Genomic DNA, 288358 nt, shown 5'->3' on the forward strand with positions numbered 1-288358 from the left:
ATCTGCGAGTCTGTTTCTGTTTTGTAAATAAGTTCATTTGTATATTTTTAAAAAATTAGATTCCATATATGAGTGATAGCATATGATATTTGTTTTTGTCTGACTTCACTTAGTATGATAATCTCTAGGTCCATCCATGTTGCTGCAAATTGCATTATTTCATTTATTTTAATGTCTGAGTAACATTCCATTGTATATATGTACCACATCTTCTTTATCCATTCATCTGTCGATGGACATTTAGGTTGCTTCCATGTCTTGGCTGTTGTAAATGGTGCTGCAATGAACATTGGGGTGTGTGTATCTTTTTGAAGTATGGTTTTCTCCAGATATATGCCTAGGAGTGGGATCGCTGGATCATATGGTGGCTCTATTTTTGTTTTTTAAGGAACCTCCATACTGTTCTCCGTAGTGGTTGTACCAATTTACTTCCCACCAACAGTGTAGGAGGGTTCCCTCTTCTCCACACCCTCTCCAGCATTTATTGTTTGTAGATTTTTTTGATGATGGCCATTCTAACTGGTGTGAGGTGATACCTCATTGTAGTTTTGATTTGCATTTCTCTAATGATTAGTGATGTTGAGCATTCTTTCATGTGTTTGTTGGCAATCTGTATATCTTCTTTGGAGAAATGTCTGTTTAGGTTGTCTGCCCATTTTTGGACTGGGTTGTTTGTTTTTTTGATATTCAGCTGCATGACCTACTTGTAAACTTTGGAGATTAATCCTTTGTCAGTTGCTTCATTTGCAAATATTTTCTCCCATTCTGAGGGTGGTCTTTTTGTCTTGCGTATGGTTTCCTTTGCTGTGCAAAAGTAAGTTTAAGTAAGTTCCATTTATTTGTTTATATTTTTATTTCTGTTACTCTAGGTGGTGGGTCAAAAAAGATCTTGCTGTGGTTTATGTCAAAGAGTGTTTTTCCTGTGTTTTCTTCTAAGAGTTTGATAGTTTCTGGCCTTACATTTAGGTCTTTAATCCATTTTGAGTTTATTTTTGTGTCTGGTGTTAGGGAGTGTTCTAATTTCATTCTGTTACATGTAGCTGTTCAATTTTCCCAGCACCACTTGCTGAAGAGGCTGTCTTTTCTCCATTGTATCCTACTTTGTCATAGAAACTATCCTCATTTTTAAAATTTCTTTCTTTTTTCTGTTCAGCTTGGGTGATTTCCACTACTATCTTCCAGATCACTGGTTCATTCCCCTGTGTCATCTAATCTACTGTTGATTCCTTCTATTGTACTTTTTTATTTCAATTATTGTGTTCTTTAGCTCTGTTTGGTTCTTCTTTATACTTTCTAACTTTTTTAAACTTCTCACTGTGTTCATCCATTCTTCTCCTGAGTTCATTGAGCATCTTTATGATCGTTACCTTGAACTCTTTGTCAGGTAGATTGCTTCTCTCCACTTCACTTAGTTCTTTTTCTCATTTTTGTCTTGTTCCTTCATTTGGAACATACTCCTCTGTCTCCTCATTTTGCCTAATTCTGTGTTTATTTCTGTGTATCTGTAATCCAGTTACGTTTCCTAATCTAGAAGAAATTGCCTTACATAGAAGACGTTCTGTGGGGCCCACCAGCACACTCCCCTCTGGTCACCTCACGTAGGCTGTGTAGACTGTTATGTTGTGGTTGGTTTGACTACTGAGGGCACACTGGTCAGTGGGCCTGATCCCTGGCGCAGTTGGCTGCATGGCCCTAGCTTATATGGAGGCTCTTGGCCTGCTGTTAGGTGGCATGGGGTCCTGGCACAGCTGGTTGCATGGCATGGTGGGGGCAGAGCTGGTGCTGGCCTGCTGCTTGGTGGAGCCTAATCCCTGGGTGGCTGGCTGCCAGTCCTGAGGGGTCCTGGGACTGATGCCAGCCCACGGGTGGGTGTCCTGGGGCTGATGTCAGTCTGCTGGTGGGTGGGTAAGCCCCTGCTGCTAATAGGCTAGAGGGAGGATTCCAAAATGGTGCTTGTTAGCACCAGTGTCCTGGTGGTAGAACGAGCCCCCCAAAATGGCTGCTGCCAGTGTCTGTGTCCCCAAGGGGCATCATTTGCCTCCTGCCTCTCCATGATCAACAAGTGGGTTTGACCCAGACTCCCTTCAGATTACTGCCTCTGCGCTGGGACTTGCATTGTGTGAGATTTACTGTGTGCCCTTTAAGAGTCTCTGTTTCCTAGATTCCTCTGGCTCTCCCATGCACAAGACCTGTTGTCTTTCAAAGCCACACATTCTGGAATCTTGTTTTCCTGGTGCAGGACCTCCAGGCTGGGAAGCCTGATGTGGGGCTCAGACCCCTCACTCTTTGGGAAGAACCTCTGCAGTTGTGATTATCCTCCCATTTGTGGGTTGCCTACCTGGGGGGTGTGGGTCAGATCATTGTGTATCTCTACCATCCCTAACCATCTCATTGTGGTTCCTTCTTTGTATCTTTAGTTGTGGAAAATCTTTTCTGTTGGTCTTCAGGTTGTTCTCATCGATAGTTGCTCTGTAAATAGTTGTAATTTTCACATGCTCATGGGAGGAGGTGAGCTCAGGGTCTTCCTACTCCACCATCTTGGCCACACCTCCATTGTGTTCTCATTTTTACTCATCTCTGAGTATTTTCTAATTTCCTTTGTGATTTCATTTTTAAAGATCCATTAATTGTTTAAGAGTATATTGCTTAATTTCTAAAATTTTGTGAGTTTTCCAATTTTTTTGTTACTGATTTCTAACTTTCATCCTGTTGTGGTTAGAGAAGATCCTTTGTGTAATATCTATATTTTAAAATGTATTGAGACTTAACTTGTGGCCTAACATATGGTATATCCTGGAGAATGTCCTATGTGCACCTGAGAAAAATATGTAATCTGTTGTTTTTGGGTAGATTGTTCTGTATATGTCTGTTAGACTAGTTGGTTTATTGTGTTGTCTTCTATTTCCTTACTTATCTTCTGTCTGGTTATTTTATCCACTATTGAGAGTAGAGTATTGAAGTCGCCAACTATTATTATGGAGCTCCCTATTTCTTCCTTCAGTTCTGTCAGTTTTTGCTTCATTTATTTTGATGGGCTATCATTTGGTATATAAATGTTGATAATTGCTATACCTTCTTGCTGTATTAAATGTTTTATAATATGTAATGTTCTTTGTCTCTTATAAGCTTTTATGATTTAAAGTCTATTTTGTCTGCTATTACTATAGCCCTATCCCCTGCTCCCTTTGGGTTACTGTTTGCACATAATATCCTTTTCCATCTTTTCACTTTCAACCTGTTTGTGTCTTTGGATCTCAAATGATTATCTTGTAGACAGCATATAGTTGGAGCATGTGTTTTTATACACATGCCAATAACTGTTTCTTGATTTTTGAATTTAATCCATTTACATTAAAAATAATTACTTATGAGGAGGGGCTTTACTTCTGTCATTGTTTTCTATACGCTTTATAGCTTCCCCCCAATTTGCTACATTCTTGTCATCTTCCGTGTTTAGTTGATTTTTTGTTTAAATTCCTTTCTCATTTCCTTTTATGTATATTCTATAGCTATTTTCTTTGTGATTACCATGGGGATTACATTTAACATTCTAAAGTTATACCAACTTAACTTTATTAACATACAAACACTGCTCCTTTACAGCTCTGTCCCCCTTTTTTGGTTGTTAATGTCACAGAATTACATCTTTATACATTGTATGCCCCCAAACATAAACTGATAATTATTTTAAATGCATTAGTCCTTTATATTATGTAGAAAACAAGATTTGGTGTTACAAACCAAAGTTACAGTAATATTAGCTTTTACACTAATAATTTTTTCTTTAAATGTGTTAATTTCTTAAACCGTGTAGAAAATGGAAAGTGCAGTAACAAATCATTGTTACCTTAATACTAGCTTTTATAATTTCCCATCTGTTACTTTTATTGAGATATTCATTTCTCCATGCAGCTTCAAGTTACCATGTAGTGTCCTTTCATTTCACCTTGCAGGACTCCCTTGAGCATTTATTGCAGGGCAGGTCTAATGGTGAAGAACTCCCTCAGCTTTTGTTTATCTGGGAATGTCCTAATGTCTTCTTCATTTTTAAAGACAGTTTTTCAGGGGATAGGATTCTTGGTTGATGGTTTTTTCTTTTAGCACTTTGAATATATCAGCCTACTGTCTTCTGTCCTGTAAAGCTTCTGATGAGAAATCTCCTGATAATCTTATTGAGGGTCCCTTGTATGTGATGATTTGCTTCTTTCTACATGCTTTCAAGATTCTTTTTTTGTCTTTGTTTTTTGATAGATTGATTATAATGTGTCTTGGTGTAGGTCTCTTTGAGTTCATCTTACTTGGAGATTACTGACCATCTTGGATGTTTATACTCATGTCTTTCATCAAGTTTGGGAAGTTTTCAGCCATTATTTCTTCAACTATTCTCTCTGCCCCTTCCCTCTCTTCTCTTTCTGGGATTCCCATGATGCATATTATGTTGGTCCACTTGGTGGTGTCTCATAGGTCCCGTAGGCTCTGTTCACCTTTCCTCAATCTTGTTTCTTTCTGTTCTACAGACTTGAAAATTTCTGTTGCCCTATCTTCAAGTTTGCTAATTCTTTCTTTTGCCTGCTCAAATCTGTTTTTGAGTGCCCCTAGTGAATTTTTAAATGTTATTGTTCTTTTCAGCTCCAGAATTTCTTTTTGGTTTCTTTTTACGTTTTCTGTATCTTTATTAGTATTTCCATTTTGTTCACAGTTTATTTTCTTGGCTTTCTCCACATCATCCTTTAATTCTTTGAGCATCTTTAAGACAGTTGTTTTAACATCTCTGTCTAGTAGATTTTGCCGTCAGGTCTTTTTCAGGGACAGTTATGTTGATTTATTTTTTCTTTTGAATGAGCCACACTTTCCTGTTTCTATGCCTTATGATTTTTGCTCTTGTCATTGTTGTTGAATATTAGAGATTTGAAACTAATGCTGTAGTAACTCTGGAAATCAGATTCTCCCCTTTCCCCAGGGTTTGCTCTTTGTTATTGTTTTATTTTTATAATCTGTCTCTGAGCCAGGGATTGGTCTGAGGTGTAAACGTAAGGTTTTTCTCAAGTCTTTTCTGAACCTTGTCCTGGGCATGTGCAGTCACTTTCTAATTTTCCCCATATATTAGTTGTTTTTGAATGTTCTAATGTCTGGCTCCTAAAGTGAAAAATGAATGGGGGATGGAAGTCACTTCATCCGGAAGGAGAGGGGCTTGTGACAATTGGGGGAGCAGTAACAACAATGGCTGCCGCCTCTGTGGTCAGAAGCAGGAATCCGCGAACAGAGCACAGGTGTCTGCTATTTGGAGCACAGGGTCCTCTTCGCCCACCCTGGATCCTGCACACTGTGTGCAAGATACTCCAGTGACGTGTGTGCAGATGCCTTTTTCACCGGCTGGCGTTGGGGGATAGGTAGCTGCTCCTGCTGACCAAAAATTAACTTTGGAAATTGACCAAAATTAGCTTCAATTTACTCTCCAAGATTTCCCTTGGACACTAGTGTCCAGGGTACCAAAATAGTTACATCAGACATATTCTGCCTAGGTAATTGTCATCTAGGTGGGGAGACAGAGCCTGGTGCTGCCTACTCGACCATCTTCCCACAATCCTTCCCCAATATGTACATTTTTATTATACCACAGGGCCTATCTCATAGTGTCATTATGAGGATTAAACAGTTTATAAGTATAATGCAAGTATCCCAGTATCTGACATAAAGTAAGTGCTCAGTAAATATGAGTTACTAATTATATTAGGGGAAATTAAGGTGTAACTGCTAAGGAATTTGGCTTTTACTCCATAGGCAGTGGTCACACATGAACAGGGAGCTATAATCAGAGCTGTACTTAAGGAAAATTAATGGGCAGTACATGAAGATGAATAGTTAGGAGAGAAGCTCTTCTATTAGCACCTACTATGTGTGCATATGCTTGAAACATTTGTACACATTTTCTCATTTAATCCTCATGAGGGAGCATATTAAATACATTTTATAAATGAAGAATCTGAGAAGTGATTCCTAACATTCTGAGATTTAAACCTAGGTCTATCTGACTGGAAGAAGTAAGTATTATTTATTGGAATAAGTATTATCAAACACAAAACAAAATAACAAGTGTTGGCAAGGACATGGAGAAATTGAAATGCTTGTGCTTTGCTGGTGGAATATAAAATGGCGTACCACTGTGGAAGACAGTTTGGTAGCTACTCAAAAAGTTTAGCTTACAATTGACATTTGATCCAGCAATTCCACGTCTAGGTATACACCCCAAAGAATTGAAAGCAGGAGCTCAAAGAGATACTTGCAAGTCAGTGTTCACAGGGGCCTTATTCACAATAGCCAGAAGGCGGAAACAACTAGATGTCTATCAATAGATGAGTGGATAAACCAGATGTAACATATACATACAGTGGACTGTTCTTTAGCCTTGAAAAGGATTGCGGTTCTGATACATACTACAGCGTGGATGAACCTTGAGGGCTTTATGCTAAGTGGAACAAGCCAGACGCAAAAGGACAAACACTGTGTGATTTCACTCATATGAAGTATGTAGACCAATTTATAGAGATGGAAAATATGACAAAGTATAATAGAGATTAAAGAGGCTGGGAACAGGGAGGGATGAGGATTTTTGGGTACAGGGTTTCTGTTTGTGATGATGAAAAATGGATAGTGGTGATGGTTGTACAACATTGTGAAGGTACTTAATGCCAGTGAATTGTACACTTCAGTCTGGTTAAAATGGTAAATTTTATATTGCATGTATTTTACCACAATACAAAAGAATATAAAGCCCCAAAGTAATAATAATAGACTATAGCGTTTTCTGAAGCTCCAGACGAGTTTTTAAAAATTCTAACTTGCAATTTGCCTTGAATATGTCTGCATTTAAGAGATAGTCCCCTTCCCACCTCCTGGTACTCGAAGACTGAAAGAAGAAACCTAATCCAATAATAGAAATACTGAGTTACTGCAACACAACTCAAGTATATACTTAGAACAGAAGGACAGCGCTTACTACCTGTTGTTTTGATCTTTTAATTAATAGAGGAAATGGAGGTTGTGTGAGATTGGCATCAAAAAGGATAATTTTCACAGTTTTTACAAAGGTGTATATACCTGTGTGGCCACCGCACTTCATGTTATACTTTGCACATTAGCTGCTTTTCAGATTCATCCATGTTGTTATGTGTTACTTATTGCTTATGTGTTACTTATTCCTGTGTATGGAAATTCTGCAGTTTGTTTATTGGTTCCCTGGTTGCTAGATATTTGGGTTATCTCCAGTTTGGCTATTATGACTAAAACTGCTATGAACATTTTCATACAGTTTTTGAGTGGACATACATTTTCATTTATCTTGGGTAAATACCAAGGAGTGGGCTTTCAAGGTTGTATATTAAGTATGTGTTTAACTTTATAAGACACCGACAAACTATTTTCTAAAGTGGTTGTACTGTTTTAAATTCCCACCAGCAATGTATGAGAGTTCCAGTTGCTCTATAGCCTGTGCTGTATTTGGTATTTTACTGATAGTCTTAAATTTTGGCCCTTCTCTTGGGTGAGTAGCGGTAGCGCATGTTGTGGCTTTACTTTGCCTCCCCTAATGCCTGATGATGTTGATCGTCTCTCCACGTGCTTCCATACGTCCCGTTCATATGTCTTCCTTGGTAAAGTATCTGTTCAAATCTTTTGTCCAGTAAAAAAAAATTGGGCTGTCTTATTAATATATATACATATATTTGAACAGTTTTGTTGAGATATAATTCACATACCATAAAGCAACCCATTTAAAATGTACAATTTTATTGGGCTTCCCTGGTGGCGCAGTGGTTGAGAGTCCGCCTGCCGATGCAGGAGACACGGGTTCGTGCCCTGGTCCGGGAAGATCCCACATGCCGCGGAGCGACTGAGCCCGTGAGCCATGGCCGCTGGGCCTGTGCGTCCGGAGCCTTGCTCCGCAACGGGAGAGGCCGCAGCAGTGAGAGGCCCGCGTACCGCAAAAAAAAAAAAAAAAAAAAAAAAAAAAAAAAAAATGTACAATTTTATGGTTTTTGTATATTCACAGAGTTATGCAAATATCACCACAATCTGATTTGGAACTTCAACTGTCCCCCAAAGAAACCCATACCTGTCAGCAGTCAGTATACATTCTCTCCCCACCCCCAGCCCTAATCTACTTCCTGTCTCTTTAGATTTGCCTATTTTGGATATTTCATATGATGGAATAACAGAATATTGTATCTTCTGTGACTAGCTTCTTTCACTTAGTGTACGGTCTTCAGAGTCCATCCATGTTGTAGCATGCATCAATACTTCATTCCTTTTTACTATGAAATAATATTCCACTGTATGGATGTACCACATTTATCTGTTCATTAGTTGATTGACATTAGGACTGTTTCCACTTTCTAGCTATTATAAGTAATGCTTCTGTGAACATTGTGTACAGGTTTTTGTGTAGACACGTTTTCATTTCTCGAGTATGCAGATATATGTGTGCAAATATTTTCTCCCTCTTGAAGAAGTCTGTGTCTTCCCTCTTGATTTTCATGACAGTATCTTTTGGAGATCAAAATTTTAAAGTTTTCATAAATTTCAATTCATCAATTCTTTTTCTCTATGACTCATTATTCATCCTTTAGGTGTCTTACCTAGGAAATCTTTGCCTAATTGAAGGTCATAAAGAATTTGTTTTCTTCCAAAAGATTTATAATTTTAGCTCTTATATTTAAGTATGCAATCCATTTTGAAACAATTTCTATGTATGGTGTGACGTAAGGATCGAGTTCATTTTCCTGCATATGGACATCTATCAGCAGTACATTTTAAAAGATGATCATTTAACCATTGGATTATCTTGGCATCTTTGGCAAAAATCAATTGACTATGAATATGTGGATCTCCTCCTAACTCTTAATTCTGTATTCTTGATCTGTATGTCCATTCTTATACAACCCTGTATTGTCCATTCAATACAACCCTGTATTGACTACTGTAGCATTATAGTAACACTAGAAATCAGGTAGTCTAAGTCCTCCAACTTTATTCTTCTTTTCCAAAATTCTTTTGCTTACTTGAAGTCTTTTGCATTTCCATATAAATGTTGAATAAGCCTGTCAGTTTCTACAAGTATGTGGCTGCAGTTTTCACTGGAATTGTGTTGAATCAATAGATAAATTTGGGGAGGATAGGGACTTCCCTGGTGGCGCAGTGGTTAAGGATCTGCCTGCCAATGCAGGGGACATGGGTTTGATCCCTGCTCCGGGAAGATCCCACATGCTGTGGAGCATCTAAGCCCATGAGCCACAACTACTGAGCCCGTGTGCCACAACTACTGAAACGCACGTGCCTAGAGCCTGTGCTCCGCAACAAGAGAAGCCACAACAATGAGAAGCCCATGCACTGCAATGAAGAGTAGCCCCCACTCGTCACAACTAGAGAAAGCCCACACACAGCAACAAAGACCCAACAGGCAAAAATAAATAAATTAAAAAAATTTTTTTTAAATAGATAAATTTGGGGAGGATTGACACAGCAATGACACTGAATCTTCTGATCAATAAACATGGAATATCTTTTCATTTTCATTGCACCTTTCATTTCTTTCAGCTGTGTTTTGTATTTTTCAGTGCCTAGGTTTTGCCTGTAGTTTGCTAAATTATCCCTAAATATTTCATACATTAAAAAATTAAATTTCCATTTTACCCCTACTATAAGAATATGATAGATTTGTGCATAATGACCTTATATCCTGTAACCTTACTCTCACCTTTTCTAGTTGCTTTTTTGTAAATTCCTTTTTTTCAACATAGACAACCAAGCTGTCTGCAAATAAAAAGTTTTACTTCTTTTTTTCCCCCAATCTGTATGCCTTTCATTTTTCTTGTCATGTTGCACCTGGTGGGACCTCCAGTACAATGCTTAATAAAAGGGTGAGAGCAGACATTATTGTCTTGTTCATAATTTTAGGAGGAAAGCATCTAATTTTTCAAAATTATTAACTATGGGGTTTTTTTGCAGGTGCCCTCTATCAGGTTGAGGAAACCCCCTTCTATTCCTAGGTTGCCAGGAACTTGTATGACTTGGTGTAGAATTTAGTCAGATGCTTCTTGTACACCTATTAAGATGATATATAGTTTTTCTTTTTGCTCTGTAAATATAATGTAAATATGTAAATTTTTGGTTTACAAGGTGGTTTTTGAATGCAAAAACAACCTTGCAGTCCTGGGATAAATTCCACTTGGTTGTAATGTACTTTCCTTTTGATAAACTGTTCAAAATGATTTCCTAATATCTTGTCAAGGATTTTTGCATCTACATCCAGGGAGCTATTAGTGTGTAGTTTTTGTTTCTTGTAATATCATTGTCTGGTTTTCCTATCAGGTTAATGCTGCTTCACAGACTAAGGCGGGAAGTGTTTTCCTCTTTTATTTTCTGGATGAGTTTGTGTAGAATTGGTACAATAACTTCTGTAAATTTTTCATAGAATTCACCAGTGAAGCCATCTGGGCTTGGAGTCTTCTTTATGGGAAGATTTTTAACTAGAAGTTTCTTTGTGATTGGACTAATCAGGTTATCTATTTCTCCTTTAGTGAGTTTTGGTATTTTGGATGTGACATTGTCATCAGAGTTGTCAAATTCATTGGCATAAAGTTCATAATACTTTCTTTTCATCCTTTTACCCTGTAGGATCTGCAGGAAGATCCTCTCTCTCGTTCTTGGGATTTGTCTCCCTTCTTTTATTCTTTAATCTATCTGGCTATCAATTGTATTAATTTTTCAAAGAATCAGATTCTGATTTCATTGATTTACTCAGTTGTTTTTGTTTTCTATGCCATCGACGTCTTTTTTTATTGCCCCCTTTCTGCTTGGTTTGGGTTTAATTGTATTCCTAATTTCTTAAGGTGGAAGCTTAGATGACTGTACCTTCTATTCTTTTCTAATAAAAGTGTTTAATGTTATAAATTTTCTTACATGCACTGCTTTTACTGCACACTGCAACTTCTGATGTTGCATTTTCATTTTTACTTCTTCGTAATTTATAACGCTCATATTTTACTTAGAAATGTGTTGTCTAATTTCCAGTAGTTTTGCGGAGAGGGGCGGATTTTCCAGATGTATCTGTTACTGATTTCTAGTTTAATTATTTTGTAGTCAGAGAAAAACCACTTTGTTTGCAATTCTTTTGAATTTGAGGTTTGTTTTATGGCCCGTAAGATGGTTTCTCTTCATGAATGTCCCATGTGTTGTTGGGAAAAAATGTGTATTGTTGAGTGGAATGTATTTGTTCACTAGAACAGAGGAATTTATGCTTTTTTTTAGGTTCAGAAGACAAAGACCATATTGTGGTTGTTCTAATTGATCTTAAGAGATCTGTTCTGAGTTTGCATTTTCACGTTTTCAAGGCTAATTTTAAGTTTGCACACAGATTTGAAAAACCCTTGCTCTTGCTTTCCTGTTTCACCACGTTATAAAACGTATATTGGTCTTGCTGACATTTCCTACTCATGTCACTTAAGGCCAGGATTGAGTTTAAATGTAGATGGTGTAAGCTACTCTTAAGTGAGATGTGAGGCAGGCTAGTTAAGGGCATGGCTCTTAGAGTTGGGTGGACCCGTGTTCCAATCTTTATTCTGCTACTTAATATGTCTGTGTTCATGGGCACACGGTCTTTCAATCTTGCAAGGCTTTTGTGAAATCAGCTTTGACGACAGCAGTGAAGCCCCCTGTGCATGGTACAGGTCGGGCACAAATGACACTCCTGCTGCTCTGGGACTTGGGGGCGTACCGGGAAGCACTCACACGGTTTCATTTTCAGAACTTGTCTGATGAACCTAGACTCCTTGACCAGCCACTCACCCGTCTGTGTCAAGCACTGCCTTCTTTGAGCTGCTCGTCAGAGTGATTGTGGGATGCATGTCTCCTAAGAAGGGTTGTTTATTCTTATTTTCTGACCCTGTGCAATGGATTTGTTTATTGGGTAGCTCTTCTCAGTGACAGAAGAAATGAGGCACCGTGCTGATAACGATCGCCTAGGAACGTGGGGCCGTAAGAAGGGGAGGGGGTCCCATCAGTTCCTACCCGAGGCCTTGAATGCCTGTGTCATGTACCGTTAGGTTAAGCACCGGAAAGATGACACCTAGAAACAAGCTCGCAAATCGGAGTGGAAAGGCAATAGGAAAGGAATAGTTTACTATTTGTCTGTTATGTCTGGTGTTTACTAGGGCCGGAAGAAAAAAATTATGACATCGCTGGAATCACTGAACATACATAGAAGCGAAAGGGCGGTAAAGACAGACACAGCCGAGCCCTGTTACCGTGCACATCCTCTTCTCGTTCCCCAGCGTGGCCACGTGCGCTGGGGCCGGGCGCTCTGCCGGGCGGGCGACCCCGCGCCGACGCGGCCCGGCCTGGTGGGCGGGGCGCGAGGGCTGGGACGAGGCGGGTAGGGCTGTGGGAGCCCAGGGGAAAGGCCCGTCGTTCGGGCTCCCCGCAGGGCGAGAGGCCACGGGATCGCGAGGGGCGAAGGGCTTCGGGAGGAGGAAGCGAGCTCTCGGGAGGCCGGTAGTCGTCAGCCCCGAGCTTCCCGGCGACGCCCGGCCGCGGGGAGCTGCACGGTTCAGCGGGGAGTGTCTGCGCCTTCAGTCTCCCCAGGCCCAGCCCGAGGTGAAGCGGGCGCAGGGCGACCGCGTAACCCCCCACGTAGGTGGCGGAGTTTCCCCGAGAAAATCCCGACGATGGTTCAAAGAGTGACAGCAAGTCAGTCAGGCTTGTCGATGCACTTTATTGTGGGATGGAGGAGTCTGGTAAAAAACTAGAAAATGACCATATGGCGTAACAGGGACTTGAAATGAAGAGTCGGCTTTGTAACTGACATACATGGGTACAGGAACGAATTGGCACAAACTGTTAAACGCCGCCCCCAGCACTGTCTCTAGGAGGCTCTGCCCCGGCCCGGCTCACACGGAGATGAGGCTCTTCGTGGTCAGACGCGCCTCGAAACCACGCCGCGGGGCACCGCGCTGTTAGTCACACAGTGAATTTCAGAATTCAAGAGTTTTATATTAAAAACTGGGTAAAGGTAAAATGACTTGATTGTAGTTGTAAAACGAATACATTCCCATTAAATTCTGTTCTACAGCCCAAGGCAAGTATAAATGTTAACATAACACTGTTAACTCAAATCTCAATGCAAGAGAACCAATTGCGTCTCTACTTTAAATCTTAGCAACTTTCCAAATTTTCATACTAAAATATATTATTGTATTAATACAAACTACAGTATTATACACTACACTGTGTAATAAATAAAGAAATATAAAAATAAGACACATAAATATAAAAGTTTTCTAAAACTAAAAGTACATATGTCAGTTAAGAAGGGTATTAATACTGCCAGGTTTGAAGACATACAGTACAAAAATGTTGCACAGATCTATAAACTAAAAGAAACAAAATAATACTGATAGGTAAGAATCAGCTAATGTTGTTAATAAACTGGGTCCATAATAACTAACATTTGGAAACAATTATGAGCCAAATAACAATGGCAGGTCCATGTTTGAAATGCAAGTACATGGATAAAGCAGATTAGAAAATTTCCCTTTCATTTCTGTAGAGAAATTCTGAAAGTCAATTAACGCAGAATGAGTACTGAGGAATTATTAAAGGGTGAAACGTCCCAGAGTTTGGCTTCTCTGACAGAGTCAGTGGTTTTAAGTTTTATTTTCGAATTTCGATACAAGAAACAAATCAACAAATGCTAGTTATCGTAGGCCACGCATGAACGGAGGCTGGTCAAAGCCTTGAAAATACTGATAAGTGGCCCTTACAGCACACAGGTCTTGCTTAAGGCCGAAGGAGATACAAAGCTTCATATCGCATCCTTCGCATTTTCTTTCCCACGTACTCAAACACAATAACGACCACTGGTCCGACGACTGCTGTCCTCGCCAGAGTTGGGCACTGTTAGTCCCTGCAATCAGAGCTCAACAGCAATCTTCTCAACTCCACTTAAACCACATGAGTAAGAAACTTCAGCTCTTCTATCAGCTGCTTCCTTAAGGCTAACGATACACTTTCAATGAGAATACGCTCTACTACGACATCTACATGTTAGAAGTTACTACCTTCTAGATTGAATTTAGAAATGGTAGTTAGCACGGTTTGGAACTGCATTATACTTCTCCGTGAAGGGAATTTTGTAGTGCAGAAGTTCTCACATTTTAAAAAACATAATAAAATACTGAAGTGGATTTAGCATATGTTTACCAATAAAAAATTATAAAATTTCTCCCAATTGTACAGCTTAAGAATAAACCAACATAAGAATGATAATTAATACTGATAAAATGAAACAATGCCAGATGCTTATCTAAGTAATCAGTTTCCTTTAACCTGTTGCATCTTTGCTTTCTGAGTCATTAAGTTTTCTAATCTGCTTCATGTTACAAACTTGTTCCTAACTTTGAAAAATGCATGAAAAATTACTAGGTCTGAGGTTCAGGCACACCCGGATTTTTTTTTTGTGTGTGGTTTTTTTTTTTTTTTTTTTGGTATTTTGTATTTTTTTAATTTTTTACTTTACACAGTAGTGAACAGAAATCACAGTATACAGGTTACCGTGTTTCTGTGAAAAGCATGTATAATATAGAACAAACTTCATTACCAATTAGAATTTTCTTTCTTTCTAGAAAAAACGATCAGGCTTCGTTTGTTTTCTCTTCAGACACCTGCTCACCGCCCTGGCTGACTTTGTGTTCTAAGCTGCGGGCCGGGCTTCCAGCTCCTGCGCCCTCCCTCGCACCGTCGGAGTTCGCTCCCTCCCCCTCGTGCCCCTCCCCCTCCTCCCCCATCTCCTCCTCCCCCATCTCCTCCCCCTCCTCCTCCCCCCCGTGCGGTTCTCCACTTTCCTTTTCCTCCTGCAGGTCCTCCGTCTCCCTCTCCTCCTCCTCCTCCTCCTCCTCCTTGTCACTGTCCTCGTCCTCCTCCCGCGTGGAGCTCTCCCTCTCGTCCGAGTCGCCCTGCGAGGGGGAGGCGCGGGCCCCCGCGTGGTGCGCGGGCGGGCCCCCCGGGCCCGCGGCCCCCGGCTCGGGCCCCTCGGCCTCCCTCTTGCAGTAGGAGTAGCGGTGGTTCATGTGCTGGGAATAGGAGCCCGAGTGGGAGAAGCGCTTCCCGCACTTGTCGCACTGGTAGGGCTTCTCCCCGGAATGCAAGCGCGTGTGCTCGATCAGGTGATGCTTGTGTTTAAATGCCTTTTTGCAGATGCCGCACTCGTGAGGTCTTTTACCTGAAAGTAAGGGCACAGCTGTGAAATAAGATGGCATTAAGCCAACAGGCTTCGGGGCACTTCAGGTTATGGAAATGGTTATAGATTTGATTTTCCCAAACTGCCAGGTTCATGAGCATACCTACCTGTGTGTTCGTATTTGTGTCTCAACAACGAGCTACTCTTCTGGAATATCTTATCACACAAATCACAAGCATACATTCCGTTTTCTGTCTTTCGCATTTTCTTTTTGGGTGGCGTGGAATCAGAGTCATTCTGATCTTCTACATTTGATACTCCTTCTGAGCTAGTGTCTTGCCTTTCATCCTAAAGGAGAAAAAGAAGTAGGAAAATATCATTTAAAATTACAAGATAAACAAGAGACATAAACAAAAGCACAGATTAAAGACCTGCTGAGATTTACACTTTCAACAACTTGACCAGAGCAGGCTCCAAGGGGAGGGCCAGGTGACAGGTGGGGCTGACACAGACAAAAGGGAGGGGCGCTGCGGCCCCAACCGCAGCACACCGAGGGCCGGCTGGCACCGAGAAGAAAGGACACCGAAAAGAAATAATACAAAACGCAGTACTAACACAGTCCGCCTAGTTCCATGTGAATCGTTAATTTATGAGAAACTGGCAGAAAGTTTTAACTTACAAGTTTGCCGAACAGTCACAGGTTATTGACTGCGTCACTTACCTTCACTTTTTCACTCTGGGTTTCACTAAGCAAAAATTAAGATTCTGTTTTTTAAAAGTGGTCTTTAAATTCTACCTTCCAGAGCCTTAAAACAAGAACACTTGCTAGACAATGAATCTTCCGAGTTTCGGGTTAGGGATAGGGTTGGGGAGGAAACTTGGGCCTCCTGTCGGTAGAATAATTCTTTGGGGAACCTGTAGTGGGATTGGGCCTCTAAGATCCTGTGTCTTTTCTGAAGTCTTCCATTCTAAACTCACAAATTTTCTACAAGTTCAAAGGTTTTCCACATTTCTCACGGCTTTGTAAGGCGGGAGAAGTGCTGACATTTTTCTGGCATTTGCGAGCTGCTAATGGTGCTAAAGGGACTCTATTTTCAACGTTATTTGATCTAGTTGGATGATTAACTGAAATGTTTGTGGTTCTCTGTTTATTATTCAAAGGCGTGAAGAGTGTTTTATACACCCAAAATTTAGACTTAGTGAGAAATTTAGCCATGTGAAAACTTTTTCAAGAGTTACCACAATTACGGGCAGCCCACTGGTAGCAATAGTTAAGGAGAAAAAAGCAGCAAAACACACTTGAACAGGATACTGTAATTATTTTAGCTGCACCTACTTATAGCAAATATTTGGAAAAAAGATTGAATCAAATGAATACTAGAGATAAATTTAATCAGAAATTGATGGAACAAAATGGAGAGACATCAAGGTCAGTGACAAAGAAAAAGCCCAGACAGTGAGACACAACAGTCACACAAAATGGTTCTATCAAAACTGTCACGGAGTTGGGGGGAGTTAAAGAGGAAAATGCAAACACAGATTCACACGTATATTTCCTCGTATATCATTATGATTGAACACTGTTTAGTTTACAGCTTATAAAATCATTAGTAAATTCACTAGATGAATGCTTTATATACTTAATTAAAGTCTTTTTATAAACAGAGGTGTTCACACATAAAAAGTGATAGCTAAGTTTGCCTGGTGTGCAATGTCTGTGAACGGATTCTCATTTACTAATGATCATGATCAACACAGAAAGTTAACGAATTTGGGGAATCTAACTGTGAAAACGGAAGCCTGACTCGTGAGCGTTCCAGTTTTACGTGCCTCTTCTGTCTCTAGTTTCAAACAGTCGATATTCAGCTGAGACCCATCGGCCCTTTTCTCAGCAGAGTAACAAAACTGCCGTTGAAAAGTACTAAGGCACACATTCATTTATTTCCTTTCAAAAACGACAGCTTAACAAGCCGCCTGGCTCTCTCGTGACCGATTTTTCTTAGAAAACGTCACCGACACAAGCCGTAGGAGCACTTGACCAATAGGTCGAGGGCGCGAGCATTCTTTACCTGATTTCCGCTGGGCGGCGTCACCTTCAGGGCTGCTTCCTGGACCGCGGGGCTGACCGCAGCCGAGTACGTGTACGCGACCTGGGGAATCAGGATGGTCTGCTTGTTGGCCGCCAGCGCTCGCAGGCACGGAACGCTGCTCTGGTCAGCGATGGCCACGATCGTGGGTAACTGGGCAGTGACTGTGGGTATAGCAATGTTGATGGGGTTGGCACTTGGTGGGATTACATTTACAACTGGTTCTGAGTCTGCGACACAGCTGTCCTTTTGTGGCTCCTTTTTTGCACAAGACAAGTTCAAGGGTTCTTCCTGGACAGAATAAACACTGTTCTGGTAAACACTAGTGATAGTTGACCTTTCCAATAACTCTCCCTGTTGCTTTGGTAGCGAAAGATCAAGAGGTTCGACTTGGGGCTCTTCCTGTGCGCCCTCTGCCGGGTACGCGTAACCCTGTGCGCTTCCGGAGGAGGAGAGGTTGAGGGGGGATGGGGATGATGTGCCGCTTCTGGGACCACTGACCGCTGAGCCCGCTGGTAAGACGGGGGAGCCAGTTATCTTCGGAGGGCTCTGGAGATCCCCTGTGCCGTCCTGGGGTTCATCTGTGTTTGTGGGTTGGGGCTGATCGTCGTTCTTGGCAGGGATGTGGGCTTCGCCTGGCTCGGGAGAAGACGCTTCAGAAGATTGCACTGAAGTCTGTCCCGTCTGCATCTTTTCAAACCACTTTTTCACTACATCCGGTGGTAGGTTCACCGAGTCAGCAATTTTTGAGAGCTCTTCTGCACTTGGCTGTGCGTTCAAAGCATAATATGCTTTCAGAAGAGACAGGAGGTTCTTTAACGGTGGCTGGCTGGGAGACAGACTGCCATCTCCGGAGCCCGAGGGAGCAGAGGCCTCGGGCTTGGCACCTTCTGGTGTGGGGGGCAGATGGGGCTGGGCGGGCTGCTTCAGGTCACAGCGCTTTAGCTCCGAAAGGGCGCTGATGTCCCCTGGACGGTCGTCACACAGGAGGCAGGTGCTGTCATTCCCTCCTCCTTCAAAGCTTTTGTCCTTCTCAGATTTAACAGTGAGATCTTCTGGTAACTTTTCACTTTTGCAGCTGTTGGTGGGGACTGGATTTTCCTTTTTTAAATTCTGAGGAACAACTTGCAGTTGGCTAGGTTGTTCAAGACTGTAGTTAATGATGATTTTGGTTGTTCCATCTTGATCAACCAGAGGAAGACTGATGGCTGAAATAACAGAATGGCCACCTTGCTGGATGGATGAAGCGTTGATTGTTTCTTGTTCTTTGGAGGCAAGATTGGCTTGATTATTCTCCAAAACTTGCCTGATTACATTACCATCTACTGCCACTTTCAGTACATTCTGAATATCACTTAAATTGATACTGATGGGGGACACCAAGCCCACCGTTGGCAGAACAACGGCCTGCACCACACCCTGAGAAGCGCCGGCCGCCTGTAGGGGGCCAGCGCCGCTGAAAACCCCATTCTGTAAAGGGGTTGCACAGTTGATTCCTGAAGCGACCACTATGGGCTTGAACTCATAATCCACAGGCTCAGTTTTGATTTGGTTTACAGAAAGTTGTTCTTGGAAGGGCTTATTCTCTATCTTCTGCCGTATCTGTGGCCGCGTGGGGCTGCCTGGCGATGCCGAGAGAGATGGTGAGGGACACTGCGGGGTCTTGAGCCCTGTTCGTGGCCGCCCGTTCACAGGCATCAGGCTGATACATTTCTTGCTGCTTATGTGTGAGCTATAGGAACCGGAATGGGAAAAACGTTTCTTGCAGTTTGGGCATTCGTATGGCTTCTCTCCTAAACAACAACAAAAAGTTACATTCATCAATTTTTACGTATCCACCTTTTCCCTAAAACGAGCAGTATCAGTTTAAAAAGGGGTTACCATGTATGTCTGTAATATAATTTTATTGAGAATCATCACTTTACGTTCAAAACCTACGTAACTGTCATAAACACCAGTAAGATGTTAGTCTGAACTATGTGCTAACCAATAAAAGAATCTTCTCAGCATATGTGTACAATATTTCTGCACCTTTAAAAGTTCAAGTCATTCTCAAATACCAAAAAATAGCGCTTCCCCGGTGGCGCAGTGGTTGAGAGTCCGCCTGCCGACGCAGGGGACGCGGGTTCGTGCCCCGGTCCGGGAGGATCCCACGTGCCGCGGAGCGGCTGGGCCCGTGAGCCGTGGCCGCTGCGCCTGCGCGTCCGGAGCCTGTGCTCCGCAACGGGAGGGGCCACAACAGTGAGAGGCCCGCGTACCGCAAAAAAAAAAAAATTTATATGCTACTCTATCAAGTAATTTCTTATCCTGTTTCACCAATTTATGTAATTTTCTATATTTTATTCTACTTAACCATCTGTAGGAGAAATTAATATTAGAGGAAAGAAAAGTAAATCTCCCATAAGGCTTAACATGTATGAACATCTCGCCTTAACTGTATGCGTCATGAATAATCTATCCTTCCCATGTCCACAGGTTTCCTTGAAAAGATCTTTTTCAATGGGAAGAAAACTTTAAATACAAGGTATTGTTATAAGCCGTGGCTTATTAAACTGGGATGTATGTACTTCTGGATATATCAGGCAATGTTTTACTGGGTATGAAAAGCATCTTAGAGTTTCAATTTTAGCGATAGTGGTTATGGTAATTTAAAACATTTAAATATTAAGACACAGATTAAACTATGTTGCACAAATGCAACGTTTCTGTGAAATGTTAGGGAAAAAACCAAGAAGCTTCCCGCTTGCAGAGGCCTCCCTTAAGGTGCTTCCCTAGACCTTCCAGGGTACATGGCATTTATTCTTCTTGGCCACTAGGGATACTTTGACAGAAAATTTTGAGAAGCCCTGAGCTACATGAAATATTTACATAAAACCTATTTCTTTTTTACTTTTGCTTTAACTTATAGTTCATCATTTATAATTTAAAGGTTACTGATGCCCATTTTCAGGGAGGTAGCAAACTCCAGGTGTTGTGGGCCATTTTACCTGCACCTGTTACAGTGCAGCTCAGCAGCTCAGAGATGCTCTTTAAACCTTCTTTAGATGAATGAATGGCTAATTATGAAAATTATGAAATGTGACGATGCTGATTATCTACTCAGTAGCAAAATTTAAGCTCTTTATCTCCACCCCCCTTTTTTTTGATGTCTGTAGCCACTATATTTTTTTAATTGATGCATAGTTGATTTGCAATGTCGTGTTAGTTTCTGGTATATTCAGCTTTACTCTTTTTGTGTGTGTGTGTTTTTGAATTTTATTTATTTTTTATACAGCAGGTTCTTATTAGGTATCTATTTTATACATAGTAGTGTCTACATGTCAATCCCAATCTCCCAGTTTATCCCACCCCCCCAACACATCCCCCTTTTCTTTTTAGTAATTAAAAGGAAAGCAGCTAGAAAGTCAATGTAAGCTCTGCTAGTAATGTAACTTCAATGTTGTAAACTTTAAAACAAGTGCATTATATTTTCACACTAATTTATTTCTAAGAAATCAGCACTGGAGGGAATCTAATAAGCCTCTATACAGCCTCCTTCTCAATGAAGACTTCATTTTATATCATCCTTGACACTGGCTCATCTCTGATTAACCTCCTTTATTGAAAGGAGTCTACTGCTGCCGGACAGCTCTGTGGAGGACAGTCTAGTCTGGCTCTGCTGAGGGCCACGGATCCGGGTTCAGATTCTGGCTCTGTCGCAGGCTATTTTCTCAACCTTTCTAAGCCTCAGTGTTTTGGTGCATAAATAGGTATAGATACACCCTCACTGGACTGCTGTAGGAGCTAATATCTGGGATTATAGAGCAAAGCTTGGTGTGCCCTCAAGAAAGGTTAGTGATTCCTTGCCAGGGCAATGAGGCAGCGGCTCAGTACTAAGCCAAAGTCAGCTTGTTAGAACGCCTACTTCCCTGTACTGGTTTGCTTCTGATGCCACACAGAATTGGTTTAACTCTTCTTGCACGAGCCAGACTTCCAAGCTGAAGAGCTGTCACGCTTATTCTTCAGTTGCCTTTGTGTAGCTTGGACATACCCAGGTCTTCCACGCATTCCTAATGGGACATGGTTTTTAGAACCCTTACTCGCTTGTTAACTCACCGCTGGAAATTCTCCAGTTTAATCAGTATCTTTCCGAGGGGATGGCTGAAATATGGTTCATTACTCGAAATGCATCAGACAGAAATCTCCGATGCGGTAGAACAGGGATGTGCCCTAGTGTCTCTTGTATTTCACGTTTCTTAACTACTCGATGGCGTTTTTAGGTGAGCTGCGCTGGCCCCCTCCTGCTCACTAGGCAAGTAAGCGAATGCGATACCGATTATCTGCCTCTACAAACGGGGAGGGAGAAGAGCACAGTGGGTACGGCATTGGAGACAAGATGCCTGTATCAGAGCCCCAGCTCCGCCGTGTCCCAGCTGAGTGACTGCAGGCAAGCTAAGCTTGCTGAGCCTCCATTTCCTCATCAGTAAAAAAAAAAAAAAAAAGGCAATAGTAGCATCTCCCTCACAGGGTCACTGTGAGAACTATTTGACTTAATGCACACAGGTAAGTAGAATGTGGCTGTACAGAGTTAAGTGTCCAGCAAGCGCTAGTTACCATTACGCTGACTGGGAGTCAGTCACCCTGGTATTTTACCACTCCTGCAAAGACAGTCTGCAGAACAATTATTCTAGAGCCAAAGTCACTATGTTTGTTGGAGAAACGATTGTTTCTAACTCTAACTTCATAGCTTCATGGATGATAGCTAAAGCACATCACCTCATTTATCAGTCAGTCTAGGTCAGTGTTTGTAACTACTAAACCCTGGAGGTTATATCAGGAAGGTGTGCTGCTCAAAGTTAGATGTACTATGAACACTGCTGTTTTTTTAAATGGCTGGGTGAGTGTTTGGTTGCACCTGATGTAAACGTTTTCCAGGCTAAAATGGAACAAACCCAGGTTACTTGCTGGGGAGGATCCCAGCCCAGGTGCGGGGGCTCTTTTGCACCCCCTGTGTGTGCAGGTGTGGTGGCCTTCTCACAGCTCCGTTCCCACCCACGTGCGAAGTTCACATGACGGGTGACACACGTCTCTGCATAGGGTTCATTTCATGGGTATCAGAAGAGACCAACTATCCGGGCAATTTTAGGGCACATAATTGAGGACCCTGACCCTCAATGCCTTTTAAAAACTCAGCTGAGAAAAAAAATTACAGAGGTTTCCTGAAGGATATGCAGTTCATTCATTACTAGATACTCCAAACAGTGCTTTCAAAACTATCTGTGGTGAAGGGTCATTTGTTTTTTCATTAAAAAATTTTTCCAATCTCCTATGGACCAATATTGTATAAAATACAATGAAATTCTCACAGCACTGTCTTGGTATACTAGTTTCTCAATGTATCTGAGATGACACTGTACCCCTGCTTGAACTCTCCCCTTGGAATAAACCATCAGGGAGCCGTAGACTGGGACGGCATCCATCGGCCACCCTGGGACAATGCTTTTTCTGAATTGCACTTTGGTGAAGTATCGCTGGCCTCTATTGAAGAATCTTATTTTAGAGAGAAAACACTATCAAATTCTCTGCTGTATTATTTTAAGGATATTTCTCAGGATGATATAAATATTTTGTTCTTTATTCTTTTTTAACTTAATTTTTTAACATCTTTATTGGAGTATAATTGCTTTGCAATGGTGTGTCAGTTTCTGCTGTATAACAAAGTGAATCAGCTATACGTATACATCTATCCCCATATCCCCTCCCTCTTGCGTCTCCCTCCCACCCTCCCTATCCCACCCCTCTAGGTGGTCACAAAGCACTGAGCTGATCTCCCTGTGCTATGCGGCTGCTTCCCACTGCTATTTTACATTTGGTAGTGTAGATATATCCATGCCACTCTCTCACTTCGTCCCAGCTTACCCTTCCCTCTCCCCGTGTCCTCAAGTCCATTCTCTACGTTTGCGACTTTATTCCTGTCCTGCCCCTAGGTTCTTCAGAACCTTTTTTATTTTTTTTAAGATTCCATATATATGTGTTAGCATACGGTATTTTTCTCTTTCTGACTTACTTCACTCTGTATGACAGACTCTAAGTCCATCCACTTCACTACAAATAACTCAATTTTGTTTCTTTTTATGGCTGAGTAATATTCCATTGTATATATGTGCCACATCTTCTTTATCCATTCATCTGTTGATGGACACTTAGGTTGCTTCCTATAGTCCTGGCTATCGTAAATAGAGCTGCAATGAACATTGTGGTACATGACTCTTTTTGAATTATGGTTTTCTCAGGGTATATGCCCAGTAGTGGGATTGCTGGGTCGTATGGTAGTTCTATTTTTAGTTTTTTAAGGAACCTCCATAATGTTCTCCATAGTGGCTTTTATCAATTCACATTCCCACCAACAGTGCAGGAGGATTCCTTTTCTCCACACCCTCTCCAGCATTTCTTGTTTGTAGACTTTTTGATGATGGCCATTCTGACTGGTGTGAGGTGATACCTCATTGTAGTTTTGATTTACATTTCTCTAATGATTACTGATGTTGAGCATCCTTCCATGTGTTTGTTGGCAATCTGTGTATCTTCTTTGGAGAAATGTCTATTTAGGTCTTCTACCCATTTTTGGATTGGGTTGGTTTTTTTTTTTTTTTTTTTGATATTGAGCTGCATGAGCTGCTGGTGTATTTTGGAGATTACTCCTTTGTCAGTTGCTTCATTTGCAAATATTTTCTCCTACTCTGAGGGTTGTCTTTTCATCTTGTTTATAGTTTCCTTTGCTGTGCAAAAGCTTTTAAGTTTCATTAGATCCCACTTGTTTATTTTTGTTTTTATTTCCATTTCTCTAGGAGGTGGGTTAAAAAGATTTTGGTTAAAAAGGATTTTGCTGTGATTTATGTCATAGAGTGTTCTGTGTATGTTTTCCTCTAAGAGTTTTATGTGTCTGGCCTTACATTTAGGTCTTTAATCCACTTTGAGTTTATTTTTGTGTATGGTGTTAGGAAGTTTTCTAATTTCATTCTTTTACATGTAGCTGTCCAGTTTTCCCAGCACCACTTATTGAACAAGAGGCTCAATTCTCCATTGTGTATTCTTATCTCCTTTATCAAAGATAAGGTGACCATATGTGTGTGGGTTTTTTGCTGGGCTTTCTATCCTGTTCCATTGATGTATATTTCTGTTTTTGTGCCAGTATCATACTGTCTTCATTACTATAGCTTTGTAGTATAGTTTGAAGTCCGGGAGCCTGATTCCTCCAGCTCTGTTTTTCTTTCTCAAGATTGCTTTGGCTATTTGGGGTCTTTTGTGTTTCCATACAAATGGTGCAATTTTTTTGTTCTAGTTCTGTGCAAAATGCCATTGGTAGTTTGACAGGGATTGCATCGAACCTGTAAATTGCTTTGGGTAGTACAGTCATTTTCACTATGTTGATTCTTCCAATCAAAGGACATAGTATATCTCTCCATCTGTTTGTATCATCTTTAATGTCTTTCATCAGTGTTAATTTCTTTCATCAGTGTCTTATAGTTTTCTGCATACAGGTCTTTTTGTCTCCTTAGGTAGGTTTATTCCTAGGTATTTTATTCTTTTTGTTGCAATGGTAAATGGCAGTGTTTCCTTAATTTCTCTTTCAGATTTTTCATCATTAGTGTATATATAGGAATGCAAGAGATTTCTGTGCATTAATTTTGTATCCTGCCACTCTACCAAATTCATTGATTAGCTCTAGTAGTCTTCTGGTAGCATCTTTAGAATTCTCTAGTACAGTATCATGTCATCTGCAAACAGTGACAGTTTTACTTCTTTTCTGATTTGGATTCCTTTTTCTTCTCTGACTGCTGTGGCTAAAACTTCCAAAACTATGTTGAATAATAGTGGTGAGAGTGGGCAACCTTGGCTTGTTCCTGATCTTAGTGGAAATGGTTTCAGTTTTTCACCATTGAGAACGATGTTGGCTGTGGGTTTGTCATATATGGCCTTTACTATGCTGAGGTAAGTTCCCTCTATGCCTACTTTCTGGAGAGTTTTTATCAGAAATGGGTGTTGAATTTTGTCGAAAGCTTTTTCTGCATCTGTTTAGATGATCATATGGCTTTTATCCTTCAGTTTGTTAACATGGTGTATCACATTGATTGATTTGCATATATTGAAGAATCCTTGCATTCATGGGATAAATCCCACTTGATCATGGTGTATGATCCTTTTAATGTGCTGTTGGATTCTGTTTGCTAGCATATTGTTGAGGATTTTTGCATCTATGTTCATCAGTGATATTGGCCTGTAGTTTTCTTTCTTTGTCTGGTTTTGGTATCAGGGTGATGGTGGCCTCATAGAATGAGTTTGGGAGTGTTTCTCCCTCTGCTATATTTTGGAAGAGTTGAAGAAGATAGGTATTAGTTCTTCTCTAAATGTTTGATAGAATTCGCCTGTGAAGCCATCTGGTCCGGGGCTTTTGTTTGCTGGAAGATTTTTAATCACAGTCTCAATTTCAGTGCTTGTGATTAGCCTGTTTATGTTTTCTGTTTCTTCCTGGTTCAGTCCCAGAAGGTTGTACTTTTCTAAGAATTTGTCCATTTCTCCAAGTTGTCCATTTTATTGGCATAGAGTTGCTTGTAGTAATCTCTCATGATCCTTTGTATTTCAGCAGTGTCAGTTGTTACTTCTCCTTTTTCTTTCCTAATGCTATTGATTTGAGTTTTCTCCCTTTTTTTTCTTGATGAGGCTAGCTAATGGTGTATCAATTTTGTGTATCTTCTCAAAGAACCAGCTTTTAGTTTTACTGATCTTTGCTACTGTTTCCTTCATCTCTTTTTCATTTATTTCTGATCTTTATGATTTCTTTCCTTCTGCTAACTTGGGGCTATTTTTGTTCTTCTTTCTCTAATTGCTTTAAGTGTAAGGTTAGGTTGTTTATTTGGGATGTTTCTTGTTTCTTGAGGTAGGATTGTATTGCTCTAAATATCCCTCTTAGAACTGCTTTTGCTGCATTCCACAGGTTTTAGGTCGTTATGTTTTCACTGTCATTTGTTTCTAGGTATTTTTTGATTTCCTTTTTGATTTCTTCAGTGATCTCTTGGTTATTTAGTAGCATATTGTTTAGCTTCCATGTGTTTGTATTTTTTTTTTTTTTTTTTAGTTTTTTTTCCTGTAATTGATATCTAGTCTCATAGTGTTGTGGTCAGAAAAGATACTTTTTCTTAAATTTATCAAGGCTTGATTTGTGACCCAAGATATGATCTATCCTGGAGAATGTTCCATGAGCACTTGAGAAGAAAGTGTATTCTGTTGTTTTTGGATGGAATGTCGTATAAATATCAATTAAGTCCATCTTGTTTAATGTATCATTTAAAGCTTGTGTTTCCTTATTTATTTTCATTTTGGTTGATCTGTCCATTGTTGAAAGTGGGGTGTTAAAGTCCCCTACTATTATTGTGTTACTGTCAGTTTCCCCTTTTATGGCTGTTAGCATGAGGTACTCCTAAGTTGGGTTCATAAATATTTACAATTGTTGTATCTTCTTCTTGGATTGATCCCTTGATCATTATGTAGTGTCCTTCTTTGTCTCTGGGAGTAGTCTTTATTTTAAAGTCTGTTTTGTCTGACAGGAGAATTGCTACTCCAGTTTTCTTTTATTTCCATTTGCATGGAATAACTTTTTCCATCCCCTCACTTTCAGTCTGTATGTGTCCCTAGGTCAGAAGTACATCTCTTGTAGACAGCATATGTTTCTGTTTCCATTCAGCCAGTCTGTTTTTTGGTTGGAGCATTTAATACATTTACATTTAAGGTAATTATGGATATGTTATGTTCCAATTACCATTTTCCTAACTGTTTTGGTTTTGTTATCGTAGGTCTTTTCTTTCTCTTGTGTTTCCTGCCTAGAGAAGTTCCTTCAGCATTTGTTGTCAAGCTGGTTTGGTGGTGCTGAATCCTGTTAGCTTTTGCTTGTCTGTAAAGGTTTTAATTTCTCCGTCAAATCTGAATGAGATCCTTGCTGGGTAGAGTAATCTTGGTTGTAGATTTTTCCCTTTCATCACTTTAAATATGTCCTGCCACTCCCTTCTGGGCTGCAGAGTTTCTGCTGAAAGAACAGCTGTTAACGTTATGGGGATTCCCTTGTATGTTATTTGTTGCTTTTCCCTTGCTGCTTTTAATTCTTTGTATTTAATTTTTGATAGTTTGATTAATATGTGTCTTGGTGTGTTTCTCCTTGGATTTATCCTGTATGGGACTCTCTGTGTTTCCTGGAGTTGATTATTTCCTTTCCCATATTAGGGAAGTTTTCAACTATAATCTCTTCAAATATTTTCTCAGTCCCTTTCTTTCTCTCTTCTTCTGGGGCACATATAATTTAAATGTTGGTGTGTTTAATGTTGTCCCAGAGGTCTCTGAGAGTGTCCTCAATTCATTTCATTCTTTTTTCTTTATTCTGCTCTGTGGTAGTTATTTCCACTGTTGTATCTTCCAGGTCACTTATCCGTTCTTCTGCCTCGGTTATTCTGCTATTGATTCCTTCTAGAGAATTTTTAATTTCATCTATTGTGGTGTTCATCATTGTCTGTTTGCTCTTTAGTTCTTCTAGGTCCTTGTTAAATGTTTCTTATATTTCCTCCATTCTATTTCCAAGATTTTGGATCATCTTTACTATCATCACTCTGAATTCTTTTTCAGACTGCCTATTTCCTCTTCATTTGTTCGGTCTGGTGGGTTTTTACCTTGCTTCTTCATCTGCTGCGTATTTCTCTGTCTTCTCATTGCCTACATTATTGCATTTGGGGTCTCCTTTTCACAGCCTGCAGGTTCTGTTTTTGGCTTCTGCTCTCAGTGGGTAAGGCTGGTTCAGTTGGTTGTGTAGGCTTCCTGGTAGAGGAGACTGGTGCCTGTGTTCTGGTGGATGAGGCTGGATCTTGTATTTCTGGTCGACAGGACTGTGTCCAGTGGTGTGTTTTGGGGTGTCTGTGACCTTATGATTGTAGGCAGCCTCTTTGCTAATGAGTGTCTTGCTAGTTGTTTGGAATAGGGTGTCCAGCACTGGAGCTTGCTGGTCGTTGAGTTTAGCTGGGTCTTAGCATTGAGACGGAGATCTCTGGGAGAGCTCTCGCTGATTGATATTATGTGGGGCTGGGATGTGTCCGGTGGTCCAATGTCCTGAGCTTGGCTCTCCCACCTCAGAGGCTCAGGCCTGACACCCGGCTGGAGCACCAAGACCCTGTCTGCCAAACGGCCAGGTACGTGGGGGGGAGTCTTGCCTATTGGGAAGTCTGTGATCTTCTACCAGTGTTCAGTAGGTGTTCTGTAGGAGTTGTTCCACATGTAGATGTATTTGTGGGGAGGAAGGTGAGCTCCACGTCTTACTCCTCCACCATCTTGAAGGTCCTCCCTGTTCTTTATTCTTAATGATGCTTCAAGGGACAAATTTCTCTATGGACTTAGTATCAGGAAGGGTTGTGCTTTTTCCAGCAACTGATTCTTCTTACTTACAGTTACTCTGGGTCTTGGTTACTAATTGCAGTTTTCTTACTTCCTAAACCTTAGGGTCTAATTTGTGGTTACTTCTAGCATGTGCAAAGGTTTTTATATATTCCTTTTTTTCTCATGTTTACTTCATGCCTGTCTTACTTTCTTAACTTTATTTTTCTTAAATGTTTTTAAAATTTTTGCTGTATTAAAGGTGTACAAGCCTCATAGTAAATAATTTTAAGAATAAGAGACATAAATACATAATGAATGGAGAGCAGAGCACAGTGGGAGTTTTGTGTTCTATGATGTGGCCTAAATTTGCCTTATCTTTTAAAGCAGCAGCATACTGTTAGCTTATACAAAGCTCTTCCCCATCGAAACTCCTAAAGTTTTTCTGTAGGTACTACAGATACTAGCTCCCGACTTGACTGAGGTTGATTTTTGAATATCAATGTAGGATTCTGTGATTATTAATTTCTTGTTTCTAGACTTAATTTTAATGTTTGGTGTGATCTGTGCATCCCAGCTGCATATCATCTATAGAGCTGATAAGTCCTCTTATATGACTGCAATAGGACCATATGACATTCATTTTGTATGTGAATCTTACTTTAAGCTGTATTACCCCAATTTTAATATTTAAAAAACTCCCTTGAATTAGCTATATCTCTATCAACAACCTCAAATCATTTGAGGTTATTGAAAATATATTATTGATGTAACACCTATTTTTCTTAAACTGTTTCAAAAATAAGTTTGAAGAGGAAGGGACGCTTCTGAACTCAGTCTACAAGGCCAGCATCTGCCTGATACCAAAAGCAGACAAAGATATAAAAATTTACAAACAAACTCATAGAAAAAGAGGTCAGATCTGTGATTACCAGAGGCGGGAGGGGTAATTGGATGAAGGTGGTCAAAAGGTACAAACTTCCAGTTATAAAATAAATAAGTACTAGGAATGCAATGTTGCAATGTATAACATGATAAGTATAATTAACACTGCTAATTAACACTGCTGCATGTTATATTTGAAATTTGAGAGTAAATCCTAAGAGATCTCATCACAAGGAAAATATTTTTTTCTATAATTTTGCATCTGTATGAGATGGATGTTCACTAAACTTATTGTGATAATCATTTCATGATGTATGTAAGTCAGATCACGCTGTACACCTTAAACTTATACATGCTATATGTCAATTATATCTCAATAAGGACAGTGGTATAAGAGGAAAAAAGATCCATCTAATATATTATGTTAATTAATATTAATATATATGTATAAAATTGATGAAAACTGTTCAGTGGCACAGGAGCTGAGAAACAGGATCCTGTTTTAGGCTCTAAAAGACAATCTTCACTTTTCAGACACATGATAATGTGTAAAAATTGAAAAATGTATTTGTATGAATCTTGGCTTGGGCATTGTTAAGTGGTAACTAACGTTAACATTATTTAGTCCTCAACAACCAATTCACAACTTCTAGAAATGCAGTTCCAAAATAAAATACAGATATCACCAACCAGCCCTCACAAAGCCACCCAACTGTACTCTTTTTGTAGGATATTTGTAAAATCTTCACAAAATAAGCATGTGCAGACACACAGTTTCTGCACTCGTTAGCTAACAGCTGTTTCTCATTAAAATTATTTAAGTCTTAAGTAACATATCAGAATTAATCAGGAGGTGAACAGAGTTCATAATGCAAATGTGGGATACTTTCTAGGTTTTGATAGCTTTTGTGGAAACAAGTTTCTAAAACAGACATAACATTTTTACCATAATGTTCATTTTGTACGTAAAGCTGCAGACAATGAACAGCGTAGAAGATTTTCCTCTAAGTCCCCCTTCACGCCTCAGTCCGTGCCCCGCTGTGCTGCCCTCTCCTGCTGACTCCACAGCACCCATGCCACTTCCTGCCTCAAGTTCCACTTCTACTTCTCTCATGTAGAGCGTCCTCATCTCCTCCTTTCCTTGTGCACACGGTACCCCTATACGCTATATCATTCCCTTGTTAACTGTGCAGAGGAGGCAATGAAATTAACATTCACCAGAAAGCCGAAGTGTTTTCAGGTTGTATGTCTGGTTAATGCATGCTATATTCTGTGAGGAAATTTGGAGTATGTCCTTTGACTTGCTATACTGTCGTCAAAGATTAAGATTCCAGTAAAATACCATTTACAAGCAGAAGATTTCTCCAGATTAGTCTTTATCCTAAAAGAAAAGCAGCGTTTCTAATCATGTGTGTAGATCGCATGTGATATTAATTTATTACCATAATTGCTATGATATTCACCATAGACAAAGAAAACAAATATTTACCACTGTGGATTCTTAAGTGCTCTTTTAGATGGTGTTTGTATTTGAAAGCTTTTCCACATTCAGTGCACTTGAATTTACGATTACCCCCAGACTGCGTCACATGTCTCTGTAAGAAAGAATTGGTGTTTTATTTATAAAGCAAAAAGGCTTTAGACATAAAGAACATCCAATCTACTAAAAGTAATGTTTTGGTGATTCTTTTGTTTCTTAAAGGCCTCAAATTTTAACAGTCACAAAATCTAACACTTGGAATATTACCAAAAAGGAGGTTGATAGGAACGAGAGACCATCTTGCCCGCAGTCCGATTCACAGATAAAGGCACTGCAGTCGAGGACATCCAGTTATCTGTCTCTAGCACAATTACTACGCAGAAGACCAAGGTCTCCTGAACAGAAGAAGAGGCTGGGCTTTTTCAGCACTGTAGCCTGTCTCTAGTAAGTTTGATATTTCCAAAATGTACCTTAATCTGATGATTTAAAAAGTACTTCCATTTTTTTCAGGCAAATATGGATTGTTATAGCTTTCTGCCTGGCTTATCAAATCCCCACTTTTATATACTTTGAATATATTCTGTACCCTTTATTAATCTTACAGAAGCACTGCTGGAATCGAATTATTCAACCAATTCTGCTCCTGAACCCAGATTCTAATACTACACATGCCACGTTCATAGCCCCTGAGTTTCCAGGCTGCTTCTTCACCAAAATCCCCTCTAAGAAGCCTATGCCCCAGTCGTCCAGTGAGTCCCAATCTTCTGCACATGTACTGCTCTGCACCTCCTTGCTCTGATTTATACTACCCCTTACTGCTTGGCCGTTTCCCTTGAATTATGACAGTTAAGATTCCACCCATCTGTCAAAGGCTCAAGTTCTGCTTGCTACGTGCTCTCCCCACTGGAATCTCCCTTCCTCTGTCCTGCGTGCAGGAAGGACAGAGAAGAGCACGTACCACGTGTCAGGCTCTACTTCACCCAAACCCCTGGCTTTGAAACCGAACATACGGTGACAACTCCCAAATTTCCCTCGCCCGACGTCTCCCCTCCCCTCAATGCCAGACCCTCACAGCCAGCTGCTCCCTCGATGGTCCCCGCTGGGAAGCAACAGGCAGCTGTCAACAGGCCTGTGATGACCGCTTCATTTCTCTCCTGGAAGTCAGCTCCTCCTCTCGTGTCTCTTACCTTTGTGAATAATGCCCCCTTCATTGATTTGATCATCGCTTAAGCCCTGAACTTTGGAGGAATCCCTGATCCCTTCTTTCCCTTAGATCCTTGTTCAATCACTCCGCAAGCCATCCTGCACCCACGGTCCCTAATGCATGTCTGCCACACCGACCACCTCTGGCCTAGATCACAGCCACAGCCTCTGAGTGGCCTCCCTGCTTCTTTCTTGTCTCTCAGTCTACTTTCCGCCCAAGAGCCCGTGCCACCTTACAATTATAAAGACAAAACGCAGTATCTCTCGGTGGCTTCCCTATCGCACTTACTCTCAGAAAGGTCTCCCTACCCTGTTAAAAAAAAAAAAAAAAAAGCAGCAGCTTCCACCACTTTCTGTCCTCTTACTCTTGCCTTTTTTCTTCATTCTACCTGCTTTTATATCTTACATTTCTATCACCTACTAATACACGCCTTCTACTGTCAGGGACTTTGCTCATCTTTTTCACTATTGTGCCTTTAACACCTACAACAGGCCTGATACAGAATCGAAACTCAGACACTTGTTGGAAATGCATATCTTTAGGTCACGGCATGATTTTCAAAGGCCAGCAAGGCAGATGGTCTGCCCTTTGGTTTCCTGCCTCCTAACCTAAATTGTTCCCAGTTCCGTTTCCCGCACGTTATTACATTCACCGCAGCTCCTTTCTGACGTTGGTCTGACGACATACTTCACATATAAACCGACTACCTTTGCACCCATCAGACAGATGGGCACAGAAAATGGTGGCCTTCACGCTCATCAGAGATCTTACAATTTTATGGCAGCATCTCCTGCTTCCCCCAGCAGTTCCATCTGTCCTCTGAAGGTCCCCTCCTTTGACAAGGGCCCTCAGGGTAGAGGACGGGGCCGCTCCCCAAACGTCACCTGGCAGGCCCCTTCCCCAGGGCTTGTCTCTCGCACGGTCATGTCGGGACACCGGGGTGGCAAGAGCACGCGTCTGTATCGCCCCTGACGAGACTCGTGCGGGGCACATGCGAACGGCGGGGCCTTGTCTTCCGTGTGTCAGTTTTCTCCCCTCCTGGCACTTGCTCCACCCCAAGTGCCCTGCATGGACCGAACCATAGGCCACCTAAGGAGAAGCTTGCTTCTTGCCCCCTGCCTGCCACCCTCCCACACCCCTTATCTTAGTTCGTGAGTGCTGTGCCCAGAGCCCTGAGAAGATAGGCTGACCCTTCTCATCATTGTGTTGCAGTTTTCTGGTGTGGGGTAACTTGTCCTCTAGGGGATCTGTGACTTAGGCGCACACAGAGCAGACTCTCATGCACTCAGGTAGACAGAATTCACATCCTTGGATATAAGAAACTGGACATAGCCTCAACATACCCTGTGCAGCATATTTACTTGATTTTTAAATCTAGAATTAAGTAGCTTAAATTTCATTACTTGTAGTTCATAGTTATCAGGATCTTATAAAAGGACAACTGGCAAAAGCTTCTTTAACTTTAATCTGTACTTAAATTCAGAGCCAACAATTTAAAGGTAACTTACACTTATAGGATAGTCTTGGTTTATGCTTCTATGGTTTATGCTTCTAGAAATTGAGGCAGAGTGAAACAGAAGTAGAATAAACCATATGAAAATTGAATCTTCAGCTTAAAAATGGTTTAGAGTCTAAACTTTAGATTTTTAGAGGCATGCAGTTTACGTAATCAGTTATTTTCCCTACACTGAACATTCCAGTAGTGTGTATTTTGAAATCTTAAACGTAAGAGAAATATTTGTTATGGTATAAGCAAAACAATTAAAATTGAGATGAAAGGGACCTACCTGAAAAAGAAAACTTAGTTACCTCTAAAATAGTGTTCATATGTGCTTTTAAAATCAGAAATGACCAGATAATCCAAATGAATAATCACTTTCCTTTTCATAAGGCTGTAGACCAGACACTGTCCAGTACATCCCCTAAATTTTTCAGTATATTAAAACCCTCGCCTTCTGTGGAGGGGTGAGTTCTCAGTGTGGAAAGTTCATGAATGCAGTCATTCCACTTACTTGATCTCGTCCTGATTTATGGGAGGTCATGTGACGTTCGAGCTGGGTTCTGTATGCAAAGGTGTAACTGCACAGGGAGCAACTGAAGTTATCTTCATTCTTTTCATGGCGATATTTAATGTGTTCTTTCAGAGAGGTAAAGCGTTTATATCCTCTGTCACAATACGGGCAGGTGAGTAACTGGGAAAATGCATCTGGTGTTCCTGTAAAAGAAGGATCATATATTTTAAATTTAAAACGTTAAAAAAAATATTGCCAGGACAGACCTTCAAGATGGCGGAGGAGTGAGACGCGGAGATCACCTTCCTGCCCACAGATACGTCAGAAATACATCTACATGTGGAACAACCCCTACAGAACACCTACTGAACGCTGCCAAAAGACCCCAGACCTCCCAAAAGGCAAGACACTCCCCACGTACCCGGGTAGGGCAAACGGAAAAAGAATAAACAGAGACAAAAGAATAGGAACGGGACCTGCACCTCTGGGAGGGAGCCATGAAGGAGGAAAGGTTCCCACACACTAGGAGCCCCTTTGCGGGTGGAGGCTGCGGGTGGCTTCCCAGGGGAAGCTTCTGAGCCGCGGAGGAGAGCGCAGCAACAGGGTGAGGAGGGCAGAGCGGAGAGATTCCCGCAGCGGATCGGTGCCGACCGGCACTCACCAGCCCGAGAGGCTCGTCTGCTCAGCCGCCGGGGCGGGCGGGGGCTGGGGGCTGAGGCTCGGGCTTCGGACGGAAGCCGGGAGAGGACTAGGGTTGGCTGGCGGCGTGAACACAGCCTGAAGGGGCTAGTGCGCCACCGCTAGCTGGGAAGGGGTCCGGGAAAAGGTCTGGAGCTGCCAAAGAAGCAAGAGATCAGTGTTTCCTGGTGTGCGAGGAGAGGGAATTAAGAGCGCCGCTTAAAGGAGCTCCAGAGACGGGCGTGAGCCGCGGCTATCAGCGCGGACCCCAGAGACAGGTATGAGATGCTGAGGCCGCTGCTGCCGCCACCAAGAAGCCTGTGTGTGAGCACAGGTCACTGTCCACACCGCCCCTCCCGGGAGCCTGTGCAGCCCGCCACTGCCGGGGTCCTGGGATCCAGGGACAACTTTCCCGGGAAAATGCGCGGCGCGCCTCGGGCCGGTGCAGCGTTACGCCGGCCTCTGCTGCCGCGGACTTGCCCCGCATCCGTGCCCCTCCCTCCCCCTGGCCTGTGCCAGAGCCCCCGAATCAGCTGCTCCTTTAACCCCGTCCTGTCTGAGCGAAGAACAGATGCCCTCAGGCGGCCTACACGCAGAGGCAGGTCCAAATCCAAAGCTGAACCCCGGGAGCTGTGTCAACGAAAAAGAGAAAGGGAAATCTCTCCCAGCAGCCTCAGCAGCAGCGGATTAAATCTCCACAATCAGCTTGATGTACCTGCATCTGTGGAAAACCTGAATAGACAATGAATCATCCCAAAACTGAGGCAGTGGACTTTGGGAGCAACTGTAGACTTGGGTCTGGTTTTATGTTTATATTAGTTTAGTATTTAGAGCTTATTATCACTGGTAGATTTTTTTTATTGATTTGGTTGCTTTTTTTAAAAAGATATATATTTTTTTCCTTTTTCTCTTTTTGTGAGTGTGTATGTGTATGCTTCTTTGTGTGATTTTGTCTGTATAGCTTTGCTTTTACCATTTGTCCTATGGTTCTGTCTGTCTAGTATAGTTTTGGGCACTTGTTATAATTGGGGGATTTGTTTTTTGGTTTGGTTGCTCTCTTCTTTCTTTCCCCTTTTAAAAAATTACTTATTTTAATAACTTTCTTTCCTTTTCTTTCTTTTTTTTTCTCCCTTTTCTTCTGAGCCGTGTGGCTGACAGGGTCTTGGTGCTCCAGCCTGGTGTCAGGCCTGTGCCTCTGAGGTGGGAGAGCCGAGTTCAGGACACTGGTCCACCAGAGACCTCCCAGCTCCACATAATATCAAACAGCGAAAGCTCTCCCAGAGATCTCTGTCTCAGTGCTAAGGACCCAGCTCCACTCAGTGACCAGCAATCTCTAGTGCTGGACAGGCCATGCCAAGCAACTAACAAGACAGGTATACAACCCCACCCATTAGCAAAGAGGCTGCTTAAAATCATAATAAGGTGACAGACACCCAGAAACACACCACTGGACGCGGTCTTGCCCACCAGAAAGACAAGATCCATCCTCATCCACCAGAACACAGGCACCAGTCCCCTCCACCAGGAAGCCTACACAACCCCACTGAATCAACCTTACCCACTGGAGGCAGACCGGGAAGTATGAACCAGCAGCCTGCGAAAAGGAGACCCCCCAAACAGCAAGTTAAGCAAAATGAGAAGACAGAGAAACACAGCAGCAGATGAAGGAGTAAGGTAAAAACCCACCAGACCAAACAAGTGAAGAGGAAATAGGCAGTCTACCTGAAAAAGAATTCAGAGTAATGATAGTAAAGATGATCCAAAATCTTGGAAATAAAATGGAGGAAATACAAGAAACATTTAATAGGCACCTAGAAGAAACTCTAAAAGTAATCAATAGCAGAATAACTGAGGCAGAAGAACAGATAAGTGACCTGGAAGATAAAATAGTGGAAATAACTACCACAGAGCAGAATAAGGAAAAAAGAATGAAAAGAAAAGAATTGACGACAGTCTCAGAGACCTCTGGGACAACATTAAACATACCAACATTCGAATTAGAAGAGGAAAAGAAAGGGATGTTCAAGAAAATACTTGATTATACTTGAAAACTTCCCTCAAGTCCAGGAAGCGCAGAGTCCCATACAGGATAAATCCAAGGAGAAACACGCCAAGACACACATTAATTAAAGGAGCAAAAATTAAATACAAAGAAAATATATTAAAAGCAGCAAGGGAAGAACAACATACCAGGGAATCCCCATAAGGTTAACAACCGATCTTTCAGCAGAAACTCTGCAAGCCAGAAGGGAGTGTGGCAGGACATATTTAAAGTGATGAAAGGGAAAAACCTACAACCAAGAATACTCTACACAGCAAGGATCTCATTCAGATTCAATGGAGAAATGAAAACCTCTACAGACAAGCCAAAGCTAAGAGAATTCACCACCAAACTAGCTTTACAACAAATGCTACAGGAACTTCTCTAGGCAGGAAACACAAGAGAAGGAAAAGACCTACAATAACAAACCCAAAACAATTACAAAAATGGTAATAGGAACATACATATCTATAACCAGCTTAAATGTAAATGGATTAAATGCTCCAACCAAAAGACATAGACTGGCTGAATGGATACAAAAACAAGACCCGTATATATGCTGTCTACAAGAGACCCACTTCAGACCCAGGGACACATACGAAAGTGAGGGGATGGAAAAAGATATTCCATGCAAATGGAAATCAAAAGAAAGCTGGAGTAGCTGGAGTAGCAATTCTCCTATCAAATAGACATAAGAGACAAAGAAGTACATAATGATCAAGGGATCAATCCAAGAAGAAGATATAGCAATTGTAAATATTTATGCACCCAACATAGGAGCACCTCAGTACATAAGGCAAATGCTAATACACAAGGCAAATGCTAACAACCATAACGGGGAACTTGACAGTAACAGAATTGTATAGGGGACTTTAACACTCCACTTTCACCAATGGACAGATCAACCAAAATGAAAATAAGTAAGGAAACAAAAGCTTTAAATGATACATTAAACAAGGTGGACTTAATTGATATTTACAGGACATTCCATCCAAAAACAACAGAATACATATTTTTCTCAAGTGCTCATGGAACATTCTCCAGGATAGATCATATCTTGGGTCACAAATCAAGCCTTGGTAAGTTTAAGAAAACTGAAATGATATCAAGTCTCTTTTCCGTCCACAACGCTATGAGACTAGATATCAATTACAGGAAAAAAAAACATGGAGGCTAAACAATATACTACTAACTAACCAAGAGATCACTGAAGAAATCAAAGAGGAAATCAAAAAACAGTGGAAACACAATGACCCAAAACCTATGGGATGCAGCAAAAGCAGTTCTAAGAGGGAAGTTTATAGCAATACAGTCCTACATCAAGAAACAAGAAACATCTCAAATAAACCTAACCTTACACCTAAAGCAATTAGAGAAAGAAGAACAAAGGAAAGAACTCATAAACATCAGATCAGATATAAATAAAAAAGAGATGAAGGAAACAGTAGCAAAGATCAGTAAAACTAAAAGCTGGTTCTTTGAGAAGATACACAAAATTGATATACCATTAGCCAGACTCATCAAGAAAAAATAGGGATAAGACTCAAATCAATAGAATTAGAAATGAAAAAGGAGACAAGTGACACTGCTGAAATACAAAGGATCATAAGAGATTACTACAAGCAACTATAAAATGGACAACCTGGAAGAAATGGACAAATTCTTAGAAAAGCACAACCTTCCTAGACTGAGCCAGGAAGAAATAGAAAATATAAACAGACCAATCACAAGCACTGAAATTGAGACTGTGATTAAAAATCTTCCAACAAACAAAAGCCCAGGACCAGATGGCTTCACAGGTGAATTCTATCAAACATTTAGAGAAGAGCTAACACCTATCCTTGTTAAACTCTTCTGAGGGAGGAACATTCCCAAAACTCATTCTAGGAGGCCACCCACACCCTGACACCAAAACCAGACAAAGATGTCACAAACAAAGAAACTACAGGCCAACACCACTGATGAACATAGGTGCAAAAATCCTCAACAAAATACTAGCAAACAGAATCCAATAGCACTTTAAAAGGATCATACACCATGATCAGTTGGTGTTTTTCCCAGGAATGCAAGGATTCTACAATATATGCAAATCAGTCAATGTGATACATCCTATTAACAAACTGAAGGAGAAAAACCATATGATCATCTCAATAGATGCAGAAAAAGCTTTCGACAAAATTCAACACCCATTTATGATAAAAACCCTCCAGAAAGTAGACATAGAGGGAACTTACCTCAACAGAATGAAGGCCATATATGACAAAGCCAAAGCCAGCATCGTTCTCAATGGTGAAAAACTGAAACCATTTCCTCTAAGACCAGGAACAAGACAAGGTTGTCCACTCTCACCACTGTTGTTCAGTATAGTTTTGGAAGTTTTAGCCACAGCAATCAGAGAAGAAAAAGAAATAAAAGGACTCCAGATAGGAAAAGAAGAAGTAAAACTGTCACTGTTTGCAGATGACATAATACTATACATAGAGAATCCTAAAGATGCTCCCAGAAAACTACTAGATCTAATCAATGAATTTGGTAAAGTAGCAGGATACAAAATTAATGCACAGAAGCCTCTTGCATTCCTTAACACACTAATGATGAAAAATCTGAAAGAGAAATTAAGGAAACACTGCCATTTACCATTGCAACAAAAAGAATAAAATACCTAGGAATAAACTTACTTAAGGAGACAAAAAACCTGTATGCAGAAAACTAGAAGACACTGATGAAAGAAATTAAAGATGATACAAACAGATGGAGAGATAATACCATGTTCTTGGATTGGAAGCATCAACACAGTGAAAATGACTATACTACCCAAAGCAATCTACAGATTCAATGCAATCCCTATCAAAATACCAGTGGCATTTTTCACAGAACTTGTATGGAAACACAAAACACCCCGAATATCCAAAGCAATCTTGAGAAAGAAAATGGAGCTGGAGGAATCAGGCTCCTGGACTTCAGACTTATACTACAAAGCTACAGTAATCAATCAAGACAGTATGGTACTGGCACAAAAGCAGAAATATACATCAATGGAAAGAAAGAGCAGAGATAAACCCATGCACATATGGTCCCCTTATTTTTCATAAAAGGAGGCAAGAATGGAGAAAAGACAGCCTCTTCAATAAGTGGTGCTGGGGAAACTGGACAGCTACATGTGAAAGAAAGAAATTAGAACACTTCCTAACACCATACACAAAAATAAACTCAAAATGGATTAAAGAATGTAAGGCCAGACACTATCAAACTCTTAGAGGAAAACAGGCAGAACACCATATGACATAAATCACAGCAAGATCCTTTTTGACACACCTCCTGGAGAAGTGGAAATTAAAACAAAAATTAACAAATGGGACCCAGTCAAACTTAAAACTTGCACAGCAAAGGAAAACATAAGACGAAAAGACAACCCTCAGAATGGGAGAAAATATTTGTAAGTGAAGCAACTGACAAAGGATTAATCTCCAAAATTTACAAGCAGCTCATGCAGCCTAATTTCAAAAAAAAAACCCACAAACAACCCAATCCAAAAATGGGCAGAAGACCTAAATAGACATTTCTCCAAAGAAGATATACAGATTGCCAACAAACACATGAAAGGATGCTCAACATCATTAATTATTAGAGAAATGCAAATGAAAACTACAATGAGGTATCACCTCACACTAGTCAGAATGGCCATCATCAAAAAATCTACCAATAATAAATGCTGGAGAGGGTGTGGAGAAAAGGGAACCCTCTTGTACTGTTGGTGGGAATGTGAATTGATACAGCCACTATGGAGAACATTATGGAGCTTCCTTAAAAAACTAAAAATAGAATTACCATACAACCCAGCAATCCCATTACTGGGCATATACCCTGAGAAAACCATAATTCAAAAAGAGTCGCGTACTACCTACAATGTTCATTGCAGCACTATGTACAATAACCAGGACACAGAAGCAACCTAAGTGTCCATCAACAGATGAATGGATAAAGAAGATGTGGCACATGTATACAATGGAATATTATTACTCAGCCACAAAAAGAAATGAAATTATTTGTAGTGAGATGGATGGACCTAGAGTCTGTCAAACAGAGTGAAGTAAGTTAGAAAGAGAAAAACAAATACAGTATGCTAACACATATAAAGTTCTGAAGATCCTAGGGGCAGGACAGGAATAAAGACTCAGACATAGAGAAGGGACTTGAGGACACACGGAGGGGGAAGGGTAAGCTGAGATGAAGTGAGAGTGGCATGGACATATATACACTACCAAATGTAAAATAGATAGCTAGTGGGAAGCAGCCGCATAGCACAGGGAGATCAGCTTGGTGCTCTGTGACCACCTAGAGGGGTGGGATAGGGAGGGTGGGAGGGAGACGCAAGAGGGAGGAGATATGGGGACATATGTATATGTATAGCTGATTCACTTTGTTATACAGGAGAAACTAACACACCATTGTAAAGCAATTATACTCCAATAAAGATGTTATTAAAAAAAATTACCAAAGCTTCCACCAAGACCCTCTGCTATGTACCAGACATTATGCCTCAAAACAACACACTGATCTCCCCCTCTATTTTATAAAGAGAGAACGTGAGGCCCAGAAAAGGCTAATAAATAACTTCCAGATCACACAGCCAGTAAATGATGAAGTCAAAAGTCAAGTCAAACGCGTGCTGTGTGACTTTTTCACTAAAACATATTGCTTCTCTTCTTTTGCACGGTTAATTAGAGAAAAATGACACTCTGGTTATAGTCCTCGGAGAGTACGCAGCACACGGACTATGTTTCTAAGAGTCCCTTGCAGGTAGGTGTGGCCCTGTGCCCGAGTTCAGACCAAAAGAGTGCGTACTGTGAGGAGCAGTGGGGGCCAGAGCAGGCCGGGCCCACTGAGACACCCCCTGCACGGCTCGTCACGTTCTTTTTCCTCCTGAAACACGCCGACACATTTTCTGTATATATAGTTTTATCTGGATGACTATTATGATAGCTTTCAGAAAATAAGGGCATTATGGATACATTGTAGTTTGCGGAGTGAACTAGATATTTTTAATATATGGAACCATCTAAGCCTGCCAATCCTAAAAATGTAATACTACTTTGGCCAATTAATATTTAACTAAGAGTAGATTTCCATACTTGATGTATTTCTTTAAAGAAATAAGTTCCTAAGTGACATCTTACTGTATCATCTTACCTTCATTTTGAATTTCTTACAGAAAAAGACCACCAAAGAAAATTTCATAACAGTCTTCAAATGCTTCATAAACATGTGTCCCCATTATTGAAATTCAAGTCTATGTAAATTAACTGTCTTGCTTAAGGGCAGGCCTTCAAATATAATAAGCTCAGCACCTGACACTGTACAGCTAAATACACCGAAATATGTATCAAATATACAAATAAAATCAAACAACCAAGACCCCCATGGTTTATGTTTTTTTGTTGTTGTTGTTGTTATCAGCTCACAAGGCACCTGGAACCAGAGTTTTTTTCTCTTAGTGATGACTCTGGCATGACCCCCTTCTTTGGGGACTAGAGTAGACACGAGGACATTTTGGGGGGGAAATCAAGTTATATTTTGTCTAGTATCAATTTTCTATTTGTACAGACAAGTGGGAAATCAACATTTGGGACACTCTCCTTGCCAGACTGTCTGTCTATCCTACTGGTCTCAGCAGCTAATGTCAGAGAGCCCACCGTTACAGGTGTTCGGTCATCAGTACGACAGTCACAGTGTGATTCCATGATTCAAGCTCCTTGTACTCCTGGGTCATAAGTGGTCTGGCTTGCATTACATTCTATTTTCTTCTTTACCTTCATGATTAATCCTTCCAATCAGTAAACAAAATACTAATAATTCCATAAAATGACAAGTTTCTCATATTCAAATAGCAAGTTCTTTTCATAAATCAGTATCTAGTGAATGTTCTCACACGTATGAGATACGAATTTATTCTTTTAGGCCAATTGCATAAAACAATGAAAAAAATCTAATATTTGACATCATAAGTTATAGAATGAACAGGTTTAAAAGTTAGAACTTTCTGTTTTAAAAAATACTGGACTATTATTTTTTAAAAACTCACTTTTTAGCAATGAAGACTTGTCATGTAAGGAAAAAAATGTTTCTTTTTAGAATTCCTATAATAAACTTATGGTAGCAATTCAATACTACTAAAAAATCCAACCTATATCTGACCATTTTTTGAACCATAATTTATTTATGTATCTGTGACCATGAATATACTTATTTAAAAAACATTTTAAATTTCTGTATCTTAAACTTCCTTTAGTTGTCAGACTGATATAAAACCTGTGAAAAATTTCCTTCATTTGTTCCCCACTGAACCAGAATTTGTGATAAATCCATCTGTTGGAGTAAAGTTTCCCTGTTTACAACTTATGACCTGCAGGATGGTATGTTTAATCTATTAAAACACTAAAAACCTAAGTGCTTCTGAAGATAATCACTTTTTCTATGTAAAGAGATGTTGCTGATGTGACAGAAAATCTGTGAAATACTGTATTAGCAGTTAAATTACATTATATACCTAAAAGTAATGAATTCCTGAATTAAAAACATATTGAATAATAATTAGACAAAGAAAACAAAAAATGTTTTACTAATTCAGAACAGTTAAGGCCTCAATATTTATGGGATTTTACTGCATTGATTTGTAACAATGGACTTTACAAAGTTTAACCTTATGTGATCTATGCAATGGAACATTTCTTTAGTTTTCATTATTTTCTTTCACTGATACTTTCTGAATCCTCTTTGTTACATAAGAATTTTACATAGTTATACACATCTGCATTTAAAATGTTTTATTTCCCTTTCATATTTATTGTAAGCTACTGCTTCTTCAGGTGAAATGTTAACACATTTTCTTTATGAGGAAAAAAGCAACCAAGAAACAAAAGTAGAAAACTAAGGCCCTACAGGATTATAATGTCAATAACTACGGACTCCGCAAATATGCAAACAGATCAACGGAATGCATATCATTAAGCTGAAATGCAGTGTCCTCAGGGGTAATTACTTATAGTTTTCAGAAACATGTCCTTTTGCCACACTGCAGGAAACAATTCCTAGAGTATCCTACTCCTTTTTCCTTTGTCACCAAATTAGTTATAGAAATCCTATCTATTCTGGAGTGAAACTTCTATTTCTGCTCTTTTGCATAGCTGATTCCTGATTTAAGGAAGGTACAGTTGACTCTTCACAGTAGAATCTGTTTTGTTTTCTGTACCATCCTTCTCGATTTCCTTCAAAAATTTAAAAGTTGATTGATACAACACCATTTACACTGGCACCAGAAATACTTAGGCATAAATCTAACAACTTATGTATAAGATTTATTTGAGGAAAACTACAAAAGTCTGATGAACAAAATCAAAGAACTAAATAGAGAGAGATTCCATGTTCATGGATACTCAATATTGACTCAATATTGTCAAGATGTCTGTTCTCCCCAGCTAGATCTACAAAGTCAGTGTAATCCCAATCAAGTTATTTTATGGATAATGACAGATATTCTAAATTTATACGGAGAGGCAAGAGACCCGGAAGAGGCACCATAACATTGAAGGTGAAGAATAACGTTGGGAGACCAACACTATCTGACTTCAAGGCTTACTATATAGGTATAATAATCAAGAAAGTGTGGTGTTGGGGAGAGAACAGACAAATGGATCAGTGGAACAGAATAGACAGCCCAAAGAGCAAAGGCAACTGGACATCCACATACAAAAAAACCACCAAACTGTAAACACAGACCTTACACCCTTTACAAAACTCAAAATGGATCACAGATGACAACAGAAGAAAACCTATGTGACCTTGGGTATGGTAATGCCAGTTTAGATACCAAAGGCATGAGCCATGAAAGAGATACTTGATAAGCTGGATTTCATTAAATAAAAAAGTTCTTTTCCATGGTAGACAGTAACGAGAACTAGAAGATAAGCCATGGACTGGGAAAATTATTTGCAAATGACACATCTGAAAAAGGACTAGTATCCAAAATATACAAAGAATTCTTAAAACTCAACGCTAAGAAATCAATTTAATTTAAAAAATGGGCCAAATCATAGCCTCCTTCCTCCTCCAACTTCATGACGGAGAATCAGGAAATCACCACTGGAACTACTGAGTTCAAAAATACATACCTGAGATTAAAGTAAACCTGGAGGACAAGATGGTGGAGTAGAAGGACCTGAGCTCACCTCCTCTCATGAAGACAGCAAAATCACAACTAACTGCTGAACCACCATCAATAAAAAAGGGCTGGAACCTACCAAAAAAAGGTAATTCTACTTCCAAAGACAAAGCCACAATGAGATGGTAGAAGGGGGCACATTCGCAATACAATCAAATCCCATACTAATTATTTTCTAGTTTGACCCACAAACTAGAAAATAATTATATCACAGAGGTTCTCTCACAGGAGTGAGAGTTTTGAGCCCCACGTCAGGCTCCCCAGTCTGGAGGTCTTGCATTGGTAGGAGAAGCCCCCAGAGCATTTGGTTTTTAAGGCCAGTGGGGCTTGACTGCAGGAACTTCACAGGACTGGGGGAAACAGAAGCACCACTCTTGGAGGGCACAAATAAGGTCTTGTGTGAGCTGGGACATGGGAAAGAGCAGTGACTTCATAGGACCCTGGGTGAGACCTACCTGCTGGTCTTGGAGGGGTCTGCTGGGGAGGTGAGGGGTGGCTGTGGCTCACTGTGGGTAAAAGGACACTGGTGGCAGAGGTACTGGTGGGTACTCATTGGCATGAGCTGTCCTGGGGGCCACCATTTTGACACCAAGACCTGGGCGCACCCAACAGCCCTTAGGTTCCAGTGCTGGCATGCCTCAGGCCAAACAACCTGCAGGGTGGGAACACAGCCCCACCCATCAGCAGACAGGCTGCCTAAAGTCATCCTGAGCCACAGCCACCTCTAAACACACTCCTTGACACGGCCCTGCCCACCAGAGGGACAAGACCCAGCTCCACGCACTGGTGGGCAGGCACCAGTCCCTCCCACCAGGAAGCCTGCACAAGCCCCATGACCAGCCTCACTCACCTGGGGGCAGACACCAGAACCAAGAGGAACTACAATCCTGCAGTCTGTGGGACCTCAAACGAAGAAAGTGAGACAAAATGAGATGGCAGAGGAATATGTTCCAGGTGAAGGAACAGTATAAAACCCCCAAAGAATTACATGAAGTGATAATGTACCTGAAAACGAATTCACAGTAATGATAGTAAAGATGATCCAAGATTTTGGAAAAAGAATGGAGGCACAGACCAAGAAAATACAAGAAATGTTTAACAAAGAGGTAGAAGATTTAAAAAACAGAGTTGAACAATACAATAACTGAAATGACAAATGCACCAGAAAGAATCAATAGCAGAATAAATGATGCAGAAGGATGGATAAGTGAGCTGAGGACAGAATGGTGGAAATCACTGCTGCAGAACAGAATAAAGAAAAATGAATGAAAAGAAATGAAGACAGCCTAAGAGAACTCTGGGACAACATTAATCGCACCAACATTTGGATTATAGAGAGACAAAGGGCCTGAGAAAGTATTTGAAGAGGTAATAGCTGAAAACTTCCTTAACATGGGAAAGGAAACAGTCACCTAAGTCCAGGAAGTGCAGAGAGTGCCATAAAGGATAAAGCCAAGGAAGAATATGCAGAGACATATTAATCAACTTGACAAAAAGATAAAGAGAAAATATCAAAAGCAACAAGGGAAAAGCAACAAATAACATACAAGGGAATCCCCATAAGGTTATAAGCTGGTATTTCAGCAGAAACTCTGCAGGCCAGAATGGAGTGGCAAGATATATTTAAGTGGTGGAAGATTTAAAACTACAACCAAGAATACTCAGCAAGGCTCTTGTTCAGATTCGATGGAGCAATCAAAAGCTATACAGACAAGCAAAAGCTAACAGAATATGGCACCACCAAACCAGCTTTACAACAAATGCTAAAGAAACTACTCTAGAACAAGAAAATTATGAATGTGAAAGCTGACTGGTCAAGGCAAATATACAGTAAAGGTAGGAAATCATCCACTCACAAACATGCTATCAAAACGAGCAATCATGAGGAGGGTACAATGCAGGATATTGGAAATGCATGTGAAATTAAGAGACCAGCAACTTAAAACAACCTTGTATATACATATATAGACTGCTGTATCAAAACCTCATGGTACTGCAAACCAAGAATCTACTTATAGATACACAGAAAAGAAAAAGGAATCCAAACGCAACACTAAACATAGTCATCAAATCACAAGAGGACAAAAGAGGGAGGGAAGAAAAAAGACCTACAAAAATAACCCGCCCAACAAACAGCTCATGCAGCTCAATATCAAAAAAAATAAACAAATCAAAAAATGGGTGGAAAATCTAAATAGACATTTCTCCAAAGAAGGCATAAAGATGGCTAAAAAGCACATATTATTAGAGAAATGCAAATCAAAACTACAATGAGGTATCACCTCACACCAGTCAGAATGGCTGTCATCAAAAAATCTGCAAACAATAAATGCCCAAATCTACAAAAACAACCGCCCACCCCCCCCAAATTAACAAAACAGGGTTAAGAACATACATATCAGTAACTACCTTAAATGTAAATGGATTAAAATGCTCCAACCAAAAGACTGGCTGAACGGATACAAAGACAAGACCCATATATATGCTGTCTACAAAAGACCCACTTCAGACCTAGGGACACATACAGACTGAAAGTGAGGGGATGGAAAAAGGTATTCTATGCAAATGTAAATCAAAAGAAAGCTGGAGTAGCAGTACTCATGTCAGATCAAATAGAGTTTAAAATGACGACTGTTACAAGAGACAAAAAAGGACACTACATAATGATCAAGGGATCAATCCAAGAAGAAGATATAACAATTGTAAATATTTATGCACCCAGCATAGGAGCACCTCAATATACAAGGCAAATGCTAACAGCCATAAAAGGAGAAATCAACAGTAACACAGTAATAATGGGGGATTTTAACATCCCACTTACATCAATGGACAGATCATCAAGACAGAAAATCTATAAAGGAAACACAGGCCTTAAATGACACATTAGATCAGATGGTCTTGATTGATATTCATATAGCATTCTGTCCAAAAACGGCAGAATACACATTCTTTTCAAGTGCACATGGGACATTCTCCAGGATAGATCACATTCTGGGCCATAAAGCAACCCTTGATAAATTTAAGAAAACTGAAATCTTATCAAGCATATTTTCTGAACACAACACTAGGAGGTTAGAAATCAACTACAAAAAAAAAAAAAAAAAAAAAACCTAAAAAAATAACAAACCTGTGGAGGCTGTACACTACTAAACAACCAATGAGTCACTAAAGAAAGCAAAGAGGAAACTAAAAAATACTTAGAGACAAATGACAGTCAAAACATGATGATCCAAAACCTATGGGGTGCAGCAAAAGCAGTTCTAAAGAGGGAAGTTTATAGCAATACAGTCTCATCTCAGGAAACAAGAAACATCCCAAATAAACAACCTAAGAACAAACAAAACCCAAAGTTAGGAGGAAAGAAATCATAAAGATCAGAGCAGAAATAAATGAAATAGAGACGAAGAAAAGATCAATGAAACTAAAAGCTGGCTCTTTGAAAAGATAAACCTTTAGACAGACTCATCAAGAAAAAAAAGGGAGAGGGCTCAAATCAATAAAATTAGAAAAGTTACAATGGACACCACAGAAATACAGAGGATCTTAAGAGACTACTACAAGCAACTATATGCCAATATAATGGACAACCTAGAAGAAATAGACAGATTCTTAGAAAGGTACAATCTCCCAAAAATGAACAAGGAAGAAATTGAAAATATGAACAATAATCATAAGCACTGAAACTGAAACTGTGATTTAAACATTCCCAATAAACAAAAGTCCAGGACCAGACAGCTTCACAGGGGAATTCTATCAAACATTTAGAGAAGAGTAACACCTGTCCTTCTGAAACTATTTCAAAAAACTGCAGATGAAGGAACACTCCAAAATTCATTCTATGAGGTCAACATCACCGTGATACCAAAACCAGACAAAGATACCACAAGAAAAGAAAATCATAGGCCAAACTCATGAACATAGATGCAAAAGTCCTCAACAAAATACTGGCAAACAGAATCCAACAATACATTAAAAGGATCATGCACCATGATCAAGTGGGATTTATCCCAGGGATGCAAGGAGTTTTCAGTACCCACAATCATTCAGTGTGATACACCACATTAACAAATTGAAGGAAAAAACCCATATGATCATCTCAATAGAAAAATCTTTTGACAAAATTTCAACACCCATTTAAGATAAAAACTCTCCAGAAAGTGGGCATAGAGGGAACCTACCTCAACATAATAAAGGCCATATATGACAAACCAACAGCTAACATTATACTCAGTGGTGAAAAGCGGAAAGCATTTCTTCTAAGATCAGGAACAAGACAAGGATGTCCACTCTCGCCACTTCTATTCAACATAGTTTTGGAAGTCTTAGCCATAGCAGTCAGAGAAGGAAAAAAATAGCAGGAATCCAAGTTAAAAGGAATAAGTAAAACTGTCACTGTTTGCAGATGACATGATACTACACATAAAAAATCCTAAAGATGCTACCAGAAAACTACTGGAGGTCGTCAATGGATTCAGTAAAGTTGCAGGACACAAAATTAATACAGAGAAATCTGTTGCATTCCTATACACTAACAATGAAAGATCAGAAAGGGAAAATAAGGAAACAATACCATTTATCAGTGCATGAAAAAAGAATAAAATACCTAGGAATAAACCTACCCAAGGAGGCAAAAGACCTGTATGCAGAAAACTATAAGATGCTGATGAAAGAAATTGAAGATGACACAGATGGAAAGAGATACCATATTCTTGGGTTGGAAGAATCAATATTGTCAAAATGACTATCCTATACCCAAGGCAATCTACAGATTCAATGCAATCCTGATCAAATAACTAATGGCATTTTCTGCAGATCTAGAACAAAAACCTTAAAATCTGTGTGGAAACACAGAAGACCCTGAATAGCCAAAGCAATCTTGGGAAAGAAAAACAGAACTGCTGGAGGAATCGGGCTGACTAACTTCAGACTATACTATAAAGCTACAGTCATCAAAACAGTATGGTGCTGGCACAAGGACAGAAATACAGATCAGTGGAACAGGATAGAAAGCCCAGAAATAAACCCACACACCTATGGTCAATTAATCTGTGACAAAGGAGGCAAGAATATACAATGGAGAAAAGACAGTCTCTTTAATAAATGGTGCTGGGAAAAGTGGAGAGCTACATGTAAAAGCATGAAATTAGAACATTCTCTAACACAAAAATAAACTCCAAATTGATTAAAGACCTAAATGTAAGGCTGGATACTACAAATCTCTTAGAGGAAAACATAGGTAGAACATTGTTTGACATAAATTGCAGTAATACCTTTTTGGATCCACCTCCTAGAGTAACGAAAATAAAAACAAAAATAAATGGGACCTAATTAAACTTAAAAGCTTTTGTACAGCAAAGGAAACCATAAACAAAATGAAGACAACCACAGAATGGGAGAAAATATTTGCAAATGAAGCTAACGACAAGGGTTTAATCTCCAAAACATACAAACAGCTCATGCGGCTCAATATCAAAAAAACAAACAACCCAATCAAAAAAAATGGGCAGTAGGTCTAAATATACATTTCTCCAAAGACGACATACAGATGGCCAAAAGCACATGAAAAGATGCTCCACATCAATAATTATTAGAGAAATGACAATCAAACCTACAGTGAGGTATCACCAGTCAGAATGGCCATCATCAAAAAATCTACAAACAATAAATGCTGGAGAGGATGTGGAGAAAAGGGAACCCTCCTGCACTGTTGGTGGGAATGTAAACTGATACAGCCACTATGGAGAACAGTACGGAGGTTCCATAAAAAACTAAAAATAGAGCTATCATATGATTCAGCGATCCATCTCCTGGGCATATATCCAGAGAAAATCATACTTCAAAAAGGTACATGCACCCCAACGTTCACTGCAGCACTATTTACAAGAGCCAGGACATGGAAGCAACCTAAGTGTCCATCGACAGGAGAATGGATAAAGATGATGTCGTGTATATATATATATAGGTATATATATACAATGGAATATTACTCAGCCATAAAAAAGAATGCAGTAATGCCATTTGTGGCAACATGGATGGATCTAGAGATTATCATACTAAATAAGTTAGACAGAGAAAGATAAATATCAAAGGATACCATTTATATGTGGAATCTAAAAAATAGTACAAATGAACTTATTTACAAAACAGAAACAGACTCCCAGACTTTGAAAACAAACTTACGGTTACCAAAGGGGAAAGGCAGGGGTGGGATAAATGAGAAGACTGGGATTCACATGTGCACACTACTATATATAAAATAGACAACCAACAAGGATCTACTGCATAGCACAGCGGACTCTACTCAATACTCTGCAAGGACCTATATGGGAAAAGAATCTGAAAAAGAATAGATATGTATATGTATAACTAAATAACTCTGCTGTACACCTCAAGCTAACACAACATTGTAAATCAACTAACCCCAATATAAAATTTAAAAATTTAAAAAAATGGGCCAAGGACTCGGTCACCTCATCAAAGAAGACACACAGATGACCAATAAGTGTGAAAAGATGCTGCACATAATATTTCATTAGGGAAATACAAAGTAAAACAGCAAGATACCACTACACACTACTAGAATAGCCCGAACCGGGAACACTGAGAACAGCAAATATTGGCCGTGATGTGGAGCTCATTCATGCTGGTGGAATGAAGAATGTTGCAGCCACTCTGGATGATAGTTTGGCAGTTTCCTCTAAAACTAAACATACTCTTATCATATAATCCAGCAATTGTGCACCTTGGCATTTACCCAAAGGAGCTGAAAACTCATTTCCAGACCAAAATCTGTGCATGAATGTTTATAGCAGCTTTATTCATAATTGCCAAAACTTGGAAGCAACTAAGGTGTCCTTCAGTAGGTGAATGGATAAATAAAATGCAGTACATCCAGACTATGGAATATCATTCAACATTTATATGAAATGAGTTATCAATCCATGAAAAGACATAGGGGAAAGTTAAATGCATAACCAAGTGAAAGAAGCCAATTTGAAAACGCTATATGACTATATACTATGTGACTCCAACTATAAGACATTCTGGATGAGGCAAAACTATGGAGACATTAAAAACATCAGTGGTTTTGCCAGGGCAGGGAGGAGGCGAGGATGAATAGGCAGAGCACAGAGGACTTTGGGGGCCGTGAAAATACTCTGTATGATGTTATAATGATGGATACATGTCATTGTACATTTGTCCAAACCCACAGAATGTACAACACCAAGAGTGAACCCTAATGCAAATTAGGGTCTTTGAGTGATTATGATGTGTCAATGTAGGTTCATCCTTGGTTAAAAAAAAAAAAAAAAAAAAAAAAAGTACCGCCCTGGTGAGTGATGTTGATAATGGGGAGGCTACCCAGGTGTGGGGCAGGGGAATGTGGGAAATCCCTGCACTTCTGTACAGCTCTGTTCTAAAGGTAAAACTGCTCTAGAAAGTCTTCTAGAAAGTTGATTATTGGGCTATTAAGCTAAATCTATCCATTAAACTGGGAACCCTGGAAAAACCAAACCAGATTTAGGATCTTAATACTTCAAATATCCTCAAACATTCCAAGCATCTTCCTAGTTCTTGATACAGATACTGTGTAAAATTTCTTACAGGAATATTTTCATCTGTTTCTAGTGCATGGAAGGCAGAATGACAGAATATTTCTTTTCAGGAGAGTATGAACGCATTATTATTGTATTTTACCACTCTTTATATACTGGCTGTTCATATCAGAGAGGACCAAAATAGATACAGGAAAACCATCTGTCTCCAAATTAGTATGTTTTCAATCAGACAACCATGCTTTTCTTGCCAGAACAGTGGAGACTAATCAAAGGGCAGTAAGGGTCATCCTAGTTGCCATTTCTACTACTTGCTACCATGTAAGTGAATGGACATCAATGTCCAGGCACTGCCCTAAGCATTTCACATGTGGTGGCATCACACTATACACACGAGAGGCCACTGATATAATGCTATAGTGTTACCATGGACAGTGTTCCACTGATTAAAGAGATCACTCTCTACAGCCACCTGCAATAAATTTTGGTTTTCAACATGTTCCCTCTAGTAGAGTGGGTCCCCACATAGAGTAATGGAAGCAGTAATCCTCTGGAGATGAGAACAAAGCGGCCGTGAAGCTTGTTACCGTTTTCGTCGTGCCCGCTGGCCTCTGGTGTGCCCTGCCTCTGGTCCTCCTCGGGCGCCTCGGGGTAGATGACCGCAGTGTCTTGTTGCTGCAGGAACTCTTCAACATTAGGATCATGGTTTTGTTCATTTTCTGCATCTGAGTCGCATTCATCATCTTTTACTAAAAGAAATGCATACTCCATAAAAACCAATTTCACCACCAAGTTGTCACATAGTTTTCCTAAATAAGAAATTGTTTATCTTGAGAGAATAAATGATTGTTCTTGAATTTGCAGGAAATATTTACGGAACAGTAAAAATTTACTCGTTCTGTTGTAATCTATTAAGAAGTCCGTTTTCATAACTTTAAGATGCTATAGAAGTCTTGACATTGTCACAATATCCCTTTTAAGCTTTACGGTTGTACTTCTATTCCATTTTACTGATGAACAAGACACAGAGAAGGTTGGCTGAATCCTTAGTTTCTGAATCAATGATAAAGCAAGGAAAACAGGAAAAGAGAAAAATGTAGTTCTCAAACCTCAGTCCTTCCTAGCAACCTACTGTTCATATTTAGTTGCAGTTGTGCTTGAAAACTGAACCGTTCTCTGAATAACAAACTACTCTGAAGTTCAGTTCAGTTAATGTGATTTCTCAGAGAATAGCTTTAATAGTTCCCTACGGTTGGAAAGACTTCTAATACAAGTCAAAGAGTATCAAATTGATAAAATTGCTTCCTATCTACCCTAGTGTTCAGATACAGGCAGGGCTATTCTTTCCGTATTTCTTCCTCTGTCAATGTGTAACTGTGGGATGAAGGAGAGGCATTTTCCCTGTGTCAGAAGGTTCCGAGCGTAACAGCACGTCTTCACTTGGAGAAGGCAGCCCAGAGCGTTGCCGCGTTTGCAGAGCGGGACTGGTATCCTGGGTTCCCGTCCTTTTCCTCCCAGAGGAGGGTCTGCTCCACGCTGCTGCTAACTGTGCTGGGTCAGGGTGGCCCCCGGGGGTCTCACGGCTGACCTCTTCACACACTTCAGACTGAACTCAGTTCTAAATTGATAAAGCAGCAGACTGAACTGGTGCTTAAAATGGTGGGACTTCCCTGGTGGTGCAGGGGTTAAGAACCCACCTGCCAGTGCAGGGGACACGGGTTCGAGCCCTGGTCCAGGAGGATCCCGCACGCCATGGAGCAACTGAGCCCGTGCGCCACAACTACGGAGCCTGCGCTCTAGAGCCCGCAAGCCACAACTACTGAGCCCACGAACCACAACTACTGAGCCTGCGCACCTAGAGCCCACGCTCCACAACGAGAAGCCCGCGCACCGCAACAAAGAGTAGCGCCCGCTCGCCTCAACTAGAGAAAGCCCGTGCGCAGCAACGAAGACACAGCACAGCCAAAAATAAATAAATTAATTAATGAAAAAAAATTAAAATGGTGATGTAAGGGCATCCTTTTGTTCGACGGTTACCAAAGCAATCTTGCACAGGAGTAGTAGCTGCTATTTACAAACTTAGAGCCGATGACATAGTAATCATGATGACTAGTCATTTTTTCCTCCTCTTAAATGCAGCCAATAGCTATCAATTATTTAGTATCTGCTATAGACAGCTGACCCCTGAACAACAAGGGTTTGAGCTGTGTGGGTCCACTTATACTCAGATTTTTTCCATAGTAATACTATAGTACTACATGACTGTGGTTGGTTGAATCCATGGATGTGGAACTGTGGACACAGAGGAACCTCGTGTTGGAAGGGCTGGCTGTAAATTACACACAGATTTGCCACTGCGGGGAGGGTCAGGTGCCTCTAAGGCCCGTGTTGTTCAATGGTAACTGTACTGAGAACTGTAGTTTTTAGTTGACACCTGTAGTCACCAAATGAGGGTTACTGGATCAGGGGCGGGGGGAGGAGGAAAAGGCTCTTTTAAAGGGAAGCCAGTACTGTTGGTTTACACAGAATCTACTTCCAGATCCTCAGCTTCCATGCACAGCCCTTGCAAGAATCCTGAAGGTTCTTCTTTGTACCCCTGCTTTTCACAGTCCTTTGCTCTAACCTCACAGAGGCAGATCCCTCCTCCTCCACCCCTTACGTTAATACAGTGCATTGCCTCGGAGTATAAAAAACCTCCAGGTTGCTGAAGGAAAACGATTCAAAATACCGATTGGGGAAAAGCTTTGCTGATGAATCAGGGCAACGTAAGAGCGCTCCAGGCACCCAGCCTTTCCTGTTTACATGGATTTCTATCAGGGGCGAAGTATGGCAACTGAAATGGGGATTATTTGGGCCCTAGTTACAAAGCTCTGAACTCAGCTATATAATATATCCGGAGGGAGGGAGAGTAATTTTCCTTTAATGATCTCACCTGTTTCATCCCCTATTATTAAAAAATTCACTGCTCTTCAGGAGGCTGGTGAGAGCAAAGAGTATTCTCGAAAACCCTTCCTAGGATCTGTCATTAGCTAGAACAATAAGCACTTCTGAATAACTAAAGCAGTACAAGTCTGTGTTATTAGGTCTTTTCAATGTAACTTCAAATTTTCAAGTTAAACTAGATTAAACTCATGAATGAAATTTATATTTTATGTGATTTCCTATACAGAAATATAGATTTGACAAGTTACCTAAAAATATCTTTATCAGATTATATTACAAAATATTTACTTCAGTTAGTCTCCACTTTTAAAATGTCTGTATTTTCTATAGCCTAGTAACTATATATACGCTAGATGATGGTATGATGAGGTTTTAAATAGTATATGTTTTTCAAAATTATATATGTAATCTGTATTTTATACACAAACCTTGCATCTTCAATAAGTTATAAGTTTATCTATACACTGGCTGTAAAGGTACCCATTTGGAGACCAAGATTTTTATAAAGCATAACGATTAGATTAGATCTAAATAATGTTAATCTCATTATTGAATAATCTATTTAAAAGATGTATTTATTTATACTTTATGTATTCCTCATTATTTGTAACATATCATTTTCATAGAAAATATTTTATAAAATCCCTCAAAATGTGTATCGGCACATTTATTTTAATTAGAAAAATGAAGACACCCTTTTTTTTCTGACAGCAAGTCTGATTCGGCTGATTGGTTTACTAGTAAAACCAGTGATAACTGGTTTTACTAGCAAGGTTATTAGGTACAACTTTTCCAGAAATTGAATGAACTAAGTTTATAGCTCTAAGGTATTGATCAAAATACAGTTAATTCACATGTTAGGATATAAAAGGATTTTAATTTTAAAATGTACTGACAGAACGTACTAATATTAGCAATATTTCAGTATGTCCAACCATTTCTGAATATATTAAACAAGGTGCCTCAAAGTGAGGGGAAAAAAGTAACAAAAGCCAAAACAGATATCACTAGTCCTTTGATAAGTAAGTATTGGTAAAGCCTTTTGGCATATATCCCAGGAAGTGAGGGAGTGAATGATTCTGGTGACTGGGAAACAAATGCTTTAGCAAATTAGGTGGCTATTTTTGCTTTCAACAAAACTGAAGGAGCATTTAATAGCACTGTCAGTTGACAAGACATTAAAATATTTTTATTAATAGATAACCATAATGCCTTGCAAATAATTCTGAATATGTAAAGGATCAAATAAATCATTTATAACAAAAATGTATTTCACCTTTTTATTTATGAGAATAAGGTTATCTCAATGCTAAAGAAAAAAAAGGAAACAGAATTAATGCTGAACACTTTTTCTTCTAGAATAAGCAACATTAAACTACTGATACATGGGCTAATTGAAGACTACTTCAGCTCCTTTAATCTCATTTCCAGTAACATTTTTCTTTAATAAGTAGTTGACCCTTGAACAACACAGGTTTGAACTGCACAGGTCCACTTATACTGGGTTTTTTCAATACAGTAAATACTATAGTTCTACACCATCCATGGTTGGTGGCGGCCACGGATACGGAACCGTGGACAGGGAGGGGTCCTGTGCACGGAGGGGTTGCATACACGGGAGCACTGACTCTCAGCTATGTGTGGATGGACTCTGGCTGGGCAGAGGGTCGGCGGCCCAGTCCCCACGTTGTTCAAGGGTCAACCGTATTTATTACAATTTGTCATGTACGTTGTGATCAACTATGTAGGACTAATAATCATAGGATAAATCAATCCATAATTTTTGTTTAATCTTAAGAGCCGTATGGTTCCTGGGAACTTAAGAGAAACTTAGATTTCCATTTCTATACATGTTTTCCTTGCAAAGAAATGAGAGTTGATCAAAAATATCTTCGAACAGGAAATATACACTATGTTAGCATCAAATTCTATGGGCTGTGTAGAATGGAAATATGAGTTCAAGGGGTAAACATTACGATATAACATTTCTGACTCTTAAAGAAGAGCTTATTCATATTTTAAAAATGAATGGTATTAAATTTCTATGGATTTCAAATATAAGAGTGATGTTAGAAATGTCATTTTGAATATGCCAGAGATGAGGCTGTAAGTACAGCTGACCCTTGAACAACTCGGTGCCGACCCTCCGTGCAGTCCAAAGTCCATGTGTAAACTTAGAGTCGGGCCTCTGCACACACGGGTCTGCATCCTCGGACTCAGCCAACGCCAGACCGTGCGGCACTGCAGGATTTACTATCGGAAAAAATCTGCATATAAGTGGACCTGCACCGTTCAAACCCGTGTTGTTCGAGGGTCAACTGTACTTACACTTAAAATGAAGAATTTTATGTGTCCATCAGAAACCTGGGAGTAATACAGGATCCATTTGTATAACATAACATCTGGAGAATAATAACAGTACCTCTTAGGGTAGTGGTGAGAATTAAGTGAATTACTACAGTATGTGCTTAGTATTGTACCAGGCACGCAGTAAGTGCTATATAATTGTTATCTAGTTTCCTCAAAGCAGTCCTGGCAAGGTGAACATTAAATGGGAGCAGATGATTCAGTATTAGGGGTCTGCTTTCAAATTCTGGCCTCTTTCCAACTAAAGTACACTGTCTCCACGAACCTGCATTTACCAAGCCAATTTCAAGCTAAGACCAGACATTCCACAGTCTTACCCATAAAATTTAAAGTGTTGGGAAGTGCATGTTGTGAAAAGGTCAATTATAAAGCAGAATTCCTCGTCCTAAGACTGATAAACGTATGTGCTTAAACATTAAAGAGATGAGCAGACACAGAGAAACACATAATGATAATTTGCTTTTCTTTCAGGTGTGACAGAACTCAGAGCGAGCTGTCAAAGTATAGGACCTACCGGACTATGATCATTTGACAAAGTGCAGGATTACAGGCTTATCATCGCAAATTAGAGGAAGCACAGAGAGAGAGACAAATGGTTAGTGTAGAGACTAAATAACGTTTTTAACGTGGCCATCAGTATTTCACTCCCATCAGAATAAAGGATCCTATCTTTACCCCCCAATTTTAAAACTCTGCACAAGTATCAGCTATATAAACAAAAAAGGGATGCTTAGAAGAGCAAAGGATGTTTGGGGCGCGTTTTTCACTCTCTGAATACTAAGCTGAGACCATCGTTCTCTTCACTTCGTGAATTGCAGAAGGAAGTCAGCTACAGAAGGAAGCTGACAACGTTCTAAACCAACGACGGTGACCTTTGTGCAGGTTTTTGTTGACTCTGTCAGCACATTATTCCCTAGAAGTCCAGGAAGTAACAGAGGCAAAAGGCGCAACATAATTTTAAAGTTGAACTGCTCAAAAGTCTCAAACGTCTAATTTCCATCCTTTGCTGAAAACCGCACTTCCCGGGGTTTCACTCAATGTCTGTCTACTCCTAACTCCCCGTGTTCCAAGGGAACAATGCACAGGACTCGTCCTCTTGTGGCGGAGAGGGTCCTGTGTTTCAGTGGCAGCTCTGGCTGATACACAGTGACTGTATCTTCCAGATGTGACTGTTTTGGCAGGCGGGGGGAGGGAAGTTATGTATTACTCAGTACTTCTAACTGAAAGAATTCATTCATTTTCGTAGTGAAGAGCGAACTGTGAGGTAAAATACTGTAAACCTGGAACTGTAAATGTCTTTTGCGCTGGCATTTTGCCTAAAAGGGCAAACGATCTTTTACAGAATAACTTATGTTACTCTGGTAATGGAAGTCACCAAATTTTAACATTAAATAAAAGACTAATGAACAGCATTCTTTTGTGTTCATTAACACTACTTTACTAATAACAAATACCTCGTTTAAATATTTTATATAAAGTGTGAGTGAGCCTGACAAATATTTGATGACGAGCATACCTGGATACATCATTCACGCGCGTTCAGGACAACCGCATTAAAGGCAGAATGCAAAATCTTCGGCTGCAGGCGCCACAAATGATCACATATTCCATTATTATTCAGTTAATTTGGAATGCACCTTCAGTAACAGGACACGGATTTGCTCTTTGTTTTATAGAACTGACAAGTACGGGGGGGGCTGATGCTTATAGACAGAAATCTATTTTTGACACGTTACTATGAAACACACTCATCTTACACAACACGAGGTAATTTATAAGGCTCTGTGGAATACTCCTAAAATGTACTGCAAACAAAAAGAAAACTATAAACGTTAAACCAAAGGAAAAAACCAAAATTTAATTAAAACTATATTATAGAAATGTCTAATTTATGGTTGTATATACTGAATACAGTTATACTACTTTTAAGTACAGAATTTTGAGGAAATGTTTTAATAATTTGGAATTTATTTCTGAAGTTTACATTCCAAGACTGACTTATGAGACACAATAATTAAGTACCCACTCTTATCATATAGAAGATCTGGATTTAAGATTTGCACTTATTCTTTTGCTTCTTAAATCTGATCTGAATCCATTACAGAGGAACAGCCTTAAGTCTCAGGGAGTATGTACTTTTAGTCACCTAGAAGCAATTTCCTTGTTTACTATAATTCAACTTCATTTTGGCCTTTTTCAATCACAGTAACTACAAGAAAAATGTTTATTCTCTTGTTTGCTGTGACATGTTCACTCATCAATAGTCATGATTCTCATCTGGTTTCTAGATAACCGATTTTATTTGCTTATTTTTCTCTCTTTGCTTTTTGTCTTGTGGGCAATTCAGTGTAGATCCTGGTAACTAATAATGAAACTCAAAATAGTTAGGTCTGTATTTCTAGAACTATGGTAAAAAAAATTTGATAGAAGTTTAAGTTATCATTCAAATACTTATTTTGGGGATTATCGGTAGATTATACTTGCCATCCTTATGGATGGATATCTGCTGTATTACATGAATCTGTAAGCTTGCACTGTATTTAAAGAATATAAACAGCTAACTTTTCATACAGTGTCCCACACGCTTAGGTACTTAAACATTTAAAGGGGGCAGGATAAAGAGCAGGAAACCGACTAAATTCAGGACTCACAGATGCAGAAACCAGTGACACAAAAGGCCTTGTTCAAGGACGACAGTTTGTGTGGAAAAGGCAAGAGTTACCTGTACCTCCCACTTCATCCGCCCGAGCGTCAGGCCCCAGGATTTCTTGTCCTTCCTTTCCTGCTAAAATCAAAGAACAAAGCATTAAAACAGATCCACCTCTCACCAACATTTTAACTTCTAGAAATCTGAAGTGGAAACTTTCGGATTGTATTTGATTTGGATTTTTCCCATTTTATAAGTATAGTAATATCTCCTAGTAGGGAAAAGCTTTTTAAAGAAATTAAGCAGATAGTTTTACAAAACTCAGATATTTTAGTGAAGCAAAATAAGTGAAGATATATACGTAATTTGGAATGCATACATGCCTTCGAATTATAAGCATACTAGGATTTTAGCATTTTTTTTAGGAGAGGAGCTCCACCCCCAGGCAGTAGGATTCCTTTTTGCATCTCCTTCCCGAAGCACAAATGGCTATGTGCTGGGCACTGTATTAGATGCCTTATCAACTCATTTCCTTTAATCCTCATAACTACCTTTTTATAAATTAAAAAATCCCACCCAAACGTGAGACTTTAAGAGGTTAAACAACCTGCCTAAGGACAGACGCACGGCTCCTTGGTGGTGGAGGCGGAACTTGCACGCAGGTCTGAATGGCTCTAAAGCCTACTTGCTACTCCACCTTGGCCCCAGAAAGCACGCTGGACCAGACCGCAGTGCCCGGAGCAAACGCCTGCGGACTCTACTTGTTCTTTCCCTCTATTTATTATTCTAACTACTGATAAGTAGTAATAAATGATAACACTGGTACTAATAAACATTTAAGTTGTCTATTATCTGCCTCTGCCACCTATATATGTTTGTAATGAACCCATAAGATCAGAGTAAATATGCACATTATTTAGGCAAGCAGAAAGTATGCTTTATATATTTAGGTACATTTTATTCATTAAATAAATAGTTTGTTAAGAACCTGTGCACATATAAAAGATAAGTTAAAAACTGCTTTCAGAGTATGTATCATAATTATGATCAGAAGATTTACAGTCATATTAAAACATTGTATAGTTATCTACACTCCAATCAATCCCACTGAATATGTCAGTCAAAAATCTTGATTTAGATTTCCCCTAAGTTTGATAATTGAATTGAGAAATAGAGCACTAATCAAGTAAAATCTGTGCTCACATTAAAGCATGTATTTCCTTAAGTGTCTTGGATTATCGGGTGGATTTATTCAGTGGATTTTCTATACTCATTAACTTTTATGTTACTACTTAAAGATGATCATTATGTGAAAAAGAGTTAAAATATGCACAAACCTCTCTAGATCAGCATTAAAAAGCACTGTCTAAAGTGGATAACGACGAGATGAACTTCTGCCGAAGAATATTCTCATTTTGTATTTGCCATCAGCAAAATGACAATTTAAAAATCCCTGGTCAAGTGTTAACAATGCTGTAGGATAAACACTAGTATTTGGTAAGTGTCTGAAAATCTCTAATGTCTTTTTCTCCTCTTCCTGCAAAGCATCTACTTAAACTAAAATAAACAGTGTGCCAAGTGGGCAATTATATGATAGTAATACAGGAACTTATTGCATATGCGCATTCTCTATTTCGCCTCAAATGAAGATCAAAGCAGGCAGAGTTATGACCTGCTAAGGTGGAAGATAACACTGCTATTAAAGTTTAAAGTGATATTTGGACCTTTTAAATTTTACTACTTACAGTTATTATTATAGCTGATTTAAACACTGTGTGCGATTCAGTTCAGTTATTCACTTCTTCATTCCTTCTGCCGGGATAAAATCTAGGCTGCTTAGATGAGCATGCGGCGCGTGTCAGAATCTGCTCCCACGCTCACTTTTACCACAGTTTGAAACCCGGAAGTGTCCGTTCTTTCCCTCATTACTGGGGCTGGAGCTTTGGTTCAATAACTAAAACCATGTCAACTAATGAAAACAGAAATGGTGCTGATGCTGGGCTGTAAGGTGGGCACGCTCCTCTCGCTGCAGACCGCTACCTGGGGCAGACCCTCCCCGCTCTGTCCAGGGACCAGCACGAGGGTGTCTTGGAACAGTGGCTGTTCTAAATATTTCTCAAGCAGCGTTCTCCCTCATGTGTTCTGATCTTACTTCTGGTTTTAAGAAATATATGAGGGGTAGAGCAGTTGAATCTACTTGTATATAAGACTTTCTCTCCTGTGAGACTTAATAATGTCAACACATTACGATTGACCCACCTAAATGCACCTTAGGAAGGAAAACTAGAATGCTCCCGAGGCTTTGGCTTTTAGTCTAAATTCCAAAGCAAATACATAAAGGAAAAACTCCTGAGTAACAAGACTTTATTTAGTTTTTAAAATAATGGTAAAATATAGCTGCAGTAAGTCATAAAATACTACTCAGCAACAAAAAGGAACAAACTACTGATACATACAACTTCAGTGGATCTCCAAGAAATTACAGAGGGTGAAAAAAGCCAATCCAAAAGGTTACATACTGTATGATTCCACTTATATAACATTATTGAAATGACAAAATTACAAAAATGGAGAACAGCTTAGTGGTTACCAGGGGTTAAGGATGGGGTGGAGGGGAGGAGAGGGTGGGTTGTTTGAAGGCAAGTAGGGAGCCCTGTGGTGATGGAATGCTCTGTATCTCACCTATGTCAACGTTAATATCCTGGTTATGATACTGCACTACAGTTTTACAAGATGTTACCACTGGGGGTAACTGGGTAAAAGGTACAAAGGCTCTCTGTATTATTTGCAAATCTAAAAGTGAATTATTTGTGAATCTATAATTATTTCAAAATTGAAAGCTTAGTTTTAAAAAAGTTAAAGGCAAATAGCACACATTTAGATCAAAATAGACAGCATTTGTTCGTTTTGCCAAAGGATGAAATTCCTAGCAAATAAAAATAAGATGACAAATGCAATTGATTTTAATTAAAAATCCAGAAGCTTACTATCAGTGGTAAGGTAGAATAGTTCAAAGTACAGGACTGATTATTTAACACATGTTCTAAATCCTAAACCTTGCATTTCTGAAATTCATACCAGGGTGTTTCTAACCATTTCACATGTTTCTGTGGGAACACTTTGTAGCAATGGCTAATAAGGTACAGCAAATGGCTAACTGAATCAGATTTTCCTTTCCTGCTTTTGTCTCTTCCTTGATGACACACATCCACATATGCCACGCACATTTATATCCGCCTCTTCTCAAGCTGTTTTCTCTGCGAGAATGCTGTTACCCATTCACCTGAGTAACGTCTACTAATCTGATTCTTTAAGGATCAGTTCACACGTCTCTCATTTTGTAAGTCTTCCCTGACCCTGCTCTCTGCTATCCCCACCCAGCTGTTCCTATTACAGGAATACAATCCAAAAAGCAAACGCTGCTAATATAGTATAGTATAGTATAGTATAGCATAGTATAACATAGTATTAGTACAGTATTCAAACTTTATTTAGGGGTGAAACACTTGTTTCATTATGTACTTTTTCAGAATCTTTCCAGACAGTGCCATCTTCCCTTCTAATATCCTTTAGGTTCTACATATGTATTAATATATTTTTGGTGTAACTGCCCATCAGTGTCACAGTAAATATAATTCACAACCTCCATGAATACCTGTTAACTAAGACAATGGTTAAAAAAAAAAACATATATATATATATATATATATATATATATATATACCTGGGGTCAGCTTTGGTTAAGATGGAGATAAACCACCTGCGTGTCCCACTGGATGCAACTAAAGCGGCTGGGGAAATGCAGGCAGGGGCACTGTGAAGCCTCTGGAAGGTGAACCACAGCAGGAAGGCAGGCAGGGGAGGAAGACTGGGCCACTGAGCTGGAAGTGACCCCTCCCGCCCTGGCCTGGGTTCAGGGAGGCCCCAAAGCTGGATGTCAACGCTGAGGCATGGAAGAGCATGCTAAGAAAGCCCTCTACTTTAGGCTCAGGAAGCAGGAAGGGGCTCAAAGAAGGGAGAAATATGCATTTTTCCCTCTTTTGCCTTGTGTCCCAGCCCACAGGTCCTTCCACGGTGGTGGGAGAGGCCATGGTGACAGCAGGGGCCTAAGGGTACCTAAAACTCCAAGGGAAAGGGACCTTCTTCTCCAGTCAGAGGACCAGAGCCTGAAGAAGGTGTACAAATGTCCACTGAGTTCCTCCTCCCCGTCTTCTTGCGGCCCTTCTTCTCGCAGTCATAGTTGCAGGAAGTATGCATCAGGTACGGCAACAAAGTCCCAGGTTTTTGGACAGGAGACTGAACAGGGGGGTCCCAAGGAACTGGAAATACTGAGGAGACCGTGAAGAGGGAGGGGCGTGGGAGAGTGACCACACAAAGCTGTCTGTGAGCTCCAGGGTGCATCCCAAGCTTCTCACATGTGGATCTGACCACAGACTCTGAGAACTGAAGTGTGGGATAAGACCACCACTCATGTCCCAGACTGGCCACTGCGTGGCACAGATCTGAAAAGCACTGCAAAGGCGTGAAAACTGAACTGATGCTGGAACCACACCCACAGAAAGCTGCTTGGAACTTACAGCCTGATACACTGAACTGCCTGCTAAACCCCAAATACAAAAATTCTCCAAAGGACTTAAATAACAAGAGTCTCATAAGACAATACTCAAAATGTCCAGGATACAATCCAAAATTACCTGGCATACAAAGAACCAGGAAAATCGCAGTGCCTGTGGGAAAAGGTGATCAAAAATGGCAACACTGAGATGACACAGATGTTGAAATTATAGGACAAAGACTGTAAGCCAGCTACTGTAAAAGTGTTCCAAGAAGTAAGGGTGAACACTCCTGAAAAGAATGGAAGGATAGAAAGTCTCAGCAAACTCTCATCAGCAAAAAGAAGATATAAAAAAGAATCAAAAGGAAACTTTAGAACTAAAATTACAGTGACGTGACAAAAATGTAAAAAAAAAAATCACTCGACAGGCTCAATAGCAAAATGGAGAGGAAAGAGGAAAGATCAGTGAACTTGATGATAGATCAATGAAAAAAAATTATCTAATCTGAAAAACAGAGAGTAAATGATTAAAAAATAGAGTCTTGAGATGTGTAAGATAATAATAAAGTATCTTTCATGTCACTTAAGTCCCAGAAAGAGAATGACACAGAAAAAAATATTTGAAAAAATAATGCCTAAAAACATCCCAAATTTAACAAAAGACACAAATTAATAGATTCAAGAGGTTAACTGAATCTCAAATAGGGTAAAGCCCCCCCAAATCCAGTCCCAGATCAGGAGTCAAACTCTGAAAACTAAAATTTAAAAAAATCTTGAAAAGAGAAAATGTAACATGACTATAAAGGGAAGAATGATTCAAAAGACAGCAAATTTATCATTAGAAATTAAGGATTCCATAAGGAAGTGGAACATTTTTAAAGTGCTAAAAGAAAGAAAAGCCTCTCAACCCTAAATTCTACATCCAGTGAAAATATACTTCAGAACTGGAGGTAAAATAAAGAGATTCTTAGATAAAAGAAATCTAGCAGAGTTCGTTGACAGGAGACCTCATCTAAAAGAACTGCTAGAAGGAGATATTCACAAAGAAGGAGAAATGATATTAGAGGGAAACTTGAAATGTCAGGAATGAAGGAAAACATGAGAAATGACAACTACATATGACAACTACAACATAAAGGAAGGAGGGTAAAGGGACCCAGTGGGTGCGAGGCTTCTATATTTCACTTGGAGTGGTAAAATACTGATTCTAAGTAGACTGTGAAAAGCATGCAACATTCAAATCTACAGAGCAAAGTAAGTCAGAAAGAGAAAAACAAATATCGTATATTAACTCATATATGGAATCTGAACAAATTGGTATAGACGGTCTTATTTATAAAGCAGAAATAGAGACACAGATGTAGAGAACAAATGCATGGATACCGAGGGGGAAAGGGGGGAAAGGGGGGGCAGGTTTGGGATGAAGTGGGAGATTGGGATTGACATATAAACACTATTGGTACTATGTATAAAATAGATAACTAATGAGAACCTACTGTGTAGCACAGGGAACTCTACTCAATGCTCTGTGGTGACCTAAATGAGAAGGAAATCCAAAAAAGAGGGGATATATGTATACATATAGGTGATTCACTTTGCGGTACAGCATAAACTAACACAATATTGCAAAGCAACTATACTCCAATAAAAAATTTAAAAAAATAGAGCAACTACTAAAAAAATCTATACAAAGAGATAGTCAAAAATGAAATAAATAAGTGAAAATGTAATACTAAAACATATTCAAATGGTCCAAAAAAACCGGAAAAGAAGAAACAGAAGAATGAAAAAACTGAAAACAAATAATATACAGTTATAAACCTAAACCCAAACACCAAAAGTTACATTAAATATAAATGGTCTAAGCAAGCCAATTAAGGGACAGAGATTGTCAGAATAGATTTTAAAAAGCAAGCTCCATCTATAGCTCTCTACAAATAAGTTATTTCAAATGTAGTGATACAGGTATGTTAAAAGTAAAAGGATAGAAAAAGATACACCATACAAACACTAAAGAAAAGAAAGCTAGGGTGATTATTTTAACATCAAAGTAGGTTTTAGAGCTAAGAAAATTACCAGAGATACAGAGAAACATTAATAATGATAAGAGGTCAATTCACCAAGAAGACATAACAATCTTAAATTTGTATGAATCTAGCAACAGAGCTTCAAAATAGGTGAATGAGAGAACAGAAAGCAGAGGCAAATCCATGTTTATAACTGGAGACTTCAACAGTCCTCTCACATTAATTGACAAAACAAGCAGACAGAAAAAGTCAGCAAGGATATAAAGAACTAGGCAACATTAACAACTACCAGATCCAACTGACATTTATAAAACATTCTACCCAATCTTTTTCAAATTCACATAGAACATTCACGAAGACAGATCACATCCAGGATCATACAACAAAACTTAACAAATTAAAAAAAATATATAATACAAAGTATGTTCTCTTACCATAATGAATATAAACTAGATATCAGTAGAAGAAAGAGGAGAAAAGCTCTAAACACTTGGGAAATTAACACACTTCTAAAGAATCCATGGGTCAAATAGAAAAATGAAAAACAATGTATCAAAATTTGTGGAATGTACCAAAACACTGCTTAAAGGGTAATTTACATTATTAAATGCTTATGTTATAAAATAAGGACTCAAATCAAAATTTTATGCTTCCATGTTAGAAATTGGAAAAGAGGAGAAAAATAAACCCAGGGCAAAGAGAAAGGGAGAAGTATTAAGATGAGAAATCAATAAAATTCAAAAAAGAATAACAGAGTAGAAAACAATAAAAGGTTCTTTGAAAAGATCAATAAAATTGACAAGCCTTAAGTAAGACTGATGAAAAAAGAGAGAAACCACAAATTTCTAATATCAGGAATGAAAAGGGGATATCACTGAAGAGCCAGAAGATATTAAAAGGGTTATAAGGGACCACTATGAGTCCAAGGAGTAAACATTAAGATATACATTTCTGACTCTTAAAGAAGAGCTTATTCATGTTTTAAAAAAATGAATGAAAGTATTAAATTGCTATGGATTTCACATATAAGAATGATGTTAAAAATGTCATTTTTAACGTGCTAGAAATTAGATTGTTTTTGTAATTACTTACACCTAAACTGAAAAATTTTATATGTCCATCATGAAATCTGTGAGGCAGTACATAATCAGTTAACAAAATATAAATTTGGAGGATAGTAACCGTACCTCTTAGGGTAGTTGTGAAGATTAAATCAATATAGTATATGCTTAGTACTGTACCAGGCACATAGTAAGTGCTATGTAATTGTGAGCTATTTTCCTTAAAGCAGTCCTGTAAGGTTAACATCTCTAACACACATGAATTTGAAAACTTTGAAATGGACCATTTCCTCAAAAACTAGAAACTACTACAAGTCATCCAAGATGAGATGGTTAACCTGAATATTCCTATAACTGTTTTAAAGATTGAATTTGGAGTTTAAAACCTTCCCCCCAAACAATATAAAATTCTAGGCCCAGATGGTTTTACTTTAAATTTTTCCAGACATTTAATGAATTGCACTAAATTTAAATAATATTTTCAAGAAAATAGAAGAGAAAGGAAGACTTTCCTGCTAATTTTATGAGGTCCACATTACCCTGATACCAAAATCATGTAACAATATTGCAAGAAAAGCCACCACCTATAGGCCAATATCTCTCATGTACATTGGCACAAAAATCTTCAACAAAAAATTACCAAGTCATATTCAGCGATATATGAAAACACAATGGCTAAGAGGGGCTTTCCAGGGAATGAATCTAAGGCTGGTTCAATACTGGAAAGTCCAGTAATGCATTCTACTGTGTTAACAGGCTAAAGAAGCAAAACTGCATGATCATATCAACTGATGCAGAAAAAGCATTTGAAAAAATTTCACATCTATTCATGATGAAAACTTAGTTTGATAAAGAGAGAGCATCTACAACAAAGCTACAGTTAACATTATATTTAAAAGTAAAAGATCAAATACTTCCCCCTCTAAGATTGGGGAAAAGAAAAATGTCCACTCTCACCACTCCGGACATCTTTTAATAAAAAGAAATAAAAGTTATACAGATTACAAAGGAAGAAAAACTGTCCCAATTTGAAGAGGAGACTGTCTACATAGAAATCTCAAGGAATCTACCAAAAATTTCTAGAACTAGTAAGTCTGCAGGATACAAGGGCAACACACAAAAATGAATCATACTGCTTACTATATAACAGCAATGAACAAATGGAAATGTAATTAAAAACAAAACATTCACAATAGTTTCTCCCTTCAAAAATGAAAGACGTAGGTTTTAAGTCTCTCAAAACATGTTAATGATCTGCATTTTGAAACTACAAAACACTGATGCAAGAAATCAAACAATACCTATGCAGGACAAGAAAAAAAAATCAACATACAAAAAATCAGATGCATTTTTAGATACTAACAGTGAACTATCTGAAAGAGAAATAAAGAAAACAATCTTGTTTACATCAGTGTCAAAACCAATAAAATACTTAGGAATAAATTTAACCAAGGAGGTAAAAGATGTGTACACTAAAAACTGTAAAACACTGATGAAAGAAATTGAAGAAGACACAAATAAGTGGAAAGATATCTTCTGTTCATGAACTAGAAGAGTTAATATTGTTAAAATGTCCACACTACCCAGAGCTATCTGTAGATTCAATGCAATCCCTATCAAAATCCCAATGGCATTTTTTACAGAAATAGAAAAAAAATCCTAAAATTTATACAGAATCACAAAAGACCTTGAATGGCCAAAACAATCTTGAGAAATAAGAACAAAGCTGGAGGCATCACACTTCCTGATTTCAAATTATACTACAAAGCTATAGTAATAAAAACAGTATGGTACTGGCATTAAAAACACAGACTAATGGAAAAGAATCAAAGGCCCAGAAATAAACCCACGTGTATACGGTCAACTAATATTTGACAAGGGAGCCAAGAATACTCAATGGACAAGAGATGGTCTCTTCAATAAATGGTGTTGGGAAAACTGGACAATCACATGTAAAAGTGAAACTGGACTCCTATCTTGTATTACTCTCAAAAATTAACTAGAAATGGATTAAAGACTTCAATGTGAGACATGAAACCATAAAAATCCTAGAAGAAAACATAGGGAAAAAACTCCTTGACACTGGTCTTGGCAGTGATTTTCTAGATATGACACCAAAGCACAAGCAACAAAATAAAAAATAAACAAGTAGGAAGAAATACATCAAACTAAAAAAGCTTCTGTATAGCAAAAGAAATGATCAACAAAGTGAAAAGGCAACCTATGGGGTGGGAGAAAATATCTGCAAACCGTACATCTGAAAAGGGGCTAATATTCAAAATATACAAGGAACGTATACCACTTGAAAGTAAAAAAAAAAAAAAACAAATAATGATTTAAAAATGGGCAAAGGACCTGAATAGAAATTTTTTTCAAAGCAGATCTACAGATGGCCAAGAGGTACATGAAAAGGTGTTCAGTATCACTTACCATCAGGGAAATGCAAATCAAAACTACAGTGAGGTACCACCTCACACGGGTCAGAATGGCCATCCATCGAAAGTCTACAAATAATAAATGCTGGAGAGGGTGTGGAGAAAAGGGAACCCTTGTGTACTATTGGGAATGTAAACTGGTGCAGCCACTATGAAAAACAGTATGGAGGTTCCTCAAGAAAATTAAAAATAGAACTACCACGTGATCCAGGAATCCTACTTTTCTAGGTATATATCTGAAGGAAAAGAAATTACTGTCTCAAGAAATATCTGTACTCCCATGTTCACTGAAGCATTATTTACAATAGCCAAGACATGCAAACAAAGTGTACATCAACAGATGAATAAACAAAATGTGGTATGTATAACACATACACACACACAATGAAATATTATTCAGCAGCAAAAAAGAAGCAACTCCTGCCCTATGCAGCAACATGGATGAAACTTGAGGGCATTATGCTGAGTGAAATAAGTCAAAGAAAGACAAATACTGCATGATCTCACTTATAGGGAGAATCTTAAAAACATAACTCACAGAAACAGAATGCAGATTGGCAGCTGCCCAGGGCTGGGGAAAATGGGCAATGGTGGTCAAAGGGTACAAAGTCCCAGTTATGAGTAAGTGCTGGGGACCTAATGAATGGCATGATGAATGTAGTTGACAATGCTGCATTACAGTTCGAAAGCACTAATAAGAGAATAGATCTTAAACGTTCCCGCCATACACACGCTGGTAACTATGTGAGGTAATGGATGTGTTAACTAACCTTACTATGGCAATCACTTCATAATAAAAACATATATCAAGTCATACTGTACATCTTAAACAATGTTACATAGCAAATATATCTCAATAAAGCTGGAAAAAAATAAAGATAGGGACTCCTCAACATAATAAAGATGTTAGTTCTCTCAAAATTGATCTACAGATTTAACACAATTTAAATAAAAATACCAGCAGGATTTTTTAATATATATAAGATTATGCTAAAATTCACATGGAAAGGCAAAGAAACTATAGTAGTCAAAACAATTTTTAAAAAGAAAATTAAAGGTGGAGGAATGTCATTGCCTAAATTTAAGATTTAGGATAAAGTCATAGTAATCACATGATGTGGTACTGGCAAAGGGACAGACCCACAGACCACCAGAACCGAGTCCAGAAACAGATCCTCACAATATGGACATTAAGTTTTGACACAAGTGCAAATGCAGTTCAACAGAGAAAGGACAGTCTTTTCAACAAACAATATCAGAACAAATGGACATCCACATATCCAAAAAAATGAACCTCACCTCAACCTTGTATCTTATAAAAAGTTAACTGAAAATGGATCATAGATCTGATTTTAAAAAGTGAAGGACACAAAGGAGAAAATTCCAGTAATCTTGGGGTAAGCCAAGAGTTCTTGGACATGACACCAAAACATGATTCCATAAAAGGAAAAATTGTTAGAAAGGACCTCAATGAATCTATAACTTTTGCTCTGTGAAAGGCTAGGATAAGAGAATGAAAAGCTACAGGCTGGGAGAAAATATTTACTACCACTAAAAGGAACACTCAAAACCTAAACTAAAACCCTGTTTATATAAATGCACAAAAGACGTGCACAGACACTTCACTGAAGGGGATATCCAGATGGCAAACAAACACATGAAAAGATGTTCAACTTCACTAGCCATTAGGGGAATGCACAGGAGAATATGACACACTATAAAAACACACTATTACAATGGCTGAAGTAAAAAATAACCGATAAAATCAAACAGTGGTGAGGATGTGGAGAAACTAGATCTTTCTGCATTACTGGTCAGATGGTACAGCCACTCTGGAAAACAGTTTGACATTTTCTTAAAACATACACTTAACATTTTATTCAAGAATACCACCATAAGTTAGCCTTAGAGAAATGAAAACTGTTCACAAAACCCCACATATACACTAATGTTACAGCTTTATTAATAATCCCCACAAACGGGAAGCAGCCAGATGCCCTTCAGTGGGTGAGGGGATCGACTGGGGCGCACCCGTATGACGGAGCAGTGCTCATCCATGAAGAGCACGGTATTTATTCTTGCAGCAAGATGCATGAATCTCAAAGGCACGCAGCGTGAAGGAAGCCAGACACAAAATGTTTTATGCTGTGATTTCATCTATATGACCTTCTCAAAAAACCAAAACCACAGTGACAGAGAAGCGGCTGTGGCCACCAGGGTTTGCAGTAGGAGGAAGGTGTGACTAAAAAGTGTACAGTGAGGAGGAGTTCTTTGCTGATGGAACTGTCCTGTGGGGTCCTTGGTCCTACAACCAAAAGGAACTGATTCCACCAATCTCCAAATGAGTGAGGAAATTGATCCTCTCCTAGGATCTCCAGAAAAATATGCAGCTCTGTCAACACTCAGATTTTAGCCCAGTGAGATCTGTCATGGGCTTATGACCAACAGCGCTGTAAAACCATACATTTGTGTTGTTGAAGCCATTGAATGTTCTGGTAATTTGTTAGGGCAGCAACAGAGAACCAATCAAGTGGTTAAATAGTCTCAGAGCAAGGAGAAGAAAGAGGGTAACAGCTATTTGCTGGCTAGCCAAGAAGAAGATTGGGATGTAGGGTTCAATATCAGATACCACAGGTCTGAAAATCAAGAATCATCTAGGAATTACTAGGTCCTGGCCTTGCTGGAGGCCATGGGAATGTTTACAGTCTAGAGGGATATATTGGGTGGGCCAAAAGGTTCCTTCAGATTTTAAGTAAAAATAAAAGACACATTTTTCATTTTCACCAAGAACTTTGTTGAACAACATATCCACCTTCTCGTTCCACTACCTTCTGCCATTTTTCAGGCAACTCCATAATTCCATCTTCCCAAAACTTTCTCTTGAGCAAAGAACTGTTCCAGGTGCCTTTTACGGTCGTCCAGGGAATTGAAATTTTTTCCATTAAGAGAATTTTGTGAAGACCGAAATAAATGGAAATCCGAAGGTGCAATGTCTGGTGAATCTGGTGGATGAATCAGAACTTCCCAGCCAAGCTGTACCAGTTTTTGCCTGGTCATCAAAGAAACATGCTGTCTTGCGTTATCCACATGGAAGATTGTGCGTTTTCTGTTGACTAATTCTGGACATTTTTTGTTGAGTGCTGCTTTCAGTTGGTCTAATTGGGAGCAGTACTTGCTGGAATTAATCATTTGGTTTTCTGGAAGGAGCTCAAAATAGAGGACTCCTTTCCCATCCCACCGTACACACAACATCACCTTCTTTGGGTGAAGACTGGTCTTTGGTGTGGTTGGTGGTGGTTCCTTTCGCTTGCCCCACGATCTCTTCTGTTCCCCACTGTTGTACAGTATCCACTTTCCATTGCCCGTCACAATTTGTTTTAAAAACCTGACATCTTCATCATGTTTCAGTAGAGAATCACACGCGGAAATATGGTCAAGAAGGTTTTTTTTTTTTTTTTTTTTTTTTTTTTCCGCTTAACTTAACGTGGAATCCAGCATCAGAGCAATTCACATAACCAAGCTGGTGCAAATGATTTTCAACGCTTGATTTGGATATTTTGAGTATGTCGGCTATCTCACGCGTGGTATAACGTTGATGGTTCTCAATTATTGTTTCCATTTGATCACTATCAATTTCAACTGGTCTATCCTGGAGCAACGTCCAGCGAGAAATCTCCAGCACGAAACTTTGCAAACCACTTTTGACACGTTGGATCAGTCACAGCACCCTCTCCATATACTGTACAAATCTTTTTTTGCATTTCAGTTGCATATAATAAAGCATAATACGCAGAAAATGTTGCTTTTTTCTTCCATCTTCAACATTAAAATGGCTACACAAAAATTCACCAATTTTGATAAGTTTTGTTTGTTTGTTTTGCGGTACGCAGGCCTCTCACCGCTATGGCCTCTCCCATTGCGGAGCACAGGCTCCGGACGCGCAGGCTCAGCGGCCATGGCTCACGGGCCCAGCCGCTCCGCGGCACGTGGGATCCTCCCGGACCGGGGCTCGAACCCGTGTCCACTGCATCGGCAGGCGGACTCTCAACCACTGCGCCACTGGGGAAGCCCTGCCTGTGAGTTTTTTTTCGGTACGCGGGCCTCTCACTGCTGTGGCCTCTCCCGTTGCGGGGCACAGGCTCCGGACGCGCAGGCTCAGCGGCCACGGCTCACGGTCCCAGCCGCTCCGCGGCACGTGGGATCCTCCCGGACCGGGGTACGAACCCGCGTCCCCTGCATTGGCAGGCGGACTCTCAACCACTGCGCCACCGGGGAAGCCCTGCCTGTGAGTTTTTTTTTCGGTACGCGGGCCTCTCACTGCTGTGGCCTCTCCCGCCACGGAGCACAGGCTCCGGACGCGCAGGCTCAGTAGTTGTGGCTCACGGGCCCAGCCGCTCCGCGGCACGTGGGATCCTCCCGGACCGGGGCTCGAACCTGCATCCCCTGCATCGGCAGGCGGACTCTCAACCACTGCGCCACCGGGGAAGCCCGATAAGTTTTTTTTTTTAATGCACACTGATATGACAGCTGTCACAATACAATCTAACAAAATGGTTTCGAATGAAGTTAAAGACAACTACGCACTACTAGAGCCATCTTATGGAAAAAAACCGAACGTTCTGGCCAACTCAATGTAACTTGCCTATGAGAATAGGGAATGAAGGCTTTTACATTTAAAATATAAAAATGAAATACAAACAGATATATGAAGGAAACGTCAAACATAAAGATAGAAATTTAAAATAAAATTAAGATTTGGAGGTCACTAATTAGAAAGGGGAGCATGAAACAGAGAAGAGTTCAGTGCTGACAGAAGCACCACAGAAGAGATGTCTATGGGTGTATCCTATGACGGAATTACATCCCGTTCCTCTATACATGTATGTCACGTAGTGATTTTATATTCAATGTATATATATATATATATATATATTTTTTTTTTTTTCCCCGTTGGTCTATAAGGAAAAGAAAATAGCATACTTTTCAGTAACAAACAGATTTGGATTTAAATCTTGGCTTTCCATATTTAATGTGTCATCTTAACAAGATACTTAACCTTTCTGAGGCTCCGCTTCCTTACTTGTGAAACGGAGCTAACACACCATCCCACAGAGTTGTTACAGAAGCGAAAGGACATGGTGCTCGGGAAAGCGGCGGCGGCGGCGGCGGGCCTGTGCAGGCGCATCCACTCGGTGTCACTTCTCGGGGCTGATGTGTGAGTGTTCATCACTGTGCCAGCCTTCCCAGCCCCCCGGTGCTTTTCAGAAAAGATGCACATCTCTCAAAACCCAGACTGGACCCGAATACAAAGCCCGAATGAAAGGTAGAATGAGCCTGACTCGTCCTTGCCCCCGGAGTTCCAGGTATGGAGACCAGCTCCGGGGTAAGGCTGCTGGCAGCTTGGAGCAGACCGCGAGGACGGTGACGGCCGTGCCCGAGGCCTTCAGGGAGGGGACGCCAGACATTCCATCAGACAGGCTAAGGCAGGGATGAAGGCCAGAGATCCGACAGCATATGCACTCTGTAGGCGGAATTATTACTGTTTCAGTGTTCCTCCTTTTGTTCTATTATTGTTTATTAAGAAAAATCTTTTTGAAAACGCCAACTCTTTTTTCAGATACACTAATGAAACTCAAAGGAAAGGGGGTTTTGCTTCATTTAGACCAGGATTAAAAAACCCTTTTTGATTTAAAGTAATTTTAGGCTTATAGAAAAGAAAAATAGCACTGAGTTCTTGTATACCTTTCAACCAGCTCCTCACATAATCACCATACTATTACGAGAACCATTATGATAACATGAATGCCGTACTATTAACTCACGTACAGGTCTTATTTGACCTTTGCCAGTCTCCCCGCTAACGTCCTTTTCTTGTCTGGTTCCGAAATCCATTCTGGATCCCACAGTGCATTCGGTTGTCATGTCTCCTTGTCTCCTCCACAATTTGACAGTCCAGTCAGTCTCCGAGAGGCCTCTGTTTTCTGTGACCCTGACACTGACAACTTTGAAGAGCACCGGTCATTTATTTTGTCGGATGCCCTCAATTCGATCTCTCTGGCGTTTCCGATGACGGGATTTTGAGGAAATACATTTGGAGCAAAACTGTCTCTGAAGCGATGTGCCTCTGTTGGTGCCTCTCAGCAGTGGCGCGCGGTGTCAGCGTGTCCTACTACTGGTGACATTCACCTTGATCCCCTGGTTAAGATGCTCTCAGGTTTCTCTATACGAGTTATTACGCCCTTCTTTGTAGTTGTCTGATGGGGAAACACTCTGTGATTATGGACGTATATACTTTTCTCCCATTTTACTTGCACACACTAATTTTAGCATCCATTGATGGTTCTTGCCTGCAACAATTATCACCAAGGCGTTTGCCAAATGGCGATTTTCCATTCCCTTAATTACCTCTTAATTTACAACTGGAGTAAGAGTATAAGGAGGAACTTTCCCTTCTCCCCCATGTATTAAGTATTTCTATCAATATGGACGAGTGGATATTTTATTTTATAGATTATAGTCCAATACGATCATTATCTTGCTGCCAAAACGGTTCCAGATTTGGCCATGGGGAGCTCCTTCAAGTTAGCTCTTGTGTCCTTTGACATGCCTTCATGAATTTTTTAGCACTTTCTTACTTATGTTCCAGGCTTATCTCATACTTCTCCCCACTCAGTTCTAGACTCAGTCGTTTATGCAGGGAGCCTTGGTACAGTCATTCTATAGGAGACGGTATGTGAATCCCAGACCCGTGCACTAGGTACACTCACTGCTCCTGGCTCTCATTGCTTCCATGCCTTCTCAGCAGACAGAGCTGGGAGATACACATATGTACCCTGACACCCGCATATACCCATGTGTAATTCTATATTTATCTTTATAGCCATAAAGAACCATGAGTTCACTCTGACACCTCTGATTCCAATCGGACAGCACAGGGTTTACTCTAGCCTCCTTTCTTCCCCTTGTTTGTAACTTCTTTCTGACAGTGAGAAATCTGGCTCTCATTATCCTCAACAAACGTATCTGTTCAATTCCGGTGTACACTTTACACATAAAATAGTTTCAAAATAACGCACACCTCTGTGAGTAGCGTTTTTATCAACTAGAGGGAAGGAAAACAGGGACTGGGGGGCGGTGTGACACTTGTCTGGGCACATCTTTCTGCACGGTACACCTTCACAGCCACGACACTGTCCCTGTCACCCCCCCCCCCATAAATCACTCAGCAGACAATAAAAAATGAAACACAAACGTCCACAAAGGAGCCTAGCTGTATTATAAATGAATTACGTCGCCCACGGAAGGGGGTGGGAAGACAAGAAAGCCCCTAAGTAACTGGGAAGCAGTACTTGGAACACACGCAGCGGAGCCGACGACAGAGGAGCTGCACACACTGCTCCCCGGGCGGCCCGTTTGTCCGGCTGGGATTTGCAGGGGGGCAGAGGGCACGGCTGAGCTTCACACTGGGCACAGCCCGGGCCCCTCCACCGGGGCTGTCTCTCAACACTTAGGTATTGAGAGGCACTGAAAGATCACCATTGCGTATCAGCGCAAATGGAGTTGGATTCCCTTATGAGTAGAGCTAAAAAAAATACCTCTGTGGTCATCTGTCCCAGTCTTTTCATTTTACAGACGCAGAAGAGGCGCTCGAGAGGCACAGCAGCGCAGGGAAGACAGAGAGCCGCGCGGTGAGCTTTTGCCACATCACACACCACCCTTGGTTGAAAAGTTTCCCAAGCACAGGTCAGGCTGAATCTTGAGACGTGAGGACAATCTGGCTCGATAATGAGTTATATAGTGATTGATACACTGTTTGCATAGACTACTTATACTAGTTTATTATAACTTGTATTCAAGAAAGCCTTATTGCTATGGACTATAAGATCAGAATTTTAGATGTTATTATTTTAGAGAAGTTTTCATTGACTTGGCATTTTTGTAAACACGTACATTTCTATAGAGTTTAAACAACTTCAAGTAGAAAAATGGTTAAGTCACTATTACTTGGGATCACATTTTAAACTCAGCAATCTTAAAGCATTTAGAAATAGTCAATCTATTAAATAATATTTTATACTATTGGATTAGTTTCATATACTTTTTAAAAGCTAAAAAAATGAGAGGCCTATAAGACAGGTGTCTCAAAAGTTAAGAGTGTGTATATTTAAGAACGTTTAACTGACACAAGCATGAGAATTTCTGGCTGAACCACAAGAAACTCTTGTCAGATAAGTATGACATGTTGGAACACTGCCAGGTTACACTATCTTCCCCACAAAAAAATGTCAAGTTTATAGTATTTTAAAAGAACAGGGCTTAAAGAATCTAGAAATTTCATTTTTAGTAGGGAACATGTCCTAGTTAATTTAGTATCTACGATGAAACTGTTACGTCTTCTCTATAATCTAAGAACTTGATCCTAACTTGAGATTTCACTCCCAGATACGAAGAGATTTTTAAAGGCGCTTACTGCATGATTAACATCTCGATAGCATATATTTTCCAATATTTTTAGACCCTTGATTTGCACTCTGCTGTGGCTGTGTATCAGTTTCATGTGCTGGTCTCTGGCACAGCTAAATGTCACTGACTGCTTTCTCCTTTAGCGTTTCCCCTCTTTCTTAAAAGTCTTTAAAGTAACTAATTGGCATAGATGGTGTGGCTCCTGTAGCTTTCCTTCCTTGTTTTGTTGTTTGTTTTGTCACACTGGGTGGTAGTTTATTAACAGGATGTACCACAAAAGTAAAGAGCACAGACCAGCAGTGGAGACAGGGCCCTGCCCCTGCTCCAGGGCCAGCTGCTTTGGTCAACCAGGTCCAATCTGACAGATAATTTTTCAAACTCAGCCACAAGGGCCATCTTGAGGAGCCATAAAACAATTCAAGGGTAGAAGTGCTCTGGATTGGAGGCCTCATTACATAAACTTTCATTTGAATGAATGATTAAGGGCCACTTAATGGTAGCCAACTGAATAAACCAGTAATAGTTACTAACCTCGATATTCATGAAGTTAATTTATTGAGGATTCTGAACCAATATTCCAGCAAAAAGTCTTGGTTGCCTTGCATTCCTGGGCAGTGTTGCAAATCTGCTGTGCCCCTTTTCACAGATGAAATTCTAAACTCTAGCAGTGGGAAAGGATATTTTTAAGTGGTGGAATGCCAGAATTATCCAGACTTGTGGTTTTCAGTGGCTGATACTGATTTTTCACTTTGGTCAAAACCATTTATCAAAAGAACGGTTTTATGTCTATTGGTTTGTTCTACTTGGTCAGGCAAGATTGTTTTGAACATGGTGTGACACACATAAACCTTTATTTACTTAGGTGAGGTAAAGCCTAGAATTAGCCCTTTATGTTGGTTTAGAAATATGGTTTATTTATGTAAGGAATGTATCTTCAAATTGAGGGTTTTTTCTTTAGAGGAGTTTTAAGCAGTTTTCAGTGTCTCTTTAACATATGTTCTCTAAACAATGCATGTTGAACAATAATGGCTCAAATGAAAATAGTTATGTTCAGGTAGGAATTAATGTGTAATGCTCAATACCCTATGACTTGAGTATCAAATTTACCATAAGATTTGGTCAGACAGAACTCGAGGTAGCTTGTACACAATACAAATTAGAAAGTATCGACAGTTCCTCTGTTGCATTAACTTTACCTGCCCACACTCATGCTTTTTGCTTTGTCACACACGTCATGGGAAAATCCAGAAGACGGTATATTCTACTGCATGTAGTCATATGTTCACTCTTGCCATTGTGCTTTCTTCCTTCCTGATGTCCCAAGATTTCTTTTCTATCACTTCCTTTCTGTTCAGAGAGCTACTTTTAGCCATTCATTTAGCGTAGGTGTGCTGGGGACAAACCGTCTTCGTGTTTCTTCACTTGAAAGTGTCCTGATTTCTTCTGCATCCTTGAAGGATCTCTTTTCAGGATATAGAGTTCCAGGTTGACAATCCTTTTCTTTAGCATCTGAGGCGTCCTGTTTCTGGCCGGCTCCATGGTTTGCTATGAGGAGTCTCTGTCACTTAAACTGTTTGCTCCTAAAGGTAAAGGCATCTCCTCTCTCCACCTTCGGGATTCTTTCTTTGGCTTTAGTTTTCTGGAGGTGGCCTATGATGCACCTCGGCCTGGGTCTCTGGATTCATCCTGTTTGGGGTGCGGGTGCGTGTCTCTCGCCACATCTTGGAGGACTGCAGCCATTAATGCTCTGAACGCTTTTCAGGCCCGCCCTCTTACTTCTCGCCTGGAATTCGGACGACAGGCACGGCGGGCCCAAAGGAGTCGTTCAGGCTCTGCTTGCTCCTCTTGCAGCCTGTCTCCTTGTGTCCTTCGCGCTGGGAAATTCACCTGTTCCAGCTGCAACCTCGCTGATTCCCCTCCCATCCTGCCACGCGGCCGAGGAGTCTGCGTGCTGAGGTTCTGAGTTTCAGTTATTGTATTTTTCAGTTCTAAATTTTCCACCTGGTGCTTCCTCGTATTTTCTATTTCTCTGTGAAGACTGTATCTTTCAGTTTGAAGCATGCTCACAATTGGGAGTTGAAGCACTTTTTATCATATGACCACACACGTCAGATAATTCTAGCATCTTTGTCACGTCAGTGCTGGTGTTTGTTGATTGTCTTTTCTACTTCAGTTGAAACTTTCCTGGCTCTCAGTGTGACAAATGAGTTTTGAACGACACTAGACATCCAGCTATTCTGCAGGGAGACAGAAACCCCGGATCTCCCGTGGGAAGGCGGGCACGCGCCCATTCTGGGCCGTGGCGGGGAGGTGCAGGCTCCTCCCTCAGCCTCTGTCCCCCACCTGGGGAGAGACGCTGCTCTTGACGGCTGAGCGGGTGGGGTCCAGGCCCCTGCCAGGCTCTCCTGCTCCCGCTCTGGCCGAGGAGGACGAGGCGCCTCACCACGGCGCCCCACGTGGTTTCCGCCGGCCCTGCGGGTGCGGGTGAAAACCTTCCATCTCCACCAGGCCTCCTAGCCGGAGCGGGTGGGATGCCTGTCGCCACTGGGGGTGGTGGCATGGAAGGCCAGGCTCCTGCGTAGTTTCCACGGTGTTCCCTGGTCACTGATGCTGAGTGGGGACCCCAGTCCCAGCTCCCTACTTGGTCTCTGACATCACCGTGGGGGGAGGTTCCTTTCAGCGAGTGTGGAAGGCCGGGCTCCGCACTAGCCTTTGCTGCTGAGGATGGACAGTGGGACTGCGGTCTTCCGGGGGCCGGGCTAGAGCCGTCAGTGTCCACTAGCCACCTTCTTACCGGGTGTTGAGGTTCTGACCCACAAGGGACACAGTGGCTAAGAGAAAGCCCAGGGGACTCACTGCTGGGTTGTTCCTCGGGTCCTGAGGCAACCAGCCTGCCTTCTTCCCTCCACCTTCCAGAGTCACTTGTTTACGTGTAGTAGCCACAGGTTGTGACTGTACTTAGCAGAAGAAATAGGGAAAAGTATATGTATTCCATCTTACCAGAAGAAGTCTCTAACGTTCTTTTTAAAACGGTTGATAAAAGGATTAAGTGATTATCTTATTTTACTGCTTCCTAGATGCCTTATACATGGGCCAGCCAAGAAAACTCCTTAATCTCTATTCATATTTTATATAAGAAAAGTTTAAGAAAAGAAAGAAAGCAAAGCGCCACCCAGATGGAGCTTACAGGTTGCTCAGATTTCAAAAGTAAATTTACAAAGAGCAGAAAGAATGTCACATAACCAAGGATGAATATAGGAGTTTAGACAATGTAAGGTCCAAATAGTGTCAGGAGGATAAAAAATGAAGAAGAACTAAAGCTCTCAAAACGTTAAGGAAAGCAAGGAAGGGAAAAACATTTTCTTGAAACTGATGGTATAATTGATGAAGATTAAAAACAAAAAAAGGAGGGCTTCCCTGGTGGCGCAGTGGTTGAGAGTCCGCCTACCGATGCAGGGGACACGGACGGGTTCGTGCCCCGGTCCGGGAAGATGCCACATGCCGCGGAGCGGCTGGGCCCGTGAGCCGTGGCCGCCGAGCCTGCGCGTCCGGAGCCTGTGCTCCGCAACGGGAGAGGCCACAACAGTGAGAGGCCCGCATACCACAAAAACAAAAAACAAAAAAAAATAAAAATAAATAAAAAAAGGAAAACGTCTTACGTCTTAACTCATTCACTCATTTGCAGGAGATTTCTTAAGCATCTAATGCGTATTAGGCGTTAGTGGCCACAGACAGAGACCATACAGCGTGTGGCCTCAGGAGTGTTTGGTGGAACAGAGTGATCAGTCAGTCACAGCACGACGTGGAAGAGTGACAGACAGACGCAGCTTTGCTGACACTCGCTCACTGTGTCTGCGGGGGTCAGACAATGGGTCACAGGGGAGGAGACAGACAGGACAGAAGGACGCCCAGGAGAGGGCACAGGATGTGGAAGCCTAGAGGAACGGGCTGGACACAGGGCGTGGTACCTCACCGAGCCTGGGAAGACGTGGTGGAGCTGGACCAGGCCGGCCCTGGTCTGTCGTGGTGCAGAGTCTGGATTCAAATCCCACACGCAGCCAGGAACTAACAGAATTAGTTTTGATCCTCTCTTCCGGAAAGTATGGAGTTCAAGAAGCAAAAGAGAATCAAACCCATGATAGATACATCACTGTACAGGAACACCTGGTCTCCTGGCTCATACAAAATTATTTTCAGAAAACATAGAAGACTTTGAGGATAAATCACTGACCTGAGCACTGGTTATGACCTTTGAGTAACAGTGGAGATTAGGAGATAGGGACAAAATCATTCAATTTGCATAGTCTACCTTTGACTTCCTTTTGTAAACTACAGATCAGAGATATTTAACTTCCAACCTGAGAATGTTTTCTAGAATAGATTGTAAAGGTACTATGTTGTCTGTACTTAAGAAGAAAAAGAAAACATTGACCACTAGCATTCGGGATGGGTTCAAAGAAAAGAAGTCATAGAAACTGGCCTCATATCCATTTTTTAAAGTATTACTAGGAGGCATGATGTCATATGATATTTATTTTTGAAGACATGGATGGATTAAAAATGGTTGAATAAATTTATTTAAAAAGTGGTAGGTTTAGAGCATGATGACAACAGAAGAAAGCTGGTACCACTAGGTCTGTCGCTGGCCCTGCCCATCATACTTCTGGATGACAGAGGGAAATGGACACGACAAAAGACAGAATCAGACTCAAAAATGGATACGAGTGGGACTGGTTCCAACAAGATTACGAGTAATAAATGTGTCATAATCAGCTCCCTCCAAACCTAACTGTGAAATGGAAGAAACCATGGGATCATCTTAAACCCCTCTTCTTCTCACAGTCCTGATACAATCCGTCAATAAACCCTAGTGACTCTACTCTCAAAGTACAGCCAGAACTTGGTAGCCCTCACCGCCTTTACTCCTACTGTCCGGATTCAAGCCGCTGCCCTGGGGTACGGTAATAACTCTTCTGTGCCTACCCTTGGCCTCTAGGGTTTATTCTCGATACAGCGGCCAGAGCGCTCCTTGTGAAATGAAAATCAAACCGCACCACGTCTCCGTTCAAGTTCTTCTGGTGTCTCCTCATTCCGACGAGTAAAAGTGTGTCCAGTAGCTTCTAGGACCGCCCAGTGCCCTGGCACCTCACTGCCTCTCCAGCTTCACGTCTGCAGATCGCCCCCCCCCCCACCAGCCTGCTGGCCAGGCTCCGCAGACGCCAGGTTAAAAAGCACGGCGACTCTGGGGCACAGACACACTATGGAATGTAAAACAGGTCACTAACAAGGACCTGCTGTGTAGCACAGGGGACTCTACTCAATGCTCCGTAATGGCCGATACGGGAAGAGAATCTGAAAAGAGAGAGTGGACACGTGTAGGTGTAAACGGAGTCACTGTGCTGCACACCGGAAAGTAACGCAGCAGCATATGGTACATCAACTCGATTCCGATAAAAAAGGAGAAATCGCAGTGATGTCCTGTGGCTTTTGTGTGCCCCCTGATATGAAGGGACGAGAAGGCTACTCTACCACGTTATTCTTTGCAAAATCCCACACCCTTAGTCTAATTATGGAAAAATATCAGACCAACCCAAATTGGAGGATGTTTGACAAGTACCTGACCAGTACTCCTCTGTCAGGTCACGAGAAACAAGGAAAGATGAGAAACCGTCACAGACCGGAGGAGACTAAGGAGACCAAACCAAATGCAATGTGTGCCCCGGGCGGGACCCCGGAACAGGAGGACGTGCGTGGGAAAACCTGTGACATCCAAATAAAGTCTGGGGTCTAGGTAACAAAAGATGGAGTCTGCTAATCCATGAACATGATAGATTTCTCCATTTACTGAGGTACTTGCTAATGCCTCTAATAAGGGTTTATAATTTGTTCGTGTGGTCTTCCACATCTATTTTCATTTTTTAACTTGCTGATGTGTACAAGGATGACTTTAAATTCAGTAGATCATTTGTAGTCAGCAAATTTGTCAAATTCTCTTACTACTACTAATAATTCATCTGTAGATTCTTTTTTATATATACAGTTGTATCGTCTGTAGATAATGAGAGTTGTTCTTTCCTTTTTAACTGCTATCTTTCTGGGTCTGTTCTGTCTTACTGCACCGGCAGCACCTCCAGGAGAAGGCTGAGGAGAGCGGTACACGTCCTAATCACCAAGGAAATGTTCTCGTCATTTTGTCATTTAAGCATGATGTCTGTGATAGATTTTACATACTTCCTTAGATCAAGGAAGTACCTAATTCGTTAGTTTTTATGATATCCATTCACAGGTACTGAGTTTTAATAAACATTTTTTTCTGTGTCTGTTGAAGTGAATTTTGAGTGTTCTCCTTAAGTCTGGGTTAAAGTGGTATTTTTAAATTTTTATTTTAAAAAAATTTTTATTTTTGTAAAGATATTTTTTTGATGTGGACCATTTCTAAAGTCTTTATTGAGTTTGTTACAATATTGCTTCTGTTTTGTATTTTTTGGTTTTTTGGCCACAAGGCATGTGGGATCTTAGCTCCCCGACCAGGGATGGAACCCACACCCCCTGCACTGGAAGGTGAAGTCTTAACCACTGGACCTCCAGGGAGGTCCCTAAATTGTTTTAAATGTTATTCTGACCTTGCATTTCATACACGTACATGCATGTATACTCTATCGCTAATATCTTGTTTGGGACTTCTGCGTCTGTGTTCTGAGCAAGTCTGTAATTTTCCTTTCTTATACTGATCTGGTTTGGTATCAGGATTATGGTAGCCTCATTTAAAGAGTTGGGGAATCTTCTCTCTTACACTAGTCTTTGGAAGCACTGTCTAAAAGTCTAATTATTATCTCCCTGAATATTTAGAAGAATTTACCAGTGATGTCATTTGGGCTAGTTTTCTTTGTAGAGGAGGAAAAAATTTATATATATACATACACACACATACGTACACATATCAAATTATCATGTAGAAAAATTTACTCTTTTTTTCTTTTGGTGTACAGTTCTATGAATTTTAACACATCTGGATTCACGTAACCACCACCAAAAATAGGACACGGAACAGTCCCATTCTCCCCAACACTCCCGGGTGCTACCTATCCCTTTAGGGTCACACTTGCCCTTTAGCCCTTGGCAACTACTGATTTGTTATCTAGCATATACAGTCTGACTTTTTGAAAATGTAAGGTATGTGGGCTCGGACAGTATGTATAACCTTTTGAGACTGGCTTCTTTCATCCAGCATAAGGCCTCTGAGATTCATCCAAGTTGTTGCTTGTGTCAGTAGTTTGTCCCTTTTCATCACTGAGTAGTATTCCATCTCATGGATGTACTACAGTTTCCTTACACTTTCACCTGTTGAAGGACAATGGGTTGCTTCCAATGTTTGGAACTTATGAATAGAGCTTCTAACATCAGCGTACAAGTTTTCATGTGAACCTAAGTTTTCATTTTCCCAGGGAAAATACCCAGGAGTGGGATTGCTGGGTCATATGCTAAGTGTATATTTAACTTTATAATAAACTGCCAAACTGCCTCCCAGAGTGGCATAGCATTTGCAATCCTAAGAGTCTCAGCTGCTCCATATCTTCACCACTCCTTTGTGGTGAGGTTATAGAACTATTCCTGTTTTCCAGTTCTTCCTGAGCCAGTTCTGGCTACGAATTTCTAATATCCTGTCCCACATTTCCCCTGTAAACTTGTTAATGTCTGTAGTATCTGTAGTTATGTCCACTCTTTCATCCTTGATTTTAGCTATTTATATTTTCTTTTTTTCCTTGATCAATCTCATCAAAGGTTTGTAAATACTAATGTTTTCGAAGAATAAAGTTTTGCTTATGTTGATTTTTTGTACTGTATGTTTATTTTTTTTTCAAAGACTTTTTTTTTTTGATGTGGACCATTTTTAAAGTCTTAATTGAATTTGTTACAATATTGCTTCCGTTTTATGCTTTGGTTTTTTGTCCGCAAGGCATGTGGGATCCTTAGCTCCCCAAACCAGGGATCGAACCTGCACCCCTGGCATTGGAACCACTGAACTGCCAGGGAAGTCCCCTGTAGGTTTATTTTCAATTTTATATTACAGTTGATCCTTGAACAACACAGGGTTGAACTGCACAGGTCCACTTACATGCTGACATTTTTCAATAGTAAATACTACAATACTAAGCTATTTGCAGTTGACTGAATCCATGGATGAGGAGCTGCACGAACGGGGGGACCCGCATGCACTGAGGGATGCAGGCATGGGGGGACAGTACACACGGCGGGGACCACTCACGTGGTTGGGGGGAAATTGCAAGCACGGAGGGCTGACTAGGCTGCAAGGAGGGTCGGCACCCTGACCCTCACATTGTGCAAGAGTTAACTGTACTTATTTTGTTTTGTTTTCTTTTACTTTCAAACAACTCAGTTTGCTGTTCTTTTTCTAAGTTCTTAAGATAGATGTTTATTAGTTCATTAACTTTGAGCCAGAAACTTTCCTAAAATATGTACTTAAAGCTCTAAATTTTCCTCTAGAAACTGCTTTAACCACATCCTACAAATTCTGATATAGAATATTTTTACCATTCAGTTCAAAATATTTCCTCATTTTCATTACGATCTCTTTATTGATCCATGAACATACATTCAAAAGTGTGTTCCTTAAAACTCCCAAACATAATATTCTATTTATCTTATTTTATAGCTTAATTGTATTGTGTTCAAGGAACATGCTCTGTATGATTTTATCCTTTGAAATTTGTTGAGATTTGCTTTACGACCCTGTATATGTTCAATTTTTACAAATATTCCAAATAGCTTGAAAAAATACTTATTTTGCAATTACTAAGTACACTGTCCGTATATCTTTTCAAATCTTCTGTATCCTCATTGGTTTTGTGTGATTGGTTATTCCATCAATGACTAACCAAGGTATGTTAAATCCTCAGCAATGACTGTATATTTGTCTTTTTCTCTTTGTAGATTGTCTATTTTTTCTTCACATATTTTTGAGGCCTTGTTATTAGGTACAAACACATTTAAAATAATATCTGATCAGTGAATTTAATCTTTCATCATTATAAAATGATCCTGTTATCCATAATAATGCTTTTAGCCTTCAAGTCTACATCATCTGCAATAAAGTTAGCTACACTTGCTTTTTTTGTGAGTATTTTCATGGGAAATACTACCTGTTTATCTATCTTTACCATGTACTTGTCATTTTCTCTGTTCTTCTTACACCTCAGACCTCTATCAAGGATTCCCCTCTTCATGACGAAAATATATTCTTTAAGACTTGCTTTAATAAGAGTCTACTGAGAACACATTTTCTGTTTCCATTGCCTGAAACTTGTCTGAAATCATCACCTCCTTTCTTAAAAGATATTTTGTGAAGTACAGAATTCTGTATTGGCAGGCATCGTTTCACTGTGTCTGGCTTCCACTGTTTTTACAGAGAATTCAGCTGTCGGTCCAACTGCCACCCTCTCAAACATAATCTGAATTTGGGGGGTTTACTTTTAAGAGTTTTATTTTTGTCTTGGATAATCTGTAATTTCACCATAATGTGACTGGCGATAGATTTATTTATCCTTCTTGAGATCCACTGAACTTCTTGAATCTGTGGTCCGGTGTCCTTCATCAAGACTGAAAAAAATCTCAGCCATTATCTCTTCAAATACTGCTGTTTCCCTGTTCTCTCTTCTCCTAGAATTAAGAGTAGAAGAAACTTCTATTCTATCCTTCATGTCTCTTATCAGGATTTTTCTATCTGTCTCTCTGAGTTGCATTTAGTATAAATTTCCCCCTATATTCCAATTCATTAATTCTTTCTTCAGCTCTGTTTACTTTAGTGTTAAACCTGTCCTTTGAATTTGAATTTCTATTATTCTATTTTTTTAATTTTTAGAAGTTATATTTGGTTCTTAAAATCTGTTGGTTCATTTTTTTCTACCACAGCAGGTAATTTCAAGTTTGCATATGTTTTCTTTAAACATGACAGTCATTTTATAATCTGTATCAGATAGTTAAAGTCCTTACAGGTCAGTTTCTGTTTCCTTTTGTTTCTGGTAATTCTCACTCACATTGCTGTCTTCTTACTGAATTATTTGGGAAACTTCTACAGTGCTAAGATGAAGGTATGTTCCTCCAAAAGATTTGGCTTTGCTTCTGCTTGGTGTCTATGGGTAGGGCAGCAGGTCCACTTTACACTCAATTATGGCTTGAACTTGATCAGGCTGCCCAGTAATGTGAATCTGAGCTATAAATCAATGCATGACAGCTTGTGGTTACTGTTTCTCAGAGACAATCCTCCATTCCCCCAATCCCTAGTCAGGGCAATTTTGTTTGCTAATTCCTGAGGATGGTAGGGGTGGTAGAGGGTTTGCTTTTAGTTCCTCATAGTCAGGATGTAGTCCATACTAGGGGAGGATCTGCTACTAACTCTTTGGTGATCCAAGGCTTTGTTTCTTCTCAGAGGCCTGAAAACCACATCTTAGGTTACCCTTGTGAGGCAAATGTCCTTGAGGCCAAAGAGTCTTCTATGCTGTGCTCTTCTGACCTCTATGGCTTCCTGTATCCACTTAGATTTATAAACTGTTAATGTCTTAACTATCTAGTTAGCTCTTTAAATCTTTCAAGAAGATTTCTTTCTTCATTTAAAAATTTAATACCATTAGTTACTTTCAGTGAGAACACTGATCCAAATAATCTATCCCAACATATTTTCGGAAACAGAACCTCTTCATTGATTTTTTTTCATCTTTCTTTTTACCTCTATCTCATTCTCCTCATCTCCCCCTTTTCCAGACAAATCATTTCTTTCTTGCTTCTGTATTAAGACTCCGGATCAATGACGCCAGTGGGTCAGTCCTGGCCACCAACAGTAAATACTTAAGAAACAGTTGCTCCCCAAAGTTCCGAGCTCAGTATTACAATTTAACAGGTTATCAGCCCTGCTGTGATAGTAAATAAGCAAGTTAACTTCTCTGGGTTTTACTTTCCAGAAACCTGGGAGTTATGTCAGCCTTTCTTTCTCAATTACACAGAATTACATGGAATCAACCAAATTTAATATATTTTACCCCCTACATTTCTGTCAAATCTCTCCCTTTTATTCCCATCCCAAGGCCCACTTCTTCAGTTCAAAAACCCTCATCACTGCCTGAACTACTAAGCCTCTTTACGGAGGACACTACCTCCTACCTCTAGACACCCCTGCTCCTAGGATTCTTTTTCCATATTGCTACCAGACTTATTTCTGAAGTACATATCAGTGCTGTTATTCTCACAGCTTCCAGGATAAAGTTCAAATTCCTTGACTTAGCACATGATGCCCTTCATAGTCTTTCCCTTGTTTACTTCTCTGAGCTCATTTTCTGCCAACCCCATTTGTTCAAATCTTTGTGGTTTCACGTATGTCGTGCGTTCTGCTGCAAGCACCTCCTCTGCCTCCCCTTTGCCTACCGAACCTCTACTGGTCCTTTGTGACTCAAGCCCAGCACTGTTTCACTCGGAAATTCCTCTAGGACTTCTCCTCTCTCGGGTGTAGGTGTTCCTTCCTCATGTTTCCACATAACTCTTAAATTTACACCTACATTGAACGATAACGACTTTGTGACTTATTTCCCTCTCCCACATTAAACTGTAAGCACTTTTCACACAGAGACAGTCTTATTCCAGTTTGCAACCCCATTCCTGCAGAGCTGCCGAATGGACAGATGAGTAACGCCATAAACTGAGGGGCTGATTACGTGATTCCAGAGGTCCTCTGTTAGCTATAAAATTTGTTAACTCCTGTCACCCTGTGCCTACTCTTTGGACTCTTATCTCAGCTTCCACATTTGGTTACCCAGATTCTTGGACCTGCATACCTGACCCTTTTCCCCTGACTGTCTAGCCTGAATTTTGATATCCTATTGAGATGACTTCCCTGAATTTGAATCTTGCTGGGCAGCTTCTCTCTGCCTGACCTTGAACTTGGTCCCTTTACCTGCTCCTCTCTGCCTCTGCTGATGCCCCTGAGCGCGATCCCCGATCCCTCTAATTCACAACAGCTGCCATGTCCACATCCTTCTGTTTTTACCCCACTGTTGCTTAAATTCTCACAAAATAGGCTAAATAGTTTATCGGGAAAAGTAGAAAGGAGACATTTTAGAGCTGGAAGAAAAAATACGTTCATTTGACAGATGAGGAGGAAGGTTAGACATAATGTCTGCTCACTGAAAGGGCACTAGTGGAAGCTCCTTTCATTGCTCCTTCCACTCAACCGTGCTTTACTTTTGTAAAGGATTTACTCGAGGAGAAATTTAAAGCAAGTGAAAGAACCAAGTGAGAGAGAGAGAGAGAGAGAGAGAGAGAGAGAGAGGGAGGGAGGGAGGGAGGGTGGGTGGGAGATGCTTACAAACACTAAAAATATTCCCATGATTTACCTGCGTTTGGGATTTTTGCACACTGAATTATCTTATAATGTTACTATACTAAAATATACTTTGTTGGTTTCTAAGTAGATTCTTCATTTGAGGTCACAATATGAAATTAAAGATAGGTTCAATTACATCAACAGTATAGGGAAAGCTTGATTCTGGTTTTAAAAAAACTACCAAAATTCAATATATTATATGGATCAATATATTACATGCAAGTTATGGTCAAAATAACTTTCATTTCTCCTAATAAAATAGCAATGCATCATCAAGTTTAACACAATGAAGGTATTTTCAAATTGTCAATTAGGCCCATGCATTTCCTATTAATCCCACACTGACTTTAGAATGTACTTTTTGGTAAGTAGAAGTAGACCTTCTACTGATTAACAGCAAATAAATTACAGTTCATTTCAAACTTTTCATCCAATTTATCGTTTCAGTTAATATATTTTTTAAAAGAAGAGGGAAGAGATATGGGAACATATGTATACGTATAGCTGATTCACTTTGTTATACAGCAGAAACTAACACACCATTGTAAAGCAATTACACTCCAATAAAGATGTTGAAAAAATAATCTGGAGAATAGAACACTACCAGAAAAACTAAACTCACCATCGTCTTCCCAGCAGCTCTTCACGTTCCCTTCTCTTGCGCTGCTCCCAGGTAACACCGTCTGGTCTGTTGGCAGGTCATCCTCTGGCGCGCCACCTTCACAATCTGCTGCATCCGTGACACTTTCTTCTTCCACAATGTGGAGTTTGTCCTCATCGTCTGAATCTGAATTTGTTTCTACCACAGTATTATAGTTTGTAACTGTAATACAAACAAGAAACAAATAATCAATTAGTACAAAAGCTGGTTTTCACACCTTCGTACAAAGAAATTTTAAGAAGTACTTAAAACATTGGTGTTCAACAATAGTTTTAGACTATAAAATGTAGGCAACTAATTTATTTGATAACATGCACGCACACAGCACTTACTAGATACTAGGTGGACAAAAAGGCAGGTAACAGTAGCCACGCTTATTAAATACTTAGCTATGCACACGGGCGTTTTATGGAGAGTAATTCACTGATTCTTACAACAACCTTTTAGCAGCCCTATGACCACAGGATCTACCTACCGCCTACTGCTTATATCCCTGTTCGACAGAGGCGGAAACTGAGGCACAGGGAAGGGAAGTATCTTGTCCAAGACCACACATCTAGGAAGTGGCAGGGTGGGGCTGTGAACCCTAGGCGTCTGGTTCCACATTCTGTGTCCTTAACCACTACATCAAACATCTTCTCCAATCGTAATGAGCTTCTATGACATGACGCTGCTTATGTAGAACAAGGGCTTCAAATCTTTCAAGCATTACAATTTAAGAAAAGAGTTCATCTCTCCTAATAAAATAGCAATGCATCATCAAGTTTAACACAATGAAGGTATTTTCAAATTGTCAATTAGGCCCATGCATTTCCTATTAATTCCACATTGACTTTAGAAAGAATCAACCAATTTAACCAAATTCCCACATAATTAAGACATGATTTAAGTGATGTTTATACGTAAGTCCGTCATTCTGAAGGAAAAAAAATCCTGACATTCAGTTTTCAAACGGGCACCCTTTCCACATTTTTAATGAGCTTCAATAAACTTTAACACACCAGCATTATAAACACATACAATAATCCTGAATAACTACAGCTCACAGAACCAAAACAAATTATATAGTATAGTCAATATTTTTTCTTCAGAGTCCTTGTAATAGTCACTCTAATGCAATAAATTATTTAGAACCTCATGGGGTATGGTCACTGGAACACCTCTTTTCAACAATTAGCCGGGTGATTCTTACTTGCTAAGGTAAGTGTGAGAGGAAGGGAGAAAAAGAAAGCTTTGTTTACGTAGCTAAGCAACAATCACTTCCAGTTATTCTTTCCATTTCTTCCTTAAATTTTCCAAGCATTCTTGAAAGAAGATAATCACCTAAACGCTTAAACGATATGCATATATATATATATACCCCTTCCCATACAAGCACCCCCCCCCCCCGCAAGAACACAAAAGAAGAAACACAGTCAAAAGCATGGATGTGTATGTCAAGGCGAGAACTAATAACCACGTCTCCAAAACTGCTCTGACAGACCCTGGGGAACCCCTCTGTCCAAGAGGGTATCCGAGTTCCTCTTTTGCCCACACTGGGAACTCCTCCATATCTGAAGAAAAGTGTCAAGTAGTGTTGTGTCTGTAATACTTCAGTGTGAATACAGTTTCCCAGATCTTGCCCCAAGAGCAAATAGTTTTCTCTCTAGTTTTAATGTAAAAGTAATACATGTCACTGTAAAAAAACCTCAGACAATACAAAACGTGTAAAATCCCCCTCTCCCAATTTTTCCTTCCTCAACTCACTCTTTCAAGGTAACAATAACAGCAAGGTCTATTAATTAATTTATGCCCTAGGCAGGCATGATACTAAGCATTTTATATACCTTGTCCAATTTAACTGTAACACAGCCCTCACCTGACACACACGTATATCATGTATTTAATATCAACCCTGTACGTGAGTGCACGTGTGCATATACTTAAAATACACACAGGTGGGATCACACTGCACTGTTCTGCCGCTTAACTACACATCCGGGGGCCTCTTCTCTGTGAGCATGTGTGGGGCTTTCTCGCTTCCCTCTGGACGGCTACAGAGCATCTCACTGTCACCGGGGTAACCTACCCAATCACCTGTGGACAAAATTTAGTTTGTTGCCGGTGTCTCAGCACTGTCAACAACATCATAACAAACTGTCGTGTACGTACACCTTTGGACATTCCTTAAGTACAGCTGTCAGATACATTCGTAGGGGTGGAACTGCCGAGTCAAAGGAAAACTTGTTAAGTCGATACGGAAACACAGGGAATTCCTTGCGCTCCAGCCACACCGGGGGGAACGTAAACTGGGAAGCTGTGTGTGGGGGCAAAGAGCGTGATTCCCAAAGGACAGTCTGCAGTTGGAAAAGGGTTTCCCAATGAACCTTTAACTGAGAGTAAGATACAAGTGTGTGTGTATGTGAATGAGGGATCTTTTGGCAAATGATGCACAATGCTATTAGCTTTATTTTTACTGTCAAGGGCTCCTTATTAGTAGTAGCCTACCGAATGACTTACTAAAGTCACTGAAAGTTGGGACAGTATATACAGGCATTTCTATGCCACAACCTAAACTTAGAACACAGCTAGTGTTTCCTCAGGGTGAATCGATTCTGTGTTCCAAGACCTGGATGCCACGGAAGGTTTGGCTCACTGCAAAGCCCTCATCGCGCCTGGACATTCACAGACAGCTGAAATTCCCACTGTTTTCTGAAGGGAAGTTTTAGTGCTTCTTCACTGTCTTGAGTTGACCATGGGTTTATACTGGTGCTGTTCTTGCCTTTCAATGAAGTACACTCCAGTTTAGCTTTATCGTTATCAATTCTGTTAGCTGTAGGGTGTTTTTTGTTAACCCTAGATATTTACATGCACACTTAAGAGTATTCTAGGCTTGAACATTTTCCAAATATTGGGCTTTAAGACATGTATGCATTATGGTTCAAATATTTACTTGCATGCTTCATAGTTTTCATTGAGTTCTTTTTACTCTGAGCTGTTTTATTCTGTCTGAGTCAACTGTAGCCCGAAGTCCTCTGAGAATACCTGTCACTGCGTAGGACTCTAGCAAAACTCTTTCCTGTCCCCCAGTACAAGCTGCCCTTGTGGTATGGAAGATTATAAGCCAAATAACCAAAACACAGAGACGGCATATATTTTACTATTATCCTGTGAATTCTCCTAAAGCATGTTTTGAATAAGTGGCATAAAACTTGAAAAATCCAGAAGAGCAATACATTTTGCTGGCTAAGATAGAAAGAAGACCAATAACTATTTTCCAAGACTTCACACTGTCTTCTGCTTCAAAGTCACTTAGTGGAGAGAAAAAGTAGTGCAAATCGCTTACATTAATTATCATAACTCAGATGACAGGCAAGCCTCCCTGTGTGTCTGGATCTATCCTTTCGTGGATCTACAGAGCTTATCTCAAAAGTACAGCCCCAGCATTTAAAAAGCATAGAGAATAATACGGGACCTTTATAAATTCTGATAGCCAATGAGAGTGTCAGTGATCTCAACTGTGCCCATCTATCTCCATATCTCTACACTGTCGCACCCTTTGGCTAAAAAAATAATATAGTTTATCTAAAGAGAGGAATATTATTAACCATCACAGGTGATCATCACCTCTTGCTTCTGAGTTTTCATTGAAATAATAACATTTTAAGAAAAGACAAAGGAACAGAAAAGGTAATTAAATATAATTTATAATACACAATACAGATTTAAATTTCAATAAAAATAGGAACATTTTCAATGCATTCTAGAATGGGATAAGGACACGCTGACTCTTGGTGGTGATTCCTGTTTGTGACATTTGCTAACATTAATGCCAGATGTAACAGTGTCTCCTGCACAAGGTGGCTGTGTGAGGAACTAATGACTTAGAAATGCTCTGTGCTTATTAGACCAGGATCTCGTAGGCAGTAAAGACTACAGAAGTGTCTGCTGCTACCGTCAGCAGCAGCAACACCTCACTGAAGCTTACAACAATTCCTAACAAGTAGGTACTATTATAGCTTCCTTTTACAGACAAAAAAAGTAGCTGAGTAACGTGTCTGAGGTTATGTAGCTACTAAGTTGAAAAGCTGGACTCCAAACCTGGTCTGCCTGATTCCACAACCCATATACTTTTACTGCTGTATATAAAGCCTGCTGACAGAAGATGGTTGCACTAATGATAAATATTTTTAAACTTGTAGTTTTGTGTCTAGCCTATTCTGGGGTCCTGTGATCCCATACTTAACAATTTGGCCCTAAAAACATTTGCAAATGACTGAAGCATTTTAACCATTAGAATCTCAAAGTAATATAACAAACAGTATACCGGGGGTAACATCGTCGTTATAACCACTAAACTCTAAAAGACCAGCGCACACGGCATATTATTTCTAGTGTCGACTGCATGTAGCACCACGTCAACCGCGCTGAACTCCTGTGCATCTGTTCCTTAAGGAATGTACAATAATAAAAGAAGTAGCTAAATCCGACGGCGGCAGTTCAGGAGGAGAGCAATACAATCTCAACCTCCATCGCGAAGATACCTGAAGGCTTTACAAACAGAAGCCCCGCCAGACGCTGTCTGCAGTTGCTCTGAATAGCAGGTTAGGTTCCTGCACGCCAGCGGGAGGCTGGGGGCGGGTAGCGGGGTGGGCGGTGGTCAGCTCTGACTCACAGGTTTTCGGTTCCTGTCCGGTGACAGCGGCGGCATGTGTCGGTTAAAGCCCCAGGTAAGGCCACGTTTCGACATATTTTCGGATGTACAAAGGCGTTTTTCCTTCCAGAGGAAGGAAATGCTTAATTACGTCCCACTCATTGCTACCTAAGCCCCAAACACACACTCATACGCAGGGCAGAGAGGAAAGCTAAAATCTCTCTTAGGAAAAGACCTAAGATGGGTCCTTAAAAACTAACGGACTCCTCCTAACAAACTCCTCCGTGTACATCAGTCTAAGCTACTGGCGTAAGTTGAGAAAGACCCAGAAGAAGAGGAGCGCTGCAAGTCTGCTCGCGATTACAGGTGGACTGAGCGTCAGAATATTCCACGTGGGTCTGCGCTGGGCGGAGAACCACGCGATTCCGGCGCGAGCGCTCCCGGCGTGGAGAGGAAGGCGGAGACGAGCACAAGCGCTTCCGCTACTCCTCCACGTGACTCCTCCACATCCCCGGGACGAAAGAAACGTCGCGTCACGTGCTTTTCCTGTCCTGAGCAGAGTCCCTGGCGCACTCGCCGCCTTCCACATGGTACAGAATTATTTGCTGAACCGAATCTGAGGCCACACTTCGTTTTCTCTCAGTGAAGGCAGTGAGTATATGTAAGTGTTACTGATAATTCAGGAAAATGAAGACAAAGCTGCAGTGACAGCCATACGAAGAAACTTGTAAATTAACACATGAAATCGAAACGAGAGGTTAGGTGACAACTCACAAGGTTATAGAAAACTGCTGCAAGTATTTCTCCAAGAAAGAGGAGCTCACGCTGTCCATAAATACTACCCTCAGGACACACCGTCAGTATTTGTTTATCTGGCTTCTGACTTAATTTATAGATAACATTAACATACTATCTATATTATTTACTGCATAAAGTTATGATATAATATGCATATTTAGTATAACATACAAGTAACCTAGTAAGTAACGTACGACGTGTATATCATCTAATTTTGTATTTAAGTCCCTTAAAAATAGGCACCACAGTGACTGCAGACTGCTCCAAGCCCTATGAACATGTGAGGTGTTAATAAACACTAATGGTTCAGCCCATTTGGGGGGAAGTTATTTCAATTCCTCTCTAGGTAAAATCTTTCTTAACTTAGGGTACCTAATGAACAATAATCATAGACTCTTTTTACATTTTCAAAATAATTTGAAAAACATAACTTCAGTGAAAGTCAATGATTCCGAACTTTACCCCTGCAAAAGGGCTGGTGGTTTTCAATGCCTCCAGATACCAGCTTTTAAGAGACTGAAAGCTGACTTGCTTTCTCCCCTCTCTCATCACACAGAAGGTACCAGGTTTCCATGGGATCCGTCTTTGGTCCTCTCTTGGCCCTTACTCTGGCCCTTCCCCCATTCTCCACGGGTCTGCTGTCTACGGCCCTCAACGAGAGCCATTCCAAGTGACCTTCCCCTTGTCCTGCCGTATCAAAACTCCCACTCATCCAGGGAGCTTATTTCAGCCAGTGTTAGTACAATTCGCAAAAAGCTTGGTGGAACAGTTAAACAGCAAAGTTCTCAGCAGATTAAACTAAATTCAGTCCCACGAACAGGTGAGGAAACTACGTGGACTAAAATAACTCACACTGAATTATTAATAACTAATATTTCCTTCACAGGTTAATTCTACATTTATAAGAGGATGCTTTTTAATTTACATTACTTGTTACTTCTGGAATACAGGCAGTATGACAAAATGCAAGTAAAGTGTGAAAAAGAAATGAAAAATATAAACATGGAAATTGAGTCAAAAACTAGAGAAGCCATATAATTGATAAATCAATCCAAAAGCCAGATCTTTAAAGTATGAGTAAAATAGCCAAGTCACTAGCCCACTTAACACTAGAAAAAAATTGAGAGGCACAAATATTCGATATTAAAATGCAAATAGAGAAGTAACTCCAACTAAAAGTAATTTAAGCTACTTACTTTATAAATATTTTGCACAAATCTAAGCAGGTAAATTTGTAAACATGGATGAAATAACTCTTCTGGACACTGTAAATGATTATAGCTACATTTGATAGAATTTATAAAATTATGGAAGAGAGAGCAATGGTAGACAGACCATAGAATAAATTTAGGAAGCTATCAAACAGTTAATCAAAAAGTGCCAGATGTTTTCCCAGGTGAACTTCAGATCTTCAAAGGACTGATAATTCTGTTGCCTTTTAAAAAGAGAGAGGAAAATGCAGAGAGTCCAAATTCTTTCTATGAAGCCAGCATAGTAACAGTCAACTAGAATCTGAGGAACAGGGACTTCCCTGGTGGCACAGCAGTTAAGAATCCACCTGCCAATGCAGGGGACACGGGTTCAAGCCCTGGTTCAGGAAGATCCCACATGCTGCGGAGCAACCAAGCCCTGCGCCACAACTACTGAGCCTGAGCTCTAGAGCCCGTGAGCCACAACTACTGAAGCCCGTGCACCTAGAGCCTGTTGCACCCTATGCAACAAGAGAAGCCACCGCAATGAGAAGCCTGCACACCTCAACAGAGTAGACCCCGCTCGCCACAACTAGAGAAAGCCCGTGCACAGCAATAAAGACCCAACGCAGCAATCAATCAATAAATGTCTGAGGAAGAGTACACACATGCCCACTCATAAAATCAGTCTCACTGGTAATCACTGATGTAAAAATTCCAAATAAAATATACTCAACATTAAGAAATATATGAGAGTTCACTAATTAACACAGTAAAGGAGAGACAATATGACTTGTATAGAAACTGAAATGCTTTTGAAAAAATTCACTATTCCTTGCTGATAAATGCTTTTTCATAAAAATAAAACTGAAGTCAGTATCATGATAAACTATTATGTATTGGAGGCAATTTTAAGATAAAGATGTTTAATGTCATTACAAGTTAGCAGTATTCTAAAAGAACAAGCTGAGTTTTCAAAAGGACAAAAGAAAAAGCACAAATACTGGAAAAGATAAAGCAAAATTATTATTTACAGGTGATATGTTTCTGGAGAATGCAAGAAAAAAAATCACTAAAAACGATTAGTAATTAGGAAATTTGGTAAATGACTAATTATGAATTTAACAGAAAAAAATCAATAGCTTTCCAATAAACCAACAATAACCTGCTAAAGACATAAGAAAATAAAAATTCGATTAACAATAGCTACTCAGAGGATAACACATGGAGGAAGAAAAGCAGCCTGGAGGGCAGCGGGGAGCTTGCACGCCCCCCCGCGGGTGCAAAGATGCAGATGAATGAAGACATCCCTCTCTGGGGTGGAATGATTTCATACTGTAAAGATTCAATTCTACCTAAAGTAATCTACAAACTCAAGGTAAGTCTGGTCCAAATACTAACATGATATTTTAGATTCTAAATCTAGATGATTTAGACCAAATGATTCTCAAGTTTACAAGGAGAGCTAGGAGCTCAGTCTCTGGAGCCAGACTGCTCGGTTCAAATCACAGCTTCCCCACTCACTGGCCATGTCACTCAAACCTTCTCATGCCTCAGCTTTCTCATCTCTAAGGTGGGGGTGATAACAGTATGTCCCTCGTAGGGTTGGCATAATGATACAAGTAGTTATATATGCAAGAAACTCAAGGTAGTACTGCATGTAAGTGCTCAATACATGATGTCAGTAGTAGTATTTTCTGGGAGACTAAACACAAAAATATTGGGGGAAATTCAGAAAACTAACAGTAGCGGTGGTGGGCGGAGAACACGGACTAGCCATACCAGATGTAGGGAAAGCATCTCAAAGCTCTAGAAGTGGGAAGAGATTCTCACAGGCACAGGGACAGGCAAACGGTCCATGCACTTGCATAGAATCCAGAGACAGAGCCCCAAACATACGGCAGTCTTGCTAATCAGATTCCCACCTCGCAACTTTAACCAAAAGGAAATCTGCATGGATCACAGATTTTAATTAACACTAATGAAACCACAGATATAACAGAAGAAAGCACAAGCAAATCGATTTCTTCTACAGACCTGGAATAAGGAAGGCTGTTACAAACATGATGTGAAACCCATGATTATATATAGAAAAAGTTCAAGTCAAAAGACAAATGACAAACTGAAAAATATCTTCAATACTTGTTATCAGAGGCTGACTTCTTTATTGTACAAAGAATTCTTAAATATCCATGAACCACCCAATAAGAATTTGCAAAGGTAATTCACACAGACAACGGTATGAATGGCCGATGAGCATGTAAAAGGACACTCAACCTTGCCAATTAAAGACATACCTACTTTAATCCTACACTGTTATAGAATCATTACTTCTTATACACACCTTTAACTCGCCTGCCTTTCTCCGACTTCAAAGCCCCTATTCTGATTACATCTCACTTTTCCAGACTATGCCTCAGTCCCTGTTCCCTGCAAAGCCCCCTGAAAACAATGCCTACACTTGCCTCCAGAGTTTCTTCCGACTTGCTCTTCTTACCTCGTCGTGGCCGTGAAGGGTGTTTACGTTGTTAAACCCAAGGACAATCATCAGGCCTCGTGTTACTCGACCCGCTCGCAGCCTCCGCCATAACCCATCACTCTCTCCTGGTCCAAGCCGGCGTTTCTTTGGACTCTCTTGGTCTTCCTCCTAAGCCCTTGCTGCTTTCCTGTTTCTTTCCTCCCCCTCCGGGCCTCCACATCTGTCTCACAGCTCTAAAGCTGCCTCATACCCGAGTCCCGTTTCTCCTCGGCACTCCAGACCTGGACGTCCACCGCCTGCCTGACACCTCCACCTGGATGACCGAGGTACAAACCTGCCGTGTCCCCAGGACAACCCCCGGGCCTCGGCCAGGCCCCTCCCTTCAGTAAAAAGGGCAATTCTGTTCTTCCCGTTGCTCAGGCCAAAAATCTTGGTGTCAGTTTTGACTCCCGATTTTCTCATCTTCCACGTCTAACCTGGAGGGGGTGTATCTTAGAATCCATTTGGCATCTGACTAGTTTCTGCCCCCCCCCGCCCCCCCGAATATCATTAACAGGCTCCTCTCAGGCCTTCTTACTGCTTCCTTTGCCCCCCTACAGTCAGTTCTCAGGACGGCAGCCTGGCAACCCTTCCACCGCCATCAGGGGGACCCTGTCACCCTTCTCCCAAACCAGCCGGTGGGTCCCCGCCTCACCCGCTGCAATCCGAAGGCCCTTCGGGAGCTGTGCCCGCCGCGTGGACGCCACACGCGCCTTACGCCCGCCCCTGCCCTCCGGGTGCACTGGCCAAGGCTTCTGCAGACCGCCCGACATACAGCCACAGGCCTCCTCCTCCACAAGAGCACACCCCCTCCTGCGATTTCTTTCTCTTTGAAGTAGTTATTGCCAACCGCCGTAACAATGTACTGTTTTTTAATTGTCTCCTCTCACTAGAACGTGAAATCCATGTGGGCGAGATTTTTTGTTTTGTTCGCTGCTGTGCCCCCGTGCACGTACAATGCTGTCCATCAGTACTAACAGTTCATTCACTCACGGTACACGCAGGCATTGAGGCAACAAATACACGCTTTCACGCTGTTGTGCCGATTTGGCAGTGTTTTCCAAAATTCAAAATGTTTACCTGCTGATCCAGCAATTTCTTGGAATTTACCCTTTAAATGAACTTACACAGGTGTGCAAATACCTATAACATATGTTTCTCTGCAAACTTGCTTTTAATTACAAAAATCCTACATAGCCACCCAAGGTGTATCCATTTGTACTAATACAGAGGAGTCCTCCAAAACAGCCTGATCCCATTCTTGTAGAAAATAAAGACACAGAGTACATATACATGCACCTAAATAATGCGTGATACTGTCTAGAAGGACATACAAATGAAGAAATGGAGTAAGAAAGAGTGACCTGTTTTTTTTCTATTTTATTCCTTCTATAAGACTTTAAATATTTGTATTACTTAAACTTATTTTTTTTTTGGCTGTGTTGGGTCTTTGTTGCTGCATGCGGGCTTTCTCTAGTTGCGGCGAGTGGTGGCTGCTCTTTGTTGCGGTGTGAGGGCTTCTCACTGCAGTGGCTTCTCTTGTTGCGGAGCACGGGCTTCAGTAGTTGTGGCATGAGGGCTCAGCAGTTGTGGCGCATGGGCCTAAACCGCTCCGCGGCATGTGGGATCTTCCTGGACCGGGGCTCGAACTTGTGTCCCCTGCATTGGCAAGCGGATTCTTAACCACTGCATCACTAGGGAAGCCCTACTTAAATTTTTCTAAAAGATAAGTTTTAAATGTGCAGGGAGAAAGTCTGAAATAATATCAGCATTCTGTTGCTAGTGGTGAACATCAGAAAACTGAACTGGGATCAGGGGATACATTTTCTTAATATTGTTACTTGAATTTTAATAACAGTAGATAGGAGGGTGTGATTAGGAACAACATGAAGTGAAATCTTAAAAATAAAGGTTAAAAATAATATTTAGGAAGAAAATAATAAGTTGTAAATATACATCCTATAGATTTTGAAATAAAACAACTTAAGTTCTTATTAGAAAATAACAGCTCTATTTGTCTTACATATGTGAAAGATGTAGCTGTCTGTTTTACAGTATGAATCACATTCACCTTTTCTATCCATAGCTACCTAAAAGTGTTACATCACGCAAGATGAAAAAGGCAAGTGACACTTGCAGAGAGACGTAAGTGACCACCCAGGCCTGAGCCTCCTGCCTTTCCCGCCGGTGCCGCGGGCAGCTGCTCTCGTACTCCGCAGGCGCCCAGGGAGGCCTGTGGAGAGCGCTTGCTTTCCCTTGTCAAAGGCAACTCATACTCCCAAAGCACAGGTTACAGCAACACACACACCCATCCACACAATCATATGTTTAGTAGCTTCTACCGCAGGAGCTGGCATGATTCTAGGTTTTTCTCGATTTACAAAAAAGTTTTAAGACATGTCTTGTCATTTACCAATCCCAGAAGGCACTTTTTCCCTGACTGGTTTTGAGACTCACCGATTTGTGGCTGAACTGGTTATGAGAAATAAGATGAAGGCAGAGGACAAGAATTTTATTCTAAATCTTTTCACGTGAGCTTTCCACATTCCCTTCAACTAGTAATACAGTGCGTTTAATTGAAAACTTCTGGCCATGTGCTGGACACCACTGCTCACAGCTGGAAAGGAAATCAGGAGAAATGGAATGAAACAGATTGGAACCCCAAGGATGGGTGGCCCCTTGCTTCTAGGGTGGGCAGCACACAGCAATCAAGCGGGGCTCCAGGCTCCGCTGGGCGACCTCGTCTTTGAAGCTTTCCTGAGGGCGCTGCACGTGCTCACCCCCCGAGTCGAGCCTCATAACGGAGCTCTCTTCACTCCACTGTGGACTCATCACAGAAGAACAAGGATCACAGCAGTAAGATCTGAACTGGAATTTATTCTTAATGAAGCATTAAAAACAACTTATAGGTAACTAGATATCAGTTTTACTGAGATCTTCTAAACATTACATGTTACACAAGCTTGTGAGTTATCAAAGTAGAATGGAGACTTTAGTTCTGACCTAAGTGCGCCAGAGGTGAGAGGATGAAGACATAACGTGGTCCGGAGTCTCCGCTCCCGAGATGCACGCAATACTTACAAAACACGAATGATATATGTTGACTATTATGATGAGAATGTGACAGTAAATAAATGCTAAGAGTGGTGTAGCAAATAAATACTATAGGATTCCCTACCTCATTGTGTCTAATCTTTTATGCCTTGCTAATATGCTACAGAAATAAAATTTTGAATACTTTGGGTTTTTAATTTGAAATACGCTGTTGAGAAGTTAAATGTATTTGAATTTTGTACCAAAGAATTTCTAGTATTTTGTTGTAACTGATTTATCTGAGAGGCAGTTGGAATGGTAACCATCTTTGGACAGAGCCTATTCAGAAAATAAACAATATCCAGTAAACAAGAAGACCATGTGAACTCACCACACCTAAGTTTTCATAGAAACTTAATCTTCGCGAGTAAATGGCCTTAGTGGTGAAAGAAGTGGAGATTCTTGGAAAAACACACATAAATGGAAACTTTAATACCATATACAGAAACAGAGAAAGGAGTATTTTAAAAGTATTTAAAAAGACATTATGACCTACTGAATTTCTACTGCTGGTGAAAAGGAAAGTTAAACCAATCAATGCCGCTTACATAGCTTTGCACCCTGCCCCAAGAAGTACGAAGTATTCAGTGTTTTATTTTTTATTTATTTTTTTAACATCTTTACTGGAGTATAATTGCTTTACAATGGTGTGTTAGTTCCTGCTGTATAACAAAGTGAATCAGCTATACATATACATTATTTCCCCATATCCCCTCCCTCTTGCGTCTCCCTCCCACCCTCCCTACCCCACCCCTCTAGGTGGTCACAGAGCACGGAGCTGATCTCCCTGTGCTACGCGGCTGCTTCCCACTAGCTGTTTATTTTACAGTGTTTTATAAGCATTGAATCAGTTAATCCTTACAAGAGCCACATGAAGAGCTACTAATATTCTTATTTTACAGATAAGGAAACTGAGACTTAGGTTATGGAACTGCCAAAGGAGACCAGTTACACTGGAGCCAGGACCCCAACCCAAGCCCATGTGGCTCCCGAGGTCCTGCCTGAGCCTACGTCTACTGCGCCCTCCCCAGAGCAGAATGCCAGGTCCAGCAAACGAGACACGTGCCCTCACAAACAAACCAGGAAAAGAGAGAGGGTCACGATGAATTATGAGACACTTCATTGACAAGCACTTAATCAAATCTTTCTGACCTCAGAACCTAAAACTTAAAATATCCTTATTATTTGTCTTTACATCAGAATGACACTGGAAGACACAAATAACTACAAAATCTCAGTTCAGAGACCGTTTAACTCTTGATTTAAATTTCCATTGCATACACCATGAATTCCAAAATCCTATATGCAGTAAATGAGGGTCTCTAGGCTGTGAACATCACCGGCTCAGTCGCCTCTTCACCTTTGCCCCCACCGCTCTTCTGCCCAAGGCATTCTATTCCCTAGGCAGCTCTGTACGGCCACGCTCCCCTTCGCCCCTTATGCTCTGCTGCCGAGTCCACACTCGTCTTGCAGAGCTCACACCCAAGCCATCAACAGACCCTGCTGCTCACGCCTCTCCACGCCCTTCTCTGGATCCCGTAAGCCCTACCGCAGCGGTATCCCTGTCTGTGTTTACCAGTGGCAGCTAGAATGATCTTTTCAAACCATAAAGCAGAATATGCCACTCTCCTTCTTGAAACCTTTCAATGGCTTTGCAGCGTTCTGTCATGGCCTGCAGGTTCTGCAAGTTCGGACCCACACCTTCTTTTCCACTCTTCTTACACATTCTCACTGGAGGATCCTGTTCTTGGCACGTGTCCAGGCTTCCTGCACCCCAAGCCCTTGTCCCCGTCCTCCCCCTGCCCGGAGTGGTGCTCTGCTCCCAGCTCCTTCCTCACTGGCTCTTTCCTCCACGCCTCCACCCCAAGGTCACAGTGCCAAATGATCCTCCCATGGCCACTCAACCTAACCTGCTCCACCGCGGTTCTCTCACATCATCCTATTTCCCTCCCAGCATCCAATCCGTTCAATGTCTAAACTGTGTAGCTACTTGTTTATTTTCTTTCCTTTATATTAGTTTTCTGTTGCTGCTGTAACAGAGTACCACAAACTTAAGAGGTTTAAAATAACACACATTTGTTATTTTACAGTTCTGAGGTCAGCAGTCCAAGACGGGTCTCACTGGGCTAAAATTAGGGTGTTGGCAGAGCTGTGGTCTTTCTGGAGGCTCTGGGGGAGCCCATTTTCTTGTGTCTTCCAACCTCTAGAGGCTTCCCGCACTCCCCGCAGGTGAGCCCCTTCCCCTTCACAGCCAGCAACGGTCAGCTGAGACTCTCACGTCACATCACTGACACTGACCCTCCTTTTGTCTCTCTCTCACCTCCACTTTTAAGGATGCTTACCACTGGGCCCAACTGGATAACCCAAAATAATCTCCCTATTTTAAGGTCAGCTGATTAGCAACCTGAATTTTTTCTGCTACTTTAATTTTCCTTTGTCGTGTAATGGAACGTACTCATAAATTCTACCTACTATACTTTCCCACTAAAAATGTAAGCTCCACGAGGGCAAAGACACTGTCTCGTTCACTCCAACAGTTTAGTTCCAAGCATGACAGGGCCTACTGAAGGCACTTAAAGAGATGTGTTGAATTAATTAAAATGCTACTGCTTTGGTGAAGTTCTTCTTGACTTTTCATGACTCTTGTTTTAATCTTTGTGCTCCTTTATAAGATTTTACATTCTCTGCAATAGTGTGCACAGCCCATTATGTTTTCATTATGTTCACATGCTTATATTAGGTCTTTGGTCACGTGTGAAGTGTTCTGACAATATGTCAATAAAGGATTAAGTGCTGTGAAAGATGTCTACAATCAATGAATTTTAAAGTGAAAGAGACTTTAAAAGGTTTCAAAAAGTTTGTTAATAATTCTGTAACTGTTTTTATGATTTCCTAATAAAGTGTGGAATATTCTAAAAATGTGTCAATAAAGGATCACCCTGCTGTGAAATGTATGTTAAATTAATAAATTTTAAACCTGGAAAGGACTGGAAGATTAAGTTTCAGTCCCATATTTTGCACTTAAAACCCAAAGAAGCTAAGTAATTTGCCTAGTTACACACAAAAAATTGTGAACCTGGCAAAAGATCCAGTGGACTTTCTATAAAAATCCAACTCCTGAGGTTGCCATGAAGATTAAATAAATACATTTAAAAGCACACAGGGACTTCCCTGGTGGCGCAGTGGTTAAGAATCCGCCTGCCAATGCAGGGGACATGGGTTCGATCCCTGGTCCGCGAAGGACCCACACGGCGCAGAGCACCGAAGCCCGTGCGCCACAACTACTGAGCCTGTGCGCTAGAGCCCACGTGCCACAACTACTGAAGCCTGCGCGCCTAGAGCCCGTGCTCCGCAACAAGAGAAGCCACTGAAGTGAGAAGCCTGCGCACCACAACAAAGACGCAACGCAGCCAAAAATAAATAAATTTACTAAAAAGAAAAAAGCACATAAATGCAGTACCTTGCACAGAGCAAGTGCTCTATAAATAGTAGGGTCAGCAGATGCTCTTACTGGCATGATCATTATCATAAACACTATATATTTCCAATTTCTCAACAATAAAAATAACTTATGCAAAGTAGATATTCAATGAATACTTGAGTTAATGAATGATTAAAATGTAAAATATGAATGAACATGGTTAAACAGTTTTTTACATGTTAAATGCTTTCCTACTCACTTTTTTTTTTAATGGGAAAAGGCAGGTAAAAGAGAAGCAAAGCAGAGCATGCATAACACACTGACCTCTGTCATGATGCCTTCCCCAACCTGTCCTTATTAAAGGTACTTTCCCTCCTCCCTCATCGTCTATACCAGCAAGGTCAAAAGCATTTCTACAATACTACTAAGATGCTACATTATTTGCCTTATTTACTCTTTTGACATTCCGAACTGATGCAAAGGCAGTGGTGGGTAAAACTGTTGGTTTTGTAGCACAATTCAACTCAGTGGCAACAAACTGTATCCTTGTATCCTTTACTGCCACTCACTTCCAGCTTAAAAATAATTGCCATTTCACTTAAGAATGCCTTGATGAAGTAATAAAAATTATTTTTTAAAATCTTTATCCTTTAGAACATGTCTTTTAAATATTCTGTGTGACAAAATGGGACGTACACATAAAACATTTCTGCTGGATATCAAAGCATGCAATTATTTTGAGTTGCCAGCTAAACTAGCTGCTTTGTTCATGGTACACCAATTTAACTTGAAAGAACAACTAATTATGTTTTTTCAGACTTAAGAATTTGAGAAACATTAAAAAAAAAAAAAGTAAGCCCGTCACTTAAAGGAAAACAAAAGCCCAAATTTGTTTCCAATGATAAAATTTGAGCTTTCAGTTATAAGTTAGAATTTTGGGAAACGTGGGTTTTACAGCTTCCCCATTTTAAAGACTCTTCCGAAGGGACTAGTGCTAATACTGATTTGTTTGACATGGTAAAATGAAAAGGGTCAACATTTGGAAGATCTATACAACTCAGTGAACCAATATATTCCAAATGGGTAATGCATGATGTTACAGACTCATGAGTGTATAAAAGATCCATTTAAAGTTCAAGATAGACCAATGGATTTTAATGTAACAGACTACAAAATCATTATATGGTTTCATATTCCACTCACATTGCAACTAATGAGTTGCTACTTGATGAGTTTTGGGGTAGTAATCAAAGAATACCCACAATTATCTGAAAAAGCTAATTCCAACTACATAACTGTGAGGCTATGTTTTAACATACTTCAACCAAAACAAATTACAACAGATTGAAGACAGAGCAGATACGTGAACCCAGCTGCCTTTGCTGTTATTAAGAATCAATTAATAAATATTTTAATTGTTTTCAGTTTTAATTTTGAAAAGAATAAATATTAATAAACATAACCCAGATAATCAAAAGCACTTTGAGGTCTTAAAGTATTCTGAAGAGTGTAAAGGGATCCTGAGATCAAAAAAACTTTGAAAAGTGTTCTGTTTAATAAGGTAGCCACTAGTCACATATTATTTTTCACATTAAAGTTAATTAAAATTATAAATAAAATATAAAGTTTAACCTCATTCATACTAGACACAGCTCAAGTGCTCAATAACTGCATGTGGCTAGTGGCTATTAGACAGAATAGATATAGAACATTTCTATCATCACAGAAAGTTCTACTGGATAGTACTGATCTATAACTACATTTGGGAGGCAGTTTAATCAGCATCTTACTAAACATCACTGGTATAATTCTTTCAGTATTTTCATACCTGTTTTTAACTCTCTAAAAAGAATATATGCCTATAGATAAAACACTAATATCTATGTGACATGATGATGTTTTATACATATATATAATTTTATATTATAGCCCATAATGCCTTAAATATACATTACTAGAAATAAGTATGCTGAATAAGATACCTGCTGAACTGAATATTTACTCAGTATTTGAGGGTTTTACATACGACAGACCCACGTGATGTTTATCATCTTTCATATTTCAATATATTCCTGCCCAAATTTATAAGCATGGAGTCTCCACTTTTTCTCTTCTTATGGGTTTACAATAAACTACTTTGTCAAGGGTCAAGGTTATGTTGTTTCACTTCATTTGCATAAATAAGTATTTAAAGACAGTCCGTTCCCCTTATTATCTATTGCTTATACTACACAGGTCTTGCAGTTCATAATCAGGAACTACTAATTATGACTTTCAAGTTTTCCAAAGACTTCTGTACATGTGGGTGAAAAAAAGCAATGTTTTTAAAGTTACATTAAAAATTATAATAAGCAATAAAATGATTAAACTTGTTTTGGATAAATTAGTATCACCTGGGGTTTATAGAATGCTTTTATTTCCTGTATAGCCTTGTAGGATTCCTAACTTTAAAAAATTTTAGCGTCTAATTATTTTGATTTGACAATCCTTATATCCTACTAAAAGCAGGATATAATTTTAACTTTATATAATTTTAACTTTAATATGCTTCCACAAATTCCATTAGGGAATGGAATTTGTGGAAGCATATTAAAGTTAAAATTTTAAATAAATTTTGTTTAAATACACTTCTGAGATTTTTACATACCAAGATAATTGCAAAGTACTCAGGGATACCAAAAAGCTAGAGCTGGCCTGTATTTGCCCTCTGTTACTCCTCACTTAGTAGTTAACAGATTTATAGTGTAGTGAACATTGCTTCCTCTTTCCTGTTTAGTTTAAAGCAATGCTCCCTGGCAGGCAAGACCACATTTATAGGAAGGAGAAGAACAGGAGAGATACATAGGCTTCTTGCAGGTAGGTACTTCTCTGGTCAACAACCAAGATCTGTACCTGGAGCTAGGTGAGAGGTTAGCTGCTTGCATCTATACAGAAGCCCTCTGCCTACTTAGGACTATGCATCATCTCCTCCATACACCCCCTGAAAGATTATTTTGGGAAAAAGAAGACAATATTTTTTTCTTAAATCTGCTTTCTGGGTGAGAAGCAAAAACATGATCCATAAAACTAATATACTCTTTGTACAGTGTGGAGTAGGTACTGATTGGGGCCTTACAGAATCACCCCTCCTCCATGCAAAAGAATGTGTACCATAAGTTGAATCACAGGAATTTATTTTTTCAATAAAAGCAAATAAAAATAATTGCTATTAAATGAAGTAATTTTTGTAAACTGTAAACTTTATACTATGCTAGCTTCTAAAGCCTCTGGTTTCAATTTTGTCTTGCTATGTAAGTTCATTCTAAATAATGTTCCTGTAATTAGAAAGGCTTATGATCTAAGTAAGAGTTAACATATTTTCATAAACTGCTTTATTTTCCATATAAAGTGTTTGTGTAGCAAATTATTTTCCAAGGAATATTATAGCTAAGGGTAAAAATTTGACACTATATTGGCAGTGGCAGAAATTTTTTAAAAAGTTAAAATCAGATTTTATGGTTCAAATTGGCTTGTTAAATTTTAACATGGAAAAATTAGGAAATTTAGATAAAAGTCATATGACTACTTAAATAATTATTAAACTGAAAAGAGAGACAATTTTTAGTAAATTCAAATCATGCCACTAAATAGTAGCAATCTAAGATACTATACTAAAGGGTAGTATCTGGTTCAAATAAGGAGGCAATTCATTAATAAAAGCCATAAAAGTATAATCCAACAATGTAATAGGGGCTTTGGGGTCCGGCTGATTTGAGTTCAAATCATGGGTCAAACACTCAATGGCTGGTTGTTCTTGGATAAGTTTCCTTCTTAAGTCTTGGTTTCCTTACATGTAACACAATAATAACCACTTATAAGATTGTTTTAAGGTCTAAATTAGGCGATTTCTGTAAACTGCTTCACACAGTAAAAGATGCACAGTATGTGATTAATAAATGGTCCTACACACCACACACACTTTTCCGAGGACACAAATATATTTACAAGCATCTCACTTTGATTCATTTTAATAATCCATACCTGACATAATATGCTACTTACATTTTTTTACTTTGTCAAATATCACTGAGAAGTTTAAATAAGAAAATTAAGAGATTTAGATTTAAAAATCATATGCAATTGCCTAATAAGAGTATCAAAAACAGACTCTCAGGGCTTCCCTGGTGGCGCAGTGGTTGGGAGTCCGCCTGCCGATGCAGGGGACGCGGGTTCGTGCCCCGGTCCGGGAAGATCCCACGTGCCGCGGAGCGGCTGGGCCCGTGAGCCGTGGCCGCTGAGCCTGCGCGTCCGGAGCCTGTGCTCCGCGACAGAAGAGGCCACAACAGTGAGAGGCCCGCGTACCGCAAAAAAAAAAAAACCCAGACTCTCAGAATCCTATGAGACCCTCTCCCTCAAGTAAGAATTCTGTCTACAGTATTCCTGACAGATTCGTTGACTTTTAAAGCAACTAGTTCAAGTTTTTTATATTGCAGATAGGGGATAAGGGGAAGAGGAGGGAGAGGGGAGAGGGGAGAGGGGAGAGGGAGATCCCTCTAGAGGAAAGAGAGAGAGAATGAGAAAGGAGGAGACTGAGATTAAGTCCTGGTAATACAGTTTGAGCCCCTGGATGGATCAATACCTGAAGTCATCACCTCTTGTACTTTAAAGTTATACAAGCCAATAAAATCCATTCCCTGCCCTCCTCCCCTCTTTTTGCTTTTGCCTACTGATTGAGTCAGATATCTAAAACTTACAACCCAAACAGTCTTTATTAATACACTAATTATGGGTGAGAATACAGCAGGTAGAAAAATGGAGGTTTTATTTCCACAATATCCATTAGAATTCTTTAGTAAATGGTGGGCTTAGCGTATTTACACTAAGATACTGATTCCAGAGCTTGTGCCCTTAATCGCACTGCTGGAGTAAATGGCAGCTCGGCTACATATACCCCCGAGATACCACAATGGAATTCCTTTCTGAATTAAGACAAGGCTGCACACACCTATATGCATCGGTTTTGTAACCATACGCTTTGACAGTTCGTAAAGAAAATCAAACAGCAACAGAGAACACAAAGATGCAAATGGTATTTTCCTATTCTCAGCAATTTAGACAAGAAGATAATTAAGAAATTCTTTCTTTTTCCAGAGAGTTCTGCTACATTCATAGCAAGAGGTGTACAATTCAAAACCTATTTTCTCAGTTATACAGAAAGACTACAGCCCTGTGTTTGTACTTTAGATATGTCTCCCATCCAGATCAACGGGAAGTGCTCTGCAAAGCGTGACTGCAGACTGAGCTAAGGATTACCTTATTATATAATCTTGCCTTTTTGAGCTGAGAGACTCACCTACAAAAGGTGTTTGTATAGGGTAGAGGTAAATAAACACGCAAACTAGAGATTTCTGTTGTAGAAGGTGCTATATAGTCTGGCATTAGAATTGCCAGGCATCCATCCAATTATTCACAAACAGGATACGGGTGGGATTAGCTAGTGCAGCAGGAACAGTCAGATCACAGGACGTCCCAGTTGTAAAACTTCAACAACACGAGGGTTGTCTGTACTACTCTCGGGTTATAAAGTTAGACTGACTCTATAAGCAGAATATCTCGGTAGTCTAAAGACTCTGGAATGACTTACAGACATAAAACTGTCTTTCAAGAGAAGTGCTTCAGAAGGCCCAAACGAACTAGACGTCACTGAGTATCCAGAGAGAGCTCCCCCAACTGTCCTGTTTTTCCCAAGTATCTCTTAACTAAGAACAGCTGTCACCCTGAGTCACTCTGGGGAACAGAGAGTAGAGACTCATGTTTTCTCTAGGTCACGTGTTTTGTATTTCAACCGGAATCTTCAGATTGACAAGGAGTAAAACAACCCACAACATCTCCGAACCTTACAACTCTACACTGCGATTTATGAACGACAAAGCACTTTAACCAGAACACCCTCAGAACGAAACAGTGAGACTGCAGAGCTGGTATTCTCATCACTTTTTAAGGAAAAGGCGTATGAAGCATAGTGAAGTTAAAAGCAAACTACTTAAATTCACACAGAGAGTAAGTAGGAAAGTAAGGATTAAAAGCAGGACTCTGGAGTTCTCTCCAAAGTACCATGGTATTCCAGGAATAAATATAAGTCTTTTGCTAGGTGCTTTGAATGTCACATTTAATTTTTCACAAAACCTTTGTGCTGTTTATATGCATGCAGCTACAATTGTGTTCGATACCTGCAAACAATTATTCCATCCTTTGGTCAGCATTTGCATTCCAATTTCTCAATATGTGGGTAGATGTTCAGCTCTAGAAAAATACACCCTTAAGTGCCATGAAAATGCAAGCTGCTACAATAATTTTTGAGACTTGCAAAAATGAAACAAGGGAAAAATCAAGTGAAAAGCAAGCTTTAAGCCAAATAGTTTAGAAACTTTCAAATAGGCACTATTTATATAATGCAAAATTTGTGTGAGACTCCGATGCTATAGATCACAACTGAGGAAAGTGGGTCAGGTGAAGTGTTATTTAGTGGAGGAAGTTTGTCATGCTGAGAAATGTGGAGTTTTTTTGGATTTTTTTAGATTAAAGAATCTCTCAGGTTTACTGAGGAATACATACGTAGCAATTTTTCTTATGATTTCCCTAGACTTTGTTTTCTATGAGGCCTGATGGCCCCTGCTACACTTCTGTCAACCGCACTCTTTCTAGAAACCTCACCTCCTGGCTGGTAGGAATCGCTGAGTCGTACCATTGAAGTATATCTCAGCGCTCAGTCTTGAATGTACCTCGGTGTTACCAGACGACAAAGTGCTCTGAGTCCGTGATGACGGTGGGAATATCATTCGATTAATCACCGGCTTTACTCAAAGCTACTTAAAATTTATTCAAAAGTTTAAAATACTTTCCTACATTTCCTTTTATTCTTAAATAAAAATACTGTCTAATCTAAATCTGATTAATTCAAATTCATGTTTTCTGTTCTCTGTATTTACAATTAATAAAGGTTTATTGAAACACCCAGGTACACAACTCTTCTTTTTCGGCTACACTGTGCTACCTCAGATTTCTTCAGGAGTACTGACATTCCTCCCAAACTAACGACTGCGGAGTATCAACCTTCCAAATGTTTTCAAATTTTCTGTAAGAAAAGGTATTTTTTCCCATTAAAAACGTTTGAACATTGGTGGCATTGATTGTACAGGAAAGCTGCGGGTAGAAGGGCCAGGTGTGCTTAAGGCAGAATCCTCTGTCTGGACTGACTGTGGGACTGACCAGCTACACTAAGGTTATTGTTACGAAGCACACAGTGTGGACTCATAGGCTGAGGAAGATTTAACACACAAAATAAATCAATAAAATACTATGATTTGGTAAGCCACTTTAAAGAGAAAAACCTACAGAATATATTATGTCAATAACCCACATGTCAAAAAAGAAATTCCCGCCTTAGAAGAATAAAGTCCATGTGAGCAGCATAAACGTTCTAACACGAGTGTAGCTGTCAAGTTCCAATAACCTATTATTCACACCTCTTTAATCACTGCCACAGAGTCGATTATAAATAGCCTCACACATTTTAAAATAAGGTCATTCTGCAATGAAACAAAGAAGGTAGTAAATATTCTTGTACATAAGGAACTCAAATTCTAATGCACCACAGAACTGTGCATTGCTCAATGTTCAATCCAGAGAAAGCTTAACCACACCTTTTATTAACTACGTCAACTGTGCGCTCTGTGTAGATTCAGTGCAATAACTAGATTGCAGCACCATTTAAACCCAGAAGCTTAAAAACAACCCTCCCCAGCAAAGTTCATTATGGAGACCGTAGGCACGATTCATGGTATAATAAAAGCAAAACATAATCATCAGTTGTTGATCTACCTGAAACAATGCTATGCAAACTCGTGATGAAAAGTCTACAAGGAAAACGTATGGCTTCATTGATGACACTGCTGGCTATTAATTACTCCACACAACTGATAACCTGAGTGTATTTCTTCAGTGTGAATTCACCTAAACATGTGTTAGAGAAGAAGGCATAAAATATTTTAACAGAGTGGCAGAATACTTTTCAGAAAAAAATTAAATTAAAATTGAGAATAAGGAGATAAAGTACCACTTAGAAGGCAAGGATCTAAAATGATAAGCTGAAACCAATAACTAAAATGAAAGACAACAGAAACAAGGAAAACAAAAGTAACAATTTGGAATTGTATCAAGTGTCCTGCATAACAACTGGTCATTACAGAATTACTAAGTAAAATCTAAAGTATCCCCATTATTCCAGAATGGTTTTCTACCATCATGGCACCTGCTGAAATGCGAGGAGTATGTTATTAAAATCCTGCATTTGAGAACTTTAAAGACTAACAGAATCAAAAGACTGGGCCTGAAGAACCTTTGATTCCAAGTAACTATTGATACAATCAGATTTGCCTTTAACTGACTATTTTAAGATTTCCCATGAGGTTTTCAGACTAAAAATCCGAAAGTTTTCTGGATGAACAACTCCCCCCACACCCACCATTTTTCCATTTCTTCCTACAAGTGTGCCTGCTTATAGATAAAAATTACATTTGGGGAAGAGATAAATTGGAGGTTTGTGACTACTTAGTTCCTGAACACTGATCCTTATGCGTTTACATTATGCAGTAACACAACCTTTTTGGAGTATACCTACTGCATAAACTCTCGTTATCAGAATAATCTGAAAACAAGCAAGAAGTTAGAAAAACTTTTTACAATCTTAAAAAATTCCATGCATGTCCCAATTTCCACTGAATCATTAATTTCCTTCACCTGGTTTTAGAACTGCTAGCTTACAAACATTATTTCTTGCCTAATATAAAGCCATTCACCTCCTGGACTCTGTTTTCCATCCAAAATAGATTCATTTTAATTTTTATTTATTTATTTATTTATTTATTTATTTTTTTTTGCGGTACGCGGGCCTCTCACTGTTGTGGCCTCTCCCGTTGCGGAGCACAGGCTCCGGATTCGCAGGCCTAGCGGCCGTGGCTCACAGGCTTAGTTGCTCCGCGGCATGTGGAATCTTCCCGGACCAGGGCACGAACCCGTGTCTCCTGCATCCGCAGGCGGATTCTCAACCACTGCGCCACCAGGGAAGCCCAAAATAGATTCATTTTTAAACAAAACTTTTAGTTAATTGTAGTCAGTTAGATACCTTACCTCTGACAAGGTAAGTACCCAGAGAAAATGGGTGACCATAGAGAAAACTGCGAGACTGCTTTCTGCCAATATTCCGGAAGAAGAGCTACACAGAGCTTTCTGAAATTAACTCGGCATTGCTATCCATATCAGATTCTCTTAACTCTATACTCCTATGCCACAGCCATCAACATTTGATAGAATGAATTCTCACATTAAAAAGTACACTTCTGATATGGAGGTGATGTTCTCCCAAGGCCACATTTCTAATGATGCTACCGCACCATCTTTTAATGCTGCTTTTCAACAGTCAAATACATAAGGATCTTCGGCAGAGACAGTAATCTAAAGATACTGTGACTTAGCTCTCTGTGAAGTATGAATATAAGATTAGTTTCCTTAGTACTCCAAGTACTATACAACCCTAAAATTCTTCTGCATTTACAACCTTAAAAATATAGTTTATATTTCAAAATTTGGGGATTTCCAAAGACAATCTTTAGTCTATCCCCCAAACCTACGGAGGCTGGCATTATCGTCCCTATTCTTCTATTTCATGTCTTCAGAAGTTCACCCAAGTGTGAAGAATTATAATGAAAACCCTTGGCTAGTGCTTCGCCTGGTGCCAAGTACTTTAGTTCCCACACTTTCTGGAGTGACTGAGGGCTTCAAGACAACAGGCTCTGCCCAGCCATAACATCTTTCTGGAAGACTGGTCTTATGACTTTAAAACATGCTGGTCAGTAGCGGGGAGGGGGAGGGAAAAAGCAGAGAACTCTATGCTAGAGTAACCAAACTAGCTACAGAAAGGGTGGCTTGTATGTAGGTCAAACACAAACCCACGGCGCCAAGTAAAAATAGGGTTATCGGGGTCAGTGTCTGTATCTGAGGGAACCAGATGTGGTCACTTGAAGTCCTATGGGTGGAAATATTGTGACCTGGGTTGGAGCAATGACCGATTCATTCGTTTACTTAAAACACTTACTGAGCATTTGTCATAGGTCTGACACTATAGTTAAGAAAATGAATAAACCAATTTATATCACCGAGGGTCTCACTAGGAGGGCAGACTAACACCTTAAATAAACAAGCTATAATGCATCGCGGCAGGCGTGCTTGATATAAACACGCACGGCCTGGTAGAAAGCAGAGAGGAGAAGGACGGACACCGGGGCAGAGGCTTCTAGAAACGAAACGCTTTAGCAAGGAGATGATAATGTCCAAGCTTTCTTTGCTAAGCTGGTTCTTAATGGATAAACCAAACAGATAAAAAAAAAGAGAGATGAAGGTCATTTCAGAAAGTGGCAAAAGGAACTGCTTCTTTCAGACAAATCCCACCAAGCTATTCCTAAATTAGGGAAACTGCAGAAGACCGAAGGCCTTAAGTTATAGACAGTATACCCAGTTTTGCTAGAGGACGGGAGGTTGAATTCAGGTGCAAACGCTACACGTAAAATGGAAGAACGCGTTTCCAGCAATATAATTGGAAATCATTGTGGGTTAATAACAACACACAGTTGCCCCAACCCACTCGTGTCTGGCCCCCTTCAATGAAAGCCGTGAGCGCGCCCACATTCTGTGAAGGTGCCCGGGCACCCCGGGACAACGCGGCTCCGTCCTCTAGACGCCCTGCACAGCTGCCCAGCCCCTGGGGTGGTCCGGTTTCCCAACCCTCCTCGGGGTTCTCGCCGCCATCCGCGCACAGCCCACCCCACCCTGAGCGGCTGCAGCCGTAGCCAATCGTAAGTTAGGCATCTTCCCCTTTCTTCCCCAATGGATCCAAGAATGGCAGGAAGTAGTATAATAGGTAGCTTTTGTTTTATTCGTTATCTGATAAGTCTGTGTCCTTCAGCAAGTGACTGGAAAGAAAAGAACCTGCTCTTAGTTTTGTTTTTAGGAGAAGGAACATGGTCCTCGTCCAGTGGAGGACAATAGATACAGGGTCAAGAAACAGGCTGGCTGGCTAACGGGATGTTCTGGAGAATGTGAACATTTATGGAACGGAGAAGAGAATGGAGAAGGAACCGTCAAAGATGTGCACAGACTAAGAACACCATGCCTTGTGGGCGGCCAGGAGATGGGAGAGATTCACAGGGGGCAAGCGAGGCAGGCAGGCTTCTATGAGTGACTCCCCTGCCCTGTGTAAATCCCGCCGCGTGTGTGCGCGCGCGCGCGTGTGTGTGTGTGTGTGTGTGTGTGTGTGTGTGTGTGTGTGTGTACGTACGGAGATATCACTCCCATTATAATACGAAGTCACATGATGAATGTGAAGGGGTTTTGCACATATAATGAAGGTCTCTAATCAGTTGACTTTGTGTTTATCAAGAGATTATCCTGAGTGGGCCTGACTTAATCAGATGAAACCTTTAAAAGAGGGCTTAGGCCTCTGCTGAGCTCAGAGATTCAAAGCAGTGGAGACTTTCTCTCTTCTGCTGTCCTTGAAGAAGCAAAAAGCCATGTTTTAACGGCCCGTGGAAAGGAGCAGCCTTCCTACAAGGACAAGGAAAGGACTTCCGTCAATAATCTGGAAGAGCTTGGAAGATGGCCCTGAACCCCACGTGGGCACATGGCCTGGCCCAGAGAGGCTGTGCCTGGACTCCCGACCCACAGAAACTGTGAGATAATAAACATGTGCTATAAGCCACGAAATTTGTGGTAATTTATGCAGCAATGGAAGGGTAATCCATTAAGTAGGGTCCCAGCTTTTCTAAAAGTGAAGGAGAACTGGAATCCAATCTTTAGGTTGTCAGGTCCCTGACACGTTAGGACTTCTGAGGGACTGTATTTTCAGCAACAATATTCAAAGTACAAACCCAGGAGTACAGGTTAGAACCAGGAGGGTCTCCTTCCAATCCTGAGGTTGGGACAGCCGGGCTAGTTCCACGTCGCATCACTTGACAGGCACAAGGCCAATCTACCGCTCACTTTGCTGGGGTCTGGCGAGCAGGCCGGCCGGCACCTGACGGCAGATTTCATGCCTATCTTATTCGCGATTCTGTCTGTTCAGCTCCTGGCCAGTACCAGGCACATTTGAAACACTCAAATATTTGTTGAATGAGTGAATGACTTTCACACCGGCCAAGACGAAGAAGCAACTCAAAATATCTGAACTTTTATGAGGAAAAATTAGTACAAGTCAGCACCACTCTTCGCGACTTCTTAAAAATCTTCAATTTAACTCATGGTGAAAGTATGAATAATTTGAGATGTTACAAGTCATCGTGCAGTAAACGACACACACCTGCCGCGCCTGAGGCTGGGACGAGACCCCCTAACTGGTGTCTCTGGGTGCATCCTAGCTGCTCTCTCAGCCAACTGCTACACACCACCGACAGCAATCTTCTTAAGACAAATCACCTTGCTTCACTTCCCTGTTCACAACTTTTTAACGGCTTCTCATTACACTGAGGATAGAAGCCCAAGTCCTCAGGGTGGCTTTCCATCATCTGGCCTCTGTCTCCCGCTCCAGCTTCCTCCCTTGCCATCACAGCACACCACCCACGCATGCTACACCCCTGCCTGGAACCTTCTGCCTTTGCCCACCTCCTTCTCATCCTTCAGACCGTAGCGTAAGTCTCTACTTAAATGTCACTCCTTCAAAGCGCTCCCGATGTAAATCCCCTCTTCTGCACTTCAGTTATCACACAGCTTGCGTGATTCCCTCCACGACACTGGAAGCTCCGTTAGGTCAGGGACCGGGTCTGCTTTGCTCAGAGAAGTACCACCAGTACTAGGCATACTTAGTACGCATATTGTGGAGCACACAAGAGTAACGGCCTAGGAGACCAGCAACCACGAATCACGAAGGCTACTGGCACCACCCGTCAGGAGCCCAGAGCGCTACCTGGTACCCATAACGTCACTGGAGGATGCAATTCCGGACCTCCGTGCGGGGCGGAGGCAAAGCCACCGAGACGACGCCCAGCAGCCCGGCGCTCCGGCAGACACAGCAGCACGAGCCTCAAAGCAGCACAACCAGAACAGAAAACTTCTCCTTCTGTCTGTCTGTCTGTCACGTTCTGAGCCGGAAGCTGTAAATTTTTAAGAATTCCATTGCTAGGAAAACCAAAGTTTTAAAATCACTGATTTAAGGGATCTAAAATGCTTTTTTCAAAAGATGCTTTTAAGAGTAAGAAGGTATAGAATAGCACTTTTAAAAAGCTGATTAGTATAAACGTGAGAAAGAAAGAATGTGAATTGGGCTTAGAACAGCGCTGGTGATTAGACAGGACCGCGCCGCCTTTCTTGAGCCGATCAGAGCCCGTCAGCGCCTCCCCACTGCCCTCCCAGATCATCGCAGCTCCCGCCAAGGCCCGCCAAGGCTGCTCCCTCCGCGACCCGGCCCCCATCAGGACCAAACCCTCAGCACCTCCGGGCTCTGGCCTCGGAGACCTGCCCCCGCGTGGGGCTCTCTGTTCACCACGCTGCCCCCCCCAGGAGTGCTCTGGCTCGTCTGCCCTGCAGGATGCCCTCTACTCCCTCAGCTTAGCCAGCCCTTCCCCTCAGAGGAGTTCCAGAACTCCTACCCCGGAGAAGGAGCTCCATCAGGGGCGGCACTCCACGGGGAGAGAACCCTGGAGACTTGTCTTACCGCTGTGTTTGCAAAACAAAACACGCTGTACTTTCATGGTCAGGTTCAGGTGGTATAGTTTTGGGGTCTGAAGGAGAGTCTCGGGGAGTAAAATGTCTTCCTTCTCTTCTTGGTGCTGACACTGCTTCTACTGGAAAAGTTTGCTGGGCAGCCCAGCCCTGCCCAGGTACTACACACCACTGTGTATTTCCCTCCATCAGAGAACTTTCACTGCATTAGGGGTGCCTGTCCACCCATCTCTTCTGCTAGCTTACGTACCTGCAGGTAAGAGCACAGAGTATCTTTTCATGGCTCTAGTACTAAAGTCCTATGTCTTGGCACATAGTAGATGCTCAATTAAAAAAAATTTTTTTTTGACAGAATGAATCAAGTGTTTTATGAAAACCTGTTTTGCACAAAGTACCATATTAGGTGTTCAGAGTGGGGAACAGAGATACTTCCTGGTTAAAAATATGGAACAAAATATTTACAATAGCTTCAAATAAACTACCAGCAAATATGAAACAGATGGTAAAAACTAGAAATTTCTATTAGCCAGTATTCCCACACATCTAAATTTCTAAGTGAAACACCTGCTATATCATCAAAGAAGCATTAAAGACATTGCAGTGTATTTTGTTATGATGTGAATTTGACTGAAGAGTGCTGTGCACTGTTTACCTATGAAGAAAATGTGATCACCCACTAATTAACCAGAATACTCAATTTCCTGATACTGCTTTCAGGGTCCAGAATAAAAAGACGATCCACATTGATGACTAAACCCAATCTAAACCTCAAACCTCACCAGGCACTTCTGGCTGTGTTTTTAAAAACTGTAAGGGAGGAGGAGTATGTCCTTGAGGAGGAAGGATGAAACACCAAGAAGCGGAAACAGACACAGACAGCGCTGAGAAGAAATGTGACCACAAAGAGACGTGTACTGAACAGCAAGAATAAGTGACACTCAGAAAACTTTGAATTCTAGGTTGAGTGTAGTTTTGATTTGCTAGTCAATTAAGGACTATTAACACTCCTAACTTGAGAATGGAAGATATAAAAACATCGCTTAAATAAATGCATGGCACGTGGTAGGTTCTCAAATGTATATGGAACAAATAAATGGAATGTATCAACGTTTGAGCAGAGGGCGAGACTGAGGCACGGATCCCAGCACGGAAGATACAGTAAACGAGGTGTGAAAAGACGAGAGTCAGGGCTATGGCAACAGCTGTGGAGCTGGACAATAACGGTTCTGTAAATTTTCTAACAGCCCAAACGTTTCCCCTGGAACTGATTTCATTAATCAGAGTAACGCCACAAATAGAAATTTCTAGGCTGTTATGGTACAATCAAGAAAATACTTGCTTTCTAGAATCATGTTATTTGGCAAGTATGTGCCGTGTTGCTGAGTCCTTGGATTAACTGTAAAATACGTAACTGAATTCATTCTTTCTACGTACTCCTGTGTTTCTCTCCGGTGCTCTAAAAATAAAATTTAGATACACCTGTAACATCTCCCAGTTTGTAAGGGGCTTTGACTCTTCGGTCAATAATATATTTTAAAATTTGATTCAACATCCTCTAGGAAAAATGACTAAACAGTTCATTGAGAATTCAGATTCAACATTTTCAATTTCTTGTTTTCCATTTTAAGCAGACTGGTGCGTTACCATCATGCAGATACTCTAAGCTTACAGCAAGACTAGAAAATATACGTCACCACATCATCACCTGAGAGTAGGAAATAATATTTTATTTCTTGAATATTTTTCCTTGAATTTATTTTTATATTTTAACAGCTTTACTGAGGTGTCATTGACATATAAAAGTTACATGTAGTTAAGCTGTACAACTTGATGTTTTTTGTTTTATTTATTTTTGGCTGCGTTGGGTCTTCGTTGCCACGCGTGGGTTTTCTCTAGTTGCGGCGAGCGGGGGCTGCTCTTTGTTGCGGCGCGGGCTTCTCATTGCGGTGGCTTCTCTTGTTGCGGAGCACGGGCTCTAGGCATGTGGGCTTCAGTAGTTGTGGCACGCAGGTTCAGTAGTTGTGGTGCATGGGCTTAGTCGCTCCGTGGTGTGTGGGATCCTCCCGGACCAGGGCTCGAACCCGTGTCCCCTGCACTGGCAGGCGGATTTGTAACCACTGCACCACCAGGGAAGCCCCTGATGTTTTGATATATGAGAAGATCACCACATTCAAGCTAAAGTATGCAACACCTCTACATAGTTACAATTTTGTGCCTGTGTGTGTTAAGATTTAAGATCTAACTTCTCTGAGAATCCCAAGTATACAATACAGTACTGTTAACTATCATACCCATACTGTACATTAGATCTCTAGAACTTATTCGTCTTGCATAACTGAAACCTGGTACCCTTAGACCTCCATACCCCACTTGCCCCTACCCTCAGCTCCTGGCAAACACCATTCTACTCTCTGCTTCTAGGAGTTTGATGATTTTAGATTCCACACAGATGTGATATTTCCTTATTTTTTAAAACCTGAATAATATTCCATAAATAATATTCCATTTATATATTCCAATTACATTCCATGTATGTATTTATAACATTCCACTTATATATGTAAACATTCCGTTGTGTGTATGTCACATTTTCTTTATCCATTCGAATGCTGAAGGACATTTAGGTTGTTCACATATCTCAGCTATTGTGAACAGTGCTGTGCTCAACAGGGGAATGTATGGGATCTCTTGGAGATCCTGATTTCATTCCTTTGGGTATATATCCAGAAGCCAAACTGCTAGATCACATGGTAGTTCTATTTTCAAATGTTTAAGCAACCTCCATACGCTTTTCCATAGTGGTGGTACCAATTTATGTTCCTACCAACAGTGCACAAGCGTTTCCTTTTCCTACGTCCTCGCCAACACTTGTGTCTTCTCTTTGTGGTAACTGCCATCTTGATAAGCGTGAAGCGGTATCTCTTGGTTCTGACTTGCATCTCCCTGATGATCAGAGATGATGAGCATCTTTACATATACCTCTTAGCTGTCTGGGTTACTTCTTTTGAAAAGTATCTTTTTAAATTGGGTTATTTGTACGTTTGGTATCGAGTTGTATGAATTCCTCACATATTCTGAATATTAACTCTGTACTGGATATGTGGTTTGCAAATATTTTTCCCATTCTGTAGTTTGCCTTTTCACTTTGATTATTTTCCCACTTTCAACAATGGATAGAACATCCAGAAGAAAATTAATAAGGATTTTTTCCTTTGCTGTGCAGAAGCTTTTTAGTTTGATGTAATTTCCCTTTGTCTATATTTTGCTTTTGTTGCCTGTACTTTTGGTGTCATAGCCAAAATAATTAGTGCCAAGACTAATGTAAAAGAAGCATTTCTCCTATATTTCTTCTAGGAGTTTTATAGTTTCAGGCCTTACATTTAAGTTTTAATCCATTTTGAGTTGATTTTTGTGAATGGTGTAAGACAGGGCTCCAATTTAATTCTTTTGCGTGTAGATATCCAGTTTTCCCGATACCATGTGTTGAAGAGACCGTCCCCTTCCCCCATTGTGTGTAAGGGAAACTTTATCAAAGATCAGTTGACCGTAAATGCACAGGTGTCGTTTCTGGGCTCTCTATTCTCTTCCACTGGTCTAGACGTCTAGTTTTATGCCAGTCCCATACTCTTCTGATTACTAATTTCATAATGTAATTTGAAGTCAGGCACTGTGGCGCCTCCAGCTTCGTTCTTCTTGTTTAAGACTGCTTTGGCTATTTGGGGTCTTTTGTGGTTCTCTATGAATTTTAGGGTTGTTTTTTCTATCTGTATAAAAACAAAATCATTGGGATTTTGATAGAGATTGCATTAAATTTGTAGATCACTTTGGGTAGTAGAAACATTTTAACAGTATTAGTTTTTCCAGTCCATGAATGTTGAATGTCTTTTCACTCATTTGCATCTTTTAAAATTTCCTCCATCTATGCTTTATAATTTTCAGTGTGTATCTTTAACCTCTTTGGTTAAGTTAATACCTAGGTATTTTATTCTTTGCATAGCTAATGTGAATGGAGTTTTTTTGGTAGTTACTTTTTCAGATAGTTTGTTGTTAGTGTACAGAAATGCAGCTGATTTTTTTAATGCTGATTTTGCATCCTGCAACTTTGCAGAATTTATTGGTTTTAACAGGATTTTTTGTGGAGCCTTTGTTTTCTACATTATGATCATGTCATTGCAAACAAGTAAATTTACTTCTTCTCTTCTGATTTGGATGCCTTTTACTTCTTTTTCTTGCCTGATTACTCTGGTTAGAACTTCCTTCTATTACTATATTGTTAGCTATATTGTTCTGAGACTTAGAGGAGAAACTTTGTTTCTTCCCCATTGATTCTGATGTTAGCTCTTTATTCTTCTTCTTCATATATAGCATTTGTTGTATTGAAGTACACTCCTTCTATATCTACTTTGTTGAGAGTTTTTAATCATAAAAGGATTTGGATTTTTGTCAAAATTTTTTTCTGCATCTACTGAGATTGATCATGTGGTTTTTGTCTTTCATTCTGCTAATGTGGTGCACCACACTGATTGATTTTAGTATGTTGAATCATCCTTGCATCCCAGGGATAAATCTTATTCAGCCATGGTGTACAGTCCTTTTAATGTGCTGTTGAATTCAATCTGCTAGTATCTTGAGGAGTTTGCATCTATGATCATCAGAGATACTGGCCTATAGTTTTCTTTTCTCATGCTATCTTTGTCTGGCTTTGGAATCAGGGTGATGCTGGCCTTGTAAAATGAGTTTAGGAATATTCTCTCTACTTCTATTTTTTCTGGAAGAGTTTAAGAAGGGTTGGTATTAGTTCTTCTTTGAATGTTTGGTAGCATGCCCTCCGTGAAGCCATCTGGTCCACAGTTTTTCTCTGTTGGCAGGTTATTACTGATTCAATCTCTTTTTTATTGGTCTGTTCAAGCTTTCTATTTCTTCTTGATTCAGTTTTGGAAGGTTGTATGTCTCTAGGACTTTACCAATTTCTTCTAGGTTTTCCAGTTATTGGCATATAATTGTGCCTAACAGTCTCTCATGATTCTTTTTATTTTTCTGTAATGTCTCCTCTTTCATTTCTGATTTTATTTGATTCCTTAAACTAGCTAAGGGTGTGTCAATTTTGTTTATCTTTTCAAAAAACTAACTCTTACTTTCATTGATTTTTTTGGGTAATGTTTTTATATTCTCTACTTCATTTATTTCTGCCCTAATATTTATTATTTCATTCCTTCTGGTAATTCTGGGTGTAGATTGTTCTTCTTTATTTAGGTCCTTGAGTTGTAAAGGTAGAACGTTTACCTGAGATCTCTTTTTAATTTTTTATTTATTATTATTTTTTTAATGTCTGCATTGGGTCTTAGTTGCAGCCTGCGGCCTTCTCTCTAGTTGTGGCGTGAGGGCTCCAGAGCGTGTGGGCTCTGTAGTTGTGGTGTGTAGGCTCACTGAGCTTCTTTAGGACAATTACTTTGTATTTTTTTAGGCATTCTGTGGATCTCCATTCTTTGGGGGTAGGTTAATTGGAAGTTTTTTCAGTTCCTTTGGTGGTGTCATGTTTCCCTGATTTTTGGTGTTCCTTGTTTCCTTGCACTGGAGTCTGTGCATTTGAAGAGGCAGTCACATTTTCCAGTTTTCATAAAGCGGCTTCCATAAAGAAAGACCTTCACCTGCAAGAAGGTCTGAAGAGTAGGTGTGTGAGTGCCACTGGAAGGGTGTGCAAGAGTGCACTGCTGCGCCAGGTCTAGCTGTACACAAGACATCGAATGCAGGGGTGTACGGCAGCCCCAGGCCTGGGAGAGGGACCCAGTGGTGCAGCAGCTGAGGTCATCAGTGGCTGTGAGGGCTGGGGTCCTCAACAGTGATTCCACGTCCAGTAGTGAGTGTCCTTGGCTAGGCAGGGGCTAGGGCTGGCTATGAATGTATGCATAACCACTGGGGTCGGCTGCAGGCAGGCATGTGGCAGCAGGGGCCGAGGCCAGCTGTGTGCAGTTGTTCTGCTCTAGGGTCATACACACACACACGCTCAGTAGTGGGAGTCAGGATGGCGGCAGGGGCCAGACGAGGTCGTGGTGGGTGGGTGTCGTGGCGATGGCCAGCTGAAAGCACCTGTGCGGGGACGGAGCGGCAGGGCGCGCTCACAGCCGTGCGGACCGAGCACTGGTGCACGCGTGGCAGGGCACACTGAGGCTGGAAGCCGGGGGGCTGGCTTTGCGGGTGTTACAGTAGTAAAATGTAATAATGAGGGTGCTCAGCACGTTTAGTGATTCCAATTTTGGCTTAGAAACCTACATCACAAAGGAGTAAAAGATTAAGAGCCTCCTGATAAGTATACCTAAAACTAAATTATCTTCTTTTCCAAATATATGAAATATTCAATTATAACCAATCAAAAGGAACAAAAATATTTAGTCAAGACAGTCTTTAGAACTGTGTGTTAGTAGTAAACAGTACACGATATTTAAAATCTGGGAAAAAAATCAGTCCTCAGATAATCACACCTCTACATAGGACACAAACTATAACAGAGGAAATAACTTCAAACATTTCAACACATTTTTATACCAGCAACGGTAGGGTGAAGCAGAAAGCCAATAAGACATTAGCATTTATATCTAAGATTATTACAAATAAGTCCAGCCTTGATTAACAATTAGGTATCTCATGCTCTGAAGCCCTCTTATATTTTTGAGTGTCAGCTTGGGTGGCCCTTAAAACACTGGGTAATTCTAAGAATTCTAAGTTAACTTTTTCGTTAGTGTTCACAATTGAAGAGAAATTAACACTTGTTGCCAAAAATCACTCACAAAGGGTTATGAAACAAATAACCAATATTAGTGATTCTAGATTATCTTTGAGACGGCAAAAAGGGCAACAAATATCCCAAATACAGGTTTTACATTCAAATATCAACTTCACTTTACTATACTCAGAATCCCTCAAACTGTATCAACAAAACTGTTAAAGTGTCAAAGTATTGAGTAAATGGTAAAGGGCTCTCTATCAATGTCAGAAATGAAACCATAAATGGAAAATAACTGATGATTTAATAAAGTCTAATAAGACGGGACTGTCACTTTTTTTTTTTTTTTTTTTTAAATGGTACGCGGGCCTCTCACTGTTGTGGCCTCTCCCATTGCGGAGAGCGCAGGCTCCGGACGCGCAGGCTCAGCGGCCATGGCTCACGGGGCCCAGCCGCTCCGTGGCATGTGGGATCTTCCCGGACCGGGGCACGAACCCGTGTCCCCTGCATCGGCAGGCGGACTCCCAACCACTGCGCCACCAGGGAAGCCTGGGACTGTCACTTTTTAAAATAAAAAAATTTTTAAAGTACAAGAGAATCTAACTTCCACTTGAGAAAAATTAAAGGTAAGGAAAAAGACGTTAAAAGAGATGTGATCTCACCACCCGTCATGACTTTCTGCCCCCAACCCCATGAACAGAGACCTTTTTCCACACTATTAGTGCAGCTGTACCTGTCCTAGTAGTGTCAACAGTGGCCAGGATTATAAGGTGCCCTTGTCTAATCTATATAATATACATGGCTAGATGCTCCTAGCACTACTTCTCAGAAACGTGATTTCTTTATACACGTGTCACGCCAGCTGTTCTTAAGAACTTTTTTGATATTTAAGTTTCTAGAATTAAGTGAGCAGGTAAAACAAATCTCTCTTATAGGACCATGCTGTCTTTTCACAGAAATCATGTTCTCTCTCTTGAATAGTAATTATATTGGAAACACAGACTTTGTATTCCATTGCTGACACTTCAGCAATGCCGACCAAGTCAAAGTTCTTTGTAAGGGTGATGGGGGCAGGCGGAGAGAACAGTAAAATGATTCTGAATGTAAAACAACACAGAACTTATAAAACTGTACTGGCTAAAACCTATGACTCTGTTTCTCAATAATCCTGTTTGAATAAAGCTGATGCACTCATGTTAAGTTTCAGTTCCAATCTTTCATCAATGGTTAAGTGTTATAAAGTATGAACAGTGCTTTTATCATTCTTTGAGATGTGTGCTCAGTCACTATATCAAAAACTCTAGTTGACAATGCTGCTGCTATTTATAACCAAGTGAGGACTGAATTTTTCTTTGCTGAGGGATCTTGAAAGACAGAAGGGAGATAGTTGTGACAGGTAAAGCTTTGGTATAAATGTGATGAAGCCCAATATGATGTCAAGATGACAGGGATATCATGATTCCGATAATCTATATTACAGACAGGGACGTGCAAACATTCGTTCACAACCTCGAAAATCACTGAGTCATCGATGGGGATATGGAATTAGAGATGTTGCCTTAGTCTGAGAAGCAAATAATTTCGTAACTAAAATTAGAATTAAGTATACCCTGTCTCATGTAACAATCCCTCTCACTAATTTTCAAACTTATTTTAAGATAATTATGATTTTATGGGTCCACGGTAGGACAGTGATGCTATATTTTGTTATGCCCCGATTAACCTTTTATTTTTTTTGCGGTACGCGGGCCTCTCACTGTTGTGGCCTCTCCCGTTGTGGAGCACAGGCTCCGGACGCACAGGCTCAGCGGCCACGGCTCACGGGCCCAGCCGCTCCGCGGCACGTGGGATCCTCCCGGACCGGGGCACGAACCCGTGTCCCCTGCATCGGCAGGCGGACTCTCAACCACTGCACCACCAGGGAAGCCCCAGATTAACCTTTTAAAACAAGTAAGGTAAAGACAAAACACTTGATAATCTATCTAATGAAAACAAATTTACACATAATCCACTGTATAAATACGAACCAAAATTTTGGCAAACAATTCATTAAAAATTTTTTTCTCTAAATTCTCACATTTTCAGTAGAGTTATGATTACCAGTCGATAACAGAGGAATAACAAATAACATCTGCTGACCGAAGCTCAATGACCGTGCCATGAACTATGCTGGGTGCTTTCAAACATGAAGCTCATTTACTTCTGAAAGAGCCAATAAAGTTTTATTATCTCCATGTGATATAATCAAAAAACTGAGGTGCAGAGAGATTAAGTCACCTGCAGAAATCATATCTAGGACTGAAAAGGGTAAAGGGAAGAGAGAAAATAAAAAATGACTCACAGTTTGCTAGTCCTTGGATACACCGCTAGGAGGAAAAGGGAGTCTGGAAGGGGCCAGGGGAGGCGTCTGTAGCAATGGACACACTGGCGCAGAGCAGGCCACCAATGGAGCTGTTTTAGGGGCAGCTGGAAACACGGACTAGCACAGAGACCGAGACATTTTGCCTGTTCACGTTTATGAATATCAAGCTTAAAGACTATAAAATTATAAACATGTTCAGTCTACAAACAAAGTTAAACTGTAAACAAATCTCATTTTAAAGACACAAACCATCTCTGCATGCTTAACAGCAGTCAAAAATTTTACAGGTAGCCTCAGTTAGAGGCTGTATTTGGTCTCTTCCAAACGCTGTCCTGAAGGACAACCCACAGAGGTGGGTGACACTGTCCCTGAGCCCACCAGCCTGCTTCTGCACCCACTTCCTCCTTAGCTGTATCTGTTTGTCCCAGTGAGTTTGGTTTTTTATTTCTACACCAGCACAAGCCCATGGCCTCTGATTCCTAAAGCCAGTGCTTCCCACCCTCTACACCTGTAATCACAATCCCTGTCCTTTTTCACTGCACTTGTCAAAAACACTTTCCCATCATCTATACGCCAACTATCTACAATTCCACCTCCTATGTAAAGTTTTTCGAGGCGAAAGCAAAAGATGCAATTTTTGCTAGACCATTCCATCAGAAACAAGGGTTTATTACCTGTGAAGCCCAAAATGCACTTACCACTCTACTCTTTGATTTATGCTACTGGTTTAGTTGCTTGCCTATCTTCTATATGCCTATGTTGATGCTAGGTGTTTTAGGCTTATGATGGGCAGACATATATTTAACTTCATTTTTACACGTATTACCCTGTATAATGTCATGAAAAAATAATGCTTCTAATGTAGTTTACCTTCTATATAATCTAAATATGTAATCTTATAATTCTGGATAAAAATAAGTGAAATAAAAGAATTATTGGGCTTCCCTGGTGGCACAGTGGTTGGGAGTCCGCCTGCTGATGCAGGAGACACGGGTTCGTGCCCCGGTCCGGGAGGATCCCACGTGCCGCGGAGCGGCTGGGCCCGTGAGCCGTGGCCGGTGCGCCTGCGCGTCCGGAGCCTGTGCTCCGCGACGGGAGAGGCCACGGCGGTGAGAGGCCCGCGTACCGCAAAAAGAAATTTAAAAAACGAATTCTTGTCCATAATTTAGACTCTGTAACTTTAAATAATTATTAGCTATATGACTCTTTAAAAGTCTTCTCTTGCAACTTACGGCAAGTCAGCTGACTGAGTTGGTTTCTCTCTCTTAGTTATAGTTCCAGGAGGTAGAAGAGTTTCAACACCTTCACTAGGCTGAGGGCAGTACCCCTGCTTAAACCTTCAGCTTGACGCTTCCTGGCTGCTGTTTCAGGATACTTTACAAACCCAGAAAAGACTTTCCTAAGGACTCATACATTTTCGACGGAAGCCAAGGAGATCTAAAATCGACCCAATGAATCCTTAAAATTATATAAGAAGGAGTCTTAAAGAAATGCATTTTATCAGTTTTAAAATAAAAATTCCGCAGGTGGAGTCACCTTACAATGAAAATTTTGGTATTCCCTCCTCTAGTTTTAAAAAGTTAGTTCTTAACTATGTTATTAAACACTTTATAAAAGTGAGCACATACTTTTTTCTACATCTGCAGAGAAACCGCAGTGTTATTTCTCCCCACTCCTAGCTTTTTCACAATTTTGCTCCTAAAAGAAAGTACAATCTTATTCTAAGTCATGTGGTTTTAAATATAATGAATTCTGGCTGAGGTCTGTGAATGGTTAATTCAAATTTCAGGAACTCTTATATTGGTTCACTCAGTTTGCAAGGACGACCCTTATGAATTTAGGCAACCCCCTCCCTCGCCCATCACGCCACAGAATAACAGAACGCTCGACTGAAACAATGTAAAAAAATGTTGGTTTTATGTTTTAGCTGGGTTATGCAGTTGAATGAAATTAGCAAACTTGAACAAGGAAGAGATGTGGAAAACGAGTGCAGGTGTGATACAAAGCAATATCTTCCACCTTAAATAGGCCAGTACTGTGTCACTACCAAATAGAAGAAAGACACCGACCGAGCTCCCTAAAAACCATAATATTGGGGATTTTGAATTTCTAAATTTTAATTTCCAATATCCTTTAAAAATAAACTTTACAAGCACTATAAAGACAAGAAACCATCACCATGTCAGAAATAATAACAATATTCAAAGGAAAAAATTACCAAGTAATAATGTACTACACTGAGTACAAAATATCAGGCTTTACGGGTGAAGGAAAAGACTATTATGGTTTGCATAAACATGCAGTAGGGTAATTCAGGAATAAAATTCTGCAGCTCCAATCATGTGTACTTCTCCAACTGTGTATATTATGTATCTACTTGGCAAACTCTCTGCTGGAAGTCTGGCCATCTTTGATCCGTCTATACGATCACTCTAACAAGCTCCTGCCTCCCTCTACCCCATTCTTTGTTAAGTGGCTGGAGCACACAGGTGCGCACACGCAATCACTTTCAAATGAGGCTCTCATCTTGCACAACTTTTCAACGTCTGTAAGTCATCCTTTTAAAGACAGTTCCTATCCTGGCGCTGGGAAAAGGGAGGAAGAGCCAAGGACGCAGCAGAAGTCTCTGCTTTTTTCTCTTGTTATTTTCTGTTGCAGGATCAGCTACAGAATTGGGGCGATCCAGTGCAATGAAAATGCAGGGACCCCCGTTTGTGACAGCGGAGCATTCAGCACAGGACACGGCCCCTCAGCGTGCTTGGCCCCTGAGGCCTCGCCCTCGCTTCGCAGCCTCACCCAGTCTACTACTGAAGACTCACCTCCTCTCCAGTCAGCCCCGCCGCCCTCACCTCGTCCCGCCACCACGCGGCTGACTGGCAGAGACCACCATTCCCGCTCTGTGCTGCTTCCGCCTTCAGACGGAAATCACGAAAGGAGAGAGGCAAAGGGCAAGGTCCACGGTTTAAGGTCAAATGGTCTGTGAGTGATTTTAATTGTAAACTACACTTTATAGGATAAGAACAGGTTATAACAGATGCATGAAAAGATCAAATCACAAGACAAACTATACAAAGTGCAAAGTAATACATGAAAGCAAGCAGATGTAAACTTAAAATGTGATCAAATATATATATATATTTTCCCCCTACGAAAGTAAACCGCTCAGGTTGAAGTATGCATTTTGCTTTTAACCAGAGTATTAATCAGTTAACAGCATTTAAAAAAATATTCTCAAGGCCACAAAGTTGGTAACATTTTCAGTAAATTAATACTTGCATAGATAAGTGCTCTGTATAGACAAGTAAAAAAATGTATAAAGGCAGATAAACAGAAGCCTACATTTATTATTAACAAAAAATAACCGTTTATCCCTTCTGAAACAAGAAAGAGAATCTCTACAATAAAACAGACTTTAAGAAGAGTGAAAAATAAAATGGTTGTGGAAAAGGGTACACACAGCAATCAGGCAATGATTCACTGTATTAAGATACAGTCTTCAACTATAACCGCAATCATAAAATGAATCTGTTATCTCAAACACATTGTTTCTGTTCTGAAAAAGAATGAGTTTTACTATTTTTAAGTGTCCAAAAGGATAATATATTGGACCTTTCATAACTTAGGTGGAAATTTAATATAGTAAGTATAGACCAATCTGTCCATAGTCAACACTTCCATATTTTATCCCTTAAAGACTTTGTGAATTTTCAGCAGTAATTTGCCTTTCATATTTTCTCCATCTAATTTAAAAGGTACTTTTATTATTTCAGAAAAGAAGACTTCTGCAAAAACATGACAGTTTTAACCATTACCATATCATCAGCATTATCAATCTGTTCCTAATTAAAGCAAAGCATAAAAGCTGTTAAGAAGTATCTAAAGTATTTTTTTGAAACTTTAAGATAAATTTCATGAAAGCAAAGCTGAATATGTAATATAAATAATATGCCGGCAAACGATCTTTAATACCCACAATACTGGTTACCTTTTATAGGAAGTAGTGTCAGAAAGATTCTAGAGCATGCTGTTTCTGTTATTTTGTCAGATCTAGCAGATTACTAGTCTACTCTTACTTTTAAAAATGATTTTTTATATTAGTCTCAGAAATAATGCCATTTTAAATGCAAAATAAACAGAAAGGAAAGTCATCCTAATTTTACACAAATAATTCCTCTCTAATTTACAAAAGAGTAATTTTGGTGTTTAAAATAGCGAAGAAATTAGTTCCAACTCCTTGGAAGAAGATCATTATTTGTCACTATGGTATAACCTGGTAAAGAAAGAGTCATGAGGGACTTCCCTGGTGGTCCAGTGGTAAAGAATCTGCCTTCCTATGAAGGGACACGTGTTTGATCCCTGGTTGGGGAACTAAGATCCTACGTGCCGCGAGGCAACTGTGCCCGCGTGCCACAACTACTGAGCCCGTGCACTGCAACGAACGAACCCACAAAGAAGATCCCGTGTGTCATGTCGCAACTAAGACCTGACACAGCCAAAAATAAATAAATATTAAAAAAAAGGAACAAAGTCATGAAATTACCCTTAATGCATGCAATTCAAACATCACTAATTTTTAACTCTTTGGGGGGTAAAGCAAAGCTATTCTGTTATTAATTAAGTGTAGTCGTTCTCAAGGTCTGGTCCCTGGAACAAGAGCATCAGCACCGCCTGGGAACCTGTGAGAAGTTTCTTGGAAATTCTGGGGCCCCACCCCAGACCTACTAAGTCAGAAACGATGGGGTAAGGGCCCTCAATCTTTGTTTAAACAAGTCCTCTGGGTGATTCTGATACAGCTGAAGTTTAAGAACCAGTGGTTGAATGTTTTCAAAATGGATTATAAGGTATTTGAGATAAAACTGTCCAAATCTCGGAGGAAAGATGACGTGAAGACAGGAGATGGTCATCTATAAGCCAAGGAGAAAGGCCTCAGAGTAAACAACCCTGCCCACACCGTGACCTCCCAGCTTCTTGTCTCTAGAACTGTGAGAAAATTTTCTGTTGTTTAAGCCACCCAGTCTCTGGTACAGTACTTTGTTTTGGCAGCTCTAACTAAACTAGTGCATAACATTTAAAAAATGTTATTTTGGTGGAAAAAAAAGACTGTCCAAATTTCATGTATGGTTTATGGATGAAGTGTCCCTAGACCACATGCATAGTTTAAGTGCAACTTAGAAGAAACAAGAAATCAATTTTACAAGTACATTAAATCTACTATTTTCAGCAATGATGTAATCAAACTGTAAGAGAGAGCAATTATGACTAAATGCAATAACTAAATGGTCAATAACAGGTAGGAAATTTTTAAAAAGCCACCAAAAATGCTTTATGTAACAGCTGTATAATACATCTTATGAAATGAGAAGTAGTAAGTGCACAATACTACTGAGCTGGCACCAGGTACCAAGTGCAACAGAGGAAAGAGAAAGCAATATATGCCTGTTCCTCCTTAAGGGCCCTGGGATGAAAGGTATCCGTCTGAACACACAGTTATCTTACTTCGGTTTGAAATCAATTCCTGCATAAAACAGGCACTCTGCTCACATCAATTGGCATAAATAATATTTCCATGTTTTAAATTATTCAAAATGTATTTTCTCTCGAATACAAACAAATCTTTCTGTTTCGCTTACAAAATACATACTCAAAGCGTCAGGGTTTTTTAAAAATTTCCTTCTGATTTTTCATCTTTTCCTCTTTTGTTTTCCTGATTAACATCTTTCTTGATAAACCAAAAAGTCATTTTCATCCATATTTTCTTCTTAGTTCTGAAGCTCATGATATGTCTATATGGTCACTGTTCCCTCACTTATTACTTTTCCTTCCTCCATATGTATCCGAATAAAGAACTTTCTAGTATAAATCAAGTCAGTGAAGCACATCTACTTTTTTCAGATCCCTGAACAAAAAAAAGTTCCCCAAAGAGGCCACTGAGAACCACAGGAACCCTCCTCCAATTAAACACCTAGGGCAGTTCATCTGGCTCTGCTGTCAGAAAATAATAAATTTGTATACAGTATGACAATTCACTGTTATAACATTATAAAATACAATGGATAATTTTTAAGGAGAAGAAAATTAGCTCTTCTGATACCCAAAACAAAACATTTTACCTTATACGACCTAAACTCTCTAAAAAGTGCACTTCTAGTTATTTTATTGGACTATTGTCTGAATCTAAAAAATGTTTTCACAAAAGCAGCAAAAAAAAGAAATTTATAGGGAAGAAACATTTCTTTAAAAATAAACATTATTCCATCCTAGACTTGAATATGCTTAAGCTCTAGAATAAGAATTTTAAAAATAATTCTTTAGTTCCACCAAATCATTTAAGCTGCCAAAAAAACTGAATATTAGAAACCCATGGTGTCTTTCTCCCTCCCTCTCTCTCTCTCTCTCTCTCTGTCCGTCTTGGACTCTGTCTCTGTCTCTCTCTCTCTCATACACACATACACATACACACACACACACACACACACACACACACACACACACACACGGTCCTAATTACAGGACAAGAATACAGAATAAGTACTTAATACAGGCAAGATTTTGAAAAAGTATTAACTAAGTGTATATTATAATAGCAATAGCAATTACTGTTACTGATAATCAATAAAGATTAGTGTTCACTGAGTATCAGGCTATATATTTAGTACTTTACAAGCATTCTCTCTGATCCTGATGACAAGTCGGCAAACTCAGTACTGCTATTCCAATTTTATATAGAAAGAAACGAAATCACCCTTTAAAATCAAGCTTTTCATTGCAATTTGCCTAAGTTACATAGCTAGTAAAGTAGTAAAACTGATAATTGAACCTGAAATGACTAATTCCAAACCCTGCTCTTTTCTCTACAGGCTACTGCTTTCTCTATAGGCTAGACTGTATTTATCCCATATACTTTATGTATATACTTAAATGATATTATTTATTATACTTGTATTGCATTACTTTTTTCCAAATAATTTATTGGGATTTATGGCGGCTAAGAAAAATAAGAACCCCAAAAGTATGTATTAAAGAAAACTCCAGAATGTTTTTTCAAAGTTTGGCCTTAAATCCAATCTTCTCTGTTCTAAATTTTGATCCATAAGAAGTTGCTCCTGGCAGAGAAAGACAAAATGCAGTGGCAGTTCTGTACTTCCTGTGTTGAAGTGTTTTGAGTATTATGGAAAGTTTCATCTCCAACAGACTCAGGACTGGGCATTTTATGCTTTTTCATTTCTTGTAAGCCAAACTTTTTACGAAAGGGCACTAGAAACCAATCAGAAGAAACAGTAACAGAGTTCAAATGAAACAAAAGACACAGCAATCATTCCAAAGTTGGGAGAGACTTCAGCCACCACCTAGCAGTGGCCCAACACTTGCTTCACAAGTGAGAAAGCTCAGAAGCAGAGGAGTGACCGGCTGTCCATGGTCCCCACGCAATTAATCAAACACTGTGACACTGGCCTGTCTCAGGACACAAGCCAGTGATGGGTCTATTCACAGTGAGGCTTCCTTGTAAACTGAGCTCATCATTTCAGGAGGACCCTCTCCTTCAACTCAGAAAGTCCTTCTTCCTGATGCTCTATTCTTTTCCTTGGATCACTACTCCCTAGCCACTAAGGATAATACTTTGGAGCAATCTTGGACAAATGTTTATTTTATACCCTTTTTATCCTATATTTATGGGAAGATAAATCCTGCTGCTTATATTTATACTTTCTTTTCCATTCTTACTGCCACCTCACTGGACAGCAACCTCTAACAGGAGGAGAATACTTTATTACTAATGAACATCAGCATTCAAAGAAATTGAAAGATTTTTCCATGCTCTTGGACTGGAAGAATTAATGTTAAAATGACCATACTACTCAAAGAAATCTACAGATGTAATATGATCCCTATCAAATTACCCATGACATTTTTCTCATAACTAGAATAATCCTAAAATTCATATGGAACCATAAAAGATCCAGAATTGCCAAAGCAATCCTGAAGAAAAAGAACTAAGCAGGAGGCATAACCTTCCCAGACTTCAGACAATATTGCAAAGCTATAGTAATCAAAACAGCATGGTATTGGCACAAAAAGAGACATGGATCAATGGAAGAGAACAGAGCCCAGAAATAAACCCACACACCTATGGTCAATAATCTTCGACAAAGGAGACAAGAATATACAACGGGAAAAAGTCTCTCAGCAAGTGGTGTTGGAAAAGTTGGACAGCTGCATGTAAATCAATTAAGTTAGAACACACCCTCATCACACCATATACAAAAATACACTCAAAATGGCTTAAAGACTTAAACATGAGACGTGACACCATAAAACTCCTAGAAGAGATCATAGGCAAAACATTCTCTTGACATAAATCGTACCAAAGTTTTCTTAGGTCAGTCTCCCAAGGCAATAGAAATAAAAATGAAAGTAAACGAATGGGACATAATCAAACTTACAAGCTTTTGTACAGCAAAGGAAACCATAAACAAAACGAAACAACCACCTACGGAATGGGAGAAAATATTTGGAAATGATACGACTGACAAGGGCTTAATTTCCAAAATGTACTAACAGCTCATACAACTCAACAACAACAAACAACAACCTAAACGAAAACTGGGCAGAAGACCTAAAGAGACATTTCTCCAAAGAAGACATACAGACGACCAACAGGCATGTGAAAAGATGCTCAACATCACTAATTATTAGAGAAATGCAAATCAAAACCACAATCAGGTACCACCTCACACTGGTCAGAATGCCCATCATTAAAAAGTCTACAGGGCTTCCCTGGTGGCACAGTGATTGAGAGTCTGCCTACCAATGCAGGGGACATGGGCTTGTGCCCTGGTCCAGGAAGATCCCACATGCCATGAAGTGGCTGGGCCCGTGAGCCATGGCCGCTGAGCCTGCACATCCGGAGCCTGTGCTCCACAACGGGAGAGGCCACAACAGTGATAGGCCCGTGAACCTCAAAAAACAAAACAAAACAAAACAAAAAAGTCTACGAATAAGAAATGCTGGAGAGGGTGTGGAGAAAAGGGAACCCTCCTACCCTGGTGGTGGGAATGGAAGTTGGTGCAGCCACTGTGGAAAACAGTATGGCGGTTCCTCAGAAAACTAAAAATAGAATTAGCATATGATCCAGCAATCCCACTCCTGGGCATATATCTGGAGAAAACTATAATTCAAAAAGATACATGCACTCCAACGTTTATAGCAGCACTATTCACAATAGCCAAGACATGGAAACAACCTAAATGTCCATCAACAGATGAATGGATAAAGATGTGGTACATATATACAATGGAATACTACTCAGCCATAAAAAAGAATGAAATAATGTCATTTGCAGCAAGCAACATGGATGTAACTAAAGATTATCATACTAAGTGAAGTGAGTCATAAAGAGAAAGACAAATACCATGTATCACTTATATGTGGAATCTAAAATATGACACAAATGAACCTATCTATGAAACACAAACAGAATCAGGGACATAAAGAATAGACTTGTGGTGGCCAAGGCAGAGGCGGGTGAGAGAGGGATGGATTGGGAATTTGGGATTAGCAGATGCAAACTGGTATATATAGAATGGATAAACAATAATGTCCTACTATATAGCACAGGGAGCTATATTCAGTATCCTGTGATAAACAGTAATGGAAAAGAATATGAAAAAGAATATATATATGTAAAACTGAGTCACTTTGCTGTACAGCAGTATTAACACAGCATTGTAAATCAACTATACCTCAATAAAAAATAAACAACAAAACCCTCCAAAAAAAAAAAATGAACATCAGCAATAGGGCCTATTATTAGTCATCTGAAAAGATAATGACGGAGACTATAATGAAACACGCAAAAATGGGTATCATAATTTAGAAACAAAATGAAATGTACGTTATGACTATAATTATTTAAAATTGTTATGCATGTAGTCAAGATGGACAATAAATATGGAAATTGGAAAACAGTAGTTATTTGGTGGTTTCATGATGGTTATTAAAAATTGGTATTTAAAAAAGCAATAACTTTAACAAAAGCTATATTAGTAGGCCGACTAAGTATCCATGTTATGGTGTTTGAAGCTTGTAAACTTACAAAACATAAAATAAGGATCCTGAAGAGTACAGTATGTACTGTCTTTATAACTCTGGTGTAAATCTAAATTATTTCAAAATAAAAAGTTTTAAAAACAAAAAAAGAAAATTCTTAGTATTGTACTAAAAGACCAACACTTCTAAAGACAAAAAGATTCTTTAAGAGGAGGAGCTTCAAGATGGCGGAAGAGTAAGACGCGGGGATCACCTTCCTCCCCACAGATACATCAGAAATACATCTACACGTGGAACTTCTCCCACAGAACACCCGCCGAACGCTGGCAGAAGACCTCAGACCTCCCAAAAGGCAAGACACTCCCCACGTACCTGGGTAGGGCAAAAGAAAAAAGAATAAACAGAGACAAAAGAATAGGGACGGGACCTGCACCAGAGGGAGGGAGCCGTGAAGGAGGAAAGGTTCCCACACACTAGGAGCCCCTTCGCCGGCGGAGACTGCGGGTGGCTTCCCGGGGGAAGCTTCGGAGCCGCGGAGGAGAGCGCAGCAACAGGGATGCGGAAGGCAAAGCGGAGAGATTCCCGCAGAGGATCGGTGCTGACCGGCACTCACCAGCCCGAGAGGCAGGTCTGCTCCCCCGCCGCAGCGGGTGGGGGCGGGAGCTGAGGCTAGGGTTTCAGTCGGATCCCAGGGAGAGGACTGGGGTTGGCGGCGTGAAAACAGCCTGAAGGGGTTAGTGCGCCACGGCTGGCCGGGAGGGAGTCCGGTTGAAGTCTGGAGCTGCCGAAGAGGCAAGAGACCTTTTCTTCCCTCTTTGCTTCCTGGGGTGCTAGGAGAGGGGATTAAGCACGCCGCTTAAATGAGCCCCAGAAACGGGCGCAGAGCTGCTGAAGAGACAAGAGACTTTTTCTTGCCTCTTTGCTTCCTGGGGCGCGAGGAGAGGGGATTAAGGGCACCGCGTAAAGGAGCTCCAGGAACGGGCGCGAGCCGTGGCTGTCGGCACGGACAGTAGAGACGGGTGTGGGACGCTAGGGTTGCTGCTGCCGCCACCAAGAAGCCTGTGTGTGAGCACAGGTCACTCTCCACACCGCCCCTCCAGGGAGCCCGTGCAGCCCGCCACTGCCGGGGTCCCGGGATCCAGGGACAGCTTCCCCGGGAGAACGCGCGGTGCGCCTCGGGCCGGTGCAGCGTCACGCCGGCCTCTGACGTCGCGGACTCGCCCCGCCTCCGTGCCCCTCCCTCCCCCTGGCCTGAGTGAGCTGGAGCCCCCGAATCAGCTGCTCCTTTAACCCCGTCCTGTCTGAGCGAAGGGCAGACGCCCTCGGATGACCTACACGCAGAGGCGGGACCAAGTCCAAAGCTGAACCCCAGGAGCTGTGAGAATAAAGAGGAGAGGGGGTGGTCTCTCCCAGCAGCCTCAGAAGCAGCGGATTAAAGCTCCACAATCAACTTGAAGTGCCCTGCATCTGTGGAAAACCTGAATAGACAATGAATCATCCCAAGTTGAGGAGGTGGACTTTGGGAGCAAGATATACTATTATTTTCCCCTTTTTTCTTTTTGTGAGTGTGTATGTGTGTGCTGCTGTGTGAGATTTTGCCTGTATAGCTTTGCTTGCACCATTTGTCCTAGGGTTAGACTGACCCGTTTTTCTGTTTTTTTTTAATAGAATTTTTTCTTAATAATTATTTTTTATTTTAATAACTATACTTTATCCTACTTTATTTTGTCTTCTCCCTTTCTTCCCTCCTTTCTTCCTTCCTCCCTTCTTTCCTCCCTTCCTTCCTCTCTTCCTTCCTTTCTTGCTTTCTTCCTTCATTTCTTCCTTCCTTCCTTCCTTCCTCCCTTCCTTTCTTCCTTCCTCCTTTCCTTTCTTCCTTCCTTCCTTCCTTTTCTTTCCTTTCTATTTTTTCTCCCTTTTATTTTGAGCCGTGTGGATTAAAGGCTCTTGGCACTCCAACCAGGTACCAGGGCTGTGTTTCTGAGGTGGGAGAACCAACCTCAGGACACTGGTCCACAAGAGACCTCCCAGCTCCACACAATATCAAATGGCGAAAATCTCCCAGAGATCTCCATCTCAACACCAAGACCCAGCTTCACTCAAGGACCAGCAATGAACAGTGCTGGACACCCTATCCCCAACAAAGAGCAAGACAGGTCTACAGCCCCATCCATTAGCAGAGAGGCTGCCTAAAATCATAATAAGGCTACCAACATCCCCAAACACACCACCAGACGTGGACCTGCCCACCAGAAAGACAAGATCCAGCCTCATCCACCAGAACACAGGCACTAGTCCCCCCAACCAGGAAACCTACTCAACCCACTGAACCAAACTCAGCCACTGGGGGACAGCCACCAAAAACAACGGGAACTATGAACCTGCAGCCTGCAAAAAGGAGACCCCAAACACAGTAAGATAAGCGAAATGAGAAGACAGAAAACCACACAGCAGATGAAGGAGCAAGATAAAAACACACCAGACCTAACAAATGAAGAGGAAATAGACAGTCTACCAGAAAAAGAATTCAGAATAACGACAGTAAAGATGATTCAGAATCTTGGAAACAGAATAGAGAAAATGCAAGAAACATTTAACAAGGACCTAGAAGAACTAAAGAGGCAACAAGCTATGATGAACAACACAATAAATAAAATTAAAAATACTCTAGAAGGGATCAATAGCAGAATAACTGAGGCAGAAGAACAGATAATTGACCTGGAAGATAAAACAGTGGAAATAACTACTGCAGAGCAGAATAAGGAAAAAAGAATGAAAAGAACTGAGGACAGTCTCAGAGACCTCTGGGACAACATTAAACACACCAACATTCGAATTCTAGGGGTCCCAGAAGAAGAAGAGAAAAAGAAAGGGACTGAGAAAATATTTGAAGAGATTATAGTTGAAAACTTCCCTAATACAGGAAAGGAAATAGTCAATCAAGTCCAGGAAGCACAGAGAGTCCCATACAGGATAAACCCAAGGATAAACACGCCAAGACACATAATAATCAAACTGTCAAAAATTAAATACAAAGAAAACATATTAAAAGCAGCAAGGGAAAAACAACAAATAACACACAAGGGAATCCCCATAAGGTTAACATCTGATCTTTCAGCAGAAACTCTACAAGCCAGAGGGAGTGGCAGGACATATTTAAAGTGATGAAGGAAAAAAACCTACAACCAAGATTACTCTACCCAGCAAGGATCTCATTCAGATTTGATGGAGAAATTAAAACCTTTACAGACAAGCAAAAGCTGAGAGAGTTCAGCACCACCAAACCAGCTCTACAACAAATGCTAAAGGAACTTCTCTAGGCAAGAACCACAAGAGAAGGAAAAGACCTGCAAGAACAACCCGAAACGCTTAAGTAAATGGTAATAGGAACATACATATCGATAATTACCTTAAATGTAAATGGATTAAATGCTCCCACCAAAAGACACAGACTGGCTGAATGGATACAAAAACAAGACCCATATATATGCTGTCTACAAGAGACCCACTTCAAACCTAGGGACACATACAGACTGCAAGTAAGGGGATGGAAAAAGATATTCCATGAAAATGGAAATCAGAAGAAAGCTGGAGTAGCAATTCTCCTATCAGACAAAACAGACTTTAAAATAAAGTCTATTACAAGAGACAAAGAAGGACACTACATAATGATCAAGGGATCGATCCAAGAAGAAGATATAACAATTGTAAATATTTATGCACCCAACATAGGAGCACCTCAATACATAAGGCAAATACTAACAGCCTTAAAAGGGGAAATCGACAGTAACACAATCACAGTAGGGGACTTTAACACCCCACTTTCACCAATGGACAGGTCATCCAAAATGAAAATAAATAAGGAAACACAAGCTTTAAATGATACATTACACAAGATGAACTTAATTGATATTTATCGGACATTCCATCCAAAAACAACAGAATACACATTTTTCTCAAGTGCTCATGGAACATTCTCCAGGATCGATCATATATTGGGTCACAAATCTAGCCTTGGCAAATTTAAGAAAATTGAAATCGTATCAAGTATCTTTTCCGACCACAACGCTATGAGACTAGATATCAATTACAGGAAAAGATCTGTAAAAAATACAAACACATGGAGGCTAAACAATACACTACTTAATAACGAAGTGATCACTGGAGAAATCAAAGAGGAAATCAAAAAATACTTAGAAACAAATGACAATGGAGACACGACGACCCAAAACCTATGGGATGCAGCAAAAGCAGTTCTAAGAGGGAAGTTTACAGCAATACAATCATACCTTAAGAAACAGGAAACATCTCGAATAAACAACCTAACCTTGCACCTAAAGCAATTAGAGAAAGAAGAACAAAACTACCCCAAAGTTAGCAGAAGGAAAGAAATCATAAAGATCAGGTCAGAAATAAATGAAAAAGAAATGAAGGAAACAATAGCAAAGATCAATAAAAGTAAAAGCTGGTTCTTTGAGAAGATAAATAAAATTGATAAACCATTAGCCAGACTCATCAAGAATAAAAGGGAAAAGACTCAAATCAATGGAATTAGAAATGAAAAAGGAGATGCAACAACTGACACTGCAGAAATACAAAAGATTATTAGAGATTACTACAAGCAACTGTATGCCAATAAAATGGACAACCTGGAAGAAATGGACAAATTCTTAGAAATGCACAACCTGCCGAGACTGAACCAGGAAGGAATAGAAAATATGAACAGACCAATTACAAGCACTGAAATTGAAACTGTGATTCAAAATCTTCCAACAAACAAAAGCCCAGGACCAGATGGCTTCACAGGCGAACTCTATCAAACATTTAGAGAAGAGCTAACACCTATCCTTCTCAAACTCTTCCAAAAGATAGCAGAGGGAGGAACACTCCCAAACTCATTCTATGAGGCCACCATCACCCTGATACCAAAACCAGACAAAGATGTTACAAAGAAAGAAAACTACAGGCCAATATCACTGATGAACATAGATGGAAAAATCCTCAACAAAATACTAGCAAACAGAATCCAACAGCACATTAAAAGGATCATACACCATGATCAAGTGGGGTTTATCCCAGGAATGCAAGGATTCTTCAATATACGCAAATCAATCAACGTGATACACCATATCAACAAACTGAAGGAGAAAAACCATATAATCATCTCCATAGATGCAGAGAAAGCTTTTGACAAAATTCAACACCCATTTATGATAAAAACCCTGCAGAAAGTAGGCATACAGGGAACTTTCCTCAACATAATAAAGGCCATATATGACAAACCCACAGCCAGCATAGTTCTCAATGGTGAAAAACTGAAACCATTTCCACTAAGATCAGGAACAAGGCAAGGTTGCCCACTCTCACCACTCTTATTCAACATAGTTTTGGAAGTTCTAGGCACAGCAATCAGAGAAGAAAAAGAAATAAAAGGAATCCAAATAGGAAAAGAAGAAGTAAAGCTGTCACTGTTTGCAGATGACATGATACTATACATAGAGAATCCTAAGGATGCTACCAGAAAACTACTAGAGCTAATCAATGAATTTGGTAAAGTTGCAGGATACAAAATTAATGCACAGAAATCTCTGGCATTCTTATACACTAATGATGAAAAATCTGAGAGTGAAATTAAGAAAACACTCCCATTTACCACTGCAACAAAAAGGATAACATATCTAGGAATAAACCTACCTAAGGAGACAAAAGACTTGTATGCAGAAAACTACAAGACACTGATGAAAGAAATTAAAGATGATACTAATAGGTGGAGAAATATACCATGTTCTTCGATTGGAAGAATCAACATTGTGAAAATGACTCTACTACCCAAAGCAATCTACAGATTCAATGCTATCCCTATCAAACTACCACTGGCATTTTTTACAGAAGTAGAACAAAATATTTCACAATTTGTATGGAAACACAAAAGACTCCGAATAGCCAAAGCAATCTTGAGAACGAAAAATGGAGCTGGAGGAATCAGGCTCCCTGACTTCAGACTATACTACAAGGCTACAGTAATCAAGACAGTATAGTAGTGGCACAAAAATAGAAATATAGATCAATGGAACAGAATAGAAAGCCCAGAGATAAACCCACACACATATGGTCACCTTATCTTTGATAAAGGAAGGAAGGATATACAGTGGAGAAAAGACAGCCTCTTCAATAAGTGGTGCTGGGGAAACAGGACAGCTACCTGTAAAAGTATGAAATTAGAACACTCTGTAACACCACACACAGAAATAAACTCAAAACGGGTTAAAGACCTAAATGTAAGGCCAGACACTATCAAACTCTTAGAGGAAAACATAGGCAGAACACTCTATGACATCAATCACAGCAAGATCCTTTTTGACCCACCTCCTAGAGAAATGGAAATAAAAACAAAAATAAACAAATGGGACCTAATGAAACTTAAAAGCTTTTGCACAGCAAAGGAGACCATAAACAAGATCAAAAGACAACCCTCAGAATGGGAGAAAATATTTGCAAATGAAGCAACTGACAAAGGATTAATCTCCAAAATTTATAAGCAACTCATGCAGCTCAATAACAAAATAACAAACAACCCAGTCCAAAAATGGGCAGAAGAACTAAACAGACATTTCCCCAAAGAAGATACACAGATTGCCAACAAACACATGAAAGAATGCTCAACATCATTAATCATTAGAGAAATGCAAATCAAAACTACAATGAGATGTCATCTCACAATGGTCAGATTGGCCATCATCAAAAACTCTAGAAACAATAAATGCCGGAGAGGGTGTGGAGAAAAGGGAACCCTCTTGCACTGTTGGTGGGAATGTAAATTGATACAGCCACTATGGGGAACAGTATGGGGGTTCCTTAAAACACTACAAATAGAACTACCATACAACCCAGCAATCCCACTACTGGGCATATATCCTGAGAAAACCATAATTCAAAAAGAGTCATGTACCAAAATGTTCATTGCAGCTCTATTTACGATAGCCAGGACATGGAAGCAACCTAAGTGTCCATCAACAGATGAATGGATAAAGAAGATGTGTCGTATATATACAATGGAATATTACTCAGCCATAAAAAGAAATGAAACTGAGTTATTTGTAATGAGGTGGATGGGCCTGGAGTCTGTCATACAGAGTGAAGTAAGTCAGAAGGAGAAAAACAAATACCGTATGCTAACACATATATATGGACTCTAAGGAAAACTCATGAAGAGATTAGTGGTAGGATGGGAATAAAACACAGACCTACTAGAGCATGGACTTGAGGATATGGGGAGGGGGAAGGATAAGCTGTGACGAAGTGAGAGAGTGGCAGGGACATATGCACACTATCAAATGTAAATTAGATAGCTAGTGGGAAGCTGCCGCATAGCACAGGGAGATCACCTCTGTGCTTTGTGACCACCTAGAGGGGTGGGATAGGGAGGGTGGGAGAGAGGGTGACGCAAGAGGGAAGAGATATGGGAACATATGTATATGTATAACTGATTAACTTTGTTGTAAAGAAAAAACTAACACACTATTGTAAAACAGTTATACTCCAATAAAGATGTTTGAAAAAAAAAAAGATTCTTTAAAAAAAATTTCACGTTGTAGCACACTCAAATAATGATCATATGTAATTTCAAATAATATTTTTTTAGTATTCTACACTTATAAAATTGAAAAAGTAAATGGTCAAAACCAAGGATCTGTTCAAACAAGCAAGCTCTACATATGTTATAATATCAGTATATACAGTCATATTTCTAATACCTTAGGTTCTATGCATGTTGTTTATTGAAATGCTTGAGTGTTTATTTTTATGATGTTGGGGGTAGGAGTTTATTAATTAATTTACTGATTTTTGCTGTGTTGGGTCTTCGTTTCTGGGAGAGGGCTTTCTCCAGTTGCAGTGTGCGCGGGCCTCTCACTATCGTGGCCTCTCGTTGCGGAGCACAGGCTCCGGACGCGCAGGCTCCGTAGTTGTGGCTCACGGGCCTAGTTGCTCTGCGGCATGTGGGATCCTCCCAGACCAGGGCTCGAACCCGCGTCCCCTGCATTAGCAGGCAGACTCTCAACCACTGCGCTACCAGGGAGGCCCTTGAGTGTTTATTAAATCACCTCTGAACTACTTTTAATTTGGAGGCTATTTTTTAAACGGCATGCATTCGTTTAGCCAATATTGACCGAGCAGCGTATAACATGAACCAGGCCCTGAACTTCTACGTGCTGAGGACAAAGCAGTGAACAAAGCAAACAAAATCCTTGCCTTTACATTCTGTGCGGAAAGTCAGATCTACGGGATGGTCGCCGGTGGCAGGGCTCACAAGGAAAGAGCCGTGAAGGAGCAAGAAGAATGGGCACGGCAAGGATCCGCACTTTTACACGGAGCGGCTAAGGAAAGCCTAAGCTGCCGTTTCAGTAAAAATCCCCAGCTGACGAGGGAACGAGCCACAGGTAACAGGGAGAGAGATTTGCAGGCAGAGAGAAGAGCCGGGGCAAATCCTCTGAAGCAAGAACTTGCCTGCGCGTTCCCAGACGAGCAGAGAACCAGGGTGACTAGAGCCGAGTGCGGGAGGGCGAACAGGCGGTGAGGTCTCGGGATCAGCAGGCGCCTAGAGGAGGAGCCTGGCAGGCGATCCACCGCGTTTCTAGCTTTTCTTCTGTTTGAGATGAGCAGTCAGTGGAGGATTTTCAGCCAGGTGGTGACATAATATGACATATTTTAGCGTAAGTACTCTACGTGCTGTGTTAAGAACAGACTGAAGTCAACCACAGGCAGCAAGAGGCAGACCCGCTGGAGGCGGCTTCTGCAGTAATGCAGGCAAGACGTGAAGGGTACCTGGATCCGGGACGAAGCAGTGGAAATGGTGATCTGCGCCGGGATTCCGGATAGTTTTAAGGGCACGGACAACAGGCCGGGGACAGACATTTGGGGAATGATCGGACGTGCGATGAAAGAAAGCTAGGAATCGGAGATGGCGGCAAGGCTGACCGGAAAACCCACACTGCTACTTACTGAGACTCGGAAAGCTCAGGAGCACGCGGTGAGGGCGGAGACCGCGGGTCGGCTTTACCGCGGTACGTTCTGAGCCCCGAAAACGACTTCTGCTCATGAGCAAACAGATGCTCATCTAAAACCATGGGGCTGGGTGAGGTCACCAAGGGCATACGTGTCAAGAGAAAAGAGGTCCGAACTCCAAGTGCTGATGCATTCCCAGTTTAGAGGTTGGAGAGGAGAGAAGGACCCAGCAAAGGAGACTGAAACAGAGGCCAGAGAGGTGAGCGCAGCACCTGGAAGCCTGATGAAGACGCGGTCAGCGCTGCTGCCAGGTTACGCGAGCTGAGGGCCGCGAAGCCCACCACGGGGGTGAGCGAGAAGGCCGGTTCTGAAGGGGCGACGGAGGCTATACGAGCTGAATTCCCACCGCGCGGGCAACTCTTTCAGGGAGCTTAGCTGCACATGAAGGGACCCTGGGCAGTGACTGAAGGCAATATTGCGAACAGGAATTATTTTTAAGGTGGGAGAAAAGAACAGCATTATTTGTATGTTGATGGAAAGTATCTAGTAGTGAAGGAAAAATGAACGATGCAGGAGACGGAAGTCAGGTGTTCGATTTAAAACATTTTAAGTCAGGAGAGGAAGAGCTGTTTTTATTAACGTCTTCTGGATTGTCAGACCCTTTAAGACTCTGATAAAGTCAACGAGTCTTCCTCCAGCAAAGATATACATCTAAGCTTCTGCTTTCATTTCAGAGCGACCCAGACTCACGGAAGCCAATCCACAGATCCCGGGGGAAGATCCTCTGAACTTAGAAAGTGTAATCACTTTGTTCCTTCAGTTAATTTCACAGATAAAATCTGAATAACATATGATAACAAGTAAAACCTAAGTAATTAATTGATGACAAGTAAAGTAAAATTATACTTACAGATAATCTAAAAATCAAGAATCCCTGTTGTTATGTCTGCTGACTTATTGAGCAATTCAAATACGACTTACCCATCAAGACCCAAAATGAATTCTACCACATCCATCATTTCTTCTGATACCATAGCCCCAAATTTTTTCCCCCTGGATTCACTGCTTCTTCAACACCATTCAATCAGTTAATCCTATAAAAATTTGCATCAGCTCACTATTTCTGTATGTTCTGAGTTTCCCAACTAGAGCACTAGTAACAAAGGCAGAAACACTTCTTGGCATCATCGCCTTCAGCTATAACACTGTTGTAAAACGTGATATATATTTCATAAGTATATGTTAAACAAACTAGTTAACTTCAGTGGCTTCTGAAAGTACTGGTCTGATTTCACTATGTCAATGTCGATTACAGGCAAAACTTTGAAGGAAAAAAAAAACCCATGAAATGAAATGGAGTGTTAATTTTAAAAACAGTACCATCTACTAAGTGATAGAGCCCAAAGCTGGGTAAAACTCTATTAACTGAAAATCGTGATCATGATTGCTTAGGTATTTTTTTCACTGACATGATAAACTGCCTTGATTTTAGTTCAAACTTTATGGTCTAGATACAGCAGTGAATCCTGATTGGTGTAACAGGGGTAAATGGCCACGTCTACTTGGGATTCCATTCTCAGTGCTATACCTATTAGTCCTCTTCCGGTAAAATCTCCCAAGGGCACACCCAGTCCCGGCAGCACTGTAAAGCAGGCCAAGCTCCTTGCTCACAATTCCTACCCACCCTTTGGCATCCCACGCTGTTGCAACCAGGCTCTCTCGTCCCGCGCTCTGACAACCAGCGTCTTTCCCACGGCTGCTGCCGGGCTCTGTGCTCAGGCTGCAGGTTTCACCTCATTCTCATCTTTCTTTCCTTTGCCCTCCCAAAATTTAATGAACATTTATTTCAGTCATGTTAAGTCTTGCCAAGTAAATAGGTTAATCATTTCACAGAAATAAACGCACTTTAAGGCGTGCTTATTGTGCTAACTAAAAAAAAAAAATTACGACAGAAACCTAATTTAAACTCCAAAATACACAAACAGCTCATGCAGCTCAACACCAAAAACCAACAACCCAATCCAAAAGTGGGCAGAAGATCTAAAAAGACAATTTTCCAATGAACAATACAGATGGCCAAAAGGCACATGAAAAGATGCTCAACATCACTGCTGATGTGATGAGAATTATTAGAGAAATGCAAACCAAAACTGCAATGAGGTATCACCTCACACCAGTTAGTTAGTCTACAAATAATAAGTGCTGGAGAGGGTACAGAGAAAAGGGAACCCTCCTGCACTGCTGGTGGGAATGTAAGTTGGTGCAGCCACTATGGAGAACAGTATGGAGGTTCCTTAAAAAACTAAAAATAGAGCTGCCATATGACCCAGCAATCCATCTCCTGGGCACATATCCAGAGAAAATCATACTTTGAAAAGATACATGAGCCCCAATGTTCATTGCAGCACTATGTACAATAGCCGGGACATGGAAGCAACCTAAATGTCCATCGACAGATGAATGGATAAAGAAGATGTGGCACATATATACAATGGAATACTACTCAGCCATAAAAAAGGATGAAATAATGCCATTTGTAGCAATATGGATGGACCTACAGATTATCAGACTAAGTGAAGTAAGTCAGACAAAGACAAATATCATATGATATCACTCATATGTGGAATCTAACTTTAAAAATGATATAAATGAACTTATTTACAAAACAGAAATAGACTCACAGATTTCAAAAACAAACTTATGGTTACCAAAGGGGAAACATGATGGGGAGGGATAAATTAGGAGTTTGGGATTAACATACACACACTACTATACATAAACCAGATAAGCAACAAGGACCTACTGTATAGCACAGGGAGCTCTACTCAATATCTTATAATAACCTATAATGGAAGAGAATGTAAAAAAAAGAATATATATATGTATGTATAACTGAATCACCTTGCTGTACACCTGAAACTAATACAACATTGTAAATCAACTATATTCAATAAAAATTTAAAAAATCCTAACACACACACACACACACACACACACACACACACACACAGCATGAAGGCATTACAATGCCTTTCATATCACATATATAAGAAAGGGTAAGTCTGCTTGCATATGAAATTAGCACTATTTCAGGGGGGGAGTTTTATAAGATGTGACAAAATCACTCCTACAAACACTTAGAAAGATTATTTGATGAGATATAGAAGTGAAGAAAGACAAGATTTACAACATTCCCTATGCAGAAGAGCTCCTTGTTACCACACTGTTATGAATGAATGTAAAGTCACGCATTCATTCAGTTAATCAACCGGCATTTTGTTGTGTAAAGCAGACCTGTCCACAGTACCTCACACAGACTGGATACTGAATGAATTATCCCCCTCTATCACTAAAACTCAAACAACGATCCATTCCCCTCAAGTGTTAGGGCTTAATAAAAGGACCACCATCCATTTCTGCCCAAGTCAGAAACCCATGAGCTACCCTTGGTGTCTCTGTATTCTTCATCTCCTCATCTAATTAAGCCCCATGGCCTATAAATTCTGACTCTTAAATCTCTAAGACGCCCACTTCTCCTCACCCTCACTGTCACCACACTAGTGCAAACCCAAACTGACTGGGAAGCTTACAACGTCACATGTTTCTATCCTTCGTAGGGCAGATGTGGCAGTCTCAGAAAAGCGCCGGTCCTGTGGTACATCCGTAATCCCTGTGACGGAACGTTACAGGGCCGTGAGAATGACCAGCACCTACGCTCAACAGCATGGATGACTCTTGTAATCGTAATGCTGTGTCTGGCTTCCTTCTTTGAAATGAGTGCAGAGGGGATGCTCCCGTTTCTATAACATAAGAAGAAGAAGGTGGGGGGCTTCCCTGGTGGCACAGTGGTGAAGAATCCGCCTGCCAATGCAGGGGACACGGGTTCGAGCCCTGGTCCGGGAGGATCCCACGTGCCGCGGAGCAACTAAGCCCGTGCGCCACAACTCCTGAGCCTCTGCTCTAGAACCCACGAGCCACAAGTACTGAGCCCGCGAGCCACAACTACTGAAGCCTGCGTGCCTAGAACCCGTGCTCCGCAACAAGAGAAGCCACCGCAACGAGAAGCCCGTGTACCGCAAGGAAGAGCCCCCGCTCACCGCAACTAGAGAAAAGCCTGTGCACAGCAACGAAGACCCGATGCAGCCAAAAATAAATAAATAGAAAAAAAAAAATACTTTAAAGAAGATTGGCCAGAGGTCTCCTTGGGGGACATGAGCGGGGGCAGCCCTGACCAGAAAGGAAAGGTGAGACGGGACTTGTTTCTTCACCTGGGCAATGGTCACCTACGTGTATCAGTTTGTGACGATTCATGGATCTATATACTTAGGATAGGCTCACTCTTCTAGATGTGTATTAGGCTTTAATTAAAAGTTTTAGAAAAAAAATACTAACATGATGTTCAATGTCTTCCGGCTGCTCTTAGCTAAAGCCCCAAATCTAATATCTAATACCTAATAATGACCTGAAATATATTTCACCTTCCCCTCTCTCTGTAAGTCTCTGTCTTAAATGTGTTGGCTCTGTCTTCCTTCATGGCTTTCACATATGCTTATTCTGCCTTCCCATTTTGTTTGACTAACTCCTAATCATGCTCAGCTTCAGCTACAATTTCATCTTTGCCGGTAAGTCTTCTCTGACCCGAGATGCACTGCTTCCCTCTGTACGGCTCCACCACAAATCTGTAGGAGACTGTAAATTCTCTGAGGGCAGGGAATGTGTTTTATTTCCCACTCCATTCAATTAGTTCGTTATATATGTGATAACAGGTTGAATACGTTTATTTAGTTCCCATACAAGAACGTGGTAGGTAGTGGTGGCAAAGTTTCAGTCCATGAACTGCAGTATAAACAGTGAAATTGCTAAAGGAGTTTTCGATACAGGAACTTAAATGAATTAAGAGTTAAATGCTAAATTGTTTATACACAGCAAAGATGTAAGCCGTGCACGTGGGCACACAGAGAGAAGCCACTTTTAATACAGTTCTTAAGTTTATTCACAATTTCTTTTTTAAATACAATCCATGGTAATAAACTTCTGGAATAGAATTGATCATAAATAAGCTTTTACTGTCTGCATTCAGATGCTGATTATTTTTAACCTGCTATGAAAACCAAGACTCCACCACTGAGCGAACTGACTGAGTAGGTCAATTGTTTCAGTTTCTTTGAATGCAAAGAGAATATTTAATATCTATCTCAACTTTAAAAAACCCTATAAATATTTGCAAATGTTCCTAAGAAGAATCTGAGCTTTTCTACTTTAAACACAAAATGATTTGTTGGATGAAAAGTAAAAATTTAACTCCTTATTTGTTATAATTACCCATGGCAAGTAACATAGGTGGCCTACTGATTCACAAACTGTTCTTTCTGGGAAAAAACACATTCTGGCTCTCTGAAAAGGTTACTGGCTATAAAGGCCGAGAGCATAAGTGATAATCGCCTTGAGTGCTAACGCCCAAAGGAGAGAACAAAACAAAACAAAACAAAACGGTCATTTTGGAAATCAATGCCACTTTCTATAATGAGCTTTATGCTACAAATTTTAGAATCTTTAAGTATAATTAAATTTAAATAAAAAATACAGGTACTAGCCTAAGTTGTCTTCCTTTTTTCTATTCCTTTTGGGAAATAATTGCTTTCTGTGTACCATCCCTCAAGTTTCTTTTTATTCTAATATTCAGTTCATTAAAATTCATTAACTTCATTAAATCTTGAATTAGGCAGACTTTACTGGCCGGTCCCAGTAAAAGAAAAAGAAAATGATACTTCCTTTATTTTGAGAAAGAAGTATTAGTTTCCTTAATTAATACAGGCCTTACTTATCATTTCCAAAGTACTACTGTAATATTTTTAAATCTTATTGGAGTATGGTTGATTTACAATGTCGTGCTAGTTAAAAGCATCTTACAATAAAAAGAATAACCTTAAAATACTCTATCACTGAACCACAACTTGAAGCATACACAGTCTGCTACAGAATGTCTTTAACCAGGGTTCAGAACCAGAAGGGGGTACCAACAATGCAAAGTGTGATGTTTCTTAAGGCAATTAACTGGTTTTTAAAAATAATCTGAAAATAACATTCTTTTTTTTTTTTTGAGTTTTAACCCTTTTTGAAAGGAGGATTTGAAAAGAGAAAAATAGGATTTAAATGATAGATTAATTCATTTTTTCTTTACTCGATCTTCAGGAATCTACCACACAGCCTCATAGGTACTTTACTGAGGAGTCGTTTTCACATGACGACGGGTACAGACTGCAGTCAAAGAGGGGAACAGAAGGAACTATTGGCCAGCTAAATGCTCCCATTTAGGCTGGCATTTCTCAAGTTTAATTAATTCAAGTTAAAGCTTTTTCCTTCTAAAAATAAGTACAGTGTTTCTTAGAAATAAACTTTAGTTTTTATGCGTATTAAGTTTCAAATGAATGAAGCCAAGTAATATATTTTTTGAACCCCAGTTTATCAGTGAAGTGATAATGTTAGTCCAGATCAGTGTTTGTTAACCAAATTTTTTGTTACAAAAACCCTTCAAGAATATGATGAAAAATACGGACATTCTTCCCAGCAAAAAACACATACATACAAAATTTGATTATAATTTCAGGGTGTTCACAGCCTCTCTGAAGCTCATCCAAATACCACTTGGTAAAAAGGGAGCTAGGTTGTATTTAAGGTATTTTGTAGCTTGAAATTTTGGTTTCAGAAATAAGGTTAAAGTCTTTAAACAAAAGAATGTCAGTCTTGAGAATGTGAAAACCCAAATACAATTCATTAATTTACTCACTGCTGTTAAAGATATTAGCTTGGAAAGGCTGAACGCCTTATCTATATATAGATGCAGGTGCTAATTTGACAAAATAATTCATACTTTAGACATTAGAAGCTAGGTGAAGTAAGAGTCTTATGTAAAGCTAGGGTATTTCTAGACATGGAAATGTGTGACATTCACAGCTTTCAAATGACAGTAAGCTGTCTCCTTCCAACCCTCCCCATCACCACGTTCAACTCCTTCTTAGAGCGAGGAAGAAAAATATTACATAACATAGGCTATATTTGAGATCTTTTAGGTGACTGATTTGAGGGAAAGGGAATACACTTTCAGATCCTTAAATTTCTTATTTAAAAATAATTATTGGATCACTGCCAGAAAAAAAAGAAGAAAACTTACCTGTAATTCTTGTTCTCTGAAGGAAATGCAGTAATTTTAAACACATCCACACTCTTGGGTACATTCTCCTAAGCGTGAATGGATTTGGAATGCGCCATGGCTTACACCCAACTGCTAAAGTGCCAGACTGCACTGGCAGTGGCTCTCTCTGCCTGGCTGGGAATGAAGTGGAGATGTCACCTAGTCACTCACCCTGGGAAGCAGGTGCCCCCCACAGAGGGAGTGTGGAGCTCGTGTAATTACTGTCCTCAGAGAACACGAATTATGAATGGTCTCTTCTCCACAGCTTAAGGGGGATGGAGCCGCCAGAGAGGTTGTTACATGCTTCAAAAATGGCACTAAAATATGAACACTAAAAATTGGTGAAGAGTAAGAACGGGAAGCTGTTCCTATGTGAAAGCAGCCCTGAGGGGGAGCGAATGAAAGCGGTATAAGAGCTGACTGGTTTTGACCAGGTTGGGATCTACTGGTCAGCTCCAGAGCAGAGCATCACAGGGGCTTAAAGACTTTCACCTTGGCATTTAGCAACCTAGACTTTTGTGTTAATGCTTGCCAACTTTAGAGTTACGTGACAGCTGCAGTGGAAACCAATGGTAATAAAGTAACTCAAAACAGCCAGGACCCTGAAAACTGCTGAGATTATCACCCAGGGTGAATTGTTTTTCATACGGTCTGATACTAGTAATGTGCTGCTAGACAAGTTCCCTTTTATAAACTCAAGCAACTAATCATTCAATTTATAAAATTTAATAAACCTTACAGCTTAATGTGATACTTTAGATTTTAAATGTTTAACTATATAAGGACTGAGTCCCTGTCATATACGCCCCTCTTTTGTCTCTTAAACATCTTAGAGAATTAGGAAGAAAAGGGCTACAAATAGTTCCGGGTTGCATACTGATTTTTGGAGGGCTGTAAAACTTCTCCACAGAGGAAAAGATTCTCTATCCTCTAGTCCTGCACGTTTGTAGGCAGCCTGATGTCTTCCACTCAGTGAAACCAGGGTAGGATTGCCAGATAAAATACATGACACCCACTTAAATGTGCATTTCAGATAAATATTTTTTTCTTAGTATATACTAAATATAGCATGGGACATAATTACACTAAATTATTTTTTATTAATCTGAAATTCAAATTATGCTGGGCATCCTGAATTTTTTTTTCCCCTGTCTTCTGCTAAATCTGGACACTCTTAACCCAGGGGAGCTCACAGGGTAACCACGGACATCAGCATGGATGAAGCTAGAATGGGCCCTCCACTCTCAGTCTAGATCTGTACCAATACGGTGGCCACAAGCCACGTGTGGCTATGGAGCACTCGAACTGTGGCTAGTCCAACATGAAATGTTCTGTAACTGTAAAATTCACACCAGATTTTGAACGCTTAGTATTGAAAAAGGTAAAACATCTCATAAATTTCTGTACTAATTATATGTTGAAATATTTTAGATGTATTAGATTAAATAAAATATAATTAAAAGTAATTTTGCCTGTTTCTTTTTACTTGTTTCATGTGGCTACAAAGAAAAAAGAAACCCTTAAAATTACACATGTAGCTTGTATTTGTGGCTTGCATTACATTTTTACTGGATACTGCTGGGCTGCATGGCTCCAAGGAGACGACTGGTCTAGAACTTCCTTGCTGTTCTTTCTCTAAAAAAAATCAATATTGGTAAACATAGGGCTGCCTCTCTCACTTCTGTCCTGCTCTTAGAGTAGGTAGGGAACATGATTATACCAAGGAAACAAAACTTCTAGCAGGGGCTGTTCCCATGGATTGGCTATTATGCTTTAAAAACAAAAACAAAACATGGCATCCAAATACTAGGGAGAGACAAATCAGAAACTTGGTCTTTGATAAGGCCTATGTAAGTCAAAAGAAGAGATAAGCCCTCGTATGTGCGTGCCATGTATGATTAAGTATGTGCAGGTAGGTATAAAAATAAAATCTCCTGGATCTCAGGTCCAGTGGAAGAATCTCTCAGCACTCTCATGTTGGGTTTCCACTCCTACGTATTATCAGAATCATAGAACAATCATTTATTTTGTTGTCTAATACAAATTAAGATGATATAGTTATTAATAAGAATTATTGGGAAAAGATCTTATTTATGATGCTCTAGATACTGAAGGGAAGACCCAAAGGTCCCCATTTTTTATATTCATGCTATGTAAATGATGTGATATTACACCACTGGTTCTAGAACGATGAAATAAATTTTTCTATTTAAAAAAGTGTGTTGCCAATACTATAGTAAGATAAAGCTCATTTTAAGAAAGATGGGATGGGGGAGGGGGCCTTTTTAGATTAAAGAAGTTTCAGTTATCAAAAAGCTTTAGCTTAGGTAAGAAATAATAATCTGTTTACTTTTATACCCCACCTTACATTTTCAGGAGGTTTGACTTTCAATTCAAATTTTTTTCTCAACTGGCCCAGAGAGTTAATACATTTGTCTATTCTGTTCCATGCTGTTATAAAGGTTAAAAATATTCAACATGCTCTCACAAATTAAAAATTCCAAGAAAATTATATAGAGAGATTATTTCCAAATACTTCGTAATCTACATTTTTCACTAATATAACCTATATCATATCCACTTTGGAGACTGAAATCTTTTAAAGTTGCCTGCAGTTATAATAAGCAAGACTGGTTCCAACTCCTCAACTGTATAATATACAAAAAAACTGGTTCTCAAGGTTTTTTCATAAAAGGTCTCAGTGGTATTTTTACTCATTCTAACAGCAAACACAAGTGTACTTTTCCTTCTTAATATCTTTTATTATACAAATATAGGAAAAACAACTGCTTTGAAAAGAAAGTAAAATTATCGTAAACCAAAGATAGGGTTACCAGACAAAAATCAGATTTCTCCCAAGTTTAACAGTTCATAAAAATTTCGCATCTTTTAAAGTTTCCAAGATCACTTTAAGAGTTTTAATAAAAGATGAATAAAATTGGATATGGACGGACTTAATTTCTTCATCAGCACTTTAAGTCTTCACTGACAATACAAGTCTCCTGGTGATTATAATCTGAAATGTTCCATAGACATTTGGTCTCCTGGTGGTCAATCAGGATCCGACATAAATTTTATGACCATATACCTATTAAAGATTAAGAAGACGTTTGCCTTCATACTTTCTGAAGCTTAACAGAGATTTAATAATGGTTTGAGGGACTTTCTCTGAAGTAAAGGTAAGCTTCAAGAAGAGCATGAAAAGCAATTCTTCAAAGCTGGTTATATCAATTTAAGCTATTAAGTCACCAGACTGCTTAAATGCTGTCCTTGTGTCAAAATTCTTGAATGCAAATCTTAATATGTCCAAGAAAAGTTTCTGATGAAGGATCAACTGTGGTAGTTATTAAACTGATTTACATGCAGACTGAAGTGGAAGACAAGTTTTACTATAACTGGAATTTTTAAAAAGCAAAACAAAAAAACACCCGCACATCTCTAGGACATGTGGACTTCTCAACAAGGAGAAGCATCTCTTCCTGATGGGTGTGGGTGTCCCGCCCACAGGTTCTGCCTATGCGCTCTTCTACGAGGGAAGCAATGGTCTCCAAGCCACCATGGAGCATTCCAAACCCAGTCCCGCACGGAGCCTGGCCCTGAGCGTGCACTTGCTACTCGGAGCTTACCTTTAGAGAACAAGGAGGCTGACAGAAAGGGACCAAGGGCTCACCGCCCACACCTCCAAGAACACTGAAAAAGACCCGCAGCGCTCTCCTGGTGCAGGAGGGACCTCTTTTTAGTCTTCTGGTGATGGAAGTTTAAGATTTTCCTGAAGAGGAGAGAAGAGTCAAATATTACACTGAGACCATGCCATGTGGTTCAGGTTTACGTATCTAGAATACAAATGGTAGGCTCTGAAGAAATAAATTAGATACAATCATGAGTCTTCCTAAAGCCATATTGTCTTCTTTCACACAAAGTATCTTCCCTAAAGAATACTGCCTGTTTCAAACATTCCTCTTTAAACTCCAAACCTTAAGTGACTACTTCAACTTCTACCTCTGCACTGAACTAACAGTTGGAAGTTGAGAAAAATACAGAAAAACTCTGGGTTGCCAAATGATTATAGTTGTAAATGCCACTAAAAAAAAATCAGGAAAGCTAAACTCACTGAAAAGCAATGAGTTAAAAAGAGCAAACAGCAATTTTGTCCTGCCTCTATCTCTCTTTAACGACATGCATTTCCTAACAATTCACAGAAAAGTAGGTATAGCCCTTTGAGTTAAATGCCACATAATCATGTATGAAGCAATCTACTAAGTGTGAGCTCCGGGGGGAAAAGCATGTTGGGTGCGCTTTCTTCTTACACAGATTATCTGCAGAGCCTTAAACAGCTCCTGGCACATACTAAGCACTAAAAAGAATCTGAGAAGTAGAAAGAGTATTAACCAATTAGTCAATATTCTCAAGGTCGAAACTTATACAGAATGAAACACTTAGAAGCCTACAAATGTTCCAAGGAATTTGAACACGTTACTTAAAAATACTAACAATATCAACCCCTAATCACACATCAAGTAACTTGAGAATATAACGTTTTAAAAATGCTATACCTTAAAATGTTTATGAGACAATGCTATAAATATATTATTTCAACCCAAATTCCTGAAAAGGAATGGAATACCTTGTTAAGGTCAGGAAATCACACACTGTACCTTCAAAATATATAACTAAATGTCAAACATAAGAATATTAATATAGAGAAAAGGAAACATGCCTTTTTAATACTTTAGTATTAATTATTTTTCATCCTCTTAAGAGTAGGGTCTACATAAAGCAAGTGATAATACCGTTATCTATATGCATAATTATGCTTAAGTAAATCATTACCGTAATTTAAAAACTGAAATCAGAAGATGCCATTCTATCAGTATGATTTTCATATGTATTTTAAGTAAATACGTACATTTTCTTCAATCTCAAAAAAGAAAATTTAAACAGGAAGTGCTGAATACTATTTGTTTATTTGCTTTCCTATAACTTACAGACTAGTACTAAGAACAGAGATTGATTTCTGAAAGAAATCAAAGAAATCAAGTTTTAACGACTCTTTCCAAATTTGATAAATTAGGGAGAAAAAGAAGAAATGCTGAAATCAATAACAGATACAACAATCCTATTGATAAAGGAACAACATGTATATGTTTTTTAAGTACAAAATGCAAGGCCACTAGAAGAACAAACTATTACAAAATACTTGATTTCATTTGACCCCAAATTCCACAAATGTAGAACCAGTCCTCAAAACACATGGGACGGTGCACATGGGCATCTCATCTTCGAGCACAGGCAACCATTTAATGTACGGCCAAAACCACAGTCACAGAAGACAGGCAGGAAATCTAGGGTCGATGCTGACCCCGTATCAGTAAGACAATGTTTTAGCTGACAGATTATGCCTTAATTATAGTAGTAAAGAGCTTTTCGTATTTCACAAAGAATTCAATTTAATATCTCATATCAGGGAATCAGGATTAAATGTGAAAATAAGGAAGAAATTTTAGAACAAAACTTTAGAAGCTCACTTAATTTAGAACAATATTCCTACTTAGGCACCTTGAAAAACCTCTGAAACTAACTTTGGAGGAGAGGGGTGAAAACAGCTACGAAGAACTAAGTGTAATCTGTCAAAAAGAGCTTAAAAGGGGTAAAGGAAAATACAAAGTTGGAAATTTTGCTGAAAGAAAAAGATTCCGCTACCTGGTTGAATCCGCAGGCCCAGGAGGGTAAAAAGAGGAAATCAGTTCCCCAGACAGAGGCACTGCCTAGGATCTCCTTTAAAATCCTGGTTCCCACTAGTGGGTAATGGATCTTTTGCCTCATTTCCACTGGCAGGAGGGATGAAGTCTAAGCTGACCACATACAGAGATTTAGTGTTCAATTCTGATTTCACTTGCACGTAGAGATTATTAAGCTACAGTAACAAGTGATTAAGTTTCTTGCACAATCGCCCTAAGCAATCTGCTTTCTCTTTTTCACCCTGACCAGCGTTTCACATAGTGGAGAACGGTTTCTGGACCCATGCTCACGGCCTACTGTGCACAGTTATTACTCAGCTCGGACCACATGGGGCTTTCCAGGCAGCTTCCTCCAATGAGATAAAACAGGTGATGTGCTTGGATGACACAGAAGCATGACACTGCTGTGAAAGGTTCTAGGCAAGTACTGAAACTGAGAGGACGCAGTTAGTCGTGGACAGTATAGCCATCACTAATCCACTGCCCACACTTCACAGAATGCTGATCTGGGTTAGAAAACAGTGTCTTCTCGAGGCTTTCCCAGTGGCGCAGTGGTTGAGAGTCTGCCTGCCGATGCAGGGGACGCGGGTCCGTGCCCTGGTCCGGGAGGATCCCACGTGCTGTGGAGTGGCTGGGCCCGTGAGCCGTGGCCGCTGAGCCTGCATGTCCGGAGCCTGTGCTCCGCAACAGGAGAGGCCACAACAGTGAGAGGCCCACGTAGCACAAAAAAAAAAAAAAAAAAAAAAAAAAAAAGTAGTGTCTTCTGATACTATCCCTTATACTTTTTTACTGGCTCGAATTTCCAGTTCTCACTCATTCGTGCCCTTCGAAATCGACTGATCAGTTATAAAGGGCTGGTTCCAGTACATCCCTCCCATCAGTTCCCTCTGCAGCACTTACAACAGAATGTTCTGCAGTGGTTGATGTTCTGTATCCGCTGTCCAAACGGAAGCATTAGCCACGTGTGGCTACCTGAAATGTACCAGTGTGACCGAGTGACTGAATTTTTAATTTTACTTAATTTAAATTAATTTGTATTTAAACTGCCACATCGGGCTGGTGGCTACCATACTGAACAGCACAGTGCGGAGTGCTGCATTATTTTCACTTATCTTCTAATTAGCATTTAAAAAAAATCACCCATTTCCTTCAAACCTAGCACAAATATTTTAACTGTGGATATCACTTTCCATATGTACATATAGGTATATAACACACTTGTAATCATGGCATATAAACTTACTAGTTTATTTTCACTTACACCTAACATTTCTCCACATTTCTAGAACTGCAATGCCCAGTAATGTGGCCACTAGCCCCACATGAGTATTTAAATTTAAATGTTGTTAAATAAAATTAAAAATTCAGTGCCTCAGGTGCCCCAGCTACACTTCAAGTACTCAGTAGCCATGTGTAGCTAACAGCTATGATATTAGAGCAAATGACAGGATATTTTCATCCACACAAAAAGTTCTACTGGACAGTCATTCTAGAGTGTTCAAAACTAACCATTTAAAGATAACATATTTACACTGATGTTCTATAATTAGCCTCTAAATTGGGTACCCTTCTCTATATATAATTAGCACAATATGTATTTCCTAAATTCCTCCTAGTGAATTATCTAAACATTACTGTGACTCTGAGCAAATATGCCTGTTATCACTTCCCAGAAGAGTTTGGTATCACTGCTTATCTTGCCAAGATTAGATTTCTCTTAAGAAAGTTAGCCCCTTTAATACAATGAAAAACCTGTATCTCTAAGTCATAATTTGCTCAAATTTACTGCTCAACTTACCAAAGTTTTTTGGTAAGTGCATGGGTAAATATTTCCCCTATTTCCTTATTACTCATATTTATTTATTTTCATATTCTTCATCTGTCATACTTTTTCTCATACATTAGAATCTTGAAGTCTAAATTTGCATATTCTGCAATAATATAAAACTGCCACAGCTATTATCACTTCCTTTGTAACTTCTGATTTAGATATTTCCACAATCTTCAGTGATCCTTTGAATTACAATATTTTAGTCTGACAAACATTTTTAATATTCAGGTGTATCTTTACCTTGCTGAGTTCTACTAATGCTTCAAATATGAGATGTAAAAGCATTTTCTATGCTACGTTTTAAAAAATTCCTACGGTGGTATGAAATATGGATGAAAGTCTTTTTTTTGTCTTATCACTTCTGCTGCTATACCACTATCTAATACCGGTGAATGAATATCGTTTAAGTGGCCTCTCCTATAGGGAAGAATATTAAGCTGTTGTAAGTAGATGAGACTAATTTTGGACTCCTCATAACACTCCAGTAATCCATGTTTTACAAGACAGGAAAAAAAGTTTACTTTTCAGAATTCGTCTTAAGAAGGCAATTGTATTAATTTAGTAAAGTGTGTGAATAGAAGTGGGGTGAGGGTGTCGATGGTGATGTTTTGCTCAAAGACTAAGAAAAAATTTGCTGATTATAGCACCTACTCAGTTTCTAAACCGACAAAATGCTAAATTTTTAAAAACTAGTAGAAGCGGCTGATTTCATACCTGTATTGACACTGGCAAAAAAACAGGGTGGCCAGAGAAGCCAGAAACAGGAGGCCGTTAAGTGAGGGACAGGGATTTGCATAAGTTATAGGATGAAGGGTATTTCTCTTAACTCTCACTGACCAGGAAGTCAGGGGTTCAAGGAAAATTTCTGTTGAAATCTCCAAGGAGCAGAAAAGTCTCCTCTACTATCTGGGTTACCCATCTATTCCCGCATCATTAGCACTGTTGCTGCTTTAGAAAAGTTTCTGGTATGTAGTAGGGTGAGACTTCCCCTCAGTGTAGAATCACTATAAAATAAATCACTAGAAATTTTCAAAGTTAGAAGTAAACTTAGAAATCCATAAATTGCATATAGTCAAATAATTTGCCAATATTCTCAAGATTCAGAAACAGTTTCTCTTCATTTATTTGAATCTTATAATGTTCTCAAATGTTTTAATAATTTCTTTCTAAAGACCTAACATCTTTCTCAAATTTATTGTTAAGTATTATACTTTGTTACAGTTCTGAGTGGGGTCTCTCTCCATTATTTTTTCAGCTGGTATAAAGATATAGTATATCCAGAACTTTATTTCTATCATTTCTAAAAATGGCTCTAAAGCTGACTGCCATAGATTTTCTTAATCATATCATCTAAAAATGAAATATTTGTTTTATTTTTTATCTTGTTCATTAACAGTATTAAATAAAAATGGAGTTAGTGGTGGTTGCTGAATAAATAATAAAAATGGTAATTGTTTTGCTCCTGAATTTATGTTTATTAATCTAGCAATATTAAATCATCCCCTATATGCTACCCACCTATATGCTACTACTCTGCTCCGTGATACTGTTCAGCTTGCTGACTTAATGAAGCATCTTATTCCTTAAAGTTCAACTCTTCACTCATTACTGAGTGGAAAGCAATATATTTAACCAAGTAGAACTTAGGAGAAAAGGTTCCCAACTCCTAAATGATCAACATTGTATATGCTGACTATATAAAGTTGTTCTAATACTGACAACGTTCATGACAATCAAATAAGAAATATCTTTATTCTATAAAAATCCTATAATTACACGGGCACTTCAGTGTTGTGTGCTCTTCATACCTGAAGTTACTCTTGGATAGTAAACTAGGTATTTAAGAGATGGTATTGAAAGAAGCAGGTTTCTTTCTAGGATGAAATACTTCAGGGAAATGAAAAAGCCACAGTTTATGAGGGAAATTTCTTCTCTATAGAAATTGCAGTAATAAATATGTTATTTATTACTTTCAGTAATAAATGTAGATGGGGTAGCAGATTAAAATATTATCTTGCAAACCCTGATGACAGAATTGATTCAAAAATAATCAGCAGTGGATGAAACCACAGAGGACAGGGGGAAAGTCTCCCTGGAGAGACTGGACAGTTAGCAACGACCAGTGCTAGCGGCGCAAAGAGTGCGACGGGCAGGCATCACACATTACGTGGCGTGGCCCAGCGCGAAGGCACAGCCTCGCGTTCGAAGCACTCCTGCCCAGCCCACCGCAGCTCCCAAATCGAAGTGGAACCTGGATCCAACTGGGCCTTTTGTGCTAACTTCTAATTTGCGGGAAATTTAGAGGTCAACGGAATAAACAACTGGGAAGTCACCAAAAAAATCCAGAATGGGGGCTCTTCTATGGGACAGCTTACTCAGCTTCTTTAATAAGTCATGAACAGGAAGGAAAGAAAGATGAAGAGAAGAAGGGAAGCAGGGAGGCAAGTAGGTCGTGGGGAAGAAGAGACGTTTCGAACTATGCAGCAGTGCGAACAACCCAACACTACATGGATTCTGTTTGGATTCTGAACAAACAACCCAAATGTGACATGACAACTTTGAATCAAAAGCAGGGGGGACCGAATAGGGAGATGTTACCAGGTGATAAATAAGTTTTGTTAATTGTGTTTGATGTGATAGAGGTATTATGGTTATATTTTAAAAGTCTTTCTCTCCCTACAGCAGAGCACAGAGAACTAGATTCAGTATCCTGTGATAAACCGTAATGGAAAAGAATATGAGAAAGAATGTGTGTATATACATATATATGTAACTGAGTCACTTTGCGGTACAGCAGAAATGAACACAACATTGTACATCAACTGGACTTCACTAAAATACATCTTTTAGAGTCTTTTTTAAAAAGAGATGACTGCTGAAGGAGGCAGGAATAAGAAGACTTGAGGTCTGGGATCTGCTTTAAAACAGTTGAGAAAACAGGAAGTAGATGAAGCAACTGTGGCAAAAATTTGCTAACTGTTAAATCTGGGCCACAGATAGAGGGAGTTTATTACACCAGTCTCTCTTCCTTTACATGCTTGAAATTTTTCATAATTAAAACAACTCAGGCCCCCAGAACATCATCTATTAAGCCAAACACGGTGTGAGTAAAAATAGAATTATTATCTACTACCCTGCCAGCCGTCAAACCTTCTCACCCTGTACAAAGCAAGGGTGCAAAAGATATGACAGACTGCCCTGTGGTTGGCATGGATGTGCCCACATTGTAAAAGATTCATTTAAAAGTTAAATTTGACTTGCATATATTGTTACCGTGTGTATGTGTATCTGTAGAGAAAAAGTTGTAAATTCTAGTCCAACAATACTTTAGGAGACAAAATATCAGAGAAACAAAATAATTTGTACCCTCAAAACAAAGAAAAGATACTATGGTTTGTAGGGTACACTGAACCAATCAATGCAAAGTAAATCATTTTGATATCTTACCTCTTTCATATCTCAATAAACTCCTGCTGCCTTCTGAGTTTAATAGTACATATTACTTAGGTCTGTATTTTCAAAAACTATCCCCTGATTCAAATGCCCCCCCCTTTAACCAACTGATATTCTCTTCTCTGAATGAGGCTGATTGGTCTCACCTAAGTGACAGGAGGTTGTGTGTTACAGCCTCACTTTGCTAAGTTTAAAATAGCATAATATTTTACTCACAGCAGGTACTCAGGTATTCAAGTGAAAGACAGATATAAGTTTAACACCCACACAGATATCTGGATTTATATGCTCCTCTTAAACATTTAAATGACTCTCTAAGGGTAAAGTATGTGGCAGAGATCCCCTGAAACCTGCCCCTCATATGTTCCACCACAGAACCTCAGTCATCATTTATCTGTCCCCACATAAAAAGTATTCTACAGCATAAGAGAGAATTATCTACTTATCTTGTTTTCACAGCAATTAGAGACTTTTAAAAAAGTTTTTGGCTGTACTTTTACTATTAATGATTGCTTAGTGATGGATAAGACTTTTTTCCACTTGATACCAACATAAGCAAATCCTCCAAAAAAAGTTTTCTTTGTTAATTTTATATTCTTATAAACTTCAGTCTTCTTTCATATGATTGTGTGTTAATAGTTCCTCCAGATAACTTGTAAATTTAAGTACTATCTTTGTCCAAAAAATGTTTGCATTTAATGCCCTTGTAAGATTTTAACATTTTAAATGTAGTAGCTGACAATATAGGGATTCTTAAATCGTCTATTAAACTCAGTAAAAGGCAGCTACTTTAACTCTTTGATTTTTTTAATATGAAGAATTATTCTAATTATGACTACAGTCGCATCTAGAAGTTCACTAGGTGTACCAACCAACTTCCTAGGTTCACTTGGCCCGGAGCCATCGGAGCGCAGAAGCCTGCCACACTACAGCAGAGCTGGGCGATACCGGGGCCTTCAGTTAGCAGCTCCAAGCCACTCCACTCTCCTTTAGTAGGAGTAGGTGGTCTTTTATAGGACTCAGTGATATCATCTGGTAAAGCAAGTAAGTGCATATATATAAAGCATATATAGATCATGCTTGCTTATGTCTTTTCCCTTAAAATGCTATAGTCCACTTGAATTAGTAAATTACTCTGAAAACTCATGACACCATTTACACAACTATAAATGCCCTATATTGTTGCAAAGGGCAGATTTGGTAAGAACTTCTGTAACTATTTAAACCTGGTTTATAAAAAGTCCAGATGTGTAAAAAAATAATAATTTGGTACCTGTTTGAAACGTTTACTAGAAAAAAATTTTTAATCATGTAACAAGGAAATGAGCTTGAAATTAGGCAGACTACAGGAATTTTATATTTCCCTTGTGAAGTTATGGAACAGTACATAATTTATAGGGGAATATTTGAGAGGCCCTGAAATAGTATATGTAAAAATCAATAATGTATTTTTACTTGCAGGCACCATGTAAAATATTTCGTAGAACAGAATTCTTTACTCACTATATTTAAACATTACAAAACTTAATGGGGCTTCCCTGGTGGCGCAGTGGTTGAGAGTCCGCCTGCCGATGCAGGGGACGCGGGTTCGTGCCCCGGTCTGGGAAGATCCCACATGCCGCGGAGCCATGGCCGCGGAGCCAGGGCGTCCGGAGCCTGTGCTCCGCAACAGGAGAGGCCCCAACAGTGAGAGGCCCGCGTACCGAAAAAAAAAAAAAAAAAAAAAACTTAATGAATTCTTAGATTTCATTTCAATTTGGAGCAATAATTTGGACTGGATATATACCTGTGTATATATGCACAGACACGTGCACGCGTGCCCCCACACACAAATACATAACACATACATATAAAATGAGGAGACTGAGAGCTGAGACAGCCGCATAGTTTTAATAGGTTCATACATCTGAGATCCCTCTATTTATTAGTGGCAGAGCAGGAACTAGGTCTCAAATTTTCTGCTTGATGTCTAAATTCTTTCCACGGTTTTAGTCTTCCTAAGGCCTAAGCACAGTGACAGCATAATTCTTTTGGCTACCATGACACGACTATTTGCAAGTGCTAGGTAACTTAGTAAGTTTTCAATAACTTACTAAGTTGATTAATTCTATTCTTCTCTATTCTATTACTTGTTGATTATTGTGGTCACTGGAAACGATACTTGTAGTGAAATAATTTTCTCTCATTGATATCTTACAATGGAAGAAATATTTCTGTATTGTAAACAAAAAGATACTAGGTTATGAAATTCCTATTTTAGATTTAATTCAAATTCTTCATCTGAAAATGATTCATTGAAGTACTTGCACTTATTATAATAATTAAATTGAATTAATCCACAAATATAAAAATTTTCTTTGTACTCTTTTTATCTCCATTTTGCAGATGAGGAAACTGAAGCACGGAGGAGCTATAAAACTTCCCTAAGGCTGCAAAGTTTGCAAGTATCTCAGTTAATACTCAAGCCCAACCCGTCTGACTCTAGAGCTCCCCCTCTTAACCACTGCAGCTTGGAAATTGTTAATGTAAAACTGCTTCATATGATTGTAGTAAATGATCTGTGTGTAAAAGGCACAGTATACAGGACAGGCTTTATGAGTTTGCTCTGCTCATATTCACATTTCTTGGTGCCTTAGAAACATGAAGATTTTTCCACAGTAGTTTCTTGCTTTAAATAAGCTGTACAAAAGCCAAGACTATATATCAGTTCCCATTAATTTCTGAGATCCATCCTCAAAGAGTTTCTGTCCAATTTTATATCAAAATGAATAACCTAATTTCATGAGGAAAGCAAACCGACTGAATGATGAGCATACTACAGGATCAATTCTCAAGGTATCCTTAAGAACGGACTGCTTTGTTTTTTTAATGTCACAACTTGAAAGGGAGGTTGGTGTCCTTCTTTTGAGTATATCTAGGAAAAACTTAATTTAGAAGTCATTGCAGAGACTGAATTCAATGTAATAATCTGGAGGAAAAAATTAACAACAGACTATTTGGATTTTTGCCACTTGAAAAATACTTACATTTATTTAATATTTTAAATAGCTTACATATTTTAGTAGTAAATTAGGGAAAGATCATTTCTACTATAAAAGTAAGCTTTTTTGATTTTAGGTTCATACTGAATAGTGTGCTCTGATTCAATCTGTTTATACTATCAGCTGAATAAAGAAAAGCTAGTCTTCCATGAGAGTTTTTTTAAAATGTTGACAGAGCGAACATAGAAAAGGACTAACTTCATCAATTTTCAAACATCACTTCCCTTAGACGAGACTCTGTGTCCTACAGAAAAAGCGTAAACATTTAGGCATCCAAATGGTCTATCATATGTATTTTCAAAAATGTAATAAATATGTTTTAGAATAAATTATAAAAGAAACATAAATTTTACATTCTTTTCTTTCAAAAAGGAATAAAAGTTGACTAAGGAAATCACACTGTCATTAAACAATGTCTGCATGTACCAACAACTCAGTGATATAAAGTGAGTGATGGATAAACCCCTGTGCTGGCCTCACGCCAGAATGGAAGAGGTGCTGAGGAGGGGACAGCGGTTACTTTGTGATTGACATCCTTTAATAAACTTAAATTCGGTTGAAGGAATCAGGGTCTTCATTCACTGCATGCAATCCTGCAGTGTCAGAGGACCCTCTAAGACTTCTCCCCAGACGGTGAAATTCTCACCCAAAGGCACTGCACTTCGGCAACTTTGCTGTAAGTTAAGAGATCTGGGAAGACAGAACGGGCGGCACAAGAAAATTTCTCCCTCCATGGTTGCAGTTTAGTCTTTCTGTGTGTTTCGATTAGGAGATATTCATTTCGTAAATGATAAACTTTAAAAGTTCAGAAGACAAGTCATCAGTTCATCGTAATAAACGTGAGCTCCTTGCTTTACGGACACGCTGGCCACACTGCTTCTACTCTCACAGCTGCTTACACCTTTCCAGGGGGTTGGTTCCAGTCGCAATTTAACATTCATCTGTGTAACTTTATCTAGAGTGTAATCACCGTCTACACTGCAAGTTCAAGAGCAGTTAGGAAGCACCTCTGTTTTGAATCGCACCATTTGCTTCTCATCACCTGGCTGAATGGCTGGCACGGAGCAGACAGTCTATATGAACCTGAATTACTAGGTAGGTGGATTAAAGGACAGATGCTGCCATCCAGAGTACTTAGTTCACTGTCAGCGTGTGAATGTTTACATGATGACAGCTGCTGTGCAGAGGTGCTTGTCACACGTGCTATTCCTGACATGCTTGTTATTAAGCTCTAGAAAACAGTTAAGAATATGGTCACATTCAACTAACAACACTTTGACACCTCTGATTGAAAAATAAAAAAATTATTCAAACTGTGTCAATCTCAAAAATTGTACGTTTGGCAACAGAATCACAATCTATTATTAATATCTGGCCTTCACCACCATTATCCAGTTATCACAAAGCTACTATGTCCACAGACACTAGCGTCAGCTCAGATAAACAGTGTTATTAGATTTCAACCTTTATAAGATACTAATTCCACTACTGTCCAAAGTTAATAAAACTAATCATGGATCTGATAAAACGCAGACGTCCAAATAAATGGATATGCAGGAACCAAACACAAGGAGGATAAAAATATTAAGTTTAAGGTCACCTGAAAGATACAAAAATGTAGCTAAATTTGAACTTTTTTCTCAGTGCATATGTGTGTATGGCAAGGGAGAGATGCCTGATTTTATCAGTACAATTTGATACTGTGCTATATTGTGAATAGCTACTCTAGTTTGGCTATACAAACATCTTAAGAATTTAATATTTTCCACAGAGGTAGAGTAATAATGATACATTTTAAAGGCCTAATGTTAAACTAAGTCTATTTTATTATTAGATATTATACATTCTTTCTTCTTCCCTCTCTGTCACTTTATAATGGAAGTAAAAAACGAAACACGAATCAACAGACTATTTTTTTGCAAAATTTATGACATTTACTGTAAATGAGAAACAGCTATGAAACTAACAGATAAATTCAGTTTGGTGAAAACTTTACTGAAGTAACACTGAAAATATGCTATTTTTAAAATACGACTAACTACAGTCGAACCACAAAAAACTGAACCTGTTAAACTGATTTTCACACTTAATACTGTTTTCTTATCAACATTAAGCATATAAAATCTTTCATAAAACGACTCCTTGCACTTATTTCATTACAAGTGCATCAATAAGCAACAGACACACAAATTCAAACACTTGGCATTAATTACGTCCTCGATTTTAAAAGCTCTAGGATTTTAATTCAAATACTATGGGTTGGTAAGCTTTACACACACGCACTCACGCGCACACACGCTAAATTAGTGGGAAACTCTTACCACAGGTTTTCTTTTGGCAGCTAGTCCCTCCACAGCTTTCTTGATAGGCCTTCCTCTGTCGAGCGGACAGTAGCGAAATCACAACATGCCTTGGGATGCTCCTGTCTTCAGATGGGAGTTTTCGGCCAATTGCCAGGTGAGAATTTAAACTGAAACTAAATTACCCAAACTTTATTAAATTGTTTCCACACCCACCAACTGATAATGAACAAAGACTCTAAGCTGGAAAATTAAGTGAGTTGAGTTCGATTCACCTCCTTCCAAGGAGTCTGAACATGTTTAAGAAGTAATGCTAGGGCAAAGAAAAAAAAATCTCTTCAGAGAGCAGTTTTAAGCAAACGTCATTTGCTTCCAAAAAAGTTCCCTCAATTATTCTGTAACCCAAGTTAACACACATAAAAATGGTATTTATTCAATGATGTATCTATAGAGTCACAAACTTAAATTCTGTCGAACAGTGACTCTACCTGAAAACTATCTGTAATGTTGGGAAACACTGACAGTATCATCTATAGTTATAAAGTACTTATTCAATCATCAACTACTTGCAGTCCATATCGTAAGAAGTTAAAGTCACATGCCCTGCCTGCAAGCATCATCCTCTGTACTGAGAAGAAAAAATGTCTGGCCCCCACTTCCAACTACGGTACACAAACAACTCGGGCCCTTTTCTGCACCGGCTGAGGCTCCCTTTTCCTGAGTTACTATAGCTAGTCTTTGCAGGGCCTGTCAGTTACACACGCTCTCCAACCGTTATGCTTTCTGATTGGGTTTTTACCGTCTCTGCTGCGATGCCGCTCGAGCACCCGGCACACTGCGCCGCCCCCAGCTGTGGCTGAGGTATATACCCCAGAGTCCCAACGGCATCTCTGCCCAGCTAGAAGTCGGCCCGTTTCAATAACTATTTTTTCCTGACTATTTACAGCTTCAGCAAATACACAATAGAGCAAAGCTAAAATGAGGACAGGAAAGAAAAGGAAAACACAGTCTTATTTTCCTAAAATATTGTGTTTACTACTGATTAAAAATTGTTTCTGAATGTCAACTATAACAGGTCCGAAACTCAGTGCACATAACTAGACAGTCATGCAGGACTCAGATCGTTAACACTGATCATGACGTGTCACCCCATCCGCATTCCAAACCCGTCCTCCTCTCACATGCACATAAGGACACGTGCACACGCACATCTATCCCTCCTACACCCTCTCAGACTCTCCCCATCACTAACCTGACACCGAGGTATTACATACAAGAGAATATAAGGTGAATAATCAACTTATGGTTAAACTAGGAGAAACTGACTTCAGAACAACACAAAGCCTAGAACGTAACGAAACAGCCCCGACCCCAAACAGTTTGATATCCTACAAACAGGCTTACTTCATTCTATCCAATAATTTTAATCCCAAACCCTCAGTAGCAGTAACACTTATGAACTATTCAGAGACGAACGGAGTTCTTTCCTGGGTACTACGAGATACACAGGAAAGGTTAAACTCCTTTCTTGGGTACTACGAGATACACAGGAAAGGTTAAACTCCTTTCTCAAGGACTTTTATAATACACAGCTGGACATGGGGGTCAGGGAGGAGAAAACAGCTCATGAAGACATATGAATGGCTAGACTTGCAAGAAAGAAACAAGCACACAGTGGCAGCTTACATTGTTTGAAGAGACTTGTCACACGGGGGGCTGATCTGGGAAGACTTTGTACCAAGAAGCATTTTTAAAAACAGAAACTATACGACCACTTTATCTGGCCTGATGAAGCCCGCAGAGCAAAACGTAATTAAATATAGACGATGACCAGGGACGTGTTCATGGCCTCGCTCTGGAGAAAGACCGAGGATCGGTTCCTCAGCCAAATGAAATTACAGAACACGCAAGTACTTGAAAAGTCATGCATTCAGGATAAGAGAAGCAATTCTAAATTGGTTCGTGTCACTCATCCTAATGATTCCGATCGTCACGTCAGTAATTTAAGTTTCAGTACAAGAGACACAATTCTGACAAGTTACTATCAGAGTAACAAAATCATGAACCGAAAAGCAGAGAACGCGACTCTCTTGGTGTGAATAACGTTATCGATAACACACCTACACAACAAAGCTAGTTTCACATTCTAGCAATGACGACTTGCCAGTGTGTTTATGTGCTTGCATATAATCTTAAATATATTCAACTAGTCCACTTATAACAGTTTCAACATGTGACACCATCCTTCATTTTAACGAAGAAACAGGCCCAGCAATAAGAGGACATTATTTGCCCAAAGTCACAAAGTTAGTCTGCAGCAAAATCAAGACCCCTTAAGAACAAATGCTTCTTTTATTATAATCAAGGAAAGAAACAGTCTCAGAAGGAAATACAATTTTATTAGGAAGATTTAAACCTTTTAACCTCAATACTAAATCTCAAACATGCACATCATTAGCCCCAGAAAAATGCAAAGAATCAATTCATAAAGTTAGGGGAAGAACAGTGTATGATTAATTTAAACCTGATACTCCCTCTTTATAAGCTTTAAGGCAGGCAATTAGTCTTACATCCAACTCTTAAAGACTCAGAACATGGGTCTAAGGAATATATAAAATTTTATCAAAAGTTTCTATACAAAAGACAATTTGGTAGATTTTTCCCTGGCATCACATCTATCTTTATTTTACCTCCTGGCACGCTATTTATCCAGTTTTTCTTAGGATTGTCTAGCAATTTAAGCACACCACATGGATAGCATTAGAATTTAAAAGCCTTATCTTGACTGCTTGATATAACTCATCCCAACTATATATAAATCGGCAGTAAGAGAAGTTCAGAAAATGTGTAAATGGGAAATATAGAAATAGTCAAAAACTGCTTAGATTTAGTTGTAAGGATAAAAGTTGGCCACTAACTCAATTCAGCTTTGTAAAACACAACACACTTTTTTTTTTTTTTTAGTACAACTGGTATCCAAAGTCAGAGCGCTCATTAGGCAATACCTAAAATCAATCACCAAAACTCTTAGAACAGGTAACGACACCAACAAATTAGTTCCGCCCACCATGACACACTTCCCCTGACCAGAGTCTGGGAGACAGCCAAAGAGCATGAAATACTCTTACCATTTATTATTAAAAACAGAATAAAATATTCTAGAATATAAAATCCAAATCTATCTTATGCTACTTAAGCAAAAAATATGTGCTTAAGGAGTTTTATTTATATTCCATTTGGTCACAAAATAACATCTCAATATATTATATGTATCAATACATACGTGTGTGTACGTATGTCTATATTTATAGTAAAGAGCGGTTGAGTTGTGTCACAACTAAGACCCAAGGCAGCCAAAAAAAAAAATTCATGCAAGTTTATTAGAATGTGTAATTTTTTAAAGTTTTCCTCAGTGTGCTAAGTTTGTGCGTGTGTGTGTGTGTGTGTGTGTGTGCGTGTGTGTCTACTTTTTCACCAAGAGTTGTGACTGGCCTCCTTAAAGCAGTATAGGGTTATCCATGTTTTGGTCTAGCTGTTGAAGTGTTCTCTATAGGGTTAGCATATCAATATGCCGGTACACGTACGAAGAAACAGCTTCTTTTACATCATTCACATTGTTCACAGCAATCCTTGAGAGAACAGGATTTTTTCAACCAACCAAAGAAACATGCCTCATCCTTTTCATAAATTTACCATGTTTATAAGAAAGTCACCTGGGGGTCAAGTTATTTGATTTATCTCTACCTGAGTTTCTCCATCTGAAAAATGAAGCTAACAAGAGCACCTCACCTCACAGGCTTGCTGTGAACATGAGGTAAGTTAACAGCTGTCCACTGGCTGGAGGAATGCTCCAGGCACACATCAGCCTTCAAAGCTGTCACAGCCGTGGTCAGCACCATGGCCACCACCATCACCACCTTTGGAAGCACCTCCAAGGAGTCTCAGTAAGAAAGCAGACTAGGCCACACTCCCAGAGATTCTAATTCAGTATCACACCAAAGTTTGAAAATACTGTATTAAAGAGGAAGCAAATAAATATGCAAAACACTGCTTGTACCGATATGACATTATGAATACAGTATCAAGAAGCAAAATACTTTAAAACAGAAAAGGCTACATACAGCTTTAAAAGTCCAATAATAGTTTTACTTCCTTCTCTAAAACACACATAACCCATCCCCAAAGCCAAGAGTTATTTTCTAATGAGCCAGCTGCTCTGCAGGGTAGACAGGAATGCAGAAGTAAGTAAGGGGTCCTGGGATCAACAAACAGTTAAGGGAGCTTAAATACTTCATTTCTTCTTGGGTACAGAGTAGCAAGCAATTTTAAAAAAGCCTCCTGTGAGTACGGCAGCTATCAAACATTTGCACGCTCACTCGAGGCGGCACTCTCTGCCAGGTACTAAGGGGGACAGAAGCACGGGCTAAGAAACGTTGCTGGAATCTCAGCAGGAAAACCACCCCTCATCACGGAAGCCCTGCTCCAGCTCTTGAGTGGTACGTGCTCGGGGCTCAGAGAAGGGGTTTTAATTAGGGTTGATGGGGAAGGCTTCACAGAAAAGATCTCTGCTAGACCTTATAACAAGCAAGATTTTTATAGGTAGAGATAAACTCCATTTCAGGTCGAAGAAGTGTGAGCAGGAAGCAGAAACTTGGAAAAGTACCGCTATCCCAGGAGAGCACACGGACCGCAAAGCCCCTACACGGCATCCCGCAAAGACTGATCATCGATCTCACTTTGTCTGCTCAGAAACCCAATCAGTCCTTCAGAAAGCTTGTATTGGCAATGGTGTGCGTAACGGGGTATGTTATGACAGTCCAACCCTGGTTTTGAAAAGGGACAGAGACAGGCATCGAAGGGATTGTTCTAATCCATCAATCGACGGTGAGGAACAAAACAGGTACCAAAGATGAGTTCAGTTTTAAGTCGGGTTTTTCCAGCAACTCTCTGTTCCGCCCTGTCAGCTCAGGATGAAGGACATGGTAGACAGCAGAAGCCATCGAAAGCGGACTTGGGGTGGTCTCAGAGTCCGGCGGTGAGGACTGCCCTGCCACAGCAAAGGCAGACAGCAGCTTCAGCAAAGACTTGGAAGTCTGCTCCAGTTGGCCAAAGCCAAACGCTCACAGCTGCTTTTTCTTGATGACACTTCTAAAGGCCTTGAGGGTGTGACCGACGAAGAAAGAAAAGGCACAACGGTTTAAGACACGGAATGCCTAAAAATGTCGATCATCTGGTCTAAAGATTATGTCCCCTATATTTAGTAGGGCATACAAATGCATTTTAATATGCAGTTTATGACATAGTCACAAATTCAGCCTGCCCAACAAAAAAGGATCAAAATAAAACTCTGCTTTATTCAGTGCAAATAAACATATCAAGTACTTGTGAACAAACCTCAATAATAAACAAAGCTCATTTACTTCATTGGAAGTGAGAATTTGTGCTTTGTTAGACTGGACTCACCTTTAAATTTCAAATCATTCCTGAACACAAGGAAAATGTAAGTCATATTTGATTCTCATGTAAACCCTGCCTCACCCCACCCTCCGCCCCCTGGACTTTTTTGGAAAGTCGTTCATAGGCAATGTTCATAGACATCCGTGATGTCACATGTTTGGATCTTCTCAGTCAAGCGGGTCACGTCACTGAGACAGCTCCTTAAATCAAAGGCCGTGCTTTTCTGGGTTTTGTCAAAACTCAATGGCACTAGGGGGCCTCCCTGGTGGCGCAGCGGTTAAGAATCCGCCTGCCAGCGCAGGGGACACGGGTTCGAGCCCTGGCAATTAGGAAACTGACAAGTGCCCAGCTGTATTTAAATACTTTTAGAAAATTGTAAAATTATTTTTTACCTATCCCTGGCTTTTAAAGAAAAGTGCTATATATATTTTTCTATATTTTCCTAATTGCCTGCTATGACTGTGTATTATGTGTGTCACTGAGAGGAGAGGATTTAAAACATCGGAATGTACCACACAATTTGACATCTTCCTGATCACTGATATAAAAGTTAAATAATGCTTTCAATAGAGTAATGCTTTCAAGGGCCCATGACCCACTCAGACTGCTCTTGCCTTACACGCTGAGTTTTCTCTGACATCAACTGTGTCTTGTTTCTGCTGTACTTTGCTGCGAACTGGTTAAGAGAGAACCACTAAAAACAAAAACAAAAAAGGAGAGAACGAGAGAGGAGCCCCGACGCCCGTCTACATAGCTCACTGGCTCCCTGTCCCCCACACCTCCAGCCTGCGCCTGATTTTCCGTTAAGCACATTCAGACAGCTGAGCTGCAAGAAGCGTGCTCTGAAGCACAGACAAATTATTCTGGTGACAGTGAATCTCTTTTTGAACTTAAACTAAAAATCAAACCTAGATAGCTTTGTACTTTTTATTTAAAAAAAATTCCTCATTTCCTCTTTCCTTTTTTTCTTTCTTTCCTTCCTTCTCTTGGCACTTACTTTACCTAGAAATAATTCTGATCTTTTATCTTTGTATTGTGATTGCAGACCTCTATAAAGCAGAGGCTGTAAAATGGAGGCCTGAGAGCTAAATATAGTCTACCGTCACATTTTTCCCTGTAGTGATGGTTTTAAAAAACATTTGAGGCTTTTCCTGGTGGCGCAGTGGTTAAGAATCTGTCTGTCAATGCAAGGGACATGGGTTCGAGCCCTGGTCCGGGAAGGTCCCACATGCCGCGAAGCAACTAAGCTCGTGCGCCACAACTACTGAGCCTGCGCTCTAGAGCCCGTGAACCACAACTACTGAAGCCCACGCGCCTATAGCCCATGCTCCGCAACAAGAGAAGCCACTGCAGTGAGAAGCCCGCGTGCCGCAATGAAGACCCAACGCAGCAAAAAATAAAATAAATAAAAATAAAAAACATTTGAATTAGTTACCAACTAATTTACATAGAAATCTGTATTTCAGGATACTTTTGAAAATTTGGAAAATGTGGGAACACTCAGCCCGAACACTCGCATGGCCACAATCAGGTGGAACAGAGTACTAGCCGCTCCCCACCCCACACTTAGAGGAGCATAAACTCCCGAGAAGCCCAGGCCCCAGATCATTTCCCTAAATGCTCTAATTCTTCCTGTCAAAGCTCTTACAGGTATTTGCCTATACAACCCGGATACAACAGACTGACAGAAGCCGTAAGTACACAAAAAAATACTGCTGGCTAAGAAAATAAAGCAGCTCATAAGGCATTCAGGCAAGCATGCTTTTAAAACTTTTCCCTTCTGAATCTTCTAATTTAACTAGGAGCCTATTTCTAGAACCAATGAGCCAACCATAAATTCTGATCATTACAAAGGAAAAAGTGTTTCTTACTAAAATGCTATCTGAAACAAAATGGTTTAAATCTCAGTTTCAATCAACCAATCAGGAATAATAAAATCCTAAATATTCAGTCACCTTTCAAATCTGATGTTGATTAATAAGTGGTGTGAACCAAGTAATATGCACTATATGGGTCCACATCATGTACGTACAGAACTGCTTACATGCTTCACCATATAAATAAGACGTAAAATTCTCTTTTAAACTAAGTTCTCCCTAGATTACTTAATGGAATCCAACAAACAATAACAGGAATTAGCCCAATACACAAGTTATTTTTAAGGAGCAGTGCTTTCTCAATTACGTTCTGTGTCACAGTCACTCCCTGGCATGGAGTGCAGGTCACTCAGAGGATTCTGGAAGCGACCTACAGACAGGACGGCGACAGGACTAGTGCTCCGGTCCCGTCAAACCCCCAGGCCTGGTCTAACCTCCCGCAGTTCAGAGCTGCCCCTCTCCCTCCAGCTCAGCTGCTGGTCCCATCATCTCCAGCCCGGTCTACAGCAGCAGCTTCTAACGACAGGCTTCTACTTGCACTGAGGTCAGACTCAATGGTTTTCAAACGAAAACCTAATCAGGTCAGCCCTCTGCTTACCACCTTTCCACGCCTTCCAATATCCTTTAGGAAAAAGGCCAAAATCCTGAGCAAGGTCGCATAATCTGCTTCCTGGACTCCTCCCCACCTTCACCTCTCCTCTTCCTGATGCTCAGCCACGCTGGAGTCCTCTTGGTTCCTCCTCTTGCTTTTGCAGAGGCGGCTTCTGCTGCCTGCAGCGTCCTCTGACTCCTGCTGCTGCCTCGCAACCTCAGCCTAGAGGTTACCCGCCTTGTCCTTCCCTGACTCGCCCGGCAGCGCTGCCCACCAGTCCGGGCCGGGTTAGGTCTGCCTGCTACATACTCTCCTATCACCTTGGGACTTACTTTCTCCCTTAATGCTCATCTGAGTTGTAGTTACTTTGGTCCTTTCCAAAGTTGCTGGTTTCACGAGGACACAGACCTTAACTTCTTATTTACTGTCTTATGATGTCATTTAACAGAATGCCTGGCACACAATAAGAGCATTTAGTAAATATGTGTTGAATAAATGCATCTCACTAAACTGAAGTTGAAAAGGTGGCACAGTACAGTAGACAGTACACATATCTGGACGTCCTGAAGACCTGGTATGTAATCCCAGATCTACTGCTTACTGCGTCACTAAGTCTCAAACCCTCAGATTCTTTACCTCAGTAAGAGCAGTGTCCAACGCCCTCTCTGTCTTCCTTAAGTAGTTGTGGGGAGGGAAAAAAGAAATAGTCTGTTTTTGAAATTCTACGATGCATGTATTTTTCACTTTAACACTTTTCAAATCAAGAGGAGTCTTAGAGTAGACATCAGAAGAAACTTGCCAGTCGTTACACATGTTATAACACCTTGTCACTGCCTATCCCTGTGTGAACTTGGACATGATTAAGAATATACCTTTTATCTATCACCTCAATTATCTGCATTGATAGAACCACATACAGTTGAGTTTTAACTTAATGTTAAATCCCTAATTACCTCTTAAATGTCTTGATAAAGATAGCTATAATGCAGCACTGAAATAAAAAGTTATTGTACATGCAGAGCTGCCTGTAACATGTGGCTAATTTATGTTTAGTGAAGATTTACTAAGTGATAATTCTGAGCAGGTACCAAATACCTGTCTGTGAAGTTCTCCTGGATGACTTTCAAGAGAAGTTACTTAACTTCTAGTGATATGTAATATACCTAGTTAAAAAAAAAAAAAAAAAAAAAACAAATCTACAAGCTTAATTAAATAGGAAATGGAAGCGAAACCAAAGTAATTCCTGGATGTGCCTCAGAATTATGCTATCAACCTGAAAAGTGCTCGAGGTCAACAGCAGCACCCCTACGGCTGAAAGAAATTCAGAATAATCCTTAGATAGAATGCTCCTCCCCTCCAAAATAAGTGCTTGATTTTTTCCAAAAAGAGAGTAAAAAATGCACTAAAATCAAAGGATATGTCTTACAATCATCATCTCTCAGAATCAAGAAAACAGAGTAATATGCATGAACATGCTCTGCAAATTAAGTGCCACAAATAGGTAATTCTAAAGGTACCCATTGTGTGCTGTGTACAAAAAGCAGTGTTTTCCATAAAACTTAAAAGCTTCTCCCATAAGTCACTTACAAAGTCAATGTTTAAAAATAAGGTGAACAAGATTCCAATGTTACTGATTTTTTTAGAAGAAATGAAACGTTCCCTCTAACTTTCAAAAGACAAACACACTTGACAAAACTAAGTCCACTTCTTTTGCCCTGTTCACACTTGCAGCACTTTCCATGTAATCCATAACCCTATCATATGTTCAATTCTTTAAAATATTCTCCTGGGAAACCTATTCTAACGTCTAATCGTTATTACTGTCCAAAAGTTCTTCCTTATATCTATCTCCATTCTTCCAATTGTCTATTATATTTAGTATAATATTTTATTTGGTTTTATCTTTGTAGATACTGTTTAAAGCCAAATCAATATCCTCTTCAACCTGATCCTGAAGAGCAAAGCAGGACTTGTGCCTTCACTTATTTTTTTATAAGCAGCACTGATTTTCTATGACTTTCTTACCTGGTGACCAAAAGTTTGTAATGACAACATGACAGGTTGGTGGCACTGGTGACTCTCAAGTCTAGAACAAACAGCCGACTCAAACGGAATCAACCTTTGATTGTTAGCACCATGGCTGTTAATCAACCAAAGTAGCCGGTATTCACATCCTCCATATAAACGGCCAGTGGAAAATGACGTATCTCTTCAGACTTCCTCCTCTGATTCGGTGTGGTAAGCCCTACAGCAAGGGACTTGTCAATCAGATCATAAACAAATTCTGGTGACCTGAAAAGACGGCGTGGGAAAGTCACACAACTTCTCTGCAAACTGGAAGGCGGATGGAATGCAGAACGATGGCAAACGGAAACAGCCGATTTAACACTTCGACCAACCAGCAGCCCCCGACACTGTGAACAGTCTGTATAGAACAGTTACAAAGAACTTCTGCACGAGGTAGATGCTTAAATTAGAGCTATCAATTAGATGACTACTGTAAACTTTATTCAGATTAGAACTAGCAAAATACCTTGATAACGGAGAAGACTTTAGATGAATTATCACTTGTCATTTAAAAATCATACTTCCAGGGCTTCCCTGGTGGCGCAGCGGTTGAGAGTCCGCCTGCCGATGCAGGGGACGCAGGTTCGTGCCCCGGTCCGGGAAGATCCCACGTGCCGCGGAGCGGCTGGGCCCGTGAGCCGTGGCCGCTGGGCCTGCGCGTCCGGAGCCTGTGCTCCGCAACGGGAGAGGCCACGGCAGTGAGAGGCCCGCGTACCGCAAAAAAGAAAAAAAGAAAGAAAAAGAAAAAGACACACATCCTTCCAAGTACTCTCATCACAAATACAAATATAAGTCAAACATGCAGGACAGGGGAAAAGGACGGGATGGGAGGCGCTGACGCTCCAGCACGGCGCCGCACAGCCGTCTCATTTAACTGTGGGATTATCCTGCACGGTTGACACTACCGAGAAAATGGCTGCGAACAGCTCTTACGTGATTGTCGGGTGGAGCCAGCACACGCCGCTCACGTGCCCGGTGACGCCAGCTTGTGACACGTGGCGACAAGGACCGCCCACGTCCGTGAAAGGCTCAACTCGCGTGCGGTAGTCCAGGTTCCCAAGGAGGGCTGCGACCGCACAGGCCGCCCCATCCGGCAGTGGAACGCTCCCCCCGCCGCCCCCCTTGACCTGAGCTGGCCTCGCGACCTCTTCTGGCCAACGGAACGCGCAGGAATGGCTCCGGGTCGCTCCAGAATCCGGGCCTTCGCCTTCCAGGGCCCTCTTCCCTGAAAGCCAGCTAACCAACTGGGAGCAGCCCGAGGAGCCCCCCCCGCCCCAGAGAAGCCGCCCCCGCTGCAACCTGCGTCCCGGCCGGCCTTCGAGCACGGCGACCACGACCCCGAGAGGCAGAAGGCTCGGCCAGGCAGCCCTCAAGGGCGTGAGGGGTGAGCAGTCACTGTCGCGTTAAGCCAGAGCCTCAGGGGAGTTTGCTACGCAGCAACTGATCAGTGAAATGCGCTCTGTCCTCTCAGAAACGCGCTTCAGCGATACAGCGGAAGCACGTGGAAGGCAAGTGAAACCCCCAAACATTTGGTTTCTGGAACTAGTGAAGTAGATTGTGAAACACCACAGTGAAGCCTCAGTTTTAAGAATTACTAAGGATCACACTTAATTTAGATCAAAAAACCCCAACATGGTTCAGCACTTAAAATCACAGTGTGTGAATATCACAATGACTATTTATGAATAAAGTTAATATTGACTGAATCTCCAAGTCCTAAAATAAGCAGATAAGAAGGTACCGCTTGAAGTTTGAAAAAGGCAAATAGGTAACACGGCAAAGTTTGGTTATATCAAAATACAGCATCTAAATCAGATTTATTGGCCTACACGTTATGGATTATTGTCATATGAAGAAGAGCACACAATAAAATATATAACACTGAATTATGCTAAACGTATTTTATCTTACTTAAAAACTTATTCAAGGATAAACATTTTATTGGTGAAGTATCAGTACACTACAGAAGCAGCAAAGTATCAACTAATAAATATTTCCAGTTGATGGAAGTTTAGATTACAGTCTAATATCTTACTTTAAATTTCTGTCACATAAATGTAAAAAAAGTATTATTACATCATGAAATGTGCTGAATACACACAAGTTTGAAGAAATATTTTTAGATAATCTCGTAAGATATCCAGATACTAATTTATTACCAAAAATAAGTATGCAGTTGATTTATGAAAGATAACCACCATCTCCAGTGGTGTCACCGACCAAGAGATTATCGGGCTGGGAGAAATTGCTTTGATCCAATAAAACATTGAGTCTCTTATGACTTAAATGGCAGAGAAAATAATCTGGCATAATTCCTACTTTGGCGCTGTAGTAAAAGGTAGAAAAATGGAACTTCACATAAATATTTAATATTATCTTCATAATTCTTAGAAAATAAAAAATTCTCAAACGGCATGTAAAGAATTAAAACTCTGACAATGTCACAGTCATAGAGAAAAGGTTTCTGAAAAACTAGAAGAAATGCAATGATTTACTCAATTTTAAAATTCAACTTTGTCTTGAGGCAGACACTATGAAAGATACTAAAGCCAAAAAGAAGAACGTGTTTCGCTAAAGAAAATTCCCCAGGCAACTTCACCTAGGGTAGAGGCTGACAATGTGTAGCTACGACAATGCATAACTCCTCTGCACCTTTCTAGCCGCTACTAGAGAATATACATTTAAGACAGATCCCTCCCTTTCTCTGGTGACCCCAGTTATGCAGCTAACACTGAGGCCGAAACCATGCCCGAGCCCTCGCACATTCACACAAAGTTACTCTTTGGCTGTAAAGGATCCTTTTAAAAGAGAGAAAGTGAATAATGGGGGAGAAAGGAACTGGGGAGAAAGAAAAAGCCGCTTTTGTGCCATATGAATTATTTATTCAGTCAAGCAATGAACTCACTATTTCTACTGCTAACAATCCATCAGGGAACTCTAAATAGTGAACTCAAAGACTAACAAAGTTTAAAAACTATCACTATTCAGTAAACTTCTGTTTTTTCTACTTGAAAACACTTTTAACACTGTAAATTATATTTTTCTAGTTTATAAATTTTATAAATCAGGCCAAAAGTGTCAATTTTAAAACAGATCAGTAAATCAGCTAATAATTTTCATCACGGGATATTAGAAATCAAACTATTTTTTGTCATTCTTAATTGAGGAAGCTAATTACAAAATGCTCATTTATCAATCTTTTAATTTTTATCATTATTTGTGTCCATTTAATAATTAAATGTCTTAAACTGGTTCAAGAAAACCTTTCTCCACTGGTGACAGTGCCATCGAGATTGATTTTACAGAAGAAGTCTCGGCTCGGCAGTCCTGGCTCTTGATGAGCGCAGCCAGGCTACGGGTCAGCTTCTCTCACAACCAGTGAAGACGTCTGGCTGCCTAAATTATTAACAGAGCTTAAGTCTTCTTTGAATATAGGCAGAGTTAAGGTAGCTGCTTCTTGGAAAGAGAAATCACCAGGCTTATTCTATGCCCAGGTCCCCTGTTCCTACATATTTGAGATCACACACAACTTTTGCCCCCTTTCTCATCACAGAATGAATAATTTACTCTAAAAATATGAAAATAGTTTGCCTTTGTGTGAATATCTGAATCTTTAACAAATTCTCTCTTTTTTCTTTGGCTTCGACTGAGTCATTTTGTAACCTACAACCTACACAGCACACAACTTCCTTTGAAAAATTATGTACATGCCTCCTTATACTTTCATTCTCTACTTAAAATTATTTGAAAATCCTTCTGTCTCTAGAGGAGTTGTCTACATTATGTAATTAGACCGGATCCGATTTTCCTTCTCCCGCTAAACCACCTGAAGAGTGAACCACACGTCTTGCTCCTTCGGCCTGGTGCCCTCCCTCCTCCAGGTACATCTGACTCTCCCTACTCCTGCCTTCCTTCCAGACAGATCACCTGGTCAGATGCCAGCACTCGTCCTCCGTGTTCAAACCCGTTTTGTAATAGAATGAGAATTAGAGCTGGGAGAGCACTTAGAGTTCATCACAGTTTATGGTGAGGAAACTGAGGCCCACACAGCTCAGGTAACTAACCCAGACAGCTACATTAGTACGTGGCAGGACAGAGACTAGAAACCACGCTTCCAAGACACCACCTGGTGCTCTGTGCTACGTGTCCTCACCAGCCTCTCAAGAGGATTCCGGAACTCATACTGGAGAGTATAAAGTGATGAAGCCTTTTGCAAAGAGCATTAGCAATATGTATTAGGAGGCTTAAAAGGGTTTGCCCAATAATTTCACTCTTGGGACTCTATCCGAGGATAAACTGTCAAACCAACTTTATATACAAATATTCATGTCAGGTACTTATAATAAAGAAAACAATTTTCATAACATATGTCCAATAAGAGGAGACGGTATATCCACTAAAAGACCTATAATGGAGTAATCTGAATTGTTTATGGAAGTTTTATAAACTTTATAAAAGGCGCTTTCCTATGTTAAGTGGTATATGCGTGTGGAGGGGACAAGTTAAAAAACTCATGAATGTTTTCAAAATGAACCCTCAGCTCTTCACTGAGTGAGATTCTATTACATTAAGACTGACAGAAATGAGAGAAGAATATTATTTTAATAAGAGGTGGTTATGGGGGGGAGGGGAGGGGAGGGAGCACGAGATCTTCCTCTAAGAAGTACATTTGTTTTTTTAAAATTGGCATTTCACAATTCATTTTCTTTCTCTAGCACTTTATAAGGAATAAAAACCTGCCCTCATAATCACTTCAGAGTAGAAATAAAATGAGTTTCCTAAACCCTGACTAAAACCTCAAAAACTTCCTTATCTAAAGCTGAACTGCATTTTACTTAGAACTGGAATACCCTCCAAGTGTTTTGAGAATTTTTAAGGTTCTCTTTTAAAGCACCAAATCTCACTTATCAAAGCTTCAAACAATCCTCAGTAGTTAGAGGCCTTTCAAAAATCACACTCTGAAAATTCTGTAAATATTGTCTAATCTTAACTCCAAGGAAAGGGCTGAATGAGCAAAAGTACAGTGTTAGGGTAGAAAAATATTCTGTGCATCTATTAAATGGGCAGTGCAGAAAAATGTGCAAAGAATATTCACATTATTTAAGACTCAAAGATCTGATAACAGATTTATTTATTCTGTAACCTATACTGAAAGAAAGACCTGATAATTGACATCATTAAACATGTATGGTTATACCTGAAAGACAGAAAATAGGACTTATGTATAAGTTGACAAGATTTATTAAGTTCCTTTTACACAATAAAGAATAACCAGACTAAAAGACAGTGAAAAAGTTTATCTTTTCTCTGACAGGATTTTTTCTATGTTAGTTACTATTTCACGCCTCTCTTCAACAAGTGTTCTGTCCTTGACTAATCACGACATAACAGAGACAGTAACATTAAAACGCTTTATCCACCTCCAAAGGAGAAAAGAAAAGGGATACGTGAAAGTTCTCTTTATATATTTACTTTTTGTTAAAATAAATATTATTAGTCCCAAATCCATCTAATTCAAGATAAATTAAGGGCAACTGTTAAAACATCTCAAAAAGTTGCTGTTTCATTCAAATTTTAAGTACGAAACTCATAATTCTGCCTTTATTTTGGGTCTAGGGTTTCCATGTATCAACAACTCTTATACGCTTTTGTCTCCCTAAAAACAACTATCCAGTTCCTAGAAATAACCCTAATGGAGTTGAAATACTCAAGTTAGCAAGACATTTCCCATAATTCATGTTTGTACAAAGGTCAGTCTTTCACACAAGTCAATGAATAGAGTTTTACTTCTGAAACAGTAGCTAAGGAACAGTGAACAAGCTGTAAAGGTAACTAGGAGTCCTTTTGTCATATAGATTCCCCTATAACCTCCTCACATTTTAACAATGACTGTTCACGCTTTTTAACCAACCAAACCCAATGAGGAAATTGTAGTTTTGGCTTCAGACTAGCTCTATAATCTACACACCAAGCCACCTAGTTTTCTGAGGTTCTCAAAAAGATAGGTAGACAAATTCCTATCTATAAAATGACCAAATCAGCTGGATTTCTTTAAGGACCTTTCCAATTTAAAAATCTGTATTTCATTTCTCTCACTCGTCTTCAAATCCTTTTCAAAAGTGATAGTAAAAGAAAATGTTCTCACCTTTTTGTTAGTCTGCACAGAAAAGTTTTCTAGGATCTCCCAGCATCTTCAAAACCCTCCTTAAGATCTAGAGAAGCTGACTTCCTTACAAGATAATGATTCTCATAAACGAATGGGGCTTCTCTGCTAACAGCCCCCTTTTTTGATCTCCCTCCCTTTAGACGACTGGTCCCCTCGGTGTTCCGCTCAGTCAAGACAAGTCACGTAACCCCCATCAGGGTTTCTCTCCCATAAAAGGTGTTAGGATTTGGGGTTTTTTGTCTTTACAGATTTATGGGAGATATCAAGGCTTCTGGAAAGTAGTTTTGTGCAGCTTGACAACTCAGAGCATGTAGGGTCTATATATTCACCATACTGGCCAAAGAACTGGATGAACTTAGAGAAAAACAATTAATTCTAGGTTGCTAGCCTACCTTCCTGCCACCACGCGATTCTGACGAGGGAAAGCAGTGCTGCTGTTTTAAGCAACTTTAATCATCACACACTTGCCCCACAGCTGTTTCCATCTATCGCAGTGTATGCTTTAATCTTAGCTAAACGGACTTAACTAAATGAAGCGACTTCAGAGCCCCGTGAATGAAGAGACTCGTCCACAAAGATGCTGCAAACACAAATGGCTTAGTGAGATGCTACAGACCTGGATGCTGGGCACGTCAGTGGTTAATCTGGGCTTAACCACCTCTGCAACTTCCTTCCCCTACTCCAAAATGTTAAAATCAAAAAAACCTCTTCTGGTAGAAAAGGCTTTCTTCTAGTCAAATCTTATTATCTAGACAAATCATTAAATATTTTGATTTTCTATGTTCTCTCATATCAAAATTATTAGAGATCTCCTTTTCTGTTAATAGTTTTCATTAAGTTTCAAATCGATATTTATTAAGTTTGTTAAAAGAGCTTTAATCACTAAACAACTGATTCAGCAAAACAAGAAAAAATGAGTTGAGTTCTGAACCATTCTGAGACTACGGTTCAATATGTTCAAAATAGCCCTGAACAAGCTGAAATGTCCAAGTTAGCAAGAAATCTCCCACAATTCTTGTCTAAAAGGAGGAAGAGTCTTTTCACCCAAGGCACTGAATAGAGCTTTTCTTCTGAAACAAAGTGTATGAGGTACAGCGAACAAACTGTAAAGGTAACTAGTTCTTTTGTCATATGGTCCCCCTACAACCTTCTTATATTTTAACGATTAGTGACTGTTTGTGGCTTCTAATCAACTATCACCGATAAGGATGTAATAGCTTCTGCTACTGAAAGTCATGCGAGCCTAAGCATATTCTTAATTTTCAAACATTATCAGAACCTAAATCAGAAAGTTTAAAAGAATAAGATTCAAGAATCTTCAATTTCATTATTGTAAAATTAAAATACTAATACTTAACTATATTTATATTTATGCATTTTACATTTAAGAGTTGACAAACTGGCATAATTACCAGGCTTACAAAAATCCTCACAGAAAAACACACATACAACCTTTTATTATATATACTATACACATAATTGAACACATGAAAAAACTCTTATGCTATTAACTACTGTGAGGCAATCTAATCTAGTTTAGTTTACTGATAAGGGAAAAGGGAGATGCCCCCAAATACAGTGCCTTGATACAGTACCCTTAAAGTGTTTATGATAGAACAGAAGAGTGCCTGGGTCAAATGGGAGCCACAAATACCAACCGGCAGCGCTGGTCTGCTCTCCATTCGTGTATGGAAAGTACAGAGGAGAGGACAGCAAGCCCACCTACACTTGTCTTTTGCACTTTCTCCTCTGAAAGGACCATCACCCCACCCCCCAGCAAGCCTCCCTAACAGTAAAAAGATAAATGGGGCGGAATCATGGCAAGTTGGCTCCAAGCTCTGTTCTCCTCAAGACATGTTCAGTAAAAGACCGGAGCGCACATCTGGTCTGACAAGCACTTGAGCTTACAGAGGAGGTGAAAGTGAAATCATACGTGGGGCACTCATGGCTTCTGTGTCAAAGGTCGCTTAGCAGTATTTCAGCTGCTGCTTACTAAGACCCAAAGTAGGCCGAGCATAGAGAACCACAAAATTGTGGTACATCTGCTCCAAAAGGCACCTTTGGAAATCATGCACTCCAACCTTTTCGTTATACAAACATATTGTATGGCATATTTGATTAACTCTGAATTTCCTAAGAGCTATTACTCATCTGTCGAAAGACATGCACATACATAAATAAACAAAAGGATAGGCGGGCGTAACTGTCCAACCACAAAATGAAAAAAGTCTATAAATCAAAAGCTATGATTTCGGGCTTCCCTGGTGGCACAGCGGTTGAGAGTCCGCCTGATGCAGGGGACGCGGGTTCGTGACCGGGTCCGGGAAGATCCCACGTGCCAAAATAACAATGCTATGAAAACAAATTAAAGCCTTTTAAAGCAGATGAACTATCAGGTTGAATAATCTTTTTAAAATGAGCCAGAATTGACTGCTTAGGTTTATTGAAACATGCTGAAAACGTTCAACTGAAAATGTTAACTATAATTCAGTGCTAAAATAAAGTTTACTTTTTTCTGTGCCACCAATGTAATGTAGAAAGCTCTCTAGAGCTTTTTGAAACAGAAGCGTTCAAAAGGGCCTTGGGGGAGGGGCAGGGTAAAGGGCCAGCAGGGAACTGGGAACAAATGGCCATCCACTGGGCAGTGACTGAGGATTAGAAGAGCAAGTGTGTTTTGCTCCTGCCATTCTTAGGATGTGGACTCAACAGCTACCAAACAAAAATCCCTGACGCTACAAACAAAAAATTTGCCCCACTACTATAAAAAGCGAGGTGGGGTTTTTTTTGCAGGGGAGAAACGCAACGTTCAGAATTCATACCTTAAGTACGGCTGGCAGGTGAGGCAAAATTTACAACTTTTGTATTTTTATTCCGAGCACTTCCGCAGCTTGCCGACAGGCCTGTCCACGTGTGGGAGGCAGGGAAGCCAGTCTCTCCCTGTCTCTTCAGCAAACCAGGCTTCACCCCGATGTCCAAAAGCTGGGAGTCAAAGAAAGAACACGGCACTCACCTCTCCACCCTCTGCGGCCCCTCATCTGCACAGAAGGGCGCCTCGCCTACTGAGGACTGGGTCACTCTCTTCCTTGCTATCCAAATGTCTGCGGAGAACATCCTCCACTCCACTCCACTCCGCCCCCGAGACCTGCCCCTTGGTCACCACCCAGAAGCACCCACCTTCACCTGCGACACCGAACTCCCTGACCATCCCCCCTCTGCCTCTCGGGACTTGGTCCCCACCACTCGTCCTAGACAGTCCCAGAACGCCTCCGTTCTCTACCAGCTCCGGGTCTCGGCTCACTTCCTTCCCTCCCAGCTCTGTCACTAAAGAGCGTGAGTTTCGGAATCTCTCCTTGCCCAGCTTCCTCCTCCATAAAACGGGAAAGATAACATGTACTTCGTATTCACTCACTTATTCAACGAGCATCTGAGCACATTCTGCAGGTCAGGCACCGAGAACACAACCCCCGTCCCCGTGGAGCTGAGGTGACAGACTCTCCTGGGACAGCGATGGCTGTTGAGGGCATTAACTGAGTCGATACACATAAAGGATAATGCCCAGCACAGACTCTGCGAGGTCTGCCACAGCTGACCATCCCGACTGCTCCAACTCCAGCACAATCGTTTCCCCAAGCTCACAGCTTTCCACTGTGCCAGACTCTGGTGAAAGCTCAGTCCTGGATTAATGCTACATTCTGACCTCCGTCACTGGTTTAGGCTAGAGACGGCATCACAACTGTGTCGATCTGTTCTATTAAACGTGTGGCGCCCATTTCCGGTCTCAGCTGGACCCTCAGGCGGGCTCAGCGGTTACTTCACGTGCTCCCCGCTGACTCCTCCTCTCCTCCGCGGGGCTCCTCTTTCCCGGCTTGACGCTGAGACACTGAGATTCCCCAAGAGCCCGTCTCCTGCCCTCTTCTCCGTGCTCTGCGCACAGGCGCTCCGTGCAGGGGCTCGTGACTCCCACGGCCTCTGACTCGCTGCCTCTCCCAGCCCAGGCTCCTCAGCCACACCCCACAGCGTCAGATGCAAAAGCCACTGCCTCGTTAGACCGCAAGCTCAAAACGCCCCAAACGGGCCCCCTTAGCCTCTGAGCCGGTCCTGCCTCATCATGTATTCGCCCTGTTCGGTGTCCTCACCATCCACGCAAGCACCCGGCGAGACACCCTGGGCTCAACGTACCTACTCCTGCCCACCACCCGCGCCGCCGTTTCCAAGCATCAAGTCCTACTGAATTTACGATGAACCAACAGCAAACGTACGGAGTCCGAAATCTGTTCCCCCTTCCCCATTTCTGTTATCACAGCCCTACAGTCCTCATCAGCTCTGAGCAAGCCAACTACCTGGCCTCCCCGCCTCCAATCTTTTTCTCTTCAAATTTACCATCCATGACAGCTACCAGAGTAACCCATTCAGCTTGGCTGCAATCAAATCAGCCTCTGCTTACAACTCTTTGATGGCTTCCCAAAGCGCGGAATGAGAGATGAAGTTCAAGCTCCTAAAAATGGCATGAAAAAGCTTTCCGTGATCTGGTTCCATAGCTCTCCACCCTCTCGGTCCCTTACTTATACTCCTACCAACACACACACCTGCGTGTGCACTTCCAGAAGGCACCTGCTGTTTCTCACCAACAAGCCTTCACTCCTCTTCTCCCATCCCCCCCACCTCTGTTCTCATACACACACAGACACATGCACAAACGCTAATTCTCTCTCTCTGATCCTTTAATATTCGGTTCAGACATCTTCCTCCAGTAATGCTTTCTTTGGCCATTCTTTCCATTTCTCTGTATTACAGTGACTGGACTGTATCACAAATATCTGTTTTTGTGACTCTATCCATTGTCGACTGTGAGTTCTTTTAACTGCAGGACCACAGCTCTATCCATCATTGTATCCCCAGCAATTAGCACAGCACCTACAACACACATGGCAATCATTAAACGTTGGTTACATTATACTGTCTAGTCTCATATCAAGAACAGCAAGTCAGTCATCAAGTGCCAGATTGTAAAATTATATAAAACTGAAAATGAGAATTTAGGTGATTTATTTTTCCTTTTCTTTTTTTTGTGGTACGCGAGGGTCTCACTGTTGTGGCCTCTCCTGTTGCGGGGCACAGGCTCCGGACGTGCAGGCTCAGCGGCCATGGCTCACGGGCCCAGCTGCTCTGCGGCATGTGGGATCTTCCCGGACCGGGGCACGAACCCGTGTCCCCTGCATCGGCAGGCGGACTCTCAACCACTGCGCCACCAGGGAAGCCCTATTTTTCCTTTCTGAATGTTAAGTGCTATTACTAAAATGTTGTGAACAAGGCTTAAAGATTAGCTGCAGCTCCATTCAACAAAAATCAGACTTTTTATTCTAATTTTTAAAAAACATCAGGGCTTCCCTGGTGGCGCAGTGGTTGGGAGTCCGCCTGCCGATGCGGGGGATACGGGTTCGTGCCCTGGTCCGGGAGGATCCCACGTGCCGCGGAGCGGCTGGGCCTGTGAGCCACGGCCGCTGAGGCTGCGCGTCCGGAGCCTGTGCTCCGCAACGGGAGAGGCCACAACGGTGAGAAGCCCGCGTACCAAAAAAAAAAAAAAAAAAAAAAAAAAAAAAAAAAAAAAATCAGACTTTTGCTATAGTTTATCCTCAAAATGGTTTCAAGTCTGTACCAAAGGAAAAAGTTAACAATTCATAAAATGTATCCCTAAGTGTTTTGACGTCTGAAAGAAAGAGATCTTGTGCCCAAAGCAGGATGTGCTTGGTAGGGGAAGAGAGTAAGAACATGGAGTTATAAAACCCTTGAATTTATATTGCAATTTCTATAAGCTAATATCAGATTCTCAAAAGCGTGTGACCCTCAGTGGATAAAGAACTATCACTCTAAAGGATCTGATCCTTCTCTCTTTACCTCTGGTGCCTTATTTCCAAATATTACTACTTGCTTCTTCACAAATCACTTACAATTGCCCAATTCTCTCTATTCACAGTCTAACTCTACCTGATTATAAGAATTTCCCAAAAGTATCATGTCAACATCCCTGAATCAAATATTGCTGTCCCAAATTTATACATGCTACCATTAAAGTTTCTTATTTTAGATTATGACTCCATCAACTCACCTTCAGAAAAAGAAAGAAAGGTCACTACCACCATTTGTGCATGTGGTCAGACCTGCAGTTAGACCCCCGGGTACTCTGACCCATCCACTCTTCTCATCTCATGAATACATGGACACGAGTTTCATTCAGGAGTAAATTTAAGCAGTGGCTGGAAATGTATCATTTACTCATGTTACTTTTCACATTCTAGATAAAAGAAAGGGAATTACATAGTCTCATAGTCTGATAACATGCTGGCAACCTTCAGCAACAATACCCTATTTATTAAACAATGTTGAAAATGATGGCGTGTTCCCCTTAAAGATCTACTTCACATGATCTTCTGTAGCTCAGTGGTCTGGAGCCAAGCTGCCAGGCTTTCAGGCTCCACTTACCAGCTGTGTGACCTTAGGAAACAGCCTCTCTGTGTCTCTGTGTCTCTGTGTCCTTGGCTATAAAATGAGAATAACAATCTCCTCCTCACGGGATTTTAATACAGATTAAATGAGTTAATATTTTCTAAGTGCTTAGAACAGTGCCTGACACATAAAACTAATAAGTGTTTTATAAATAAAACAAAACAGTAATATTCTGAATGCAAGTGCAATTTGCACCCACAAATGCAACCACAAGAATGAAAGACATAATACATGTTTTAAATTAGAAAAATATAAGGTAAGGCAAGGCTTTTCTCAAACTTCTTAAAATGCAGCCAATAAGTGGAAAACATATGACAGTAGAAAACTACGTAAATTCAATGCTTAGAAAAATGTAAAAGAATCAGTTATCTGTACTCCTTGAAATAAATGACATGTTGGAGTGCCTCACAACCAGCATTAGAAGCTATTCTGCTCTATTAGATACAAAGACCACATTAAAAACCCAAGATACCCCAAGGGATTCACTTTTCTGTTTCCAGTTACTATTAAATATTGATTATCAGTGAATAATTTTATAAGTAATTATTAATGGGAAATACTAAAAAACATTTCCATAAAATAAGTTTCAGGTACAAAGAATGATACGATACGTATGAGCATTCGCCATCCAGCTGGGGAGACAAATTACCCTCTAACCTCTTATATTTACTGTGTCCTCCCCTAAAGCAACGTCATTCACTTATCCCCAAATTTTGTTATTTATCATTCCCTTTAGACTTGCACTATACTGGTATCTTTAAACAGTATATTACTTCACCTTGCACGTTCTTGAATTGTATATGAATGCAACCGTGCTGCATATTCGTCTATGATTTGTTTTGTACCAACAGTACCTTCCTCAGATGATCACCTGAGTTACTGAGCACAGCTATAACGCATCCATTTTCAGTGATGGACAGCATTCCGTTGTATGAATATACCACTTTGCATCCTACTGTGGATTTGAGGGGGTTTTGTTTTGTTTTGTTGTTATGAACAGTGCTGTATGGACAACTAGACACATCACCTGACATGTCTGTAGAGAGGTTTCCCTAAGACATACTCAGGAATGGAGACTCTGGATCATAATGTATGTGCATCTGCACCTTTATTTAATATCACCAGATTTTTTCTAGTGGGTATTTTATCTAGCAGGTGTTCTAGTCGCTCCATATTTACATGAACAGAAATACCATTTGGCTTTTAATCTTTAAGACTCTAGGAGAAACGAAATGTCTTCTCCCTGTGGCATTTGGTTACTAATACGGTTTTAATGGGCACCCCCCGGATTACTCATGAGGTTGGATATCTTATAATGTGCTTATCGGCCAGGCGACTTCATTCTTTCATGAAGCACACATCTAACCCCCTTGCCGGTTTCCTGCTGGGCCGTCTGTGCCCCACGGCGCGCGGCAGGTCTTTGCGTGTCAGCACCAATCCCCATTGTCTTCAGTATCTACTCGTGAAAAGCGATGTTGAGTTTTGATGTCACGTTTGCTCTACTGATGCATTTTTACCTTATTTATTCAAAGTCACTGAAACACTCTACTTTGCTATCTTTAGAAAGTGGAATGGTTTTACTTTAACCATGTCTTTCTCTTACCTACAGATTTAGATCTATAATCCAGCCCAACTGATTTCTCTAAATATTATGAGGTGACGCTCCAACTCAACTTCCTTCCACCTAACCAACCAACTACCGCAATTTTTGAAAGAGCCATCCTGTCTCCACTGACTGGCAACACCAAAGCTGTTACTGATGATCACGTTTCCTTAATGAGTATCTTACTATTATCCCTTGGACATTTTGTAGAATTTTCTAGTAACCTGTGTAGAGCTGGCATTTTTGAGAGAGTATTTTTCCTTTATGTTTTAAGACCATTCAATTTTCTATCCCTTCTTGAGCCAATCAATATGAGCTATATTTTTCTAGGAATTTGTCCATTTGATCTAAACTTTCAACTACAGGCGCATAAAGCTGACCACTCCCGAAACAGCTAGAGGAACACACTCCCTTGTTCATTCCAGAAGTACACTGCTCTGCGACTTCTCTCCTCCCTTGACTAACCTTGCCAGCAGTTTTCAATTCTGTTAGTCTTTTCAAATAATCTATTTTTAGTTGCATTGTTTTCCTCTCCGATTTACTTTTGTTTTCTATATCATTAACTTGCATTTATTTCCTTTTTATGTTACTTGAAGGAGTACTCTTTTATTCTTCTTCTAATTCTTAACAATTCGGTTATTATTTTTCAGCATTTAGTCCTGTAAATAAGTATTAAAGTCTACAAGTTTCCATAAAGTACCACTTTAGCTATATCACACAACTTCTGATATATAGTATTTTATACTGTTAAATTATATTTTCTAATGTTCTTTTTGAGTTTTTCTTTGGCCCAAGAGTTATTATGTAAATAATACACCTGAATCCCCAAATATACAGGGAAATTATGTTATAGTTATTGTTATATATATTGTTATGTACTTATATAGTTATGGCATTGTAAACAGAGAATGCAGTGATGCCAATATACTGAAATTTGTTAAAACTGGCTGCATTTGACTAGAATATTATCCGGTTTTTTTTGGTTTTTTTTGTGGTACATGGGCCTCTCACTGTCGTGGCCTCTCCCCTTGTGGAGCACAGGCTCTGCACACGCAGGCTCAGCGGCCATGGCTCACGGGCCCAGCAGCTCCGCGGCATGTGGGATCCTCCTGGACCGGGGCACGAACCCGTGTCCCCTGCATCGGCAGGCGGACTCTCAACCACTGTGCCACCAGGGAAGCCCCTATCCGTTTTTTTAAATGTTCCCCATGTGCTTGTAAATATTATTAAAATCTTCTATATTTGTGTTGATTTTTCTCTGCTTATTCCAACACTAATAAGCAGAGAAATTATTTTAAATGTATTAACAATCAATTTAAATCTCTCTTTAGTAAGGGAGACTGTTTTTAATAACTTACAATGCTGATGGATTTGCCTGTTTTTTCTGTGGTCCTACCTATTGTTTGCTTAATATATTTTGAAAGCATATTATCAGCAATTTTAAATTACCATTCCTTTTATCTTTTTATCATTATTTGGTGACGCTCACTCTCTAGGATAGTTTTTTTCTCCCAAAGTCAACTTTACACAATATTAACATAGCCCCATAACACAACCTTTCTTTAGTAAGTATTATCAGGCATGTCTTATTTTTATCCTTTTTATTTTCAAGTTTTTATATCCTTTTTAAAGGTATGTTTCTTATAAAGAGCACATAACTAGATTTTGTTATTTTATCCAATCTGACAATCAGTTTCTGTTAACAGGAGCATTTTTCCAATTTATATGCATTTAATTTCTAATATATTTGCACTTATTACCACTACCTTATTTTGTGCTTTCTACTTGTATCCCCTTTTCTATGTTTCTTTTCTTCTTCCTTGTCCTTTTTAAAAAATTGAGTATTTTTTCTCATTCTATTTCCCTCCTCTACTAGTTTGGAAGATACACATACTATTTCTAGATTTTTATTCCTTATCTCAGAAATTTTAACATGAATACATAACTTACCAGGGTCTACAGCTTATCAATAATTTTACCCTCCTCCCAAGTTTTACAGTGTTTGTCTAAACCTACCCTTATTTATCGTTTCCTGGGATTTCTATCCTTACATCTCAGACCTTCCATCCGCAACCACCTTACCCGTGAGACTACGGTGATCAGAAACTCAGAGAACAGAGCGGTGCAAGGATCACCACGACTGATAACTGACTGCTGCCTCAACCCACTACACCACGGACAGGCGGCAACCCCAGGCTCTCACAACTCAGGTGACCATGACCAGGTGGGGGTTCGTGTGGCCTTGAACCCTGAAAAGAGCTAACACCTTGCTTCCCTCCCCATATGCCTAAGGTACTTCCACACAACAGACCGCCAAAGTCTGCCTTCCCGCCCTAAACCATTTTTGAAGTCAGTCCAGTGAAACCCCACACTCGTCTACCATGGATAAAAAGGAGCGGTGCTCCTCACTCAAAACGCCAGCTTGACATGGTAAGAGCTAAACTTACAAAGCATTTTATAACAATTAAGTTTTACTAGTGTCACACATGGTATTAAGTTTTATTGTTGTCACACATGGTAAGTTAAACATATAAATAAGGTACAAATGAATACTAGTAAGATGAGGTTAGTTAAGTTTTCTAAGTTTTGATTTAAAAATACAGTTTGTAACATATAGAGCACAAAAGCCCCTTAATTAACATAAAATTAGGTCCAATGTGAAATACTTAGAAAACATATAAATAAGATGGTATCTTTTACATAAGAATTATTACCTTAGCGGTTGAAACATGATAAAAGTGTGCTTTCTCAGCACTAGGTCTAGAGAAAGGCACTAGTTTTCATCTATCCTGAAGCATACAGTGTAATTTCCCAAAGAAGCTTGAAATTTTTTGTTTGTTTAATAAAAAAAAAACACACACCAGTCGTACAGCTATTTTGAATCAGAAACGTTCAGGTAAACAAGGTGTTATTTTATTTGGAATATGAAAGTTTTGTAGATGTCTAGTTATTTCCATGTAGACAGTAAAAGAACCCGCTCACGTATCAGCCTCATCTAACACAGGCAAGCAGGTATAGATGGAACATGCCAGCCGAAAGAATGGCAAGCATCATCTACCTTATTTTATTAAATATCTCTGGTAGAGAAATAACAAAGCACAGATAACAGGTTCACGAGACAGAGCTCTACACAGACCATTAAGAAGTGCCAGAAATGGTCTAGAAAACTGTCTCGTACTAATAAACGCAGAGGATTTTACATCTTTGGAGAACCATAATTAGTGGCAGTAAAACCATCTTATTCCACAGGACTGTAAGGCCACAACACATTTGCATGGGTTGTGATTTACTGATCTGAAAAGAGGAAAAAAATAAAAATACAAAATTCCTCAAAATAGTGCAGAGCTCAAAAGTGGCCCACTTGGTGCACAGATTTTAGCAATCACCTCCAAGCAAGGCCACTTCTGCTTCTAGTGCAGTAAGCCTTCTATTCCTAGATGACGAAGCAGGAGAGGCGGCAGTCATGGCGCTGGCCACACCGTCACAGCAGTTACTCTGTGACTCTCTTAGCGTTACAGTACACAAGCAAAAACTCGGGAACACAGGAAAAATCAGTGTTCACTTTTATACCTTTCCCACTTTTAGTAAAGCAAGCAGGTATCTTCTTGAATTTTTAATCATTTAATATTTAATTCATAAAGATGATGAATTATATAATCGTTGTCACTCTCTGCTTCAAGACCTTTGCCAATGTTCCGCAACACTTCCAAGATAAAAAACGATCGTGGCAAATGTAAAGCTTTCTGTTCTTCATTTGCTTCCCATCTAATTCTCTAGCCGCATCTCTAGCCACTCCTCCACTCACCCTATAGAGTTTGCCCAGACATGACTTGCAGGTCCCACAGTGTGTGTGTGTGTGTGTGTGTGTGTGTGTGTGTGTGTGTGTGTGTGTGTGTGTGTGTGTGTGTGTGTGTGTGTGTGTGTGTGTGAGAGAGAGAGAGAGAGAGAGAGAGAGAGACAGAGAGAGATGCCGACACACATCCTTCAAGACGCGGCCATCCCCTCCATGCGTGTGGGACAGAATATCACATCAGTTACCAAACTAAATTCTTAAGGTTCGTTTTCCTATGGTTCTTCCCTAGTACACTGGAGACTCTTCCGGGCAACATACTCTGCATCTTTCATCCTAAGAGTCTCACTGCCTGGCACACAGTAATCCGTCATGGTTATTCTACAGATCAACACACTCGGGCCCAAATAAATTGAATTATTTTCCCAATTTCATAGGCCAATTAATGGCAGATTTAATATTAGAATCTACGACTTCTATCTTCCAGTTCAATGCTCTTTCTATAAGTGCACCTAAGGATACTAGATCAGAAGAAATTATGCATTAATATCTATAATGTTCAAGCCAGACACAGAGCTAAATGGAGTATAAAAAGGTGAGAGCTTTACAAACAAAAATAAGATACAAGTTAGTTATAAAGAATTTTCAAGGAATAGGGATAGGTGATAAAAATAAACAAAAAGTTAGATAGAAAAATACTATCTTAAAAATAAGAATCACATAGGAGTTAGTCCAGTGACATAAACTTTTTAGGACATGAAAAAGATAAATAATAAGTAAATAAATATATCTGTAATCAACTTCGAAGTAACTGAACATTTTTTTCCTTAAACAATATAAAGGGTAAAGTATGTAGCTAAAAATCAATAAGATCAAGCATTTATGCCACCGTAAAAGGAAAGTAGCCTTATTTGGTGTATAAGTTACCTTTTACAGGAAAAAACTTATAGGAAGCAAGATTTTAACTTAAATAAAAAATCACCAGTCCAAGAAGAATGAACTGAAAAAAGCTCTCAGTTGAGTAAAAATAATATTAACGAACTCAGATGTATACGCTTTTAAATATTATAAAATGTATAAAAATTTAAAATAGTCTTTCAAGTTACCCTTGGGGCAGAGGGGAGCCGGGCAAGAAAATTCTTCTCCCGGGGTTAACCTTCATTCAACAAGCGCTGAATGCCCACCATGTGCCGGTCCACTGAGGGGCAAGAAAGGGCGGCGGGCAGGAGTATAGACTCTAAATGGATTCAAATCCCGCTTCCACTGCTCATCCGCTGTGTGAACTTGGGTAAATCACTTCATCTCTTTGCCTGTTTGCTCACCTACAAAAAGGGTCTAAACACCCTAACAGGATCACTGTGAATCGAATGAGCTGGTCAAACGTAAAGCGCTCAAAACAGCACCTGGCACGCGGAGGGCAGCGTAAATGCAGTAGCTGCTCTACCTGCCATGTCATTACCACCACTCGACCACCCCCCGGCCTGCCAGGGTGAGGAAGACAGTCTCCGTCCTAAAGGAAACCAGGGTCAGGCAGGGGGGATGACACACCGTAACACAGCAGAAAAAGCACAATAATACAAGTATAAAAGATGGATCCACCAGTGTAACAGAAGAGAATTAACTTTCTCTGACAAATGGGAAAGGGATCCCAGAAAGCTTTTTAGACGAAGAAATACCTGAGATGAACTCCTGTCCACCTTTCAAAACATACCAAAACGTATGGGGTAGTGGGGAAAAAAATGTGTAACAGGTAGAGGGAACAAAAGTACCTCCAAAGACACAGAGAAAACCCCAGAAATCTGTAGGTCAGAGGGGCCACCAGAGACAGGAAAGAAACAGCAGGGCAGGACCATGAACCAGGGCCTGGGATCTCATGCGAAGGATCTTGGTTTTGTCCTGTAAGTTAGTAAAGATCCAAGGAAGGGGTTTAATTGGGGTAATGACTGAATCAGACTTTTTCCACAGAGATAATTTTGGCAGCAGCCTGCATGACAGACCAGAGGAAGGAGAAGTTAACTGGCTAGTGTAAGAGCGAAGTGCTAAGCTCACTGACACCACACAGTGAGTAAGAGACCATCAAGAGAACATCCACACTCAGCTCAACTCTGGCTACTCTCTCTCAAGCATCTTTCCCAGAAACTTTCGCCTTGAATGTCTCCATGAAGTCAAAGTGTGTTCAGGACATAGAAAACTTGAAAACGTTGACTAGACACAATGAAACTGCGCTCAGTTTAAAAATGTATAAAACCAGGAAAGCAGGATTTGTGTTCCTCTACAATCAAGAGCTTTGGTTCTTAGTCAGGTTCTGAAAAATATTCTTCAAAACCTCAAATAGAAATTCTCACACTTAATTTTGATGAGTAAGATCAACTTTTTGTCTCTTGCAAACTACTCAAGGCTATCTCAGGCAGGGTTGTAGATGAAGATCAAAACAAGGTAGAGACAAAAATTAACCTGAAATGGATCACAGACGTAATGTTAAAGCTATAAACTTAAAACAAAACATAGCAGCAAATCTTCCTCAACTGGGCAAAGATTTCCTAGAATACAAAAAGCACAAAGCCTAAAAGAATAAAATTATAAATTGGCCTTCATCAAATGTGGTACAAGCCACAGAAAGGGAGAAAATATTTTAAATATCTATATACAACAAAGAACTTGGTTTAAGAATATAAAAAGAACTCTTGCAACTCAATAATAAAAAGACAAGCAACCCAATTAAAAGTAGATAAATGATTAGAACAGATATTTCACAAAAGCAAATACAGAAATGGCCATTAAGTACATCAAAAGACACTCCAACATCATTAGTTATCAGTGAAATCCAAATTAAAACCAAAAGGATACTACTACACACCTACTGAAATAGCCTAATTTATTTTTTAACATCTTTATTGGAGTATAGCTCCTTTACAATGGTGTGCTAGTTGCTGCTGTATAACAAAGTGAATCAGCTATACATACACATATATCCCCATATCCCCTCCCTCTTGCGTCTCCCTCCCACCCTCCCTATCCCACCCCTCTAGGGGGTCGCAGAGCCCCGAGCTGATCTCCCTGTGCTATGCGGCTGCTTCCCACTAGCTCTCTATTTTACATTTGGTAGTGTATAGATGTCCGTGCCAATCTCTCACTTCGTCCCAGCTTACCCCTCCCCCTCCCCATGTCCTTAAGCCCATTCTCTAACATCTGCCTAGTTATTCCTGTCCTGCCCCTAGGTTCATCAGAACCATTTTTCTTTTAGATTCCATATATATGCGTTAGCATAGGGTCTTTGTTTTTCTCTTTCTGGCTTACTTCACTCTGTAGGACAGACTCTAGGTCCATCCACCTCACTACAGATATCTCAGTTTCGTTTCTTTTTATGGCTGAGTAATATTCCATTGTATATATGTGCCACATCTTCTTCATCCATGGAATAGCCTAATTTAAAACGTGGACAAACGTTTGCAGGGATTGGAGCAACTAGAACTTTCATACACTGTAAAAGGTGAAACGTTACAACCACTTTAGAAACTAGTTTGAGTTTCTTGCAAAGTTAAACGAACACTTACATGAGCCAACAATTCTACCCAAAAGAAATGTAAGCATATATTCGCAAGAAAAATTGGATGTGAACACTCATATCTGCTTTATTCTACAGCAAAGAACCAGAAAGAACTCAAATGCAGGCATACCTCGTTTTATGGCACTTCACTTTACAGCACTTCGCCGACACTGCGTTTTTTGTTTTTTTTTAACAAATTGAAGGTTTGCAGCAACCTTCTGTTATCAGATGATGGTTAGCATGTTTCAGCAACTAAGTATTTTAATTAAGGTATGCACATTGCTTTTTAAGACAATGCTATTGCACACTTAACAGAGTACAGGACAGTGTAAACATTTTATATGCACTGGGAAACCAAACAACTCATGCGACACACTTTATTGTGATACTCCTTTTATTGTGGTGGGTCTGGAACCGAACTCCAAGGTCTGCCTGCGGGAAGCCCATTGTAGATGAAGAGAGAAACAAATTCCATCAAACAATGGAAGACTACTCAGCAACACAGAAAGAATGAACTACCGATACACGCAATAACACGATGAAAACGTTATGCTGAGCAAAAGAACACTGACAGCACATACTGCATGGTTCCGTTTATACGAAACCGTAAAACGGTAAAGCTCACCTTTAGGGAGCACAGCCAGATGAGTGGCAGCCCGGGCAGAGGCAGGGAGGACTGACTGAGACGAGGGACAGCAGGAAACCTCCGTATCTTGACTGTGGCGGTGGTTCACTGCTGGCCACAGGTATGTCAACACTCACCGAAATGTTACATGCATACCAGTGTATACATGCAGCCTTCCTCAAGCTAAAAACACACACTAATAGCTATAAGATGAAGCTTCAGGGTAGAATGCAAATTATACCTCAATAAAGTTTATTAACACACGAAGCAGGGTAGCGTTTTAACTTTTGTCTTAGGATTGCCTTGATCCATAAGCACAAGAACATACTATGTTCTAGAAAGACATACAACTGTCTTCTTCAATATATTCCAAACTAAATGAATGAAACCATGAAAAGTTGTGGATGCCACATTCATTAAGCTACTCAATTTTTTTTCATCTTTTTTGGAGTATAATTGCTTTACAATATTGTGTTAGTTTCTGCTGTAAACAAAGTGAATCAGCTATAGGTATACATATATCCCCTTATCCCCTCCCTCTTGAGCCTCCCTGTTACCCTCCGTATCTACCCTCCCCAGGTCAAGGTTCTTTGTTTTATGCAATAGAATAATACTGGGACATTACCCTTGAAGTTCAGGTCAATATTATACATAAATTAATATGGTGAGGTCTCTCTCAATATAATGCTCTTTAAAAAAGAGTTCAAGGCAGCCTTCCTCAAGCTAAAAATCATATACTAATAGCTATAAGATGAAGCTTCAGTGTATATTACTATTCTACTACTGATTTAAAAGACAGCCTTATTCTTAAGGCCAGAACAACTAAGCAATGTTTAAGGTCAAAGCTATAGAAGCAATGAATAAATTTTATAACAACATCCTTTTAGATGGCAGTTATGTCAGTTAAAGTTAATTGTGGACAAGAGAATAAGGAATTAAGCGTCAGTTGATGCAAGATGCATTTAAAACAAACAATCTAATAATATAAATAAAACTTTAAACAAGCATTTACTGAATGCTTAAAACTGTGCTGAGCGCAGTGCTTCATAAACTCTCAGGTTACCATCCCCATTTTACATATGGGAGAATTCAAGCATACGGAGACTAACTTGGCCAAGGTGACTCATCTAGTAAATTATAGGATCAACCCAAACCCTTAAACACTATGTTTGCTCCCCTTCAGAAAGAAACACTATATTCAAAGAGTGAACTCCAGATTCACCAGAGACCTAAATATGAAAGGTAAAACTACAAAACTATTAGAAGAAAATCTAAGAAAATATCTTTGCAATTCATGGATTAGGAAGGACTTCTTACTACCCACAAAGTCAAAAATTTGACAGATGTAAATATATTAAAATTAGGGATTTCCATACCACAGTCAAAGTCAACAGGTGACTGGAATTACTATCTCAAATACACAAGGAATTCTTGGAAATCAATAAGTAGAAACCGAACCAAAAAGAAGGGCAGAGAGAATGAATAAGCCAGACATGGAAAGGGAAACTCAAATGGCTAGCAAGGATATGAAGAAATAATCAACCTCGCTAGTAAACAAGAAAATACATATTAAAGCAACTACAATATTCTATTTAACAACTGTCAAACTAGCCAAATGCAGATGTTGTACAATACCAAAAGCTGACAAAAATGTGAGAAAATAGGAATTTTTATGTAACACTGGGGAAGGTAAAAATTGGTGTAGCCATTTTAGAAATAATCTGGCAGAATTTAGTGATATTAAATATGTGACTAACCTATAACTCAGCAATACTATGCCTGGATGTATGTTCCCCGAGAAACTCTTCTACAGCCATTAGCAACATGTAAAAAGATAATTTTTACAGAATTATTTGTACCCAAGAGTTGGAGTCAACCTAGGCATCCATCATTAGGGGAACTGATGAGTAATTGATAAGTGCTGACACAAACCATGAAATACTGCACAGCTGGAAGCAATGAATTAGATGTACTTACAGGAACATGAATAGATCTCGAAGAACACGGGGTGGTGAGAGTAAGATATACAGCAAAATATCAGGTATACAGATTCAAAACACACAAAGAACTAGATAATTTTACAAGGACAGAGACATAGCCAAGGACATATATTAAACACATCAGATTGGGTGGAAGTGAGGGTTGGGAAGGACAGGGTGAATGGGAGTTGAGGTAGGGAATGAAGAGGGAAAATTACAATCCAAATAACAGGAGTAGGCCTCTAAGCAGACCAAACCAACTCTCTGCACCCGAAATGTTTTAAGTGGTATCGGCACATGAACTGTTAAATTTGATGGATTTATGGGAATAGATTAGAAATCCATTTTTATGAGATGATTGAGTGTTCTACACAATACATTTGGGTTTTACTCTGACAAATTTGAAAATTCGCAGCTTCTAGTTCTTCCTTGTTATCATCATAGATACAACGGTCTAATAACGGTATTAATACCAAGCTACTAGCCTGCGAAGCTGTAACCTGGTCCAAGCAAACTAGTAACAGGAACTTGGCAAAGTCCTTTTACCTCTTTGAATCTGTTTGCTTCTCTGAAAAAAAATGGATTTGGATGATTGTCTCAAATCCCTCCAGCTCCACAATTTTTATTTTCTTACTTTTAATTCATATGAAATTATTTTTTCTCTGCTCCAACTATTCCTTTCCCCGCAACCAAAAAAAATAAATAAAAAACAAGAGTATCAAAAGAGATTTAGAAAAGTGATGTAGTAATAGGCATGAATAACAACTTAGTTTTTTAGGGTAGAAAGGAGAAAACATTAGAGATACAGTGATGTTCAGAGAGCCTTTGCAAGCACCTAAGTCAGAATGACGTTAACTTGAGCCCAGGTTCAGACACTATTCCGTTAAGGATTTTGCTACCCACTATTCCACACGTCACCACTGCCCCTTCTCAAAACACACATTATAGAGGACTTCCCTGGTGGCGCAGTGGTTGAGAATCTGCCTGCTAATGCAGAGGACACGGGTTCGAGACCTGGTCTGGGAGGATCCCACATGCCGCGGAGCAACTAAGCCCGTGCACCACAACTACTGAGCCTGCGCATCTGGAGCCTGTGCTCCGCAACGAGAGAGGATGCCATAGTGAGAGGCCCGCGCACCGCGATGAAGAGTGGCCCCCGCTCGCTGCAACTAGAGGAAGCCCTCGCACAGAAACGAAGACCCAACACACCCAAAACTAAATAAATTAATTAATAAACTCCGACCCCCAACATCTTAAAAAAAATAAAATAAAACCACACATTATAGTCTCGTATGGAGTTTCTACTTGAAGGCCCTAAACTTCAGCTTATCTGTATCAATTTTCAGATTAAAAATGATGATTCCCTAAAAGTCCCTTCCATATTAAAAATATAAGATTCCAAGAGAATGATGAATTTTTAAATCAACAAACTGGTCACCCTGAACATTTAATAAAAAACCAAGCATTCAATTAGATCTGTGGATTAAATGGATATAAAGACATTAAAAATAAGGGAGGGCTTCCCTGGTGGCGCAGTGGTTGAGAATCTGCCTGCCAATTCAGGGGACGCGGGTTCGAGCCCTGGTCCAGGAAGATCCCACATGCCGCGGAGCAACTGGGCCCGTGAGCCACAACTACTGAGCCTGCGCGTCTGGAGCCTGTGCTCCGCAACGAAAGGCCGCGACAGTGAGAGGCCCGTGCACCGCGATGAAGAGTGGCCCCCGCTCGCCACAACTAGAGAAAGCCCTCGCACAGAAATGAAGACCCCACACGGCCACAAATAAATATACTTTAAAAATAATAATAATAAGGGAAATTAGACTATTGTGGCTTGGTGACCATGAATAGTAACTGAGGTATCTAAAAAATAGTGGTGTCACTTTTTATAAAAAGAAAATTGATATCACAATATTTAAAATATCTTTAAAAAGCCGGAATTAGAATATACCTAAAATTTTGAAACTGGAACATTTTAAAAGAGAAAAGAGATGTCTTGCAATATTTTTAGAATACAATAATAAACACGAGAAAGTGACATCATTGCCATATTTATCTTCATTCACACTGAAGTTTAAATATGGATGGGGAAGGGGTGGGGGAAGGGGAGTGGGAATTAAGAGGTCACGAAACATCTGTTCCTAATAATTCCAGCACAGATGCAGTTGTTTCAGCAAAAGCGAGGATGAAGGTCCTCCGGGCTGCCCTGCTATGAGGTCTTCCACCAACAGCTACAGTACAGACCCCAAACCCTGCACATCAAGTCCCAGGAATACACAGAGTTGACTGCAGGAGAAACATGTGTACAGGACAATTAACTGCATTCCCTATGTCTACAGAGCACCTGTATTAAATAACAAGGAAACGTGTGACGCAATAAACGAGAGGAAAACAACTTCTTAGAGAATGAAAAATAAGAATCTAATATAACATTTCATAGCTGTAACGCAAGCATGGACTTGAATTCCGCTTTTTTGGCTGTTCCTTCTGGAATCTTTGTCTTTATCTACACCTAAATGATATACTCCAAAATACGTTTTAACAAAATTAATGAAGTGAGTTGTAAACATTAAATTTTTTTCTCTGAACACAATCCACAGGCAAACTTTACTCGTTAGAGAGCACCGTACTATTGAAGTAAGTTGCCATACTTCCAAGAAACTCTGCTTCAGGTTAACAAGCAGTATAGCCCACCCTATCACGTGCACAGCATACTGAAAAACTGTATCTGGTAAAATCGATGTCCTGAGAATGCTTCCTTTGCAGATACCACTCTTCAAACGCTGTCCCAGAGAGATGTCGGTCAAAGTGTACAAACTTCCAATTATAACACGAATAAACTCCGGGGAACTGACGCACCGCACGAGGACACTAGTTGACAGAACCGTGTGCAGTGCGTGAAAGCTGCTCTGAGAGTAGTTCTAATGTTCTCACCATGGCAAGAAGAGAGTGTACTTACGTGAGGTGAAGGGTGTGTTAACTAACCTTATCGTGGCAAACGTGCAATATATACATGTATCAAATCATCACTGTACACCTTAAACCTACACAATGTTGTACGCCTATTACATCTCAATAAAGCTGGAAAAACTTAGAAAAAAAGGCACTGTCCCATCCAAAGGAAAGATTTCCTATAGCAATGCTTGTATAACAGATCACATTTAATTTTAACCAGGGTTGCTACAGAACTTTTCCTACTATGTGTATATCCATTTATTTTCTACTTTTAATATAACTAGTTTAATGATCATTTAGCCAGTTATAGGCACAACATACAGCCTTTTAAAAAGTATTTTAAAAAATACATTTTATTATATTTCTTAATCTGGTATCTTTCTAATTTAAAAAATTTTACTTTTCTTTCAACAATGAACTTTTGTTTTATTTAGCTCATAGCTCTATTAGAGATGAACATACATTTCCCCATAAATTCGTGATCATACTGCAAGGATTAAGAAACCTTTTTCAGTCCTAAATACTATTTCTACCATTTCACCAAGTCCTCTAACCTCTCATTGCACTTTTGCACACCAATGCGTATCTTCTTCCAACATCTGCATGACTTTTCTTCTCCTCCATTGCAATTCACTATAGGTAGTTAAGAGTAGCTAACAATTCCACATGATATTGCATCTGTGTTTACATCTGGCTCTACTCACATGCTTAGAAGTGATTTATACAGGGGAAAGCAAAAGAGGAGAAAAAAACACAACTATGAGAAACAATTAAGTTGTTATTTTAAATGTATCATTCCCAACTTGATACAACTTTCTCACCACACACTTCAAAGTTAATGAAATTGCAAACATAGGGTATGGCACTTCAAAAACACTGGGTATAAGAAAGAAAAAAAAGTACTAACCAAATATTTCATATGCTTTTAGAGAAGGGTCATTTTAACAAGTGATTGGTGCTTTCACTTTATAAGATAGTTTAAGTTTTGCTCCATGCTACAACTGTATATGTCATGGCTTTGTAGTAAAGTTCCTCAGTTCATAAAAAAATAAGTTGATAGTAACCAAACCTATCCACTACTGAGCTCTAGGAATTAGAAAACCACACTCAAGAACTGTGTCAGGAAATGTAAAACTATATTCACACACACACACACACGAAGAAGAAGAAGAAGAAGAAGAACTATGACACCCTAAAACGAGAAATTCACACAGGCTTACCTGATAATTCACATAATTCCTACTTATTTCAAGATAAAGAGTATTACTGTTGCATTATGGTACTGGTGTTGGTGCATTTACAGAAATATCATTTAAAAATTAGGGAAGCAAATACTTCTAACATTTGACCTAATGAAAGGCTTCTAAAAGTTTACAGTAAATTAACATAATTATATAGACACAGGTCAAAAAGACATAACTAAATACATTAAATCTCATGCAATATAAGTTACAATACCAATTTATATCTGTTGAAAAATAAGAATTCTTTGAATACAAGCATACAATAATTAGTAAACTACAGAGACGCAAATGCATTTTAAACTTCAAAAAAAATTTACATTCCTTAATTTACAATTGGTAAATTTAAAATTTATACACTACCTGATTCTGAATCTTAATCAGAAGTGGAAGGTAAAGATAAAAATCGCTAACATCTGAGTGACCGCTGGTAAATACCCTTTTCAGTAGTTGTCTGCCAACCCACGTATAGTTTTAAGTCTATGTAAGTTATGAAAAAATAATTACACAATATCACCGATCAGTTAATTTCAAATTTTCTTACCATATCCAACCATTTACATTTTTTAATGTCTAAAAATATATATTTCCAGGGATCTTACCATGAATGAAAAAGGAGATTAAAAAAAATAGTAAGAGTGCAAAATAAATATGGACCAATCATTACATGTTCTTCTCCAAACCTAACAACATGAAACAAAACTTTCTTTAAAATAGCAGTAATACAACTGGTCCAAAGCAAGACTAAATTGATAGCAATCTCAGTTGCAAGATTTAAAAAGACCAAATTTATACAACTGTTCAAGCTAAAACAATCCTACTTCCAGTCCTAGCAGACTAGAAAGTGCTTACGCCCAATTTACCCAGGGCTAGTTTTAAGTAAGGGTAAGACCCGGAATTATACTGAAGGTCCCTATCAGAGCAGAGGTCCCAGATCAACAGGAGATAGACAGATTTATGGTGTACTACACCAATAATCATTTTTGTTAGCGTCCTCTACTGGTGGTTTCCAAAGACAGCAAGTAGAGATGCAAATGACAGAAGATATGTACCTGCTAGTCCATCTAGAGTGAATTTATCAGTATGTGGTCATTAGCAGCTAGAGTACATTTCTCAAATAGATAAATAAATAAATAAGTAACCACAAAGAGTAGAAGTGGAAAATGAGAAGGCAGATTTTTAAATTATAGCAAACAAAGCATTACATTATAAACGGTAAAAAAAAAAAAAATCAATTTAAGCCACTAACATCATCACCATAGAGTTACTACATAAGGTTTCAGGCTTTGGCCAAATCTTGCTCAACTGTTTTATCCCTGTCAAGTTACATTACTTGATGCTCCCATTAACATCCTACTCTGCAGATATATTCCAGAAAGGAAATTAAAATGTTTTACTGAAGGCTTAGCAGAAAATCTGCATGCCTTATTTTAAAATGAGCAAAAAATTATTTACATATAAATTACAGCATAAAGTATCTCCATGACCATCTCCCGCTGTATACATCATTTATTCCTTCATTAAAAAGATTTAAGAGTTAACATTTTCCAAGCGATTCTCTCCAATAAACAATTGCAACTTAAATATGACTGCGTTGCTAAGAAATCTTAACCGGCACCTATCCTGAGGTTTCACAACACAATGGCATACAACTTCATTTTTAATTTGCAAATCATGAGGCTTAATCAAATAGCGTGGCTGTAATAATCAGCAATGGATGAAATGCATCTGAGAACAAAAAGAAATACAAGGGCAGAGGCAACACTGACGAAAATGGAAGATACCTGTAGTAGCACAGTGCTATCTGAAACACCTTTGTTTTCTGAGAGTGATGCACACTGCAGACGAGACATTTTGTGCTAAACAGCCCTAAATCTGTTTCTCTAATAGTAAACACAAAGGAAAAACACTGACAGCAAGCGCGGTAAATAAATCGTTCCCTTGAGAATGAAAGCAGCAGACTGGAGGGGTGACACGCGCAGGGGAAAACTAAACACCATCTTTTTCTACCTGCGCAAGTTGCCATTTGCTGCAGCCGTCCAGCAGCTCTCTTTCCTGCTGATTTCAAGTACCTTTCGAGATCGCTTTTCCCCCCTAAGTCAGCTGTTGATATGCCTTATGGGTGTAATATTCGTATCACAGGATCTTTAGGAGGAAAATCCATCCTTTCCTGCTCAGGTAAACATGTTTACAGCAGCTGCACAGACGCTGGGTGGTTCAGACTCACATGTCACACACATGTCGTCAGCAACAAGAAAAGCCCCTTTCTCTGGCGACGAACATTTTAAATAAGGTAAAACGCGAATAGCCCTTTCCAAGCCAACTTACCTTTCATAAAGCCACAGCAGCAACAGCTCGATATAGCACACACACTATTTGACGCTAAAACAGGAAATTAAAATTGAAATAGCCTGTGCTCCGCTGCGGCCGTAACAAGTCATCTCTCCACAATGAGGACGCCCAATATTAGTTATCGATCATAACTAACGGAGGTCTTCAAAATACAAATGTGTATTTGGATAACTAACACCGTTCATGAAAGCGGTGATTCTAATGTCGAGTCGATTATATTAAAATTACGTTTACGATTGGAAGGAAACATCTTGAAACCGCCTAAAACCTTCGTATCTGCTTCGAGACAGGAAATCCCACACAAAATCTGAAATTGCCAGGAAAGGTTACAAAACCTCGCGTTTCGCATCCCAGAGGGGAGGGAGAAAGGGGGCCCGGGCGTGGGGGTGGGGCGAGCGCCGGGGAGTTCTGACTTAAACCCGCATTTCCTCATTTTCTGGCGGACACGGCGATCCCATTTCAGGCGCCTTTATTTCCCGACTCTCAGAAACTCGTTTTAAAAATAACGCAGGAACCCACACGAGCCCCTCGGTCCGCTAGGTCCGTGCAATTCCTTATATAGACTCGGCCTCAGCCGGCTGCAGGGCCGTTGCCGCCCATTATTCTCCAAACAGGTACCGGGCGGGCGGGGGCCGCGCTCCAGCCTCGGCCCTGTCGCCGCAGGAACTGTCCAGACAATACCCACCAGCAGACGTTCGCTGCCGAGCGGTGGGCGGGCGAAGCGGCGCCCGAGATAAGCAGACATGCAGTCAACTTACACCGTCTCTCCTAACTGCAAAAGGCGACTGTGCAAACCACCACCACATGTTCGGGGCTCGCGCTCGCCCTCTCGTCATTATTGTTATTTTTCTAAACTCTCACGCCAGGCAGGGCGGGTGTGCGTCCCCGGCGCGACAGCACTCATCAGTAAACAGCGCGGCCCGCAGCGCAGGCAGCGGCGCCCCGCGTCCGGCCGGCCGGCCGCCCCTCCCCCACCCTCCTTCCACCCGAGACCCGGAGCGCCATCCAAGCTCCGTTCGCCGGCTTCACGCCCCGCGCGTCCGGCCCAGGTAACAACTTCCCCAAACCGAAAGAGCACAAGGGAGGCGCACGGTCGGCACCCCATCCCGGCGCGGAGGAGGCGTCCTCCCGGGCGGGGACCTGTCTGCGGTGCTTCCCGGTCCCGAGACCAGGTAACAACTCCGCAAACCCGCCGCCCCCCGCGGCTCCCGCGGCCGCAGCTCTGCGCCCGCCCCGCCCGCACGCCCGCGCCCCCGCCGGCTCCCCGCGGGACGCGGACCGCTCTCGGGGCGCGGCGGCGGCCGCGGGCGCGGGAGAGGAAGGGCGCTTAGGCACCCGCGCCCCGCGCCGCAAAGCCCCGTCCCGCTCCGAGCGCGCCTCGCCGGCCGGTCCCAACTTTACCGCCGCCGGCCCGGCCCGTCCGCCCACCGCGCGCTCCGCGCCGCCCGTGCACACGCGCGCACGGACGACACGCAGCCCGCGGCCGCCGCGTCCCGCCGCCGCCCGCCCGGCCGAGCCGCGGGGCCCGAGCGCCGGCGCCGGCGGGGCTGCGGCGCGCGGAAACCACTCTACACAGGCAGCGCCGGGAACAAGTTAGTTCCTCGGCTCCGGGGCCTCGGCGCCGCGGGGACGAAACGCCGAGGGCGCCGAGGAGGAGGGGAGGGGGGTGCCGAGGGGCACAAGAGTGGGGAAAAGTGCGGAAAGAAGCAACAGCCGCTGCCCCGGAGCCCAGAAAAGTGGACGCCGCGTCCCGGCCGCCCGCCTGCGCCGGGGATGCGGCGGCGGCGGCGGCTAACGGTCCAGCGAGGCGGCAGGGGCGGCGGGAGCCGCTAGGCGGAGAGACCAGGTAAGAGACATAACGGTTCAGGGAGAGCGGGCGGCCGCGGCGCGGCTCCTGAGGCGGCGGCCCGGAGGGGGGCAGAGAGCACTACTTTCTACTTTCCCACTCCACTTGGCCCGTCCCTGCCCGGCCGCCCCCAGCCCGGCTCGCCCCCCTCGCCCCCAGGGGCGCCCCGGCCGCCCGGCTCCCCCTGACTCCGCCGCTCCCCGGTCCCCTCCGCCACTCACCGTTATTGCGCCGCGGGTTCGCCTGCTTTCTGCGCTTACACCTGGGGCCATCCGCCATGATCCTCTCGCTTGTGTCTAAATGCTCGAGTCACCTCCTCCCCCTCCCTCCCTCCCTCCCTCCCCCTTCCCCCCCGCCCCTCCGCCTCCACCCCTCCCCCCTCCCCACCGCACCTGGTTTACGACACTCGCGGCTTTACGACATCACCTTCCTTACACCTAGAGCCGCTCGCTCTACGGCCGGAACCTTGTTGCTAGGGAGAGGACGGTTTGCGGCCGCTGGGGGAGCGGCCGAGTTTGCATTGAGGGGCGAGGGAGAAGTTTCCCCCAGGTGTCGCGGTCTGGGGGCGGGGGCGCTGGGGAGCGGTGCGGACGTGGTCCGAAGGGCGACTGGCCGTCGGAGTGAGAAAGGTAAAGTAGGAGGCTCTGAACCGGCCACACCCGCCGCGGCCGCCAGGGGCACGATCGGGTCTGGCTGATTCTCCCCGGGATCCGGTGTCCTCGGAGCTGCCCCCGGAGTGGCCGGAGCGACCTGTCCTCCCTCCTCCTCACAGGGGGCTCACGCACCCCGGGCCGCCCGGGGACGCCCCGGGATCGGGGGCAGGCAGGTCCAGGGAGCGGCGAGGGGCTGGTTCGGGACACGCGGTGCCCGGGGAGAGGCCACCTGACCCTGCACGTCTGACTCTCTGCCCCTCCTCGGACGCACGGTTTTCCCCCGCGCGACCCGGGATGGGAAGTGACTTCAGCGAGATAGAAGTCCAGCTGGAGCGACGGAGGGGCGAGGAGTTCCGCTTGCGAGCCACCTCGGCGGTAACGCGGCCTGAGTAATGCCCACGCCGGCCTGTCTCACTTCCTCCTCCGCGCCGGGCGCTCACCTGCTGTCACCTCGGCCGCCCCCGCCCCCAGCAGGCCAGATCCGAGGCCTCCAGACTTAGAGCTGAGGTTATCATCAGGCCGCGATTTAGTACCTAGACTGGCAGCTGTGGCTGCGAAGGACCTTCCGGCGAGAAACGAGGGCCGGCGGGAGCTGTCTTGGGGGCAGAGCGGTTGCGATCTTCTCTGAGTTCTTTGTACAAGTTTGGGGACTTCTGAAGGGCCACGTAGATAACACTACAAATACCAAGAAAGTCAGGTCTTAAGTGCTCGGTAGGGACTTAGCTTTCCCCTCCTCCCCGCCTTCAAATGAGGAAATGTCTTTGAGACCAACCTTACGGAATAAATGAGCCGGGCTGCACTTCGAATCGTGCAGTTCCAAGTGAACACGGTAAGAGATGACAGAGAAATTGAGGAGACCGGAGCGTGACGAAGTATGAGAAATAAGCCAGTCACCTAGCACAGTGCTGTCACAGTAGGTGCTCAATAAATTCATGCCTATAATTTCTGCCGTGCCTGTGGCAGGACTTCTTTATTATGTTAATCTTCTAAACACTCTCCAGACTTTTAGAAGATTCATTAATAATCTCTTCAAACCTTTCAACTGAAATACATTTACAGCTGAAGTCTGGTAATTTAAAATTAGAAAGTTTAATCCTGAATATAGATGAAAATTCTCTCCCACGTTTGCTTTGGCATTTTGAGAAGTGAATGCATTATTTATTGGTGCGTGAAAAGTGACTGTAAATATCCTTTGCTATACATTATGTCTATATGTCTTGCTCCCTTCCTCAAGGCCACAACTAGAATCATCCGTCTTAATGATCATCTTAAGTACAGGCAGCCTTGCCTTTCCTCAGTACCATGTTAATTGACCTTGTACATGTGAGAACTAGGACCATGTTCGTGCTTTGCTTGGTTCAAGTGGTGCTTTTTCCCTACCCTCTTAAGATCTATGTGATGTTCTTCAGTTTCCTTCTGGATCAGCTTATAGACTTTATCCTTTGCTGGCATCTCCCCGCTCCCCCCGCCCCAGCACACAGGCAGGCAGACACACACACACACACACACACACACACACACACACACACACACAGCTTTTTTTACAGCTACACTAATTTCCAGTCAGAAAGGAAAAAGCCAAACAAAACTTTCTAACTCTAGTGCACATTTCACTTTTAAACTTAGGAAGTGTCACGCGTCTTTCTGAGGTGCCTGTCCTGATCCGCAGACTAGGCTTTCTTCAGTATTCATCCTTACCTTGAAATCAGAGAGACAAAGTCAAGGGATAAGCCAAGTGGAAGTCACCTTCCTTACTTTAGTGGTTACTGGTTTAGTTAATCTGGGCCGGACTATTCAGCTTCTTGCGGACAGGCACCTTTTCTGTGTTTCGTTTATGCTTTTGTTCATTTCTGCGCCCTTAGCACCTAGCACAGTACCAGTCACAAAGCGGATGCTTGAGAGGTAAATACTTCTCTGAAAAGTTAGTATCGTTGACTTTTTCTGAATCTCTTCTTGGCTATAAAGTGAGGGTTGTTTATCTGCCTTCATCACATTAGTTCTTAGGAGCAGTTGAAATCATGAATGTGAAAGCCGTTTTCTGTCGTTTATATTCTGCCTTATTTTGAGACTAATTGCTCTTGAGTTTAGATTCTCCATAGTCATTTTTCCCAAATGATTAATCCCGATCAATTCTGGTTTTTAAATATGCACAGGAAATATTGATGTTCCAAATTTTCTAATACAGAATTTCAATTTTGCAACATCCTACAGTAATTAGATATAGATTATAAATTTAATATGTGGTTAATGCACTTTATTTACTGTAATGTTCCCAAAATTATTGAACACTAGACTGGAAAGAAAGCAGGCAAAAGTAAATCTCAATATAGATTGCTGCTTTAAACCTGATGTGTATGTGATGGCTGCTTATCTCTTAAATGTAACTAAAGAATTGGAAAAAATCTTTAGAATAACTTTAGTAAAGGAATTTCTAAATAAATGTGTTAAACTTTAGGTTTATTTAGTCAATTATACGTCAATTTTAGAAAAATTAGGCTTACTTTATTCAAACATGGTGGGGACACTAGTTAGAGTTTAGCACGTGTCCTGTATCGCTGTTGGTGTTTAGTAATCGTAGTGTCATCATACGGTATGTATTCAGTGGGTGCCCCTGGCTCCAGTGTCGCTGAAATGGTAGCCCCGTTTCTCGGGAGCCCGGGGATCGCACGTGCTGAAGGAGGGGTCGACTGCTAAAAAGGAATTACTGTGCTCTTTCCTACATTTACAGGGAGAATGTAAATGGGTAGAATATTTTCAATATTGAGTTTTTTTCTATAAAATTTTCATAAACCCCTTGCACCTGCTGTTTGCGTTTCATGTATAAGCTAGGATAAAATTTGACATAAAATTATTTTAGGTTTAAAATGTACGTACTGCACAGTGTTCCACATGGATCATATGATTTCCACGTACCTCACTTCCTGAACACATTTGAGAAGTAGAACATAATGTGATTCTATAATCTTTATTAAAATAAGAAATCGGTTATTTTCACGGCAAGTTGATATATGTATTTCATGACTTCGCTAACTTGTCAGGCTTTAATCTTAAAGTCTTGAGACATGTTATCCATCAAAGGACAGCGTGGAGAAGCCGCTGGAGAGCGGCCCCGCAGCCCGTGCTCAGTAGTGACTCTGGGTGTACCTGGGTCACCATGCGTTGCAAGAGGGCAGTTCAAATTCTGTGTCACCAGATCAGGAAGGAAACAAGGCTACGGGGTGGCACAGAACCAACAGTTGTCCTGAGGACCCACACACGCTTTTCTAATGAAGCCTCGCAGGAGGTAATAATAGGGACAGGTGTTTTCCCCAAACCTCCCTGTGATTTTATTATATATTGCACCACAAAACTGTTTTTCCCTCTTGGGGGAATAAGGCTCCTATTTTTAATATATGTCCGTGAAATGTTAACCCATGGAGCTTCTAATCTCGGGGACGCTTTTTCAGGAACATGTCTAACATAGAGAGATGTTAAATATAAATAAACGTATTGAGAGATAGATGTTTGAAGGCTGTTAATGAACATCCAAAAAGTAAAGCTGATCTTTTCCGTAAAATCACAGTGATTAAAACGATTGCATTCAAAGGCTGCCTCTACAGAAGATAGATTCCAGTTTCTGTTATTGAAATCACTTGTGAACATGAGTAGCATTTTTTTTCTTATACTTAACAACTATAGGTAGGTAATTTGTACTAGAGAGAAGGAAAGCAACATGCATATTTTGGATTTGAGGGAATTTTAAGAATCTACCATGGTATCAGGGGTCTGATATCAGGTTTCTGATATTCTGTTTTGCTGTGTTTTCCCCTTGGTTTCGATGCATTTCTTTTCTCTGGCATTTTGGCTTATTTTTAGCAGCCGACTGGTTCTGCTGCAGAGTATTGTTATTTCTTTGACCTACAGTCATAGCCTTCTGTATTCCACAGACCTTCAGTTATAATCACTGCCACTATTCAATCCTTTGAGTATACATGTTAAAAATGTTTGCAGTCAATAACAGGTTTTAGATGTCCCACCACTGTGTTAAACTCACGTGGAAAAGTTGGCAATGAGAAACACACTGTTCAGACATAGCCACAACTTTAAGGCCCCTGGTCAGGCCCTTCAGAAGTTCTTCCGTCTTCGCCTCCATTCTTCTTCGCTCACTCTCTTTACTCCACTTACATAAGTAGATCGCACCTGGGCCGGGCCCCTCTCTGCTCTTTCATGTTTTAATCATTGTCTTCCTCCATCTTTCTTTGTCCCATGTCTTGCCCAGATCTGTTTGGATCGATTCCCTTTTTCTTTTTGTTCAAAAGGCCCTTTGAATCGTCCCCACACTGTGAAATACCAGTACTTTTCCATATTATGCTGGTTACCCTCTGCCCCTCAAGGTCCAGTCTCTGCCTTTCTGTGCTCTGAAAGGCTGATTCCTGTGGACCACATCACCCAGGCTCCTTTGCCCTTTGGTTTCTATTTGATTTCAGCCCATTTGGAGGCATTGGCAGATGATCAGAGGAAGGAAAGAGAGAGAGGTCAGGATATTAATTTCACCTTCCCCCACACTCCCTCCTGCCTGTCTGTGGCTTTTGGCAGCCTCCTGGCTCCTCTACCTAAGGCCGTGGCTCGGGTCAGACAGTCCTGTCCCATGGCTACAGGTCTTGGCAAGTTCCAGAAACTGCACCTTCGCTTTGTCCTTTCAGGCCTAGAGAGGGTAATGGTTTCCTCCTGCTGTGAGTCCGTGGGTACTTTACCCCTTAGTGGTTCCCCTAAAGCCTGCCCGGGTCTGTGTAAGTAGTCCCTTCACCAAACTCTCTGCAGTTTCCCCTTGGGGCATGCCATCAGCTTCCTGTCAAGCCCCCGAGTAGCACACATCTGGAAACAAAATACGTTTTTAGCCTTACTTTTTTTTTATGATTAATCATTTTTTAAACTTTTATTTATTTATTTTTGGCTGCATTGGGTCTTCGTTGCTGCTGCGCACAGGCTTTTCTCTAGTTGCGATGAGCAGGGGCTACTCTTCTTTGCGGTGCGCGGGCTTCTCACTGCGGTGGCTTCTCCTGTTGCGGAGCACGGGCTCTAGAGCGCAGGCTCAGCGGCCATGGCGCACGGGCTTACTTGCTCCACGGCATGTGTAATCTTCCAGGACCAGGGATCGAACCTGTGTCCCCTGCGTTAGCAGGAGGATTCTTAACCCCTGTGCCTTATTTCTTATTAGAATTATTAGAATTCTGTTTCCGTTGATTAGAACACTAGAGTTTGAATGTGATGTCATCACTGACAGGCATATACTCATGTTCTAATATGTGTACATGCAAGATCTGGCAAAGCTTAGGAATGTGCCAGAGTCTATGACATTGTAATTATTCAGCTACTGATTTTGTAATGAGGGCCCCTGCCTTGGTTGATCTAAAAGTAGGAGAGACTACTTTTATATACTTAAAACTGTGAGTGGGAGGGCATCACAGCCCTACAGTATTAAGGTGGAGGTGGCTGGTTGTACCACTAGGTTTCTTCCCCTTTTAATAATGGAACCTGCCACACTTGTCACGTGGCCCCTGGAATGGCCGTTGCACGTACCTTGCTGCTGCTGTGCCTCTCAGGCCTGGCCCATGAGATGTGAGTGGTGCCCTGGTTGATGAGGTCCCTCAAGAGGGAGTGGTTCGCCCTTCCTTAGAACTCCTCTTCCTGCTGGCTGGGGTCAGACCTGCTGACGAGAGCTCCTTCAGGTTAAGGAAGGCACAGCAGCAAGGCTGAAGGAGCCCGAGTCCTTGATGGTGTGGGAGAGCATAACCAGCCCTCAACTTCTTCCTCCAGAGCTGTTATAGAGAGGAGCAAACTTCGATCTTCTTTCAGCTGCCATTGTCTTAGGTTTTCTGTCCTATGGAGCCAAGTTTAACCTTGTCCGATGTGTTGTAGGTATTGTGTTAGTTTCCTGTTGCTGCTATAAAAAAATTACCACCAGCTTGGTGGCTTAAAACAACACGAATGTATTACCTTACAGTTCTGGATGTCAGAAGTCCAGGGTGGGTCTCGCTGAGCTGGAATGACGGTTTTGGCAGGATTGGGTTTCTTCACAAGGCTCGAGGGGAGAATCCGTTTCCCGGCCTCTTCGAGCTTCTGAGGCTGCCCACATTCCTTGACTCCTGGGCCTCCTCCATCTTCTAGGCCAGCAGCACCGGGCAGAGCCCATCCCATGCTGCCAGCTCGCTAGCTCTGTTTCTGCCCGGCTCTTCCACATCTGAGGGCTTTTGTGGTTAAATTAGGCCCACCTGGATCATTCAAGGGCTCGTCCATTTCAGTGTCAGCTGATAATGATTAGTGAGCTTAATCCCATCGGCGGCCTTAATTTCCCTTTGCCGTATGACCTAACATAACACACAGTCTGTGCCTGGGGGATTCGGGCGTAGACGTCTTTGGGGGCCACTGTTCTGCCTGCCAGAGTATGCAAGCTCTAAGTTTCGTGATTGAGAAACATGTTTGTATCGATTAATTTAAAGCCTTTTGCTACGTGGTCATTACTTTTTATATAACATTTAACATTGTGCCACATAGAAGTTCTAATAATAATTCATTGGTTCATTTATTCACCTACTATTCTAGCATATTCCAACGTGACGGGCACTGTGTGGGTCTAGCAATGCCTGATACGGTCCCTAACCCCACGCAGCTCGCAGGTCTGTGGAAGAAGCAAAGTGACAAAGAGCCTGTCACACAAGCGTCAGGTTGGTGTAGTGCACATGGAGACATCTGAAGTAACCTGGAGTCTAGGAAGTCTTTCTTGAAGAAGTGATGGAATTTGTCGGGAGGAGGAGGGAAGAGTGTTAAAGGCAGAAGTGACAACCGAAGTCTCCACATGAAGGTCTTGTGCTTTGGGGCAGGGGATGGGGGGGCGGTAGGGGGTGTGGGGAGGTAGCAGATCCGATGGAGGAACCACAGCAAATAAAACCCCACGTGTTCCAGAAGAGGCTGCAGAGGTAGGTAGGCAGGAACCAGATCCCGTGAAGGTGCTGAGGTTTGGGGACCTTATACTGACGAATTGTAAGTCTTGGAAAGGTTTTTGTAAAATCAAGGGTGTCCACGTTACGTGTGTTGATTAGTGTTCTGGGTGCGAGGGACGGGGAGCCGGTGAGCAGAGCCGCAAGCCTCAAGGGAGCTTTAACGGTGTTTTCCTCTGGAATAATCGTTCACTAAGGAATAAATCAGCAAGTAAAAGCAGTCCACGTATGAGCTGTGACGATCCAGATGAAGCACAGGTGAGAGAACATTTCCAGGCTTTATTAGCAAGTAGTGTAATACTGCTGTGAAAAGCAATGTAAAGCATAATTAACGTCGAGTACTTACATTCTTAATAGAGTTGTGTCAGTTGATACGTTCTTACAGTGCTCTTACTAGCTCCTAGTACTGCATTAGTACACGGCAGGCCCTCGAAATTGTATACTAAATGAATGAATGTTTTTAAAAAGGGTCTCCAGCGTGTCTTTTAACACTGGCTCTCTTCCCCCGGTGTTGTGTGTACTACAGCCATTAGCACAAAAGCTAACACCCTCCCCGTTCAGATCCTGCTGTCTTCCGGATTACCTTACGTATTTCCAGGGAGGCAGGATAGTCTTCTTTCCCTAGATTGCACATTCTCTCAGCAATTTTCCAGTTGTATCAGAATTCGTGGGAATTGGGCAACCAGCCCCACATAGCTAGTAATTCCCTCACACCCTTCAGAGCACTTCGTACCTACCACTGTTGTGGCATTTAACTACCTTTACTGGGTGATTGACATCTCTCTCCTCCTAGCCTGAACTTTTCATCTTTGTATTTCTGAGACCTAAAGCAATGCCTGTCTAATGGGAGGTCCACTCAGTTAATTATGGAAAAGAGTGAAAGTTCCCGCCATTTGTGAATCATTCTGGTGGAGGGGTTTTGTGAAGGGCAAATGAGATACTGTATGTGAAGTTTTACATGGTGCCTGGCACATGGCAATCAGTAAATGATAGATAACACAACAAAAGCAAATTCTTGGGCAAAGATCAGAGTCAGATATTAAGAGCATAATCCACTAGAATTCCTACACAGTGCCTTTCTGTTCAGGCTAAAAGATAAGATGATTTTTATCCCTGAAAATGTCACTCCAGGTGTAGGTGGAATGATTCTAATTAAAGGCAGAAAGAGGAGATGGTATTAACATGTTGTTTGTTTAACGTTAGTTGGAATATTTGTTATATTGTCTAGAGATACTGTTGGCTTATATTAGCTATGGAAAATCTATCTACACAGTAAGTGAACTTCCCTAGTATGAGTAACGCTGTTTGCAATGCAGTTAGATGACGTGTGGCACTTTTTAAAAATACAGGTCAAAAATTACGAAAGGAATATGAAAACTCTTTGTTTTGTTTTCTGGTTTGTGTGTAGCAGACACCAATTCAAAGTGGCCCAAGCAAAAAAGAGAGGGATTTTTAATAAGGATGTAAGTGTGTGGGGCTTTTGCCACGGGATCCGAGAGTAGGGGAGCAGCCAGGTCTCAGGAGGGAGGAGCTGCAGCACCTGTAGATCTGCAGGCAGCGTCCGTCCCTTTCTCAGCTCTGCATCTCTCGCGCATCTGATTCATGTTTTCTCTGCAGACCTCCTGCTGTGCACGAGGGCGGGATGGACACAGGAGGAGCCTACTACGCAAGGCTTAGGGTGAAAGCAGTCGTCGCTACTCCTGCCCGGTGTTGGGATTATTCACTTTTCACATGTAGTTTATACAGTTATAATAATGCCTAGTTTTTGCCATATTCATGTATAAGAACCGTGTATAATTTAGTAGTAGTATGCTGTTTTCACTTAACAAACACATTTTCCCAGGTAGGCACAGAACCTTTATGCTTGATTTTTTTTTTTTTTTAACTATAACATTCCTCAAATTGATATACTATAACTTACTAAACCAGTTATTGTTGAACATTTACATTATTTCCAGTTTTTTTGTTTTGTGAAGAATGGACACTATTGTATGGTTTTTGATCATTTCCTAGGGAAATATTCTCAAAACTGGAATTATTTAGTCAATGGGAATGGACATGGTTGTATCTTTTTATACCTGTTGTCAGCATGCTTTTGAAAAGGGTTGTACGAACATATGATGCCACTAGAAATATATAAGAATTTGTCTCACCAAGACTAAAAATTTTCGAAAATTGGTAGCTTATTCACACTGATTGGAAACATACGAATCACTCTGTGTTTTAGAATATGTATATAGGAAGACACTTAAATGGACTAAGGGAGAACATATATGACTATATGGTAAATTCCATACTGGATTAAACCGTTAATAATTCCAGCCCTGGACCTTGAGACCTATTCAAGCCCTTTCATACCTAGTGTTTTTAAAATATGTGTATGTTTATTCATTTGTTTATCTAAAATTCACTTATTAGTGAAAGAACAGTTTGTATTTTAGATTCTAATTAAGCTTACCACTGGATTTTTAAATAAATGTCTAGTAAAATAAAAGTATTTAGAATTTTTGTGAGTTTCACATTCTCACTTGCTCTTATGAAATAATCAGTTAACTGCAAGTATCCCTTTTCTATGCCAGCAAAGGTTAGCAATTTTGGAATACTTGAAAAAATATGCTTGGCTATCAAATAAATTAGAGCATAGTCCAAAGGAATTCCTAGGAATACTAGGCCATCACTTAAAAAGAATGAAGCAGCCGATCTGAAAAACTCTCAAAGATAAAAAGTAAAATTAAAGTCAGATAAAATGGCACGATAAAGGAGAGCGTGAGTAGTCAGCTCCCATTTCTTTCGTCCACACAGTTATACACACACACGGCTGTGTGTAAGCTAGGAAGATGACGATACTCAAAAGTGATTCCATTAAGAGCTGTAAGGTAGAGATACAGCCAGCTCTTAGCCATAGGCATAGCATGGTTTGACAGAACTACACATCACTGTTAGCCAGTGTTTTTACTTTTGATCCACATCCAGACTGTACAACTCTGGCCAGTTTCCCATTTTGCTGAATTTCTATGGCGAATTCTTAACTCAGGTGGTTTTTCTTTCTCTGTCAAGATTGCCTTCATCCGGCAAAGGGAACTTAGGGAAGGAAGAACAGTTAGCAAAAGATGGATGAACGAGTGAATGAACAAATGAATGAGATTTGAGAGTCCACACTCAGTAGTTTACTGTAGGCATAACCTTGGACAAGTCACCTCACTTCCTTGAGCCCGAGTTCCTTCTCTGTACGATTGAGCCTGATTTCCCTACATGTTCACAGGGTCTTGGTGAGTGTGACGTGAGATCATGTGTGGGGACGTTATTTTGAAAACTGTTAAAACATCGAATTTTGAAGTTTTACTGTACAAACCTGTATCATTATAAAAATTTCTTCCTAAAGCCAAAGATTAATGAGTTTTGAGTAATTAGCTCCTTTGTATTTTATTTGAACCTCTGTAGTGTTAACTCATTTCAGTAACATATAGTGAGTAGATTATTTTTAATTTCTTTCCTTTCTCTTGCTCACCCTCTAACGGAAGTGCCTTTAAACAACGAAAATGTCAAAAACAAAATAGATGCAAAAGACAAAGTAAAAAGAGGTCTGAACTAAATAGGTATATCAAATACTTGACTATTATGTCAAAAACACCCTGATAAACTTTTGAAATATATTTGCTTTTTATTCCTGAAGGTTTTTGCAAAGGACTGGCTTTGCTTTTATGACAGTTTTGTCTCTGAAATTATCTGCCAGGATTTCGGCCAACTGTCCAATGCAATTGAATTTAGTCACATTTTTCCTTCTAGGTTACTTTATAAAGTGTTCCTACAGACCATTTAAAAAATGCCCACAAATAACAAAATTATTATTTACTCCTAACTTTGATATTGTTTTACATTTTTGCTGTATAACTGTAGAGAATTATGTTGTTTTACCTTCAGTAGCAATATTTTAGTTATAGGTAAAGTCATTCCTATTTAAAATAGTATGGAACGCATGCACATTTGGAATCGACGTTATTCCACACGTTTTGCTATTACTTACAACTAGCAGTTAATACTATTTTAATGTAAGCAGTTGTGGAATTTAGTCATTTTATATACATTGAATTAATTAGTCATTAAATAAGTACCTTTTCTCTTTAGTGGCTCAACTAATTTCCTGATTCTGCCCATCTGGTGTGTGCTTTTGATTGGTAAAGTCACTGACAGATATCTGTTACGGTCTTTCAAATACTGTTATAATGATATGAAAGGTTTTCTGCAGATATTTTTGTTAGCTAACCAGTGACATATTCAGTAAATGCCAAAAAGTAATATATGAATATAAAACATCCAGTGCTCAGCAGAAACCTTATAAATAGCAGAAATGGTGAATAGAAGAAATCACTCAGAAATTGTTTGCTAACAGAAAAAGATAAAACATGGACTATGTGAGAAAAATATAATTAGTCTCATGGGATGGTCGAATAAACTGATTCGTTCTTCCCTGTTTTATTTTATTTTCTGTACCTATAGAAGTCATAGTAAATCAGGAGAACATATGGCCTGAGTTTTTGTTTTCCTTATTCCTTAGTTTACTTGTATCTTTGTCCTCCCTCGAACTTATTTTCTCCAGACTTTGGGTATGTTACAGATGTAAATCAAACCACTACAGTCCACTGTGGGGGTTAGTGTTGGTTGTAAAGCCTGTCCTCATTTGCGTCCGCTCCCCTTCCATTGCTGGTCAGCATCGAACTGACCAAAATGTTATCAACCAGACAAAAGCGCTAGATGCAAAGAGTTGGACAGCCCATTGGCTAGAAAACCATCCCCTGGATAACGAAAAATCCATTGACGCTCTTCCCCATGTACAAAAGTGTGCTGCAGTTCCATTCATTGTTGCAGTTTTCCTTTGCACAACCTTGGAAAACATAGATCAGCGGTGTAGCAGTAAAAGACATCGTGATACCAAATAGGGAACGAGCTTAACCTCTTAATTTCCAGGCCACTTGATAGCAGATACAGTTCATTACCCAGGAAAATTGCTTGATCTTGGGAAAAGAGGGTGCTGGGGGTGAGGGAAAATGAGTTAGTCACCAGCACCGTTCACCTTGCGGTTCAGTCATTTCGGTCTAACTGGAGAATGATTGCTGTCGCATTCCAGATGAGGAATGAAAGCTGCTTTGCACAATAAAATGGCGAATCGTGTATCCACTGTGTCTAGATTCCAGAGCGAAAAGGAAGGAAAAGGAAGGACGGAAATACCCTACGTATGCTGATGCACACTTACCAACATAATAGAGAATGTACAATTTGTAGAGCCTTTGTAACCTATCACGATGGCTTTACTTGAGCTTTGTTACAGCACTAATAGATATTATTTCCATCTCATTATGTGTGGAAACAGAATCAGAGAGGCTACCGTCACCTAGTTGATGATAGTCTAGACTGGGATTCCAACCCAGGTTGTAACTACAAATCCCACGTTCAAATTCTCTTGTACTTGATAAACATAAAAGCATATCCAGGGCTTTGCCAAGACAAAGTTCTAAAGCATAAAGGAAATGTTAACATTCAGAACAATAGTTACGAGCAGAACTATTTTAGTGAACATTTTGTTATACATTCAGCATTTCTATAAGTTTTCTGATGATGTACAAAATTTTGAATGACGTGTGATTCCTTCTCTGTCCCCTCTTCTCTACGTGAGCAGTTCCATGAACATGAGGCATTCTCTCCTTCTCTTGTGTTTCAGAAGATCCTTTTTCTCCCCATCCCCATCCCTCCTAATCTGCTTCATTGATTTCTCTATTCTCCAACAACGAGGTTTTTATTCATTTTTATTTCATAATCCGTTGTTCCCTGTCTTCTCTCTCATGCTCCATTATCAACTCTTTCACGATAGAGACCATGGCTGGTAACTCCTGTTATCGTTGATGGCTATGTCTGGAGCGTACATATATTTTTAAATATCTTCTATGATAGACAGCTACCGTCGATGGCCGGTGTAAGAAGAGGGTCCCGATTGGAAGCTGATACCGACGGAGAGCACAATTTGTCTCAGAGTCATTGACCTGAACTTAACCCGATAGGAAGCAAAAACCTGGAAAAGGGGCAGCCCTTTTAAAATGAGCTACCAGGGATGAGCCCTCACATTTTATACCGTTACGTGTGGTATTAGTACATCTGAATTCTGAGAGCCAAGGAAGAAAAGATTAACTGGGGGGGCAGACGTCTTTGACGTGACTAGACCAAAAGGAGGAAAACAGCAGTCAAAAGTTGAAAGATTTCCATCACCGAAAACAACTTAAATTCTGAATTAGAATTTAGGAGCCCTGGAATAGAAAGGGATCTAGATTGTCCATGAAAGTGGGGGGGACACATGACAATACAGCTCGGGAGTTACGGAGGCAGAAAAAGTCAAGAATATATCTTCTAGAGTGAATACTTCTAACGGGCAAAACTAAGAGTTGGGGAAAAAAAAAAATCTAACATCCCATTGTTGCTAGCATAACCCACAAACATAATACAAAGATTCTCTTGAAACATAATTTTAAAGTTTTTATGTTAATATAATACATGGAGCCAAGAGTTCATAACTATGGCAGCTCCTTTTGGACCAAAAGAAATTGCCAACCCGATACAGAATTAATTGGTGGGACTGTCAAGGTACTGTGCCTTCAATGTGTACATTTTAAAGTAGCCAATAGAAAAATTAAGAACTGGCAGAAATACAGATGTCGGGGAGGAAACGTTTTTTCAGGTAGCACAAGGTGCTTCAGTTGTCATGGAAGGCAACTCCAGCAGCAGGACCAGGTCTCAAAAACATGCACCGCTCGCCGCATCCTGTAACCCACTTTTTCGAACCAGGGCTACTATCTGTAGGCAAAAACAAATGACTGCAGAGTAGGAAGAAATCTCAAAAGCCTACCCCAAATGGCTTTAAAAGTAAAAGTAAAAATGTTTCGAAGTAATTATGTCTCAACTAAGACATTGCTGCGAGAATAAATATAGTTTTATATAGATACACATACACGTAAGATGTAATGACTAAGAATTTGAAAGAGTAAAATGAGATAAACAATGTAGTAACTGGATGTCTAGGAATAATGATAAAAAGATAAGAGTCTAGTCACACTATCCAAGAAAAAAATTTGGAAAGAATAGAGATACAGGTACTAATAATTTTCCTCAAAGAAATGTCAGCAGAGAAAGAATGCCTTTTAAAAGTCATCCAAATAAAACACAGACCTACTAGAGCATGGACTTGAGGATATGGGGAGGGGGAAGGGTAAGCTGGGACGAAGTGAGAGAGTGGCACGGACATATATACACTACCAAATGTAAAACAGATAGCTAGTGGGAAGCTGCCGCATAGCACAGGGAGGTCAGCTCGGTGCTCTGTGACCCCCTAGAGGGGTGGGATAGGGAGGGTGGGAGGGAGATGCAAGAGGGAGGGGATATGGGGACATATGTATACGTATAGCTGATTCACTCTGTTATAAACTAACACACCATTGTAAAGCAATTATACTCCAATAAAGATGTTTAAAAAAAAAAAGTCATCCAAGTCATTAACAAAGGTCTTAGAACAAAAGAAATCGTAGTGAAATAGAAAGATTTCTGGGTGGAGCCAACTATTGGTTTAAGGCGTAAGAATTATTGTTCTTTCAGTATCAAGAAGGTCAGTGTGGTACGGTCAGTACAGGAAATATTGCCGGATTGTTTTTAGAAAACTGGACAGTGCCGTGTGCCAAGTTAAGATAAAACATCAAATATTAAGCCAAAGCTGTCAAAACATGCCATGTAACCTTATTACACCTACCTTGGAACCAAGGGAGAGTGTCTAATCTTTTTAAAGAGGGACACTTAAGAAGAATTCTTTTTTTTTTTTCATTCATTCGACAAATATTTATTGATCTGCTTCTGCGTGCCAGGCACTGTTCTAAGTTGCCGGAGACACCAAGGAACCAGACAGACAAAAATCCTTGCCCAGCAGAACTTAAGCGCTGGTGGAATGAGACAAATAATAAGCAACGAATACAATAAGCAAATTGTATAACGTGTTAGAAGAGGATTAAATGCTATGGAAAAGGAGAACAGGGTACGAGCAACAGGAGACGCAGAGGGGTCATGATTCCCTCTGGTAAATTACTGAACAGAATTCCAGTGCGCTGGTAACACGTTCTCAGAAAGGTGCGGGCTGGTATGGCCAGGAGGGTGTCGGGAGAGCCAGGCAGGTAGGATGTGTTCAGTCCGTGATTGTTTGATATTAACTGCTCGGTAAGTCTCGTTTGGTTCCAAGCAGGTGTCAGAGCAGAACGTGTAAGGTGCGGAATTCTCATAAGAATATATAGTTTGTTACAAATGCTATAATGAAACCTGTGGTGTCTCCCATTAATTGACTCCCTAACACCTGTTCTCTTTGTTTACTTTTGTTTTTCATTATGTTAGATACCATTTCACTACTGTTTTAAAACAAAGTAAGTGAACATATGTGCAGTTTTCCTTGTAAAACATTTATATTCTTTCCATCCGTGTTAATGATTGTATAGTTGCCTGTGTTTGTATGTTGAAGAAAATAGGGCTAATGTCTTGAATTACCCAGACGGAACATGTAGAGCCTCATCCGTTTGCACAGGGCCCTGAAGAATACGGAGGGGTTTGCTGGCTTAGGCCAGGGGCCGTAGGCTTCACGTACCTTTGCATGGCTCTTCTAACGTTATCCAAGTACGTCATCCGTGACACTAAAGTCCAAACCACATCGATGTGGGGACTTCTGCCTCCTTTCTCAACCCTTGAAAGATCATTAGAATTTGGAAACTGATGGATTATTCTTAAACTACAGTCATCATAGTTCAAAGAGCTTTAGGCTTTTTTTGACCACTGAAAATCTCACTTGACCTTCATAATAACATCATGATGTCAGGAACATTCTTTGGGAAACTGAGGCTCAGAGAAGTTGTTTTACCAAGATCCCTCACCTAGTGGGGCGGATGTGGAGAGCACGGTGTGTGAGGCCCAGATGAATACTACACTGATCTTAAGAAAAAGAAACCTGTTACGTTATTTAGGGTTAAGAGATTTGGTTTTGTTGTGAAAACCGGAGCAGTATTTAACAGAGCTTACCAGATCTGGGTGCTTCGACGCCTAGGTGAACCTCGTCCTTGAATGACTAAGCACCTTTCCCTGCTTTGCCCACAGTTGGTTCCTGTTTCTCAGCAGCTCAGCTTACCTCACCCCACCCCTCCTTTTCATCCCGGGGGTGCAGGGTGCGGGTAGGACCAGGACTGTTATAATCTCTAAAAAGGAAGCAACCAAGTATGCACAAGAACTTTAGTTGGCTTCTTTTAATGTTATGGTCACCTAGGATACAAACTCTAGAATTTTTTTTTTTTTTTTTTAACTTGGCCGCACCATGGGGCTTGCGGGATCTTAGTTCCCTGACCAGAGATTGAACCCCTGCCCTCGGCAGGGAGAGCACGGACTCCTTAACCACTGGACCGCCGGGGAATTCCCCTAGAATTTTTTAAAGAATGAAACAACATCTCTTGTACAGTCATTCTTAACAATTCATGATTTTTTTAAGATTGAAAAAAACTTAAAAGTGGATATTGTAAAAAATTAATATTTGCAAGTCATTGTTTTGCTACTTTGTATGTAATTTATGGATCAAGCCAAAATTTTAGAATTTAAATTTGTGGAATGTTCCAGTCTCAATACTCGTGTTAGTACAGACGCAGACCTGCTAAACCCTGGGTCATTTTAGTCCTTGACTGTGTATTAATACACGTCTGGAACATTCACTGCCATAGGCTTTGCCTCGGGTCTCTATTTCCAACTTGGTCATGAAGCTTTCAAGAGAATATCCTATCCCATTTTGTTTATGAAACAGTGAAAAAAAGAAAAAAATATTCTCCTTGAAATCTAAAGTTTTTTTCCTGTGCTGTTCAAAAATGTTCTCAGAGGGGTGTGTGTGTACTCTGCTGAGGGATTGGTAAACAAGTTTAATTGCACATTGGATAACGGGATGAAATTTAACATTATCCAGCAGGAGTGCTCTACCCCACTCCCAGGTGCAAAGCATCATATTATTTATGGAGCGTCTCTAAAGATTGAAGTAACTCCCGGGGGAAGGAGACGTAGGACCTCATTCCAGACTTCTACAGGTTTATTAGGATGCTTACTGCTGTGTGTTTTTGCCTCTTCTTCTGGTTTTCTCCTTAACTGGCAATAAGGCCAGAAGCAGACCCCACTACGTGTGTACTGGACCTCGCAGCCTCTCCTTCACCCGGGGACGGGAACGAGCCCCTCTCCTCTGCATCACATGCCCTTCAGCAACACAGCTGCTGCAGCGTCGCAAGAGCCGGGGGTTGGTTCTCAGTCCTTGTGACAGCAGAGCTCACGGCTGATCCTCTGTCCTCCCTGAGAGACCTCCTGCACTTGGCCTTTACCATGGCACGCTGGCCTGGTTTCCCTCCTACTTTTCAAGCGACTCCTTCTCAGTCTCTCTGACTTGTTCATCTTCCACCCTCCAGTGTCTGAATATTAAAGTGCCAAGGGTCAGTCCACGGACGTCTTTCCTTCTCGGTCTGCATGCCTCCCCGAAGTGATCTCCTCTGTGTCCGTGGCTTTAGTTCTGATCTCTCGGCCAGTGGCTCCCAAATAAGTATTTCCAGCCTGGCCCTAATCCGTGAACTCTGGGCTTACTTGGCCTCTCCATCGGGATGGCCGGTAGACACGGCTGCCCACTTAAAGTGCCCCAGACTGAGCCTCTGGCATCAGTGCCCCTCCCCCAGCCTGCTCCTGCTCTGGTCTTCACCTCTTATTTCACACAACAGTAATCCCTGCCTTCTAAAAGGCTCAGGCCTGAGTTCAGCTTGAGTTAACCTTGGAGTTAATCTGGACGCCCCTCACTCTTAAACCCTTGTTCAATTTTCCAGAAAATTCACACGTTCCCCTTTCAAAATGCATCCCGAATTTGACCACTTTGCGTCAGTGCCCCCGCTGCCGTCTGGGCCGAGCTACCGTTATCACTCGCCCGGACCGCTGAAGTCACTCCTGGGGGTTCCCCTGCTTCGGCCTTTGTCACCCTCCGGCCTGTTTCAGTAGGAGCCGTCGGAGTTACCCTGTTAAAACAAGTCAGCTCACGGTCTTTGCTCAGGCCCCTCTCAGTAAATGCAATCCAAATTCCGTACAGTGGGCTTCAAGGTCTGCGAGTTCCGCCCACACCCGGCTCTCCAGCCTTACCCTGCGGCCCCATCTTCACTCCTTCCCGCCGCGCCGGCCTCCTCCGCGTGCCTCGTGTGTGCCAGGCACGTTCCTGCCCCAGAGCAGCGGTAGAACCGAGCTCTCTCAGATGCCAAAGCCTATTCCTACATCTAAATAATTTAATAGAGAATCTCCAGAAATCCTAAGCAGAATGTTCTCATAGAGACATAGTACCTAACTCATATACTAATTTTAAATGCTTTTGTTAAAAGGAATTCTAAACATACACTTCATCGTGCCGGGCTGTTTCCTCACGTGATATAAACAGTTATGGGACTGAAAAGAAAAAGATCTAACAGAGTTCTGTGATGTATGATATATACAGTCTAATTAATATAAAAGCATCTAAATGCTATCAATAAATGTTGAGTATCTATTAAGTGCTAGCTAGCACCTACGATGCCACCATGGGTATTAAGCCCCATCTTGGTGGTGGGGGGGGAATGCAATGGTGAATGAGAGAAACAGTCAGAGACAGAGAAGGAGGGAGAGGCACTGGAGAGGCCCAGGTGATTTTGCAAAAGGGACTGTCAGGTGCCTTTGTGCAAAGGGAATAGGACATACGACTGTTAAAAGAATCTGGGGATGCAAGTCTTATTCAATATTATATTATCAGGTAATGAATTCATCATATTAACAGGTTGAAAGATAAAAATTATAAGATACTCAGTAAATGCAAAAAAAAGCATTTGATAAAATTCAGCATTCATTTGTGATTTCAAAAAAACACATATCTCAGGAAACTAGAAACAGAAGGAAATTTACTTAATCTGACAAAGAGGACCTATAAAAATACTTATATCGAACATTGTATTTATTGATGAAAACCTTCTCACTAAGATCGGGGTGAGATAACCATGTCCGGTGTCAATGTCCAATCAATATTGTGATGAAAGTTCTTGCCCGTAAGGCAAGAAAAAGACATGAAACACAGAAGGATGGGAAAGTAAAAAGCAAAGGACATTGTTCACAGGTGATATGATTGGGTCAAAGAAAATCCAAAAAGATCTTCAGGTAAATTTTGAGAATTAATTAGAGTATTAGCAAGAAGCCTGAGTATACAATCAGTATACAAAAATCAGTTGTATTTCTCCATAGCCAGCAGTAAGTAGGGCCTAGAAGAAAGGAAAAAGATTAAAGATACCATATAGCATAGTTTTAAAAGCATCAAATGCCTAGGAGTAACGTTAATAAAAGATGTGCACCTCTATGTAGAAAAACCATAAAACATTCTTAAAAGCATAGAAGACCCTAATAAATGTGTGTGCATTGGAAAACTCAGTGTTGTAAAGATGTTAGTTCTCCCTAAATTCAATGAGTTTCATGTAATGAACATATTCAAACAAACTCAATAAAAATTCCAGCAGGTTTTTATGAAACTGACAAGCTGATTCTAAAATTTACATGGAAATGCAAAGGGCCGAGAATAGCAAAGAATCTTAAAGAAGAAAAAGAAGTATGGAGGAACCATGATTTATTTTAAAACAAGTAATTAAGAGTGTGATCTGGCAAAAGGATTGTAAAAAGACCAATAGGCCAGAGAAGATATTTCACAACGAATACATATACATATATGGACTCTCGTGTTGTGACAGGTGACATCTTTGATAAATGGTACTGAGTCAGTTGGCTACCCAAACGGTAAAAGATGAAACCGCACCCTTGCTTCATACCATACACAAAACTCTATTACAAGTAGATCGTAGATATAAATACGGAGTGTTAAACATTAAATCCTGCAGGAAATGAAAGAGGATTATCATTAGGGTATTAGGATAGGCAAAGTTGCCTTAAACAGAACACAAAAAGCACCAACTAAAAAGAGAGCGATTGATACATCACATTAAATAGCTCACATTCAAATTAAGAACTTACTAACAGTCAGAGAAATAGAGAGTAAAAATGAGGGCCACAGAGTAAAATGCAATATTTGCAACCTGTGTAACCAACAGAGAGCTCATATCCAGAATATATGTGAAGAACTCTTACAGATCAATAAGGGAAAGATAGATAAGCAAAAGAAAAGAGGGCAAGAGACTTGAACTTCACAAAAGAGGATATCCAAATGGCCAATAAAGATAGGAAAAGTTGGCACCACTACCCTTGAGGAGAATGGAAATTAAAACCACGAAGAGATGTTACTTCGAATGTACCGGAATGGCTGAAATAGAAAAGGCTGCCAGTATGACGTGGGGAGGAAGTGAAGCAGTCGGTACCCCTGTGTCGCTGGCACGAGCGTAAATTGATACCGATAAATTAGAAAACTAGTTTGTATTATCTACGAAAACGGAGCAGAGTCATACCTTATGACCCAGTTGGTGGAAATGCATACACATGTGCACATGCGCCGAAAGACATGTATAAGAATGTTCATAGCAGCATATACGTAAGTAACGTAAGATGTCCATTCAAGCAATGCAAATGGACTAACCATTGTTAGTCCATCTATATAATGTTAAAAATAGGTACAACTAATCTATGGTGATAAAAATCAGAATATTGCTTATCTTTCAGGAGGAGGGAGGATTTAGAAATGGAGAGGGACCTAGAGGGGGATTTTAGAGTGGTGGTAATGTTCTATTTCTTGACCTAGGTGGTAGTTAGTTATAAAGGTGTTCACTTTGGGATAATTCATTGACACATATTAAAGTGAGTTTTCACTTCAATATATGTCTGTTATACTTCAGTAATTTTTAAAAGATTTTTTAAAAAATTCCCATTTCAATATAGCAACTATTACTTAGTAGGTACCATTTTTACCTATTTCGTCAATTGATTTATTTCTGTTAACGATGTCCTGCAGTTCTTGGGAACAGCATTACGTGAACTAATAAATATAATAGCGCCTCAGGAAATTATACCCTTGGCCCGAGAAATGACTGGGTTATTTTACGGGATATTTTGTGTTAGCAAGCATGGTTACAAATAGGATTTTAAGAGGCACTTGTCAAGTTAACACTTTTTCAAATAATATTTTAATTCCAAAGTAATACATTGTTCTATGGCTCCACAATTAGGTCATGCCTGTGTTTATCAATACACGTAAAATACATACGGTTTTTAAAAAATAAAATGTGATCATAGCTTGCATACCATTTTGTGGTTTATCTGTGTACCTGAAATATACATGTGGAATCATTCTGTTCATTTATTTATTTTTATAAAGTAAATGTTGTTATTCAAACTCAAAACACTATAAAAATGAAAAGTAAATCCCTCTTTACCCCTCCCCTCACCCTTCCCTGCTTCCCAGAATTAATCTTGTTAACACTTTTGTTTTTTGCATCTTTCCGTAAATTCTCTGTGTGTGTGCCAGTGCAGGTTTTTTTGGTTTTGTTTTTGTTTTTAACTGAGTTTGAGACCATGCTCTTCTGCAACTTAATTTTTTCATCGGTATAGTTTTAGCATATTTATGTGTTTGCATATCAGTGCATAAATTATCTGCTTTTAAATATATCTTGTTTTAAGTATAGATAATTGTCTATATTGTATTTTTAATGGTTGCATAATATTCCAAAATCGGGAAATTTCATAATGTATTTACCTTTTCTCCTACTAATAGGTATTGATATCACTTCTAGTTTTTTGTTATTACAGAAGTGTTGCAACAAATGTGTTTGTGTGTGTGTATGTGTGTCTTTATGTGTCTGAGAGAATATATGTATAGGAATTCCTAGGTCAAGAGTATAAATATTTTTTGACACTCCAAGTAACCAGAACCACACTTTTGTGAGTAGCCTTTGAGAATTGGATACAGCAGCACAGCAAGGAATTAATTTCATCAAGGATTAAAGGCACCAACATGGGAACCAATGAGAGTCATGTAAGGCAGGTAAGACATGTTAAATGTTAGTGGTACGAGGTTTTAGTGGAAAGGAAGACATATGGCAGGTAGTGTTCCCTGCCCCAAAGTCACAGCCACAGGCCCCATTTGAATGTCAACTGTAGAATGTCAAGCAACTTAACACAAATCTACAGCCAGTACTCACAAACGGAAATTATAACACAACATAATTAAATCATCAATTTATAGGACCTAATAGTCAAGTAGGATATTTCACTTAGATTCCTTAAATGTAGAAATTGTCTTCTCAGGATCAGGCTACATTTGCTCTAAAAAGCCATCAGCATTGAGTCATGCTGTTCTAAGAGTTGGGTTTTTCTTCTAATGGAAAAACTGTTGCTCATTTAAGGCTGTACCTACCGCTGATAGTGGTTCTTAGTTTAACACCAGGAAATGAAGAGGCATCAGAACCTGTTAGAAATGAAGCAGCAGACGCTATATGTATTAATGTGCTCTGAAATTTGTTGGATTTAGAAAAGAATAGATAATATTTCTTCTTTACAGCTAGAAAATTAGTTCCCCAGCTCTGTGTTATGTACCTACACTATGCATCAAAATGAAATAAAAGATTGTTAATTGTAAGAGAACAGGGGGCATGGTGGACATCTATATACCTGGATGCTGTTCGCCTTTGTGGATAATCACAGCTAATATCTGAGTGCTTATGCTGTGCTTGGTGCTTGGTGCACTTATAAGTGCCCATTTGTATCCTTCCATTTACCTGTCATGACAGCCCTGTGAGTTGGGTGTTACGATAAGCACTGTTTTGCAGATTGGGAATAGGAAGTGTAGAAATGCTAAGCCAGGCAGAAGACTGCTGAGTAGCCGAGCCAGTGTTCAGACTCAGAGCCCCTCCCCCTAACCGTTCCACCAGAGCTGGAGTCTCATCTGGTCCTGAACTCGTGAGGCCCAAGGCTCCACATCTTTTCTGCCTTCACAGCACACAGCCTCAGTGGTCATAAGATTTCCCCCTGCCATTGGGAAGAGGAGCTGGACAAGGGCAGAGGTTTCTGTGTGTGTGTGTGTGTGTGTGTGTGTGTGTGTGTGTGTGTGTGTGTGTGTGGTTTGTAAGATGAGTGTCTTCACCTTGCCTTGCCTTTTAGCATGCCTTGTTATTTTTTGCGGAAAGCCAGATATGATCCAACTGGTAATAGGAACTGGGTTAATCAGGCTTTTAGTGTGAGGTGTCAATCTGGCCAGGAGCTGGGCCAGGGGCTTCTATCTCCTCTAGGGTTTTTTGGTTTTGTGTGCAGTGTTTTGTTTGTTTTGTTTTTGGTGTCATTTTTCCCTCCCCTGATGTCTTTAGGTTTCCCTAAGGGCTCCTTCTTAAATAGAGTCCGGGTCTTGCAGCCCCCTTGATTGTAATCCACTGATATTACACTGGAGCCTTGTTGACGTGGTGGTTAGCTATGGGGGAAGGGAAGTGTGCTATAATCTTAATGATTAAGTCTCTGCCACTTCTCATGGAAAATTGCACGGCTGTATACTGTAGACCTGATGGTATCTGAAGGAGGTGATGGCAATGTCCAGTCACACACGTAAGCTGTGGTGGTACCCGGTAGGCCCGGCATGCCTGGATGTGCCCAGTGGACCTGGCAGTGCCCAGGAGGTGAGGTGCCAACTAGTCGCGGCCATAGGGAGCAAGAAGGGGCTAAAGCCATACACGATGACTAATTCTCTTCATCGCCTCTAACCTCATGGTGAAAACTGACCAGACTCGTTAAGGAGCTCATGTGAGACAGCCCTTGTGAACGTCCAGAACCCCTTCAGGCAGATTTGCAGAGACCCTAGGAAGTTGTATTAGCAAGTGACAGAAAGATCCACTGAAAGTAGGATTGCCCTAGTTAGCTATAGGTAAATTTTTAACGTTAGTATTAAAAACCATAAAATAAGAACTCTTAAACATTCTCTTATTTTTGTCTATTTTTGCTCTCTGAAAATCCTTATTTGCCATTAATCCAGATCTTTGATGCGACTGAAAACCTGCAGAGTAGATGGTTTAATGATCTTGGTTCAGAGCTCAGATCTGCACTAGAAGCCCAGGCAGAAGGCAGCCAAGGACATACCTCCAGGACTTGGAGCTTCAAATGCAAGCACAGGAAGTCTCATCCTCTTTCAAAGCTCTTGACTCAGTGGGGAGCAGGACAGGCTGAATTTTTATTTATCTTTTTTTCTTCCCCTTCCCTAAACTCCATCCAGGCTCAGTATTCTGTAGTCTTGTTAAAGGTAATGCATGTTGGAAATGTGATGTCAGTAAATGGTGTTTGCAACTATGCTTCCTTAATTTTCCCTTTAGGAAAGTTTCTGTCGCTTGTTCTGAAATAATTGTGTGTTTTGTTTTGTTTTTCATGATTGTTGACTTAGGAAGTCAGTGGCTTTGTGTACCTGCCTCCCCATCGGCTATTATTACCATAATAGTTCTCTGTGGGGCACCACGGAGAACTCACAGGAGCGCTGTGAGATGTGTGACCTTCCACGGGAAGCACTGTAACCTTTGTTGAATGCTGCATGAACTACAATTATTAAGTTGTCTGGACCTGACTACTTAATAATAAAAGCAATAAAAAAGGATCTGTAGATTATTTCTTTTGACCTAGAGGCACCATGAGAAAATTACTGAGGCACTAAGGGCACTGCGAACAGAGCAAGTTTAGCACCTCTGCATTACCTTCTTCTCAACAACTCTTTGGGGATCCATGTGAATCTGAGACATTGGATGCAACACCAGATTTGAGGGATGGACGGCATGATCAAACTAAATTAATCAGTGCAGTCTACCTTCCAAGCCTTCTGAAGAGGTGAATACGTGTCCCAAATCAGCCCAGTCACAGTAAATCTCAAGTCTCGTACAATCTCCATCTCCATCTCCCTGTCTCTCTCCCCCTCCCTCCCTCCCTCCCTCCCTCCCTCCCTCTCTCTCTCTCTCTCTCTCTCTCTCTCTTTCTCTCTCTCGCTCTCTCTCTCGCTCTCTCTCTATCTTTGGCTGAGAAAGCATGTATCCGTAAAAGGTATTGACAACCATCTTCAGACTGCAGTGAGAGCCAAGTTTGAATGAAGTTGACACTGCATAAGATAAGAGTGGAGAAACTGAAAGAAACTGGGTCCTTGGTAACATTCTAGAGCCCCTGGATCAAGCCCTGCGTGAAGCCTGCTAGTTCTTTTCATTTAATTTTTCTTGCCTTATTGCACTAACTAGGCTCTCTGATACAATGTTGAGTATAAATAGTAGTATTGGACATCACTGTCTCATTCTCAGTCTCAGGGAGAGAGCTTTCAATAATTCACTAAGTATTATACTTGCCATACATCTTGTTTTGTTTTTGTAAATACTCATCAAATTAAAAAAATTCCCTTTTGGGCTTCCCTGGTGGCGAAGTGGTTGAGAATCTGCCTGCCGATGCAGGGGACACGGGTTCGTGCCCCAATTGGGGAAGATCCCACATGCCGTGGAGCGGCTGGGCCCGTGAGCCGTGGCCGCTGAGCCTGCGTGTCCGAAGCCTGTGCTCTGCAACGGGAGAGGCCACAACAGTGAGAGGCCCACGTACTGAAAAAAAAAAAAAAAATTCCCTTTTATTTCTTGTTGCTAAGAGTTTGTATCATGAATGAATGTTGAATTTTATCTGTTGAAGCAGCAGTCGTTGCTGGACCTGCTTCGCCTCTCCTGGATTGCCCAACAGTGCTCTGGGCCTAGAACACTCTTTTATCTGGAGGCAGGGTTCCAAGTTGTCACTTGGCTCTCGATTCTTCTTCCTTATTAAAGAAACCTTTCCCCTGTTCTGGGTACACAGTGAACTTTCTTTTATTTCTTAAATGTGTGTCACATGGCACGTGGACAACCCCACCAGTGTATCTGCCCCTTCTCCTTGGGAAGGGAATGAGGTCTCCACCTGCAGCACGAGAGAGGTGCCTGAAGTCCATAGCCCTGCACTGGCTCTCAAGAGGGACATCCTGACCATGGGAGACCAGCACACTCTGCAGATACTGCTTTTGCTGCGAATATTCTCCTTTCTGTGAGTAAAACATTGTTCCAACCACTGCCTTGTATGCTGAGTCCTTCTTGGCGGCTTCCAACCCATGGAAGGTAGAGTACGCTGAGGTCTGCGGGCTCCGACTTCTGGTGGTGGGCGTTGTTACGATCTCTGCTGTCCTCCGCTCGGTGGGAATCCTCTCTGGGGATTGGTAGCGGCAGCTTCCTGCTCAACATTACCAGATGCTTTTTCTGCACCTACCGAAATGACCGTATCATATGTTTTTCTCCTTTTTTCTCTGTTAGTGAGGTAAATTACATGAACTGATTTTCAAACGTTATATATACTACCCTTACATTTTTGTAACAAACTCCACTTAGTCATAACCTAATGCTGTTTTTATACATAGCTGGATTTGACTTGCTGTTATGTGGTTTAGGAATTTTGCATCTGTGTTCAAGAGAGAGATTGGTTTGTGATTTTCATGTAATATCCTTGCAAATTTTGATATCAAGATTATTCTGGCCTCATAGAAAAGTTGTGATTCATTCTGTCTTTTTCTGTTCTCTAGAATTTGTTTATTTGCGACATTTCTTCCTTACAGTTTTTGGAAAACTTTACCAGTGAAGCCATCTGGCCTTGGAGTTTTCTTCATGAGAAGGTTTTCAATAACATAGTTAATTATTTAACATATATACGTGTGTGTGTGTGTGTGTGTGTGTGTGTGTGTGTATGACTGTTCAGATTTTATATTTATTCCCTTGTCAGCTGTAGTAAATTCTATTTTTAAAGAATTTGTTATTTCATCCAAACTGCCAAATTTCATGGCATAAAGTTGTACAGATTAATACCTTAATACATTCTTTATGTCTGTAAGATCTGTAGTGATGTTCATTTTTTTATTCCTGGTGTTGTAATTGTGTGCTTATTTTTAAATGATTGGTCTTGATAGGTTTTCATCAGTTTTATTTAGGGGATTTCTAACCTTGTGTTTATTATTTCCATTCTTTTATTTTTCTTAGGCTTTAAATACTTTTCTTTTTCTACCTTCTTGATATTGAAACTTAAAACATTGTTTTCCAGCCTTTTTTCTTTGCCGATAAATGTGTTTAAAGACATAGTTTCCAAAGTAAAGCTTTAGCTGCATCCCATGAGTCTTGATATATTATTTCTTCTTTATAATTCAGTGCAAAAATATTTTATATTTATTTTAATTTTCTTTTTTTCCATGAACTATTTCATAACATATCTTTGTTGTTGTTTGTTGTTGTTTATTTGTTTGCAGAGAGTTTGGGTTAGGATCTATTTCCAGCTGAACTCCACTGAGATCAAAACACATCTAATTGATTTCAGTCTTGTAAAATTTATTGAGACATTTTGTGTGACCCAGAATATGATTGAATTTGGCAAATATTTCATGTACATTTAAAAAGAATATGAATTCTCTCCTTCTTGGTATATTAACTAGACCAACTTTGTTAATTATGTTGTTCAGATTTTTCTATAGTCTTCCTAAGATTTGCTTTCCCTGTCAGCTACTTAGATGAGGGTATTAAAATCTACCCCTTTTGGGCTTCCCTGGTGGCGCAGTGGTTGAGAGTCTGCCTGCAGGGGACACGGGTTCGTGCCCCGGTCCAGGAAGATCCCACATGCCGCAGAGTGGCTGGGCCCGTGAGCCATGGCCGCTGAGCCTGTGCATCCGGAGACTGTGCTCCGCGACGGGAGAGGCCACAACAGTGAGAGGCCCGCGTACTGCAAAAAAAAAAAAAAAAAATCTACCCCTTTTATTATAATTTGGACCATTTTTGTCTTTTAGTGCTATTAATTTCTGCTGTATATATTTTGAATCTTTGTGTGCATACAGACTTAGAACTTTATATTTCCTGGTGGATTGATCCCTTTATCATTATGAAAAGTCCCTCTTTATCTCTGATAATGCTTCTTGTCTTAAAGCCTATTCATCTGATACTAGTATTACTAAAGCAGCTTTTCCCATACTTTTACTTTCAACCTATGTCTTTATATTTTAAATGTATCTTTTGTAATCAGAATGTGATTGAACTGTTTTTGTTTTTGCCTCGTTAGTCTTTTACTTGGAATGTTTAGCCCACTTACATTTACTGTAATTGCTGACACTGTTGGGATTAAATCTATCTGCTTCCCATTTTCTCTCTGACTTACTTGTTTCATATTCTTTTTTCTCTCCTTTCTTGCCTATTATTGTACTAATCAGTTTTTTATTATTTTGTTTCTATGTGTTCATTTGTTAGGTAGTTATCCTTTAACTCTTCTTTTGTAACTACCCTAGAGATTACAATTTATATCCTTGTTTTATTACAAGATAATATAAAGTATTACTTTTAATATTTCCCAGATAATCCATTTATCCCCCTCCTGCCTTTCATATTCTTCTTATATGCATTTTAGTTCTTTATATGGTTTAAACTCTGTAAGACATTATCACCATTGTCATTTTGTACAGTCAATATTCAGTTGTATTTATCCAAAATGTTTACCCTTTCTCTAACTCTTCATGACTTTATGATATTTGGTGTTTTTATCTGTGATAATTTTCCTTCTCTTGGGCTACTGACAACAAATTATCTCAATGTCAGTTTTTGTTTTCTGAAAAGTCTTTATATCACCATCATTTTTGAAGGACTTTGCAGAATACAATTCTAGATTGGTAGTTACGATTTTTCACCAGTCTTATTTATGTCATACTACACTAACGTTTTTTGGTTTCTATTATTTCTGTTGAGAAGTTACCAAACAATCTGTGGATCCTTTTAAGGTAAAATTTTTCTCTGGCTGCTTTAATTATTTTCTTTTTGTCTTTTTAAAGGCAGTTTTATTCTGGTGTGCCAGTAATATTTATCCTTTGTATTTTTCTTTTTTGAGGTTTAAAGGCCTATTGATCTGCATTTTGATGTCTTTCATCCTTTGGGATCTTCTTCTTTATCTCGTCCTATTTTGTTTCATTCTCTCTTCCAGATCCTAAGCAGACTCCACTTACATGTCTGTTGAACCTTCTCACTACGCTTCATGTGCATTTCATAATCTTGTTTCTTATTCTTGTTGTCCCACTCAATTTTTCCTCTCTTCTTTAGTACTGATGTTCTACACCGACTTGTCTTTGAGTTTACTTTTCCTTTTAATCTCTGTAATCTGTTGTTAAACCCATATGTTGAGTTCTTAATTTCAATTCTTATCTTTTTCAGTATTTTAGTATATTTTTGTCTTTTTTTCTTATATTTCATTGAAAATGTTAATTATAATCATTTCAGAGCTCTTGTCTGCTAAGTCTAGTCACCAAATCTCAGAGGTCTTTTTCATCTCTTGAGTTTGGGTTATATGATCTTTTTCTTGGCACGCTAAGTAATTTTGTATTAATTCTGGACATTGTGTGATAAGAAATCATAGAGGCTCCAGATTATGTAACCTTTCTCCAGAGCAGTTCTACCTTTTCCTCTGCTGGGCAGAGAGAGTGAAGACTGACCATCTAAATCCAATCAAGGACTGTGGCGTTCACAGGAGGTCACATCTCCACAGCTTCCAGATGGAGGCCTCCTGTGTTCACCAGAACCTTTCTTTCCTCTAATCCCTAACTTTCTTTTCTTTTTTTCTCCTCAATCAGAAACTCAGATCTGATTTTTGCAGTCTTTTTGGTCCTTAGGTTCTTAGTTTCCCACCTCTTGCAGCTTCAGAATTCAGCAGATGTCCTGGGGAAAACCGACCATGTGCCAACCCTAGCGCTTCATGTGCCCCTGCTCTGACTTGTTAAATTAACTTTTGTTAAACTCCCCACAGGGCGCTGGCATGGTTCAACAAAAAGCCACAAGAAATAGAAATAGGGAAGTTTATCACTCACAGGTCCTGGAGGAAGTTCATGGTACACTTCGAGGGGTTACACAGGGAGGTCAAGGCAGGGGGCAGGCAGAGAAAGAGGCAGGACCTGGGCACATGCCTTTATTAGTGTCTGTGGGCGGAGTGCTTTGGGGTTCCTGGGCTGAGATCAGACGGGTCAGTTTAAACCAAAAAGAGTAAGGTTTGGTTAAGCTCCAAGGGGCACACAAAGAAGGCCTTGAGAGGCACGGAGACTGCTGGGGGGGAAGTCATATCAGGAACTTAGGTTGCTTGTGACTCTGGGGCTGTTATCTAGGGAGTGTACTTGCACGAGGGGCTAGTGGCAGTGTAAGGCCTCTGCAGGCCCCTTGGTCAAACCACATGTCCACGGGGGCAGTGATACCGTGGAACAGCTAAGCTACACTCTCAACGGTCCCTTTTCAATCGAGTACTGGCCCTTCAAGTCTCGAATTTTGTGTCCCAGTGCTGCAGGTCCACCCAGAACTCTGCTGGTGTCTCTCCCCAGTAGCCCCCTGTCCAGGCAATCCTCAGACTCTAGGATCCAGCATCGGCAAACGTTCCCGGGGAAAAAGCCGCTACAGACTCTCAGCTGCTCTGTCCCGGGTTGTCCCTTTTCCAAAAACTCCAGAGTCTTCGGCCTCCCTTCTTCCCGGTTCCTTCCGTTGGTCACTGATGCCTTTAAATAGATGCATGTTTTGTGCATCTCATTTTTTTCTATTTTTCTGTTTTTTCTTAGTGGGAACATTGATATACTCTAAGGTACCCCATCACATCCTAAAATGGAAGTTGATTTTTTTTTCACATTAATCTTTATAACTGAACCGTGTTTTAAGGGATCCAAGCTTTCTTTGTGTGGCTGAGTGAGGTCAACTAACACCATTACTTAAGTACTAATCACTTTATTTCAGATAAGTTACATGTACTTTAGAAGGAGTCTGGAAGTAGTTCTCACTTAAAGGAAATATTACAATATTTTTAGTGTTTGTAATCCAAACGGGGCATTTCAAAAAATGTTTTCGAAATTACAAATAATTTAAGAGAAATCTCTGTACGTTTTGGGAAGGAGGTGCTAGTCAACAACATACAGAAACTGCATTATCTCTTTTCTTCCCTGTGATACCCCCTACGATTAGGGACAGGGAACCATCTGACCCATATCAGAAAGACAGGAATTCTGCTGGCTCACAGGAATTGGTCTCATGACCAGTATCAGAAAAGCGGACTGAGAATTTTCTGTCGTTAGAAAGAAAGAGCCAAGAAGATGGAATTCCTCCAAACAAAGACCAAATTGGCAATGAAGGGTATGCTCCGGGGCTACAATACCGATCCAGAGTTAAGGGTCAGTGATAAAGGTTAGGATGAGCTGTTGCTAGTATACGTGAACAGCTAGAGAGATAAATATAGTAGAGATTTCCAATTTGCCGTGAAGGTTATCTTTCTGAGTCTAAAGGAATGCTGTCCCTCACGTCACCCCTATTCTTAGTATCCCCAAACACACATGTATATTTAAAGTCAAGGTAATATACGTTTCTGGAACCCCCCTGGACCTGCCAGCAGAAAGGAAGGGATCTGAGGTTGTTAAATCATCAACTGGATAATGTCCAGTCCGTCAGTTCTGCAGTGATATCCCGGACTCCCTCCTGCTTCCCCCGGTTACGGATCCTTCTTTGACATTTAGAAGCCTTTCTGGCCTTACCTTCCCCTGCCGCGCTGCTGGTCCATATACTCCAGCCACGTTGGATCACTTGCGTTCTGCAAATGCGCCCTGGATTCGTTGCACCGCTAAGCCTTTGTTCATTTGGTCCATCTTCTTCGAAAATAGCCTCTCGTTTCGTCCAACCCCTTTGCTTTCCTTTTTCCAATCTCTGTTTGTGGTAATCCGACTTATTTTTTAGGACCCTCTCCCATGACTCTTTCTCTATTAAATATTTCTATTCCCAGCCAGATGTGACCTGTTCTACCTTTAAACTGCTGTAACACTTTGCTCATGTCTCTCTTAGGACTTTTTTTTTTTTACTATCTGCCTTGAAGAAAAACTTTGTGCTCTTGTGTTTTCCTTCTTATTAAACAGTCAGCCCTCTGAAGAACAGAACTGTGATTTTTTTTTTCAGTCCATAGAAGGGCCCACCGGATTGTTACAAATGCGAGTCATTGATAAATATTTGTCCAGGTAAATATAGGTGACATGTGGTCCCCACAGCCAGCCCACAGTAGGGTGTTGCCTTCTTCCAGGCCAGCTGAAGCATGCTTCTCTGACTCCTCACAGGCCTTTAAAGACTCACCTGATTAGGTAAGACCCACCCAGGATAATCTCTCTTCTGATTACACAGTCAGCTTTTTTTTAAAAAAACCTTTTATTTTATATCGGAGTATAGCGGATTAACAATGTTGTGATAGTTTCAGGTGCACTCAGCCATCCATATACATGTATCCGTTCTCCCCCAGACTCCGCTGTCATCCAGGCTGCCACGTGGCATTGAGCAGAGTGCCCTGTGCTATGCAGTAGGTCCTTGTTGGTTACCCTTTTTAAATACAGATATCCCTTCCCTCCCCGCTTCCCGCCTGCTAACCATACATTCATTCTCTAAGTCCATGAGTCTGTGCCCGTTTTGTAAATACGTTCATTTGTATCATTTCCTTTCAGATTCCACATATAAGCGATATCATACTATATTTCTCTTTCTCTGTCTGACTCACTTCACTCAGTATGATCATCTCTAGGTCCATCCATGTTGCTGCCAATGGCATCATTTCATTCTTTTTTTATGGCCGAGTCGTATTCCATTGTATATATGCACCACATCTTCCTTATCCGTTCGTCTGTCAGAGTCAACTTATTATTACTTAACCGTGGCAGTGATATCTCATCACATTTCCAGGTTCCGTCTGTCTCAAGGGCAGGGACACAAAGATAACGGGGGCCATTTCAGAGTTCTGCCAGCCGAGGCCCCTTCCTTTTCTGCATCTTTAAAAAAAAAATTCATGTATTTATTTTTTACTGAAGTCTAGTTGATTTACAATGTTGTGTTAGTTTCAGGTGTACTGCAAAGAGATTCAGTTATATATACTCATATGTGTGTGTGTGTGTGTGTGTGTGTGTGTGTGTGTATGTATATATATATGTGTGTGTATATATATATGTGTGTGTATATATATGTGCGTGTATATATATATCTATTCTTTTTCAGATTCTGTTCTCGTATATAGGTCATTACAGAACACTGAGCAGAGTTCCCTGTGCTGTGCGGCAGGTCCTGGTTGTTATCTGTTTCCTCTGTGGTCGTGTGTGCCCATTCGTCCCAAACTCCTAGTTAATCCCTCCCACCCCCGACCTTTCCCCTTTGGTAACTAGGGCTACTTATACTTCTAGAATTCTCGTGAATATAATTAGAAATGATTTAAAAATGACTGTGTAAATTGTGGAATAAGCAGTCTGTGTATATGCTTGCCTTATAGAAAAGGTAATGCATTTTTCTTCTTCTTTTCACACGGTTGAAAGGACTTCAGACTTCTGGAACTATAAATAATGGTGGCGTCAAAATGGCGACCTTTGCTTTACCTGTAACTTAGAATTTCCAGGGTTGCACAGGCTTTCAAACTTCACAATGCATTGGATGAATGGAAACGAGGCTTGAAATAGCATTTTACCCAGAAACTCAGAACATTGGGAAATTGATGTAGCACAAATATTTATTAAAGTATAGAAGAAAGAAAGGAAAGTTAATTCAGAGTCAAAACCTGTTGCCAGTTAGGGGAAAAAAAGAAGAACCCTACGTTTCCGAGTAGCCTTTTTCCCAGATCTTCATATCCCCTACCTCCTCCTGTGCCCCAAAGAAGACCGTCTCCTGCCTTGGAATCCCCTGCTACTCACACACAGGGGGGAGAGCTTTCAGCCTCTTTGGAAATGCTCTTTTTCCCTCTCAAAATGTGTTAGTTTTCTTCGATTTTTAAGGTATATGTTTCCACGAGCCTCCTTTTTAAGGCTCAAAAGAAATAAAAATCAGCAACTAGTTTCAAATCAATTACCAGTAATTTAAAAAATGCTTTATTTGCCTGCATTACATCTTTTCCTTCCCATTACTTCCCGTCTGTGCACCACCCATGTGGGATCGACCAGCACTTGTGTCCGTGAGTCTCTCTCCTGTCCCCGTTCCTGCTGAGTAATGAGCCTGTCCACAGGCCCTCGGCCTTCAATGTTTACTGCTTTCTCAAGTTCTTTTTTCTAACGTACTTGCTATTCTTTTGCTTTTCGCTCTTTACTTCTCTTCCTCTTGTTGAATATCTCTCATCCTTAAATTTTCTGCTCCTTTTCTATCAGTCTGGGGCATTAGAATCAACTTCCTAAATTCAGATTTTTTTTTTTTAAAGAGCAGAAAACTAATCTTTAACCATCAGATCGGAATCACCTAGTATGGCTCTAAAAGCAACTTCTTAAAGTTAGTAGCGTCTCTGATGAAGTTGCCTACTCAGGATGAGCCCTTCTTAAATGTATTATTTTATGTGTTTATCTTTATACATGAGCATATTTACATCTTTTGAAATTAAAAAGCCTCAAAGTTGAAGCACCTGGAAATAGTATATCTGTATATGTCAGTTATACCACAATTAAAAAAACAACAACATCAACAAGCCCTGAAAGTCTTGTTGAAAACAGTCTGCCTCACCGTGTCTCTTCACCTCCCAGCCTCAGGATCCCAGGGCAGCCAAGTTCAGTCCTTTTACCTGCTTCTCCACCTTGTAAGTAATATACTTAGAATACAGTTCCTTGGTTTGTGGATTCTAGGCAGCGTCAACCTGCTATTTTGTAGGTGAGGCTATAGTTATAGTCTCACCCTCCCTCCATCACCACCCCCCGCCTGCCATCTTCCCAATAGACTGAAATTTCAATTTGTGGCTAAATCATCAGTCATGGTGTACAGTTACAGGACTACATAAATCTTTTCTGTTGCTCAAACAGGTAGTGTACTTTGATTGTTTCCTTTTTGTACAAGTTTTTATTCTTCCTAGAGTTCATGATTGCCCTGTTTATATTTTTATTTGCTTAGTTTTTGTGTATCTGTCACTCTATTTTTTTTTCTAATGCTGTAACATACCTGTCAAACAGCTAAAAATTAACTTTTCCAAATGCCAAACATAGCAAGTCAATCCATCAGTTCCCTTTCCCCCTCTCTGGAGCTTTCTCTCCCGTGGCTTTCCATCTTGCCCGAACATGGACCTGCTGTCCAGGGCTGCTGCACAGCTGTCATTCCGGAGCATTCTTTCAGTGCCCCCTGGGAATTTCCACAGTCTCCTAAATCCTCTTTTTCCTGTATCACACGTCTTCCTTTTTCTTCATTTACTTCCTCTTTTTTTGTGGAGCAGATGCTCTAGTACTTTCCTGAGAAAGAGGAATATATAGGAGGTAAAATTTTTGAGCCTCTAAACATCCTAAAATATTGGAAATAATTAACAATTTGTCTGGGAGTAATGTTTTAGGTGGGAAAGAATTTTGCCTCAGACCTTTGAAGAATCTTCTCCATTGTCCTCTAGTTTGTCCTGTGTTGGAAGTTGGATGCTGTTTGACACCTGACTCTTTGCAAACGGTGTTTGCTTGCTTGTCCTTTGGGGTTAGATTTTAGGATCTTCTCTTCTTTCTGATTTTCCTAAATTTCACTGGTGCTGTGACTTGGTGGGGGTCTTTTCTTCTTTGTTGGGCTGGCCCCTTCAAATGTGGAAACTTTTTTTAAAAAAATTAATTTATTTATGGCTGCATTGGGTCTTCGTTGCAGTGTGCGGGCTTCTCATTGCGGTGGCTCCTCTTGTTGCAGAGCACAGGCTCTAGGGTGCACGGGCTTCAGCAGCTGTGGCACGAGGGCTCAGCAGTTGTGGCTCACGGGCTCTAGAGCACAAGCTCAGTAGTTGTCACGCACGGGCTTAGTTGCTCCGCAGCACGTGGGATCTTCCCGGACCAGGGCTCGAACCCGTGTCCCCTGCATTGGCAGGCAGATTCTTAACCACTGCGCCACCAGGGAAGCCCCAAACGTGGAAACTCTTATCTTTTAATTTGGGGGGAATTACTTGTTTATATTTTCTCCTGTCCATTTTATCTGTTCTCTCTGGGGCTAGCAAATAATTTCAGTTTCTAATCACATCTTTATAGAACTGTTCAGACCATAAGGCTCATTGATGGCAAATAGTTTTCATGACTACCTATTACTTTGGAGAATGAGGCATAGGGGGGAGAAATCAAGCATACATCTAAAGAATGTTCATTCAATTTTTTTCTTACTCAGTTTTTCTTATATTTCTCATTTCTCTTACTCAGTTTTTTCCTGTATAAATCTTGCCTTTATAATTATTTAAAGGGAAGAAATTCCTGTTGTTTTACTTCCTTTCCTCGCTAGGCGTTCGTACTTCTAACAGTAAGAATGGCGCTGATGACTAATGGTAGCAGCTCCTGTTACGGCCGCGTCTTTATGACCCAGGTCCCTCCCTGTAAAGTCAGGGTCACAGTAGAAGCTGCTGCCCCTTAATACTGTTGTGAATATGAAGGGGGTTTCACACATTAAGTGCTCGGGCCAAATACTGAACACAGTGAGTGCTCAATCAGTAGTAGTTACCCTATTTCCACCACTATTTATGATCCAGTTTCCGTAAGGCTGGTATTGTCCCCGTTTTACAGGGGAGGAATCCGAGGCTCAGAGAGGTTAAATCACGCGTACAAGGCGACACAGCTAGCAAGGGCTCTTCCCATTTTGCTGGGTTACCCGTGGGGAGGCCTTCTTGTCTTTGCGTCCGTGTCCTTTTTCCTACTCACTTAGACAACACGCGCTCACCTGCCCGTCCTAAAACCCAAGAGCGTGCGAGGTCAGCATTGGGTCACCAAACGCTCGAGTCCGTAGACTTTCCTGCAGACACGCAAGAAGCACATAGAGAACGTTGCCCCCAGTACGTCCAGTACCCGCTGTGTGCCGGCAAGGCCTGGGACACACGTTCTCCGCACGCGCTGTTCCGTGACGTCTGGAAAGCCTAGGGTGCGTCTCGGGTAGGGCCGTGAGGATCTCCTGGCTGGCGCACAGGGAGCACTGGTCACGGGTACCTGCAGCACGTGTTGCGCGAGCAAGACGCGGCATCCTCTCCAGGAGCATAAACGGACCGGCCACCCGTGTTCTTTATGACGCTTTCCCACAAGAAAAGGTTCCATGTGGGACTGTACAGGCAGGGCCCACGTCTGCCCAGTCAGGCACACGAAGTCCGTCCCTCGAACCTCGCCTGAATATCCCCACATTGTGGCCAAGAGCCCTGGGGGCTGAACACCCTGCTTATCCAATCAGACCTTGCCCTGGAGGGCCAGCTCCGCCCCGGCCCCGGGCACCCTGCGGGCGCAGCACAGCTGGCTGCTGTGGGTTTCCTTCTGATTTTGGAACCGGACAGTGTTCTTTTGGATAAACGTGGACCCACTTTTGGACAGGCCCATTGCACTAGGCAATTTTTGAACCAGAAATAATGTAAATTAGGATGAGATGAAAAGTGCCCTTGCCTCTCTCCCCATTCAAAAGCTCTTAAAAGCTTTAACAAAAGGAAAAAAGAACCAGCATCGAAGGAGGTGATGGGCGGTGTTATTGTTGTGATCCTGAGCGCGTGTCCTAGAAAGGAAAAAGCCCAGGACAAAAAATCGAAGGTGCTGGAAATACAAGAAACACGAACACAAAACATCCTAAGTACCGGTCCACCCATTCCCTTATCCTGCCCCATCCTTTCCTCGCTGCAAATCCCGTTCCTCAGGACTCTGCTGTCATGGTTTTGGCACTAATGAAACACCCAAGGGTCTGGAAGCCAAAGAATCGGGCTGAGAGGAAGGACATCATTTCTGGCCTCAAGGTTTACGTCCGTGAAAATGACGGGCCAACCAGCCAGAGCAGCCAGAGGGACGAGAAGGGGCCCAGCGGGGGTCGCGCCCGCCTGGACCCTCTCCCCACACTTCCTCCTTAATTCCCCGGCTCGGTGAGGTGGCCATTTCTGTTCTCACATTATACGTGAGGAAACTAAGTCACTTAGAACTTACCCAAAGCGTCTAGAGGAAGGGCTGGGGTTAGTCTCGTGCAGTTTTCCAAGGGTCTGCAACCCAACGTCAGAATACTAGCTGAGCCCCTCGCGGGAAAATACCAGATTAAGAAAAATGCAATCCTGAAGGTAGCCATGGGGGATGAAAAGAGCTTTACATCGCGAATTCTAAATGCCACACAGCCATCCTAGTCTTAATCGTAGGACAAATCATCATCATTTGTTGAAATTCTTCTGCGAGTAATAGTTCGTTAAGGCTTTTGAGCAGAAATTATTTGGGAAATGTGTTTAACTCACTTTCTACTTAAAATCCACATCAGAGCAACTGTTTTAAGTACAATGAAATGCCATTTTAATAATTTCATAATATGTGTCAGTGATGGATAGCTACTTTAAATTTACATGCCAGCGACGCAAATGGCCGTAAGTGATTTTTCGTCATCCTAAATGAGAGGATGGTAAGTAGCTCGAGATACCAATGTGAGTACGATGCAGGCATACCATCTATAGCTGATTAAACTAAAAGGGTGCTAATCAGTCTGTATATTTAAAACAACACCCACTGGGGAAGGAGATTGATTTGCTAGGATAAAAAATTATTTTTTAGAGCTAGAATGAACTCTAACAAGGACTTAACTTTAATGAGTAAATTGACAATGAGAACACACAATTATATTTTGCTAAGGATTATTAGTTTTATCTTAAGAAATTACTGTACCCTTAGAGCTGAGTGGAGTGAGATCTGGGGGAGAAGTCTTTGTAGGATTTCCTAGTAGACGGACTGGCAATTTCTTCTCTCCTCTGGCATAAATAAGACACTCGTGAAAGCATCAGCCCTGAAAATCAGTGTTTGTATGTTGACACCTAGGCTCTCCACTATATTTCTTTGGTTTTACATTTTTTAAAAAGGCTCTTCACAAAGCTTTACTGTTAGAAGTAGTGACATCAAAGCAGAAGTAGTTTAGCCTTGAGCAAGCAGCAGTGCAACCTTTTAAAAATCATTATTTGTGAAACAACATGAAATTCTGTTGACTCATCTCCTGTAAAAAAAATTTGGCTGAAGTCTTTAAGTTACCTGCAGTGACTAGAGATGAATTAAATAACATTTTTAAAGTAAATCTGTTTTTTCACACAGCTAATTTTTCCAAGGAATGCAGGATAGATGCACAAACTGTTTTGACCAGGTTTTGTCAGCAAAGAATCAGGTTTGTTTCAATGGAGGATCAAGCTCTTTGACGCATATTGACTACCTTTCATGGAACACGTATTTGCAGTTCATTGTTATAGCAATATTTTAGCTGATTTGGACGTTGATAACTTTTCTTGGGAGGAAGAAGGGATAATTTTGGATGTAAAACTAGTTTAAATTGTTAATCCATAATTTATCCTTGAGTGTATCATTTTACAATTCTATGATACTTTAAAAACCGGAAGAAAAAAAACCCCAAAGCATTATTATATAGGTACCATCTTTAACAGTCGTTTCATTTTCTGTACTTCCCACATTTTACCAACTTTAATTGTAGACCTATTATGATGTGTGAAGGACAAACCTGGCAGAACATAATTTTGTCTGATGTCATTTAAAAATTAAAAGTATGTAGGATTTTAAGCTTTTAAATACTTCTCTTGGGGCTAGCATTACACATATATGGATTTCATTTATTCAACATTCATCCCAATAAGCAATAAGCTACTGAAAGCTTATTCAATATAAACCCCTGAGCTGAGTCGTGATGAGGTTACAAAGAGGAATAAAATATAGCCCCTGCTGCATGGGGAGTGTTCGTTAGGCTTACTACTAGCTGCTGTAACAAAGAGATCCAAAATACAGTGGCTTAAATAGGATAGAGGTGTATTTATTCCCCCCGTAGCAACCCATAGGTGAGTGTGTCCAGGGCGATGGAGGTGTTCTGCCGCCCTGACCATGTGGCCTCCAAGGTGCATCCAGCCGCCAAATCTTCCAGCAGGAAGGAGACATTCAGCACAAGCAACTTGCCATTAAGGGGGTGGCCTGGAAATCACATGTGTTATTTCTTCCCACTTCTGTCACGGGAGTGACTTTGGTTTTGCGGCCACACCTGAGGAACGTGGTCTCTAATTGGCAACGGGAACCCGGCTGGAACCCCGTCACTGACGGGGACTCAGTAATTAAAGGGGTCAAAATATCTTTGTTAGTTGAAGTAGAGTTGATTTCAATGTTGTGTTAATATCTGCTTCACAGCAAAGTGATTCAGATGTATATATGTGTGTGTGAATACACACACACACACACACACACACACACACACACACACGCACACATTCTTTTTCATATTCTTTTCCACGACGGTTTATCACAGGATATTGACTGTAGTCCCCTGGGCTCTCCAGTGGGACCTTGTTGACCCATTCTCTATAGACACTAGTTTGCAGCTGCTCACCCCAAACTCCCAGTCCTTCCCCCGCCTCCTTGGCAGCCACCAGTCTGTTCTCTATGTCTGTGAGTCTGTTTCCATTTCATAGATAAGTTCATTTGTGTTGTATTTTATATTCTACATATAAGTGATATCATATGGTATTTGTCATTCTCTTTCTGACTTACTTCACTTCGTATGATCATCTCTAGTTGCATCCACGTTACTGCAAATGGCATTATTTCGTTCTTTGTTGTGGCTGAGTAGTAATCCATTGTATATATGTACCACATCTTCTTTATCCATTCATCTGTTGATGGGCATTTAGGTTGTTTCCATGTCTCGGCTGTTGTGAATGGTGCTGCTGTAAACATAGGGGCGCATGTATCTTTCTGAAGTATAGTTTTATCTGGATATATGCCCAGGAGTGGGATTGCTGGATCATATGGTGGCTCTATTTTCAGTTTTCTGAGGAACCTCCATACTGTTCTCCATAGTGGCTGCACCAACTTACATTCCCACCAACAGTGCAGGAGGGTTCCCTTTTCTCCACACCCCCTCCAGCATTGGTTATTTGTAGACTTTGTAATGATGGCCATTCTGACCAGCGTGAGGTGATACCTCTTTGTGGTTTTGATTTGCGTTTCTCTAATAATTAGCGATGTTGAGCATCTTTTCACGTGCCTCTTGGCCACCTGTACATCTTCTTTGGAGAAATGTCTCTTTAGGTCTTCTGCCCATTTTTTCAATTGGGTTGTTTGTTGTTTTGTCGTGGAGTTGTATGAGCTATTTGTATATTTTAGAAATTAAGCCCTGTCGGTCACATTGTTTGCAAATATTTTCTCCCATTTCGTAGGTTGTCTCTTTGTTTTGTTTATGGTTTCCTTTGCTGTGAAAAAGCTTGTTATCTGGTACTGTTTTTAGAGTCAAAGGGGTTTGCTGCTGCCTTTGGGGAAGAGACCTCACTTGTGCCCGGCAAAGGGGCCTAGGACTGGAGGGTCGGTTAGCATCCTGTGCCCTCACGCCAGTCCTTTCTGAGCTGCCTCCGGGCAACTTCCCTTCTCCCCAGATGCTTGTGAAGGTCCCTCAGGGCCCCATCCTTGGCAGTAAGTTACTCTTGTTGAAAAAGTGGTTTGCGGATGGGCAACGGTGTCCTCCCAACTACCCCGCCCCTCTGTCCTGCCAGCCCCCAAACTTTAGCTCTTGTTGGACCAGAATTAATACCCTGGGCCCTGTAAGCATCTCCAGTGCATCTGTAGAGGGCATCGCCCGGTTTTTTGACATGCCGTGAGCCTGAGCATCTGGGGTGATCATTTCACGTTCAAGAGAATAGACTGTGCAGGTCTGGTTTTCCTTCTTCTTCAAAGGACTTAATGAGAGCCAGGTGGAAAGTTTCTGGCCTGTGATGCTGAGCTGTGCACGGGGGTCTAAAACGTGCAACCCCTACCCGTTCTTTGTCGTGATGATGATTCTGGGATGTTTTGAGCTTCGGGTTGGTCCTTGTCTGACCACAGAATTGCTGCATACCCTTCAGAGGTATTTCACCAGGCTCCCCCGGGCCCAGCTGTACTAGTGTTATTCTATGATATCAGATTTCTCCACCAAATGCTGTCGCCATCGCCCATTCGTTTGTGCGCAGCAACAAGATGATTTTACTGTGCTGAGTCCATTTTGTAGTATTTGGTGACCTTCACCAGAAGTTCAGAGTTCTTGGCAGGCGTCTTTCCCCTTGGCCACAGAGGAACCCTGTATTTCCTTGGATCCTTCCAAGAGACGGGAATGCAACAGCAGCAGCTAAAGATATGAAAATGACTAGGAACAACATAGACACAAATTCAGAAAAGTACTGGGAAGGAATGGTCAGCTGACGTAGTTCTCTTTTGACGCCGAGCGTTCTGTAGGATTCACTGGTAGTTTGGCTGTCACACGGCAGTTTTAAACAGGAGAAAAACAACTGCCTGTGTCCTGACATGTGATTTTATATTTTATTTTTTATTTTTTATTTTATTTATTTATTTTTTTATTTTGCGGTATGCGGGCCTCTCACTGTTGTGGCCTCTCCCGTTGCGGAGCACAGGCTCCGGACGCGCAGGCTCAGCGGCCACGGCTCACGGGCCCAGCCGCTCCGCGGCACGTGGGATCTTCCCGGACCAGGGCACGAACCCGTGTCCCCTGCATCGGCAGGCGGACTCTCAACCACTGCGCCACCAGGGAAGCCCGATTTTATATTTTAAACACAGATGATAGAGTTCTGACTATAGATTTAACTCTTAGGCCCATGTGGGTGACTCCCATTATATGCTGAAATCCATGAAATAATGAGAATCTAACAGAAACTTCTAATATATATATTTTTAATTCTATTGAAGTATAGTTGATATAAATGTTGTGTTAATGTCTGCTGGACAGCACAGTGACTCAGCTCTACATATCTCTGTGTTCACTTTCATCTTCTTTTCCGTGGTGGTTCATCACAGGACACTGCCTATGGTTCCCTGGGCTCTACAGGAGGACCTTGTTGTTGATCCGTTCTCTCTATATAATCGTTGGCAGCTGCTCACCCCAAACTCCCAGTCCCCCCCTCCCCCCACCCCTTCTCCCCCTTGGCGACCACAAGTCTGTTCTCTATGTCGGCGAGTCTGAGAAACTTCTAATATATTTTTAATCAGACACAAATAAAACTTTAGGATTTCACAAAAAGAAATGAATCTAGTGGGTGGATGATGTCAGCCCCTAAATTTCTCTCAATGCCTTCAAAGTGGGCTTTTTCTTAATGTTTAACAACAACAAAAAATGTTCCACTGATTGGAAAGCCAGCGCTTATTGAGATACACAGTGCCTTTGAGCGAGCATTCCAAAAAACTGTACACATCCTCTGGCCTGGATGGTCCTCTCCTCGGCGTTCCCAGCTGACACAGCCGCATTCCCCCAGTTACATGTTCCGCTACCCTCGAGGCTCCTGGGCCGTCCCACCCAAAAACATGAGCGTTGCTCTATTACCATGAAAGTCCCCCCGTGAGTGTAAGAAACAAAGCAAATGGGCTGCGTCAACACGTAACAGCGGCCTCCCCTCCTGGATTGAAGAAAACGTACCCTATCTATTTAGATCTTCTGCCCATTTTTTGATTTGGATTGTCTGTTTTTGTGATACTGAGCTGTATGAGCTGTTTGTATATTTTGGAGATTAATCCCTTCTTGGTTGCGTCATTTGCAAATGTTTTCTCCCATTCTATAGGTCGTCTTTTCATTTTGTTTATGGTTTCCTTTGCTGTACAAAAGCTTTTGAGTTTAATTAGGTCCCATTTATTTATTTTTGTTTTTATTTTCATTACTCTGGGAAATGGGTCCAAAAAGACCTTGCTGCAATTTATGTCAAAGAATGTCCTCCCTATGTTTTCCTCTAGGAGTTTTATAGTATCTAGTTTTAATCTAGGTCTTTAATCCATTTTGAGTTTATTTTTGTGTATGATGTTAGAGAACGTTCTAGTTTCATTCTTTTACATGTAGCTGTCCAGTTTTCCCAGCCCCACTCATTGAAGAGACTGTCTTTCCTTCATTGTATATTCTTGCCTCCCTTGGCATAGATTAATTGACCATAGGTGCGTGGATTTATTTCTGGGCTTTCTGTCCTGTTCCATTGATGCATATGTCTGTTTTTGTGCCATTACCGTACTGTTTTGATGATTATAGCTTTGTAGTGTAGTCTGAAATCAGGGCAGCTGATTCCTTCAGCTCTGTTTTTCTTTCTCCAGATTACTTTGGCTATTCGGGGTCTTGTGTGTTTCCATTCAAATTTTCAAATTCTTTGTTCTAGTTCTGTGAAAAATGACATTGGTAATTTGATAGGGATTGCATTGATAGGGATCGCAATGACTGCACTACCCAGGATTACCTTGGGTAGTGTAGTCATTTTGACAATATTGATTCTTCCAATCCAAGAACATGGTATATCTCTCCATCTGTTTATGTCATCTTCGATTTCTTTCATCAGATTTCAGATTATAGATTTCAGAGTATAGGTCTTTTGTCTCCTTAGGTAGGTTTATTCCTAGGTATTTTATTCTTTTTGATGTGATGGTAAATGGGATTGTTCCCTTAATTTCCCTTTCTGATCTTTCATCATTAGTATATAGAAATACAGTGTATTTCTATGTATTAATTTTGTATCCTGAACAGACAGAAGTTTTCAGATGGGATTTTTTTAAAGCTGGCTGTGTGTTTCTCATAAGATAAGAGCCTTTAAAAACACATAAAAGATTCATAATATAGGGTGGGGAAGATACTCTATGCATATACAGCTGACCCTTGAACAACACAGGTTTGGACTGTGCAGGTCCACTTATATGTGGATTTTCTTCAATGGTAAACACTACAGCACCGTACGAACCCAGGTGTGGGTAGGGCTGCATTCCTTCAGGAGGCTCGGTGGGGGAGACCCACTGCTTTGCCTTTTCCAGCGTCCAGAGGTCACGCGCGAGCCCCTTCCTCCATTGTCAAAGCCAGCTGCTGACACCGTCCGAAAGATGCTGACTCCCTTGCCTTTCTTTTTCACTTCTAAGGACCCTTGTGATTACTTTATTCTCTCGGCCAAGTCCCTTTGGCCGTGTAAGGTGCCATATTCACAGATTCCAGGATGAGCACGTGGACTTCTTTGGGAGGGTCACCATTCTGTCTACCACACAAGCTATGTCAACTTTTGCAAAATGTTTATTTAGAGACAAAAGGGTGCATCAGTGTACTCTTGAGGTCAGGGAGAACCTAGGAAAAGGAAACCACAAATCCATTTTATTCATTCTGAATATAGTAGCAAATTAATTCAGCAGTGTTTATGTTCAGGTTGGGTTCATTTCAGGAGCAGAGGGGTGATTTCAGAAGGGATTTCCAAAATCTTTGATGTAATATGCTGCATTAAGAGATTTAAAAAATCTCTCTGACCATCTCAGTAATTCCATGATAAGCATTTGATTTAAAAAATCAGCATTCATCATGATTTTTAAAAATCTTAGCAAACTAAAAAATAAATAAATAAATCTTAGCAAACTAGAAATAGAAGACAACTTTCTATACCTAATATCCAAAACCTACAGTAATCGTGTATTGATGAAACTTTAGAAGCATTCTCATTAAACTCAGGGACCTCCCCCCCCAAAAAAAGGATATTTCATGTCACCGCTCCATTCAGTAATGTACTGAAGGTTCTAGACAACCCAACAGATGAATAAAAACATAAGAGATACAAGCATTGGAAAGAAAGACATGAGGCATATTTATATACTACAAAACCTAAGAATTAGTATTTTTCCTAGTAATGAACCAGTATAAAATACTAAAACTAATTTGAAAGCTGGTGCATATTTTTGGATACAAGCTGAGCCTAATAACATTCCTAATAATCCATTAGAAAAGCAATACATAAAACATACTTTTTGAAATGACAACAAAAACTATGATTTACCTAAGGCTAAATCCAACAAAGAAGTATTTGATAATCAAAAAGAAAATACAGCACTATTGAAGTAACGGAAGTCTCAGATAAATGGAGAAGTCCTAAGTAAAAACCGTGTTTTTGGATTGGAAGTTTTACTATAGTAAAGATAGCAGTTTGCTCCAAATTAATTTATAAAATCAGTTTAAAATGTAATTCCATTTAACATATCATCAGAGTTTTATATAGAACTTGGTAAGTGTCCTTAACATTTATATGTAGAGAAAAGGACAAGAATAGCCCAAAAAAAATCTTTAAAGAAGAGCAGGGTAGGGAAGAGACCAATACTTTTTGTAAAATTATAGTGACTAATACAATGTGATTTTGGCACAGATATGGAGAAGGTGCCAGTGGAATAGAATACACAAATAGAGTATTTGTCAGCAGTGACATTACTCATCAGTGGGTTAATAAAATGGTGGTGGGAACATTAGTTACCTGTATGGAAAAGAAAAAATTTAATTCTGGGCTTCCCTGGTGGCGCAGTGGTTGAGAATCCGCCTGCCGATGCAGGAGACACGGGTTCATGCCCTGGTCCGGGAGGATCCCACATGCCGCGGAGCAACTAAGCCCGTGAGCCATGGCCGCTGAGCCTGTGCTCTGCAATGGGGGAGGCCACAACAGTGAGAGGCCCGCGTACCGCAAAAAAAAAAAAAAAAAAAAATTAATTCTTACCTCATTCCCCTGGCGGGATTAAAAACTCAGTGTGTGGAGCAGTATTTTAGAAATTTAGAAGATAGCATAAAGCAATATCCTTAAGACCTGAGGATGGAGAGAGAGCGTTCTTAAACAACATACAATAGCAGTCAAGGAAAGAATTGATAAATTTGACTCCTTTAAAATGTTAAACTCCTTTAAAATATATATATATATATATATTTTTTTTTTTTTTGCGGTACACGGGCCTCTCACTGCTGTGGCCCCTCCCGCTGCGGAGCACAGGCTCCGGACACGCAGGCTCAGCAGCCATGGCTCACGGGCCCAGCCGCTCTGCGGCATGTGGGATCCTCCAGGACCGGGGCACGAACCCGTGTCCCCTGCATCGGCAGGCAGACTCTCAACCACTGCGCCACCAGGGAAGCCCCTAAAATATATATTTTTTAATGCTGTAAATAAAGTCAACATGAAACACAGACCAAAAGAAGACATTTACAATGCACATAGTTGACAAAGGATTAGTTGTCAGAGTGTATAATGATTGCCTGCAAGTTAAAGAGAGAAAGAACTGACTTGATTTAAAAAATAGGCAAGGTTTCTTTTTTTGGAGTGGGGAGAGATGAATGAACGGAGCACAGAGGACTTTTAGGACAGTGACAATACTGTCTGACACCATCATGACGGATACATGTTGTCATACATTTGTCCAAACCCATAGAACGTACAACACCGAGAGAGAGCCCTACTGTAAACTGTGAACTTTGGGTGATAATGATGTGTCAGTGTAGGTTCATCAGTTGTAACAAATGTACCTCTTTGGTGGGGGTGTTGATAATGAATGCTTGAGGGCAGGGGCCATATGGGAAATCCCTGTACCTTACCCTATCATTTTGCCGTGAACCTTAAACCGCTCCAAAAAAAAAAAAAAAGTCTTACTTAAAAAAAAAAAGAAGGGCAACGTTATATGAGGTTGCAGTTGATAAAAGAGGATTGCCTAATGACCAATAAACATGAAAAATTGTTTCATTTTTACTGGTAATCAGAGACATGTAAAACAAAAAAGTAAGTTGCTGTTTCACATCATGAGGTTAGAAAAATATTTAAAGCCTGACAATACCACATGGTGACTTGAATGTGAAGCAAGGAGAACTTTCAAATATTTCTGTTGGAAATGTTAGTTAGTACAAAATATTTGGAGAATAATTTGACCATGTCTCTCAGAGATGAAACTCAGCATTCCCTGTGTCCCAGCATTCCAGATCATTCCTGGAGGAATTCTTGCAGACTGTTGCACAGAGGCACTTGTACAGGAATGTTCATTGTAGCGGTGCCAGTAATGGTAACAATCTGGAAATCGTTTGAATGTCCATCAATAGGAGCATGAATAAACAAACTGTGATACAGCAAGCGAAAAGGAACCCTACACAACTTTAAATGAATGAACTGGAACCACAGGTATCAACACCTGAAAAACATAATGTAGAAGGAAAAAAAGTTGTAGAATGATATGTAGAGTACGGTGCCACTTACGTAAAGCTATAATCCTTCACAACAATGCTGAATAGTATTATGGAACTCCCAAAATAGGTAGTAGTAAAGCGCAAACACTTACATGAGAAAGATAAACGCCAAATGACTGAGAGCAACTATCATTAGGGATGGAGAGAGGGGAACAGGATGCAGAAAGGATACATAGGGGTTTCTGCTTTATCTGCAGTATTTAATTTCACAAAAGAAAAACTGTGGAGCAAATACGGCAGTATGTCAACATTGATAGAGCATGGTGGTACCAGTGTGCTTTCTGTTTTGATCTGTGCACTTCTCGGTGCCCATTCATTCAAAATGAGTATCTTGCATGTGCCAAACACCGTTTTAAGAACTAGGGATCGAGCAGAACCCATCAGCCTCGTAGACCTTATATTCGAGAGTGTTTAAGATATTTCCTATTTTTTAAAGGGAAAAACAGAGCAAGAGAAAAATGAAGAAGTGAAGACAAGTTTTTTGAGAAAGATGAGCTGGAATTGTGTAGCTCCAGTTGTGTCTGGTGATCATCAGGCTGTAGTCTATGGCGGTCAGCAATCTGTTCAGTAACGTGATTTTCTCCAGTGGGATTCCACTGCCTGATTGCAGGCAGGTAGAAGGAGAGCAGTTGGGTTAGTTCAAAGGGAAGTGTAATTAACAGGCCGAGGTTCAGAGAGGGTTCTGGGAGGGTGACAGAGGGGGGAGCATCAGGCCTGTGTCTCTGCACCTAGACAGCAATTGCACTGGCAGAATCCGTCCAGTGCAGCTGTTTTGGAACTCTGGAGCCCAGCAACTCCTAGCAGAAGGCGTCATGGTAAATCGTGGTTAAATTCAAATCAATTTCCGCGCCCAGCATGGTAGCAGCTATCCATTCTCCATCTCTCCATCCCTCCCCTATCCCACCCCCACCCCCGGCAAGCAGCCTCGCCTGTGTTCCTGGAGCAGCTTGTGTAGCTTTCGGGAGCCAGAGGACCTGTGCTGTGACTGCTGGTTGCTGCTTCGGATCATAAAGGTGCAGGTGAAGAGGTGAGCAGGCATTGTTGCAAGCCCTTCTCCTCTGGCTGAATGAAGTGACTTCCAGGGCACTCAAAGGGCTGGCCCCTCCTCCCTTCATTTTTCCCTTTGTGCCCTTTTGGGAGCTGGACACCAAAGACTAGAATGTTCCAAAGCAACTGTATATATGGGACAATTAGAAAGTTACCACACATATCCCGGGAAAGGGAAAGGTACAGACTCAGAAAAGACCTGAGAAGACCCTAAGTTTACACCTCAGGCTGATCCTTAGCATGGAAACAGCCTATAATACAGAGAGAGAGAGAGAGAGAGAGAGAGAGAGAGAGAAATCAGCAAACCTTGGGGAAGGGGGAGAATCTGATTTCCAGAGTTAGCACATCATTAGATGCAATGTCCAGCTTTAAACAGAAAATCACAAGGAGTACTAAGGAACAGCAAAGTATGGCCCATTCAAAGGAAAAACTCATTAAACCAACAGAAACTGGCCCAGAGAAACACCAGATGGTAGACTTACTAGGCAAAGATTTAAAGTAGCTGCCTTAAAGATGCTGAAAGAACTAAAGGAAGATGAGGAGAAAGTCAAGAAAATGATGCATGAACAAAATGGAGATATCAATCAAAATATATAAAATGTGAAAAGAGAGAGAGAGAGAAATCTAGCTAACATGTGGAAGCAAAACAAGTGTCCAGATAAGCAAAGTGTGGTATATATATGTGTGTGGTGTAAATGATACCATGGAGTGTTATTTAGCCTTAAAAAGAATGGAATTTCTGACAGATGCTGCTACATCGGTGAACCTTTTTGCTAAACGATGTTATGTCAAGTCTGGAAGTTCAGTGTCACTCCTCCTGCTCAGTGATTTTAAAGAAACTGAGTAGTTCCAGTGTTCATTGTTTTCTTTCTTTTCTAAGCTTCATTCCTATTCCCGCCTAAGGCATGCCTCTATGTATGTACTGGCTACTATGGTATTTCAAAAAGTGCTTGAGGCATTGTACAGCATTCCTTAATTCTTTATGTTATTTGTCACAACTGGTATTTAAAGAACCAACTATGTGTTGCATGAAAACATGTGATTTTTTTCCCCTTAGTTTAAATAAACTTCAAGATAACTGGAAAAGAATTATGATAGTGAAATACGCCAGTCACAAAAAGACAATGCTATACAATTCCGCTTATGTGAAATACCTAGAGTACTCAAAATCATAGAGACGAAGGAGAACAGTCGTTTCCAGGGACTGTCAGGAAAGGGGAATGGGTGTGTGTGTGTGTGTGTGTGTGTGTGTGTGTGTGTGTGTGTGTGTGTTTAATGGGTACAGAGTTTCAGTTTTGCAAAATGAAAAGAGTTCTGGTGTTGGATGGTGGTGATGGTTGCATCATTGTGAATGTACTTAATGCCACTGAATTGTACACTTTAAATAAAACGGTGAGTTTTATGTTTTGTGTATGTTACCACAATAAAATAAATGGCGAGGGCTTCCCTGGTGGCGCAGTGGTTAAGAATCCGCCTGCCAATGCAGGGGACACGGGTTCGAGCCCTGGTCCGGGAAGATCCCACATGCCGAAGAGCAGCTAAGCCCATGCACCACAACTACTGAGCCTGTGCTCTAGAGCCCGGGAGCCACAACTGCTGAGCCCACGAGCCACAACTACTGAAGCCCGTGTGCCGAAACTACTGAAGCCAGCGTGTTTAGAGCCTGTGCTCCGCAACAAGAGAAGCCACCGCAATGAGAAGCCCGTGCACCGCAACGAAGAGCAGCCCCCGCTCTTCACAACTAGAGAAAGCCCGTGCACAGCAACGAAGACCCAATGCAGCCAAAAATAAATAATTTTTTTTAATGGTGAAAAACAAGCAAAAGTACAAGGGCCAAGGGAGTTCAGTGTACCAGCAGGAGAGTAGATGAAATAATGGGCCATGGACTCCAAGCCGGATGGGAGGGGTGTCATGAAAAGGAGGAAGCGGAGAGGTCAGTGAATGGAAGTGTCACCGAGGCTCCAGGGAATCTCGGGTGTTTGTAGGGTTTCTCGCGCAGGCCAGCGGGAAGGACAAAATACTGCTTGGAGAGGTTCGAACTGGCGATGATATTGGAGGGGAGCCTTTCCCGCTCCCCTGCATACACCATGGATGTGTTTCTGTTTCAGAAGTCATAGTTCTATCGTGTGCATTTTAACAGAGCATTTCATTGTATAGATGTGTCATAATTTACTTAACCAACCTCTTACTGTAAATCATAGTAACAAGTTGATTATTTAAGCTAATAAATTACAGTCCTTACAGAAATCCTCACCAAGCAGCCTCTGACCTTCTTGACTTGACTAGTGGAAGAAACCCTGGTCTCCAGAGAAACTCAGGACCAAAGCTACCGATAGGTGTCCTCTCCACGAAGAAGGCACAGCCTTGAGGTGGGCAGCCCAGACGCTCTGCACACGTAATCCCGTCAGAGCAGAGATCAGGTCACTCTAACCTGCCCATTGATATGTATGAATTAATTAATTCAGCAAAATTTACGGAGTCGCTTCTGTGTGAAAAGAACTGTATCAGGAACTGGAAATGTGGAAGTGCTCTCAAAGATAGAAGGCGTAACTGATGAGGACGTAAATTACTCTAAGACCAAGTTCAAGCAGCGGCAGATTTAGCATGAAGGGTACGACGCCCATGTGTCAGTGCCCCTCACCCCTTTCCAACCCCAGGGATTCACTTATCAATTCACTTACCTGGCCATACATTTTGGTAAAATTTGAAAAAGTTGAGTTTTGTGGGGTTTTTTTCCACCTGTGTCTCCCTTCTTGCTTTTCCCCATTGCTGAAAAGGCCAAGGATATTTCTGAGATCCAGCAAAGGAGAAGGTGTGCTGAGGACACATGTAGTTGGGTTTTTTGAAATGTATGAGTGGGGCTCCCAGACACTGCATTGTGGAGTGAACCACTTCCCACTTGCACCGGTGCAGGAGTGATTTCTAGAAACGTCTCACCACCCCCCGTGCTGATGCAGGTGCCGAGCAGTGGCTTTATCGCGACAGGAGCAGCCCCCTGGCACTCAGCACAGGAAGTGGGTGGGCATGGAGGAGACACCAGCTGTCAAGTAAACGGAGCCCAAAGCTAGTTGGTGGGAAATTCTTCTAATCAGACACGTAAAACTGTAAACAGAAGATTCAGTTCACAGCAGTGCCTCGTCCAAACAGAACTTTCTGAAGTCGGGAATGCTCTCGATAACACAGCATAAATCGTTACACAATTATACACGCATCATACATTTTCTGTTGATAATGCACAAAATAATAGCGTGCGTAGGTATCTAGGTACAACCTGGTGGCCGTAGGACAAAGAGTGGGTACTACTACGCCTGTATGTGAAGTTGTATGTTTTATTTATTCCAGTTGTCAACAATAATAAAATTGTGACCAACCTCACAGAAGAAACACTGAATTATCTTTCCATTTTCTCTATAAAAAATAGTTAAGTAACTCCAACAGGTACTTACTTCGTGAAAATGTTATTTTATTCTAGATTTTGTAATGTTTGTTGCATTCATTAACTTGTTAAAACTTGATTTTGTTGTGATTTCTTTATTTTAAACAAATAATCATTTTCACATCTAATTTTTACTAATTACTGTGATTTCGTGATTTTTAACTAATCACTTATAATTATTTTCCCCAAGGAGGTGCCCCGCCCCGCTGTTGAAACTTTAGGCCCTACAGAACCTGGATCTACCCCAGGACAAATTAATGAGTGTGATAAGAGAAAAAGATAAGAGGGGCCGGGGTGCGGGGGCGGGGTATTGAGAAGGAAGAAGTTCTTAATGACAGATGATCGAGGAACGGTTTCAGCTAAGCTATGATTGAGTGGAAGACTTCGAATTCAGAAACATGGTGAACGGGGTTCTAAATGAAGTAGGGAATTCTTCATAGCTTGTAGGTAATGTCTATCCCCGGAACTACCCACTCAGATATTCTCAGTTTGTTCTTAACTTACCGTCTCTACTTTCACGTCCTTTCCGATTCCACATCCCCAAACCTTTCTGCTGATGTTTTGTGCTCATGGCTTCAAGTAACAAACTAGTGTGAACTTGGTGTGTGTGCAGGAGGAGACTTTCCCAGGATGGATTCTGGGTAGGACTTCAAACCGAGAAGTTGGTGACAGTTCTGCAGGGCCACCCAGGCCCTATGACATGAATGGTGCAGAAACAAAGCAGACTTTCTCCCTGCTTTTCACCTGTGGTACAATTCGTGAACAGGAGTCAGAAACAGAAAAGTCCTGTTTTTAGGCTCTAGGCCGGAGTCACCTTCCTTCATGAGAAGGAAGGAAGCAATAGTGATATTCAGAAGCCAAGGGGAAGAAGCGTTTTCACATGGGGCCTCCTGTGCAGCCTCGGGGACCCTGAAGGAAGGGCCACTTCTCCCGCCGGCAGCTCAGCCTTCACGGGTCCGGTGACTCGCGGAGCACCTCCCGGGGCCCTGGAATTTTCATGACTCGGCCGCGAGCAAACTCACCGTGAACCTAGCTGACATCAGTGGGGAGAGACAGCATCAGAGACACAGAGGGTCAGGGAAACGAGGCTAGAGGCAGGTGGAAACCGCTAAGTAGTTGCTGAGTCACAGGAGGAAGGGCTGAGAGCCGCGACACCTGGAGACGTAGCTCTGGGAGCAATGACTTGGGGCCAGGACTTCCTTGCTTCAGGGGCTGAGGCCATGGGTCCTGGTGAGATGCAGCAGCGCTTCTGTCATCCAGCCATAGGATACCTGGTCACGCTGTGCTGATGCTACCGACTGCCTTGCTCTTCCACCCCCGCCCCCCGGGACTGCGGCCTGAGCTCTGGCTGTCCCACGCCAGCTCCGGGTTGTTGTGTGTGTGTCACCTGGGCCAGGCGTCCTCCCAGCGCCCCGCCAGCCTCTAGGGCATCGTCCTCCGATGGGAATGCAGAAGACACACACTTCGCAACCGCTTGCCGGGCGCGAGACCTTAGAGTTGGGACCTTTGTATTTGCCACGCAGTGCGATTTCCTTCTTTACAACTGTCCTCCAAGATGGGAACAGCTATCCATTTTACAGGTAAGTGAGCGGAGACTCAGAGGTGGCACCTGTGCGGGTCCCATGGATGATCATGTTCACTCTGGTTTTATTCCTCTTTATCCTACTTTCATGAAATGTGCTTGCTTTGCCATTCGTCAGAACTGGGGAGAACGATATCCACAGGATTGTTTTGAGGAGTAAATGACATCCTCACTATGCAAGTGCCTCTGCCATGCGGTAAATACTTAAATAACAATTTCCTTCCTTCACCCTAACCTGACTTCTGCCTGGAAAACGAGCTCCGCTGACAGAATCTGGGCTTGGCACACGCCTAGTCCAGCATCAGGGTACGTAGTAGGTTGTAATGAATGTTGGATGGATGAATTCATGGATAGTCAGCGGAAGCGTTTAGGGTTTGCAAGAACCTGAAGACCATCCTTTTCCCCCTGCACCGGGCTCCTCTTGGGTCTATAATCTGAACATCAGATCTGCTTGCTTGCTGGATTTCTCTTCACTTGCAGCTGGACCTCCTCGCTCATCCTCACCAGCTCACGAGAACATGCTTCTCTGTTTTGCACGTGCCTCATTGCCGGGTCAGAGGCTCTCCCAGCTTGCCTGTGCCTTTCCTTTCCAAGTCGCCATCCTGATACTCTGGACTAAGGAGGCTGGACCAGAGAGGATGTGTTTAGCTGAGCGAGTGGTCCCGCAGGGGCAGGTTTCCAAAGACGCAGACTCGTGTGGATGCAGGCGGCACTCGGTGCTTCGGCTGGGCCGAGCCAGACCGCCTGCTAGCTCACACCTCGCCAAATAATTAGGCGATCTGCCGAGAGCCTAGAGCTTAGAATCAGACGCAAGAGCTTTGGATAGAAGTACAGGCAAGGCTTCTGTAGATGCTTCCTCCTCCAGCCAACGGTTCCATTAAGGAAATTTATCGCAGTGTTTGGAAGCCCGAAGGCTTTAGTTCAGTCACGGAGACGTCCAGTCATCGCTGTCGTCAGTCAGCAGATTCAGAGGCGGCTCAGAGGGGAAAAACGCAGGGCCCGGGGCCATCTGTAGGACCCAGGCACACCTGCAGCCATGCCAGGGAGGGGATACCTGGTCCTCCGTTGAGCATCTGTTCAGGGTCGCAAGAATGATACCTGGTCAAGGCAAAAACTGCCTCTGGAACTTGATTAACTTCCCACATTCATTAATCCCCAATTCTCCAAGAATTCGGAAAGGAATAAAGAAATCCACAAAAACAGTCGCTAAAGAAGGATGCGGTGACCAAGGAATTCCCTGCTCTTGAAGCCCTCATATCCCACATCTGGGACCTCTTAGTGATTACCTGTTGACTCCACTCTGCCTCGGGCTCTGTGATCAGCTCAGGGAGAGTGGAGGAACCATTTAGGTATCAGTTTGGGGGTTCAGCATCAGGTCAGCCGTGCTCTCCTGCCTGCTCTGTCTTGCAGTCCTGAGTCTGGGAAGTGGATTCTCACCTTATGCTTTTTGATCAGGCACACCTGTGAGTCAGAAGTTCCAGACCTGCACCCTTATCTTACCCTTGCAAACCTGAGCTCCCACCTGCCTCGGCATTTTCAGGACTGGAAGCTTGCCTTGCTGTCTCAAGAATTTGCAGGAATTAGGCTCCTCTGTTGGTTTGTCGAGCCTAAAGTAGATTTAGCTCACTCGGAGCTGAAATCTTCCAAGACAACCTGCTCTAACCCATTGTATCAGCCAAGTTTTGCATCAGGACCCCATCACAACGCCGTGTGACCAAACCTGATGCTTGACTGCACTCTGATCATGAAAGAGTACAGTTGGGTGGATTAACCCATCCACGCCCAGCTTCTCTATCTGTGTGTAGAATCCTGGGGCGTGGGTGGAAGCTGCTAAAGCAGCAGAACATCCAGGAGTCCCAAGGATATCACAGAGCATGAAAAGAAATGAACACTTGTACTTCTGAACTAAATCCTACCAGCCATTCCAGGAAGCCTGGCTTCTAATTCTGCATGTCATTCACGTCAGCCTTCCAAGGTTTGGGTCCCTACCGTATGCCTTCATTACAAAGAACCAGCCAATTAAGGATCTTAAACTGCCATGAAGCAATAAAAATTTCCCTAAACATTAACCATACAGAGGATCACTTCCAAGACTGAGATTTTGTCATCTCATTGCAGGCATTCTAAATTAAGCCCTGGAGGAAAATTTTACTGCGAATAAGTAATCACTTGTAGTAATGTGCGTTATTGCTGAGATAATAGGCTCAATATCAATATCTTCTCATGTTATTGTAACTGGGAAGTAAGATGGGAGAGTACTGCTCTGTGTCGCAGGATTGAGGAGAACCAAATGTTAATTTTCATAGTGTCATGTTTGGTTTAAATTATCTATTGTAAAATAAAAGCATGTGTTCACCTTCAGTGCAATGAATTCGTTTGTTACCCAGCCACAAGTGATTTCTATCAAATTTCTCTCCAAAACAATTCTGTAGGGTAGGACACAGAAGAACAAAAACAGTCCACAACTTATCAGTTGACAAATAATACACTGAAATTCACTAAGAGTGATGATGAAATCTTCGTATTTTAAAAAAGGAGCTTCATAATAAACTTGACAATTCATATGGTGAAAGGTCTAAAAAATCTTACATTCTTGTGTGTTCTTTCCATGCAGAGCAACTTTTCAGAATGTATTGATTTTAGAAAAATCCTGAATCTTGTATATATTCTGATTTTTAGATATTATCAAATCTTCAGGTGGGAAATCACAGTCTCTGACTGATCTCCAAGCTTTGAGTTTTTAATTCACCAGAAGGGATTGCTGAAAAATGAACTATTTTTTCCCGTGTGATTATTTTAAAGCTTACTTTGAAAAGGCATTTTTTCCAAAATAAATTTGGATGGAATGAGACTCATGATATAATTGACTAAAGGAGAATCTATGGCCACTCCAAGTCTTTTTTTCTTTCTTTCTTTTTAACATCTTTACTGGAGTATAATTGCTTTACAATGGTGTGTTAGTTTCTGCTTTATAACAAAGTGGATCAGTTATACTTATACATATGTTCCCATATCTCTTCCCTCTTGCGTCTCCCTCCCTCCCACGCTCCCTATCCCACCCCTCTAGGTGGTCACAAAACACTGAGCTGATCTCCCTGTGCTATGCGTCTGCTTCCCACTAGCTCTCTATTTTACGTCTGGTAGTGTATATATGTCCATGCCACTCTCTCACTTTGTCACAGTTTACCCTTCCCCCTCCCCATATCCTTAAATCCATTTTCTAGTAGGTCTGTCTCTTTATTCCCGTCTTACCCCTAGGTTCTTCATGACTTTTTTTTCTTAGATTCCATATATATACGTTATTTGTCTTTCTCCTTCTGACTTACTTCACTCTGTATGACAGAATCTAGGTCCATCCACCTCACTACAAATAACTCAATTTTGTTTCTTTTTATGGCAGAGTAATATTCCATTGTATATATGTGCCACATCTTCTTTATCCATTCATCTAATGATGGACACTTAGGTTGCTTCCATCTCCTGGCTATTGTAAATAGAGCTGCAATAAACATTTTGGTACATGACTCTTTTTGAATTATGGTTTTCTCAGGGTATATGCCCAGTAGTGGGATTGCTGGGTCGTATGGTAGTTGTATTTGTAGTTTTTTAAGGAACAGAACGTCCATACTGTTCTCCATAGTGGCTGTACCAATTCACATTCCCACCAGCAGTGCAAGAGGGTTCCCTTTTCTCCACACCCTCTCCAGCATTTATTGTTTCTAGATTTTTTGTTGATGGCCATTCTGACTGCTGCGAGGTGATATCTCATTGTAGTTTTGATTTGCATTTCTCTAATGATTAATGATGTTGAGCATTCTTTCATGTGTTTGTTGGAAATCTGTATATCTTCTTTGGAGAAATGTCTATTTAGGTCTTCTGCCCATTTTTGGATCGGGTTGTTTGTTTTTTTGATACTGAGCTGCATGAGCTGCTGTTTTGGAGATTAATCCTTTGTCAGTTGCTTCATTTGCAAATATTTTCTCCCATTCTGAGGGTTGTCTTTTAGTCTTGTTTATGGTTTCTTTTGCTGTGCAAAAGCTTTTACGTTTCATTAGGTCCCATTTGTTTATTTTTGTTTTTATTTCCATTTCTGTAGGAGGTGGGTCAAAAAGGATCTTGCTGTGATTTATGTCATAGAGTATTCTGCCTATGTTTTCCTCTAAGAGTTTGATAGTTTCTGGCCTTACATTTAGGTGTTTAATCCATTTTGAGCTTATTTTTGTGTATGGTGTTAGGGAGTGTTCTAATCTCATACTTTTACATGTACCTGTCCAATTTTCCCAGCACCACTTATTGAAGAGGCTGTCCTTTCTCCACTGTACATTCCTGCCTCCTTTAACAAAATAAGGTGACCATATGTGCGTGGGTTTATCTCTGGGCTTTCTATTCTGTTCCATTGATCTATATTTCTGTTTTTGTACCACTACCATACTGTCTTGATTACTGTAGCTTTGTAGTACAGTCTGAAGTCAGGGAGCCTGATTCCTCCAGCTCCGTTTTTCATTCTCAAGATTGCTTTGGCTGTTCGGGGTCTTTTGTGTTTCCATACAAATTGTGAAATTTTTCTTTCTAGTTCTGTGAAAAATGCCAGTGGTAGTTTGATAGGGATTGCATTGAATCTGTAGATTGCTTTGGGTAGTAGAGTCATTTTCACAATGTTGATTCTTCCAATCCAAGAACATGGTATATCTCTCCATCTATTTGTATCATCTTAAATTTCTTTCATCAGTGTCTTATAATTTTCTGCATACAGGTTTTTTGTCTCCTTAGGTAGGTTTATTCCTAGATATTTTATTCTTTTTGTTGCAGTGGTAAATGGGACTGTTTTCTTAATTTCACTTTCAGATTTTTCATCATTACTGTATAGGAATGCCAGAGATTTCTGTGCATTAATTTTGTGTCCTGCTGCTTTGCCAAGTTCATTGATTAGCTCTAGTAGTTTTCTGGTAGCATCTTTAGGATTCTCTATGTATAGTATCATGTCATCTGCAAACAGTGACAGCTTCTTTTCCGATTTGGATTCCTTTTATTTCCTTTTCTTCTCTGATTGCTGTGGCTAAAACTTCCAAAACTATGTTGGATAAGAGTGGTGAGAGTGGGCAACCTTGCCTTGTTCCTGATCTTAGTGGAAATGGTTTTAGTTTTTCACCATTGAGGACGATGTTCACTGTGGGTTTGTCATATATGGCCTTTATTATGTTGAGGAAAGTTGCCTCTATGTGTACTTTCTGCAGGGTTTTTATCATAAATTGGTGTTGAATTTTGTCAAAAGCTTTCTCTGTATCTATTGAGATGATCATATGGTTTTTCTCCTTCAGTTTGTTGATATGGTGTATCACGTTGATTGATTTGTGTATATTCAAGAATCCTTGCATTCCTGGCATAAACCCCACTTGATCATGGTGTATGATCCTTTTAATGTGCTGTTGGATTCTGTTTGCTAGTATTTTGTTGAGGATTTTTGCATCTATGTTCATCAGTTATATTGGCCTGTGGTTTTCTTTCTATGTGACATGTTTGTCTGGTTTTGGTATCACGGTTATGGTGGCCTCGTAGAAAGAGTTTGGAAGTGTTCCTCCCTCTGCTATCTTTTGGAAGAGTTTGAGAAGGATAGGTGTTAGCTCTTCTCTAAATGTTTGATAGCATTTGCCTGTGAAGCCATCTGGTCCGGGCTTTTGTTTGTTGGAAGATTTTTAAACACAGTTTCAATTTCTGTGCTTGTGATTGGTCTGTTCGTATTTTCTATTTCTTCCTGATTCAGTCTTGGCAGGTTGTGCATTTCTAAGAATTTGTCCATTTCTTCCAGGTTGTACATTTTATTGGCATAGAGTTGCTTGTAGTAATCTCTCATGATCTTTTGTATTTCTGCAGTGTCAGTTGTGACTTCTCCTTTTTCATTTCTAATTCTATTGATTTGAGTCTTCTCCCTTTTTTTCTTGATGAGTCTGGCTAATGGTTTATCAATTTTGTTTATCTTCTCAAAGAACCAGCTTTTAGTTTTATTGATCTTTGCTATTGTTTCCTTCATTTCTTTTTCATTTAATTCTGATCTGATCTTTATAATTTCTTTCCTTCTGCTAACTTTGGGGTTTTTTTGTTCTTCTTTCTCTAATTGCTTTAGGTGCAAGGTTAGGTTGTTTATTCGAGATGTTTCCTGTTTCTTAAGGTAAGATTGTATTGCTGTAAACTTCCCTCTTAGAACTGCTTTTGCTGCATCCCATAGGTTTTGGGCCATCGTGTCTCCAGTTGTCATTTGTTTCTAGGTATTTTTTTAATTTCCTCTTCGATTTCTTCAGTGGTCACTTTGTTATTAAGTAGTGTATTGATTAGCCTCCATGTGTTTGTATTTTTTACAGATCTTTTCCTGTAATTGATATCTAGTCTCATAGCATTGCGGTTGGAAAAGATACTTGATACGATTTCAATTTTCTTAAATTTACCAAGGCTTCACTTGTGACCCAAGATTTGATCTATACTGGAGAATGTTCCATGAGCACTTGAGAAAAATGTGTATTCTGTTGTTTTTGGATGGAATGTCCTATAGATATCAATTAAGTCCATCTTGTTTAATGTATCATTTAAACCTTGTGTTTCCTTATTTATTTTCATTTTGGATGATCTGTCCATTGGTGAAAGTGGGGTGTTAAAGTCCCCTACTATAATTGTGTTACTGTTGATTTCCCCTTTTAAGGCTGTTAGTATTTGCCTTATGTATTGAGGTGCTCCTATGTTGGGTGCATAAATATTTACAATTGTTATATTTTCTTCATGGATCGATCCCTTGATCATTATGTAGTGTCCTTCTTTGTCTCTTGTAATAGTCTTTATCTTAAAGTCTGTTTTGTCTGATAGGAGAATTGCTCCTCCAGCTTTCTTTTGATTTCCATTAGCATGGAATATCTTTTTCCACCCTCTCACTTTCAGTCTGTATATGTCCCTAGGTCTGAAGTGGGTCTCTTGTAGACAGCATATATATGGGTCTTGTTTTTGTATCCATTCAGCCAGTCTGTGTCTTTTGGTGGGAGCATTTAATCCATTTACATTTAAGGTAATTATCGATATGTATGTTCCTATTCCCGTTTTCTTAATTGTTTTGTGTTTGTTATTGTAGGTCTTTTCCTTCTCTTGTGTTTCTTGCCTAGAGAAGTTCCTTTAGCATTTGTTGTAGAGCTGGTTTGGTGGTGCTGAACTCTCTCAGCTTTTGCTTGTCTGTAAAGGTTTTAATTTCTCCATCAAATCTGAATGAGATCCTTGCTGGGTAGAGTAATCTTGGTTGTAGGTTTTTCTCCTTCATCACTTTAAATATGTCCTGCCACTCCCTTCTGACTTGCAGAGTTTCTGCTGAAAGATCAGATGTTAACCTTATGGGGATTCCCTTGTGTGCTATTTGTTGTTTTTCCCTTGCTGCTTTTAATATGTTTTCTTTGTATTTAATTTTTGATAGTTTGATTAATATGTGTCTTGGACTGTTTCTCATTGGATTTATCCTGTATGGGACTCTCTTTGCTTCCTGGACTTGATTGACTATTTCCTTTCCTATATTAGGGACGTTTTCAACTATAATCTCTTCAAATATTTTCTCAGTCCCTTTCTTTTCCTCTTCTTCTTCTGGGACCCCTATAATTTGAATGTTGGTGTGTTTAATGTTGTCCCAGAGGTCTCTGAGACTGTCCTCAGTTCTTTTCATTCTTTTTTCTTTATTCTGCTCTGCAGTAGTTATTTCCACTGTTTTATCTTCCAGGTCAATTATCTGTTCTTCTGCCTCAGTTGTTCTGCTATTGATCCCTTCTAGAGTATTTTAAATTTCATTTATTGTGTTGTTCATCATAGCTTGTTGCCTCTTTAGTTCTTCTAGGTCCTTGTTAAATGTTTCTTTCATTTTCTCTATTCTGTTTCCAAGATTTTGGATCATCTTTACTATCATTACTCTGAATTCTTTTTCAGGTAGACTGCCTATTTCCTTTTCATTTGTTAGGTTCGGTGGGTTTCTATCTTGCTCCTTCATCTGCTGTGTGTTTTTCTGTTTTCTCATTTTGCTAATCTTACTGTGTTTGGGGGTCTCCTTTTCGCAGGCTGCAGGTTCGTAGTTCCTGTTGTTTTTGGTGTCTGTCCCCAGTGGCTAAGGTTGGTTCAGTGGGTTGTGTAGGCTTCCTGGTGGCGGGGACTGTTGCCTGTGTTCTGGTGGATGAGGCTGGATCTTGTCTTTCTGGTGGGCAGGTCCACGTCTGGTGGTGTGTTTTGGGGTGTCTGTGGCCTTATTATGATTTTAGGCAGCCTCTCTGCTAATGGGTAGGGTTGTGTTCCTCTCTTACTAGTTGTTGGACATAGGGTGTCCAGCACTGTTCGTTGCTGGTCCTTGAGTGAAGCTGGGTCTTGGTGTTGAGATGGAGATCTCTGGGAGATTTTTGCCGTTTGATATTACGTGGAGCTGGGAGGTCTCCTGTGGACCAGTGTCCTGAGGTTGGCTCTCCCACCTCAGAGGCACAGCACTGACTCCTGGCTGCAGCACAAAGAGCTTTTCATCCACACGGCTAGGGCGGTCACGGTTTGAAGCCTGGTGCTTAATAAACCAAAGCTCACCGAGTCACTCTGTTTTCGCCAAGTCGATCCAGGAACTTGAGGGCAGCCGAACATCCAAGGGTCCGGGAGCCCAGTCCAGATGTTACCCTGCCACAGCGCACGGCGGATGCATTTACTGTCTCACTGCAGAGCGCCTGCACCGGAGTGCAGCCGGCTACCGCCCGCGCGCCCAGTGACCGCTCCGCTCCTGCAGCCGCCTGAGGCACTGCCGCCGCCAGCTCCAGGCGCGGAACCCACTCCAAGGCTTTTGTTTCCAAAAGACTTATGGAAACAAAACTTACCATCAAGTCCCTAAGGCCATATAACTTGGTGGGGATTAATAGGGAGTGAGTCGACCATAAATAATCAATTAAAAGAAAGCAACTTAGTACAATGATTTTAAATCCAAGTTCACAGGTTTCCTGACAATGGATGGTCCAGAGAGATTCACAGTGGCAAAGATAGAAATCTCCACTAAGTAAGTGTTCTAAAAGAAACACTAAACCAACTATACTCTAGAAAATGGGATGTTAAATAAAAAGAGCTTGAGTTTGCTGATCTTTGTAGTGGTGGAGCAGCATTAGTAAATGGAAAATAATCCTAAAAGTATTGGATTTTCTTTTCAAACCACAGAGTAAATTTGGCTTCTGTCACTGACCAATGATCCTACCAAGGTGTCCGGGACTTGAAGGACCGATATCCCAAAGAAAAGGGATATTGAGGAAAGCTCCACATGCGGCATCGTTTTTCTCTGACCCTATTGAAGCTTAAGCCATACAGGGCAAAGTCTAGGAAGCTAAGCAGAAAACACTGAAACACAGTGTGGAATTTTCAACAGGCTCATGGTCCTCGGGAAACAGAAGTTGGATTTCAGAATCTGCCGGAAAGGGGGGGGTGCCTAGTGATCTTGCCCTGGAATCCCCGGGTTTTACACTAAGCCTGTGGGTAAACCAAGCCTTATAAAGACCACAACTCCACCTCATGTCACCTCAGTCCTGGTTGGATTGAACTCGTCTGATTCCATTCTGGATACCTCACAGAGGGTACGGGAAAGCCTCTTTGAAGAAAAATAATAGCATCCAAGGCCATAAATTTTTATGATCTCGATGTCTAACATTAAATAAAATACCAGGTGGACTCATTTGTGACTCAGCCATTGGTCAGACACATACTTAAAAATAATGAATGTTATTATGTTAAAAAACATTGAAATCAAGATAGAGAATTTTCCAGAGTACTAGATCTTTAAAAAATATCAAATGGAAATTCAAAAACTGAAAAATATAATAATGTAAATTAAACTGTAAATAGATGTATTTTATAATTAATTATATGCAACCAAAGAGAGGACTAGGAAATGTGAATGATGTGATAAGCAAAATTAACCTACTTAACAATGCACCTAACTGATGGAATAAACGTTTTTTCTTAGAAAAGTCAATTTTAAAAAAAATTATTTATTTTATTTATTTATTTTTGGCTGGGTTAGGTCTTTGTTGCTGCGCGCAGGCTTTCTCTAGTTGCAGCCGCTCCGGGGGCTACTCTTCATTGCAGTTGCACTGGCTTCTCATTGCAGTGGCTTCTCTTGTTGCAGAGCATGGGCTCTAGGTGCACGGGCTTTAGTAGTTGTGGTGCACAGACTCAGTAGTTGTGGCTCACGGGCTTAGTTGCTCTGTGGCATGTGGGATCTTCCCGGACCAGGGCTCGAACCTGTGTCCCCTGCATTGGCAGGCAGATTCTTAATCACTGAGCCACCAGGGAAGCCCCAGAATATACTTTTTCTCAAGTCATACATGACAAATTTTATCAAAATTGATAATTTGCTAGGTCGTAAGTCTCAACAAATTTCAAAGGATTGAAATCATGTTCTCTTACTCAGCGAAATTAAACTAAAAATAAGCAAACAGAAATAATCACTAGAAAATTCTCAAATACATGGAAGTTAAGCAATTCATTTAAAAATAAACCTTGGGTCCAGAAAGAAACCCCAGTGGAGGTAAATGATATTTTGCACTGAATGAAAATGAAAATATGGCATATCAAAATATGTTGAATGCCACAAATGTTGTGCTTATGGAAAACTGTCCAACCATCAAATCCATATGTGTAAGAAGAAAGTTTAAAAAATAATGATCTCACTATCCAGCTAAAAAACCTAAGGGAAAATAAAACACAAACTCCCAGCCAAGTAAACCCAAGAATGTAGGTGGAAGGAAATAATAAAGATAAGAGCAGAAATTAATGAAATAGAAACCCTAGATACCATAGAGAAATATCAACAAAACTGAAATTTGGTTCTCTGAAAGACTAAGTTAGTTTTTTGAAGACTGAAGAAGGAAAAAAGAGAGCCCTTATAATCAATATCAGGAATCAAAAAACAAAAACAGGAAAAAAAGACATCACTACAGATCATACAGACATTTAAAAGATAAGAAGAGATACTGGAACTAAATTTAGGCAAGAAATTTACAACTTTTGATGAAATGGACAAATTCCTAAGAAAGTACAATTTACCACAACTGTTACAAAAAGAAAAATGGAAAATGTGAATATCCATTTAAAACTTAAATATGTAATTAAAACTTAAATTTGTAATTAAATACCTTTCCACTAAGAAATCTCAAGGCACAGATAAACTTCATTTGTGAACATTTCCAAACCTCAAGTAATATTTAACACCACTCTTAAAAAAGCACTTCCCAAGAATAGAATAAGAGGAAGTAAATCCCAATTTATTTTTATGAGGCCAGCATAATATTGATATCAAAGGCTGGCAAGAAGAGTACAAGGAAAGAGAATTATAAGCTGATTCTTCTCATGAACAATCGAGGCATGATCCTAAACAAAATATTAGCAAATTGAATCCTGCAATGTATAAAAACAAAACCAAAAACCCGTCATGAAAAGTTGGATTTATTCCAGGAATGCAAGGTTGATTTAACACTATAAAAATCAATGAAATGCAATTCACCAGATTAACTGAATAAAGGAGAAAAATTGATTATCACCTCAGATGCAGAAAAAGCATCTGATAAAATTCTAATTCCAGTAATGATTCAAAAGGAAAGAATTTACCAAAGTGGATATAGAAGGGAAGTTCCTTAATGGGATGAACAAGTATATACAAAAAACTTAGAGTAAAAGCTTCATACTTAATTTTGGTATGTCAGAAGTTTTCCTCCTTAAATCAAGAATAAGAAAGAGATGCCTAATATCACCATTTTTTATAATAATAATTATTCTTTATACAGTGTTATTTATTTATGGGGCTGCGTCGGGTCTTCGTTGCTGCGCGCAGACTTCTCACGGTGGCTTCTCATTGTTGCAGGGCACGGGCTCTAGGTGCGCGGGCTCAGTATTTGTGGCTCACGGGCTCTAGAGCGCAGGCTCAGTAGTTGTGGCGCACAGGCTTAGTTGCTCTGCAGCATGTGGGACCTTCCCGGACCAGGGCTCGAACCCGTGTCCCCTGCATTGGCAGGCAGATTCTTAACCAGCACGCCACCAGGGAAGTCCTAATATCACCATTTTTATTTAACGTTGTAATAGAGATCCTAGACAGTACAATAAGGCAATAAAAAAGTAGAATGATTAGAAAGGAAGAAATGAAGCAGTCATTATACATAGAATATTCAAAATCATCTACAAGCTATTTATAAGTTAATTTAGTAAAGATACTAGATAAGAGAACAATACAAAAATCTTTATTTCTGTATATTAGCGATAAAGAATTAAAGGTGAAAAAATTAAACCTGCCATTTATAATAGCATCAAAAATATCAAATATTTAGGATGTAATTCATGAAAATATGCAAGAATTCTATGTAGAAAATTATAAAACATCGTGGAAATAAATTAAAAATACCTAAATAAATGGAGATTTACACCATGGTCATGGATTGGAAGACTAAAATTGTTAAGATAAACAAGTCTCCACAAGTCGACTTATAGAGTAACTGCAAACTCAATCAGAATTTCAGCAGATATTTTTTCGTGTGGAAATCAACAAGCTGATTCTAAAATTTGTGTGAAAATCCGAAAGTCTAGAAATAACCGGATTTCGAAGAAAAGCTAATTTGAACTTATACTCTGATACATTAAAATTAATTATGAGGTTATCATAATAAAGTCAGTGTGCCATTCACACAAGGAGAGACAAATTGAGAAATGAAACATAACAAAGTACAGAAACAGACACAAATATAGTCATTTGATTAAATGACAAAGACGATACTGAGGTGCAATGAGAAAAACATGGTCTTTTCATTTAGTGGTGCTAGACCAATTGAATATCCATATTGAAAAAAAGAAATCATACTCAAAATCAACTCTCGGTGGATTATATATGTAAATAAGGAAGGCAAAACCAATAAACTTCTGGAATAAATCACAGGAGAATATCTTCATGCTTTTGAGGTAGGGAAAGACTTTTAAAAGGCACTGAACATAATGGATAAATTGGACATAATAAACAAGTAAATAATACATAATAATTGATAAATAGGGCTACACAAAGTTAAGAAACTGTTGATCCAACAACATTAGGAGAGTGAAAAGGCAAAAGCTAAGAAGTTGGGATATGATTTTTTGCAATACATGCAACCTGGAAAGGACACATATGTAAATGTGTAAAAAATATATGAAAAAAAAAATAAGTAAAATACCTCTTACAAAGAAAGAAAGATAATAGAGAAATGGACAAAATATATAGACAGGTACTTCACAGAAGAAGATATCCAAATGGCAAAACAAACATTGAAGAGGTGCACAAAATCATTAGTTATCAGATAAACGCAAGTTCAAATCATCAGATACCACTGCACACCCACCTGCAGGGCTAAAATAAAAAGGACAGACAATACCAGGTTTTGGCAAGGATGTGGACCAACCGGAACTCTCATATACACTGGTGGGTGTGTAACTTGGTAAAAACCACTTTGGAAAACTGTTTAGCATATCAATAAAAGTAGATTAGACTTACACCCTAGGGGCCAGCAATGTCACTTCTTAAAGTATTATTCAAATTGATACATACCTAGCAAGGCTGATTAAGGAAGTAGACACTAACCATTATTACAATCAAAAAGGAGATATCAGGCTTCCCTGGTGGCGCAGTGGTTACGAATCCGCCTGCCCATGCAGGGGACACGGGTTCGAGCCCTGGTCCAGGAAGATTCCCGCAATCCATAGAGCAACTAAGCCCGTGCACCACAACTACTGACCCTGTGCTCTAGAGCCCACGAGCCACAAGTACTGAGCCCACGTGCCACAACTACTGAAGCCCGCGTGTTTAGAGCCCGTGCTCCGCAACAAGAGAAGCCACCACAATGAGAAGCCCGCGCACCGCAACAAAGAGTGGCCCCTTCTCACCTCAACTAGAGAAAGCCTGCTCACAGCAACGGGGACTCAACGCAGCCAAAAATAAACTTTAAAAAAATAAGTAAAATAAATTTATTTTAAAAAAGGAAACATCACTAACAATATTTCAGAAATTGAAATTAGTACTTCAGGATATTGTGAAAAAAATGTATGCCAAAAAAATGAAAATTGAGGTAAAATGGACAATTTTCTATAAAAACACAGCTTTTCAAAACTCATATTAAGAAGAAATAAAAAATCAGAGTAGTCCTGCAATTACTAAAGATATTAAATCTGTAATTAAAAACTTTCCCACAAACAAAACTCTATGCCACACGGTGTCCATATGGCATCCCAAGTGAATTCTACCAAACATTTATTATTATTTTGAGCAACAGATAGAATTAAGAAACAATCCATTTGATCTTACATGACGCTAGCATATTGTCTTTTAAGGCAAATGGCACTGTGATCTTGGAACAAGGGAGAAGGAATGTGGCCCTAGAATAAAAAATAGCTATACAACCATGAAAAATAAACAGTTTATTGATTTCCAGTATTAGAATCAATCTATAGGCAAACCTCGAAATATTTAATCTATCAGTAGAGGCAAAATGTACATAACATCAGCCTTGACCGTTTAAAATAAAATAGGATCTATCAAAAGTGGAAGTTTAAGCGACTTCCCTGGTGGTCCAGTGGTTGAGACTCTGCGCTTCCACTGCAGGGGGTGTGGCTTCGATCACTGGTCTGGGAACTTAGATCCCGCATGCCAGTGAGGCGCGGGCCAAAAAAAAAAAAAAAGTAGAAGTTTAAAATGTGTAGGAAAGGATAGAGACAGTAATATCCTCATATTGCAAGGTAAGGAATCAAGATACACCATTGCAAGTTGATGGAACAGGAAAGGGAAGTTTAGATGTAGCATTTTAATGTACAAAGGTAACCAAAAGAGAGGGGAAAATTCATGGTAAAACTGTCAAATACTGAGAGAGGAGGGAAAGGAGATAAAATAGTAAAAATGCACTTGAATTTGCTGCCCTCTGGCAACTATTTACGTAGCATTCACAAATATTTACATAGCATTTACATTGTACTAGATCTTGTAAGTAATCTAGAGATGGTTTAAAGTATACTGGCAGGCTGTGCGTAGGTTATGCAAATACTGCATCATTTTTTATAAGGGATTTGAGCATCCTCGAATTTTGGTACCCACAGCGGTCCTAGAACCCATCCCCTACAGATACCGAGGGAGGACTGGATGGCTTTAGCAGTTGAGAAAAAGATACAAATAAATATATATGTATATATGTATATATACTTATAGGATGGTCATGAGTCTTCAGTGCAATGAAGTATATAACAAGTGCTCGGCAAAGAGCAGGCTTTCAGTGCAGGTCAGTTTTTCCTTTTTATTGCAGAGTCTGAACATTGATTTGGTCCTTTGCTGTTCTCCCTCTTTCCTATTGGATGGTTTGGTCTGTTGCCATCACATTTTTGCATTTCTGTATAGTAAGAATCTTTTAACTTTCAATGAAAATTGCCTTTGTTATTAAATGGCTTGCCTATTATTTTTAGAGAATTCCCCTTACTTTAAATAGTTCAGCGAGAGCTTTAGGAGAGGAATCTTCTCAGGTAGAAGCGCTGCCAGATCGCCTCAAAGTATTCCATGGAAGGAGTTGCTTTCCTTCCCATGGAAATAAGATAAGTGCTCTGTTTCTATGGTTACTCTTCTTCTTTTATTAATGCTAAAAATCTTAGCATTAATAAAAGTAAGGAGGTGTGCTGATCTTTAATGGCCTGAATATATCATTGACAGTTTCCAGGCTACTTTTACTTACGGCGCTATTCTTTGTGTTGTGCAGCCAGTACTGTCAGACTTAACACATAAACTCCAATTTTCAGGAGTTTCTCAAACAGCTAATATAAAACTGCATGCTTGGCAGGAACTTCCCTTAAAACGTGCCATCCATGGGCATCTTTTCTAAGTAGAGGTGATCATTTAGACTATGACCTTTAGATTTCTACTATCTACAGCATATGAAGTAGAACCTCTTTCTTCTGGACGTTTACCCGTTTCTTGAGATTTTCACTTAATCATCTGGATTATGCTGCAGCCTGGAAATGTCTGACCCGTATCAACTTTCCTTTAATTCTTACCTCTTTACAATGTTGATTACCTGATCTTTTTAAGTGAGAAGTGACAAGGTACATAGGGAGGGTGCCTGAGGGGTTCAATCTGGACATTTACACACTAGGTCGCGAGTTGGTACGTGTGCAGAGAAGGACCGGAGGCTGGTGAGACGCTACCACTGCGAGCACATCAAGTGCTGGTCTCGTACAGAAAGCCAAGAAGAGGGCAGGCAAGAGAGAGACAGTGTGATCCCGTTTACGAAGTTCAAGTTCAGGCGAAAGCTCTCTCTGCTGATGGTGGTCAGGTGGGCTCCCCCTTGGCTTTTCAGTCCTCGCTGTTTAGAAATCAGCACAAGCCTAATTGTAGTTCTTTTGTAAGTGACCTTTTTTTCTCCGGCTGCTTTTAGGATCTTCTGGTTTTCTTAGGGTTTCCTGTGATTTTTCAGAAATTCATCCTGGTTGGAATTCACGGGGCTTTACTGCATCTAAGGATGGACGTCTTTCAACAGCTCTGAAACTTTCTCTGTTTGGACAGTGCCTCTTCCACCCTGCTTTCTCCCTCTGGAACTCAAATTAGACATATGTTAAAGCTTCCAACTCTATCCCCCCTGAGACTCTCTTTCCCGTTTCCTGCCCCTCTCCTCGCCAGATATTTTTTCATTTCTTTGGGTTTATCTGCCATTCACTTTTTCCTCTCCGAATCAACTGCATCTAATCTGCTACAGAGGCAGTTCACTGAGTTTATTATATTCACTTTAAGCCTATTAAATGAGTTATTCTGGGCCAGTTATTTTCAATTTCTAAAGCATTTGGGGACTTGTTTCTGTTTTGTGTCGCTTCTGGCGAATTTCACCTGTGATGGCTTCTTTCCTTGAGTGTTTCGTGAATGTTGCCTGATGGTTTGGGCAAGTTATCTGCGCAGGAATTTTCCCAGGCTGCATTGGAAGCCGAGCCCCTCTGCAGAGGATTAGCCCTTGGCTTCTCAGAGTCACCAACCCTGGACCTTTTAAGTTAAAATTTCAACCTGAGTTTTCTGTACCACCCGGCGAGGGCAAATTTAGACTGCTGGCTTGTGGGTACGAATTCTCAGGGGGAGGAGGGGCACTTATTTGTCCCTACCTTCGGTTCAAAGTGGAGCCAAGTTTCCCTTCTGTTCCCTTCTGAATATCAGAGTTTCCTTCTCACTCGTCCTTCCCTTGGGACTGTGGCCTAGAGGCTTCCAGATAGCTAGGGGTCTCCTATTAGATCCTCCTCGGGCAGCCCTCTGCTTTACCTTCTGTCCTCTGATAGCAGAGACCATCCGGGCAGCGACTCAGCATCTCTAGGGTCTGGCCACAGCCCTTCAGGGCGTAAGCGGAATTTGGTGTTGGCCTACCTCCCGGGACGCCCGTTTTCTCTTTCCGTGGGATTCTGCACGTTCCCTAATTTAGTACCAGCTCAGCGATGCACCTAAATGAAGGGGGTGTGTCTTTCAACATTTAATCTAGTATTTCAGTTTTTAGTGAGGAAGGTCCTTCAGGGTATCTCATCAATCACACCTCTGGAAACAGAAGCCCCAAAGGCTGTTCTATCGAGGTTGATTATTTCCTGCTAT

The 288358-nt window shown here is 40.7% G+C and overlaps 1 protein-coding gene across 11 annotated transcripts; it reads right to left on the minus strand.

The window, feature by feature from the left end:
- Positions 1 to 12749: 12749 nt before the first annotated feature.
- ZEB1 (zinc finger E-box binding homeobox 1) lies at positions 12750 to 216336 on the minus strand. Of its 11 annotated transcripts, none has more exons than XM_067030539.1 (11): positions 216235 to 216290; positions 192394 to 192553; positions 160679 to 160821; positions 92290 to 92490; positions 60811 to 60870; positions 53366 to 53527; positions 34286 to 34488; positions 31079 to 31184; positions 17299 to 19109; positions 15397 to 15577; positions 12750 to 15271 (listed from the first exon to the last, which is right to left on the minus strand). In XM_067030539.1, exons 7-11 carry the CDS (start codon positions 34313 to 34315, stop codon positions 14685 to 14687), a joined length of 2715 nt encoding a protein of 904 aa, XP_066886640.1. In that variant the 5' UTR covers positions 34316 to 34488; positions 53366 to 53527; positions 60811 to 60870; positions 92290 to 92490; positions 160679 to 160821; positions 192394 to 192553; positions 216235 to 216290; the 3' UTR covers positions 12750 to 14684. The 11 variants fall into 11 exon arrangements, with proteins under 11 accessions (XP_066886640.1, XP_066886639.1, XP_066886641.1 ...); XM_067030538.1 differs by lacking the exon at positions 192394 to 192553 and adding an exon at positions 173437 to 173591 and having other exon boundaries at positions 216235 to 216267; XM_067030540.1 differs by lacking the exon at positions 192394 to 192553 and having other exon boundaries at positions 216235 to 216306.
- Positions 216337 to 288358: the final 72022 nt, after the last annotated feature.

The sequence above is a fragment of the Kogia breviceps genome, chromosome 3 (genome assembly GCF_026419965.1).
Source record: "Kogia breviceps isolate mKogBre1 chromosome 3, mKogBre1 haplotype 1, whole genome shotgun sequence".
Classification (NCBI taxonomy): domain Eukaryota; kingdom Metazoa; phylum Chordata; class Mammalia; order Artiodactyla; family Physeteridae; genus Kogia; species Kogia breviceps.

Coding starts and splice junctions, on each gene's coding strand:
- ZEB1 (XM_059058288.2), bottom strand. CDS start 216,292: ATGGCGGATGGCCCCAGGTGTAAGCGCAGAAAGCAGGCGAACCCGCGG. Junction 34,489..53,365: donor CAGCGGGCACGACGAAAACG/GTAACAAGCTTC, acceptor CTTCTTTTACAG/GAACACCAGATGCATTTTCC. Junction 31,185..34,285: donor ATAAATCAGGACGAGATCAA/GTAAGTGGAATG, acceptor TCTTTCTTACAG/AGACATGTGACGCAGTCTGG.